Source organism: Ictidomys tridecemlineatus, chromosome 11 (genome assembly GCF_052094955.1).
Source record: "Ictidomys tridecemlineatus isolate mIctTri1 chromosome 11, mIctTri1.hap1, whole genome shotgun sequence".
NCBI lineage: Eukaryota > Metazoa > Chordata > Mammalia > Rodentia > Sciuridae > Ictidomys > Ictidomys tridecemlineatus.
The window spans coordinates 96,143,304-96,431,661 of NC_135487.1; the positions used below are offsets into that span (position 1 = coordinate 96,143,304).

The 288,358-nt window shown below is 38.1% G+C and overlaps 2 protein-coding genes and 2 long non-coding RNA genes across 4 annotated transcripts; 2 read left to right on the forward strand and 2 right to left on the reverse strand.

Moving 5' to 3' along the window:
• The first annotated feature begins 29,434 nt into the window (after positions 1 to 29,434).
• Positions 29,435 to 130,190, forward strand: LOC144368614 (uncharacterized). Its single transcript, XM_078027792.1, has 3 exons — positions 29,435 to 29,564; positions 29,596 to 30,479; positions 127,456 to 130,190. The coding sequence occupies exons 1-3, from the start codon at positions 29,435 to 29,437 to the stop codon at positions 127,669 to 127,671; spliced, it is 1,230 nt and encodes a 409-aa protein (XP_077883918.1). The 3' UTR covers positions 127,672 to 130,190.
• A 36,288-nt stretch (positions 130,191 to 166,478) lies between these two features.
• On the reverse strand, positions 166,479 to 169,397 carry LOC144368201 (uncharacterized). The gene is made up of 2 exons (XR_013427975.1): positions 169,022 to 169,397; positions 166,479 to 168,167 (listed from the first exon to the last, which is right to left on the reverse strand). It is a non-coding gene; the product is annotated as an uncharacterized LOC144368201 (long non-coding RNA).
• Positions 168,008 to 243,316, forward strand: LOC101957588 (uncharacterized). Its single transcript, XM_078026854.1, is given in 5 exon segments — positions 168,008 to 169,095; positions 205,546 to 205,633; positions 229,762 to 229,888; positions 234,126 to 236,001; positions 236,003 to 243,316. Coding segments are annotated over 5 exon segments (2,808 nt in total). The 5' UTR covers positions 168,008 to 168,493; the 3' UTR covers positions 236,118 to 243,316.
• A 10,657-nt stretch (positions 243,317 to 253,973) lies between these two features.
• LOC144368202 (uncharacterized) lies at positions 253,974 to 267,420 on the reverse strand. The gene is made up of 3 exons (XR_013427976.1): positions 267,152 to 267,420; positions 256,736 to 256,971; positions 253,974 to 254,026 (listed from the first exon to the last, which is right to left on the reverse strand). It is a non-coding gene; the product is annotated as an uncharacterized LOC144368202 (long non-coding RNA).
• Between the last annotated feature and the right edge of the window lie 20,938 nt (positions 267,421 to 288,358).

The window sequence follows — 288,358 nt, forward strand, 5'->3', positions numbered from 1 at the left end:
AGATAATTTTCTATTTTAAAACAGTAGTTACAAAGAAAGTTTATATTTTCCATGTTTCAGATTAGATCACGTGCATATATAAACATAAATATACAGAATAATTCATATGCTTTAAAAAGAAAATGTATATAAAAGAGCTCATTTTCTCAGTGTGAAGAGGATCCAGCTTCAGTTCAGGAAGCACAATCTCTTCAGGTATGGCAGCAGTTAGGATGTCTCTTATCTTCAATGGGTGTTTCAGAAGTAGAATCTACTTATTGTTTCTACTCCTTTTTCAAATGCATGGAATTCAATTTTAAATACTGCTAACAGAAACCTGGTATACCATCTTGGCAAACTTTGCCTGCAGTCTGGTAACAGTATGGACTGTTCAGGGTTACAGAGGAGTCTGCATAAGGTAGGTTTTAATCCTGGCTCAGCATCCTGGTTCATCAAGAGACTTCAACTAGGAGGAAATGAAAGACCTATGCTTCCCTATCCTGAAGAGGGGCAAAAAGCTGATGGCAGTGACATCACCATGGAACATGTCCTAAATACCTCTCTGAGAAAGGTAAATGACCCCACTGTGCCACAGGGGCATCCATCAGTAACAGAAAACTGAAAAGGACAGGTAAGTCACAAATGACTTCGCACTGGAATGTGCATCCATGCCCTTCATTAACCTAATACTCTATTTGCCAAGACTGAGCATGTTAAAGACACAGGTCTTCAAATGAGTTATGCTCTACTCTAAAATAAAAATCGGGTGAAGTTCCTTTTAGAGATCCTTCTAACATATTTGGTTGCTAAGCCATACAGTCCCTGGACATGCCTTCTCCCCATCCACCCTCTTTATCATTTCCTCTGAGAATTTCCTCAGGATTCTTGTCTGCACCTACTTTCTTTTCTTTTTTCTTTGCATTACAATTCTTAATTTGTTGTTCAAAACATTACAAAGCTCTTGACATATCATATTTCATACATTAGATTCAAGTGGGTTATGAACTCCCATTTTTACCCCATATACAGATTGCAGTATCACATTGGTTACACATTCACGTTTTTACATATTGCCATACTAGTGACTGTTGTATTCTGCTACCTTTTCTGTCCTCTACTATCCCCCCTCCCCTCCACTTCCCTACCATCCTCTCTCTCTACCCCATCTACTGTAATTCATTTCTCTCTCTTGTTTTTTCCCTTTCCCCTCACTTCCTCTTATATGTAATTTTGTATAACAGTGAGGGTTTCCATCCATTTCCATGCAATTTCCCTTCTCTGCACCTACTTTCTTCACTGCTTCTCCTTCTCACCCCAACTGCTGGAGCAGCTCACCTGCCTGGGCACCACTCTACCCACAGCATCCACCCAAGGGCCTGTTCTGAAAAATCTACATGTTCCTACCTGCAAGTCTAGCATGGGCTGTGTGAGAGCCTGCGGGCCACGTGAGGGGTCATCCTGCCCAGCATTGCCTTTTCTTCCATCCCATCCCAAGGCCACAGGGAGTGCCTTCCCTCTCAAGAGTCTTTCCTGTTTTCCAGGCCAGGTCCATCCAGGACACTCAACTGCCAGGAGCAAGAGTGCCACATCCCAGTGGCTTCAGACCACTTCAGGGAGGGCTCCAGATCCTGTACATGGGGTGGGGGTGGAGCAGAGAAGCAGAGAGAGAAAGGTTCAGCAGAGGCTGCTCTGGCCAAGTGTGCTCTACATTCTGGGGCAAAGTCATGGGGGCATGGAGGGAAACAGGACCCCAGGAATTCCTTCCAGAATGGGCAAGAGGAAGCTCCTCACCTTTTTGGGTGGGGAAGAAAGATGAGGCTGTCACTGCGGCTGTGGTAGAAATCTTAGGAACAGAATGCACTTGTAAGGGCCTGAGTTTTTTAACCTGTAAAGTGAGCAGGCTTGCAGAGATACATTTATAAGGAAGCTTCCAAGTCCATGATCCTGATTCCTTGTTTGTCAACAGCCCTCTCTCCTCGGTAATTTTCAAAGCTTGGGATCGGATCATTGTGACTAACAAACAGAATGTCACTTACATGCAGAAGACATCCAAATTTTCTTCACTTCCCCAAACCAGATTCTCTTCTTAGATTAGTGGATTTGTTTGCCTCTCAGATTTACATCTCCTGGGTTTTCCTGTTGTCTTTCTTTTATCTCTGTGTCCATTGTTTTAACTCTAAAAAGTCAGAGGTCAAATCCCCAGTTGTGGCCTCTGGAGCACCCTCCAGCTCACCCTGATTGTAGGCCCCAAGGATTATAAAATTAAGTTCCGGGATGGGCATCCTATTAAGGCCTCCCTCTGCATGGGATCTAACAACTCTGACCCCATCTGGTCCCAAGATAGGCAGCTGCAAGCAACACAACATGGTGCTCAAAGATGAATTCCCCACACAGAGTTCTACTCCACTGAAACCCAAAAAAGAGAAGCTGGGGAGAACTGAAGAGTCTGAATCCATGCAATAGAACAAATGGGTGAACAAGTAGATATCATATGGTCTCCCATCTACTCTTTCCCAAGAAAGCCAAGTCCTCTGGCACAAGAGAACAGGAGAATAAATGAAAAGAACTTTGGGAGGGAAGAAGAGCGAGACAGTGGTGGGGAGAGGTGTAAGCCCAGGGAAGGCCACCTTGGGCTGCCAATCATGTGTTATTTGAAGTCATAAAAAGCATCACTGAGAGGTTTTGCCTCTCAGAAGGTAGTCTAGAAAACAAATCCTTGAGAGGTGGAAATTCAACAACTACACTTCAAGTAAATGTCTATCTTTCGCCTTTTTGAAACCAATCATTGCTTTTAATAAATCTCTAGGAAATAACTTTGAGGGCAAAGACTGACTAAGCTGGTGGGTAAGATACTTAATATAACCCTACAAAAAGACTGTCTGATATAAATTAATCTCATTCGAAGCAACTGTTTTTATTACTTTAAATAGTAGAATTCCTGACCAATTATCACCTCTTTCCTATCCAGCAATGACTCAACAACAGAGCTTTCCTTTTATTTACTAACACCCAAACACTAGTGAGAAAATGTTTTCTTTGTAGCAAACCATAAGAAAGTAACTAGAATTTTGAGCCTTCTCTTTCCTGGAGATACCACCCTTCCTAAGAAAATAGCTCAACATTCTGTTGAGAAAAATATGTACATTACCACCATGAGCTGTTCTCCCTGTGAGCAGACTGTGTGCACTCTTCTGAAATAAAAGTGCTTTCATTTTGCACACATGCAAAAATAATCAGATGGCACCTTCTGAATATGAGAATGAACAAACTGTTTAACAAGCACCTATTATGTATAAGCCACAGTGCTCCATGCTGAGGTACAAAGATACAATGGTAACTAACATTTACTGTATGTTTACTACGCACAAGAATACAAGCCTCTAATCCTTAACATGAATCAATTAAATTATTTCTCAAAACTTCCCACATGAAAAGATACTGCAATTTTTCCCATTTTAATGAAAACTAACAGAGCTGAGGAGCCTGGCCAGGGTAAGCACCATGCACCAGGCACGTGGCTAGGATAGGCTATGAACTAATGTCAGAGACTGAACTCCCAATGGGACACAATTTTGCCTTCATTAATGAATTTGTCATGTATTTTTTTTCTAAAGAAATAATTTTCTGTGGCTGGGTTTTTAAAAATTGTACCCCTACTACTCTCAGGCAATGGAAGTATACATAGTAAATGTACACTACCTGTACAGGGGAATAAAATTTCCCAAGACAAGGTTGATTTGCTGACCAGGGAACAAGCAAATGGTCCAGGACTAAGAATCAGAACAGGGCCACTTCTGAAGTCAGACCAGCAAGCAGTGAAGAGGAAAGCTGTGGTCACTGGCTGGGCAGTGTCCCCAGGTTCCTAATAGCAGAGAGCACCTGTGTGAAAATCTGGAGCAAGAACTAAGGATAACTGCTGCATATGGTTTCCCTGAACCACAGGAGTGGACCCAAGGGTAAGAAATGCATACCCTGTGCAGGGAAGCCAGTGACCAACCCACAGAGAGACAAAAGACAAGGCTCAGAAACTGCACCCCTCGCTCTCGCTCTGCACTGGAGACAGTGATGCACAGGCAGGCTGAGCCACATACTCCCGAATCTGCAAGTCCATCCTTCAAGGGATGAGCTTGGTGCTCATTATAAAAAAAAATCAACTTTCATAAACAGATTAGGAAGTTGGGTGTTTGAACACAAAAACAAAAAGAAAAGGAAGAGAATAGATGCAGGAGATTTTTGAAATATACACCAAAGGAGACCGAAACACAGAGTGGCCCCTGGGAAGCACCAACTCCAAAAGGCAAAAGCATTAAGCACCTATAAACAAGTCATCCATTTAAAAAAACCATCCAGTATTTTTCAGCATTTACCCCTGACCAGAACCTCCGACCTTCTTCAAACTATATTTATGCTTTCTCCAACAGTCTCTGATCCCAACAGCCAGAAATAAACCCAGGGATCTCAAACTTGAACTCCTCCTCCCCCCACGTCTGTGCTGGCCAAGCTCCAGAAACTGTAAGAGTGGGAATTGTCCAGCAACACTGTATTAACTAACACTCACCTACTGTTTAGACACTCGCCTCCATGAGCTGCCTATTCAGCTCACCAGTACTTCACTACCACCACAAAACACAGAAGACACCAATTGATTTCATAATATATGGATTTTGACATTTGTAAACACATTGTTAAGAACACTTGCAGGTTTGATTGATGATACAGATCAACTGATTAAAGATTAATTGCATAGTATTGGGAGAAAATCTTTTAATAGATTTCCATCTTTAAATAATTTTATAAACCAACTTAAAACAGTAGCTACATAAGTCATATTGGGCCAAAGCTCCTTCTACCTTTTCAAGAACCTCAATCCAAAAATAAATATCAGTTAAACTTTATGTTTTAATATTTTTTCTCTAAAATTGTACATACTAGCATTAGCTACTGTTATAATTAAAATTTCACAGTTATCGAAGGTTAAACTGTTAAATGTAATGTTACTTCATCTTCAGATTACTTTTTTTTCATACAAATTGTGCTCCTGTAAGTCAGTATGTTCTTCAGAAAAATATGTTAGATTCTCACTGGGCATATGCATCTCTTAGCCCTACACTATGGCTTAATAAAGTTAAATGAATACCCTCTGCCTTCAAATAACCAGCAGCTACAAAACTGCTCAGTGTCTTGTGTACTGAACATACTGACTGGTAGATTTCATACATGAACTATATTTCCAAGATTTTTAATTCTGAAACAGTAAATACTAAAGAAATTACCAAAACATTCATCTCCCTTTTGATAATCCAAAAGCACTTAAATGTATACAAAATATCTGAATCCTGGAGATTTCATTTTGCATATGTTTGTATGAATGGTTTGCTGGAGAATTTGCATTTTTAAAATGAATACTGAAGAAATAAATCTGAAATATTACAACAAATTCCCTACACTTTTTGAATATGAAACAAGTATCTGAGCTGTAAAAACTATTATTATAGAAGTCAATAATATATAGGGAAGGAGAGGAGTCTGTTTTCCTGATAGGAATTCAACAAAGTCAATCTTGACAGTAATCTGTTTTTCAACATTTTATATGTGCCTTGCTGAATGACTTCTAGGTCTCCAGTTTTAATTTATAAAGGGGTAGAAATGGAAAACATAAATCCTCAGACAAAAAATCCTTGGTAACAAGAACATACATTTTATGCAAAGTACACAGTTTTACAAATTCATCTTGAAGTTACTATCTGGTCCTTATTTAGAGCTTGCTAATTATATTCATTTTTCATACTAAATAAACATTTCCAACCCTACAATATGCTACCAAAAGAGAAAAAGCAATACAATTAAAGTGTCTCTACCCAGTGGGCTGGCTATCTGCATTAAGCCTACAAATCATTAGTTATCTTTACAGAACTTCAATCCTCTCAGAGTTAAGGCAGTCTATGGGGTAGCAAGTATATAATACAAAACCAGAGCCACAGTCACAGTCTGAGCTTAGACACAAAGGATCAGACACACAAGCAGAGAATGGCCCCTGCTTAGTCCAACGAGACAGCATGGTTGCAGGGATTCACTTGGAGAGCCTCGGCATAAAGAAAAATAAAATTCCATTAGGGCTACATAGAATTTTCTATTAAATTAACCTGGAATGACTTTTTTTCCTTCTTGCTTTTTATATAGCCAGAGGGGAAAGAGGGAAAGAAGAGGAAATGGAAAGACACTGTCTGCACATTTGATTACTCAGCTTAAATTATAATAATGGAGATTACGTAGAGACATACGAAAGTGCATTTGCTTAATATTAACTAGAGAGAAGGAAGATTCAAGATGCATGATCTTTTAAAAACTGTATGTATATCAGAAAGACTATACAGGAATATGTACCTAAAACAAAGAAACAAAGAAACAAACAAACAAACAAAAAAAGTCAAAGTGGTTTTTGAGTGTGTGTGTGTGTGTGTGTGTGTGTGTGTGTGTGTGTGCTTGAAACAAGAACATTTTGGATGATTCTCTATCTTCTCTATTTTCCAAACTTCCTAGTAAAATTGTGCTGTATTTATAATAGTTAAGAAAAAAAACAATGATGGCAGTTGACCCAATATTTGGCCCCAGCTCTCAGAGCCAATAATGGGAAATAAGATGCTTGAAAAACAAACTGCAAAGAAGAAATGTAGCTAACATCTTTCTGGGTGATCATTAAAGTGGCTTGGGTCTCTGTTTAGAAGGAAAGGCCCTTTCCCACATGCAACTTAGTTCCAGGAATCCTTGAGCATGAGAAGTTCTAAAGAATTTTTTTCTATGGAATTTTTTTTTAATGGTTTATCTTTTTGGACAACTGGCCTGGATGGGACATTAGCAACTACAACTCTGATCAGTACTGCAGCCACTGTAGAAGAAAAGACACAAGAGAGAACAAGATACCTATAGCTTCGTGCATGCCACTCAGGAGACAATCTGCATACATTTACTCCTATATGTTAATTGATAGAGCCAGAGATGGGGATTTTTTTTTCATTCTATAAAAATTTACAAAACCTAACAGCACTAACTAGACTAAAAGTCTGTGAGGACAAGTATACAAACCTGTGAGGAATCTTTCTGATATGTGTGCCAACTGCACAAATAGATGAACATCACACTAACTGCAACATACATGCGCAGCTGTCCACTGTAATGACACAGTTTTTTCTACTATTAAGAAAGAGTGTCAGAGAATGTGGGTTTTCACACGTGGGGACTCAAGGACATCTTCCTATTGCCATTCTGTAAGTCCACTCGCTCCCCTGCAGGGCTCCATCCCTAAGTCACTGACTTCATGTCTACCCCCTCAAAAAGCTCCATCTGTGTGCCTTTTCTAGCCCAAACATGACCTGTTCCCCCCCAAGCACCATTTCTGTTCCAGCTGTTGGCACAACAAGCAACTGATTTCCCCCACACAGCTGATAGAGGTTCTCTTCAGAACTCAGGGCAATTCATCTATCTCTGTGGCTGAAAATGGTACTTGCTGGATGTACTTCACACCCAATTCTCTGGTTCTCTCCTTCCAGGAAGGCTATTTTTCAGTTACAAGGACTGTTTATCTTTGCTACAGTCTGATGGGCATGCCCTCCTTCAAGTATGCTTCCCAGGATTTGGCCTCCATTCATTTTTTTGGCTGAAGTCTGAGGATAAGTGTTCTAAGTCAGTAGCAAGAACAGCCCAGAGTCCTTAACCTACTCACCCTTGAACTGGCAATGGAAATCACGAGTTTGGGGAACACACCTCTCTCAATACTTGCCATCAAGCCAAAAGATCCTTCTGCTGATGGAGCCTTAGAGAAAACAGCAAAGGAAGACATAGCCACCCTTAGTGAATCTGAGCTGATTTTTAAACTTTCAGGAATAAAGAAGTCACACCAGAGTTAAGAATATAATTTTAAGAAAGAAATTCTTCAGTGGACCTTTGAAAAAAAACACCTTGCTGAAAAATCTTCAATTTTCATTGTCAACTAATAATCATAAAGCACCAGTGGTCTGTAACTTTACTTAGCCATCCATTCCAGCTTCTCCTCCTTCCCCTTCTCAAGCCTTTTGTAACAACTGCAGGTTATCAATAAAACAATCTAAAGTGGGTTTCCAGAAAAGCCACCAATGATGACACAAACATCATCAACAAGTCCCAACACCAATGAGATGAGCATCTTTAATGTGGGACAGTTGAAGGAAATGTTGCAGCATAGACATCAAAATTAAAGCTGCATTAGTAAATGGGGATCTCAGTACATATTCACTTAAAAGATAAAACAGCACAGGTGTCATCAGAGTTTCTACCCAGGATAATTCTGCATCTATGACTCTGGATACTTCATCTTGGTTAAACCTTTCCTCTTTAGCAGCTGACTAACTTAGTATTGAAGGCATCACCCAGAAAGAGGTCTAATTTTCTCTTGTGTCCTTTGGTGTATAATGGCATATTCTGCCTTAATTTGTAAATCACTTTAAGACCTTTGATAAAAAATCTGACCAACCAACCAAGTTCATGACTAGTGATAAAGGAAAAATAACTCCACACTCCTAAATACAAGAAGTTGGGGCTCTAACCATTAATCATCAAAAAATCCTCAACCCCTGAAGTTATAGGGCCTGGAGTAAATCCAAATGGGATTCTGATTTCCTAAATTACTTACATTACATTCCTGTGGACTTCTTGTTCAAATCATTGTGAGGCATTTTCTTTACTCACTGTCATACACTTCCATCCTTACATTGGTGCCTTAGGATTTCCTTCCATAAAGCAGCAGTGAAGTTGAATTCTTGAGGAATTTGGAGATCACCAGAAATACTAAGTAGGTTGCACTATTCACAGTACTTAACCCTCAGACTGTGCATTCAATTCACATTTCTTAAACTAAACTCCCTTCTCAGTAGTCAAAATACATGTTTAAGATGCCATCCCAGATCTGCTGAGAAGCTGGAAGCCTGTTTCACTCTCATTCAAAATTCACGTGGTCATCTGAGATATGTTTGTAAGCTAACTAATAATATTTTACTGATTATTGTTTATAAGCCACTGACTACCACAACTGCTCAGTGCACCAGATTCCTGGTAATAGGGAGAAGGTCACAACCAACTGCCCACAGGAAAATTCTTACCCATGGATGAGGGGTTGTGAATGAAAGATAAAGCCTGTATGGCAAATAGGCAAGAAGAAAAGTACTTACAAGTAAAAACTACCTCCCAATATTTGCAAAAAAAAAATGCAGTTGAAACTAATTGATCATGCATCAGGTAAGAAAAATGTTCAGACTAACTAGGGTGGACGCCGTGTACCAGTCTGAGCTACCTTTTGCAATGACAGTATTCCTATTTGGGGGTAGCACCACTCGTTTCTGTCTCCATAAAGCAAACCAAACAGTTCAGATGGAAAAGTTTTTGTATAATACCTTGGATGACCTTGAGTCTAGATTTAGTCAACAAATACTGAGTTCCTCCTGTGTGCCAGGCTCTAGAATAACACACAATCCTGGTACTCTAGTGGATCACAATCAGGCAGGAAGACAGAAAAGTTAACTCTAACACAGTGTGAAAAGCACTGTAACAAGTGAAGGAGAAAGAGCTATTTATGGACACTCAGGGTGGGAGATAGAACTGCTCCTCATGGGCAGAGCCCGAAGGATTCACAGAGATAGCATTCTGGAGTACCAGGCTGGAAGGAAGAGAACACTTCAAAAAATATGAAGGCAACTTTAGGGAATCTGAAAGCCAGGACCCTACCCACTTCCCAGGGACTGGTCTTACCTACAAACCTTTTGCACCACTAGGTATTAGAAGCTATGTGTTGGAACTGGGGTTGTAGCTTAGTGGTGGATCACTTGCCTAGCACATGTGAGGCACTGGGTTTGATCCTCAGCAAAACATGAAAATAAATAAATCAAATGAAGGTATTGTGTCCATCTACAACTTAAAAAAATTAAATAAAATTTAAAAAGAAGCTATATGTTGACCAAAGCTCTTTGCTAAAATAAAATTAAAATAAGGTTCGAAAACCTTAATTTTAGGAACAAAATATCAGGTCTTTAATTTAGGAATCTAATTTCCCCTTACTTGTGAGCTTTTAGTAATAACATGCAAATTACCATGGCTATATGGAGCCTTAAATATTTATTATACTAAGATTAAAAACAGTTAGAATAATTATGCTTATCAAATATGACCCCTTTAAAGAAGAAATAAAACATTTACTTTCCCTTCTTTGCTAATAATCATTCTTTAAGCCTTCTCTCTTTTTAGCTCCTGATACCTTCTCTACTTTCCTATTCTCTCAAGAAATATTATTACCCAAGTACTTCTGACTCAAGGAAGGGCATGTGCTTACATATGCACAAACAATATAAAAAATATAATATAAAAACTATTTTCAGTGCCAAATGCAGCTGCAATTAAGTATTTCTTTGGACATGTTTTATATTATTAAAATATGTAAATACTTTATCTTCCTCAAGTTTTCCAGCCCTACATTGGCAGAGAATATCTTTTTTTCCTTTCTCTTTTCAAAGCATCTAATATAATTTCCTGAATAGGTAATCAATAAAGTTGTTTGCTAAAGGTTCACCTTTTCCCAACACTGTCTTTGGAAAAAAACAAACAAACAAACAAACAAAAAACCCTTTGGCTTCTTTTTATGTTGCTAATTTCCCTACCTACATCTTTCATTTCTCACCCTAAATGACTGTTTTTTCCTTGTACCATCACATCTAAAATTCCTACGTAAAAGGAAACAAAACTATGTTTAATGATAGCCTGCTATAAATCATCCTACAATGCCATAAAGACAGTAAGACTTCTGTCCCAATCACCAGGAAATTAAACATCAGTAATATGCCTACTTGCCTACTCATAGAGAGTTCATTTAACTAGGCAGTCTCAAAGCCAAAACACTTTAATAAGAACTGTGCTTTTTTTCAAATGTAATACATTTCAAAAAAAATTTGTACATTCTCTATTGCAAAGTCATCTTCACTTTGCTGATCTACAGAGTACAGCCTATCCTTACCTTGCCTCAAGTCCATGAGTTCTTTTCAGCACACTCACCGATAACACAAATAATTCTTTGTGTTCTCATTCAGACACTGAAAACACACATACATATCACCCTACACCCAAAGGCAAAATGTTAACTATATATTGAAAGAAGTAATTATGGTAGCTTCTTGTCTCTCAAAGACACTACTGTAGCTGTTCCACTCAGGGGCCTAGTTGCTGATGCTAGGGAAATATTTTTAGTGTTCAGACATATATTTTTAGGCCAGCAAGTCTACCATGACCTTGTAAAGATTCTTGTTTTATGAACTTTTATCACTTTCTGGCTCAAGTTATCACTTCCCACAATACTGAATAAATCTGATGTGGTGGCCAGTGGTCATCCTCAGAATCTTTTTGCTATTGGTGTGAGATATAATTACTGGAATGGGTCCTCACACAGGATAGGACACTTGGCACCAACTTTTGTCAATAGCTAAAGAGTGGCATGCCACCAAGAACATGGCAACAGAAAATGGAAAGACGGCTGGAAAACATCCTTCCAGAGGCTTTCAGAGCAATGGAGATCCAGCTTCTGCTGGGTCCTGGCAGGGATTTTCCCGAGAGGGAGGGCATAGAGACATGGGCAAGAGGTGTCCAACCAGCTTTTTGCATGAGTTCTCACTGCAGAAAAGGCACACTGAACTCCCTGGCTGCTTCTCAGACATAAATGCTGGGACCCAGGCATTCAGGCTCTCAAGGTTCTTCAGCCAATATGCAGCAACTAAGCAGGAAAAAAAGCAAAGAAAGATCTATTTATATACCAGAAAAGAATCAGGAGAACTTATCTTAAGCAAAAGCTCAGGTTAGTAAATTAACACCACCAACTCCTCAATAGCTATTTCAAACTACAAATAGCTATCCAGAAATATAGCCTGGAAGAGACATTAAAAGATCTGAAACAGGATTTAACTTTCCAGATCATCTTAAAAAAGAAAAGATGGAGCAAGATACAGTATGATATAAAATGTTTACCCAATTATTAGAAAATTTTAAACAGTTTTATAGATTGGAACAAAAAAAAACCTTTTGGGACAAAATATCAGAAAACTAAGAATTTAAAAAGTTCACACAGCTAGGGATTGGGGGGCTTAGGTAACTGAACTGAAAGTGAGAGTCATGGAAGAGAGCTACACCATAACTAGCTGTTGAGTTTTCTCTGTCACACACTCCCAAATGGCGTATTTAGCATTCAGTATACTTATTAATGAATAAATGCCCAACTTGAATTAACCAGCACCTCATTCTGGAAGACTGTTCTTGGCAAAAATGTAAGATCTACAAGGCAGAGCAGGATGATTGGTGGTAATAAGCTGAGGCTGCACTAAGCTGTCCACACTCTTTAGAATAATATGCATTACTATACCAAGTTCAGGGCCACCATCACCAACATGTCTCTCTACCCTGCAAAGAACAACATGCAAAGAAAGAATGAAGCTTCTAAATTTCAAGAGACCACTTTCCGAATTTCAAATTTGGGCCTGTAACTGACGATATATTTAGTGAGGATCTGTTATTCTTACAAAGAGGCAAAAAGCTATTTGGTTGATGGCTGAGCTACACTCAGTAGTAAAGCAGCTGGTGCAGCCTGCAGCCTGTCCTCCTGCTTGGAAGAATCATTCCATCCTCAAATTTAAGGTGACAAAACTCTGTTGCATCTGACCAGCAGACCCCCCACCCCTTTCCCCCTCTCATGCACTATTACTGTTATGTTTCTTTAAATTTAATCTGCTCCTTAAGGAAACTCCCTGGCTAGTGAAAACAGCAGCAAAGGTAATAGAATGCAGAGAATTTGGCTGCTTCCTGCAGTATTAGGAAAAACAGCAATTACTCAACTCTCTCCTAGTGTTAAGAGGCAGAAATGAGCATGTGAATTTGGACAAGTTTGGGCCTGTATGTTTAAGGTTCTCCCTTTGCATGTGTCACCTACCTATTTCATAGCTATAATAATTAATGAGGCAGATGAGAAAATTGAGAAAGAATGAAGGCAGCAGGCTTGCTCATAGAAGAGAGGTGTACAGTTCACCTTTGATCCAGATTAAGCCACCGTTAGTATGACTAATGTCAGTAACTTTGCACTAACCATGTTTGGCTGCTCTGCTGCCTTCCATTGAACACCACCATGGCAGAAATCTAGGCCTTTTCCTTTAAGCCTTCCTATTTACAGTGCCTGGCAGTCAGGTTGACACCACCATCACTTCTTACCTAACTGCAAACACAATATTGGACTTCTAGGTCATGACAGCATAGCTTAAGGCTCTTCTGGTCATGAGATCTGTCATCTGATTTAGTTTCCCCACTTGCACGTAGGAAACTATTTCATTCCCTTTCAATACACTAAGGCAGTGTGAACCTGAGGAAGTTGAGGTGGTTTTATTTAAGTCTCTAAGCCATCAAGGGGATGTCGGGGAACCAATAAGCTGGAGTGATTCTTTCTCTCCTTTATCATGCTACAATATAAATCCAGGAATTTGGTGATACTGCCCTTTCTGAGCAGCCTTAAATCATTTCTGAAACAAGGTAGGATATAAACAAACTCATTAACATGCTTTTGATTAAAATACAGGAATTTATTTGGTCTTTCAGTTTTACATCACGGATAGTGGTAATAAGTTTTCATAAAATTTGCTTAAAATATAAGAGCATAGATTTTTTTATGGAAAAAACACAATATCTTATTTATTTATTTATTTATTTTTTTAATGTGGTGCTGAGGATTGAACGCAGGTCTCGCCCTTGCTAGGTGAGTGCTCTACCGCTGAGCCTCGATCCCAGCCTCAAGAGCATGGATTTTTGAAAACTATCCAGCATACCTATTCTTTTCTCAAACCATTTTAAAAATTTTCTGCTTTGATTTTTAAAGATTCAATTTTCTGAACTTCATCCTTTTCCACAGACTATAAATGCCCTTATCTTTGAAAAACCAAAGTTCCCAAATAGGGTAAGTGAGGGAAGTCTTTCAAGATCTGATTTTGTACAATTTATAAACATTCTGATGGAACACGAAGCCCACAGCTCTCATGTAAGATTCCTCATGTGCTATGAAGTCCAAGACTAGTTCAGGTCGAACATCCTCAAGGTGACATTGCTTTATTTTGGCGGGTCTTTTGGAGTCACAACTCTCCCACAGGGAGATGCCTTTGCTTTTATCACAGCTGTGAACCGTTTTGCTAGTGACCTTTGGATAAGAAGCTAAATAAGTTACCTCTTGTAGACCAGGACTCTGCAGGCTCAGGTTACATCCTGCCCTGCCAGGAATTCCTTTCTGTTTTGAATCTGAGATGTTTGTTTATGGTTTCTGTTCTGAAATACTAAATAAGACAGGCATAGTCTCTAGTTACAGCTTATATCTTTTTTTTAACCTTGTGATACTTATAGTAATAGGTTACTAAGGACTTAGCTAAAATCTCTAAATAGTAGTTGCTTCAAATTCTCAGGAACTGGAAAAATAAAATGACAACACCCTAAATACATTTAATAATTTTCTTTCTTAAATATTCCAAAAACAAATGTTCTCAGGATATTTCAAAATTAGGGTGTTGTTTTGGGTTTAATTAGCACATATTTAAAAGAAACCTTAAAACTATCATTGAAGTTTTTTTCACTTTGCTTATAGGCTACATGTTCATATATCAGCACTCCTGGTACAGAGGCCCTATAATGATAGGTATGAAAGAGTGTCTGGGGGCAAAATTCAGTTTCTACCATGCTTTCAAAATATTTAATTGTCAAGAATAAAAATCAGTTATAACTCAGTGATTCACAGCCAATATTTACTGTATAAAAATCATATTTATTTCCAGACATAATGGAAAAAACCATAGTTAATAGGCAGTACTGTAGGGCCACACCTACACTAGGAACTAAAGAGAAAAGAATTTCAGATAGTTTAAGTCTAGCTGTTCTTCCTTTCCAGCCTTCCTCTGTGGCACAACAACTCTCTAGAGCCTCCACCAGGCAAATCCATGGTGACCCTGCAGTACTTTTCACAGTGCAGATGGAAGAAGGCCTGGAACAGAGGAAAGCAATGCAGAGGTACTCACTTTTATGCAGCCACATGCCATCAAGCTTAACATGTCAACTCTTAGAAAATATAAATTTAAAATAGCTCTTTAAGCCAGGCACGGTGCCATACACCTGTAATCCCAGCAGTTTAGGAGGCTGAGGCAAGAGAATTGCAAGTTCATTAACCAGCATCAACAATTCAGTGAGGCTCTAAGCAACTTAGTGATACTCTGTCCAAAAAAAGAAAAAAAAAATGGCTTAGCATGTGGCTCAATAATTAAGTGACCCCTGGTACCAATTCAATAAAATCAATCCCTGGTACCAAACAAATAAAATAGTTCTTTAGAAATAATGACTCAAACAAGAAAATCAAACAAATGTTCACACTCTGCACATATTTCAGAGGCTAAGAATTTCAGTTGCACTGGAACAAACCAAGGAACTCCTCATTCTCAGTACTGCAAACCACTCTTCTCCAAGATCTAAGACCAGAAATTCCCCTCTAAGCCTCCTGCTGAAGAAAATTTATATAAGAGGAATGAATATGCCCACAAATTAGATTTCTAAATTATTATTATTATTATTATTATTATTATTATTATTATTATACTCGGAATAAAACCCAGGGCATTGTGCATTCTTAGGCAAGTGCTCTTACCATTGAGTTACATCCCCAGAACAGACTTCTAGTTTACATACAGATTAAACAAAGAAGAAAATAATAAAGAATGGAAATTAGAATATTATTTTTATGTCTATTTGCAACCAAAAACTCTAGTAGCAACTAAATATATAATCTTTAAAAATATACATTTATGTATTCACACAAAAGATGTATTATCTCTAATCTCACTACACAATTACTTGATAGAAAGCCATTAGTGACCATTTTCATAGATGAGAAAACTGGAGTCCAGAAATACTAAGCAAGTTTGGTTTAAAGAGTTAAAAACTAACACAGAGGTGAGATTTCACCAAAGGTTTTTCTGGCTACAGGGACTATTTTTCTTTTCGTAAAACATCCTGCACAAGAGAAATGGGAAAAAGGAGAGAAGAGAAGAGACCGCCAGGTCTTGCTTGCTGCTGCATCCTGCACTACAACTTCCCTGTTAGTCAGAGTTAGGGCTCCTCGTAGTTGCCTCTGACATGCTCAGCACTTTCCTATCTCAGGGCTTAGTGTCCTGAACTGCAATGAAATCTCTCAGTTTTCCCTATCAGGCCATGACCTCTGTGAAAGCAGGGCTTTTATCTTATTTATTTTGGCTGGAAAAGAATTATTATAATAGCGAGTGACATTCATCAGGTCTTATTAAAAACCATAATCTATGTGCTACAATAGCTTTACACACATGGCATTTTATAATGCAAAGTGTGGTCCTGAGACCAGAAACACTGTATCACCTGGGAGTTTGTTAGACCTGCAGAATCACAGGCTCTACCCTAGGCCTACAGAATTAAAACCTGCTTCTTGTTTGTTTGTTTTGGTTTTGGGTGCTGGGGATCCAACCTAGGCTTTGGGCATGTGAGGCATACATTCTACCATTGAGATATACCTCCAGTCTGAGAACCTGTGTTTTTTTTTTTAAATTTTTAGTTGTTAATGGATCTTTAATTTAATTTATTTATTTATATGTGTTGCTGAATATCAAACCTAGGGCCTCACACATGCCAGGCAAGCGTTCTACCACTGAACCACAACACCAGCCCTGAGAACCTGCATTTTTAATAGACCCCAAGGTGACTCTGTGCACATTAAAATCTTGAAAGCATAGTTTTACAAAAGTGGCATTACTACTTTATAGCACAGTGACCAGATCAATGACAGACAGATAATTTGTAGGTACAAGGTGGCAGAGACACCAGTTGAGCTAGAAAGAGAATAAATGGTTAAACTAAAAGGACTGGATTGGTTAAACCTCTGGTTTTGTCTAGTTTGCACCAAGTACATCAGCAGGGCCCTGGGGCCCTGGTGGGTTAGAGCTATGCCTGGACAAGCAGTTTCCTTGGCTCAAGTCAGGTCAATCCTGGGGGGACTACCAGTATAAACATCTAGAAGTTAAGCAGAAAAACCTTCTACTAGAATATACTGTGAAGAAAAATATACATTACAGATTGTAGTGAGTTTAGGTTAACCTTCCTCCCTAAATTAAATACTAGCCTACAGAAAAATAGTTAAATTTATAATTCCTATGACATATGCAAAAAATCCCAAATATATAATTTTTGTAGATAGGACATAACTATGCATCAAATAGAAGAGAGGCATCAAATAGCTTCAGAGACCTTAATAAAGTTTAACTTCATGCACTTGTTGTATTGGGATACAGTTGTGTATATGTTGGGGGTGAGGGGGCCTGAAGTCAGTAACAAGGCAATCTTTTTGTAAAAGCCCAAACTCCTTAATTACTGACAATCAATGACTCAGAAAGATGAAGATTAGGAGGAACAAGGGAATGAGCCCATGTCTTCTTGTTTCACTTACACTAGTTAGTAGCCATGCTGTTAGCATTTTCCACATGCCATTACTTCTAGAACTTCCTGGGCATTCACTGAGTTCTTATATCAAACCTGTTATTTCCTGTGGTGAGCCGTTTCTGTGGACTGTGGTCACCATTACATGATGGCGCTGGCTCTGCTGTGGTCTGTGAAGGACAACTCCATATCAGAGAGAGTTGGCGTATTGTCAACTCCTTATCAGAGAAAGTTGGCGTGTTGTTTTCTAGCACCCTGTGAGAAGGGTCCACGTGGCAGCTTCGCATTGGGGTTCGTGGTGCTTTATTAAGGCTGGGAGGGGCATCCAATTATTATTCCGGGGAGTAGAAGAATTATTAGAAGAATATCAAGGGCCTGAATAAACTGCTGAAAGAAGATTCCTGAGTCGCATCTTCCTTGCGGGCAAGGGGGGTCGCGACAAGTGGTGCCGAAACCCAGGAGAAAAGAAACAAAGAAACACCCAGGAACCAAAACTTTCAGCAGTCAGGGAGGTGCACCGGTAAGTCCCAGGTAACGTGGGACCCACTGTTAAAAAGCGGGAAGCTCCTCTGTAAAGAGAGGGCACTACATCTTATAGCAATTGCACTCTGAATTTTTGTTCTCTTTCTGTGTATGTTCGTTTTGTTTTGTGTACTTTCACTTTCGATTTCTGTGTTTTCTTGTGTTGCGTCATGGGTGCCGTGACTTCAAGTCCACATCTTCTGGCCTTAGATGGCCTTTTACGTTCCAAGGGACTGGAAGTCAAACGTAGTACCTTAGAGAAATTTTTACAGAGGGTAGATACAGCTGCACCATGGTTTGCATTTTCAGGCAGCCTCACTACACCCAGCTGGGATAAATTAGGCAAAGACCTTGACTTTGCTCGTGAGCAGGGCATGCTAGAGGGCGGGGTGATACCCCTCTGGAAGATGGTCCGTAGTTGTCTTACGGATGGCCGATGCCAAGAAGCTCTTGTTAAAGGGCAGGAGGTTTTAGAACAATTACATGAGGAAAAATCAGAAACAACAGAGAGCGAAGTGTCTCAGGAAGAGGGGAGTGTGCGGGGCGTGGAGAACGGGAGGAGACTGTATCCAGATCTCAGTGTGCTGCGCACGCCCCCATGCGAAAGTGGGTCAGAGGCAGAAGACGCTGAGGAGGAGGAGATAAGAACGCCGTCCCGGCAGTTAGGGAGTTTAGGTACAGGGAACAGAGATAAGCAAGGGCTCGGGAACGGGCGGCCTCCCGATCCGCCTCCGTATGGCGGGGGTGTTTCGGGACAAAGTTTCCACGCCCAAACATGGAGGGCTGTTAACGCTGAGATGGGTCTTGCTTATCCAGTTTTTCAGGATGATAATAGGGGAAGATTTCATGAGCCTTTGGATTTCAAGATTGTAAAGACCCTGGCGGAGTCTGTGCGCGCTTATGGGGTTGATGCCGCCTTTACACTAACTCAGGTGGAGAATCTGTCCAGATACTGCATGACTCCCTCTGATTGGGCTAGCCTCGTTCGGGCTTGCGTCTCCCCAGGCAAATATCTGGACTGGAGAGCATTTGTGCTAGAGGGCACAGCAGAGCAAGCCGCCCAAAATCATACAGCAGGACACCCCCATTGGGACAGGGACATGCTTTTGGGGCAAGGGAGATTTGCTAATCAACAGACAGGATTTCCTCCTGAAGTATATGACCAGATTAATAATATTTGCATTCGGGCATGGAAATCACTACCTAATAGAGGAGAGGTGTCTGGTAACCTGACTAAAATTATACAAGGCCCTACAGAACCCTTTTCAGATTTTGTAGCAAGGATGGTGGATGCTGCTGGAAAAATTTTTGGAGATCCCGATAGAGCCATGCCCCTTATCAAGCAATTGGTTTTTGAGCAATGCACCAAAGAATGTAAAACAGCGATTACTCCTTATAAAAATAAAGGCATAGAGGCATGGATGAAGGTGTGTAGAGAGCATGGAGGACCTTTAACTAATGCAGGTCTTGCAGCTGCTGTCCTTCGGGTTACAAAAAGGGGCGGTTCTGGTGCCGGAACATGCTTCCGTTGTGGTCAGCCTGGTCATCTCAAGCGTGAATGTCCCAAAAAAGACAATTTCAATGGACCTCCCCATGGTGGCTTTTCCAATGGCCCTCGTTTACCGGGGTTGTGTCCAAAATGTAAAAAGGGGAAGCATTGGGCAAGAGAGTGTAGATCAGTGAGGGACATCCATGGGCAGCCTATTTTAACTGGGTCAAAAAACGGCTGGAGGGGCCCTCGACCCCAGGGCCCGCAAATATATGGGGCAATGGAGAATGTCACACCCGAACCCGAGACATGGCCATCTCTACGCCATCCCATGAGACGCGGAGAGCCACTACAGGTGCAGCGGGATTGGACCTCTGTTCCACCTCCAGACTCGTATTAACACCTAAGATGGGAGTCCAGTTGGTAGAAACTGAGTTCAAAGGGCCTTTACCACCTGGCACTGTGGGCTTATTGATTGGACGTGCTTCCTCTATTTTACAAGGTCTTCATGTTTTTCCCAGAGTCATAAGCCCTGATACAGTGGGGACAGTAAAAGTCATGGTGGAAGCCCCAAGAGGCATTGTGTCTATCTCCCCAGGGGATCAGATTGCTCAATTACTAATTTTGCCTAGTTTACATAACCACTTCCCGGCTGACTCACGGTCACGGATGGGAAGTGAGATTGGTAGCACTGGAGGGAATTGTATCTATTTGTCACTGGGTATGAGCAACCGCCCCACCTTGGAATTAACCATAGAGGGTAAATCTATTGTGGGACTGCTGAATACAGGAGCAGACCGTAGTATTATAGCCCTTAAAGACTGGTCTAAGGGATGGCCAGTACAGACTTCTGATCAATCCTTAAGGGGACTTGGATATGCCCAAGCTCCTCAAATTAGCTGCAGACATCTATCCTGGAAGGACCTAGAGGGACATAGTGGTGCCTTTCAACCTTATGTGCTTGATTTACCTATTTCTTTATGGGGCCGTGATCTGATGGAAGACATGGGGTTCACCCTTAGTAATAACTATTCCCTAATGTCTCAAAAGATTATGCAAAATATGGGGTATAGGCCAGGTCTAGGACTAGGAAAACATCTACAGGGGCGTAAACACCCTGTGCAAGGTCATCAAAAACTTGACAGATTTGGTCTGGGTTTTTCATAGGGGCCGCTGGGGCTCAAATACCCATAACTTGGCTCACCGAGGAGCCTGTTTGGGTGCCTCAGTGGCCCCTTCCCTCGGCTAAACTGGCAGCAGCCCATGACCTAGTTAAAGAACAACTTGACTTGGGCCACATTCAACATTCTACTTCTCCATGGAATACTCCCATATTTCTCATTAAGAAAAAATCAGGGAAGTGGCGCCTACTGCATGATTTACGAGCAGTTAATGCTCAAATGCAACTTATGGGGCCCATTCAAAGAGGGCTGCCGCTGCTTTCCTCTGTTCCTCAGGGCTGGCATATCATTGCTATTGACATTAAAGACTGCTTCTTTTCTATTCCTTTGCATCCTAAGGACTCACAGCGTTTTGCCTTCACCCTTCCCTCGTGTAATCACGAGGAACCAGATCAAAGGTTTGAGTGGGTTGTTTTACCACAGGGAATGTCTAACAGTCCTACGATTTGTCAGATGTATGTAGGGAAGGCACTCACACCTCTCAGACAACAATATCCTTCCATTAAGATTATTCATTATATGGATGATGTATTATTGGCAGCCAAATTACAACAGTCAGTTAATGAGGCCTATAAAGACTTGGTGAAGTTGTTAGCTCAGTATGGATTACATATTGCACCTGAGAAGGTTCAAACAGGGGATTCTATTAAGTATTTGGGAGCAACGATTGGATATGACATGTTAAAACCACAAAAAGTTACTATAAGAACTCAAGATCTCCAGACTCTAAATGATTTTCAAAAACTGTTGGGAGATATTAATTGGATAAGAGGTTATTTACATATTCCTAATATTGTGCTCCAGCCTTTGCATGCTATTCTTAAGGGTGATCCAGATCTTACTTCCCCTCGTACCCTCACTAAAGAGGCCAGAGCGGCCCTTATAAAAGTAGAAGAAGCTATACAACATGCTACTCTATGCAGGCTCCAGAGTGATAAACCTTTCCAGTTATGTGTGCTTGCCACTATGCAGCAGCCTACTGGAGTACTGTAGCAAGATGGGCCTTTACTATGGATCAACCCACATGTATCCCCAGGAAAATCTTTAGAATACTATCCTGATGGTGTTGCAGCGTTAGCACTTAGAGGGATTCAACAGAGCCTTCAATTTTTTGGACAAGCACCTTTTTCTCTTATCATACCCTATTCTAAAGCTCAAATTAATGTTTTGTGTGCTACTCTAGACAACTGGGCCATTCTATGTTGCTCGTTTCAAGGGGATATTGATAATCATTACCCTTCTCATCCATTACTCCATTTTGTTAAAGAGCATCCTCTCATTTTCCCTAGAGTAACTTCGCCCACTCCAATTCCGGGGGCTGTTAATATTTTTACTGATGGCTCTAAGTCTGGAATGGGAGCTTATGTGATTAATGACTCTCCCCCTGTCCAGCATCAATTTGCTCCTGGAAATCCACAATGGGTAGAACTGGAAATTGTCATTGAAGTTTTTAAACAGTGTTCTTTTCCTTTCAATCTCATTTCGGACTCCATCTATGTGGTGCAGGCACTCAAAATTCTGGAGGCTGTAGGAACTATTAGTGACACCCATGCTGTGTCTGCTTACTTTAATCAGCTTCAACAGCTTATCCGTAGCCGTACTGCCCCCTTCTATCCAATGCACATTCGGGCTCACACCTCTCTTCCTGGCCCGTTATCACAGGGTAATGCCTGTGCTGACTCGGCAACTAGAAGCCAGTTGGTATGCTTGGCCTCCTCCTTAGAAGAAGCTAAATTGTTTCACCACAACTTTCATGTCAATGCTATGACACTGCGCAGACGTTTTTCCATCTCCAGAGCAGATGCTCGTCAGATAGTATTACAATGTCCCCATTGTGTCACATTTCTTCATCCTCCTACTTATGGTGTAAACCCACGAGGATTGAAGCCATTGGTCGTCTGGCAAATGGACGTAACTCACGTGCCTGACTTTGGTAACCTCAAATATGTACATGTTTCTATTGACACATACTCTGGAATTATTCATGCTTCTGCTTTATCTGGAGAAAAGGCACGTAATGTTATTACTCATTGCTTAGAGGCATGGGCAGCATGGGGTGCACCTGCATCCCTTAAGACTGATAATGGACCTGCTTATACGGGCAGACAGTTTACATCTTTTTGTTCTACTATGGGAGTACAACTTGCTCATGGGTTGCCTTACAATCCTCAAGGGCAAGGCATTGTTGAACGTGCCCACTGCACCTTAAAAGAAACCTTAGAAAAACAAAAAGGGGGATTAAGAGTTGACCACACTCCTAAAGAACGCCTGTCCTTAGCTCTTTTTACCATTAATTTTTTGAATTTGGATATTCATGGCCGCTCTGCAGCCGATAGACATGTGTCCCCTCAGCCCTCTGTGACTGGCTATGTTAAGTGGAAGGATGTTCTTACGGGCCAATGGAACGGCCCTGACCCCGTGCTGACATGGGCACGAGGATCTGTATGTTTTTTTCCCCAGGATCGCACGGAGCCGCTGTGGATCCCTGAACGCCTGACAAGAAGAGTCTCGAGATCTACTAACCAGCAGCAGGAGGTGCCACAACAGTCCCATGATGAGGAGCTTCATTCTGATGAGTGCTCTGGCTCTGATGCTGGTGCCAACGGTACAGATGACACCAATGCAGTGGTGGGCAGTGGCACGGGCATGGCCAATGCCAATGCCAGTTCATAGTAATTCTAGTGTCCTCCCCACTCTTTTTTCTACCTCATGTGAGATGTCTGCTCCTTGTACCTCTCCTAGAGGGGACATGGAAAATATTTTTAATCAGTCTCAAGTTAATCTCACAGGAGTTTTTTGTTTCAGTCTTGGAAACACTAATTGTATTAGCCTTAAGACCAAAAATTTGACTAACTGGGAGGACCCATTGCGGTCCAGTCGAGTCTTAGGGAGTATTCTCAGTGCTGTATTGAGCCAAGTAGTTTCAGGGAAGCAATCAGGCTTAGGGACCCCTGCAACTAGCTCTGTTTTAAACATAACTACTTTAGCTATTATCTCCGAGGTATTAATCCCAATGCCTCCTTCTTCTAATAGTACTTGCTATGCCACTCATTTCAAGGCCTCTCCTTACTGTACCCCTAATTTTGGTTTTCCCCCGACATTTATGCCTTGTCAGGATCATTCTTGGGAGAAACATCAAGTTGCTAAAGGTTTCTCCTTTTCCCCCCCTCTGAAGAGATATGTTTACAACTTTAACAACAATGCCAACTCCTCTTCAGGAACAGGTTGGTCCTGGTTTCAATGGCTCATTTCCAATGAGAAGGGGGCTTCAGCCAATATTTCCGCATTGGCTCAATTACTAGGAGCCAAAAGTTGGCTGGCTAATGTTTCTGGCACTACTAAGGAGAGTGAACGAGGTAATAGGCTTACATCTGTTTCGTTCAACTCTCTGTTACATTATGCCACATTGCCTCATGCAATGGTCTGTATCCAATCCCTGTTCCTGTTCCTTTTAGCTAATCACACCTCATTGGGGATGCTGGATTGTTCTATTATTACCTGTTTCTTATCTGAGTGTTGGAATGGTTCTTGGACTGTAGCAGTAATTATGAAAATTCCAACTTTTGTCCCAATCCCAGTCACTGCGGATCCAGATAAATTTCCTATTGTAGAGCTACTTAGAGTCCGCAGAGATTTTGGAATCACAGCAGCTATAGTGACAGCCGTGGCGGCATCTGCTGCTGCAGCAGTTACGGCCAAAGTAGCCATGGCCAGTCAAGTACAAACTGCTGCCACTATTAATCAAGTTGTTCAACAAACGTCCACTATACTTGAATCACAAAATGCGATTAATCAACATATTTTGTCAGGGATTTTAGCTACCAACCAAAGAATAGATTTTCTTCAAGCTCAGGTAGAGGAATTGGCTGACCTAGTACTTTTAGGCTGCATTGACCAACGTGCACATTTATGTATAACCTCTGTCAGATTTAATGATTCCAGGAATGCTTCCCACATCATTGGTGGATATCTGGCCGGAAATTGGTCCATGGAAGCGGAAGACATGATCCAGTCTCAACTAACCCAGATAGCTGTCTTGAATAGTACCCGTGTCGATCCCGTGTCGATCTCGTGACTCTGGGTCAATTCACCAATTGGATATCTTCTGCTTTTTCCTTTTTTAAAGAGTGGGTGGGAGTAGGCATTTTTGGTGCACTGTGTTGTTTTGGTATGTTCCTCTGTTTGTGGTTTCTCTGTCACCTTAAAGCTCGTAGTGCTCAAGATAAGGCTATGATCATACAAGCTCTTGCTGCTTTAGAAACTGGCAACTCGCCACAGGTCTGGCTTGCGCATCTTAAGCACTAAACTTCTGACATGGTCATTGCACCCCAAGTTATTATAACATTGCACTGGGATTGACATGTCTTTCCTCGTTATTCTCTTAGTGTCAGAAAGCCCTTGCACTCTGCCGGTCTTGCTACCATTGCACGCAGATGGGTTTCTACACTAGTGCCTTTGACATGGTCGTTGCACCCCAAGTTATTATAACATTGCACTGGGTACGACATGTCCTTCTTTTGTCTTTCTCTTAGTGCTGGAAAGCCCTTGCACTCTGCGGGTCTTGTTGCCATTGCACGCAGAAGGGTTTCCACACTGGTCTTTATCTATCACTTTACAGTCCGTGCCTTTCTTTCAGGGTGCTGCCAACTTGTTTGTAGTTGTACTTCTGCATGGCCACAGTTCAACCTCAGATATTCCCTCTTACTCACCATCGTCACGATACAGGATGCGAAGCAAGGCACTGCACTTGAGTGATCCATTGAGAAGAGGGACCTCAAGGGGAGCATGTCCTACTGCATGCGGGTTTGACGTGTCTCCACCCTGCCCCACGAAAAAGGCGTCGGCTGATATGGTGTCAGATCTGGGAAAGGCGCCCCCTGGAGCTGGCCCATACTATGCAGCCACTTCTGCACAGTGGGATAGGACCTCTACTCTCGCCTGTATTGTCTTAGTGAAACAAAAAGGGGGAGCTGTGGTGAGCCGTTCCTGTGGACTGTGGTCGCCATTACATGATGGCGCTGGCTCCGCTGTGGTCTGTGAAGGACAACTCCATATCAGAGAGAGTTGGCGTATTGTCAACTCCTTATCAGAGAAAGTTGGCGTGTTGTTTTCTAGCACCCTGTGAGAAGGGTCCACGTGGCAGCTTCGCATTGGGGTTCGTGGTGCTTTATTAAGGCTGGGAGGGGCATCCAATTATTATTCCGGGGAGTAGAAGAATTATTAGAAGAATATCAAGGGCCTGAATAAACTGCTGAAAGAAGATTCCTGAGTCGCGTCTTCCTTGCGGGCAAGGGGGGTCGCGACAATTTCCTCCACTATACAGATGAGAAAACTGAGATACACAGAATCAAGAATACAGGTTTCAGCTCAGAAACCAAGTTCCTAGCCATTACACTCTTCTATTAAAGTATAGGTATTTCACAAGGGGTACCTTGTGGGGCTGGAGGAGGGAGGTAAGGAACTGACATCTGCTCATTTTGCAACTAACAAAGAAAAATAAGCCTTTTTTTTTTAAACTTGTGCCCCAAATGAACACTTATTTCAGTTTTTACTCTGAGGGCATTCTTAAATATAGGCATATTCAAGCACTCCTCTGCCCACACTGAGGTCTTAGTCTAAGTGCAGTTTTCCATGAGTGACCAGGCTAAAGGGCCAGGGAAAGCAACAAAGAGAGTGAAGGTGAGAAGGTGAGAGGTGCTAAGCCAGGGGCACCTCCCAGTCCACCACCCACGCTACCCTGCCTACTACAACAAGCTAGAACAAAGAGAAAACCACCCTCAAAAAGAAACCCTCCACTGAATCACGGCTAGTAAAGTGCTGAGAATGTAGCCTCCAATGTGGGAAACCCTCTGATATGCACTCCACAAGCTCTAAGAAGGATGGGCAGGATCCCCTTTCCCACCAAAAAAGGGCTCAAACTGCAGCTCCCCTTTATCACTTTGCCACCGGTGTCTCAAATGATCACCTGAGATCCTTTGGTTCTGAGGACATATTTCATCCATGGATCTCATTTGCCAATTAACTGCATACAGACTTGTAGAACCAAAACCTCTTCTACTTGGCTTGAACTTAAAACATTATTATGTTGACTTTTTTTTGGTCTTTGCTTCTTTGTTTTTCTTGATTAAAAGAATGTAAGGAGTCAAGAAAATATGTCTGAGCAGTTCCCAGACTCCCCAGCTGCCCCACTGCCCCAGCAGAAGGCCTTGTACAGAGTAGAAAAATCAATGAATGAGTGATTGATTTCTATGCAAAAGCAAGTCAGATCTTTGAACATGCAGCTTTGGGAAATTAGACCTCTAAGAAGGCAGGCTCTTAGTTTTCTTTGTGCATGCTTGGCTAATCTACCATTTCTTCCTCAAATAATTAAATGAGTTTTACTGAGGTGGCTCCAAAATTCTGATACAAAATATGCCATATGGAACACAGTGTTATAGGCACCTGCCTCACTGAACATATTTATTTTCCACTCATTTCACCACCTCCTACCCTATTGTGTTCACACAATAAAGCTGCTCTGTTATCTCTCCTGCTAGCACCATTGCCCAGTGATGTTCAACACACCCACATTTTTCAGGAATTTCACAATTAATGTCTGGAATGTGTTTTGGATTATTCTTCAAAGGATGATATAGTTGTGCTAAGATGAACTAAGTATTTTTTTCCCATCTCCCATTCATCATTCTTTAGCCTACCCACTCATTATCTTTTTAAGGCCATGTATGTTTTTTAATCAAACCCTCCAACTTCATAATGCCTGTACCCTGTATCGCCAAGCTGTTCACTTGTTCACATGGACAATTAGTCCTTAATAAGCAAGCCACAAAAATCATAGAAATCTGCACCAATCACTGAACTCTCTTATAAATGCATACAATGCTCATAGTTTTAGGATCTTCAGACAGCTTTCTTTACAAATTAGCCTGACTGCTCACTACTGTAGTACCAACCTACTGGGTGTAGACTTCCTGGTGACTGTAAACATGAGTATAGACATCTCAAAACTGGCAATTTTTTTCCTTGTGGTACTATGCAATTCACCTGTCCTTTGACAAGTGTTTCTAGTGACAGGACTCCTCAGAAGCATGGAGGACTTACAAGCCTAAGAAAGCAAAGGTCAAAGAGTCCTGTCATTTGTTTATGTGCACTGAATAGTGGGCCACTGGATGTTTTGTCAATATTTACTTTTGGAAGAAACTAATTATTTCTTTGTTTACGTGTACTGGTTTCTCTTCCCGTACCCTGTTAACATAACTTTATACACCTTCAGCTTGCTTTTTTCTCCAGCATTCAAGAGTACACACTACCCAAAGACTTTTGAGATGGAAAATGAAGTCTATTACTCAAAAACAAAGTCTAGACTGCTGCTGGGTTTATAAATTTTTCTAAATCTAGAAGTATTAAACTTTGCCCCTCTTCTTCCTTATTTAATTGGTAAAAGTTAAAATTCATGAGCTCAGTCAGGTTAGGATTTTGCAAGGGGCAGCAGGAAGACTTGCCAATGGATAAAAACAGGAAAAGGAACTTCAAGCCCCCAGGGACCAGAGAGCACTTTTTAGACAGAGAGTGAGAGAAAACTTTGGATACTTGGCTTCATTCTCAATTTTTCAAGTAAACTTGGTCAAGAAGAATTATAATTATTAAATCGAAATTTACTTAATAACATTCTAAACTATGCTGAGAAGAAATTTTATGTACATCTTGCGTGATTCATAGCACATAACTCATCACATTAGTCTTTCAGAAAACTATATTTTTCTATAGGCTTATTTTCTATGGAGGGGACTCTTCATTCATTTATACCATGTACTTTCATTGAGAGCTCACAATGGAACAGCTGCCTTAAAAACCGAAGGCACTGAGCCACAGGTTGAATATGTGCACTGAATAGTTGGTCACTCGATGTGCATTCCAGACCATGATTTATCTAACTCATTTTGTGAAATGCAGTTACAAACATTATCCCTGGCCCCAACACCAGTATGGGAGTAATGCAAAAATTATTGCAAGATAGCAAACAGCAATGTAACTTGTATTTAAATCATGACATCAAAACCAGGTAAGTTAGTCCTAACACTTCTGTATCATTTAGTATGTTCTAAGTTTTCAAAAGAGTTTTCATTAACAGATACAACTAGTAGGGGTCATTTTAGTGCAAAAATTGCAGCATGAGAGACCTTAACATGAATAAAATGTCAATTCTTAATGTTAGTTATGATAATCCACATACATGAATTTCTGAATGAAAATGGAAACTGAGGGAAACACTGGCCATTGAGAAATTTCTTCCTAAGTAACACAAACAAATCAGAAAAAAACGTCTGAACATTCAAAAAATCAGTGACATGTAAAGACCTCTCCAATTCCTAGAAGAAAAGGTTACTCTTGCATTTTATGCTTTCTATAAATACTGTAGCAATATGCAAATCTTTGGAATTTTAAACATACAGTTGAAAATGTCTGTCTCCATCCAATGATTAGATCAGGCCATCCAATGATTAGGTCCATGATTAGATTAGATCAGTCTTTACTTCAGTTTCATGGATTTAGAATGCAACTTGATTGCTGCTTTTAGAATTGTTAAAAAAAAAAAAATTGCCTGAGCACACAGCTGTGGTGACTGAAAACAGGCCTGATAAATGAAAAGTGCTTCCAAAGAACACTGAGATACAACCATGTCAAGAAATACTTCTAGGCATTTTCAAGGCTAACACCAAGTGCCGCCGCCATGCACCTGCAGCCCGCGGTCCTCGCAGCCCCCATTGGGGCCCCCGGGTCGCGCCTCCCCTTGAGGGGCATGGCCCCCGCTTCTCCTGCAGGCCGCGCCAACCGGGAGCCCACTAGCATTGGCGCCAGCGGCAGCGGTGGCTTCCCCTCCTCTTCCTCCAGGGAGGGAGGGCGGGGAGAAAGTAAAAAGAAGTTTCCTCCTGGCAGCTCCGGTTCAACCCAAACTTCTGGCTGCGGTGGTGGCTGCTCTCAGCTCCAGCCTGGGCTGGCGGCGCCTCCTCCTTCTCCTCTTCCTAGATGACCAGCCTGTCCCAGCCTCCCGAGCCACCAAGTGGTTGTGGTGGCTCAGCAGAAGGTCTGAGGCGTCGGCTCTGCGTGTCCAGCTCGCCTCATTTCCAAGCGGCTCCTTGGGGCCCTGGTTTATGGCTCGAGCCTCCACCGCGTGGGCAGCGCCCTCCCCCATCCTACCTCATTCCCCAGACCTCGCCACCCCCCTTGCGTCGCTCGCCGCTCATTGGCTACCCCCACACCCCTCTCGGCCGGGCTTGCCCCCTCCCCTTTCTCCTCCTCCCGCTAGGGCGGCCGGGCCCTTCCTCCCTCGCTCGCCTCCTCCTCTTTTCCCCCCCTTCTCCTCTCGCTCCCGGAGCCAGGGACACCTAGAGCCTTCCCTGCGGAAGCGCTACTGCTCTGACCCTGACACAGCGAATGTGCTGCTTCTCTGCTTGCCTTGGTTCTGGCGCACCCAGCGAACTGGGAGAATCAGCGCAACCTCAGCGCCCGCCAGCACAGTGGCCACCGCGGCTAGCCTAGGAGCACCCGGGGCCAGAAGGCTACGCCGGGGCCAGGCAGTTTTCAGTTCGGAGACCCCAGAATCTCCTGGCCAGGGCGATTGCTGTAATCTCCGCTGGGCACCCGCTGAAGCGAACCTCAGGAAAGGGAAGCAAATGCATGGCAGCTTCGCAAACTGGACAAGAATCCATCTTCCACTGGAGCTGGGACTAGACTTTGTAAAAGATTACGTAATGGAGTCTCCAGAGAAGCTGCTGGTGAGTTAATTAAGTGTTTTAAATGCTCTAGGTAAATATTCCCCCAGGGTTGGGAGGACTGTTGGGGATGACTGTAGTTTAAGTTGAATTTTAACTATCCACTTCATGTTTTGTCGCTCTGCTGTCTGTGCCAAGGTACTGTATTATAGGCGGGGGTAACTGCAAAGTAACAGCTGAATCTTTGTCAAATCAAATTTCACAGTTTGATTCAAAAGGGTTATGAACTCCCATTTTTACCCCGTATACAGATTGCTGAATCACATCAGTTACATCAATTTCATTTCCATTGATTTACATATTGCCATTCTAGTGTCTGATGAATTCTGCTCTCTATCCTATTCTTTACTATCCCCCTCCCCTCACCTCACCTCCCCTCTTCTCTCTCTCAACCCCCTCTACTGTAAAACACTTCTTCCTCTTGTATTATTCTTTCCTTACGCCTAACTTCCTCTTGTATGTAATTTTGTATAACCCTGAGGATCACCATCCCTTTCCATGCAATTTCCATTCTCTCTCCCTTTCCCTCCCCCCTCTCATCCCTATTAATGTTGATCTTCTTCTCCTGCTCTTCGTCCCTACTCTGTCCTTAGTTACTCCCCTTATATCAAAGAAGTCATTTGGCATTTGTTTTTTAAGGATTGGCTAGCTTCACTTAGCATAATCTGCTCTAATGTCATCCATTTCCCTCCGAATTCTATGATTTTGTCGTTTCTTAATGCAGAGTAATACTCCATTGTGTATAAATGCCACATTTTTTTTATCCATTCATCTATTGAAGGGCATCTAGGTTGGTTCTACAATCTTGCTATCGTGAATTGTGCTGCTATGAACATCAATGTAGCAGTGTCCCTGTAGCATGCTCTTATTAGGTCTTTGGGGAATAGACCGAGAAGGAGAATAGCTGGGTCAAATGGTGGTTCCATTCCCAGCTTTCCAAGAAATCTCCATACTGCTTTCCAAATTGGCTGCACCAATTTGCAGTCCCACCAACAATGAACAAGTGTACCCTTTTCCCCACATCCTCACCAACACTTGTTGTTATTTGACTTCATAATGGCTGCCATTCTTACTGGAGTGAGATGGTATCTTAGGGTGGTTTTGATTTGCATTTCTCTGACTGCTAGCAATGTTGAGCATTTTTTCATGTACTTATTGATTGATTGTATGTCCTCCTCTGAGAAGTGTCTGTTCAGGTCCTTGGCCCATTTGTTGATTGGGTTATTTGTTGTCTTTTTGTCTAATTTTTTGAGTTCTTTGTATACTCTGGATATTAGGGCTCTATCTGAAGTGTGAGGAGTAAAGATTTGTTCCCAGGATGTAGGCTCCCTATTTACCTCTTTTATTGTTTCTTTTGCTGAGAAAAAAACTTTTTAGTTTGAGTAAGTCCCATTTGTTAATTCTAGTTGTTAACTCTTGCGCTATGGGTGTCCTATTGAGGAATTTGGAGCCCGACCCCACGGTATGTAGATCATAGCCAACTTTTTCTTCTATCAGACGCCGTGTCTCTGTTTTGATATCAAGCTCCTTGATTCATTTTGAGTTAACTTTTGTGCATGGCGAGAAAAAGAGATTCAGTTTCTTTTTGATGCAAATGGATTTCCAGTTTTCCCAGCACCATTTGTTGAAGATGCTATCCTTCCTCCATTGCATGCTTTTAGCCCCTTTATCAAATATAAGATAGTTGTAGTTTTGTGGATTGGTTTCTGTGTCCTCTATTCTTTACCATTGGTCCACCCGCCTGTTTTGGTACCAGTACCATGCTGTTTTTGTTACTATTGCTCTGTAGTATAGTTTGAAGTCTGGTATCGCTATCCTACTTGATTCACACTTCCTGCTTAGCATTGTTTTTGCTATTCTGGGTCTTTTATTATTCCATATGAACTTCATGATTGTTTTATCTATTTCTACAAGAAATGCTGTTGGGATTTTGATTGGCATTGCATTGAACTTATAGAGAACTTTTGGTAATATCGCCATTTTGATGATGTTAGTTCGGCCAATCCATGAACAGGGTATATTATTCCATCTTCTAAGGTCTTCTTCTATATCTTTCTTTAGGGTTCTGTAGTTTTCATTGTATAAGTCTTTCACATCTTTTGTTAGGTTGATTCCCAAGTATTTTATTTTTTGGGGGGATATTGTGAATGGAGTAGTTGTCCTCATTTCCATTTCAGAGGATTTGTCACTTATATACAGGAATGCATTTGATTTATGCGTGTCGATCTTATATCCTGCCACTTTGCTGTGTGTCTATAATTGATGGGATGAGAATCAATGATTGTTCTGGAAGTTACCCACCATTTACAGGAAGATGTGTACTAGGGTAAATAAAATTAATTAACTGATAGAAAGTGACTTGGATCAGTATGGGGATGGGAGTTCTGATCTTGTGACAAGTATGAAGTGGGCATGGATGGTGATCCTCTAATTCAAGATGGTCTGGCAGCAGAAACCTGAAATCCTGACTGAAAATCCTGACTAATGATCCAAAAGTTAATAGAAGCAGTGTAAAGAGAAAGGAAACAATGATACCTTTGAAATCTTCTGTTTGTGGAACAAATTTATACTTATGATTAATATTTTGGTTTAACCACATTAATCCTCAACCAAAAAAATCAAAGTTACCAGTGGAATGTTCTCCCATTTCTGCCATCAGAAAACTATAAGCATGTCTTCAATCACATTCCTTTATTCTGAAGAAAGGAAAGGACTCACTAGTCTCTAGTCTATAGTCTCTTATCACTGATTATTAGGGAGTCATAGAAAATTTGTTCAACATTGAAAAGGGGGAGAAAGTACCCCATCTTCCAAGAGAGTTTAAAGGTCTGTGGAAGAGAATTAGTTTCCAGGGATATTGTAGAGACAATTCCTGCAATGGTGTAGGGTTCAGGTTAGATGATCTTCAAAGACCCTCATACCCTAGGGTCCCATAATAGGTATTAAGTGGTAAAATCATTTAAAACATGCCAGGTTTTTTACTAGCAAAATCAAAAAATAAAACACACAACTCTGTTAAATACTAAGTTGTTTCTTGTTACCCAGCAAGGCACCCACACTTCTCTATGGGATTTGCCAACAAACTGTCATCATTGTACTGTGTTAAAAGGCTGCTTTCACTCTTGGAGAGGAGGTTATCTGTATTTCTGTCTAAATGCAAGTATAAAAACATTATTAAAATGTAGCAAAAAACATGTAAGACTAAACAGGAGAAGCCAAGGTCAGATGATGGAAAAAAAAAGGCAAATGTGAGAGAACAACTATCATTTAAAAAAGGGTGGTAATGATTATTGCCAAAGTTTTGCTTTTTTGTTATTTGTGATATTCCTCTGTTAAAATCAATGTATTAAGGATTGAGACAGCTACAGATTGAGCACATGCAAGGGACAACATGGAGGTTGGTATTTATCCTTAATGGGCCTTCAGAGTCAGAACCACCTGTAAGGTAGATAGACACAATATGAGAAAGGCTGACTTCTCAAAGGAATTCTAGTCAAGGTTAGCAAAAACTAAAGAGAGTCTTAAGATTAAGATGGATGTATCAGCGCAAAAGAATCAAGTTACAAATGGTTCGTTTTTGCCATATAATTCATAGTTATAGAAACAAAGGAAAAAAGATTTCTTGAAGTTTCCTAGTGGCAAATGAGAAATCTGCAAGGGCCTGGTAGCTTATTTGAAACAGTATGTGAATGAGGAGCTCAGTTAAGCTTTTTTCTTCTCTGGGATTCTGCAGAGACCAGAAGCTGAGGCTCAAACACAAAATGTTTCCCTCATCTTCAGAAGCCAGATTAGAGGTACAGAAACAAGTTAGGTGAACCCAATATATCGACAGTAGGATGTCATATGAGGAAGTGGACTGGGAAGGATTACATGGACCCTGAATGGCATGTACATCTAACAATTAGAGCCATGCATAGAAAGTGGCTTAATACCTCTTTCTTTAGGAAGCCTCCTGGAGTTCATTCTCTTCTCTGTTTGACAATATTTTGTAAGCACCTCTGCTTATAGCATTTATGATTTTATTTTATCAGTAGTTCTTTAAGTAACCCTGAACCAAGTTAGACTGTCAGCTCATTGGAGGGGGTGGAATTTAGGAATGCATGATGCATGAATGAATTAGTTGAAAAGGAAGACAGGGAAGAATTAAATAGAAAAAAAATGTTTGGATATTTTTGTGTGGCCCTTCTCTTGGTTGTAGTAAATACTCCTAAAATTAAGCACTTAAAAGGGATACTTGGGGCAGGAGGGAGTCTTCCAAACTGGGAAAAAACAGTCTCAAAGGAAATGGAATTAGAATGTATTTCTGATGGAGGCCTGGAAGAAGAGAGTGTCTGCCCCCTATTGGCCACTGGGCATGTTGGACGGAGAGGATTAATATACTTGAAAATGCCTGGAAATCAAAGTGTCTAATAGAAATGAGAAAGCACTAGAAAGAATGCTGGTATTAGAGCCTTCCTCCCAGATACAATGTCTATTCTAACCTTTGGATTGGACTCATACTTTTTGGGATGTGAATACTATTTATATTTTCCTGAAATGAAAAATATAGAAGTTGTTTTTTAAGTTGGATACAAGTATTATTATACTGGAGTTGCACAAAAGAAAAAGTTTCATCGGTTTTTAAAAATGTATCATACATTTTAGAAGAAATCAGGACAATAGTTCTGGCTCCTTCTGCCTCTTCCTTTCACATCTCTCTGGTCCCCATAGCTGGCATCACTTACATAGACTCTCACCTAATCTAGGCCTTGGCCATTTTATGACATAAGTGAAAATCTAAATCTATGGGCTCAGCTATCTAATTTTGGTATCTGGATCTGGTACTTGGGCTATACTATCACCACCTAGTACTTAATATTTACTAAAGGAATCTTGTCTTATCTACTGTACCAGTGAATGATAACTGTTCCAGAGATACTAGAAGAGTAACAAGGCCTGGACATAAAACACAGATTCTCTGTAAGCTTTAGCCTAGGGCGCACACACGCGCGTGCGCGTGCACACACACACACACACACACACACACACACACACACACAGACATCCCCCCTTACTCCAAACAAGTTATTTATGCATTCTGCATTCATTTTCTCCTCTATAAAGAGGACAAAAGAATAGCAAAATTACAGGGTATTGTATAAATCAAAGATTTTTCCCTTTTTTGTTACTTGTTAGAATTCTTCTGATTGTCCTCTCATTTTTTTATGCTTGGGTGGGAATCTGTGATATTTGATATCTTAGCATCCATTTCTCTGAAACATCTGCCTGCCCAGAAACTTGCTGTTTTTCCTTCTTAGGATCTTCTCTTTGTCCTGATTTGGCAGTCTGTCTAATATAGGGGTTTTAGCCTTTGTGATATTTTTTTGATCTCATTTGAAAGAACAATAATATATGATGATAAAAATAAGTAATAGCTAACATTTAGAAAAAGCATCTTAATTGCTAGTCAATTCCTTAAGCACTTCATATGGGTTATTTTAATTAATCTACAGAATACCCCTTTAAGTCCAAAGTCTAATGTTATCTCCAGTGTCTTATGTTGTCTTCATTTTACAGTTGAAGAATCAGAGGCACAGAAGGTTGTACATATGGATATCAGGTTTGGAACTCAGTCCTGTTGAGCACCGCATAAAAATAAATATATAAAATAAAGATATTGTGTCCATTTACAACTAAAAAAATATTTTAAAAAGAAGCTATGGTGCATTTCCATCAAATTTTCACATACTTGTTCATTTATTTTCTTTGATAAATTCTTAAAGTGAAATTATTGGTGGGTCAAAAGTTATGTACATTTTGGCATGCATTGTCAGACTGCCCTCCACAAACACACATTCCCTCAAACACTTATGGAAAGTTCTCATCTTCCCAGCTTGATGACCCTTCATGTTAAAAACCTTTTTCTGTTGCTTTAAAAGCATCTTACATTGTAGAGCTTTTTACCTTTTTTGTCAACTTTAAAAAAAATCTTTTTCACATTGATTATTCCACTCGATCCTTAAAAATGTTCAGCATTAGGAGGTTTTAGTAATGGATCATCGAATGTTTCAACCTTACAAATTATCAAATTATGTAACCTGGCAAATTATATGCTCTACGGTTTTTAAAGGGAAAGTGTTAGGTGTTTAGTTAAAATTTTCTCCTAAGAAGGAATGCTTTTATAAAACTGAACTTATAAAATTGGATGAATTGTTGAGATCCCCCTCTAAAAGTGAGGCTATTTGAGGTCAGATGGACTGAAAGCCTTTTTTGGGAAGGGGGGGATAGCTAGAAAAAGCAAGAGTAAGAAAATTGAAAAGAGAGAACCCAGCCAGGCATTGCAATGAGGAGAAGGAATTTCCACTTAAGTACAATTCTACCTACCTCTCTGTCTTCTCTGTTCAACTCCTTTTCTCCTTCATGTCTTCAATAACCAGAAGATTCATAGCTCTAAAGTGCAACCATTCTTTTTCCCAAACTATATGGCCTCTACGTCAATAAATGCGATCAAATTTATTTAAATCATGACATCATTGCTCCAATGTTCTTATAATGTTTGTTTGGGAATTGAATTGGGTAGTCCCTTGGAGAAACAAGCCTTATTGTTTGTCATATCTTACCCAACGTATTATAACTCAGGCAGATTATCTTCTTCATTCACCAGACGTGGCTCTGTTCTCTTGTCATCTTTACCAAGTTCATCCTCAAAGGAAGTTTGCATCTATTGGAAGGAGATATTGAAAGGAACCAAAACATGTTCAAAAGAAAATAGCAAAAAAAGAGTTAGGGGGAAAAAAGGTAAGCATTGATAGTATTCTTGGGAAAAGCATACAGCTTTTCCAACTGCTGACAAGGAGACCTGATCTGAATGTAAATTCTCGTATGATAATATTCTTTAGAATTCTAAGGCTTTGCATTCATTCCTACATATCCTGTAATTACTTTGTCATTGAGATGAGAATTCATTACCTATTTTGTGGTAGGAAATGGTAGGTTTCACCATTATGTCTGTTCCTTCTCTTCAATCTGGACATACATCTAACCAGAATTTACACGTTTCCTTGTAGTTTTTCCTGGAGTTATGAAATGTGCAGGGAAACAATGGGGGATCTTCTATATGCCTGATATCAAAAGCCTCTCCACCATTCTGCATTCTCAGGTATTCCCTTTCTGCTGGCTGACAGGCCTTCCAGAGAGAACTCTAAGGCACTAGAAGATTCTAAATCAACTAGATAGATGAATCCTGGATCCCTGAACGACTGCGTATATTGGACTTCCCATATACATACACATGTTCACATACACCTCACTTAATCTCACTAGTCTCTAATTTGAGTGAGAAATCAAGCAGTATAAAATGTCACAAGATTTGGGGCTTCTTTATCACAGTACTGAGTCTATCCTAACGTAATATTTTAGCTTACACAAAAATAGCCTTTACTGTTTATTCAGAGCCAATCTTTTGTTTATGTTCTTATACAAAATGCAATTTGGCATGTGTTTACAACTAACTTACACTTGTTGATTGTTTGTGTAATGAATATATAATTCTTACGCTACCAATCTCGGCATTCAAAATATTTTCAATGTTATCATATTACAATGAGATCCAGAAGTTTATTAGTACTGATAAGGGGAAATTAGGATAAGTAATATCAAAACTTTCCACTTACTCAAGTGAGAAAACAATCATCTTTATTATGCCGCCATGTAACTTTTATTTCCTGAGCCTCCACACTTTTACACGTCTCTGATGGTAGCTATTAGGAGTAACCAAGATCCTGTGTACTTAAAGGAAAGTGAGATTCTTCAAATTTTTTTAATTTTTTTATTATTAGTTGTTCAAAACATTACAAAGCTCTTGACATCATATTTCATACATTTGATTCAAGCAGATTATGAACTCCCATTTTTACCCCATATACATTTTGCAGATTCACATTGGTTACACATCCACATTTTTACATACTGCCATACTAGAGTATGTTTTATTCTGCTGCCTTTCCTATCCTCTACTATCCCCCCTCCCCTCCCCTCCCCTCCCATCTTATCTCTCTACCCCATCTACTGTAATTCATTTCTCTCATTTAAATTTTTATTTTTTTTTTGACAAGTCTTTCAGAGTCTTTTTCTTCCTTTCTAAGTAGTAATACTATGTAATTATCCCTTTGATACCTTCTCTATTCTTTCCATTACATCAAGATCTGCAGATTTATTGTGGACTATAAATAAGCACCTCTTTCTACTTATTAAGTGAACTTTAGGAATAGAGTAACATTTTGATATGGGAAGCTGAGGTCATCAGACCCATATTCCTTATCATTAACAGCTTAATGTTTCTTAATCACCTTACAGGTTATATTTGTATTGCTTTAACAGCATTTTCAAGCTCCAACTAAAGCTCATACAAAAAATCAAGCTCACTACCCAAAGTTACCAATGTGTTATAACTGTTTAAAAGACTATTGGCCTTATATTGGCAAAAGGAATAAAATAGAAGATTGAGCTCTTAAAGCATGAAAACAGGCAGAAAGAAAAACATAGGAAATAGATTCCAGGAGTGTTTTCCTCAGCAGCTGATTACTGCCAAAGATCACGTCAAGTTGGCCACTGAGGTTCTGCCAAGGAGATGAGCTAGCCAGCCACACCAATCCCAGGTATTTGAAAAAGAAGACTATTCAGTATTTCTTTGACAAATAATTGACTGAATCATAAATGTCCTCAATGATGAGGCACCATGCCATAAAACACTGTCATGGAAAGAACATGATCTTAGGAATCAGATTGACCTGGGATCAAATTCTGAATGTGTTTGTCATTGAGCAAGTTATGTATGCTGACTTTAATTTTTTCATGAACTGCTTCAGAAATTAGCATCTACAAGATTCTGATAATATAGAATGTTCAATAAGTCTTTTCTGTGGGCATTTTGTGGTGGAATTAAACAATAAATAAAATAGATATTTGCTACTTCAAAATACTAATGGATACTTGCTATTTAAAAGCTTGTAGGACAGGGCACAGTCTGTGGTTCTGCAATTTAGGTATACTGCTGTCCTGTGTGAAGTTCAAAACCAAGAACCTCACCTGATAGTCAGGGCTCCTTTAAAAGAAAATAAACCATAGATGTAGAACTTAGAACTACTTTATTGTGCCAAGTTTCAAAAAGCTCCCACAAACCGTGTTTGATTTACAATTCCAACTACATCTATCAATATAGGAGAAAACAGAGTGAAACAGAAAAATTTAAACTGTTTCTGGAAACAAACACTTTAACCTAGAAGAAAAAAATCTGGGCAGGCAAGTGGGCTTAGTGTACTGATAATTACTGCCAAGTAGCATCAAGTTGGGGTGAAATAATACTTGCTTAGATATCAGGAAATTCGTAGTTTTTTGGAAGCTTGGCAACCCCTTTCAATGAAAGTGTTTTTTGCCAGTCTCTGCTAAGAGCTACATCAAGTTGAAACAAACCATAGATATACAACATAGAACTCATTTTTGTGTCAACTTTCAAGGAGCTAGCACAAAACGTGTTTGATTTAGATTTTCAACTACATCTATCAATATAGGAGAAAACAGAGTGAAACCTAAAAATTCAAGCAGTTACTGGAAAGGAACGCTTAAACCTAGAAGAACAAAATTTAGGTAGCCAAGTGGGCATAGTGTACTGATCATTACTGCCAAGTATCATCAAGATTGTGTGAAAAAATATTTGCTGAGATTTCAAAAAACTTGTAGTTTTTTTTGAAGGTTGGCAACCCCTTTAAATGAAAGTGTTTTTCACCAGTCTCTGATAAGGGCTACATCAAGATGAAACAAACCATACAGATATAACTTAGAATTATTTTATTGTGTCAAGTTTCAAGGAGCTAGCACAAACCGTGTTTGATTTACAATTCCAAATCCATCTATCCATATAAGAGAAAACAGAGTAAAACCAAAAAATTCAAACTGTTACTGGAAACAAACGCTTCAAACTAGAAGAACAAAATTTGGGCACCCAAGTGGGCTTAGTGTACTGATAATTACGTGAAAGTATAATCAAGATTAGGTCAAAAAATATTTGCTGAGATTTTAGGAAACTCCTTTCAATGAAAATGATTTTTGCCAGTCTGTGGTAATGGCTACTTCAAAAGGAAACATACCATAGAAATAGAACTTAGAACTAATTTATTGTGTCAAGTTTCAAGGAGCTAGCACAAACTGTGTTTGATTTAGAGTTCCAACTATATCTATCAATATAGCAGAAAACAGACTGAAACCTAAAAATTCTAAAAGTGACTGGAAACGGACACTTCAACCTAGAAGAATGAAATTTAGGCAGCCAAGTGGGCATAGTATACGGTCATTACTGCCATGTATCATCAAGATTGTGTGAATAAATATTTGCTGAGATTTCAGGAAACTCATAGTTTTTTGGAAGCTTGGAAATTTTTTTATTGAAAGTGATTTTCGACAGCCTCTGGTATGGGATACTTCAAGAGGAAAAAAACCATAGAGATAGAACTTAGAACTACTTTATTGTGTAAAGTTTCAAGGAGATAGAAAAAAACGTGTTTGATTTACAGTTCCAATTATATCTACCAATATAGGAGAAAACAGAGTGAAACTTAAAAATTCAAACTGTTACTGCAAATGAACGATTCAACCTAGAAGAATGAAATTTGGGTAGCCTAGTGAACTTAGTGTACTGATAATTACTGCCAAGTATCATCAAGATTGGCTGAAAAAATATTTGATGATATTTCAGGAAATGCGTAAAAAAACATAGAGACAGAACTTGGAAGTACTTTATAATGTCAAGTTTCAAGGAGCTAGCGCAAACCGTGTTTGATTTAGAGTTCTACCTACATTTATCAATACAGGAGAAAAAAGAGTGAAACCTCAAAATTCAAACTGTTACTGGAAACGAATGCTTCAACCTAGAAAAATAAAATTTGGTGAGCCAAGTGGGATTGGTGTACTGATCATTACCTGATAGTATCATCAAGATTGGATGAAAAAATGTTTGCCAAGATTTCAGAAAACTTGCAATTTTTTGGAAGCTTGGCAATGCCTTTCAATGAACGTGATTTTCACCAGTCTCTGCTTAGGGCTACGTCAATAGGAAACAAAACATAGAGGTAGAACTTGGAACTACTTTATAATGTCAAGTTTCAAAGAACCAGCAAAAACCCAGTTTGATTTAGCTTTCCAACTACATATATCCATATAGGAGAAAACAGAGTGAAAACTAAAAATGAAAATGGTTACTGCAAACAAATGGTTTAACCTAGAAGAACGATATCTGGTGAGCCAAGTGGGATTGGTGTACTGATCATTACCTGAAAGTATCATCAAATTTGGTGAAAAAATATTTGCTGAGATTTTGGGAAACTCGTAGGTTTTGGGAGCTTCGCAACCCCTTTCAAAGAAAGTGATTTTTGCAAGTCTCTAATTAGGGCTACAGCAATAGGAAACAAATCATAGAGAGAGAACTTGAAACTACTTTACTGTGTCAAGTTTCAAAGAGCTAGAAAAAACGGTGTTTGATTTAGATTTCCAAATACATGTATCCATACAGGAGAAAATAGAGTGATAACTAAAAATGAAAAAGTTTACTGCAGGCGAACGGTTTAACCTAGAAGAACGAAATTTACTGAGCCAAGTGTGATTGGTGACTGATCATTACCTGAAGGTAACATCAAGATTGGGTGAAAAAATATTTGCTGAGATCAGGAAACTCCTATTTTTTGGAAGCTTGGCAACCCCTGTCAATTAAAATGATATTCACCAGTCTCTGCTTAGGGCTACATCAACAGGAAACAAATCATACAGAGAGAACTTGGACCTACTTTGTTGTGTCATGTTTCAAAGAGCTAGCACAAACCGTGTTTAATTTAGAGTTCCAAATATATGTATCCATATAGGAGAAAGCAGAGTGATAACTAAAAATGAAAACAGTTACTGCAAACGAAGGGTTTAACCTAGAAGAACGAAATTTGGGGAGCCAAGTGGGATTTGTGTACTGATCATTCCATGAAATTATCATGAAGATTGGGTGAAAAGATATTTGCTGAGATTTCAGGATACTCGTAGTTTTATGGAAGCTTCGAAACCCCTTTCAATCAAAGTGATTTTCACCAGTCTTTGCTTAGGGCTACATCAATAGGAAACAAACCACAGAGACAGAACTCATAACTACTTGATTGTGTCAAGTTTAAAAGAGCTAGAACTAACAGTGTTTCATTTAGAGTTACAAATACATGTATCCATATAGGAGAAAACAGAGTGAAACCTCCAAATGAAAAGAGTTACTGCAAAAAAAGGGTTTAACCTAGAAGAAGGAAATTTACAGAGCCAAGTGGTATTGGAGTACTAATCATTTCTTGAAAGTATCATGAATATTGGTTGAAAAAATATTTGCTGAGATTTTAGGAAACTCGTAGTTTTTTGAAAGCTTGGCAACTCCTTTCAATAAAAGTGATTTTTGCCAGTCTCTAATCAGGGCTATATAAATAGGAACAAACCATAGTGATAGAAATTGGAACTACTTTATTGTGTCAAGTTTTGAAGAGCTAGCACAAACCTGTTTGATTTAGAGTTCCAATTACATATATCCATATAGGAAAAAACAGAGTGAAACCTAAATTGAGAACGGTTACTGGAAACGAACGGTTTAACCTAGAAGTATGAAATTTGGTCATCAAAGTGGCATTAGTGTACTGATCATTATCTAAAAGTATCATCAAGATTGGTTGAAAAAATGTTTGCTGAGATTTCAGGAAACTCGTAGTTTATTGGAGGCTTAGCAACCCCTTTCAATGCAAGTGATTTTCATCAGTCTCTGCTTAGGGCTACAACACTAGGAAACAAGCCATAGAGATAGAACTTGGAACTGCTTTATTTTATCAAGTTTCAAAGAGCTAGCACAAACCGGGTTTGATTTAGAGTTTCAACTACATGTATCCATATAGGAGAAAACAGTGTGAAACCTATCAATGAAAACGGTTACTGCAAACGAACGGTTTAACATAGAAGAACGAAATTTGGTGAGCCAAGTGGGATTGGTGTACTGATCATTACCTGAAAGTATAATCAAGATTGGGTGAAAAAGTGTTTGATTAGATTTCAGGCAACTCATAGTTTTTTGGAAGCTGGGCAACTTCTTTCAATGAAAGTGATTTTCGCCAGTTTCTGCTTAGGGCTACATCAGTAAAAAACAAACCATAGAGATAGAACTTCAAACTACTTTAATGTATCAAGATACAAAGAACTAGCACAAACCGTGTTTGATTTAGAGTTCCAAATACATATATCCATATCGGAAAAAACAGAGTGAAACCTAAAAATGAAAAGGTTACTTCAAACGAACGATTTAACATACAAGAAAGAAATTTGGTGAGCCAAGTGGGATTGGTGTCCTGATCATTACCTGAAAGTATCATCAATATTGGGTGAAAAAATGTTTGCTGAGATTTCAAGCAACTCGTAGTTTTATGGAAGCTTTGCAACCCCTTTCAATTATAGTTATTTTCTCCAGTCTCTGCTTAGGGCTACATCAAAAGGAAAAAAAACATAGAGATAGAACTTGGAACTGCTTTTTTGAGTCAAGTTTCAAAGAGCTAGCACAAACCCTTTTTGATTTAGAGTTCCAAATACATGTTTTCCATATAGGAGAAAACAGAGTGAAAACTAAAAACGAAAATGGTTAGTGTAAATGAAAGGTTTCACTGAGAAGAATTAAATTTGGTGAGCTAAGTGGGATTGCTGTACTTATCATTACCTGAAGGTATTATCAAGATTTTGTGAAGAAAGGTTTGCTGAGATTTCAGGCACCTCGTAGTGTTTTGGAAGCTTGGCAACCCCTTTCAATGAAAGTGATTTTCACCAGTCTCTGCTTAGGGCTACATCAATAGGAAAGAAACCATAGAGATAGAACTTGGAAATACTTTATTGTGTCAAGTTTGAAAGAACTAGCACAAACCGTGTTTGATTTAGTGTTCCAACTACATATATCCATAAAGGAGATAACAGAGTGAAACCTAAAAATGTAAACGGTTACTGCAAAGAACGGTTTCACCTTGATGAACGAAATTTGGGGAGCCAAGTGGGATTGGTGTACTGAACATTATTTGAAAGTATCATCAAGATTGGGTGAAAAAATATTTGCTGAGATTTCAGAAAACTTACAGTTTTTTTGGAAGCTTGACAACCTCTTTCAATGAAAGTCATTTTCACCAGGCTCTGCTTAGGTCTACATCAATAGAAAACAAATCATAGAGATAGATCATGCAACTGCTTTATTGTGTCAAGTATCAAAGAGCTAGCACAAACCGTGTTTGATTTAGAGTTCCAACTACATATATCTATGTAGGAGAAAACAGAGTGAAACCTAAAAATGAAAACGGTTACTGCAAGCGAACGGTTTAACCTAGAAGAATGAAATTTGGTAAGCCAAGTGGGATTGGTGTACGGATCATTAACTGAAAGTATCATCAAGATCTGGTGAAAAAATGTTTCCTGAGATTTTAGGCAAATCGTAGTTCTTTGGAAGCTTGGCAAACCTTTTAAATGAAAGTGATTTTCGCCAGTCTCTATTAGGGCTACATCAATAGAAAAGAAATCATAGAGATAGAACTTGAAACTGCTTTATTGGGTCATGTTTCAAAAAGGTAGCACAAACCATGTATGATTTAGAGTTCCAACTACATGTATCCATATAGGAGAAAACAGAGTGAAACCTAAAAATGCAAATGGTTACTGCAAACGAACGATTTTACCAAGAAGAACAAAATTTGTTGAGCCAAGTGCTAGTGGTGTACTGATCATTACCTGAAAGTATCATCAAGATTGGGTGAAAAAGTGTTTGATGAGATTTCAGGCAACTCATAGTTTTTTGGAAGCTGGGCAACCCCTTTCAATGAAAGTGATTTTCGCCAGTCTCTGCTTAGGGCTACGTCAATAAGAAACAAACCATAGAGATAGAACTTCAAACTACTTTATTGTATCAAGATACAATGACCTAGCACAAACCGTGTTTTATTTAGTGTTCCAAATACATGTATCTATATAGGAAAAAACAGAGTGAAACCTAAAAATTAAAATGGTCACTGCTAACGAACGGTTTCACCTAGAAGAACTAAAATTTGTGATCCAAGTGGATTAGTATACTGATCATTACCTGAAAGTATTATCAAGATTGGGTAAAAAAATATTTGCTGAGATTTCAGGCAACTCGTATTTTTTTGGAAGCTTGGTAACCCCTTTTAAATGAAAGTTATTATCGCCAGTCTCTGCTTAGGGCTACATCAATAGGAAACAAAACATAAAAATAGAACTTAGAATTACTTTTTGGGTTAAGTTTCAAAGACCTAGCAAAAACCGTGTTTGATTTAGAGTTCCAACAAAATGTATCCATATAGGGAAAAACAGAGTGACACCTAAAAGTTAAAACGATTACTGCAAATGAACGGTTTCACCTAGAAGAACGAAATTTGGTTATCCAAGTGGGATTGGTGTACTGATCATTTCCTGAATGTATCATCAAGATTGCGTGAAAAAATATTTGCTGAGATTTCAGGAAACTCGTACTTTTTTGGAAACTTGGCAACCCTTTCAAATAAATTAATTTTCACAAGACTCTGCTTTGGGCTACCTCAATAGGAAACAATCCATAGAGAGAGAACTTGGAACTACTTTATTGTGTCAAGTTTCAAAGGGCTAGCACAAACCGTGTTTGATTTAGAGTTCCAACTACATGTATCCGTATAGGAGAAAACAGAGTGAAACCTAAAAATAGAAACAGTTAATTAAAACGAACGTTTTAAACTAAAAAACAAAATTTGGTGAGCCAAGTGGGATTGTTGTACTTATCATTACCTGAAAGTATCATCAAGTGTGGGTGAAAAAATATTTGCTGAGATTTCAGGAAATTTGTAGTTTTTTGGAAACTTGGCAACTCTTTCAAAAAAACTTATTTTCACCAAACTCTGCTTATCGCTACCTAAATAGGAAACAATCCATAGAGAGAGAACTTGGATATACTTTATTGTGTCAAGTTTCAAAGAGCCTGCACAAACCTTGTTTGATTTAGAGTTCCACCTACATGTATCCATATAGGAGAAAACAGAGTGTAACCTAAAAATGAAAACGGTTACTGCAAATGAAAGGTTTAACCTCGAAAAACGAAATTTGGTGAGCCGTATGGTATTCGTGTACTTATCATTACCTGAAAGTATCATCAAGATTGGGTGAAAAAATGTTTGCTGAGATTACAGGCAACGTGTATTCTTTTGAAAGCTTGGCAAACCAATTCAATGAAAGTGATTATCCCCAGTCTCTGCTTGGCTACATCAATAGGAAACAAACCATAGAGATAGAAATCGGAACTATTTTATTGTTTCAAGTTTTAAAGAGCTAGCACAAACGGTGTTTGATTTGAATTTCCAAATTCATGTATCCATACAGAAGAAAATAGTGTGAATCCTAAAAATGAATACGGTTACTGTGAACAAACGGTTTCACCTAGAAAAGCGAAATTTGGTGAGCCAAGTGGGATTGGTGTACTGATGATTACCTGAAAGTATCATCAAGATTGAGTTAAAAAATATTTGCTGAGATTTCAGGAAATTCATAGGTTTTTCGTAACTTGGCCATGCTTTTTAAGAAATTAATTTTGACCAGAATCTGTTTAGCGCTACCTCCATAGGACACAATCCATAGAGAGAGAACTTGCATCTACTTTATTGGGTCAAGTTTCAAAGAGCTAGCACATACCGTGTTTGATTTAGAGTTCCAACTACATGTATCCATATAGGAGAAAACAGAGTGAAACCTAAAAATGAAAACGGTTACTGCAAAAGGACCGTTTCACCTCGAAGAACGAAATCTGGGTGAGACAACTATGATTGGTGTACTTATCATTACCTGAAAGTATCATCAAGATTGGGTGAAAAAAATATTTTCTGAGATTGCAGGAAACTCATAGTTTTTTGGAAACTTGACAACCTTTTCAAAGGAATTAATTTTCACCAGACTCTGCGTAGGGCTACCTCAGTAGGAAACAATCTATAGAGAGAGAACTTGGATATACATTATTGTTTCAAGTTTCAAAGAGCTAGCACAAATCATGCTTGATTTAGAGTTCCAACTACATGCATCCATATGGGAGAAAACAGAGTGAAATCTAAAAATGAAAACGGTTACTGCAAACGAACAATTTCACCTAGAAGAACGAATTTGGTTAGCCAAGTTTGATTGGTGTAGTGATAATTACCTGAAAGTATCATCAAAAGGTACAGCAATTAATTTATCTCACTGGATTTCTTTATGCAACAAATAATGATTCACATTGCCAGCATTTGCTCTTAGGTGTTAGGGAGTTTCTATGGCCTTCTGATATACTGTCTTCTGATTATTTTCTAGTTTTGACTGGCTTTGGCTAATTGAGGCTCAGATGAATAAATTCACATCAACATTTTGTAAGAATTTCAAATCGATTTTTATTCCTACTGAAAAGAAAAAAATTCTATTGTCTGTGCATGCATATGTTATTGTATAGGATTAGACTCAAATTGCTTTAAAAAAATGAAAATATCTGATATCTGTGCAAATCAAAAATATTTCTACACTATGAATAAAAATGTAATGTATATCAAATGATCCCTAGAAACTTACTGAAAATGCATATAGATGACCATAAGACTCTATGTGTTTATAAAAACATTATGAAAACTTAAATTGAGGAGATATGGTAGATAAATTTATTTATTTATAAGTTGAGCATCTGCTAGCAGCAAGTGACGCTATGGGCATCAAGAGGGTGCTATGTAAGGACAGAGCAGCTGGAAGCTACTTCCTACCAGCTGTGAAGATTACATGCTCTCAGATTCTTACACTGAATATATCTGACTATATCCTGGAAGGAAAGAAACATGTGGAAATAAATAGCATAGGATAAAGCTTCTAAAATATAATTCCTTAAACTTTGAAGTCCATCACCATATCAATAGGACTGGGGTTTACCCATTTATTGTAAAGGATGCAATATTTTTAAATTGCTTGTATGTTAACAGGCTAGCCTTCTATGGTATTATGGGTATTGGTAGAAACTACAAGATTTTTGGTTCAAAAATAAATGCATTTAATTTTTTTAACTAACAACAGTTTAATTGTATATATTTATTTTATTGTACATATTTATTATGTACAACATGTTGTTTTGAAATATGTATGTGTTGTTGAATACCTAAATACCAGACATATATGTTACATCCTATACTTATTTTTGTGAGAACAATTCAAAATCTACGCACTTAGTCATTTTCAAGACTATAATACACTATTATTGACTGTAGTTAGCATGTTATACAAAAGACATCTTGGATATACTATTTCCATCTAACTGAAATTCTCATGTTTTGACCAAGGTCAAAGAACTTTATTACCTGCAGCATAGCAAGCAAACTGGATCTTGTGTATATTAGTTCACCTTTCCCCTACAAATCCCATTCAGGTACTACAGAGATAGATTCAGTGGAATGATGCACAATCAGGGAGTTTGTTTTTCAGACAAGGAAACTGAGTTAGGAAATGACAATATTTTAAAGGGAGCTACTAAAAAGTATGTTCAAACCTTTCCTCAGAGGAAAACATATACTTAATTCTTCTGGAAAGCAAATAATTCAAATTTCTGCCTCTACACAAAAGAGCCACCATCTCTATCTTCCAAAGATGTTTACTATAAAATAACCTTTAAAAAGTAGTCCATAATATCAAGTTGTAGCACCTCAGTTGATAAGATGTGCAGAAGTGTTAGAAACTCAAAGAGAACTGTCTCCCAACCATAGTTGTTGAGAATCTCTAATAGTAGAAGGGATGTGCAATTTGGAAAGTTTTAAATTAATGAGTATTTGGATATGATTCTACATCAGTCTTTCTCATTATTAGATAAATCATAAATGTATTCATTTAAATAATTATTCATCATCTATACACAATAATTTGGCTTTATTTGCTTCTTTATAGAATTAATACCATTTCTGAAGAATTATTTGAACTGATAGCCACTAGTCAAAATAATATCAACTCTACCCAAGGAGGATTAAATTCTTAGATTGACACTAATAAGCTGATTATGAGTTGTATTCTCTCAGTAATAACGCACATACCTTGTAAAAGTGTTGTGCATCTTTGCATGACAATGTGACTTCCACATCCCAGTTTTGCTGGAACAATGGAAAAGTCTGCACAGAGACCAAAGAAGATACCCGGAGATAGGATTTAAGAGGTAAATTTTATTGAAATTCTTAAGAGGAAGATTTTGTAGCAAGAAACTGAACAGGTGCTTCTCCAGACTGTCCAATGGAGATGGGCTGGACAGATGCTCCTCTACTTCACATGGTGTCTCCAGATCTTTACCAGAAAATAGCACCTCTGTGCCTCTTGGCACTTTGCCCAGGGATGGTTGCTCATCAGCACTTGCATCTCCATAGTTCTGTTTTCTGCACCCCTTACCACTCAGGGTGGTGGTGGTTATAGGTTAGGAAACAGAAACACCAACATCTTAGCTCACTTTGTCCCCTGTTATGACAAACACCCCCAAATACTTAATGTGCATTCTAAAAAGCAGCTTTCTACAAATAACACTCATTTTCTTAATTTCCAGAATACATGAGAGAAATTCAGTACTTTTCAATATAGTATGTATCTACACATTTCAACCAAGACATGCTCTCATTCTTCCTTTATCTTGGCTAGCTTTAGTGTAGGGGAGGTACACTCAGGGACATTATGGTTTACTTTCCTAATTTTCTCTCAATTATGGTATGCTAGTTAAATAAACAACTGATTACAGAATTTTACTGAAAAGTACTGCAATATTCATTCTAACAGGGAAAACATAAACAAGGAAATAATATCTAAATCATCTGAGCAGATTTTTAAAATATCTGAATTTCCAGACCAATCATAAATGTCTACCTGTACATATGCTTGCAATTTTGCCCATGCTAAAAATACATGTGAAGTTAAAAAGATTTTAAGATATTTAGATAAAATAGAGAAATAATCTCATAAATAATGAATTTTAAAAAATTGGAAAGAAGATTTTTTTAATATATTTTCTCTTTGAATTTCTCTCCAGGAAACTTAACATGATAACCTTTGAAGATTAATAGCTAGTAATTGACTATTTATAAATATTGTATCCTGTCCTTTCTTCTTCTATCCTTCATTCTCTCACCATTAATTGCTCAGATTTGAATAAATTGGTTGCCAAACCATGTTTTTTTCTCGTCTAATTTAAGCTTCATACTTTCCTAGGGAAAATGACAGGATATAACACTATAGCTTAAAAGGAATTTCACAGAAGTCAAGGTAAGAATAGTTTCTGAAAATGAAGCAGTTGCCTTTTAGTTAAGGGTAATCAGAAAAAGACTCATGGTAAATAAGTTTAACAAAATATTCAATACCATAGCAAAGGAGGACACATTCTACTCTATTAGGGAGAATCTTCCTGTTGAATTTAAATTCACAATCAGGTATTCTATTTAAAAGTGTAATATAAGAAACAACTTGAAGCACTGCTTCCTTTTTTATATATTTAGAAACAAATGTCTAATGCACTTTGCTCTTTTCTGAACACAGCTAAGATTAGCAATGGCAGTCAAGCAATGCAAATGAATGAGGTTTCAGTAAACAGTGGGATCACAGACTTTGTTCTTGAAATATTCTGTTGCATTAATGCATTTCTCTTTTTCTGTGGTATTTTTGCTTCCAACCATTTGCAAATTATTTTGCTTTGTGCCATTAGTATCATTGGGCTTAGAACATACTTACTTTAATCTCTAGGCTCCCATTATACCTGCTTTAATTTCTGAACTTTATGTAAACATTCAAACTATAGCTCATCAAATCCCAACTTGGGTTTGAGTATCTGCTCTGGAAATGTTCATATCCTTCACATTTCCTTGAAGGAAACTTAGAAGATCCTACAAATTCTTCTGCGTGGCTCTGAGAGAGATGTCCCACAAGGCCAGGTAGACACAGAAAATAACAACCTTAAAATTTAACGTTCTCTTTATCTGTATGAAGAAATGGGACAGAATGAAGTGAACCCCAGTTTTGATTCCAGATGTGACTGAAGGTCAATTTGGCCTTTAAAATAGATGATTTAGTATTATCAGGCTGTTTAAGTAATATGTGTGAAAACTTCAAGTTATCTCTGAAACTGGATTTCTAGAGGAATAGATTATTTTTAATGTAAGACAAGACTTTAGAGGTTTATCATTGATGCCTTGAAAATCTGTAATTTAGAACTAATCTTGTTTAAGTGTCTATAATATTAGACTCGTAGGACTGATTTATAAATAAAAATTATGTAGGTAATTATAAATAACATAGTTTTGTATTTTGGAAAGTGATAAAACCAATTCTGTCTAAGGCTACTTTATAATGATGTTCTTAAAAGAAAATGGGACATGACAAAAATCCTTAAGTATGACAATGACATAGTTTATTTTGAATTTTCTCTTGATAAGCCTAGAATTAATATCAGATAAATACCTTCACTTTTCTTGGATCAATCATAATAGCAAAATATTCTAGACACTTGTTGTTAAGGGGAATATGCCAAAAGTTGAGTAGCTTTTGCAGATGATCAGAGTACCATAGAAGCATTGACCTAAACTTATTAGAGAAGAATTACCACAACTAAAAAATCTGAGGTTGAATGAATCAGAAGGAAATGAAGAATCATGAGTATTTGATTATAAACAAGATTTGCAGAGGGCTGTGATGCTGAATCACCAAGAAACTGACTTGGAAGATGGAGAAACAGATCTCCACAGGGCTATTTATCTCAGTATGCAATGTAGATCCAGAATAAATTTTAAAATACTCCATAGACATCAGGTTCAAATCTTATTTCAAAGTAGTTATAGAAGGAAAGGGAAAAGAAACTTGCTTTTGGAAAATAAAGTATGTAATATAACATTAAAATTGAACATCTCATATCTAATATATATTAATGTGTACACATATTTTGTGTTATATAGTATATAAACTCATATATTATATATGAATAGTATATATTATAATATATGTTTGTATATAAATACATATATATTTACATGATGGTGGTCTGGGATATAAAGGCAGTATTTGGTAGCTGGTCAGGAGAAATTGATTGGAAGGAAACATGAGGAAACTTATTGGGATGTAAAATATTTGCTGGATAAGGTGGTAGTTATTATGTTAAGAGTATATTTTTGTCAAATTTATCAAACTGTAATTAAATTTTATATGATTTAGTATATACCTTGCTGCAGTAAAGACAAATATTTTCAAAAAGTTATTGTATGTCATGTATAAAATTTACAATTGTTTGAAATAAGAAGTTAGAAAAATATATTAGATATAACTCAAAAGATTTTTTCCTCATTAATTGTTTTGATCAGCATTTTCAATAAAGACCTGTTCATGTGTGGTAAATTGGAGAACATAGTATATAATTACTTTAATATTTTACTATTGATCTTTTTTCTGAGGTTATACAGAGAGAGAGACAGATGAGAATAAGATATCATAGAAATCTAAGGTTGAGTTATAAACCGGAACAGTCTGAGATATATGAATCAATTGAGAACATGGTGGGAAATGGTGTGTCGCTAGAGATATAACAGCAATGGACAGAAAAAAAAATCCAGACTGAAATCTTGAAGGATTTCAATATTTTAAAGTTTTTTTAGAAAGAGAGACTAATGAAGCAGAAGCCATAATGACAAAAGAAAGCAATTTAAACCTCAGCTTTTATTTAAAATAATTACATCTATTAAAGTCTAATAAAAACTCAGATAAAGAAGACTAATAGGTATCCATTAAAGTAAGGAATTTGAGTGATTTCAAGAACAGTTATCACAGGATTATCTATAATTTTCAATTTGAGAAGTATGGGGAGGGTGTTTCAGTGGTGATGGAAACATCAAGCAAGGAGATGATAAACCTCACAGAAGATAAAGTGAAGTTAAGGGATTCCCATTACCATGTGAAAAAAAAGGGCTAAGGTTCAGCTGGAAATGGTAGTTTTTCATTGCTTTTGGAGGAAATAATAATTTTGAATAAAGATTAAGATACTTGTGGATTTAAGCCAAACTTAAGGTTTTTTTTAACTTGATCACTATTTTCTACTAGGCCATTCTCAAAAACTATTTTAGATTTGAGCACAATACAGATGGTCTGGCAGCTCAGAGAGGTAGGAAAGTGGACTGGGTAGAATGTCTTGTAGAATTAAAGACCTGTTTGCATTTTCCAAATAACCTCTTTACATTTTTATTACATATATACACACAAAATTAAATTAAACTATGATTCAAGCATGATTTTTTCTTAACACAATGTGACATTTTAATTACCTATAATTTCTAGGTTGAAGTATAATGATCTTCATGTAACACTAAAAATATTTTGCAGATATTGAATATAATGCTGTGTTAAAATACATCTGTAGGATTTTAACTTAAGGAGGTGTCAGTACTGAGAGAGATCAATGTCATTGAAAGATAATTTTATTACAATACTTACACATCTCAAGAGATGAGTACATGGGAAAACATAAGATTAGAATGTGCAGTTACAGGACCAATAGAAAAGACTAGGCAAAACTTTCATGAAACTTATTCAGGAAAGATAAATCCGGGCTGAATAAACAGTTTAGATTTGATTATTCTGAGTAACTTTCCCAGTTTGCAAGGCTATAAAAGTGTTCTCTAGTTGCCTGGAAACTGGTCATGGGATGAGTCAGGGAGGCCAATATTGGTTTGGTGTGTGCCAACTAGATGAGGAGGTGGTTGGGACCATAGACATAGAATTGGTAGTTTGCATATAAAAGGCAAGTTTCCACCTAGCCAGTCCTTTTGATATTTGTAATAATTGGATATCCCTGGGAAACAAAATCTGTTTTGGTACTAAGTATTTTAGGATTTCAAAAACAGTATAAAATTAGAAAAATTTAGAGCATGAGCTTCCTTTGAAAAATTACTACTGGTTGTCCTAATTAAGGAGATTATTGGTAATTGGTTGGTCCAACATTTGAATTCTCAAGGTTCTCTTAATATAATGAATGAGGAGAACAAAGAGCAAGGAGTTTGGAATACTTTGTATATACTTCTTTACATCAACAAAAAGTGAAATTTAAGGTGGGTAGTAAGAGACTTGAAGGAAGCAATAGATAAAACAATGACAGGTGGGTGTCTCCTTATGTCTGAAGAATTACAGATCATGTTCAGAGAGTGGGCTGTTTAAAATAGGAATTTTGTGGGTGATATTGTTGAATATTGACAGATGTGAAGGTAAACAAATAATTGTATTTAAGATAAAAGAAGGAGATGAGCGGTTAAAACTGAACAGGTCATCAATATGTAATATGAAGATATCTAGCATGATGAGAAAAATAAAATTGTGGTAGAAAATTTTAAAAAATCTATGAGCTAGGGCTTTATGGTCTTTGCATAATGAGAAATAACATGAGTTAAGTAAATGAAAGAAATAATAATAATAATATAATTTTATATTAATGGGTGTAGTGGAGCAGAGACAGGAGCATTGATATAATTGGAATGACATTTGGATCAAGACATGGATGTACATAAGATGTGAAGGAATGTACTTATAAGAGTACAAGATCAGTAGAATAAAGATAGTCATCATCTGGGGTTCAGAGATGAAAATAAGATTCAAAGATGGAGAATAAATAAACTTTAAAGCTTATTTATTTATATTTTTAATTTTTTTAAATTTGAATACTCAGAGGCAGAAGGAAAGATTTAGCCAGGCTGGGGAGGAGATAGGAATATACTGTGTAGGAAGAAAGAATAATTCATGCTAAGCATTGTAGTAGACTCAAATATAACAAGAGGTGAAATTGCTAATTTGGTCATTGACTTGAAAGAGAGATATCAGACTAGTGGTAGATTTCTTCTTGATATTTGGTAGGTTTGTGTTATTGTTGAGTAGTCTGTATTCAGAGAAGGAAGTCCTGGTATTTGTTATGGAGTGAAGCATATATTTTCTAAAAGACATGTTCTTGAATAGTATTATCAGTAACACTATTCATTTGAAAAAGCCTGTCAACAGCAGACTACATAATTCATTATGGTATGTTAAGATAACAGAATACAACTATGCAAATTTTTTAGAAAACTGTCAAGCTCAACAACACAGATGAATTTCACAAACATAATATTGGTCAAAAGTAGCCAGATAAAAATGAGCATATGTTGCATCAATCTATTTGCCTAAAGTTCAAACACAGTCAAGACTGAACCATAGCATTGAAAGTCTAATTCTTATTTAAAAACTACTAGAAAGAAGCAGAGGAATGACTTCTAGAATATTAGTAATCTTCTAATTCTTGATATGGATAATGATAAGTGCTTAGGCTCAATTTAATAAGAATAAAATCTACTATACTCTTTTAAATGTGAATTCTTTATTCATGTACTTTAAACCTATTTCTATTTATATTAAAATATTGACTTCAAATATTCCAGAGCTATGTTTACAGTAAGAAAAATGTGTAAGAGATTCTAATAGAATTATTCTCCTTTACTGGTCAGAATGCTTTAGTAAATGTTACTCCCCTTGTCAAGGGATGAGTCTTTCAGAAAGGCTTCCAGAAACTTTTATTAGTAGAGATCTGGGGGTCATAATTTGTCCAGGAAGTGCAGCCTCCCACTCTGCACACAGGGGACATCTTCTCACATCTCCTCGAAGCCTCTGGTTTACCCAGCACAAAAGCACTGAAGACAGGTCAGGTGCAGATTTGAAAAGAGAAAGAGGAGGACCCTGTCTCAGCAGAGGACATCTCTGTATTGATGACTTGCTCCTCCTCCTTGTCCTCTTCCTACTTCTTCTTCTTCTTTATGGGTACTGGTGCTTGAAATCAGGGGCACATAACCACTAAGCCACATCTTCAGCTCTAGTTTTTATTTTATTTAGAGATGTGGTCTCACTGACTTGGTTAGTCCCTCGCCCTTGCTGAGGCTGGCTTTGAACTCGAGATCCTCCTGCTCCAGTCTCCTGAGCTTCTGGGATTATAGGTGTGCATCCCCACACCTGGCTCTTTCATTCCCTACTCTTCCATTCATCTGTCTGGCTCTGTGTTGACATTCTTAAAGGTAATCCTCTGTGCCCTTGCAACCACTGACCAGTCCCAATATGCCCCTTTATGGCAAGAGGGACAACTTAAAGACTCCCTTTGGAACCACCACTTCTTCCTTCTTAGGTCCTGTACAATCTGGCTGGTCCCCCATGGGCAGGCTCGTTCCTAGGCAGCTCCTGACCTGACTGTTCAGATGGAACTCTCTTTAGCCCAGAGGAAGCTTGTCAAATGAACATACCAAATTGCTCATACCAATGTATGACCAAGTCATTATAAAATATTAATTGCCAGGAATAACAGATTATATGAAAAATTAGTATTTACAGAGTATTCAAACCTGAGATTAATAAACAGAATAGATTTCATACTTCTCTTATCCTATCTGATTTGATGGATGGAACTGGAGGCTATCATGCTAATTGAAAGAAGCCAATACCCCCAAACCAAAGGCCTAGTGTTCACTTTGATATGCAGATGGTGACTCACAGTAGGCAGGGGTGAGACGAGGGCCATGATTAGTGAATGGGAGGGAGGGGAGAGAGGACTGGAAAGGCAGTAGAATGAATTAGACAGTCATCACTTTCCTATGTTCATATATGAACACATGACCAGTGAAATTCCACATCATATACAACCACAAGAATGGGCAGTTATTCTCCATGTATGTGTAATATGTCAAAATACATTCTACTGTCATGTATAACTAAAAAGAATGAATAAAAATATATAAATCAATAATCACTTTAAAAATGAATTTTAAAAATCATTCCATGAAATTCATCAGCCAGACACAAAATGATTTTGAGAAACGTTAAGTGATCGATTATATGTCATTTCTCCTTAAACATGTCTATAGATTCAAAAACATGCTAATCAATATCTGCCTCAAAAAAAAATAAAGATTCATTCTTTCACTCAACAGTTAGTTACATGTCAGCCAAGGGCCAGAAACTCAGCAGGCCACCAGGTCTAGCAGTGAAGGAGAGGTAGCCCCACCTTGGCACCTGTACAAACCAATATGTAAGGTGACAGGGCAAGCAAGAGAATGGGAGCCTGGGGAGGGCTCTGTTTCACCCCACAAGGAACAAAGAGTCGCCACTCTTCTGGAGGGAAGGCAGGACTAACCTGGAGGTGACCAAGGACACACAAGTTCCAGATGGGAAAAAAGTAACTCCAAAGACCTACAAGAGGGCAAATATTATAAAGGACAAAGCTGACAGTGAGAGACATTGGCCATATGGAGAAGTAGGAGGCACCAGACCTCACCTTCCCTCACAAGCAGTGAGGTGGCTATTTCCAAACAGGAATAGCTCTGCAGGGGCCCTGGGCAAATGATAACTCCAAAGGAAAGATCACCAGGAAAAATCAACACACTTGAGATTTATGGAGAGGCTGATGGAGAAGGGCTGCAGCTACATGTGTCAGCCAAGTGGGGTGCGACCAGGGACCCCGAGGTCTGTGTTGACAGTGTGCAGACATGGTAACCATGTGTGTAATCCATCTATAGTCTTAACACAAAGCCAAAACACAGATTAAAGTAAGGGCATAGCCACAGCAAATGGTCAAGGGACACATAATATAAAAAGATAAAAATTGTGACATATGCTTTCAAGAGTTGTGTTGGTTATTGGAGTTAAGATGTTGAGTTTCATTCTGCCCAGTTCATTTCTTTGTGGTCAGTTAGGTTCTTGTTTGCTTAAAATAGTTTGTTAAAACTATGTTTTCTGTAAGCCTCACAGGGACCACAACGCAAAACTTATAAGAGATGCACAAAAATTGAACAGTGAGGAGTTAGGATACTGTGGGAGAAAATCATTTAATCACAGATGCTAGAAGGAGAAAAGGGAGAAACCAGTAAGAAAACAGGCCCATGGCAGCAGCAAGCCCTGTTGCCATTGACTTCCTGAGTGCAAGGGGTTGAATCCTCTCATTAGAAGACAGAGTGGCTGGAGGCATTGGAAACAAGTTGCAGCTGTACACAAACCACAGGAACGTAATTTCACCCATAAGGACAGATACACCCAAAGTGAAGTGTTGGAAACCATCTCATGCCAGTGAAGCTAAGAAAGAACCGAGTCACCTGGACTAATATGGATTGTAACTCAAAACCATGTGGAGAGACAGAGAAGAACATTAACCATGACATGTTGATATAGCAGGGAGAGCTACAGCTCTATATGTATACACCACCTTGTACAGCTGGAATATATGCAAGCTTTATTTGTCCTAATACCTCAACAAAGCTAAAAATAACAAGGTTGAAAGAGATTAAAAAATAAATTAAATTAAAATATCTTGTGAGAAAAATCATTAAAATATGGATGAATTGGTCAATAGTTTCAGATATTTTCTTTTTTAAAATTTTATTACATAAGATCAGGAAAAAGCCTTTTAAAAAGTTCAGAGTTGATTCTGATACATTTGGTTAGTATTTCACAACGTAATAAAGCAAAATAATAATAAGGGAGAAATTGAAAACTGAATCAGAAAAAAAATCAAGATGAAAATTAATCAGAATTTTGTTGTTGATGTATTCACTTAGAAACAATCATAGAAAAGGCCAACCAAGAATATGCATTCAGGTTTAGGGTTATGGTTAGGATTAGGGTTATGCTTTATGTGGCCTTAAAAAAATAAAATCATTTAATAAGCTGAGATATTCACAGTGAATATGCTTCAGTGTGATAATCTTAAAATTAAAATGTCTGTGCGACTACAATTCATAATATTATCAATGATAATTTCAGCAGATAACTAAATGACATAAATACACTTTAAACTAATTGATGATTATTATGTCTAAATTAATTGTAACATAACTTTAATATATCAAACATTTTTTCCACAGTATGTTTGCCTCCAAAACATAAAGAAATTGTACTTACCTTTCTGCTTAATTAGCAGTTCTGTATGAAATGAGATAAGTAATAAACAAAGGTAAGTCCACAACTATCAAAGTCTGGGAGACTTGCTAGAGAAGCAATCTTGACTCAATTCTTTCAAGCCATGACTTTATAAAAGATTAGCCAGATATGAGATTAGAATGAGGACGAGGCAGAAGAGATGCTGAGACAGTGTTTCCTCATCATCCCCAGGTGGTTTTCTGAGACTTGCAAAGCACTGTGGAGGGCCATTGCCCTGTGGCCTGTGTCCACCCCTGCCTCAGGTTTCTGCTCTTTTCTGTGGGGCTCCCTGTAAGATATTCCTCAAAGAACTCATCTGATTCTTCTGTGAGACCTGAGCAATAAGGGACAGGGACAGGTTCCCAGGCCCTGGGCAGGAGTAGGTGCCCTGGGCAGGAGTAGGTGGAAAGAGTGGAAAGAGTCAGGATGCGCTGGACCAGCCAGTCCATCTGCAGGGCCACAACTGGAAGAAATCTTGGGCATTGAAAAGATGTTGTTGTCCTTGAGCACTTCATAGGGTGTGACTTGGTGATGATAAAGAGCAATGATTCTTTGGTTATTGGTGTGTGGGCATGGGGAAGGATTCTAAACCCCAGAGGGTTAGAGAGGATCATCCAGGCACAGAGAGGCAAATGCAAAGAAGGCACTTCACATACAATTAGGGAGCCTTCCTTCTTCTCAAACCCAGGGAAAGGAGTAAGCAAACAAAACCAGCAAAATAATGAGCAAAAAATAAGAAGTGGTAACAGCACGCACTGGTAGAGCTCTCGATGGTGGACGGGGTGGGGGGGATGGCTGTTTTCAGATTGGCTCTTTTTCTAGGATTTTATGGATTTACTGCAATCTTTCCTTTAGCATTCATCCCAGTTTCTACAACCAGTTTCTTTATTCCTCGGAATCAAAGTCATATTTACAACCTGGGAGGAATAACAGAGATAATAATCCAACAAAGCAAAGGGATGCTTGATCAAGCTCATTAGGGACACTAAGAATCCCAAACTCCCTATTGATATTTATTGATATTTTCTTCCTCAAATCTGTTCTTCAAAATCACCTGGCCTTTAAATTGTAGCCAAATACTTTAGCAGAGAGGAATTTATGAATGACTCACCATGTGTCTTTTGAGCCTATCTTAAAAACAAATATGTGCCCAAGTTAAAAGGTACTTGTCTAAAATCCTGACAGTTCATTATTCCACAGGCCACTAAAGTCTATGACTTGTGTATGTTGGGATTTAAGTTTTCAAGCTCAGAGATGTGGCTGTGCTCACAGAGTCACAGTTGACAGGGACGGATGATCTCGGCTTGTGATTCCATCCATGTCAGATTGGGATGGGTCAGATGGGTTTGCCTAAGCACCCTCTCCCTTACCCCTTCTCTGGGTGCCCACCGTGGTACAGGAGAGAGTTATGGGTTATGGTACAGGAGAGTTCTCTGGGTTATGGGGCTCCCTGGGGGAAACACTGCCACAGGCATTAGGCATTTCTTTTTAAATAATTTTAAACTGTCTGAAGGATAATTTCTCTAATATTATTAACCAGTTGGAGGTAAAGGAATGGTCAAGACCCAAAGGAGATTTATCTCCAACATTGTGTTTCTAAGCTCAGGTATTATCGATGATTGTTACCCACATTTACTCACCTGGAGGGGCTCTTCACCTGAGAAGTGGCCTGCAGAGATCACACTTGCACCTCAACTCTGTTGGGAATCTCTGCCTGCTCTGGAGACCTGGAGACCTGCTTTTCTGATCAAGCTCAGCATCTGCCCTCCAGAGCCCTGGACTAGGACACAGGGCACTTCCCACACCTTCTCATGCTGGACAATGTGTTCCAGAATCCTAATGGGGGGATGAGGTTCTGTGAGTTAAAACCAAGCCAACTCACCGTGCTTTGTCTTGAGTAGACCTAAGAAAAGAAAAGAAAGATGGATTGATTGGTGAGACTCACTGGGGCCTTGGGGAGCTGCCTTTCAGCTCACAAGAGCTCTGCAGATCCAGTTAGACACCAGGTCCCCACAGAGTTCTTTTCTGTAGTTGAAGCAGCCCAGAAATGTCCACATTCCTGTCTTTCCCAACTACAGAAAGCAGGATGCAGGGGGAAAAAAAGGCAACAGAAAAAAAAGCAACACTTTAATCCAGGAGTGGAGTTCAGGGCTTTTACCTCCAAGCCCAAGGTTATGAGGAAAGCAGCTTTTCCTGCTCTGGTGTAGACTCTTTGGTGCTTTATCTATTGTGAAGTGAGTGGCCCAGTGGCAACAGCTCTATTCCACAGCTGTGCCTTCCTCACCTCTGCTTCCCAGGCTCTGCTTCACACCAAATGGAACCTAATCATTAGGCAGAGGCTCCCATGGCTCTACCCCAGCTCCAGCTGTTCCCTAATCCACTTTCTCCTGGGAACTCACATCTAACAATGTTGCATATTAATGAGTCACACATGGTTTGTCTGTTTATGTTTGGCTTATTTTTCTATGTAGTATTTTGAAAGTTTATCTCTATTAGAGAATATAAGAGAACTTGTTTTTTGTGTCTGAATCTATGCCATATTTGTTCATCCATTCATATGACCATGGAAGCCTGGGATGTTGATAACTGTGGATCTTGTGAGTAATGTCACATGAACGCTCAAGGGCAGGTGACCTCTGTTGTTTACTCTGTGGGCACACACCTGAGAGAGGTGCTTGGTCCTAGGATAATTCTGTGCACAACTTTTTGAGAAGATTCCAGGCTGCTTTTCACCAAGACTGCAACATTTTAAATCTAATTAGCAATGTGCAGGACACAGAAGGAGGACCCAGACCCGCAATGGGTGGCTTGAGAACCACCTCACACTCTCAGTGACCTAAGGTCCTCCCATTAGCCCAGCTTTTCTGTTGTACAACCATGGGGACCAAGCAGAACACAATGGGCCCTGGTGGTAACAAGACCAGGTCCCAACCACTGCAGCATCCTGGTCTGGACCTCACGCCAGGCACCAGGAAATTTATAAAGTGGGAAATGTTACTTCACAGAGAGCTAGCACAAACCGTGTTTGACTTAGAGTTCCCACTACATGTATCCATATAGGAAAAAACATACTGAAGCCTAAAAATGAAATTGGTTAGTGCAAACGAATGGTTTCACATAGGAGAATAAAATTTGGTGAGCCAAGTAGGATTGGTGTATTGATCATTACCTGAAACTATCATCAAGATTGGGTGAAACAATGTTTGCTCAGATTTCAGGCAACTCGTAGTTTTTTGGAAGCTTGGCAACGCCTTTCAAGGAAAGGGATTTTTGCCAGTCTCTGCTTAGGGCTACATCATTAGGAAACAAACCATAGAGATACAACTTGGAACTGCTTTATTGTGTCAAGTTTCAAAGAGCTAGCACAAACCGTGTTTGATTAAGAGTTCCAACGACATGTATCCATATAGGAGAAAACAGAGTAAAACCTCAAAATCAAAATGGTTACTGCAAATGAACGGTTTCACCTAGAAGAACAAAAATTCCTGTTACACGTGGGATTGGTGTAGTGATCATTACTTGAAAGTATCATCAAGATTGGGTGAAAAAATGTTTTCTGAGATTTCAGGCAACTCGTAGTTTTTTGGACGCTTGAAAACCTTTTTCAATGAAATTGATTTTCACCACTCTCTGGTTAGGGTTACCTCAATAAGAAACACACCATAGAAATAGATCTTGGATCTACTTTATTGGGTCACGTTTCAAAGACCTAGCACAAACCGTGTTTGATTTAGAGTTCCAAGTGCATGTATCTATATAGGAGAAAAGAGAGTGAAACCTAAAAATGAAATTCGGTTACTGCAAATGAACTGTTTAACGAAGAAGACGAAATTTGGTGAGCCAAGTGGGATTGGTGTAGTGATCATTACCTGAAAGTATCATGAACACTGCGTGAAAAAATGTTTGCTGAGATTTCAGGCAACTCATAATTTTTTGGAAACTTGGCAGCCTTCTCAATGAACGTGTTTTTTGCCAGTCTCTGCTTAGTTCTACATCAATAGAAACCAAACCATAGAGATAGAACATGGAACTGCTTAATTGGGTCAAGTTTCAAAGAGCTAGCATAAACCGTGTTTGATTTAGAGTTCCAAATACATGTATCAATATAGAAAAAAAACAGAGTGAAGCCTAAAAATGAAAATGGTTACTGCAAACGACCGGTTTAACCTAGAAGAACGAAATTTGGTGACCCAAGTGGGATTGGTGTACTGACCATTACCCGAAAGAATCATGAAGATTGGGTGAAAAATGTTTGCTGAGATTTCAGGCAACTCGTAGTTTTTTTGGAAGCTTGGCAACCTTTTTCAATGAAAGAGATTATCGCCAGTCTCTGCTTAGGGCTACATCAATAGGACACAAACCATAGAGATAGACGTTGGATATGCTTTATTGTGTCAAATTAAAATAGGTAGCACAAACTGTGTTTGATTTAGAGTTTCAACTACATGAATCCATATAGGAGAAAACAGAGTGAAACCTGAAAATGAAAAGGGTTACTGCAAAAGAATGGATAAACCTAAAAGAACGTAATTTGGTGAGCCAAGTGAAATTGAAGTACTGATTATTACCTGAAAGTATCGTCAAAATTGGTGAAAAACGTTTGTTGAGATTTCACCAAACTCCTAGTTTTTGGAAGCTTGGCAACCACTTTCAATGAAAGTGATTTTCATCAGTCGGTGCTTGGTGCTATATCAATAGGAAAAAAACAATAGAGGTAGAACTTGGACTACTTTATTGTACCAAGTTTAAAAGAGCTAGAACAAAACGTGTTTGATTTAGAGTTTCTACTACATGTATCCATATAGGAGAAAACAGAGTGAAACCTCAAAATTAAAACGGTTACTGCAAACGAACGGTTTAACCATGAAAAACAAAATTTGGTGAGCAAAGAGGGATTGGTGTACTGATCATTGCCTGAAATTTTTATGAAGATTGGGTGAAAAAATATTTGCTGAGATTTAAGAAAACTTGTAGTTTTTTGGAAACTAGGCACCCCCTTTCAATGAAAGTGATTTTCGTCAGTCTCTACTTGGAGCTCCATCAGTAAAAAACAAACGATAGAGATCTAACTTGGAACTACTTTATTGTACCAAGTTTCAAAGAGCTAGTACAAACCGTGTTAGATATAGAGTTCCAAGTACATGTATCCATATAGGAGAAAACAGAGTGAAACCTAAAAATAAAAACGGTTACTGCAAACGAACAGTTAACCTAGAAAAACAAAATTTGGTGAGCTAAGTGGGATTTGTGTACTGATCATTACCTGAAAGTATCATCAAGACTGGGTGAAGATATGTTTGCTGATATTTCAGGAAACTTGTAGTTTTGGGGAAGCTTGGCAACCCCTTTCAATAAAAGTGGTTTTCTGCAGTCTCTATTTGGGGCTACATCAATAGGAAACAAACCATAAAGGTAGAACTTTGACTACATTATTGCGTCAAGTTTCAAAGTGCCAACAAAAACCGTGTTTGATTTAGAGTTTCAACTACATGTATCCATAATGGAGAAAACAGAGTGAATCCTAAAAATGAAAACGGTTACTGCAAACGAACGGTTTAACCCAGGAGAACTAAATTTGGTGAGCCAAGTGGGATTGGTGTACTGATCATTACCTGAAAGTATCATCAATATTGGGTGAAAAAAAGTTTGCTGAGATTTCAGGAAACTAGAAGTTTTTGGATGCTTAGCAAACCCTTTAAATGAAAGTGATTTTTGTCAGTCTCTACTTGGGGCTACATCAATAGGAAAAAAACCATAGAGATAGAACTTGGAAACACATTATTGTGCTAAGTTTCAAAAAGCTAGCAGAAACCGTGTTTGATTTAGAATTCCAACTACATATATCCATGTAGAAAAAAAACAGACTTAAACCTAAAAATCAAAACCGTTACTGCAAATAAACGGTTTAACCTAGAAGAACGAAACTTGGTGAGCCAATTAGGATATGTGTACTAATTATAACCTGAAGGTATCATCAAAATTGGGTGAAAAAATATTTGCTGAGATTTCAGAAAATTCGTACTTTTTGGAAGCTTGGCAACCACTTTCAATGAAATTGATTTTTGTCATTCTCTGCTTCGGGCTACATCAATTAGAAACAAACCATAAAGATAGAATTGGAACTACTTTGTTGTGCTTAGTTTCAAACAGCTAGCACAAACCGTGTTTGATTTAGCGTTCCAACTACATGTATCCATATAGGAGAAAACAGAGTGAAACCTGAAAATGAAAATCGTTAGTGCTAATGAATGATTCAACCTAGAAGAACAAAATTTTTTGAGCCAAGTGGGATTGGTGAACTGATCAATACCTGAAAGTATCGTCAAAATTGGGTGAAAAAATGGATCCTGGCATTTAAGGAAATTCGTAGTTTTTGGAAGCTTGGCAACCCCGTTTCAATGAAAGTGATTTTCGTCAGTCTCTGCTTGGGGCTACATCAATAGGAACAAACTACAGAGATAAAATTGGACTTCTTTATTGTGCCAAGTTTCAAAGTGCTACCACAATCCGTGTTTGATTTAGAGTTTCAAATGTATGTATCCATATAGGAGAAAACAGAGTAAAACCTAAAAATAAAAACGGTTTTTGCAAACGATCGGTTTAATTTAGAAGAATGAAATTTGGTTAGCAAAGAGGGATTGGTGTACTGTTCATTACCTGAAAGTATCATCAAGATTGGGTGAAAAAATGTTTGCTGAGATTTCAGGAAACTCGCAGTTTTTTAGAAGTTTGGCAATTCCTTTCAATGAAATTACTTTTTGTCAGTCTCTGCTTGGGGCGACATCAATATGAAACAAACCATAAAGATAGACCTTGGAACTACTTTATTGTGCCACATGTCAAAGAGCTAGTAAAAAAGTGTGTTTGATTTAGAGTTCCAACTACACGAATTCATATAGGAGAAAACAGAGGGAAACCTAAAATGAAAACGGTTACTGCAAATGAACGGTTTAACCGAGAAGAACGAAATTTGGTGAGCCAAGTAGAATTGCTGTACTGATCATTCTCTCAAAGTATCATCAAGATTCTGGTAAAAACTGTTTGGTGAGAATTCAGAAAACTCGTAGTTTTTTGGAAGCTTGGCAACCCCTTTCAATGAAATTGATTTTCATCAGTCTCTGCTTTGGGCTACATAAATAGAAAACAAACCCTAGAGATAGAAGTTGGAACTACTTTGTTGGATTGAGTTTCAAAGAGCTAGCACTAACCGTGTTTGATGTAGAGTTCCAACTACATGTATCAATATAGGGAAAACAGAGTGAAACTTCAAAATGAAAACAGTTACTGCAAATGAACCATTGAACCTACAAGAACGAAATTTGGTCAGCCAACTGGGATTGGTGTACTGATCATTAAATGAAAGTGTCATCAAGATTGGGTGAAAAAATGTTTTCTGAGATTTCTGGAAACTCGTAGTTCTTTGGAAGCTTGGAAACCCCTCAAAATGAAAGTGATTTTCTCCAGTCTCTGCTGATGTCTACATCAATGGAAAACAAACCATAGAGATAGAACTTGGAACTACTTTATTGTGTCAAGTTTCAAAGAGCTAACAAAAACCATGTTTGATTTAGAATTTAAACTACATGTATCCATATAGGAGAAAACAGAGTGAAAAATCAAAATGAAAACGGTTACTGCAAACGAACGGTATAACCTAGAATAACAAAATTTGGAGATCCAAGTGGGATTGGTGTACTGATCATTACCTGAAAGTGTCATCAAGATTGGTTGAAAAGGTGTTTGCAGTGATCTGAAAACTCAAAGTTTTTTGAAAGCTGGGCAACGCCTCTCAATGAAAGTGATTTTCGCCAGTCTGTGCTGAGAGCTACATCAATGGGAGACAAATCATAGAGATAGAACTTGGAACTCTTTTATTGTGTCAAGTTTTAAAGAGCTAGCACAAACCGTGTTTGATTTAGAGTTCCAACTACATGTATCCATATAGGAGAAAACAGAGTGAAACATCAAAATGAAAACGGTTACTGCAAACGAACGCTTTAACCTAGAAAAACGAAATTTGGTGAGCCAAGTGGAATTGGTGTACTGATCATTACCTGAAAGTATCATCAAGATTGGGTGAATAATTCTTTGCTGAGATTTCCGGAAACTCGTAGTTTTTTGGAAGCTTGGCAACCCCTCAAAATGAAAGTGATTTTCGTGAGTCTATGCTGAGGGCTACATCAATGGGAAACAAACCATAGAGATAGAACTTGGAACTACTTAATTGTGTCAAGTTTCAAATTTCTAGCACAAACCGTGTTTGATTTAGAGTTCCAACTACATGTATCCATATAGGAGAAAACAGAGTGAAACCTCTAAATTAAAATGGTGCCTGCAAACAAACCCTTTAACCTACAAGAAAAGAATTTGGTGAGCCGAGTGGGATTGGTGTACTGATCATTACCTTAAAGTATCATCAAGATTGGGTGAAAAAATGTTTGCGGAGATTTCAGGAAATACGTAGTTATTTAGAAGGTGGCAACCACTTTCAATGAAAGTGATTTTCGTCAGTCTCTGCTTAGGGCTACATCAATAGGAAACAAACCGTAGAGATAGAACGTGGAACTACTTTATTGTGCCAATTATCAAAGAGGTAGCACAGACCGTGTTTGATTTCGTGTTCCAACTACATGTATCCATATAGAAAAAAACAGAGTGAAAACTGAAAATGAAAATGGTTACTGCAAACGAACGGTTTAACCTCAAAGAACAAAATTTGGTGAGTAAAGTGGGAATGCTGTACTGATCATTACCTGAAAGTATCATCAAGATTGTGTGAAAAAATGTTTGCTGAGATGTCAAGAAACTTGTAGTTTTTTGAAAGCTTGGCAACCCCTTTCAATGAAAGTGATTTTCGTCAGTCTCTGCTTGGATCTACATCAATAGGAAACAAACAATAGAGATAGAACTTGGAACTACTTTATTGTTCCAAGTTTCAAAGAGCTACAACAAACCGTGTTTGATTTTGAATTCCAACTACATCTATCCGTATAGGACAAAACACAGTAAAACCTGAAATTAATAACGTTTACTTGAAATGAACAGTTTAACCTAGAAGAACGAAATTTGGTGACCAAGTGGGATTGGTGTACTGATTATTACCTTAAGTTAACATCAAGTTTGGGTGAAAAAATGATTGCTGAGATTTCAGGAAATTCTTAGTTTTTGGAAGGTGGCAACCCTTTCAATAAAAGTGATTTTGGTCAGTCTCTGCTTAGGGCTACATCAATAGGAAACAAACCATAGAGATAGAACGTGGAACTACTTTATTGTGCCAAGTTTCAAAGAGCTAGCAAAATCCGTGTTTGATTTTGAGTTCCAACTACATGTATCCATATAGGAGAAAACAGAGTGAAACCTGAAAATAAAAACGGTTACTGCAAACGAACAGTTTAACCTACAAGAACAAAATTTGGTGAGCCAAGTGGGATTGGTGCACTTATCATTACCTGAAAGTATCATCAAGGTTGAGTGAAAAAATGTTTTCTGAGATTTCAAGAGACTCGTAGTTTTTTAGAAGCTTGGCAACCCCTTTAAATGAAACTGATTTTCATCAGTCTCTGCTTGTAGCTACATCAATAGGAAAGAAACTATAGAGATAGAACTTGGATCTACTTTATTGTGCCAAGTTTCAAAGAGCTAGCACAAACTGTGTTTGATTTAGAGTTCCAAATACATGTATCCATATAGGAGAAAACCGTGAAACCTGAAAATGAAAAGGTTAGTGCAAACGAACGGTTTATCCTACAAGAACAAAATTTTTTGATCCAAGTGGGATTGGTGTACTGATAATTACCTGAAAGTATCATCAAGATTGGGTTAAAAAATGTTTGCTGAGATTTCAGGAAATACGTAGTTATTTGGAAGGTGGAAACCGCTTTCAATGAAAGTGATTTTCTTCAGTCTCTGCTTAGGGCTACATCAATAGAAAATAAACCGTAGAGATAGAACTTGGAACTACTTTATTGTGCCAATTTTCAAAGAGCTAGCACAGACCGTGTTTGATTTCGTGTTCCAACTACGTGTATCTATATAGAAAAAAACAAAGTGAAACATGAAAATAAAAATGGTTACTGCAAACGAATGGTTTAACCTTGAAGAACAAAATTTGGTGAGTCAAGTGGGAATGTAGTACTGATCATTACCTGAAAGTATCATCAAGATTGGGTGAAAAAATGTTTGCTGAGACTTCAAGAAACTCGTAGTTTTTTGGAAGCTTGGCAACCCCTTTCAATAAAAGTGATTTTCTTCAGTCTCTGCTTGGGGCTACATCAATAGGAAACAAACAATAGAGATAGAACTTGGAACTACTTTATTGTGCCAAGTTTCAAAGAGCTAGCACAAACCGTGTTTGATTTCGAATTCCAACTACATCTATTCGTATAGGACAAAACACAGTAAAACCTGAAATTAAAAAAATTTACTTGAAATGAACGGTTTTACCTAGAAGAACGAAATTTGGTGACCAAGTGGGATTGGTGTACTGATCATTACCTTAAGTTAACATCAAGTTTGGGTGAAAAAATGATTGCTGAGATTTCAGGAAATTCTTAGTTTTTTGGAAGGTGGCAACCCCTTTCAATGAAAGTGATTTTGGTAAGTTTCTGCTTAGGGCTACATCAGTAGGAAACAAACCATAGAGATAGAACGTGGAACTACTTTATTGTGCCAAGTTTCTAAGAGCTAGCAAAATCTTTGTTTGATTTCGAGTTCCAACTATATGTATCCATATAGGAGAAAACAGAGTGAAACCTGAAAATAAAAACGGAAACTGCAAACGAACAGTTTAACCTAGAAGAACAAAATTTGGTGAGCCAAGTGGGATTTGTGTACTGATCATTACCTGAAAGTATCATCAAGATTGGGTGAACAAATGTTTGCTGAGAATACTTGAAACTTGTAGTTTTTTGGAAGCTTGGCAACCCCAATCAATGAGTGTAATTTTCGTCAGTCTCTGCTTGGGGCTACATCAATATTAAACAAACCATAGAGATAAAACTTGGAACTACTTTATTGTGGCAAGTTTCAAAGACTTAGCATAAACCGTGTTTTTTTTTTTTCGAGTTTCAAGTACATTTATTCATGTAGGTGAAAACAAAGTGAAACCTCAAAATGAAAGTGATTTTCGCGAGTCTCTGCTGAGGGCTACATCAATGGGAAACAAACCATAGAGATAGAACTTGGAACTACTTTATTGTGTCAACTTTCAAAGAGCTAAAAGAAACCGTGTTTGATTTAGAGTTCCAACTACATGTATCCATATAGGAGAAAACAAAGTGAAACCTCAAAATGAAAAAAGTTACTGCAAATGAACGGTTTACCCTAGAAGAACAAAATTTGGTTAGCAAGGTGGGATTAGTGTACTGATCATTACCTGAAAGTGTCATCAAGAGTGGGTGAAAAAATTTTTGCAGAGATTTTTGATAACTCGTAGTTTTTGAAAGCTTGCTAACGCCTCTCAATGAAAGTAATTTTTGCCAGTCTCTGCTTAGAGCTACATCAATAGGAAACAAACCATAGAGACAGAGCTTAGAACTACATTATTCTGTCAAGTTTCAAAGAGCTAGCACAAACCGTGTTTGATTTAGACTTCCAACTACATGTATCCATATAGGAGAAAACAGAGTGAAACCTCAAAATGAAAACGGTTACTGGAAACAAACGGTTTAACCTAGAAGAATGAAATTTGGTGAGCCAAGTGTGATTGGTGTACTGATCATTTCCTGTAAGTATTATCAAGATTGGGTGAAAAATTTTTTGCTTACATTTTAGGAAACTCGTAGTTTTTTGGAAGCTTGTCAACCTCTGAAATAAAAGTGATTTTCGTGAGTCTCTGCTGAGTGCTACATCAATGGGAAACAAACCATAAAGATAGAACTTGAAACTACTTTATTGTGTCAAGTTTCACAGAGCTAGCACAAACCGTGTTTGATTTATAGTTTCAACTACATGTATCCATATAGGAGAAAACAGAGTGAAACCTGAAAATTAAAACGGTTACTGCAAATGAACCATTTAACCTACAAGAACGAAATTTGGTGAGCCAAGTGGGATTTGTGTTGTGATCATTACCTGAAAGTGTCATCAAGATTGGGTGAAAAAAATGTTTGCTGAGATTTCTGGAAACTTGTTGTTTTTTGGAATCTTTGCAACCCCTCAATATTAAAGTGATTTTTGCCAGTATCTCCTGAGGGCTACATCAATGGGAAAGAAACAATAGAGATAGAACTTGAAAGTACTTATTGTGTCAACTTTCAAAGAGCTAACACAAACCGTGTTTGATTCAGAGTTCCACTACTTGTATTCATATAGGAGAAAACAGAGTGAAACTTTAATAGGAAAATGGTTACTGGAAATGAATGCTTTGACGTAGAAGAAAAAAATTTGGTTAGCCAAGTGGGATTGGTGTACTGATCATTACCTGAAATTATTATCAAGATTGGGTGAAAAAATGATTGCTGAGATTTTAGGAGACTCATAGTTTTTTGGAAAGAGACAACCCCTTTCAATGAAAGTGATTTTCGTCAGTCTCTCTTAGAGCTACATGAATAAGAAACAAACCATAGAGATAGAACTTGGAACTACTTTATTGTGCCAAGTTTCAACGAGCTAGGAAAGATGGTGTTTGATTTCGAGTCCCAAAAACATGTATGCATATTGGAGAAAAAAGAGTGAAACTTGAAATTGAAAATGTTTACTGTAAAAGAATGGTGTAACCTAGAAGAACGAAATTTGGTGAGCCAAGTGAGATTGGTGTACTGATAATTACCTGAAACTGTCCTCAAAATTGGGTGAAAAAATGTTTGCTGAAATTTCAGAAAACTCGAAATTTTGGAAGATTGGCAGCCCTTACTATGAAAGTGATTTTCGTCAGTCTCTGCTTGGGGATACATCAATAGGAAACAAACCATAGAGACAGAACTTGAAACTATGTTATTTTGCCAAGTTTCAAAGAGCTAGCAAAAACTGTGTTTGATTTAGCATTCCAACTACATGTATCCATATAGGAGAATGCAGAGTGGAACCTAAAAGTAAAAACGGTTACTAAAACGAACGATTTAACCTAGAAGAATGAAATTTGGTGAGCCAAGGGTGATTGGTGTATTAATCATTGCCTGAAAGTATCAACAAGATGGGGTTCAAAAATGTATGCTGAGATTTCAGGAAACTCGTAGATTTTTGGAAGCTTGGAAACCACTTTCAATGAAAGTTATTTGCGTCAGTCTCTGCTTGGGGCTACAACAATAGGAAACAAACCATAGAGATAGACCATGGAATTAGTTTATTGTGCCAAGTTTCAAAGAGCTAGCACAAACCGTTTTTGATTTCGAGTTCCAACTACATGTATCAATAGAGGAGAAAAGAGAGTAAAACCTAAAAATGGAAACAATTACTGCAAACGAATGGTTTAACCAAAAAAAACCGAAATTTGGTGAGCCAAGTGAGATTGGTGTACTAATCATTACCTGAAAGTATCATCAAGATTGGGTGAAAAAATGTTTGCTGATATTTCAGGAAACTCGTACTTTTTTGGGAGCTTGGCAACCCCTTCAATGAAAGTGATTTTCGTCAGAATCTGCTTGGGCTACATCAATAGGAAACAAACAATAGAGATAGAACGTGGAACTACTTTATTGTACCAAGTTTTAAAGAGCTAGCAAAATCCGTGTTTGATTTAGGGTTCCAACTACATATATCCATGTAGAAGAAAACAGAGTGAAACCTAAAAATAGAAACGGTTACAAAAACGAACAGTTTAACTTACAAGAACTAAATTTGGTGAGCCAAGTGAGATTGGTGTATTAATCATTGCCTGAAAGTATCAACAAGATGGGGTTAAAAAATGTATGCTGAGATTTCAGGAGACTCGTAGATTTTTGGAAGCTTGGCTACCACTTTCAATGAACGTGATATGTGTCAGTCTCTGCTTGGGGCTACAACAATAGGAAAGAAACCATAGAGATAGAATTTGGAACTTCTTTATTGTGCCAAGTTTCAAAGAGCTAGCAAAAACCGTGTTTGATTTCGAGTTCCAACTACATATATCCATATAGAAGAAAACAGAGTGAAACCTGAAAACGAAAACGGTTACTGCAAACGAAAGGTTTAACCTAGAAGAATGAAATTTGGTAGGCCAAGTGGGATTAGTGTACTTATCATTACCTGAAAGTATCATCAAGATTGGGTGCAAAAAGTATTTTTTAGATTTCAGGAAACTCGCATTTTTTTAGAAGCTTAGCAACCCCTTTCAATGAAAGTTACATTTTTTGGTTTCTGCTTGGAGCTATATTAATGGGAAACAACCCATAGAGATAGAACTTGTAACTACTTTATTGTGCCAAGTTTCAAAGAGCTATCCCAAACCGTGTTTGTTTTCGAGTTCCAACTACATGTATCCATATAGGAAACAATGAAGTGAAACCTAAACATTAATACCTTTACTGAAAAATAACGGTTTAACCTAGAAGAACGAAATTTGGTGAGCCAAGTGCAATTAGTGTACTGATCATTACCTGAAAGTATCATCAAGATTGGATTAAAAAAAATGTTTTCTGAGATTTCAGGAAATTCGAATGTTTTGGAAGCTTGACAGCCCTTTTCAATGAAAGTGATTTTCGTCATTCTCTGCTTGGGCCTACATCAATTACAAACAAACCATATGGATATAACTTTGAACTACTTTATTGTGCCAAGTTTGAAAGAGCTACCACTAACCGTGTTTGATTTTAAGTTCCAACTACATTTATCAATTTAGAAGAAAACAGAGTGAAACGTGAAAATGAAAACGGTTACTGCAAACGAATGGGTTAACCTACAAGAACGAAATATGGTTAGCCAAGTGGGATTAGTGTACTGATCATTACCTGAAAGTATCATCAAAAATGGGTGAAAAAATGTTTTCTGAGATTTCAGGAAACTCGAATTTTTTTAATAGCTTGGCAGCCCCTTTCAATGAAAGTTATTTTTGTCAGTCTCTGCTTATGGCTACATCAATAGGAAACAAACCATAGAGATAGAAGTTGGAACAACTTTATTTTGCCAACGTTCGAAGAGGTAGCACAAACCGTGTTTGATTTAGAGTTCCAACTATATGTATCCATATAGGAGAAAACAAAGTAAAACCTCAAAACGAAAACGGTTACTGCAAACGAACGGTTTAACCTAGAAAGACGAAATTTGGTGAGCCAAGTGGGATTGGTGTACTGATCATTACCTGAAAGTATCATCAAGATTGGGTGAAAAATTGTTTGCTGAGATTTTAGGAAACTCGTAGTTTTTTGGAAAGTTGGCAACCCCTCAAAATGGAAGTGATGTTCGCCAGTCTCTGCTGAGGGCTTCATAAATGGGAAACAAACCATAGAGACAGAACTTGGAACTACTTTATTGTGTCAACTTCCAAAGAGCTAACAGAAACCGTGTTTGATTTTGAGTTCCAACTACATGTATCTATATAGAGAAAACAGAGTGAAACCTCAAAATGAAAACAGTTACTGCAAACTAACGGATTACACTAGAAGAATGAAATTGGGTGAAGCAAGTGGGATTGGTGTACTGATTATTACCTGAAAGTGTCATCAAGATTTGGTGAAAAAAATGTTTGCAGAAATTTCTGATGACTCATTTTTTGAAAGCTTGGCAACACCTCTCAATGAAAGTGATTTTTGCCAGTCTCTACTTAGAGCTACATCAATAGGAAACAAACCATAGAGACAGAGCTTAGAACTACTTTATTCTGTCAAGTTTCAAAAAGCGAGCACAAACCATGTTTGATTTCGAGTTCCAACTACATGTATCCAAATAGGAGAAAACAGAGTGAAACCTCAAAATGAAAACATTTACTGCAAACAAACGGTTTAACCTAGAAGAATGAAATTTGGTGAGCCAAGTGGGATTGGTGTCCTGATAATTACCTGAAAGTATCATCAAGATTGGGTGAAAAAATGTTTTCTGAGATTTCAGGAAACTCGAATTCTTTTGGAAGCTTGGCAACCCCTTTCAATGAAAGTGATTTTCGTCAGTATCTGCTTGGAGCTACATCAATAGGAAACAAAGTATAGAGATAGAACTTGGAACTACTTTATTGTGTTAAGTTTCAAAGAGGTACCACACACCATGTTTGATTTCGAGTTCCAACTACATGTACCCAAATAGGAGAAAACAGAGTGAAACCTCAAAATGAAAACATTTACTGCAAACAAACGGTTTAACCTAGAAGAATGAAATTTGGTGAGCCAAGTGGGATTAGTGTACTGATCATTACCTGATAGTATCATCAAGATTGGGTTAAAAAATGTTTTTTGAGATTTCAGGAAACTCGAAGTCTTTTGGAAACTTGGAAACCCCGTTCAATGAAAGTGATTTTCTTCAATTTCTGCTTGCCACTACATGTAGGAAACAAACCATAGAGATCGAACATCGAACTATTTTATTGTGCCAAGTTTCAAAGAGCCAGCACAGACCATGTTTGATTTCGAGTTCCAACTACATGTATCCATATAGGAAAAAACAGAGTGAAACCTGAAAATGAAAACGGTTACTGAAAACGAACGGTTTAACCTAGAAGAACGAAATTCAGTGAGCCAAGTGGGATTGGTGTACTGATTATTACCTGAAAGTGTCATCAAGATTGGGTGAAGAAATGCTTTCTGAGATTTCTGGAAACTGGTAGTTTTTTTAAAGCTTGGCAACCCGTCTCAATGAAAATGATTTTCGCCAGTCTCTGCTTAGAGCTACATCAATGGGAAACAAACAATAGAGATAGAATTTGGAACTACTTTATTGTGTCAAGATACAAAGAGCTACCACAAACAGTGTTTGATTTAGAATTCCAACTACATGTATCCATATAGAAGAAAACAGAGTGAAACCTCAAAATGAAAATGGTTACTGCAAACGAATGGTTTAACCTAGAAGAACGAAATTTGGTGAGCCAAGTAGGATTGGTGTACTGATCATTACCGGAAAGGGTCATCAAGGGTGGGTGAAAAAATGTTTGCAGAGATTTTGGAAACTCGTAGTTTTTTGAAAGCTTGGAAACCCCTCTCAATGAAACTGATTTTGCCAGTCTCTGCTTAGAGCTACATCAATGGGAAACAAACCATAGAAGCAGAATCTAGAATTACTTTATTGCGTCAAGCTTCAAAGAGGTAGCACAAACCGTGTTTGATTTATAGTTCCAACTACATGTATCCATAAATGAGAAGAAAGAGTAAACCCTGAAAAGGAAAATGGTTACTGCAATCGAACGGTTTAACCTAGAAAAACGAAATTTGGTGAGCCAAGTGGGATTGGTGTACTGATCATTACCTGAAAGTGTCATCAAGGTTTGGTGAAAAAATGTTTGCAGAGATGTCTGGAAACTTGTAGTTTTTCAAAAGCTTGGCAAACCCTCTCAAGTAAAGTGATATTTGCCAGTCTCTTCTTGGAGCTACATCAATGGGAAACGAACCATAGAGATAGAACTTGGACCTACTTCATTGTGTCAAATTTCAAAGAGCTACCACAAACAGTGTTTGATTTATAGTTCCAAATACATGTATCCATATAGGAGAAAACAGAGTGAAACCTTAAAATGAAAACGGTTACTGCAAATGAATTCTTTAACCTAGAAGAACGAAATTTTTTCAGCCAAGTAGAATTGGTGTACTGATCATTACCAAAAAGTGTCATCAATGGTGGGAGAAAAAATGTTAGAAGAGATTTCTGGAAACTCGTAGTTTTTTGAAAGCTTGGAAACCCCTCTCAATGAAAGTGATTTTTGCCAGTCTCTACTTACAGCTACATCAATGGGACACAAACCATAGAGATAGAACTTGGAACTACATTATTGTGTCAAGTTTCAAAGAGCTAGCACAAACTGTCCTTGATTTAGAGTTCCAACTACATGTATCCATAGAGGAGAAGAAAAAGTGAAACCTCAAAATGAAAACGGTTATTGCAAATTAACGGATTAACGTAGAAAAACAAAATTTGGTGAGCCCTCTGGGATTTGTGTACTGATCATTACCTGAAAGTGTCATCACGATTGGGTGAAAAAATGTTTGCTGAGATTTCTGGAAACTCATAGTTTTTTGAAAGCTTGGCAACCCCTCTCAATGAATGTGATTTTCGCCAGTCTCTGCTTACAGCTACGTCAATGAGAAACAAACCATAGAGATAAAACTTGAAAGTACTTTATTGTGTAAAGTTTCAAAGACCTAGCACACACCGTGTTTGATATAGAGTTCCAAATACATGTATCCATATAGGAGAAAACGGAGTGAAACCTCAAAATTAAAACAGTTTTTGCAAACGAACGGTTTAAACTAGAAGAACGATATTTGGTGAGCCATGTGGAATTGGTGTACTGATCATTTCCTGAAAGTGTCATCAAGATTGGGTGAAAAATTCTTGCATAGATTTCTCAGAACTCGTAGTGTTTAGAAAGCTTGGCATCCCCTCTCAATGAAAGTGATTTTCGCGAGTCGCTGCTGAGGGCTACATCAATTGGAAACAAACCATAGAGATAAAACTTGGAACAACTTTATTGTGTCAAGTTTCAAAGAGCTAGCACAAACCCTGTTTGATTTAGAGTTCCAAATACATGTATCCATATAAGAGAAAACAGAGTGAAATCTCAAATTGAAAACGGTTACTGCAAACAAACGGTTTAACTTAGGAGAACAAAATTTGGTGAGCCAAGTGGGATTGGTGTGGTGATAATTACCTGAAATTGTCAGCAAGATTGACTGAAAAATTGTTTGCTGAGATTTCAGGAAACTCATAGTTTTTTGAAGCTTGAAAAGCCCTGAAAATGAAAGTAATTTTTGTGATTCTTTGCTGAGGGCTACATCAATTGGAAACAAACAATAGACATAGAACTTGGAACAACTTTATGGTGTCAAGTTTCAAAAAGCTAGCACACCGTGTTTGATTTAGAGTTCCAACTACATGTATCCATATAGGAGAAAACAGAGTGAAACCTCAAAATGAAAACGGTTACTGCAAACGAACGGTTTAACCTAGAAGAACGAAATTTGGTGAGCTAAGAGGGATTGGTGTACTGATCAATACCTGAAAGTGTCATCTCTATTGGGTGAAGAAATGTTTGCAGAGATTTCTGAAAACTCGTAGTTTTTAAAAAGCTTGGCAACGCCTCTCAAGGAAAGTGATTTTCTCCAGTCTCTGCTTAGAGCTACATCAATAAAAAACAAACCGTAGAAATAGAACTTGGAACTAATTTATTGCATCAAGTTTCAAAGAGCTAGCACAAACCGTGTTTGATTTAGTGTTCCAACTACATGTATCCATATAAGAGAAAACAGAGTGAAACCTCAAAATGAAAACGGTTACTGAAAACGAATGGTTTAAACTTGAAGAACGAAATTTGGTGAGCCAAGTGGGATTGGTGTACTGATCATTCCCTGAAATTATCTTCAAGATTGGGTGAAAAAATGTTTGCTGAGATTTCAGAAAACACGTAGTTTTTTGGAATTTTGGGCACCACGTTCAGGGAAAGTGATTTTCGTCAGTCTCTGCTTGGGACTACATCAATAGAAAACAAACCATAGAGATAGAACTTGGACCTACTTTATTAGGTAGAGGTTCAAAGAGGTGGCACAAACTGTTTTTTATTTAGAGTTCGAACTACATGTATCCATATAGGAGAAAAGAGAGTGAAACGTAAAAATGAAAACTGTTACTGCCAAAGAACGGTTTAACAGAGAAGAATGAAATTTGGTTAGTCAAGTGTGAATTTTGTACTAATCATTACCCAAAGGTATCATCAAGATTGGGGAAAAAAATGTTTGCTGAGATTTTAGGAAACTCATAGTTTTGGGGAAGCTTGACAACCCCTTTCTTTAAATGTGATTTTCGTATATCTCTGCTTGGTGTTACATCAATAAAAAACAAACAACAGAAAAAGAATTTGTAACTCCTTTATTGTATCAAGTTTCAAAGCGCTAGCACACACCGTGTTTGATTTAGAGTTTCAACTACATGTATCCAAAGAGCAGAAAACAGAGTAAAACCTAAAAATGAAAACGGTTACTGTAAACGAACGGTTTAACCTAGAAGAACGAAATTTGGTGAGCCAAGTGGGATTGGTGTACTGATCATTACCTGAAGGTATCATCAAGATTGGATTAAAAAATGTTTGCTGAGAATTCAGGAAACTCGTAGTTTTTTGGAAGCTTGGAAACCCCTTTTAATGAGCTGTGATTTTCGTAAGTCTCTACTTGGGGCTACACCAATAAGAAACAAATCATAGAGATAGAACTTGGAACTACTTCATTGTGTCACAATTCAAAGAGCTAGCACTAATCATGATTGTTTTAGAGTTCCAACAACATATATCCATATTGAGCAAACAGAGTAAAACGTAAAATTGAAAACAGTTACTCAAAAGAAACGTTTTAACGTAGAAGAGCGAAATTTGGTGAGCCAAGTAAGATTGGTGTACTGATGATTGCCTGAAGGTATCATCACGTTTGGTTAAAAAAATGCTTGCTGAGATTTCAGGAAACTCATAGTGTTTTGGAAGCTTGGCACCCTTTTTCAATGAAAGTGATTTTCGTCAATCGCTGCTTGGGGCTACATCAATAGAAAACAAACCATAGAGATAGAACTTGGAACTATTTTATTTTGCCATGTTTAAGAGATCTAGCACAAACCGAGTTTGATTTAGAGTTCCAACTACATGTATCCATATAGGAGAATACAGAGTGAAAAACCTAAAAATGGAAACGGTTACTGCAAACGAACGGTTTAACCTAGAAGAATGAAATTTTGTGAGCTAAGTGAGATTGGTGTACTGATCATTACCTGAAGATATCAGAAAGAATAGAGGAAAAATGTTTGCTGAGATTTCAGGAAACTCATAGTTTTTTGGAAGCTTGGCAACCCGTTTCAATGAAAGTGATTTTCATCAGTCTCTACTTGGGCATACATCAATAGGAAACAAACCATAGAGATAGAACTTGGAACTGCTTTATTGTGCCAAGTTTCAAAGAGCTAGCACAAACCTGTTTGATTTAGAGTTCCAAGTACATGTATCCATATAGAAGAAAACAGTGAAACCTAAAAATAAAAACGGTTACTGCAAACGAACAGTTTGAACTAGAAGAACCAAATTTGGTGAGTCAAGTAAGATTGTTTTAATGATAATTACCTGAAAGTATCATCAAGATTGAAGAAAAATATGTTTTCTGAGATTTCAGGAAACACATAATTTTTTGGAAGCATGGCAACAGCTTTCAATGAAAGTGATTTTTTTAAGTCTTTTTTTTATCTACATCAATAGGAAACAATCCATAGAGATATAACTTGGAACTTCATTATTGTGCCAACTTTCGAAGAGCTAGCGTAAACCGTGTTTGATTTAGAGTTCCAAATACATGTATCCATATAGGAGAAAACAGAGTGAACCTAAAAATTGAAATGTTACTGCAAATGAACGGTTTAACCTAGAAGAACGAAATTTGGTGAGCCAAATGGGATTGGTGTACTGATCCCTACCTAAAGGTATCATCAAGACTGGGTAAAAAAATGTTTGCTGAGAAATCTGGAAACTCGTAGTTTTTTGGAAGCTTGGAAACCCCTTTCAATGAATGTGATTTTTGTCAGTCTCTCCTTTTGGCAACATCTATAGAAAACAATTTATAGAGATAGAACTTTGAACTACTTCATAGTGCCATGTTTCAAAGAGGTAACACAAACCGTGTTTGATTTAGAGTTCCAAATACATGTATCCATATAGGAGCAAACAGAGTGAAACCTAAAAATGAAAATGGTTACTGCAAACGAATGGTTAAACTGAGATGAATGAAATTTGGTGAGCCAAGTGCGATTTCTGTACTTATTATTACCTTAAAGTATCATCAAGATTGGGGGAAAAAAATGTTTGCTGAGATTCAAGGAAACTCATAGTTTTTTGGAAGCTTGGCAACCCCTTTGAATGAAAATGATTTTCGTCAATCTCTGCTTGGGGCCACATCAATAGGAAACAAACCATAGAGATAGAACTTGGAACTACATTATTGTGCTATGTTTCAAAGAGGTACCACAAACCTTGTTTGATTTAGAGTACCAAATACATGTATCCCTATAGGAGAAAACAGAGTGAAACCTAAAAATGAAAACGGTTACTGCAAAGTTATGGTTAACCTAGAAGTATGAAATTTGGTGAGCCAAGTGGGATTGGTGTACTGATCATTACCTGAAGGTATCATTACAATTGGGTGAAAAAAATGTTTGCTGAAATTTCAGGAAACTTACAGTTTTTTGGAAACTTGCCAACCTCTTTCAGTGAAAGTGATATTCGTCACTCTCTGCTTGGGGCTACATCAATAGGAAACAAACCATAAAGATAGAACTTGGAACTACTTTATTTTGCCAAGTTTCAAAGAGCTAGCACAAACAGTGTTTGATTTAGTGTTCCAAATATCTGTATCCATATAAAAGAAAACAGTAAAACCTAAAAATGAAAACAGTTACTGCAAATGAACCGTTTAACCTAGAAGAACAAAATTTGGTGAGTCAAGTGGGATTGGTGTACTGATCATCACCTGAAGGTATCATCAAGAATATGTGAAAAAATGTTTGCTGAGATTTCAGGAAACTCACAGTTTTTTTGGAGCTTGGCAACCCCTTTCAATGAAAGTGATTTTTCTCAGTCTCTGCTTGGGGCTACATCAATAGGAAACAAACCATAGAGATAGAACTTTGAACTACTTCATTGTGCCAAGTTTCAAAGAGCTAGCAGAAACCGTGTTTGATTTAGAGTTCCAACTACACGTATCCATATAGGAGAAAACAGAGTGAAACCTATAAATGAAAACGGTTACTGCAAACGAACTTTTTAACCCAGATGAACAAAATTTGGTGAGCCATCTGGGATTGGTGTACTGATCATTACCTTAAAGAATCATCAAAATTGGGTGAAAAAATGTTTGCTGAGATTTTAGAAAACTCACAGTTTTTTGAAAGTTTGGCAACTCCTTGCATGAAAGTGATTTTCATCAGTCTTTTCTTTGAGCTTCATCAATAGAAAAAAAAAACATAGAGATAGTACTTGGAACTACTTTATTGTGCCAAGTTTCAAAGAGCTAGCACAAACCGAGTTTGATTTAGAGTTCCAACTACATGTATTCATATAGGAGAAAACAGAGTGAAACCTAAAAATTAAAACGATTAATACAAACGAACGGTTTAATGTAGAAGAACGAAATTTGGTTAGCCAAGTGTAATTGGTGTACTGATCATTACCTGAAGGTATCATCAAGATTGGGTGAAAAAAAAAAGACTCCTCGGAACACCTGCAGCCTACCTACAGAGGAACTTCTAACATAATTCCCTTAAGAGGAGAACTTCTGTGAAGTGGTAGGTTTATTGGAAGTGACAGTTTGTTCCAGAGAAGTGGATCCTGGATGGCCTCGCGGGCACAGATGTCTAGTCCCTCAGCCATCAGCAGCTCCGGCAAGTGGCTCCCTCGGGAGGCCTAGCTCTCGCTCTGTGAGCAGCTGCCCCACCCACCCAGTTCCTAACCATGTGGCCGCAGCGACCCGGCTCTACAGGTGGCCCCATGGCGGGTGCAGAAGTCAAGTCCTGCAGCCAGCAGCCACTTTTGCAAGCGGCTGACACCCGAAGAAGCTCGGCCCGCCTTGCCCGAACTGGCAGTCAGCCTCCACCATCAGGGCTCCCCTGGGAGGCCTAGATCCTGCTCTGGGAGCAACCGCCTCACCTGCCCAGTTTCTAACCACACGGCTCTAGCTACCCGGCTCTACAGGTGGCCCCCCTGGTGGGTTCAGAGGTCCAATCCCGCAGCCACCAGCAGCTTCTGAAAGCGGTGGCGGCCCAGAGCGGAGTGGCAGCCAAAACCGGCAGACACCCCCGCCATCCCAGCTCTCCTGGGAGGCCCTGGTCTCGCTCGGTGAAAAGCCAAACCACCCGCCCAGATCTTAGCCACGCAGACACAGCTGCCCCGCTCTTCAGGTGGCTCCCGGTGGCCCAACTCAGCTTGAAGGGTCCCTGCATGGCCCAGCATATGGCCATGCCCTCTGGGCTCTGCTAACCGCCCCGGCCACCTGGCAAACAACCAGGAAACTTCAAAATCTCTCCGTAAGTGTTACCGCAAGGACCAAATGACTCTCGACCTCCAACTCCTCTTACAGCCAGAGTCAGGCAGACCTGAGACCCACCAGCGGAACAGGCCTAGAGGCTTGCCAGCATGGTAGACAAGTCACACCAATTGGAGTAGGGGCAGAGCAGAGCAGCCGCCTGCATCCTGATGAGGCCCAATGACCCGAGGGGGTGGTAGTCACATCGCCACAATTGGAGTGGGGCCAGAGCAGAGCCACCACTCACACCCGCAGGGTGGGCAGAACTGCGAACAACCGGCAGAGCAGGCCTAGCGGCCCGCCAGCACGGTAGACAGATCACCCCAATTAGAGGAGGAGCACAGCCACTACCCGCCCTGCAAGGGAGATTTTTCAACTATACAAGAGCAATATAAATAATTAGGAGGAAAATATCATAAACACAACAGTTTCACCAAGCAGAAAGAAACGTGAGCAGCATATAAAGACAATGAAAAAAAGGACCACAAGCAATGCAGGTCAACTCAACTTTAGAACAGGTAATAGCTGCAACAGAGGGAATGTTAGAGAGAGAGTTCAGGATATACATGCTACAGATGATCTGGAATCTCAAGGAAGACATGCGACAGTAAAATCAGACAATGAAAGATCACATTGACAAGGAACTACATAAACAAATCTAGGAAGTATAAGATCAATTTCACAGAGAGATAGAGGTAATAAAAAACAAACAAATAGAAATCCTAGAAATGCAGAAAGCAATAAACCAACTTAAAAACAATTGAGAATACTACCAGCAGAGTAGATCACTTAGAAGAAAGAACATCAGACAATGAAGACAAAGTATTTCAACTTGAAAAGAAAATAGACAGCTCAGCAAGACTGCTAAGAAACCATGAGCAGAACATCCAGGAATTATGGGATAACGTTAGAAAACCAAACTTAAGAGTCATTGGGATACAGGAAGGCACAGAGCTCCAAACCAAAGGAATAAACAATGTATTCAGTGAAATAATATGAGAATACTTCCCAGACTTGAAGAATGAGACAGAATCCCAAATCCTAGAAGCCTACAGGACGCCAAATGTGCAAAATCATAAGAGATCCACACCTAGACACATTATAATGAAGATGTCCAACATACATTATAAGGAGAGAATTTTAAAAGCTACAAGAGAAAGGAAGCAGATTACATTTAGGGGTAAACCAATCAGGATAACAGCTGATCTCTCAACACAGACTCTGAAAGCTAGAAGATCCTGGAATAACATATTTCAAACACTGAAAGAAAATGGGTTCCAACCAAGAATCATGTATCCGGCAAAATTAAGCTTCAGGATAAAAGATGAGATTAAAATTTTCCACAATAAACAAAAGTTAAAAGAATTTGCAGCTAGAAAACCATCTCTTCAAAAAATCTTTGGCAAAACATTACAGGAAGAGGAAATGGAAAATAACATTGAAAACCAACAGCAGTAGGTAGGACAGTAAAAGGGAAAAAGTAATCAAAGAGGAAAACAAATCAGGTTTAGTAACATTAATAAACAAATATGGCTGGAAGAACAAACCATATCTCAATAATAACTCTAAATGTTAATGGCTTAAACTCACCAATTAAGAGACACAGGCTAGTAGAATGGATCACAAAACAAGACCCAACATTATGCTGTCTACAGGAGACACATCTGATAGAAAAAGATATATATAGACTGAAATGGAAAGGTTGGGAAAAATCATACTATTCATATGGACTGCAGAAACAAGCAGGAGGGTCCATACTCATATCTAATAAAATAGATTTCAAGCCAAAGTTAATCAAAAAGGATAAAGAGAGAAACTACATACTGCTCAAGGGAACCATACACCAACAAGACATAACAATCATAAATATATATGCTCCAAATAATGGTGCAGCTATGTTCATCAAGCAAACTTTTCTCAAGTTCAAGAGTCTAATAGACCACCATACAATAATCATGGGAGACTTCAAAACACCTCTCTCACCACTGGACAAATATTCCAAACAAAATTTAAATAAGGAAACTATAGAACTCAATAACACAATTAATAACCTAGAATTAATTGACATATATAGACTATACCACCCAACATCAAGTAGCTACACTTTTGTCTCAGCAGCACATGGAACCTTCTCAAAAATAGACCATATACTATGTCACAGGGCAACTCTTAGACAATATAAAGGAGTAGAGATAATACCATGCATCTTATCTGATCATAATCGAATGAAACTGAAAATCAATGATAAAAGAAGGAAGGAAAAATCATGCATTTCTTGGAGAATGAACAATAGGTTACTAAATGATCAATGGGTTTTAGAAGACATCAAGGAGGAAATTAAAAACTTCTTAGAGTTAAATGAAAACACAGACAAAACATATTGAAATCTATGGGACACATTGAAAGCAGTTCTAAGAGGAAAATGCATTTCCTGGAGTTCATTCTTTAAAAAAAAAGAAAAAACCAACAAATAAATGATCTCATACTTCATCTCAAAATCCTAGAAAAAGAAGAGCAAAACTACAGCAAAAGAAGTAGAAGGCAAGAAATAATTAAAATCAGGGCTGATATTAATGAAATCGAAACAAAAGAAAAAATTGACAAAACTAAAAGTTGGTTCTTTTAAAAAATAAATAAAATCGACAGACCCTTAGCCATGCTAACAAAGAGAAGAAGAGAGTGAACCCAAATTACTAGCATACGGGATGAAAAAGGTAATATCACAACAGACACTTCAGAAATACAGAACATAATCAGAAATTATTTTGAATCCTTATACTCCAATAAAATAGAAGATAGTGAAGGCATAGATAAATTTCTTAAGTCTTATGATCTGCCCAGTTTGAGTCAGGAGGATATAGACAACCTAACAGACCAATAACAATAGAGGAAATAGAAGAAACCATCAAAAGACTACGAACTAAGAAAAGCCCAGGACCGGATGGATATACAGCAGAGTTTTACAAAACCTTTAAAGAGAAACTAACATCAATACTTTTCAAACTATTTCAGGAAATAGAAAAAGAGAGAGAACTTCCAAATTCATTCTACAAGGCCAATATCAATCTGATCCCTAAACCAGACAAAGACACTTCAAAGAAAGAAAACTACAGACCAATATCTCTAATGAACCTTGACGCAAAAATCCTCAATAAAATTTTGGCAAATCGGATTCAAAAACATACCAAAAAAATCATACACCATGATCAAGAAAGATTCATCTCTGGGATGCAAGGCTGGTTCAATATATGGAAATCGATAAATGTTATTCACCACATCAATAGACTTAAAAATAATAACCATATGATCATCTCGACAGATGCAGAAAAAGCATTCGACAAAGTACAGCATCCCTTTATGTTCAAAACTCTAGAAAAATTAGCGATAACAGGATCATACCTCAACATTGTAAAAGCAATCTATGATAAGCCACAGGCCAGCATTATTCTGAATGGAGAAAAATTGAAGGCATTCCCTCTAAGATCTGGTACAAGACAGGTATGCCCTCTCTCACCACTTCTGTTCAACATAGTCCTCGAAACACTGGCCAGAGCAATTAGACAGACGAATGAAATTAAAGGCATAAAAATAGGAAAAGAAGAACTTAAATTATCACTATTTGCAGATGACATGATTCTTTAACTAGCAGACCCAAAAGGGTCTTCAAAGAAACTATTAGAGCTAATAAATGAATTCAGCAAAGTGGCAGGATATAAGATCAACACGCATAAATCAAATGCATTTCTGTATATCAGCGACAAATCCTCTGAAATGGAAATGAGGATAACTATTTCATTCACAATATCCCCCCCAAAAATAAAATACTTGGGAATCAACCTAACAAAAGAGGTGAAAGACTTATACAATAAAAACTACAGAACACTAAAGAAAGATATAAAAGAAGACCTTAGAAGATGGAATAATATACCCTTTTCATAGATAGCACGAACTAACATCATCAAAATGGCGATATTACCGAAAGTTCTCTATAGGTTCAATGCAATGCCAATCAAAATCCCAACAGCATTTCTTATAGAAATATATAAAACAATCATGAAGTTCATATGGAATAATAAAAGACCCAGAATAGCAAAAACAATGCTAAGCAGGAAGTGTGAATCAGGTGGGATAGCGATACCAGAATTTAAACTATACTACAGAGCAATAGTAACAAAAACAGCATGGTACTGGTACCAAAACAGGCAGGTTGACCAATGGTACAGAATAGAGGACACAGAAACCAATTCACAAAACTACAACTATCTTATATTTGATAAAGGGGCTAAAAGCATGCAATGGAGGAAGGATAGCATCTTCAACAAATGGTGCTGGGAAAACTGGAAATCCATTTGCATCAAAATGAAACTGAATCTCTTTCTCTCACAATGCACAAAAGTTAACTTAAAATGGATCAAGGAGCTTGAAATCAAAACAGAGACACGGCTGTCTGATAGAAGAAAAAGTTGGCTATGATCTACATACTGTGGGGTCGGGCTCCAAATTTCTCAATAGAACACCCATAGCGCAAGAGTTAACAACTAGAATTAACGAATGGGATTTACTCAAACTAAATTTTTTTTTCTCAGCAAAAGAAACAATAAGAGAGGTAAATAGGGAGCCTACATCCTGGGAACAAATCTTTACTCCTCACACTTCAGATAGAGCCCTAATATCCAGAGTATACAAAGAACTCAAAAAATCAGACAAAAAGACAACAAATAACCCAATCAACAAATGGGCCAAGGACCTGATCAGACACTTCTCAGAGGAGGACATACAATCAATCAATAAGTACATGAAAAAATGCTCAACATCGCTAGAAGTCAGAGAAATGCAAATCAAAACCACCCTAAGATACCATCTCACTCCAGTAAGAATGGCAGCCATTATGAAGTCAAATAACAACAAGTGTTGGTGAGGATGTGGGGAAAAGGGTACACTGGTTCATTGTTGGTGGGACTGCAAATTGGTGCAGCCAATTTGGAAAGCAGTATGGAGATTTCTTGGAAAGCTGGGAATGGAACCACCATTTGACCCAGCTATTCCCCTTCTCGGTCTATTCCCCAAAGACCTAATAAGAGCATGCTACAGGGACACTGCTACATTGATGTTCATAGCAGCACAATTCACGATAGCAAGATTATGGAACAAACCTAGATGCCCTTCAATAGATGAACGGATAAAAAAAAATATGCCATTTATACACAATGGAGTATTACTCTACACTAAGAAACGACAAAATCATAGAATTCAGAGGGAAATGGATGGCATTAGAGAGGATTATTCTAAGTGAAGCTAGCCAATCCTTAAAAAACAAATGCCAAATGACTTCTTTGATATAAGGGAAGTAACTAAGGACAGAGCAGGGACGAAGAGCAGAAGAAGAAGATCAACATTAATAAGGATGAGAGTGGGGAGAAAAAGGGATAGAGAATGGAAATTGCATGGAAAGGGATGGTGATCCTCAGGGTTATACAAAATTACATACAAAAGAAAGTGAGGGGTAAGGAAAGAATAATACAAGTGGAAGAAGTGTTTTTTTAATAGAGGGGGTTGAGAGAGAAGAGAGGAGGGAAGGGGAGGGGAGGGGGGATAGTAGAGAATAGAATAGAGAGCAGAATTCATCAGACACTAGAATGGCAAAATGTAAATCAATGGAAAAGTAATTGATGTAACTGATGTGATTCAGCAATCTGTATACGGGGTAAAAATGGGAGTTAATAACCCTTTTGAATCAAACTGTGAAGTATATCAAATTAGATGTAATGTTTTGAACGACCAACAATAATAAATAAATAAATAAATAAAAGATTGGGTGAAAAAAAGGTTTGCTTAGATTTCAGGACACTCGTAGTTTTTTGAAAACTTAGCAACCCCTTTCAACGAAAATGATTTCAGTCAGTCTCTGCTTGGGACTACATCAATAGAAAACAAACCAAAAAGATAGAACTTGGAACTACTTTATTGTGTTTAGTTTCAAAGAGCTAGCACAAACCGTGTTTGATTTAGAGTTTCAACTACATGTATCCATATAAAAGAAAACATAGTGAAACCTAAATATGAAAACGGTTACAACAAACGAATGGTTTAACCTAGAAGAACGAAATTTGGTGAGCCAAGTGGGATTGGTGTACTGATCATAACCTGAAGGTATCATCAAGATTGGGTAAAAAAATGTTTACTGAGATTTCAGGAAACTCGTAGTTTTTTTTGAATCTTGGCAACCCCATTCAATGAAAGTGATTTTCGTCAGTCTCTGCTTGGGGCCACATCAATGAGAAAAAAACCATAGAGAGAAAACTTGGAACTACATTATTGTGCAATGTTTCAAAGAGCTAGCACAAACAGTGTTTGATTTAGAGTACAAACTACATGTATTCATATAAAAGAAAACACAGTGAAACCTAAAAATTAAAATGGTTACTGCAAACAAAAGGTTTAAACGAAAAGAATGAAATTCGGTGAGCCAAGTGGGATTGGTGTACTGATTATTACCTGAAGTATCATCAAGAATGGGTGAAAAAAATGTTTGCTGATATTTCAGGAAACTCGTAGTTTTTTGGAAGCTTGGCAACCCCTTTCAATGAAAGTGATTTTCGTCAGTCTCTTCTTGGGGCTACATCAATAAGAAACAAACCATAGAGGTAGAACTTTGAACTACTTCATTGTGCCAAGTTTCAAAGAGCTAGGAGAAACCGTGTTTGATTTAGAGTTCCAACTACATGTATGCATATAGGAGAAAAGAGAGTGAAACCTAAAAATGAAAACCGTTACTGGAAATGAACGGTTTAACCTAGAAGAACGAAATATGGTGAGCCAAGTGGGATTGGTGTACTGATCTTTAACTGAAAGTATCATTAAGATTGGGTGAAAAAATATTTGCTGAGATTTCAGGAATATCGTAGTTTTTTGAAAGCTTGGCAACTCCTTGCAATGAAAGTGATTTTCATCAGTCTGTTCTTGGAGCTATATCAATAAGAAAAAAAGACCATAGAGATAGAACTTGGAATTACTTTATTTTGCCACGTTTCAAACAGTTACCACAAACTGTTTTTGATTTAGAATTCCAACTTTATGTATCCATATAGGAAAAAACAGAGTGAAACCTAAAAATGAAAACGGTTACTACATACGAATGGTTTAACCTAAAAGAACGAAATTTGGTGAGCCAATTGAGATTGGTGTACTGATCATTACCTGAAGGTATCATCAATATTGGGTGAAAAAAATGTTTGCTCAGATTTCAGGACACTCGTAGTTTTTTTAAAGCTTGGCGACCCCTTTCTTTTAAAAAGATTTTCGTCAGTCTCTACTTGGGACTACATCAATAGGAAACAATGCATAGAAATAGAACTTGGAACTACTTTATTGGGTAGAGTTTCAATGAGCTAGCAGAAACCGTGTTTGATTTAGAGTTCCAACTACATGTATCCATATAGGAGAAAACAGAGTGAAACCTAAAAATGAAAATGGTTACTGCCAACGAACGGTTTAAATTAGAAGAATTAAATTTGGTGAGCCAAGTGTGATTGGTGTACTGATCACTACCTGAAGGTATCATCAAGATTGGGTGAAAAAATGTTTGCTGAGATTTGAAAAAACTCGTGGTTTTTTGTAAGCTTGGCAGCCCCTTTCAAAGAAAGTTATTTTCGTCAGTTTCTGCTTGGGGCTACATCAATAGGAAACAAACCATAGAGATAGAACTTGGAACTACTTTATTGTGCCAAGGTTCAAAGAGCTAGCAAAAACCGTGTTTGATTTAGAGTTCCAACTAAATGTATCTATATAGGAGAAAACAGAGTGAAACCTAAAAAATAAACAGTTACTGCAAACGAATGGTTTAACCTACAAGAAAGAAATTTGGTGAGCCAAGTGGGATTGGTGTACTTATCATTACCTGAAAGTATCGTCAAGATTGGTGAAAAAATTATTTCTGAGATTTCAGGAAACTCGTAGTATTTTGGAAGCTTGGCAACCCCTAGGAATGAAAGTGATTTTCGTGAGTCTCTGCTGAGGGCTACATCAATTGGAAACAAACCATAGAGAGAGAACTTGGAACTACTTTATTGTGTCAAGTTTCAAAGAGCTAGCACAAACCGTGTTTGATTTAGAGTTCCAACTACATGTATCCATATAGGAGAAAAAAGAGTGAAACCTGAAAATGAAAACGGTTACTACAAACGAACGGTTTAACCTACAAGAACGAAATTTGGTGAGCCAAGTGAAATTGGTGTACTGATCATTAACTGAAAGTGTCATCAAGATTAGGTGAAAAAATGTTTGCAGAGATTCCTGGAAACTTGTAGTTTTTAGGTAGCTTGGCAACCCCTCAAAATGAAAGTGTTTTTCGCCAGTCTGTGCTTAGAGCTACTCCAAAGGGAAACAAACCATAGAGAGAGAACTTGGAACTAGTTTATTGTCTCAAGTTTCAAAGAGCTAGCACAAACCGTGTTTGATTTAGAGTTCCAAATACATGTATCCGTATAGGAGAAAACAGAGTGAAACCTCAAAATAAAACGGTTATTGCAAACGAACGGTTTAACCTAGAAGAACAAAATTTGGTGAGCCAAGTGGGATTGGTGTACTGATCATTACATGAAGGTGTCATCAAGATTGGGTGAAAAAATGTTTGCAGAGATTCCTGGAAACTCGTAATTTTTGGCAGCTTGGCAACCCCTAATAAATGAAAGTGATTTTTGCGAGTCTCTGATGAGGGCTACATGAATGGAATACAAACCATAGAGATAGAACTTGGAACTACTTTATCGTGTCAAGTTTCAAAGAGCTAGCACAAACCGTGTTTGATGTAGAGTTCCAACTACATGTATCCATATAGAAGAAAACAGAGTAAAAATTCAAAATGAAAACGGTTACTACAAACGAACGGTTTAACCTATATTAACTAAATTTGGTGAGCTAAGTGGGATTGGTGTACTGATCATTACCTGAAAGTGTCAAAAAGATTGGGTGAAAAAATGTTTGCAAAAATTTCTGGAAACTCGTAGTTGTTTGACAGCTAGGCAACCCCTCTCAATGAAAGTTATTTTCGCCAGTCTCTGCTTAGAGCTACATGAATGGAAAACAAACAATAGAGATACAACTTGGAACTACTTTATTGTTTCAAGTTTCAAAAAGCTAGCACAAACCGTGTTTGATATAGAGTTCCAAATACATGTATCCATATAGGAGAAAACAGAGTGAAACCTAAAAATGAAAATGGTTACTGAAACGAACAGTTTAACCTAGAAGTAAGACATTTGGTAAGCCAAGAGCGATTAGTGTACTGATCATTATCTAAACGTGTCATCAAGTTTGGGGAAAAAAATTTTGCAGAGATTTCTGGAAACTCATAGTTTTTTGAAAGCTTTGCAACACTTCTCAATGAAAGGGATTTTCGCCAGTCTCTGCTTACAGCTACATCAATGGGAAACAAACGGTAGACATAGAACTTGGAACTACTTAATTGTGTCAAGTTCAAAGACCTAGCACAAATTGTGTTTGATTTAGAGTTCCAACTAAATGTAACCACATAGCAGAAAACAGAGTAAAACCTCAATATGAAAACAGTTACTGCAAACGAACAATTTAACCTAGAGGAATGAAATTTGGTGAGCCAAGTGGGAATGGTGTACTGATCACTACCTGAAAGTGTCATCAAGATTAGGTGAAACAATGTTTGCAGAGATTTCTGGAAACTCGTATTTTTTTGAAAGCTTTCAACCCCTCTCAATGAATGTGATTTTCACCAGTATCTTATTAGAGCTACATCAATGGGAAACAATCCATAGAGACAGAACTTGGAACTACTTTATTTTATCAAGTTTCAAAGAGGTAGCACAAACTGTGTTTGATTTAGAGTTCCAACTACATGTATCCATAAAGGAGAAAACAGAGTGAAACTTCAAAAAGAAAACGGTTACTGCAAATGAACGGTTTAACCTAAGAGGACGATATTCGGTGAGCCAATTGGGATTGGTGTACTGATCATTACCTGAAAGTGTCATCATGATTGTGTAAAAAATATTTTGCAGAGATTTCTGGGAATTCGTAGTTTTTTGAAAGCTTGGTAATCCCTCTCAATGAAAGTAATTTTTGCCAGTCTCTACTTAGAGCTACATCAATGGGAAAAAAAACCATAGAGATAGTACTTAGAACTACTTTTTTTGTGTAAAGTTTCAAAAAGCTAGCACAAAGTGTTTTTGATTTAGAGTTCTGACTAAATGTATTCATATTGGAGAAAACAGAGTAAAACCTCAAAATGAAAACGGTTCTGCACACGAACGGTTTAACCGAGGAGAACGAAGTTTGGTGAGCCAAGTGATTTGGTGTACTGATCATTACCTGAAAGTATCATCAAGACTGGGTGAAAAATTGTTTGCTTAGATTTCAGGAAACTTGTAGTTTTTTGGAAGCTTGGAAACCCCTGAAAATGAAAGTGATTTTCGCGAGTCTCTGCTGAGGGCTGCATCAATGGGAAACAACCATAGTGATAGAACTTGGAACTAATTTATTGTTTCAACTTTCAAAGAGCTAGCACAAACCGTGTTTAATTTAGAGTTCCAAGTACATGTATCTATATAGAAGAAAACAGTGAAACCTCAAAATGAAAACGGTTACTGCATACGAATGGTTTAACCTAGAAGAACGAAATTTGGTGAGCCAAGTGGGATTGGTGTACTGATCATTACCGGAAAGTGTGATCAAGATTGGGTGAAAAAATGTTTGCAGAGATTTCTGGAAACTCGTTGTTTTTTGAAAGCTTGGCAACCCATCTCAATAAAAGTGATTTTCGCCAGTCTTTGCTTAGAGCTACATGAATGGGAAACAAACAATAGAGATAGAACTTGGAAATACTTTATTGTGTCAAGTTTCAAAGAGCTAGCACAAACCGTGTTTAATTTAGAGTTCAAACTACATGTATCCATATAAAAGAAAACAGAATGAAAACTCAAAATTAATACGGTTACTGAAAACTAACGGTTTAAACTTGAAGAACGAAATTTTGTGAGCCAAGCGGGATTAACATACTGATAATTTCCTGAAAGTATCATGAAGATTGGGTGAAAAATTGTTTTCTGACATTTAAGGAAACTCGTAGTTTTTTGGAAGCTTGGCAACCCATCTCAATAAAAGTGATTTTCGCAAGTCTCAGCTTAGAGCTACATGGATGGGAAACAAACAATAGAGATAGAACTTGGAACTACTTTATTGTGTCAAGTTTCAAAGAGCTAGCACAAATCGTGTTTAATTGAGAGTTCCAAATACATGTATCCACATAGGAGAACACAGAGTGAAACCTCAAAATGAAAACGGTTACTGCAAACAAACGGTTTAACTTAGAAGAACGAAATTTGGTGAGCAAAGTGGGATTCGTTTACTGATCATTACCTGAAAGTGTCTTTATGATTGGGTGAAAAAATGTTTGCAGATATTTCTGAAAACTCAAAGTTTTCTTAACGTTTGGCAACCCCTTTCAAAGAAAGGGATTTTCGCCAGTCTCTGCTTTGGGCTACATCAATAAGAAAAAACCATCGAGATAGAACTTGGAACTACATTATTTTGCCAAGGTTCAAAAAGCTACCACAAATGGCGTTGGATTTAGAGTTCCAACTACATGTATCCACATAGGAGTAAAAAGAGTGAAACCTCAAAATGAAAACGTTTACTGCAAACGAACGGTTTAACCAAGAAAAACGACAATTGGTGAGTCAAGTGGGATTGGTGTACTGATCATTACCTGAAAGTATCATCAAGATTGGGTAAAAAACATTTGCTGAGATTTCAGGAGACTCATAGTTTTTTAGAAGCTGGACAAGCCCTTTCAATGAAAGTGATTTTTGCCAGTCTCTTCTTTGGGTTACATAAATAGGAAACAATACATAGAGATAGAACTTTGAAATATTTTATTGTGCCAAGTTTAAAAGGGCCAGCACAAACAGTGTTTTATTTAGAGTTCCAAGTACATGTATCCATATAGGAGAAAACAGAGTGAAACGTCAAAATGAAAACGGATACTATAAACGAACGGTTTAACCTAGAAGAACGAAATTTGGTGAGCCAAGTGGGATTGGTGTACTGATCATTACCTGAAAGTATCATCAAGATTGGGTGAAAAAAACATTTGCTGAGATTTCAGGAGACTTGTCGTTTCTTAAAAGCTGGGCAACCCCTTTTAATAAAAGTGATTTAGCCGTTCTCTGCTTTGGGCTACATCAATAGAAAACAAACCATAGAGATAGAATTTTGAACTGCTTTATTTTGCCATGTTTCAAAGAGCTAGCACAAACCGTGTTTGATATAGAGTTCGAACTACATGTCTCCATATTGGAGAAAACAGAGTGAAACCTCAAAATGAAAACGGTTACTGCAAAAAAACGCTTTAACCTAGAAGAACGAAATTTGGTGAGCCAAGTGGGATTGGTGCACTGATCATTAACTGAAAGTATTATCAAGATCGGGTGAGAAAACATTTGCTAAGATTTCAGAAGATTCATAGTTTTTTGGAAGCTAGGAAACCCCTTTGAATGAAAGAGATTTTCGCCAGTCTCTGCTTTGTGCTATACAAATAGGAAACAAACCATAGAGATAGAACATGAAACTACTTTATTTTGCGAAGTTTCAAAGAGCTAGCACAAACCGTGTCTGATTTAGACTTCCAAATACATGTATCCATATAGGAGAAAACAAAGTGAAACCTAAAAACGAAAAAGGTAACTGCAAACAAATTGTTTAACCTAAAAAACGAAATTTGATGAGCCAAGTGGGATTTGTGTACTGATCATTACCTGAAAATATCATCAAAATGGGTGAAAAAACATTTGCTGAGATTTCAGGAGACTCGTAGTTTTTTGAAAGCTGGGCAACCCCTTTCAATGAAAGTGATTTTCGCCAGTCTCTGCATTGTGCTACATAAATAGGAAACAAACCATAGAGATAGAATTTGGATCTAGTTTATTTTGCAAAGTTTCAAAGAGCTAGCACAAACCGTGTTTGATTTAGAGTTCCAAGTACATGTATCCATATAGGAGAAAACAGAGTGAAACCTCAAAATGAATACGGTTACTGCAAACTAACGGTTTAACCTAGAAGAACGAAATTTGGTGAGCCAAGTGGGATTGGTGTACTGATCATTACCTGAAAGTATCATCAAGATTGGTTTAAAGAACATTTGCTGAGATTTCTGGAGATTCATAGTTTTTTGGAAGCTAGGCAACCCCTTTCAATGAAAGAGATTTTCTCCAGTCTCTCCTATGTGCTACATCTATAGGAAACAAACCATAGAGATAGAACTTGGATCTAGTTTATTCTGCCAAGTTTCAAGGAGCTAGCACAAACCGTGTTTGATTTAGAGTTCCAAGTACATGTATCCATATAGGAGAAAACAGAGTGAAACCTCAAAATGAATACGGTTACTGCAAACTAACGGTTTAACCTAGAAGAACGAAATTTGGTGAGCCAAGTGGGATTGGTGTACTGATCATTACCTGAAAGTATCATCAAGATTGGGTGAAAAAACATTTGCTGAGATTTCAGGAGGCTCGTAGTTTTTTGGAAGCTGGGCAACCCCGTTTATGAAAGTTATTCTCGCCACTCTTTGCCTTGGGCTATATCAATAGAATAAAAACCATAGACATATAACTTGGAACTAGTTTTTTTTCACGTTTCAAAGATCTAGCACAAACCGTGTTTTAATTAGAGTTCCAAGTACATGTATCCATATAGGAGAAAACAGAGTGAAACCTCAAAATGAAAACGGATACTGCAAAAGAACGGTTTAACCTAGAAGAACGAAATTTGGTGAGACAAGTGGGATTTTTGTACTGATCATTACCTTAAAGTATCATCAAGATTGGGTGAAAAAACATTTGCTGAGATTTCAGGAGACTCGTAGTTTTTTGAAAGCTGGGCAACCTCTTTCAATGAAAGTGATTTTCGCCATTCTCTGCTTTGGGCTACATCAATAGGAAACAAACCATAGAGATAGAACTTGGAACTACTTTATTTTGCAATGTTTAAAAGAGCTAGCACAAAAAGTGTTTGATTTAGAGTTCGAACTACATGTATCCATATAGGAGAAAAGAGAGTCAAACCTCAAAATGAAAACGGTTACTGCAAACGGACAGTTTAACCTAGAAAAACGAAATTTGGTGAGCCAAGTGGGATTGGTGTCCTGATCATTACCTGAAAGTATCATCAAGATTGGGTGAAAAAACATTTGCTGAGATTTCGAGATTCGTAGTTTTTGGAAAGCTTGGAAACCCCTTTTAATGAAAGTGATTTTCGCCAGGCTCTGCTTTGTGCTACATCAATAGGAATCAAACCATAGAGATAGAACTTGAAACTACGTCATTGTGCCAAGTTTCAAAGAGCAAGCACAAACCAGTGTTTGATTTCGAGTTCCAACTACATGTATCCATTTAGGAAAAAAGAGAGTGAAACCTCAAAATGAAAACGGTTACTGCAAACGAATGGTTTAACCTAGAAGAACGAAATTTGGTGAGCCAAGTGGGATTGGTGTACTGATCATTACCTGAAAATATATTCAAGATAGGGTGAAAAAACATTTGCTGAGATTTCAGGAGACCCATAGTTTTTTGGAAGCTGGGCAACCCATTTCAATGAAAGTGGTTTTCGCCAGTCTCTGCTTTGCGCTACATCAATAGGAAACAGACCATAGAGATAGAACTTGGAACTACTTTATTTTGCCAAGTTTCAAAGAGCTAGCACAAACCACGTTTGATTGAGATTTCCAACTACGTGTATTGATATTGGAGAAAACAGAGTGAAACCTCAAAATGAAAAGGGTTATTGCAAATGAACGGTTTAACCTAGAATAACGAAATTTGGTGAGCCAAGTGGGATTGGTGTACTGATCATTCCCTGAAAGTATCATCATGATTGGGTGAAAAAACTTTTGCTGATATTTAATGAGACTCTTAGTTTTTTGAAAGCTGGGCAACCCCTTTCAATGAAAGTGATTTTCGCCATTCTCTGCTTTGGGATACATAAATAGAAAACAAACCACAAAGATAGAACTTGGAACTACTTTATTTCGCAAAGTTTCAAAGAGCTAGCATAAACCACGTTTGATTTAGAGTTTCAACTACATGTATCCATATAGGAGAAAACAGAGTTAACCCTCAAAATGAAAACGGGTACTGCAAATGAACGGTTTAACCTAGAAGAACGGAATTTTGTGAGCCAAGTGGGATTGGTGTACTGATCATTACCTGAAAGTATCATCAAGATTGGGTGAAAAAACTTTTGCTGAGATTTCAAGAGACTTGTAGTTTTTTGGAAGCTGGGCAACGCCCCTTTCAATAAAAGCGATTTTTGCCAGTTTATTCTTTGTGCAACATCAATAGGAAACAAACAATAGCGATAGAACTTGAAATTTCTTTATTTTGCCAAGTTTCAAAGAGCTAGCAAAAACTGTGTTTGATTTAGAGTTTCAACTACATGTATCCGTATAGGAGAAAACAGAGTGAAACCTCAAAATAAAAATGGTTATTGAAAACGAACAGATTAACCTAAAAGAACAGAATTTGGTGAGCCCAGTGGGACTGGTATACTGATCAATACCTGAAAGTATCATAAAGATTGGGTGAAAAAAATTTGCTGAGATTTCAGGAGACTCGTAGTTTTTTGGAAGCTTGGCAACCCCTTTTAATAAAAGTGATTTTAACAGTCTCTGCTTTGGGCTACATCAATAGGAAACAAAATATAGAGATAGAACTTGGAACTACTTTATTGTGCCAAGTTTCAAAGAGCTAGCACAAACCATGTTTGATTTAGAGTTCCAACTACATTCATCCATATAGAAGAAAACAGAGTAAAACCTCAAAATGAAAACGGTTACTGAAAACGAACGGTTTAACCTTGAAAAACGAAATTTGGTGAGCCAAGTGGGATTGGTGTACTGATCATTACCTGAAAGTATCATCAAGATTGGGTGAAAAAACATTTGCTGAGATTTCAGGAGACTCTTAGTTTTTTGGAAGCTTGGCAACGCCTTTAAATATAAGAGATATTCACCATTCTCTGCTTTGGGATACGCCAATAGAAAACAAACCATAGAGATAGAATATTGAACTACTTTTTTTGCCAAGTTTGAAAGAGCTAGCATAGAGCGTGTTTGATTTAGAGTTCCAACTACATGTATTCCTATTGGAGAAAACAGAGTGAAACCTCAAAATGAAAAAGGTTACTGTAAACGAATGGTTTAACCTAAAAGAACAAAATTTTGTGAGCCAAGTGGGATTGGTGTACTGATCTTTACCTGAAAGTATCATCAAGATTGGGTGAAAAAACATTTGCTTAGATTTCAGGAGACTCATAATTTTTTGGAAGCTGGGCAACCCTTTTCAATAAATAGATTTTCGCCATTCTCTGGTTGGGGCTACATCAATAGAAAACAAACCATAAAGATAGAACTTGGAAGTACTTTATTTTGCCAAGTGAAAAATAAAATGAAAACGATTACTGCGAAAATAACGGTTTAATCTAGGAAAATGAAATTTGGTGAGCCAAGTGGAATTTGTGTACTGATCATTACCTGAAAGTATCATCAAGATTGGGTGAAAAAACATTTGCTGAGATTTCAAGACACTCGTAGTGTTTTGGATGCTGGGAAACCCCTTTAAATAAAGTGATTTTCGCCAGTCTCTGCTTTGGGCTACATCAATAGAAAACAAACCATAGAGATAGTACTTAGAACTACTTTATTTTTTCAAGGTTCAAAGAGCTACAACAAACAACGTTTGATTTAGAGTTCCAACCACATGTATCCATATAGGAGAAAACAGAGTGAAACCTCAAAATGAAAACGGTTACTGCAAACAAACGTTTTAACATAGAAGTACGAAATTTGGTGAGCCAAGTGGGATTGGTGTACTGATCATTACCTGAAAATATCATCAAGATTGGGTAAGAAAACTGTTACTGAGATTTCAGGAGACTCAAATTTTTTTGGATACTTGGCAACCCCTTTCAATGAAAGTGATTTTCGCCAGTCTTTGCTTTGGGCTACATCAATAGGAAACAAACCATATTGATTCAACTTGGAACTACTTTATTGTGCCGAGTTTCTAAGAGCTAGCAAAAACCGTGTTTTTTTTTTTTAGATTTTCAAATACATGTATCTATATTGGAGAAAAAAGAGTTACACCTCAAAATTAAAATGGTTATTGCAAACAAACGGTTTAACCTAGAACAACGAAATTTTGTGAGGAAAGTGAGATTGGATGACTGATCATTACCTGAAAGTATCATAAAGATAGGGTGAAAAAACTTTTTCTGATATTTCAAGAGACTCGTTTTTTGGAAGCTTGGCATCCTCTTTCAATGAGTGTGATTTTCGCCAGTCTCTTCTATGGGCTACATCAGTAGGAAAAAAAAACATAGAGATAGAACTTGGAACTACTTTATTGTGCCACGTTTCAAAGAGCTAGCAAAAACCGTTTTTGATTTAGAGTTCCAAATACATGTATCCATAGAGGAGAAAACAGAGTGAAACCTAAAAATGAAAACGGTTACTGCAAACGAACGGTTTAACCTAGAAGAAAGAAATTTGGTAAGCCAAGTGGGATTGGTGTACTGATCATTACCTGAAAGTATAATCAAGATTGGGTGGAAAAACATTTGCTGAGAATTCAAAACATTCGTATTTTTTAAAAGCTAGGCAACCCCTTTAAATGAAAGAGATTTACGCCAGTCTCTGCTTTGTGGTACATCAATAGGAAACAAACCATAGAGATAGAACTTGGAACTACTTTATTTAGCCAAGTTTCAAAGAGCTAGCAAAAACCGTTTTTGATTTAGAGTTCCAAATACATGTATCCGTAGAGGAGAAAACAGAGTGAAACCTAAAAATGAAAACGGTTACTGCAAACGAATGGTTTAACCTAGAAGAATGAAATTTGGTGAGCCAAGTGGGATTGCTGTACTGATCATTACCTGAAAGTATCATCAAGATTGGGTGAAAAAGTGTTTCCTGAGATTTCAGACAACTCGTAGTTTATTAGAAGCTTGGCAACCCTTTTTCATTAAAGTTATTTTCGCCTGTCTCTGCTTAGGGCTACACAAATAGGAAACAAACCATAGAGATAGAACTTAAAACTGCTTTATTGGTTCAAGGTTCAAAAAGCTAGCACAAACCGTGTTTGATTTAGAAGTCCAAATACATGTATCTGTAGAGGAGAAAATAGAGTGAAACGTAAAAATCAAAACGGTTAATGCAAACGAACGGTTTAACCTAGAAGAACGATATTTGGTGAGCCGAGTGGTATTGGTGTGCTGATCATTACCTGAAAGTATCATCAAGATTGGGTGAAATAATGTTTGCTGAGATTTCAGGCAACTTATAGTTTTTTGGAAGATTGACAACCCCTTCCCATGAAAGTGATTTTCTCCAGTCTCTGCTTAGGGCTACATCAACAGGAAACAAACCATAGAGATAGAACTTGAAACTGCTTTATTGTGTCAAGTTTCATGGAGCTAGCAAAAACCGTGTTTGATTTAGAGTTCCAAATACATGTATCTGTAAAGGAGAAAACAGAGTGAAACCTAAAAATGAAAACGGTTACTGCAAACGAACGGTTTAAAGTAGAAGAACGAAATTTGGTGAGCCAAGTGGGATTTGTGTACTGATCATTACCTGAAAGTATCATCAAGAATGGGTGAAAAAATGTTTGCTGAGATCAGGCAACTCGTACTTTTTTAGAAGCTTGGAAACCCCTTTTTACGAAAGTGATTTTCGCCAGTCTCTGCTTAGGCCTACATCCACAGGAAACAAATTATAGAGATAGAACTTGAAACTGCTTTATTTTGTCAAGTTTCAAAACGCTAGCACAAACAGTGTTTGATTTAGAGTTCTAAATACATGTATCAATATAGGAGAAAACAGAGTGAAACCTAAAAATGAACATGGTTACTGCAAACGAACGGTTTAACCTAGAAGAACGAAATTTGGTTAGCCAAGTGGCATTGGTGTACTGATCATTACATAAAAGTATCATCCAGATTGGGTGAAAAAATATTTGCTGAGATTTCAGGCAACTCGTAGTTTTTTGGAAGCTTGGCAACCCCTTTCCATGAAAGTGATTTTCGCCAGTTTCTGCTTATGGCTACATCAACAGGAAAGAAACCATAGAGAGAGAACTTGAAACTCCTTTAGCGTCTCCAGTTGCAAAGAGCAAGAACAAACCGTGTTTGATTTAGAGTTCCAAATACAAGTATCCGTATAGGAGAAAACAGAGTGAAACCTAAAAATGAAAACGGTTACTGCAAACGAACGGTTTAACCTAGAAAAACAAAATTTGGTGAGCCAAGTGGGATTGGTGAACTGATCATTACCTAAAAGTATCATCAAGATTGGGTGAAAATATATTTGCTGAGATTTCAGGCAACTCGTAGTTTTTTGGAAGCTTGGCAACCGATTTCCATTGAAGTAATTTTCTCCAGTCTCTGCTTACGGATACATCAACAGGAAACAAACCACAATGAGAGAACTTTAAACTGCTTTATTGTGTCAAGTTTCAAAGAGCTAGCACAAACCGTGTTTGATTTAGAGTTCCAAATACATGTATCAATATAGGAAAAAAGGGAGTGAAACCTAAAAATGAAAACGGTTACTGCAAACGAACTGTTCAAACTAGAAGAACGAAATTTGGTGAGCCAAGTGGGATTGGTGTACTGATAATTACCTGAAAGTATCATCAAGATTGGGTGAAAAAATGTTTCCTGAGATTCAGGCAACTCGTAGTTTTTTGAAAGCTTGGCAACCACTTCCCATGAAAGTGTTTTTTGCCAGTCTCTGCTTAGGGCTACATCAACAGGAAACAAACCATAGTGATAGAATTTGAAACTGTTTTATTGTGTCAAGCTTCAAAGAGCTAGAACAAATCGTGTTTTATTTAGAGTTCCAAAAACATGTATCCGTATGGGAGAAAAGAGAGTGAAACCTGAAAATAAAAGCGGTTACTGCAAACGAACGGTTTATCCTAGAAGAACAAAATTTGGTGAGCCAAGTGGGATTAGTGTACTGATTATTACCAGAAAGTATCATCAAGATTAGGTTAAAAAATGTTTGCTGAGATTTCAGGCAACTCGTAGTTTTTTGGAAGCTTGGCAACCGCTTTCCATGAAAGTGATTGTCACCAGTCTCTGCTTAGGACTACATCAAAAAGGAACAAATAATAGAGATAGAACTTGAAACTGCTATATTGTGTTATGTTTCACAGAGCTAGCACAAACCGTGTTTGATTTAAAGTTCCAAATACATGTATCCATATAGGAGAAAAAGAGTCAAACCTAAAAAGGAAAACGGTTACTGCAAACGAACGGTTTAACCTAAAACAACGAAATTTGGTGTGCCAAGTGTGATTTGTGTACTGATCATTACCTGAAAGTATCATCAAGATTGGGTGAAAAAATGTTTGCTGAGATTTCAGGCCACTCATAGTTTTTTGGAAGCTTGGCAACCCCTTTCCATAGAAGTGATTTTCGACAGTCTCTGCTTAGGGCTACATCAACAAGAAAAAAAGCATAGAGATAGAACTTGAAACTGCTTTATTGTGTCAAGTTTCAAAGAGCTAGCACAAACCGTGTTTTATTTAGAATTCAAACTACATGTATCTATATAGGAGAAAACAGTGAAACCTAAAAATGAAAATGGTTACTGCAAACGAAGGGTTTAACCTAGAAGAAAAAAATTTGGTGAGCCAAGTGGGATTGGTGTACTGATCATTACCTGAAAGTATCATCAAGATTGGGTGAAAAAATGTTTGCTGTGATTTCAGGCAACTTGTAGTTTTTTGGAAGCTTGGCAACCCCTTTCCATGAAAGTGATTTTCGCCAGTCTCTGCTTAGGGCTACATCAACAAGGAACAAACCATAGAGATAGAACTTGAAACTGCTTTATTTTGTCAAGTTTCAAAGAGCTAGCACAAACCGTGTTTTATTTAGAGTTCCAAATACATGTATCCATATATGAGAAAACAGAGTGAAACCTAAAAATGAAAACGGTTACTGCAAACGAACGGTTTAACCTAGAAGAACGAAATTTGATGAGCCAAGTGGGATTGGCGTACTGATCATTACCTGAAAGTATCATCAAGATTGGGTGAAAAAATGTTAGCTGATATTTCAGGCCACTCATAGTTTTTTGGAAGCTTGGCAACCCCTTTCCATGGAAGTGATTTTCGCCAGTCTCTGCTTAGGGCTACATAAACAGGAAACAAACCATAGTGATAGAACTTGAAACTGGTTTATTGTGTCAAGGGTCAAAATGCTAGCACTAACCGTGTTTGATTTAGAGTTCCAAGTACATGTATCCATAGAGGAGAAAACCGAGTGAAACCTAAAAATGAACACGGTTACTGCAAACGAACGGTTTAACCTAGAAGAACGAAATTTGGTGAGCCAAGTGAGATTGGTGTACTGATCATTACCTGAACGTATAATCAAGATTGGGTGAAAAAATGTTTGCTGAGATTTCAGGCAACTCTTAGTTTTTTGGAAGCTTGGCAACACCTTTCCATGAAAGTGATTTTCGCCAGTCTCTGCTTAGGGCTACATCAACAGGATACAATCCATAGACATAGAACTTGAAACTGCTTTTGTGTGTCAAGTTTCAAAGAGCTAGCACTAACAGTGTTTGATTTAGAGTTTCAAATACATGTATTCGTAGAGGAGAAAACAAAGTGAATCCTAAAAATGAAAACGGTTACTGCAAACAAACGGTTTAACCTAGAAGAACGAAATTTGATGAGCCAAGTGGGATTGGCGTACTGATCATTACCTGAAAGTATCATCAAGAATGGATGAAAAATGGCCAGAGCAATTAGACAAACGAAAGAAATTAAAGGCATAAAAATAGGAAAAGAAGAACTTAAATTATCACTATTTGCAGATGACATGATTCTATACTTAGAAGACCCAAAAGGGTCTACAAAGAAACTACTAGAACTAATAAATGAATTCAGCAAAGTGGCAGGATATAAAATCAACACGCATAAATCAAAGGCATTTCTGTATATCAGTGACAAAACTTCTGAAATGGAAATGAAAAAAAACACTCCATTCACAATATCCTCCAAAAAAATAAAATACTTGGGAATCAACCTAACAAAAGAGGTGAAAGATTTATACAATGAAAACTACCAAACCCAAAAAAGATAAGTAGAAGAATATCTTAGAAGATGGAAAAATATACCCTGTTCATGCATAGGCAGAACTAACATTATCAAAATGGCCTTAGTACCAAAAGTTCTCTATAGGTTTAATGCAATGCCAATCAAAATCCCAATGGCATTTCTTGTAGAAATAGATAAAGCAATCATGAAATTCATATGGAAAAATAAAAGACCCAGAATAGCAAAAGCAATTTTAAGCAGGAAGTGTAAATCAGGCGGTATAGCGATACCAGATTTCAAACTATATTACAGAGCAATAGTGACAAAAACAGCATGGTACTGGTACCAAAACAGGCGAGTGGACCAATGGTATAGAATAGAGGACACAGAGACTAATCCACAAAGTTACAACTATCTTATATTTGATAAAGGGGCTAAAAGTATGCAATGGAGGAAGGATAGCATCTTCACCAAATGGTGTTGGAAAAACTGGAAATCCATATGCAAAAAAATGAAACTGAATCCCTTCCTCTCGCCATGCACAAAAGTTAACTCTAAATGGATCAAGAGCTTGATATCAAATCAGAGACTCTGCATCTGATAGAAGAAAAAGTTGGCTCTGATCTACATATTGTGGGGTCGGGCTCCAAATTTTTTAATAGGACACCCAGAGCACAAGAGTTAATAACAAGAATCAACAAATGGGACTTACTTAAACTAAAAAGTTTTTTCTCAGCAAGAGAAACAATAAGAGAGGTAAATAGGGAGCCTACATCCTGGGAACAAATTTTTACTCCTCACACTTCAGATAGAGCCCTAATATCCAGAGTATACAAAGAACTAAAAAAATTAGACAATAAGATAAAAAATAACCCAATCAACAAATGGGCCAAGGATCTGAACAGACACTTCTCAGAGGAGGACATACAATTGATCAACAAGTACATGAAAAAATGCTCACCATCTCTAGCAGTCAGAGAAATGCAAATCAAAACCACCCTAAGATACCATCTCACTCCAGTAAGATTGGCAGCCACTATGAAGTCAAACAACAACAAGTGCTGGCGAGGATGTGGAGAAAAGGGTACTCTTGTACATTGCTGGTGGGACTCCAAATTGGTGCGGCCAATTTGGAAAGCAGTTTGGAGATTCCTGGGAAAGCTGGGAATGGAACCACCATTTGACCCTGCTATTGCCCTTCTCAAACTATTCCCTGAAGACCTTAAAAGAGCATGCTACAGGGATGCTGCCATATCAATGTTCATAGCAGCACAATTCACAATAGCTAGACTGTGGAACCAACCCAGATGCCCTTCAATAGATGAATGGATAAAAAAAAATGTGGCATCTATACACAATGGAGTACTATGCAGCAATAAAAAATGCCAAAATCATAGAATTTTCAGGGAAATGGATGGCACTAGAGCAGATTATGCTTAGTGAAGCTAGTCAATCCCTAAAAACAAATACCAAATGTCTTCTTTGATATAATGAGAGCAACTATGAACAGAGAAAAGAGGAAGAGCAAGAAGAAAAGACTAACATAAAACAGAGTCATGAGATGGAAGGGAAAGGAAGAGTAAAGGAAAATTGCATGGAAATGAAGAGAGACCCTCATTGCTATACAAAATTACATATAATTAGTGAAGCTAGTCAATCCCTAAAAAACAAATACCAAATGTCTTCTTTGATATAATGAGAGCAACTATGAACAGAGCAAGGAGGAAGAGCAAGAAGAAAAGACTAACATAAAACAGAGTCATGAGATGGAAGGGAAAGGAAGAGTAACGGAAAATTGCATGGAAATGAAGAGAGACCCTCATTGCTATACAAAATTACATATAATAGGTTGTGAGGAGAATGGGAAAATAAACAAGGAGAGTAATGAATTACAGTAGATGGGGTAGAGAGAGAAGATGGGAGGGGAGGGGAGGGGGGATAATAGAGGATACGAAAGATAGCAGAATACAACAATTACTAATTTGGCATTATGTAAAATTGTGGATGTGTAACCGACGTGATTCTGCAATCTGCATTTGGGGTAAAATTGGGAGTTCATAACCCACTTCAATCTAATGTATGAAATATGATATATCAAGAGCTTTGTAATGTTGTGAACAACCAATAACAAAATAAAAAATTAAAAAAAATGTTAGCTGAGATTTCAGGCAACTTGTAGTTTTTTGGAAGCTTGGCAACCCCTTTCCATGAATGTGATTTTCGCCAGGCTCTGCTTAGGGGTACAGCAACAGAAAACAAACCATAAAGATAGAACGTGAAACTGCTTTATTGTGTCAAGTTTCAAAGAGCTAGCACAAACCGTGTTTGATTTAGAGTTCCAAATACATGTATCTGTATAGGAGAAAACAGAGTGAAACCTAAAAATGAAAACGGTTACCGCAAATGAACGGTTAAACCTAGAAGAACAAAATTTGGTGAGCCAAGTAGGATTGGTGTACTGATCATTACCTGAAAGTATCATCAAGATTGGGTGAAAAAATATTTGCTGGGATTTCAGGCAACTCGTAGTTTTTTGGAAGCTTAGCAACCCCTTTCAATTAAAGTCATTTTCGTCAGTCTCAGCTTAGGGCTACATCAAGAGGAAACAAACCATAGAGATAGAACTTGAAACTGCTTTATTGTGTCAAGTTTCAAAGAGCTAGCACAAATGGTGTTTGATTTAGAGTTCCTAATACATGTATCCATATAGGAGAAAACAGAGTGAAACCTAAAAACAAAAACGGTTACTGCAAACGAACGGTTTAACCTAGAAAAACGAAATTTGGTGAGCCAACTGGGATTGTTGAACTGATCGTTACCTGAAAGTTTCATCAAGATTGGGTGAAAAAATGTTTGCTGAGATTTCAGGAAAATCGTAGTTTTTTTGAAGCTTGGCAACCCCTTTCCATGAAAGTGATTTTCGCCAGTCTCTGATTAGGGCTACATCAACAATGAACAAACCATAGAGATAGAACTTGAAACTGCTTTATTGTGTCAAGTTTCAAAAAGCTAGCACAAACCGTGTTTGATTTAGAGTTCCAAATACATGTATCCATATAGAAGAAAACACAGTGAAAACTATAAATGAAAACGGTTATTGCAAACGAACAGTTTAACCTAGAAGAAGTAAATTTGGTGAGCCAACTGGGATTGGTGTACTGATCATTACCTAAAAGTACCATTTAGATTGGGTGAAAAAATGTTTGCTGAGATTTCAGGAAACTCGTTTTTGGAAGCTTGGCAACCCCTTTCCATGAAAGTGATTTTCGCCAGTCTCTGCTTAGGGCTACATCAACAGGAAAAAAACAATAGAGATAGAACTTGAAACTGCTTTTTTGGGTCAAGTTTCAAAGATCTAGTATAAACCGTGTTTGATTTAGAGTTCCAAATATAAGTATCCATAGAGGAGAAAAAAGAGTGAAACCTAAAAATGAAAACGATTATTGCAAACGAAATGGTTAACCTAGACGAAGGAAATTTGGTGAGCCAAGTGGGATAGGTGTACTGATCATTACCTGAAAGGATCATCAAGATTGGGTAAAAAATATTTGCTGAGATTTCAGGCAACTCTTAGTTTTTTGGAAGCTTGGCAACACCTTTCCATGAAAGTGATTTTCGCCAGTCTCTGCTTATGGCTACATCAACAGGAAAGAAACCATAGAGAGAGAACGTGAAACTCCTTTAGTGTCTAAAGTTGCAAAGAGCAAGCACAAACCGTGTTTGATTTAGAGTTCCAAATACATGTATCTGTAGAGGAGAAAACAGAGTGAAACCTAAAAATGAAAACGGTTACTGCAAACGAACGGTTTAACCTAGAAGAATGAAATTTGGTGAGCCATGTGGGATTGGTGAACTGATCATTACCTGAAAGTATCATCACGATTGGGTGAAAAAATGTTTGCTGATATTTCAAGATATTCGTAGTTTTTTTGAAGCTTGGAAACCAATTTCCATTAAAGTGATTTTTGCCACTCTCTGCTTAGGGTTAAATCAACAGGAAACAAACCATAGAGATAGAACTTGAAACTGCATTAGTATGTCAAGTTGCAAAGAGCTAGAACAAACCATGTTTGATTTACAATTCCAAATACAAGTATCCGTACAGAAGAAAACAGAGTGAAACGTAAAAATAAAAACGGTTACTGAAAACGAAGGATTTAACCTAGAAGAACGAAATTTGGTGAGCCACCTGGGATTGGTGTACTGATCATTACCTGAAAGTATCATCAAAATTGGGTAAAAAAATGTTTGCTGAGATTTCTGTCAACTCGTAGTTTTTTGGAAGCTTGGCAACCCCTTTCCATGAAAGTGATTTTTGCCAGTCTCTGCTTAGGGCTACATCAACAGGAAACAAACCATAGTGATAGAACTCGAAACTGCTTTATTGGGTCAAGTTTCAAGGAGCTAGCACAAACCGTGTTTGATTTAGAGATCCAAATACATATATTCATATATGAGAAAACAGAGGGAAACCTAAAAATGAAAACGGTTATTGCAAACGAACGGTTTAACCTAGAAGAAGGAAATTTGGTGAGCCAACTGGGATTGGTGTACTGATCATTACAAAAAGTATCATCTAGATTGGGTGAAAAAATGTTTGCTGAGATTTCAGGCAACTCGTTTTTGGAAGCTTGGCAACCCCTTTCCATGAAAGTGATTTTCGCCAGTCTCTGCTTAGGGCTACATAACAGGAAAAAACCATAGAGATAGAACTTAAAATTGCTTATTGTGCCAAGTTTGAAAGAGCTTACACAAATCGTGTTTGATTTAGAGTTCCAAATACATGTATCCATATAGGAGAAAACAGACTGAAACCTAAAAATACAAACGGTTACTGCAAACGAACGGTTTAACCAAGAAGAACGTAATTTGGTGAGCCAAGTGGGATTGGTGTACTGATCATTACCTGAAAGTATCATCAAGACTGGGTGAAAAAATGTTTGCTGAGATTTCAGGCAACTCGTAGTTTTTTGGAAGCTTGGCAACCCGTTTCCATGAAAGTGATTTTCGCCAGTCTCTGCTTAGGGCTACATTAACCGGAAATAAACCATAGAGAGAGAACATGAAACTGCTTTAGTGTCTCAAGTTGCAAAGAGCTAGCATAAACCATGTTTGATTTACAGTTCCAAATACATGTATCTGTAGAGGAGAAAACAGAGTGAAACCTAAAAACAAAAACGGTTACTGCAAACGAAGGGTTTAACCTAGAAGAATGAAATTTGGTGAGCCAAGTGGGATTGGTGAACTGATCATTACCTGAAAGAATCATCACGATTGGGTGAAAAAATGTTTGCTGATATTTCAGGATATTAGTAGTTTTTTTGAAGCTTGGAAACCTTATTCCATTAAAGTGATTTTCGCGACTCTCTGCTTAGGGCTACATAACAGGAAAAAACCATAGAGATAGAACTTGAAACTGCTTTATTGTGTCAAGTTTCAAAGAGCTAGCACAAACCGTGTTTGATTTAGAGATCCAAATACATGTATCCCTATAGGAGAAAACAGAGTGAAACCTAAAAATACAAACGGTTACTGCAAACGAACGGTTTAACCTAGAAGAAAGAAATTCGGTGAGCCAAGTGGGATTGGTGTACTGATCATTACCTGAAAGTATCATCAAGATTGGGTGAAAACGTGTTTGCTGAGATTTCAGGCAACTCGTAGTTTTTCGGAAGCTTGGCAACCCCTTTCCATGAAAATGATTTTCGGCAGTCTATGCTTAGGGCTGTATCAACATAAACAAACCATAGTGATAGAACTTGAAACTGCTTTACTGTGTAAAGCTGCAAGTAGCTTGCACAAACCGTGTTTGATTTAGAGTTCCAAATACATGTATCCGTATAGGAGAAAACAGAGTGAAACCTAAAAATGAAAACGGTTACTGCAAACGAACGGTTTAACCTAGAAGAACAATATTTGGTGAGCCAAGTGGGATTGGTGTACTGATCATTACCTGAAAGTATCATCAAGATTGGGTGAAAAAATGTTTGCTGAGATTTCAGGCAACTCGTAGTTTTTTGAAAGCTTGGCAACCCCTTTCCATGAAAGTGATTTTCGGCAGTCTTTGATTAGGGCTACATCAACAGAAAAAAGAACATAAAGAGAGAACTTGAAATTGCTTTAGTGTCTCAAGTTGCAAAGAGCTAGCACAAACCATGTTTGATTTAGAGTTCCAAACACATGTATCGGTATAGGAGAAAACAGAGTGAAACTTAAAAATGAAAACTGTTGCTGCAAACGAACGGTTTAACCTAGGAGAACGAAATTTGGTGAGCCATGTGGGATTGGTGTACTGATCATAATCTGAAAGTATCATCAAGATTGGGTGAAAAAATTTCTGCTGAGATTTCAGGAAACTCGTAGTTTTTTGGAAGCTTGGCAACCCCTTTCCATGAAAGTGATTTTCGTCAGTCTCTACTTAGGGCTACATCAAAAGGAAACAAACCATAGAGATAGAACTTGGAACTGCTTTAGTGTGTCAAGGTTCAAAAAGCTAGCACAAACCCTGTTTTATTTAGAGTTCCAAATACATGCATCCGTAGAGAATAAAACAGAGTGAAACTTTAAAAATGAAAACGGTTACTGCAAACGAACGGTTTAAACGAGAAGAACGAAATTTGGTGTGCCAAGTGGGATTGGTGTACTGATCATTACTTGAATGTATCATAAAGATTGGGTGAAGAAATATTTGCTGAGATTTCAGGAAACTCGTAGTTTTTTGGAAGCTTAGCAACCCCTTTCTATGAAAGTGATTTTCGGCAGTCTCTGCTTAGGGCTACATCAAGAGGAAAGAAACCATAGAGGTAGAACTTGAAACTGTTTATTGTGTCAAGTTTCAAAGAGATAGCACAAACCGTGTTTTATTTAGAGATCCAAATACATGAATCGGAGAGGAGAAAACAGAGTGAAACCTAAAAATTAAAACGGTCACTGCAAATGAACGGTTTAACCTAGAAGACAGAAATTTAGCGAGCCAAGTGGGATTGGTGTACTTCTCATTACCTGAAAGTATCATCAAGATTGGGAGAAAAAAAATGCTTTCTGAGATTTCAAGAAACTCTTAGTTTTTTGGAAGCTTGGCAACCCCTTTCTATGAAAGTGATGTTCGCCCGTCTCTGCTTAGGGCTACATCAACAGGAAACAAACCATAGAGATAGAACATGAAACTGTTTAGTGTGTCAAGTTCCAAAGAGCTAGCACAAACCGTGTTTGATTTAGAGTTCAAAATACATGTATCTGTATAGAAAAAAAAACAGAGTGAAACCTAAAAATAAAAACAGTTACTGCAAACGAACGGTTAAACCTAGAAGAACGAAATTTGGTGAGCCAACTGGGATTGGTGTACTTATCATTACCTAAAAGAATCATCAAGATTGGGTGAAAATATATTTGCTGAGATTTCAGGCAACTCGTAGTTTTTTGGAAGCTTGGCAACCATTTCCATGAAAGTGATATTCGCCAGTCTCCGCTTAGGGCTACATCAACAGAAAACAAACCATAGAGGTAGAACTTGAAACTGCTTTAGTGTGTCAAGTTCCAAAAAGCTAGCACTAACCGTGTTTGATTTAGAGTTCAAAATACATGTATCTGTATAGGAGAAAACAGAGTGAAACCTAAAAACAAAAACGGTTACTGCAAAGGAAGAGTTTAACCTGGAAGAACGAAATTTGGTGAGCCAAGTGGGATTGGTGTACTGATCATTACCTAAAAGTATTATCAAGTTTGGGAGAAAAAATGTTTGCTGAGATTTCAGTAAACTTGTTGTTTTTTGGAAGCTTGGCAACCTCTTTCTATGAAAGTGATTTTCGCCAGTCTCTGCTTAGGGCTACATCAACAGGAAACAAACCATAGAGATAGAACTTGAAACTGCTTTATTGTGTCAAGTTTCAAAGAGCTAGTACAAACCGTGTTTGATTTGGAGTTCCAAATACATGTATCCGTATAGGAGAAAAGAGAGTGAAACCTAAAAATGAAAACGGTTACTGCAAACGAACGGTTTAACCTAGAAGAACAAAATTTGGTGAGCCAAGTGGGATTGGTGTACTGATCATTACCTAAAAGTATCATCAAGATTGGGTGAAAAAATGTTTTGTGTGATTTATGGCAACTCGTAGTTTTTTGGAATCTTGGCAACCCCTTTGCATGAAACTGATTTTCGCCAGTCTCTGATTAGGGCTACATCCAGACGAAACAAACCATACAGATAGAACTTGAAACTGCTTTAGTGTGTAAAGCTGCAAGTAGCTTGCACAAACCTTGTTTGATTTAGACTTCCAAATACATGTATCCGTATAGGAGAAAACAGAGTGAAACCTAAAAATGAAAACGGTTACTGCAAACGAACGGTTTAACCTAGAAGAACGAAAATTGGTGAGCCAAGTGGGATTGGTGTACTGATCATTACTTGAAAGTATCATCAAGATTGGGTGAAGAAATGTTTGCTGAGATTTCAGGAAACTCGTAGTTTTATGGAAGCTGGGCAACCCCTTTCATAAAAGTAATTTTCACCAGTCTTTCCTTAGGGCTACATCGACAGAAAACAAACCATAGAGATAGAACTTGAAACTGCTTTATTGTGTCAAGTTTCAAAGAGCTAGCACAATCTGTGTTTGATTTAGAGTCCTAAATACATGTATCCATATATGATAAAACAGAGTGAAACCTAAAAATGAAAACGCTTACAGCAAACGAACGGTTTAACCTAGAAGAACGAAATTTGGTGAGCCAAGTGGGATTGGTGTACTGATCATTACCTAAATGTATCATCAAGATTGGGTGAAAAAATGTTTGCTGAGATTTCAGGCAATTCCTAGTTATTTGGAAGCTTGGCAAACCCTTTCCATGAAAGTGATTTTCGCCAGTCTCTGCTTAGTGCTACATCAACAGGAAACAAACCATATAGATAGAACTAGAAACTGCTTTAGTGTGTCAAGTTTCAAAGAGCTAACGCAAACCGTGTTTGATTTAGAGTTCCAAATACATGTATCCGTATAGGAGATAACAGAGTGAAACCTAAAAATGAAAACGGTTACTGCGAACGAACGGTTTATTCTAGAAGAACGAAATTTGGTGAGCCAAGTGGGATTGGTGTACTGATCATTACCTAAATGTATCATCAAGATTGGGTGAAAAAATGTTTGCTGAGATTTCAGGCAATTCCTAGTTATTTGGAAGCTTGGCAAACCCTTTCCATGAAAGTGATTTTCGCCAGTCTCTGCTTAGTGCTACATCAACAGGAAACAAACCATATAGATAGAACTAGAAACTGCTTTAGTGTGTCAAGTTTCAAAGAGCTAACGCAAACCGTGTTTGATTTAGAGTTCCAAATACATGTATCCGTATAGGAGATAACAGAGTGAAACCTAAAAATGAAAACGGTTACTGCGAACGAACGGTTTATTCTAGAAGAACGAAATTTGGTGAGCCAAGTGGGATTGCTGTACTGATCATTATCTGAAAGAATCATCAAGATTGGGTGAAAAAATGTTTGCTGAGATTTTAGGAAACTCATAGTTTTTTGGAAGCTTGGCAACCCCTTTCCATGAAAGTGATTTTCGCCAGTCTCTGCTTAGGTCTACATCAACAGGAAACAAACCATAGAGATAGAACTTCAAATTGCTTTAGTGTGTCAAGTTTCAGAAAGCTAGCAAAAACCGTGATTGATTTAGAGTTCCAAGTACATGTATCCATAGAGGAGAAAACAGAGTGAAACCTAAAAATGAAAAGGGTTACTGCAAACGAACGGTTTAACGTAGAAGAACGAAATTTGGTGCTCCAAGTGGGATTGGTGTACTGATCATTACCTGAAAGTATCATCAAGATTGGGTCAAAAAATGTTTGCTGAGATTTCAGGCAACTCCTAGTTTTTTGAAAGCTTGGCAACCCCTTTCCATGAAAGTGATTTTTGCCAGTCTCTGCTTAGGGCTACATCAACAGGAAACAAACCATAGAGATAAAACTTGAAACTGCTTTATTGTGTCAAGTTTCATAGAGCTAGCTAAAACCGTGTTTGATTTAGAGTTCCAAATACATTTATCCGTATAGGAGAAAACAGAATGGAACCTAAAAATTTAAACGGTTACTGCAAACGAACAGTTTTGCTTAGAAGAATAAAATTTGGTGAGCCAAGTGGGATTGGTGTACTGATCATTAGCTGAAAGTATCATCCAGATTGGGTGAAAAAATGTTTGCTGAGATTTCAGTCAACTCCTGGTTTTTTGGAAGCTTGCATCCCCATTCTATGAAACTGACTTTCGCCAGTCTCAGCTTAGGGCTGCATCAATACGAAACAAACCATAGAGATAGAAGTTGAAACTGCTTTAGTGTGTAAAGCTGCAAGTAGCTTGCACAAACCTTGTTTGATTTAGACTTCCAAATACATGTATCCGTATAGGAGAAAACAGAGTGAAACCTAAAAATTAAAATGGTTATTGCAAAGGAACAATTTTGCCTAGGAAAAGGAAATATCGTGAGCCAAGTGGGATTGGTGTACTGATTTATACCTGAAAGTATCATCAACATTGGGTAAAAAAATGTTTACTGAGATTTCAGGCAACTCGTACTTTTTTGGAAGCTTGGAAACCCCTTTCCATGAAAGTGATTTTCGCCAGTCTCTGCTTAGGGCTACATCAACAGGATACAAACCATAAAGATAGAACATGAAAGTGCTTTATTGTGTCAAGTTTCAAAGCGCTAGCACAAACCGTGTTTGATTTAGAGTTCCAAATGCATGTATCCGTATAGGTGAAAACAGAGTGAAACCTAAAAATGAAAACGGTTACTGCAAACGAATGGTTTATCGTAGAAGAACGAAATTTGGTGAGCCAAGTAGGATTAGTGTGCTAAACATTACCTGAAAGTATCATCAAGTTAGGGTGAAAAAATGTTTGCTGAGATTTCAAGCAACTCGTAGTTTCTTGGAAGCTTGGCAACCCCTTTCCATGAAAGTGATTTTCGCCAGTCTCTGCTTAGGGCTACATCAACAGGAAACAAACCACAGAGATAGAACTTGAAACTGCTTTATTGTGTCAAGTTTCAAAAAGGTAGCACAAACCGTGTTTGATTTAGAGTTCCAAAGACGTGTATCCATATAGGAGAAAACAGAGTAAAACCTGAAAATGAAAACGGTTACTGCAAATGAACTGTTTAACCTAGAAGAACGAAATTTGGAGAGCCAAGTGGGATTGGTGTACTGATCATTACCTGAAAGTATCATAAAGATTGGGTGAAAAAATGCTTGCTGAGATTTCAGGCAACTCGTAGTTTTTTGGAAGCTTGGCAACCCATTTCCATGGAAGTAATTTTCGCAAGTCTCTGCTTAGGGTACATCAACAGGAAACAAACCACAAAGATAGAACTTGAAACTGCTTTAGTGTGTCAAGTTTCAAAGAGCTAGCACAAACCGTGTTTGATTTAGAGTTCCAAATACATGTATTCCTATAGGAGAAAACAGAGTGAAACCTAAAAATGAAAACGATTACTGCAAACGAACTGTTCAAACTAGAAGAACGAAATTTATTGAGCCAAGTGGGATTGGTGTACTGATAATTACCTGAAAGTATCATCAAGATTGGGTGAAAAAATGTTTGCTGAGATTTCAGGCAACTCGTAGTTTTTTGAAAGCTTGGCAACCACTTCCCATAAAAGTGTTTTTTGCCAGTCTCTGCTTAGGGCTACATCAACAGGAAACAAACCATAAAGATAGAACTAGAAACTGCTTTATTGTGTCAAGTTTCAAAGAGCTAGCACAAGCCGAGTTTGATTTAGAGTTCCAAATACATGTGTCTGTAGAGGAGATAACAGAGTGAAACCAAAAATGAAAACGGTTACTGCAAACGAACGGTTTAAAGTAGAAGAACAAAATTTGGTGAGCAATGTGGGATTGGTGTACTGATAATTACCTGAAAGTATCATCAAGATTGAGTGAAAAAATGTACGCTGAGATTTCAGGCAACTCGTAGTTTTTTGGAAGCTTGGCAACCCATTTTCATGAAAGTGATTTTCGCTAGTCTCTGCTTATGTATACATCCACAGAAAACAAACCATAGAGATAGAACTTGAAACTGATTTAGTGTGTCAATTTCAAAGAGCTAGCACAAACCGTGTTTGATTTAGAGTTCCAAATACATGTATCCGTATAGGAGAAAACAGAGTGAAACCTAAAATTGAAAACGGTTACTGCAAATGAACAAATTAACTTAGAAGAACGAAATTTGGTGAGCCAAGTGGGATTGGTGTACTGATCATTACCTGAAAGTATCATCAAGATTGGGTGAAAAAATGTTAGCAGAGATTTCAGGATATTCGTAATTTTTCGGAAGCTTGGCAAACCCTTTCCATGATAGTGATTTTCGCCAGTCTCTGCTTAGGGCTAAATCAACAGGAAAAAATCCATAAAGATAGAACTTTAAACTGCTTTATTGTGTCAAGTTTCAAAGCGCTAGCACAAACCGTGTTTGCTTTAGAGTTCCAAATACATGCATCCATAGAGGAGAAAACAGAGTGAAACCTAAAAATGAAAACGGTTACTGCAAACGAACGGTTTTGCCTAGAAGAACGAAATTTGGTGAGCCAAATAGGATCGGTGTACTGAACATTACCTGAAAGTATCATCAATATTGGGTGATAAAAACATTTTCTGCGATTTCAGGAGTCTCGTAGTGTCTTGGAATCTTGACAAACCCTTTTAATGAAAGTGAATCTCGCCAGTCTCTACTTTTGGCTACATAAATAGGAAATAAACCATAGAGAGAACACTTGCAACTACTTTATTTTTCCAAGTCTCAAAGATCTAGCAAAAACCGTGTTTGATTTAAAGTTTCAAGTACATGTATCCATAGAGGAGAAAACAGAGTGAAAACTCAAAATGAAAACGGTTACTGCAAACAAACGGTTTAACCTAGAACAACGACATTTGGAGAGCCAAGTGGGATTGGTGTACTGATCATTACCTGAAAGTATCATCAAGATTGGATGAAGAAACATTTGCTGAGATTCCAGGGGATTCGTAGTTTTTTGATAGCTGGGCACCTTTTTTCAATCAAGGAGATTTTCGCCAGTCTCTGCTTTGGGCTACATCAATAGGAAACAAACCACAGAGAGAGAACTTGGAACTACTTTATTTTTCCAAATTTCAAAGATCCAGCACAAACCGTGTTTGATTTGGAGTTGCAAGTACATGTATCCATATAGAAAAAAACAAAGTGAAACCTCAAAATGAAAACGGTTACTGCAAACGAACGGTTTAACCTAGAAGAACAAAATTGGATTAGCCAAGTGGGATTGGTGTACTGATCATTACCTGATAGTATCATCATGATTGAGTGAAAAAACATTTGCTGAGAATTCAGGAGACTCGTAGTTTTTTGGAAGCTTGGTAACCCCTTTCAATTAAAGTGATTTTCGCCATTCTCTGCTTCGGGCTACATCAATAGAAAACAAACCATAGAGATAGAACTTAGAACTACTTTATTTTGCCAAGTTTCAAATAGCTACCACAAACCGTGTTTGATTTAGAGTTCGAAATATATGTATCCATATAGGAGAAAACAGAGTGAATCCTCAAAATGAAAAAGGTTACTGCAAACGAACGGTTTAACCTAGAAGAACAAAATTTGGTGAGCCATGTGGGATTGGTGTACTGATCATTACGTGAAAGTATCATCAAGATTGGGTGAAAATACATTTGCTGAGATTTCAGAAGACTCATAGTTTTTTGGAAGTTGGGCAAACCCTTTTAATGAAAGTGATTCTCGCCAGTCTCTGCTTTGGGCTACATCAAGAGGAAACAAACCATAGAGAGGGAACTTGAAACTACTTTATTTTTCCACGGTTCAAAGATCTAGCACAAACCATGTTTGATTTAGAGTTCCAAGTACATATATCCATACAGGAGAAAACAGAGTGAAACCTCAAAATAAAAACGGTTATAGAAAACGAACGGTTTAACCTAGAAGAACGAAATTGGGTGAGCCAAGTGGGATTTGTGTACTGATCATTACCTGAAAGTATCATCAATGTTGGGTGAAAAAACATTTGCTGAGATTTCAGGAGACTCGTAGATTTTAAAAGCTTGGCAACCGCTTTCAATGAAAGTGATTTTCGCCATTCTCTGCTGTGGACTACATAAATAGGAAACAAACCATAAAGATAGAACTTGGAACTACTTATTTTGGCACGTTTCAAAGACCTAGCACAAACCGTGTTTTATTTAGAGTTCGAACTACATGTATCCACATAGGAGGAAACAGAGTGAAACCTCAAAATGAAAATGGTTACTGCAAACGAACGGTTTAACCTAGAAGACCAAAATTTGGTCAGCCAAGTGGGATTGGAGTACTGATCATTACCTAAAAGTATGTCAATATTGGGTGAAAAAAAATTTGCTGAGAATTCAAGTGACTCGTAGTTTTTTGGAAGCTGGGCAAACCCTTTTAATGAAAGTGATTCTCGCCGGTCTCTGCTTTGGGCTACATCAATAGAAAACAAACCATAGAGAGAGAACTTGAAACTACTTTATTTTTCCAAGTTTTAAAGATCTAGCACAAACTGTGTTTGATTTAGTGTTCCAAGTACATGTATCCATATAGGAGAAAACAGACTGAAACCTCAAAATGAAAACGGTTACTGCAAATGAACGGTTTAACCGAGAAGAACAAAATTTGGTGATCCAAGTGGGATTGGTATACTCATCATTACCTGAAAGTATCATCAAGATTGGGTTAAAAAACATTTGCTGAGATTTCAGGAGACTCGTAATTTTTTGAATCCTGGCCAATCCCTTTCAATGAAAGAGATTTTCGCCATTCTCTGCTTTGGCCTACAGCAATAGGAAACAAACCATAGAGATAGAACTTGGAATTACTTTATTTTGCCAAGTTTCAAAGAGCTAGCAAAAACCGTGTTTGATTTAGTGTTCGAACTACATATATCTATATAGGAAAAAACAGAGTTAAACCTCATAGTGAAAACAATCACTGCAAATGAATGGTTTAACCCTGAAGAACGAAATTTGGTGAGCCAAGTGGGATTGGTGTACTGATCATTACCTGAAAGTATCATCAATATTGGGTGAAAAAACATTTCCTGAGATTTCAGGAGACTCGTAGTTTTTTGGAAGCTTGGCAACTTCTTTCAATGAAAGTAATTTTCACCATTCTCTGCTTTGGGCTACATCAATAGAAAACAAACCATAAAGATAGAACTTGGAACTACTTATTTTGCCAAGTTTCAAAGAGTTAGCACAAACCGTGTTCGATTTAGAGTTCCAAGTACATGTATCCATATAGGAGAAAACAGAGTGAAACCTCAAAATTAAAACGGTTACTGCAAGCGAACGGTTTAACCTACAAGAACGAAAATTGGTGAGCCAAGTGTGATTGGTGTACTGATCGTTACCTGAAAGTATCATCTAGATTGTGTGAAAAAACATTTGCTGAGATTTCAGGAGACTCGTAGGTTTTTGAAAGCTGGTCAACCCCTTTCTATGAAAGTGATTTTCGCCATTCTCTGCTTTGGCCTACATCAATGGGAAACAAACCATAAAGACAGAACTTGAAACTACTTTATTTTGTCAAGTTTCAAAGAGCTAGCACAAACCATGTTTGATTTAGAGTTCAAAATACATATATCCATATAGGAGAAAACAGAGTGAAACCTCAAAATGAAAACGGTTACTGCAAACGAACGGTTTAACCTAGAAGAACGAAATTTGGTGAGCCAAGTGAGATTGGTGTACTGATCATTACCTGAAAGTATCATCAATATTGGGTGAAAAAACATTTGCTGAGATTTCAGGAGACTCGTGGATTTTGGAAGCTTGGCAACCGCTTTCAATGAAAGTGATTTTCGCCATTCTCTGCTTTGGACTACATCAATACGAAACAAACCATAAAGATAAAACTTGGAACTACTTATTTTGCCATGTTTCAAAGTCCTAGCACAAACCGTGTTTTATTTAGAGTTAGAACTACATGTATCCATATGGGATGAAACAGAGTGAAACCTCAAAATGAAAATGGTTACTGCAAATGAACGGTTTAACAAAATTTGGTCAGCCAAGTGGGATTGGTGTACTGATCATTACCTAAAAGTATGTCAATATTGGGTGAAAAAAAATTTGCTGAGATTTCAAGCGACTCGTAGTTTTTTGGAAGCTGGGCAACCCTGTGGTGAACCACCTCTTCCGTTTATGCAGATTATGGTCGCCATTACAAGATTGCGCTGGCTCTGCTGTTGTTTGTGACAAACAACTCCTTTTTGGAAGAGTTTGCGCGTGGCTTTTCAGCACCCTATGAGAATGGTCCACGTGGCAGCTTCGCATTGGGGCTTGAGATGCTATTTTAAAAGCTTGGAGGGGCATCCGGAGCCAGTAGAAGAAATATCAAGGGCCTGAATAAACTGCTGAAACAAGATTCTCGAGTTGCGTCTTTTTTGCGGGCAAGGGGTCGCGACAAGTGGTGCCGAAACCCGGGAACCAGAACTTTCAGCGGTCAGGGGTTGTGTACCGGTTAGTCCCAGGTAAGTGGGATCCGCGATCAAAGCGGGGCAGCTCCTCTGCAAATAAAGAGAGAGCGGGAAAAAGGTATTTGCTCCTCTGCAAATAAAGAGAGAGCGTTATATTTTATTGCAGCTGCACTGTGTACTTTCGCTTTTACTTTCGCTTCTGTTTTTTGTGCTTCTTTTGTTGTGTCATGGGTGCCGTGTCTTCAAGTTCGCTTCTCCTGGCCCTAGATGGCCTGTTATGTTCCAAGGGACTAGAAGTAAAGCGTAGTACTTTACAGAGATTTTTACAGAAGACAGATATTGCTGCACCGTGGTTTGCATTTTCGGGCAGCCTTACTATAACTAGTTGGGATAAATTAGGCAAAGATCTTGACTTTGCTTATGAGCAGGGCATATTAGAGGGTGGGGTGATACCCCTTTGGAAGATGGTCCGTAGTTGCCTTACAGATGGCAGATGTCAGGAAGCACTTACTAAAGGACAGGAAGTTCTAGAGCAATTACATGAGGGGAAATCAGAAACGGCAACAACAAAAAGTGAGATATCTCAGGAGAATGGGAGTGTGCGGGATATGAAACAGGGGAGGAGATGATCATATCCAGATCTCAGTACGCTGCGTACACCCCCATGCGAGGTGCGGGACATGAAACAGGGGAGGAGACGATTGTATCCAGATCTCAGTACGCTGCGTGCACCCCCATGCGAAAGTGGGTCAGAGGAAGAAGAGGATGAGGAGCAAGAGCTTGGGAGGCTGTCTCGTCAGCTAGAGAGTGTAGATGTAGGAGAGGGAAACAGAAATAAACAGGGGCTCAGGAAAAATGATCCTCCGGATCCACCGCCGTATGGTGGGGGTGTTTCAGGTAGAGTTTCCATGCCCAAACATGGAGGGCTGTTAACGCTGAGATGGGTCTTGCTTATCCAGTTTTTCAGGATGACAATAGGGGAAGATTCCATGAACCCTTAGATTTCAAAATTGTGAAGACCCTGGCGGAGTCCGTGCGCACTTATGGGGTGGATGCCGCCTTCACACTAACTCAGGTGGAGAGTCTGTCTAGATACTGCATGACTCCTTCTGACTGGGCTAGCCTTGTTCGGGCTTGTGTTTCCCCAGGCAAGTATTTGGACTGGAGAGCATTTGTGTTAGAGGGCGCAGTAGAGCAGGCCGCCCAAAACCATGCGGCGGTACACCCCATTGGGACAAAGATATGCTTTTGGGACAGGGTAGATTTGCTAATCAACAGACAGGATTTCCTCTTGAGGCATATGATCAAATTAATAATATTTGCATTCAGGCATGGAAGTCACTTCCAAATAGAGGAGAGGTGTCTGGTAATTTGACCAAGATTATACAAGGCCCTACAGAACCCTTTTCAGATTTTGTAGCAAGGATGGTGGATGCCGCCGGAAAGATTTTTGGGGATCCTGATAGAGCCATGCCCCTTATCAAGCAATTGGTCTTTGAGCAGTGCACCGAGGAATGTAAAGCAGCAATCACTCCTTATAAAAATAAGGGCATCGAAGCATGGATGAAGGTGTGTAGAGAGATTGGAGGACCTTTAACTAATGCAGGTCTTGCAGCTGCTGTCCTTCAGATTGCAAAAGGGGGCAGTCCTGGTGGCGGAACATGCTTCCATTGTGGTCAACCCGGTCATTTCAAACGTGAATGTCCCAAAAAAGGCAATTTTACTGGACCTCCTCACGGTGGCCCTTCCCATGGCCCTCGTCAACCGGGGCTGTGTCCAAAATGCAAAAAGGGGAAGCATTGGGCAAGAGAGTGTAGATCAGTGAGGGACATCCATGGACAGCCTATTTCAGCTGGGCCAAAAAACGGCCGACGGGGCCCCCGACCCCAGGGCCCACAAATATATGGGGCAGTGGAGAATGTCACACCATGAACCTGAGACATGGCCATCTCTACGCCATCCCATGAGACGCGGAGAGCCACTACAGGTGCCGTGGGATTGGACCTCTGTTCCACCTCCAGACTTGTATTAACAACTAAGATGGGAGTCCAATTGGTGGAAACTGAGTTCAAGGGGCCTTTACCACCTGGCACTGTAGGTTTGCTAATTGGACGTGCATCCTCTATCTTACAAGGTCTTCATGTTTTCCCCGGAGTCATAAGCCCTGATGCTGTAGGGGCAGTAAAGGTTATGGTGGAAGCTCCAAGGGGCATTGTGTCTATCTCCCCAGGGGATCGGATTGCTCAATTGCTAATTTTGCCTAGCTTACATAGCCACTTCCCTGCTCACTCAAGGTCACGGACGGGAAGTGAGATTAGTACCACTGGAGGGAATTGTGCCTATTTGTCACTGGATATGAGCAATCGCCCCACTTTGGAATTAAGCATAGAAGGTAAATCTATTGTGGGATTGCTGGATACAGGAGCAGACCGTAGTATCATAGCCCTTAAGGACTGGTCTAAGGGATGGCCAGTGCAGACTTCTGATCAATCCCTAGGAGGACTTGGATATGCCCAAGCTCCTCAAATCAGCTGTAGACATCTTTGTTGGAAGGACCTGGAAGGACACAATGGTACCTTTCAGCCTTATGTACTTGATCTACCTATTTCTTTATGGGGCCGTGATTTGATGAAAGACATGGGGTTCACTCTTAGTAATGACTATTCCCCAGTGTCTCAACAAATTATGCAAAATATGGGGTATAGGCCAGGTCTAGGACTAGGAAAACACCTACAGGGGCGCAGGCATCCTGTGCAAGGTCATCAAAAGCTTAACAGATTTGGTCTGGGTTTTTCCTAGGGGCCACTGGGGCTCAAATACCTATAACATGGCTCACTGAGGAGCCTGTTTGTGTGCCTCAGTGGCCTCTTCCCTCGGCTAAATTGGCAGCAGCCTATGATTTAGTTAAAGAACAACTTGACTCAGGTCACATCCAACCTTCTACTTCTCCATGGAATACTCCCATATTTGTCATTAAGAAGAAATCAGGGAAGTGGCGCCTACTGCATGATCTACGATCAGTTAATGCTCAAATGCAACTTATGGGGCCCATTCAAAGAGGGCTGCCGCTGCTCTCCTCTGTTCCTCAGGGCTGGCATGTTATTGCTATTGACATTAAAGACTGTTTCTTTTCTATTCCTTTGCATCCTAAAGACTCACAGCATTTTGCCTTCACCCTTCCCTCGTGTAACCACGAGGAACCAGATCAAAGGTTTGAGTGGGTAGTGTTACCGCAGGGAATGGCTAATAGTCCTACAATGTGTCAGATGTATGTGGGGAAGGCACTCGCACCTCTCAGACAAAAGTATTCCTCCATCAAGATCATTCATTATATGGATGATGTATTATTGGCCGCTAGATTAGAGCAGACAGTTAATGAGGCCTATAAAGAACTAGTAAAGCTGTTGGCTCAATATGGACTGCATATTGCACCTGAAAAGGTTCAAACGGGGGATTCTATTAAGTATTTGGGAGAGACAATTGGGTATGACAAATTAAAACCACAAAAAATCACCATAAGAACTCAGGATCTCCACACTCTAAATGATTTTCAAAAACTGCTGGGAGATATTAATTGGATAAGAGGATATTTACGTATTCCTAATATTGTGCTCCAGCCTTTGTATACTTCTCTTAAGGGAGATCCAGATCTTGCTTCCCCTTGTAGCCTCACCAAAGAATCTAGAGCGGCCCTTGTAAAAGTAGAAGAAGCCATACAGCATGCTACTCTGTACAGGCTCCAGAGTGATAAACCTTTCCAGTTATGTGTACTTGCCACTATGCGGCAGCCTACTGGAGTACTGTGGCATGATGGGCCTTTACTATGGATCCACCCACACGTATCTCCGGGAAAATCCTTAGAATATTATCCTGATGTTGTTGCAGCATTGGCACTTAAAGGGATTCAACAAAGCATTCAATTTTTCGGACAATCACCTTCTTCTCTTATTATACCTTACAGTAAAGCTCAACTTAATGTTTTGTGTGCTACTCTGGACAACTGGGCTATTCTATGTTGCTCGTTTCAAGGAAATGTTGATAATCATTACCCTTCTCATCCATTACTCCATTTTGTTCAGGAACATCCCATCATTTTCCCTAAAGTAACTTCATCCAGTCCAATTCCGGGGGCTGTTAACATTTTTACTGATGGTTCCAAGTCTGGAATGTGAGCTTATGTAATTAATGATTCTCCCCCTGTCCAGCGTCAATTTGCTCCTGGAAATCCACAATGGGTAGAACTACAATGGTTTTTAAACAGTGTTCTTTTTTTTTTAATCTCATTTCGGACTCCATCTATGTGGCACAAGCACTAAACTCCTGGAGGCCGTGGGAGCTATTAGTAATGCCCATAGCGTATCTGCTTACTTTAATCAGCTTCAACAACTTATCTGTAACCGCACTGCTCCCTTTTATCCAATGCACATCCTGGCTCATACCTCTCTTCCTGGTCCGTTATCACAGGGTAATGCTTGTGTGGACTCAGCCACTAGAGGTCAGTTGATATGCTTGGCTTCCTCCTTAGAGGGGGCTAAATTGTTTCACCAAAATTTCCATGTTAATGCATTAACGCTGCGCAGGCGTTTTTCCATTTCAAAAGCGGATGCTCGTCAGATAGTATTACAATGTCCACATTGTGTCGCGTTTCTTAATCCCCCTACTTATGGAGTGAACCCACGGGGGTTAAAGCCATTGGTTGTCTGGCAAATGGATGTGAAACACATACCTGACTTTGGTAACCTCAAGTATGTACATTTTTCTGTTGATACATGCTCTGGAATTATTTATGCTTCTGCTTTATCGGGAGAAAAGACACGTAATGCCGTTACTCATTGCCTAGAGGCATGGGCAGCATGGGGTGCACCTGCATCCCTTAAGACTGATAATGGACCTGCTTATACTGGCAGGCAATTTACATCTTTTTGTTCTACTATGGGAGTACAACTTACTCATGGTCTACCTTATAATCCTCAAGGACAAGGCATTGTTGAGCGTGCTCATCGCACCTTAAAGGAAACTTTACAAAAACAAAAGGGGGGAATAGGAGCTGAACACACTCCTAAAGAACGCCTGTCCTTAGCTCTCTTTACCATTAATTTTTTGAATTTGGATATTCATGGTCACTCTGCGGCCGATAGACATGTGTCCCCTCAGCCCTCTGTGATTGGCTATGTTAAGTGGAAGGATGTTCTTACGGGCCAATGGAATGGCCCCGACCCCGTGATGACATGGGCGCGAGGATCTGTATGTGTTTTTCCCCAGGATCGCACGGAACCGTTGTGGGTCCCTGAACGCCTGACAAGAAGAGTCTTGACATCAACCAACCAGCAACAAGAGATACCACAGCAATCCTGTGATGAGGATCTTCATTCTGCTAAGTGCTCTGGCTCTGGTGCTGGTGCCTATGGCACAGACGACACCAATGCAGTGGTGGGCAGTGGCACGGGCATGGCCAATGCCAATGCCGATTCATTGTAATTCTAGTGTCCTCCCCACTCTTTTTTCTACCTCATGTGAGGTGTCTGCTCCCTGTGCCTCTCCTAGAGGGGACATGGAGAGCATTATTAATCAATCTCAAATTAATCTCACAGGAGTTTTTTGTTTCAGCCTTGGGAACGCTAATTGCATTAGCCTTAAGACCAAAAATTTGAGTAACTGGAAGGATCCATTGCGGTCCAGTCGGGTCTCAGGGAACTTCTTAGTGCTGTATTGAGCCAAGTAGTTTCAGGGAAGCAATCAGGCTCAGGAACCTCCGCAAATGACTCTGCTTTAAATATAACTACCTTGGCTATTATCTCCGAGGTACTAATTCCAGTGCCTCCTTCTTCTAATAGTGCTTATACTGCCACGCATTTCAAGGCCTCTCCTTACTGTACCCCTAATTTTGGTTTCCCCCAACATTCACGCCTTGTCAAGATCATTCTTGGGAGAAACATCAAGTTGCTAAAGGTTTCTCCCTTTCCCCCTCTCTTAAAAGGTATGTCTATAACTTTAACAACAGTGCCAACTCCTCTACAGGAGTAGGTTGGTCCTGGTTTCAATGGCTGATTTCCAATGAAAAGGGGGCTTCAACCGATATTTCTGCATTGGCTCAATTGCTAGGAGCCAAAAGTTGGCTGGCTAATGTTTCTGGTACTGTTAAGGAGAGTAAACGAGGTAATAGACTTACTTCTGTTTCAATCAACTCTCTGTTTCATAAGGCCACATTGCCCCCTGCAATGGTCTGTGTCCAATCCCCGTTCTTATTCCTTTTAGCTAATGACACCTCGTCGGGGATGCTGGATTGTTCTCATACTATCTGTCTCTTATCTGAGTGTTGGAATGGTTCTTGGACTGTAGCAGTGGTTATGAAAATTCCAACTTTTGTCCCAATCCCAGTCACTGCGGATCCTGATAAATTCCCTATTGTTGAGCTACTTAGAGTCCGCAGAGATTTTGGAATCACAGCAGCTATAGTGACAGCCATGGCGATATCTGCTGCTGCAGCAGTTACGGCTGGAGTCGCCATGGCCAATCAGGTACAAACTGCTGCCACTATTAATCAAGTTGTTCAACAAACTTCCACCATACTTGAGTCCCAAAATACAATTAATCAACATATTTTGTCAGGAATTTTAGCTGCCGACCAAAGAATAGATTTACTCCAAGCTCAGGTAGAAGAATTGGCTAACTTGGTGCTTTTGGGTTGTGTTGACCAACGTGCACATTTATGCATAACCTCTGTCAGATTTAATGATTCCAGGAATGCTTCCCGCATCATTGGCGAATATTTGGCCAGAAATTGGTCCATGGCAGCGGAAGACATGATCCAGTCTCAACAAACTCAGATAGCTGTCTTGAATAGTACCCGTGTTGATCCCGTGACTTTAGGTCAATTCACCGATTGGATATCTTCTGCCTTTTCCTATTTTAAAGAGTGGGTGGGAGTAGGCATTTTTGGTGCAGTGTGTTGCTTCGGTATGATCCTCTGTTTGTGGTTTCTCTGCCGCCTCAAGGCCCGCAGTGCTCACGATAAGGCTATGATCATACAAGCTCTTGCAGCTTTAGAAAATGGCAACTCACCTCAAGTCTGGCTTGCGCATCTTAAACAGTAAATCTTTGACATGGTCATTGCACCCCAAGTTATTATAACATTGCACTGGGATTGACATGTCTTTCCTCATTATTCTTTTAGTGTTGGAAAGCCTTTGCACTCTGCCGGTCTTGCTACCATTGCACGCAGACGGGTTTCCACACTAGTGCCTTTGACATGGTCGTTGCACCCCAAGTTATTCTAACATTGCACTGGGTTCGACATGTCCTTCTTTTGTCTTTCTTCTAGTGCTGGAAAGCCCTTGCACTCTGCAGGTCTTGTTGCCATTGCACGCAGAAGGGTTTCCACGCTGGTCTTTAGCTATGGCTTCAAAGCCCGTGCCTTTCTCTCAGGGTGTCGCCAACTTGTATTGTGGTTGTCCTACAGAGGTAGTTCCAGCTACCCCCTTTTGTTCACCATCGTCACAATACAGGATGCGAGGCAAGGCACTGCACTTGAGTGATCCCGCAGTGAACCAGTACCTCAAGGAGAGCATGTCCTAGTGAATGCGGGTTTGACGTGTCCACGCCCCGCCCCACGAAAAAAGGCGTCGGCTGATATGGAGTCAGATCTGGGGAAGGACCCTCCTTAGGACTGAGCCATACTATGCAGCCATTCTGCACAGTGGGATAGGACCTCTACTCTCGCCTGTATAGTTTTAAGAAACAGAAGGGGGGAACTGTGGTGAGCTGCCTTTGCCGTTTATGCAGATTATGGTCGCCATTACAAGATGGCGCTGGCTCTGCTGTGGTTTGTGACAAACAACTCCTTATTTGGGAGAGTTGGCAAATGGCTTTTCAGCACCCTATGAGAAAGGTCCACGTGGCAGCTTCGCATTGGGGCTTGAGATGCTATTATAAAGCTTGGAGGGGCATCCGGAGCCAGTAGAAGAAATATCAAGGGCCTGAATAAACTGCTGAAAGAAGATTCTCGAGTTACGTCTTCCTTGCGGGCAAGGGGTCGCGACACAACCCCGTTCAATGAAAGTGATTTTTGCCATTCTCTGCTTTGGGCAACATAAATAGGAAACAAACCATAAAGATAGAACTTGGAACTACTTTATTTTGCCAAGTTTCAAAGAGCTAGCACAAACCGTGTTTGGTTTAGAGTTCGAACTACATGTATCCATATAGGAGAAAACAGAGTGAAACCTCAAAATGAAAACGCTTACTGCAAACGAAAGGTTTAACCTAGAAGAACGAAATTTGGTGAGCCAAGTAGGATTAGTGTACTGAACATTACCTGAAAGTATCATCAATATTGGGTGATAAAAACATTTTCTGAGATTTCAGGAGACTCGTAGTTTCTTGGAAGCTTGACAAACCCTTTTAATGAAAGTGAATCTCGCCAGTCTCTACTTTTGGCTACATAAATAGGAAATAAACCATAGAGAGAGCACGTGCAACTACTTTATTTTTCCAAGTCTCAAAGATCTAGCAAAAACCGTGTTTGATTTAAAGTTTCAAGTACATGTATCCATATAGGAGAAAACAGAGTGAAAACTCAAAATGAAAATGGTTACTGCAAACAAACGGTTTAACCTAGAACAACGACATTTGGAGAGCCAAGTAGGATTGGTGTACTGATCATTACCTGAAAGTATCATCAAGATTGGATGAAGAAACATTTGCTGAGATTCCAAGAGACTCGTAGTTTTTTGATAGCTGGGCAACTTTTTTCAATCAAGGAGATTTTCGCCAGTCTCTGCTTTGGGCTACATCAATAGGAAACAAACCACAGAGAGAGAACTTGGAACTACTTTATTTTTCCAAATTTCAAAGATCCAGCACAAACCGTGTTTGATTTGGAGTTGCAAGTACATGTATCCATATAGAAAAAAACAAAGTGAAACCTCAAAATGAAAACGGTTACTGCAAACGAACGGTTTAACCTAGAAGAACAAAATTGGATTAGCCAAGTGGGATTGGTGTACTGATCATTACCTGATAGTATCATCATGATTGAGTGAAAAAACATTTGCTGAGAATTCAGGAGACTCGTAGTTTTTTGAAAGCTTGGTAACCCCTTTCAATTAAAGTAATTTTCGCCATTCTCTGCTTCAGGCTACATCAATAGAAAACAAACCATAGAGATAGAACTTAGAACTACTTTATTTTGCCAAGTTTCAAATAGCTAGCACAAACCGTGTTTGATTTAGAGTTCGAAATATATGTATCCATATAGGAGAAAACAGAGTGAATCCTCAAAATGAAAAAGGTTACTGCAAACGAACGGTTTAACCTAGAAGAACAAAATTTGGTGAGCCATGTGGGATTGGTGTACTGATCATTACGTGAAAGTATCATCAAGATTGGGTGAAAATACATTTGCTGAGATTGCAGAAGACTCATAGTTTTTTGGAAGTTGGGCAAACCCTTTCAATGAAAGTGATTCTCGCCAGTCTCTGCTTTGGGCTACATCAAAAGGAAACAAACCATAGAGAGGGAACTTGAAACTACTTTATTTTTCCAAGGTTCAAAGATCTAGCACAAACCGTGTTTGATTTAGAGTTCCAAGTACATACATCCATACAGGAGAAAACAGAGTGAAACCTCAAAATAAAAAAGGTTATGGAAAACGAACGGTTTAACCTAGAAGAACGAAATTGGGTGAGCCAAGTGGGATTTGTGTACTGATCATTACCTGAAAGTATCATCAATGTTGGGTGAAAAAACATTTGCTGAGATTTCAGGAGAGTCATAGATTTTAAAAGCTTGGCAACCACTTTCAATGAAAGTGATTTTCGCCATTCTCTGCTGTGGACTACATAAATAGGAAACAAACCATAAAGATAGAACTTGGAACTACTTATTTTGGCACGTTTCAAAGACCTAGCACAAACCGTGTTTTATTTAGAGTTCGAACTACATGTATCCATATAGGAGGAAACAGAGTGAAACCTCAAAATGAAAATGGTTACTGCAAACTAACGGTTTAACCTAGAAGAACAAAATTTGGTCAGCCAAGTGTGATTGGAGTACTGACCCTTACCTGAAAGTATCATCAAGATTGGGTGAAGAAACATTTACGGAGATTTCAGGAGACTCGTAGTTTTTTGGAAGCTTCGTAAACCCTTTTAATGAAAGTGATTCTCGCCAGTTTCTGCTTTGGGCTACATCAATAGGAAACAAACCATAGAGAGAGAACTTGAAACTACTTTATTTTTCCAAGTTTCAAAGATCTAGAACAAACCGTGTTTGATTGAGAGTTCCAAGTACATGTATCCATATAGGAGAAAACAGAGTGAAAACTAAAAATGAAAACGGTTACTGCAAACGAACGGTTTAACCTATAAGAACGAAATTTGGTGAGCCAAGTGGAATTGGTGTACTGATCATTACCTTAAAGTATCATCAAGATTGGGTGAAAAAAATTTGCTGAGATTTCAAAAGATTCGTAGTTCTTTGGAAGCTAGGCAACCCATTTTAATAAAAGAGATATTCTCAAGTCTCTGCTTTGGGCTACATCAATAAAAAACAAACCACAGAGATAGAAGTTGAAATTACTTTATTTTTCCAAGTTTCAAATATCTAGCAAAAACCGTGTTTGATTTAGAGTTCCAAGTACATGTATCCATATAGAAGAAAACAGAGTGAAACCTCAAAATTAAAACAGTTACTGCAAACGAACGGTTAAACCTAGAAGAACGAAAATTGGTGAGCCAAGTGGGATTGGTGTACTGATCATTATCTGAAAGTATCATAAAGATTGGGTGAAAAAATCTTGCTGAGATTTCAGGAGACTCGTAGTTTTTTGAAAGCTGGGATACCCCTTTCAATGAAAGTGATTTTCGCCATTCTCTGCTTTGGCCTACATCAACAGAAAACAAACCATAAAGATAAAATTTGGAACTACTTTATTTTGCCAAGTTTAAAAGAGCTACCACAAACCGTGATTGATTTAGAGTTCGAACTACATATATCCATATAGGAGAAAACACAGTGAAACCTCCAAATAAAAACGGTTACTGCAAACGAACGGTTTAACGTAGAAGTACGAAATTGGGTGATCCAAGTGGGATTGGTGTACTGATCATTACCTGGAAGTATCATCAATATTGGGTGAAAAAACATTTGCTGAGATTTCAGGAGACTTGTAGATTTTGGAAGCTTGGCAACCCCTTTCAATGAAAGCGATTTTCGCCATTCTCTGCTTTGGACTACATCAATTGAAACAAACCATAGAGACAGAACTTGGAACTACTTTATTTTTCCAAGTTTCAAAGTCCTAGCACAAACCGTGTTTGATTTAGAGTTCGAAATACATATATCTATATAGGAAAAAAACAGAGTGAAACCTCAAAATGAAAACAATTACTGCAAACAAACGGATTAACGTAGAAGAACGAAATTTGGTGAGCCAAGTGGGATTGGTGTACTGATCATTACCTGAAAGTATCATCAATATTGGGTGAAAATACATTTGCTGAGATTTCAGGAGACTCGTAGTTTTTTGGAAGCTTGGCAACCCTTTTCAATGAAAGTGATTTTCACCATTCTCTGCTTTGGGCTACATCAATAGGAAACAAACCATAAAGATACAACTTGGAATTATTTATTTTGCCAAGTTTTAAAGATTTTGCAAAAACTGTGTTTGATTTAGAGTTCCAAGTACATGTATCTATATAGGAGAAAACAGAGTGAAACCTCAAAATTTAAACGGTTACTGCAAACGAACGATTTAACCTAGAAGAACGAAAATTGGTGAGGCAAGTGGGATTAGTGTACTGATCATTACCTGAAAGTATCATACAGATTGGGTGGAAAAATAATTGCTGAGATTTCAAGAGACTCGTAGTTTTTTGAAAGCTGGGCAACCCCTTTCAATGAAAGTGATTTTCATCATTCTCTGCTTTGACCTACATCAATAAAACAAAAACCATAAAGATAGAACTTTGAACTACTTTATTTTGCCAAGTTTCATAGAGCTAGCACAAAACGTGTTTGATTTAGAGTTCGAATTACATGTATCCATATAGGAAAAAACAGAGTGAAACCTCCAAATAAAAACGGTTACTACAAACGAACGGTTTAACCTAGAAGTACGAAATTTGGTGAGCCAAGTGGAATTGGTGTACTGATCATTACCTGAAAGTATCATCAATATTGGGTGAAAAAACATTTGCTGAGATTTGAGGAGACTTGTAGATTTTGGAAGCTTGGCAACCCCTTTCAATGAAAGCGATTTTCGCCATTCTCTGCTTTGGACTACATCAATTGAAACCAACCATAGAGATAGAACTTGGAAGTACTTTAATTTGCCAAGTTTCAAAGAGCTAGCACAAACCGTGTTTGATTTAAAGTTCGAACTACATATATCTATATAGGAAAAAAAAGAGTGAAAGCTCAAATTGAAAACAATAACTGCAAACGAACGGTTTTACCTAGAAGAACGAAATTTGGTGAGCCAAGTGGGATTGGTGTACTGATCATTACCTGAAAGTATCATCAATATTGGGTGAAAATACATTTGCTGAGATTTCAGGAGACTCGTAGTTTTTTGAAAGCTTGGCAACCCCTTTCAATGAAAGTGATTTTCGCCATTCTATGCTTTAGGCTACATCAATAGGAAACAAACCATAAAGATAGAACTTGGAACTACATATTTTGCCAAGTTTTAAAGATTTAGCAAAAAACTGTGTTTGATTTAGAGTTCCAAGTACATGTATCCATATAGGAGAAAACAGAGTGAAACCTCAAAATTAAAACGGTTACTGCAAACAAACGGTTTAACCTAGAAGAACGAAAATTGGTGAGTAAAATGGGATTGGTGTACTGATCATTACCTGAAAGTATCATCAATATTGTGTGAAAAAACATTTGCTGAGATTTCAGGAGACTTGTATTTTTTGGAAACCTGTGCAACCCCTTTCAATGAAAGTGATTTTCGCAATTCTCTGCTTTGGGCTACATCAATAGGAAACAAACCATAAAGATAGAACTTGGAACTACTTTATTTTGCCAAGTTTCAAATAGCTAGCACAAACCGTGTTTGATTTAGAGTTCGAACTACATATATCCATATAGGAGAAAACAGAGTGAAACATCAAAATGAAAACGGTTACTGCAAACGAACAGTTTAGCCTATAAGAACGAAATTCGGTGAGCCAAGTGAGACTGGTGTACTGACCATTACGTGAAAGTATCATCAATATTGGGTGAAAAAACATTTGCTGAGATTTCAGGAGACTTGTATTTTTTGGAAACCTGTGCAACCCCTTTCAATGAAAGTGATTTTCGCAATTCTCTGCTTTGGGCTACATCAATAGGAAACAAACCATAAAGATAGAACTTGGAACTACTTTATTTTGCCAAGTTTCAAATAGCTAGCACAAACCGTGTTTGATTTAGAGTTCGAACTACATATATCCATATAGGAGAAAACAGAGTGAAACATCAAAATGAAAACGGTTACTGCAAACGAACAGTTTAGCCTATAAGAACGAAATTCGGTGAGCCAAGTGAGACTGGTGTACTGACCATTACGTGAAAGTATCATCAATATTGGGTCAAAAAACATTTACTGAGATTTCAGGAGATTCGTAGATTTTTGGAAGCTTGGCAAACCCTTTTAATGAAAGTGATTCTCGCCAGTCTCTGCTTTGGGCTACATCAATAGGAAACAAACCATAGTGAGAGAACTTGAAACTACTTTATTTTTCCAAGTTTCAAAGATCTAGCACAAACCGTGTTTTATTTAGACTTCCAAGTACACGTATCTATATACGAGAAAACAGAGTGAAAACTAAAAATTAAAACGGTTACTGCAAACTAACGGTTTAACCTAGAAGAAGAAATTTGGTGTGCCAAGTGGGATTGGTGTACTGATTATTACCTGAAAGTATCAACAAGATTGGGTGAAAAAAAATTTGCTGAGATTTCAGGAGATTCCTGATTCTTTGGAAGCTAGGCAACCCATTTTAATGAAAGAGATTTTCTCCAGTCTCTGCTTTGGGCTACATCAATAGAAAACAAACCATAGAGATAGAAGTTGAAACTACTTTATTTTTCCAAGTTTGAAATATCTAGCAAAAACCGTGTTTTATTTAGAGTTCCAAGTACATGTATCCGTATAGGAGAAAACAGAGTGAAACCTCAAAATTAAAACAGTTACTGCAAACGAACGGTTTAACCTAGATGAACGAAATTTGGTGAGCCAAGTGGGATTGGTGTACTCATCATTACCTGAAAGTATCATCAAGATTGGGTTAAAAAATATTTGCTGAGATTTTAGAAGACTCGTATTTTTTTGAAACCTGGGCAAACCCTTTCAATGAAAGTGATTTTCGCCATTCTCTGCTTTGGGCTACATCAATAGGAAACAAACCATAGAGATAGAACTTGGAACTACTTTATTTTGCAAAGTTTCAAAGAGCTATCACAAACCGTGTTTGATTTAAAGTTCGAGCTACATATATCCATATAGGAGAAAACAGAGTGAAACCTCAAAATGAAAACGGTTACTGCAAACAAATTGTTTAACATATAAGAACGAAATTTGGTGAGCAAAGTGGGATTGGTGTACTGACCATTACATGAAAGTATCATCAAGATTGAATCAAAAAACATTTGCTGAGATTTCAGGAGACTTCTAGTTTTTTGGAAGCTGGGCAAACCCTTTTAATGAAAGTGATTCTCGCCAGTCTCTGCTTTAGGTAAATCAATAGAAAACAAACCATAGAGAGAGAACTTGAAACTACTTTATTTTTCCAAGTTTCAAAGATCTAGCACAAACCGTGTTTGATTTAGAGTTTCAAGTATATGTATCCATATAGGAGAAAACAGAGTGAAAACTAAAAATGAAAACGGTTACTGCAAACGAACATTTTAACCTAGAAGAACGAAATTTGGTGAGCCAAGTCGGATTGATGTACTGATCATTACCTGAAAGTATCATCAATATTGGGTGAAAATACATTTTCTGAGATTTCAGGAGACTCATAGTTTTTTGGAAGCTTTTCAACCCCTTTAAATAAAACTGATTTTCGCAATACTCTGCTTTGCGCTATATCAATAGGAAAAAAACCATAGAGATAGAACTTGGTACTACTTTATTTTTCCAAGATTCAAAGAGCTAGCACAAACCGTGTTTGATTTAGAGTTCGAATTACATGTATCCATATAGGAAAAAACAGAATGAAACCTCCAAATGAAAACGGTTACTGCAAACGATCGGTTTAACCTAGAAGAACAAAATGTGGTGAGCCAAGTGGTATTGGTGTACTCATCATTACCTGAAAGTATCATCAAGATTGGGTGAAAAAATGTTTGCTGAGATTTCAGGCAACTTCTAGTTTTTTGAATCTTGGCAACCCCTTTTCATGAAAGTGATTTTCGCCATTCTCTTCTCAGGGCTACATCAACAGGAAACAAAACAAAGAGATAGACTTTAAACTGATTTATTGTGTCAAGTTTCAAAGAGCTAGCACAATCCGTGTTTCATTTAGAGTTCCAAATACATGTATTTGTATAGGAGAAAACAGAGTGAAACGTAAGAATGAAAAAGGTTACTGCAAACAAACAATATAACCTAGAAGAACGAAATTTGGTGAGCCAAGTGGGATTGGTGTACTGATCATTACCTGAAAGTATCATCAAAATTGGGTGAAAAAATGTTTGCTGAGATTTCAGGCAACTCCTAGTATTTTGGAAGATGGGCAACCCCTTTCTATGAAAGTGATTTTCGCCAGTCTCTGCTTAGGGCTACATCAACAGAAAACAAACCATAGAGACATAACTTGAAACTGCTTTATTGTGTCAAGTTTCAAAGAGCTAGCACAAACCTTGTTTGATTTAGAGATCCAAATACATGTATCCATAGAGGAGAAAACAGAGTGAAACCTAAAAATGAAAACGGTTACTGCAAACAAACGGTTTAACTTATAAGAAAGAAAATTTGTTAGCCAAGTGGGATTGATGTACTGATCAATACCTGAAAGTATCATCAAGATTGGGTGAAAAAATGTTTCCTGAGATTTCAGGCAACTTCTAGTTTTTTGGAAGCTTGGCAACTCCTTTTCATGAAAGTGATTTTCGCCATTCTCTTCTCAGGGCTACATCAAAAGGAAACAAACCATAGAGATAGATCTTGAAACTGCTATATTGTGTCAAGTTTCAAAGAGGTAGCACAATCTGTGTTTGAATTAGAGTTCCAAATACATGTATCCATATAGTAGAAAACAGAGTGAAACCTAAAAATAAAAACGGTTAATGCAAATGAACGGTTTAACCTTGTAGAACGAAATATGGTGAGCCAAGTGGGATTGGTGTACTGATCATTACCTGAAAGTATCATCAAATTGGGTGAAAAAATGTTTGCTGAGATTTCAGGCAACTTGTAGTTTTTTGGAAGCTTGGTAACCCCTTTTTATAAAAGTGATTTTCACAATTTTTTATTCAGGGCTACAATAACAAGAAACAAACCATAGAGATAAAACTTGAAACTGCTTTTTGTGTCAAGTTTCAAAGAACTAGCACAATCCGTGTTTGATTTAGAGTTCCAAATACATGTATCCGTATAGGAGAAAACAGAGTGAAACCTATAAATGAAAACGGTTACTGCAAACGAACTGTTTAACCTAGAAGAACGAAATTTGGTGAGCCAAGTGGGATTTGTGTACTGATCATTAAATGAAAGTATCATCAACATTGGGTGAAAAAAATGTTTGCTGAGATTTCAGGCAACTCCTAGTTTTTTGGAAGCTTGGCAACCCCTTTCCATGAGAGTGATTTTGGCCACTCTCTGCTTTGGGCTACATGAACAGGAAACAAACCATAGAGATACAACTTTAAACTGCTTTATTGAGTCAAGTTTCAATGCGCTAGCACAAACCGTGTATGATTTAGAGTTCCAAATACATGTATCCATTAAGACGAAAACAGAGTGAAACCTAAAAATGAAAACGGTTACTGCAAATGAACGGTTTAATCTAGAAGAACGAAATTTGGTGAGCCAAGTGGGATTGGTGTACTGATCATTACCTGAAAGTATCATCAATATTGGGTGAAAAAATGTTAACTGAGATTTCAGGCAACTCGTAGTTTTTTGGAAGCTTGTCAACCCCTTTCCATAAAAGTGATTTTCGCCAGTCTCTGCTTAGGGTTACATCAAGAGGAAACAATCCATAGAGATAGAACTTGAAACTGTTATATTGTGTCAAGTTTCTAATAGCTAGCACAAACCATGTTTGATTTAGAGTTCCAAATTCATGTATCCGTAGAGGAGAAAACAGAGTGAAACCAAAAAATGAAAACGGTTATTGCAAACGAACGGTTTAACCTAGAAAAACGAAATTTGGTGAGCCGTGTGAGATTGGTGTACTGATAATTACCTGAAAGTATTATAAAGATTGGGTGAAAAAATATTTCTTGATATTTCAGGATACTCCAGGTTTTTTGGAAGTTTGGCAACCTCTTTCCATGAAAGTGATTATCGCCAGTCTCTGCTTAGGGCTATATCAACAGGAAACAATCCATTAAGATAGTACTTGAAACTGCTTTATTGTGTCAAGTTTCAAAGAGCTAGCACAAACCGTGTTTGATTTAGTGTTCCAAATACATGTATTTGTATAGGAGAAAACAGAGTGAAACGTAAGAATGAAAAAGGTTACTGCAAACAAACAATATAACCTAGAAGAACGAAATTTGGTGAGCCAAGTGGGATTGGTGTACTGATCATTACCTGAAAGTATCATCAAAATTGGGTGAAAAAATGTTTGCTGAGATTTCAGGACACTCCTAGTATTTTGGAAGCTGGGCAACCCCTTTCCATGAGAGTGATTTACGCCAGTCTCTGCTTAGGGCTACATCAACAGGAAACAAACCATAGAGAGAGAACTTGAAACTTCTTTATTATGTCAAGTTTCAAAGGGCTAGCACAAACCTTGTTTGATTTAGAGTTCCAAATACATGTATCCGTAGAGGAGAAAACAGAGTGAACCCTAAAAATGAAAACGGTTACAGCAAAGGAATGGTTAAACCTAGAAGAATTAAATTTGGTGAGCCCAGTGGGATTTGTGTACTGATCATTACTTGAAAGTATCATCATGATTGGGTGAAAAATGTTTGCTTAGATTTTAGGCAACTCCTAGTTTTTTGGAAGCTTGGCAACCCCTTTCCATGAAAGTGATTTTCGCCCTTCTCTGCTTTGGGCTACATGAACAGGAAACAAACCATAGAGATAGAACTTAAAACTGCTTTATTGAGTCAAGTTTCAAGGAGCTAGCACAAACCGCATATGATTTAGAGTTCCAAATACATGTATCCATTAAGAAGAAAACAGAGTGAAACCTAAAAATGAAAACGGTTACTGCAAACGAATGGTTTAGTCTAGAAGAATGAAATTTGGTGAGCCAAGTGGGATTGGTGTACTGATCATTACCTGAAAGTATCATCAAGATTGGGTGAAAAATTGTTAGCTGAGATTTCTGGAAACTCGTAGTTTTTTGGAAGCTTGGCAACCCCTTTCCAATAAAGTGATTTTCGCCAGTCTCTGCTTAGGGCTACATCAACAGAAAACAATCCATAGAGATAGAACTTGAAATTGCTTTATTGTGTCAAGTTTCAAAGAGCTATCACAAACCGTGTTTGATTTAGAGTTCCAAATTCATGTATCCGTAGAAGAGAAAACAGAGTGAAACCTAAAAATGAAAACGGTTACTGCAAACGAACGGTTTAACCTAGAAGAACAAAATTTTATGAGCCAAGTTTGATTGGTGTACTGATCATTACCTGAAAGAATCATCAAGATTGGGTGAAAAAATGTTTCTTGAGATTTCAGAATACTCCTAGTTTTTTGGAAGCTTGGCAACCCCTTTCCATGAAAGTGATTATCGCGAGTCTCTGCTTAGGGCTACATCAACAGGAAACAATCCATAGAGATAGTACCTGAAACTGCTTTATTGTGTAAAGTTTCAAAGAGCTAGCACAAACCGTGTTTGATTTAGAGTTCCAAATACATTTATCCGAATAGGAGAAAAAAGAGTGAAACCTAAAAATGAAAACGGTTACTGCAAACGAACGGTTTAACCCAGAGGAAGAAGATTTGGTGAGGCAAGTGGGATTGGTGTACTGATCATTACCTGAAAGGATCATCAAGATTGGGTGAAAAAATGTTTGCTGAGATTTCAGGCAACTCCTAATTTTTTGGAAGCTTGGCAACCCCTTTCCATAAAAGTAATTTTCGCCACTCTCTGCTTTGGGCTACATGAACAGGAAACAAACCATAGAGATAGAACTTGAAACTGCTTTATTGAGTCAAGTTTCAAAGAGCTAGCACAAACCGTGTATGATTTAGAGTTCCAAATACATGTATCCATTATGAAAAAAACAGAGTGAAACCTAAAAATGAAAACGGTTACTGAAAATGAACGGTTTAATGTAGAAGAATGAAATTTGGTGAGCCAAGTGGGATTGGTGTACTGATCATTACCTGAAAGTATCATAAAAATTGGGTGAAAAAATGTTTGCTGAGATTTCAGGCAACTCCTAGTATTTTGGAAGCTGGGCAACACCTTTTCATGAAAGTGATTTTCGCCAGTCTCTGCTTAGGGCTACATCAACAAGACACAAACCATAGAGATAGAACTTGAAACTGCTTTATTGTGTCAAGTTTCAAAGAGCTAGCACAAACCGTGTTTGATTTAGAGTTCCAAATACATGTATCCGTATAGGAGAAAAAAGAGTAAAACCTAAAAATGAAAACGGTTACTGCAAACGAACGGTTTAACCTAGAAGAATGAAATTTGGTGAGCCAAGTGGGATTGGTGTACTGATCATTACCTGAAAGTATCATCAAGATTGGTTGAAAAAATGTTTGCTGAGATTTCAGGCAACTCCTAGTATTTTGGAAGCTGGGCAACCCCTTTCCATGAAAGTGATTTTCGCCAGTCTCTGCTTAGATCTACATCAACAGGAAACAAACCATAGAGATAAAACTTGAAACTGCTTTATTATGTCAAGTTTCAAAGGGCTAGCACAATCCGTGTTTGATTTAGAGTTCCAAATACATGTATCCGAATAGGAGAAAACAGAGTGAAACCTAAAAATGAAAACGGTTACTGCAAATGAATGGTTTAACCTAGAAGAACGAAACGTGGTGAGCCACGTGGGATTGGTGTACTGATCATTACCTGAAAGTATCATCAAGATTGGGTGAAAAAAAGGTTGCTGAGATTTCAGGCAACTTGTAGTTTTTTGGAAGCTTGGCAACCCCTTTTCATGAAAGTGATTTTCGCCATTCTCTTCTCAGGGCTACATCAACAGGAAACAAAACATAGAGATAGAACTTGAAACTGCTTTATTGTGTCATGTTTCAAAGAGCTAGCACAATCCGTGTTTGATTTAGAGTTCCAAATACATGTATCCGTGTAGGAGAAAACAGAGTGAAACCTAAAAATAAAAACGTTTACTGCAAACAAATAATTTAACCTAGAAGAACGAAATTTGCTGTGCTAAGTGGTATAGGTGTACTGATCATTACCTGAAAGTATCATAAAGATTGGGTCAAGAAATGTTTGCTGAGATTTGAGGCAACTCTTAGTATTTTGGAAGCTTGGCAACCCCTTTCCATGAAAGTGATTTTCACCAATCTCTGCTAAGGGCTACATCAACAGGAAACAAACCATAGAGATAGAACTTGAAACTGCTTTATTGTGTCATGTTTCAAAGAGCTAGCACAAACCGTGTTTTATTTAGAATTCCAAATACATGTATTCATAGAGGAAGAAACAGAGTGAAACCTAAAATTAAAACAGTTAATGCAAATGAACTGTTTAACCTAGAAGAAGGAAATTTGGTGAGCCAAGTAGAATTGGTGTACTGATCATTACCTGAAAGTATCATCAAGATTGGGTCAAGAAATGTTTGCTGAGATTTCAGGCAACTTGTAGTTTTTTGGAAACTTAGCAATCGCTTTCCATGAAAGTGACTTTCGCCAGTCTCTGCTTAGGGCTACATCAACAAGACACAAACCATAGAGATAGAACTTGAATCTGCTTTATTGTGTCAAGTTTCAAAGAGCTAGCACAAACCGTGTTTGATTTAGAGTTCCAAATATATTTATCCGTATAGGAGAAAAAAGAGTAAAACCTAAAAATGAAAACGGTTACTGCAACGGAACGGTTTAACCTAGAAGAACGAAATTTGGTAAGCCAAGTGGGATTGGTGTACTGATCATTACCTGAAGGAATCATAAAAATTGGGTGAAAAAAATGTTTGCTGAGATTTCAGGCAACTCCTAGTATTTTGGAAGCTGGGCAACCCCTTTCCATGAAAGTGATTTTCGCCAGTCTCTGCTTAGATCTACATCAACAGGAAACAAACCATAGAGATAGAACTTGAAACTGCTTTATTATGTCAAGTTTCAAAGGGCTAGCACAAACCTTGTTTGATTTAGAGTTCCAAATACATGTATCCGTAGAGGAGAAAACAGAGTGAAACCTAAAAATGAAAACGGTTACTGCAAAGGAACGGTTAAACCTTGAAGAATTAAATTTGGTGAACCAAGTGGAATTGGTTTACTGATCATTACCTGAAAGTATCATCCAGACTGGGTGAAAAAATATTTGCTGAGGTTTCAGGCAACTTCTAGTTTTTTGGAAGCTTGGCAACCCCTTTTCATGAAAGTGATTTTCGCTATTCTCAGGGCTACATCAACAGGAAACAAACCATAGAGATAGAACTTGAAACTTCTTTATTGTGTCAAGTTTCAAAGAGCTAGCACAATCCGTGTTTGATTTAGAGTTCCAAATACATGTATTTGTATAGTAGAAAACAGAGTGAAATCCAAAAATGAAAACGGTTACTGCGAACGAACAATTTAACCTAGAAGAAGGAAATTTGGTCAGCCAAGTGGGATTGGTGTAGTGATCAATACCTGAAAGTATCGTCAATATTGGGTCAAAAAATATTTGCTCAGATTTCAGGCAAATCGTAGTTTTTTGGAAGTTTTTCAACCACTTTCCATGAAAGTGATTTTCGCCAGTCTCTGCTTGGGGCTACATCAACAGGAAACAAACCATAAAGATAGAACTTGAAACTGCTTTATTGTGCCAAGTTTCAAAGAGCTGGCACAAACCGTGTTTGATTTACAGTTCCAAATACATGTTTCCGTAGAGGAGAAAACAGAGTGAAACCTAAAAATGAAAATGGCTACTGCAAACGAACATTTTAATCTAGAAGAACGAAATTTGGTCAGCCAAGTGGGATTGGTGTAGTGATCATTACCTGAAAGTATCATCAAGATTGGGTGAAAAAATGTTTGCTGAGATTTCAGGGAACTTGTTGTTTTTGGGAAGCTTGGCAACCCCTTCCCATGAAAGTGATTTTCGCCAGTCTCTGCTTAGGGCTACATCAACAGGAAACAAACCAAAGAGAAAGAACTTGAAACTGCTTTATTGTGTCAAGTTTCAAAGAGCTAGCACAAACCGTGTTTGATTTAGAGTTCCAAATACATGTGTTCGTATAGGAGAAAAAAGAGTCAAACCTGAAAATGAAAACGGTTACTGCAAATGAACGGTTTAACCTAGAAGAACGAAATTTGGTGAGCCAAGTAGGATTGTTGTACTGATCATTACCTGAAAGTATCATCAAGATTGGGTAAAAAAATGTTTCTTGAGATTTCAGGCAACTCGTAGTTTTTTGGAAGCTTGGCAACCTCTTCCCATGAAAATGATTTTCGCCAGTCTCTGCTTAGGGCTACATCAACCGGAAACAAACCATAGTGATAAAACTTGAATCTGTTTTATTTTGTCAAGTGTCAAAGAGCTAGCACAAACCGTGTTTCATTTAGAGTTCCAAATACATGTGTCCCTATAGTAGAAAAGAGAGGGAAACCTAAAAATGAAAACGGTTACTGCAAACGAACGGTTTAGCCTAGAAGAAGGTAATTTGGTGAGCCAAGTGAAATTGGTGTACTGATCATTACCAGAAAGTATCATCAAGATTGGGTGAAAAAATGTATGCTGAGATTTTAGGCAACTCGTAGATTTTTGGAGCTTGGCAACCCCTTCCTATGAAAGTGATTTTTGCCAGTCTTTGCTTAGGGCTACATAAACAGTAAACAATACATTAAGATAGAACTTGAAACTGCTTTATTGTGTAAAGTTTCAATGAGCTAGCACAAACCGTGTTTGATTTAGAGTTCCAAATACATGTATCCGTATAGAAGAAAAGAGTGAAACCTAAAAATGAAAACGGTTACTGCAAACGAACGGTTTAACCTAGAAGAACGAAATTTGGTGAGGCAAGTAGGGTTGGTGTACTGATCATTTCCTGAAAGTATTATCAAGATTGGGGGAAAAACCATTCACTGAGATTTCAGGAGATTCGTAGTTTTTTGGTAGCTAGGCAACTCCCTTCAATCAAAGAGATTTTCGCAAGCCTCTGTTTGGGCTACATCAATAGGAAACAAGCCAGAGAGAGAGAACTTGAAACTACTTTATTTTTCCAGTTGCAAAGATCTAGGACAAACCGTGTTTGATTTAGAGTTCCAAGTACATGTATTCCTATAGGAGAAAACAGAGTGAAACCTCAAAATAAAAACTGTTACTAGAAACGAACGGTTTAACCTAGAACAGCGAAATTTGGAAAGCCAAGAGGGATTTGTGTACTGATCATTACCTGAATGTATCATCAAGATTGGGTGAAAAAAGATTTGCTGAGAATTCAGGAGACTCGTATTTTTTTGGAAGCTTGGCAACCCCTTTCAATGAAAATGATTTTCGCCAATGTCTGCTTTGGGCTACATCAATAGGAAACAAACCATAGAGATAAAACTTGGAAATACTCTATTTTGACAAGTTTCAAAAAGCTAGCACGAACCGTGTTTGATTTATAGTTCGAACTACATGTATCCATATAGGAGCAAACAGAGTGAAACCTCAAAATGAAAACAGTTACTACCAACGAACGGTTTAACCTAGAAGAATGAAATTTGGTGAGCCAAGTGGGATTGGTGTACTGATCATTACCTGAAAGTATCATCAATATTGGGTGAAAAAACATTTTCTGAGATTTCAGGAGACTTGTAGATTTTTGGAAGCTGGGTAAACCCTTTTAATGAAAGTGATTCTCGCCAGTCTCTGCTTTGGGCTACGTAAATAGAAAACAAACCATAGAGATAGAATATGGAACTACTTTATTTTGCCAAGTTTTAAAGAGCTAGCACAAACCGTGTTTGATTCAGAGTTCGAACTACATGTACCTATATAAAAGAAAACTGAGTGAAACCTCAAAATGAAAACGGTTACTGCAAACGAACGGTTTAACCTAGAAGAACGAAATTTGGTGGGCCAAGTGGGATTGGTGTACTGATTATTACCTGAAAGTTTCATCAATATTGGGTGAAAAAACATTTGCTGAGATTTCAGGAGACTCGTAGTTTTTTGGAAGCTGGGCAAACCCTTTTAATGAAAGTGATTCTCGCCAGTCTCTCCTTTGGGCTACATCAATGTGAAACAAACCATAGAGATAGAACTTGAAAATACTTTATTTTGCCAAGTTTCATAGAGCTAGCACAAACCGTGTTTGATTTAGAGTTCGAACTACATGTATCCATATAGGAGAAAACAGAGTGAAACCTCAAAATGAAAACGGTTACTGCAAACAAACGGATTAACCTAGAAGAACGAAATTTCATGAGCCAAGTGGGATTGGTGTACTGATCATTTCCTGAAAGTATCATAAACATTGGGTGAAAAAACATTGCTGAGATTTCAGAAGACTCGTAGTTTTTTAGAAGCATGGCAACCCCTTTCAATGAAAGTGATTTTCACCATTCTCTGCTTTGCGCTACATCAACTGAAAACAAACCATAGAGATAGAAATTGGAACTACTTTATTTTGTCACCTTTCAAAGAGCTAGCACAAACCGTGTTTCATTTAGAGTTCGAACTACATGTATCCATATAGGAGAAAACAGAGTGAAACCTCAAAATGAAAACGGTAACTACAAACGAACGCTTTAACCTAGAAGAACAAAATTAGGTGAGCCAAGTGGAATTGGTGTACTGATCATTACCTGAAAGTTTCATCAATATTGGGTGAAAAAACATTTTCTGAGATTTCAGGAGACTTGTAGTTTTTTGAAGCTGGGCAAACCCTTTTTATAAAAGTGATTCTCGCCAGTCTCTGGATTGAGCTACATCAATAGGAAACAAACCATAGAGAGAGAACTTGGAACTACTTTATTTTGGAAAGTTTCATAAAGCTAGCACAAACCGGGTTTGATTTAGAGTTCGAACTACATGTATCTATATAGGAGAAAACAGAGTGAAACCTCAAAATGAAAGCGGTTACTGCAAACAAGCAGTTTAACCTAGAAAAACAAAATTTCGTCAGCCAAGTGGGATTGGTGTACTTATCATTACCTGAAAGTATCATAAAGATTGGGTGAAAAAACTTTTTCTTAGATCAGGAGACTCGTAGTTTTTTGGAAGCATGGCAACCCCTTTCAATGAAAGTGATTTTCACCATTCTCTACTTTGCGCTACATCGATAGGAAACAAACCAGAAAGACAGGACTTGGAACTACTTATTTTACCAAGTTTCAAAGAGCTAGCACAAACAGTGTTTGATTTAGTGTTCGAACTACATGTATCCATATAGGACTAAACAGAGTGAAATCTCAAAATGAAAAAGGTTACTGCAAACGAACGGTTTAACCTATAAGAATGAAATTTGGTGAGCCACGTGAGATTGGTGTACTGATTATTACCTGAAAGTTTCATCAATATCAGGTGAAAAAACATTTGCTGAAATTTCAAGAGTCTCGTAGTTTTTTGGAAGCTGGGCAAACCCTTTTACTGAAACTGATTCTCGCCAGTCTCTGCTTTGGGCTACATCAATAGGAAACAAAGCATAGAGATAGAACTTGGAAATACTTCCTTTTGCTAAGTTTCAAAGAGCTAGCACAAACCGTGTTTGATTTAGAGTTCGAAATACATGCATCGACATAAGAGAAAACAGAGTGAAACCTCAAAATGAAAACGGATACTGCAAACGAATGGTTTAACCTAGAAAAACGAAAGTTGGTGAACCAAGTGAGATTGGTGTACTGATCATTACCTGAAAGTATCATCAATATTGGGTGAAAAAACATTTGCTGAGATTTCAAAAGACTAGTAGTTTTTTGAAAGTTGGACAACCCCTTTCAATGAAAGTGATTTTCGCCATTCTCTTCTTTGCGCTACATCAATAGGAAACAAACCATAGAGAGAGAACTTGAAACTACTTTATTTATCCAAGTATCAAAGATCTAGCACAAACCGTGTTTGATTTAGAGTTCCACGTACATGTATCGATATAAAAGAAAACAGAGTGAAACCTCAAAATGAAAACGATTACTGCAAACGAACGGTTTCACCTAGAAGAACAAAATTTGGTGAGCCAAGTGGGATTGGTGTACTGATCATTACCTGAAAGTATCATCAATATTGGGTGAAAAAACATTGGCTGAGATTTCAGGAGATTCGTAGTTTTTTGGAATCTGGGCAAACCCTTTCCATGAAAGTGATTTTCACCATTCTCTTCTTAGGATTACATCAACAGGAAACAAACCATAAAGATAGAACTTGTAACTGCTTAATTGTGTCAAGTTTCAAAGAGCTAGCACAAAGCGTGTTTGATTTAGAGTTCCAAATACATGTATCCGTATAGGAGAAAACAGAGTGAAACCTAAAAATGAAAATGGTTATTGCAAACGAACAGTTTAACCTAGAATAACGAAATTTGGTGAGCCAAGTGGGATTGGTGTACTGATCATTACCTGAAGGTATCATCAAGAATTGGTGAGAAAATGTTTGCTGAGTTTTCAGGCAAATCGTAGTTTTTTGGAAGCTTGGCAACCCCTTTCCATGAAAGTGATTTTCGCCAGTCTCTGCTTAGGGCTACATCAACAGGAAACAAACCATAGAGATAGAACTTGAAACTTCTTTATCGTGTCAATTTTCATAGACCTAGCACAAACCGTGTTTGATTTAGAGTTCCTAATACATGTATCCGTAGAGAAGAAAACAGAGGAGAAAACCTAAAAATTAAAAAGGTTACTGCAAACGAATGGTTTAACCTTGAATAAGGAAATTTGGTGAGCCATGTGAGATTGGTGTACTGATCATTACCTGAAAGTATCATCAAGATTGGGTGAAAAAATGTTTGCTGAGATTTCAGGCAACTCGTAGTTTTTTGGAAGCGTGGGAACCCCTTTCCATGAAATTGATTTTCGCCAGTCTCTCCTTACGGCTGCATCAATAGGAAACACACCATAGAGATAGAACTTGAAACTGATTTATTGTCTCAAGTTTCAAAGAGCTAGCACAAACCGTGTTTGATTTAGAGTTCCAAATACATGTATCCGTATAGGAGAAAACAGAGTGAAACCTAAAAATGAAAACGGTTAATGAAAACGAACAGTTTAACCTAGAAGAACGAATTTTTGTGAGCCAAGTGGGATAGGTGTACTGATCATTACCTGAAAGTATCATCAAGATTGGGTGAAAAAATGTTTGCTGATATTTCAGGCAACTCATAGTTTTTTGGAAGCTTGGCATCCCCTTTCAATGAAAGTGATTTTCGTCAGTCTCTGCTTGGGGCTACATCAATAAGAAACAAACCATAAAGACACAATTTGAAACTACTTTCTTGTGCCAAGTTTCAAAGATCTAGGACAAACCCTGTTTGATTGAGTTCCAAGTGCATGTATCCATATTGAAGAAAACAGAGTGAAACCTAAAAATGAAAAGGGTTACTGAAAACGAACCGTTTAACCTAGAAGAACAAAATTTGGTGAGCCAAGTGGGATTGGTGTACTGATCATTACCTGAAAGTATCATCAAGATTGGGTGAAAAAATGTTTGCTGAGATTTCAGGCAACTCGTAGTTTTTTGGAAGCTTGGCAATCCCTTTCCATAAAAGTTATTTTCACCAGTCTCTCAATAGGGCTACATCAACAGGAAACACACCATAGAGATAGAACTTGAAACTGCTTTATTGTGTCAAGTTTCAAAGCGCTAGCAGAAACCGTGTTTGATTTAGAGTTCCAAATACATGTATCCGTAGAGGAGAAAACAGAGTGAAACCTAAAAATGAAAACGGTTACTGCAAACGAACGGTTTTGCCTAGAAGAACGAAATTTGGTGAGCCAAGTGGGATTGGTGTACTGATCATTACCTGAAAGTATCATCAAGATTGGGTGAAAAAAATGCTTGCTGAGATTTCAGAAAACTAGTAGTTTTTTCGTAGGTAGGCAACCTCTTTCAATGAAAGTGATTTTCTTCAGTCTCTGCTTGGGGCTACATCAATAGGAAACAAACCATAAAGATAGAATTTGAAACTACTTTCTTGTGCCAAGTTTCAAGGGAGCTAGCAAAAACCGTGTTTGATTTAGAATTCCAAATACATGTACCCATAAAAAAGAAAACAGATTGAAACCTAAAAATGAAAATGGTTACTGCAAACGAACGGTTTAACCTAAAAGTACAAAATTTGGCGAGACAAATGGGATTGGTGTACTGATCATTACCTGAAAGTATCATCAAGATTGGGTGAAAAACTGTTTGCTGAGATTTCAGGAAACTCGTAGTTTTTTGAAGGCTTGGCAGCCCCTTTCAATGAAAGTGATTTTCGTCAGTTTCTGCTTGGGGCTACATCAATAGGAAACAAACCATAATGGTAGAACTTGAAACTACTTTATTGGGCCAAATTTCAAAGAGGTAGCACAAACCGTGTTTGCTTTAGAGTTCCAAATACATGTATCCATATAGGAGAAAACAGATTGAAACCTAAAAATTAAAACGGTTACTGCAAACGAAAGGTTTAACCTAGAAGAACAAAATTTCATGAGCCAAGTGAGATTGGTGTACTGATCATTACCTGAATGTATCATCAAGATTGGGTGGAAATTGTTTGCTGAGATTTCAGGAAACTGGTAGTTTTTTGGAAGGTAGGCAACCCCTTTCAATGAAAGTGATTTTCGTCAGTCTTTGCTTGGGACTACATTAATAGGAAACAAAATAAAAATAGAACTTGAAACTAATTTCTTGTGCCAAGTTTCAAATAGCTAGCACAAACCATGTTTGTTTTAGAGTTCCAACTGCATGTATCCATATTGAAAAAAACAGAGTGAAACCTAAAAATGAAAACGGTTACTGCAAACGAACGGTTTACACTAGAAGAAGGAAATTGGTGAGCCAAGTGGGATTGGTGTACTGATCATTACCTGAAAGTATCATCAAGATTGGGTGAAAAAATATTTTCTGAGATTTCAGGAAACTCGTAGTTTTTTGGAAGCTTGGCTACCCCCTTCAATGAAAGTGATTTTCGTCAGTCTCTGCTTGGGGCTCCATCAATGGAAAACAAACCATAAAGATAGAAGTTGAAATTACTTTCTTCTTCTAAGTTTCAAAGAGCTAGCACAAACCGTGTTTGTTTTAGAGTTCCAAATACATATATCTATATAGGAGAAAATAGATTGAAAACTAAAAATGAAAACGGTTACTGCAAACGAAAGGTTTAACCTAGAAGAATGAAATTTGGTGATCCAAGTGGAATTGTTGTGTTCATCTATACCTGAAAGTATCATCAAGATTCGGTGAAAAAATGTTTGCTGAGATTTCAGGAAACTCGTAGTTTTTTGGAAGGTAGGCAACCCGTTTCAATGAAAGTGATTTTCGTCAGTCTCTGCTTGGGGCTACATCAATAGAAAACAAACCATAATGGTAGAACTTGAAACTACTTTATTGTGCCAAATTTCAAAGAGGTAGCACAAACTGTGTTTGTTTTAGAGTTCCAAATACATGTATCCATATAGGAGAAAACAGATTGAAACCTAAAAATGAAAACGGTTACTGCAAACAAAAGGTTTAACCTAGAAGAACAAAATTTCATGAGCCAAGTGAGATTGGTGTACTGATCATTACCTGAATGTATCATCAAGATTGGGTGGAAAAATGTTTGCTGAGATTTCAGGAAACTGGTAGTTTTTTGGAAGGTAGGCAACCCTTTTCAATGAAAGTGATTTTCGTCAGTCTCTGCTTGGGACTACATCAATAGGAAACAAACCATAAAAATAGAACTTGAAACCACTTTCTTGTGCCAAGTTTCAAATAGCTAGCACAAACCATGTTTGTTTTAGAGTTCCAACTGCATGTATCCATATTGAAAAAAACAGAGTGAAACCTAAAAATGAAAACGGTTACTGCAAACGAACGGTTTACACTAGAAGAAGGAAATTGGTGAGCCAAGTGGGATTGGTGTACTGATCATTACCTGAAAGTATCATCAAGATTGGGTGAAAAAATATTTTCTGAGATTTCAGGAAACTCGTAGTTTTTTGGAAGCTTGGCTACCCCCTTCAATGAAAGTGATTTTCGTCAGTCTCTGCTTGGGGCTCCATCAATAGGAAACAAACCATAAAGATAGAACTTGAAATTACTTTCTTCTTTCAAGTTTCAAAGAGCTAGCACAAACCGTGTTTATTTTAGAGTTCCAAATACATATATCTATATAGGAGAAAACAGATTGAAAACTAAAAATGAAAACGGTTACTGCAAACAAAAGGTTTAACCTAGAAGAACGAAATTTGGTGAGCCAAGTGAAATTGGTGTATTCATCTATACGTGAAAGTATCATCAGGATTCAGTGAAAAAATGTTTGCTGAGATTTCAGGAAACTCGTAGTTTTTTGGAAGGTAGGCAACCCGTTTCAATGAAAGTGATTTTCGTCAGTCTCTGCTTGGGGCTACATCAATAGGACACAAACTATAATGGTAGAACTTGAAACTACTTTATTGTGCCAAGTTTCAAAGAGTTAAAACAAACTGTGTTAGATTTAGACTTCCAACTGCATGAATCCATATTGAAGAAAACAGAGAGAAACCTAAAAATGAAAACGGTTACTGCAAAGGAACACTTTAACCTAGAAGAACGAAATTTGGTGAGCCAAGTGGGATTGGTGTACTCATAATTACCTGAAAGTATCATAAAGATTGGGTGAAAAAATGTTTGCTGAGATTTCAGGAAACTCGTTTTTTGGAAGCTTGGCTACCCCCTTCAATGAAAGTGATTTTCGTCAGTCTCTGCTTGGGGCTCCATCAATAGGAAACAAACCATAAAGATAGAACTTGAAATTACTTTCTTCTTCCAAGTTTCAAAGAGCTAGCACAAACCGTGTTTGTTTTAGAATTCCAAATACATATATCTATATAGGAGAAAACAGATTGAAACCTAAAAATAAAAATGGTTACTTCAAACGAATGGTTTAACAGAGAAAAACGAAATTTGGTGAGTCAAGTGGGATTGCAGTACTGATCATTACCTGAAAGTATCATGAAGATTGGGTGAAAAAATATTTGCTGAGATTTCACGAAACTCGTAATTTTTTGGAAGGTAGGCAACCCCTTTCAATGAAAGTGATTTTCGTCAGTCGCTGCTTGGGGCTGCATCAATAGCAAACAAACTGTAAAGATAGAACTTGAAACTACTTTCTTCTGCCAAGTTTCAAAGAGCTAGCAAAAAACGTGTTTGTTTTAGAGTTCCAAATACATATATCCATATAGGAGAAAAAAGATTGAAACCTAAAAATGAAAACGGTTACTGCAAACGAACGTTTTAACCTAGAAGAACGAAATTTGGTGAGCCAAGTGGGATTGGTGTCCTGATCATGACCTGAAAGTATCATCATGATTGGGTGAGAAAATGTTTGCTGAGATTTCAGGAAACTCGTAGTTTTATGAAATCTTGGCAACCCCTTTCAATGAAAGTGATTTTCTTCAGTCTCTGCTTGGGGCTACATCAATAGGAAATGAACCATAAAGACACAACTTGAAACTACTTTCTTGTGCCAAGTTTCAAAGAGCTAGCACAATCCATGTTTGATTTACAGTTCCAAGTGCATGTATCCATATTGAAGAAAACAGAGTGAAACCTAAAAATGAAAATGGTTACTGAAAACGAACGGTTTAACCTAGAAGAACGAAATTTGGTGAGCCAAGTGGGATTGGTGTACTGATGATTACCTGAAAGTATCATCAAGATTGGGTGAAAAAATGTTGGCTATGATTTCAGGAAACTCGTAGTTTTATAGAAGCTTGGCAACCCCTTTCAATAAAAGTGATTTTCGTCAGTCTCTGCTTGGGACTACATCAATAGGAAACAAACCATAAAGAAAGAACTTGAAACTACTTTCTTGTGCCAAGTTTCAAAGAGCTAGCACAAACCATGTTTGTTAGAGTTCCAACTTCATGTGTCCATATTGAAGAAAACAGAGTGAAACCTATAAATGAAAACGGTTACTGCAAACGAAAGGTTTAACCTAGAAAAAAGAAATTTGGTAGGCAAGTGGGATTGGTTTACTGATCATTACCTGCAAGTATCATCAAGATTGGATGAAAAAATGTTTGCTGAGATTTCAGGAAACTCATAGATTTATGGAGGCTTGGTAACCCCTTTCAATGAAAGTGATTTTCGTCAGTCTCTGCTTGGGACTACATCCATAGGAAACAAAACATAAAGATACAACTTGAAAGTACTTTATTGTGCAAATTTCAAAGAGCTAGCACAAACCATGTTTGATTTAGAGTTCCAAATGCATGTATCCATATTGAAGAAAACAGAGTGAAACCTAAAAATGAAAACGGTTACTGCAAACGCACAGTTTAACCTAGAAGAACGACATATGGTGAGCCAAGTGGGATTGTTGTACTGATCATTACCAGAAAGTATCCTCATGATTGGGTGAAAAAATGTTTGCTGAGATTTCAGGAAACTCATAGTTTTTTGGAAGCTTGGCAACCCCTTTCAATGCAAGTGATTTTCGTCAGTCTCTGCTTGGGACTACATCAATAAGAAACAAACCATAAAGACACAACTTGAAACTACTTTCTAGTGCCAAGTTTCAAAGATCTAGCACAAACCATGTTTGATTGAGTTTCAAGTGCATGTATCCATATTGAAGAAAACAGAGTGAAACCTAAAAATGAAAACGGTTACTGAAAACGAACGGTTTAACCTAGAAGAACGAAATTGGTGAGCCAAGTGGGATTGGTGTACTGATGATTACCTGAAAGTATCATCAAGATTGGGTGATAAAATGTTTGCTGTGATTTCAGGAAAGTTGTAGTTTTTTGGAAGGTAGGCAACCCCTTTCAATGCAAGTGATTTTCGTCAGTCTCTGCTTGGGACTACATCCATAAGAAAAAAACCATAATGATACAACTTGAAACTACTTTCTTGTGCCAAATTTCAAAGAGCTAGCACAAACCATGTTTGGTTTAGAGTACCAAATGCATGTATCTATATTGAAGAAAAAAGAGTTACACCTTAAAATGAAAACGGTTACTGCAAACGAACGGTTTAACCTAGAAGAACGAAATTTGGTGAGCCAAGTGGTATTGGTGTACTGATCATTACCTGAAATTATCATCAAGATTGGGTGAAAAAATATTTGCTGAGATTTCAGGAAACTCGTTGTTTATTTGAAGCTTGGCTACCCCCTTCAATGAAAGTGATTTTCGTCAGTCTCTGCTTGGGGCTCCATCAATAGGAAACAAACCATAAAGATTGAATTTGAAATTACTTTCTTCTGCCAAGTTTCAAAGAGCTAGCACAAACCGTGTTTGTTTTAGAGTTCCAAATACATGTATTCATATAGGAGAAAACAGATTGAAACTTAAAAATGAAAACGGTTACTTCAAACGAACGGTTTAACCTAGAAGAACGAAATTGGGTGAGCCAAGTGGGATTGGTGTAATTATCATTACCTGAAAGTATCATGAAGATTGCGTGAAAAAATGTTTGCTGAGATATCAGGAAACTCGAAGTTTTTTGGAAGGTAGGCAACCCCTTTAAATGAAAGTGTTTTTTGTCAGTCTGTGCTTGGGGCTACATCAATAGCAAACAAAATATAATGATAGAATTTAAACTACTTTCTTGTGCCAAATTTCAAAGAGCTACCGAAAACCGTGTTTGTTTTAGAGTTCCAAATACATGTATCCATTAGGAAAAAACAGATTGAAACCTAAAAATGAAAATGGTTACTGCAAATGAACGTTTTAACCTAGAAGAAGGAAATTTGGTGAGCCAAGTGGGATTGGTGTCCTGATCATGACCTGAAAGTATCATCAAGATTGGGTTAAAAAATATTTGCTGAGATTTTAGGAAACTCGTAGTTTTATGAAATCTTGACAAACCCTTTCAATGAAAGTGATTTTCTTCAGTCTCTGCTTGGGGCTACATCAATATGAAACAAACCATAAAGATAGAACTTGAAACTATTTTTTTGTGCCAAGTTTCAAAGAGCTAGCACAAAACGTGTTTGTTTTAGAGTTCCAAATACATGTATTTATATAGAAGAAAACAGATTCAAACCTAAAAATGAAAACGGTTACTGCAAACGAACGGCTTAACCTTGGAGAACGAAATTTGGTGAGCCAAGTGGGATTGGTGTACTGATCATGAACTGAAAGTATCACCAAAATTGGGTGAATAAATTTTTGCTGAGATTTCAGGAAACTCGTAGTTTTATGGAAGCTTGGCAACCCCTTTCAATGAAAGGGATTTTCGTCAGTCTCTGCTTGAGACTACATCAATAGGAAACAAACCATAGAGATATAACGTAAAACTACAATATTGTGCCAAGTTTCAAAGACCTAGCACAAACCGTGTTTGATTTATAGTTCCAACTGCATGCATCCATATTGAAGAAAACAGAGTGAAACCTAAAAATGAAATCGGTTACTGCAAACGAATGGTTTAAACTAGAAGATTAAAATTTGGTGAGCCAAGTGAGATTGGTGCACTTATCATTACCTGAAAATATCATCAAGATTGGGTAAAAAAATATTTACAGAGATTACAGGAAACTCTTAGTTTTTTGGAAGGTAGGCAACCCCTTTAAATGAAAGTGATTTTCGTCAGTCTCTGCTTAGTTCTACATCAATAGGAAAAAAACCATAAAGATAAAACTTGAAACTACTTTATTGTGCTAAGTTTCAAAGAGCTAGCACAAACCGTGTTTCATTTAGAGTTCCAACTGCATTTAACCATATTGAAGAAAACAGATTGAAATCTAAAAATGAAAACGGTTACTGCAAACGAACGGTTTAACCTAGAAGAACGAAGTTTGGTGAGCCAAGTGGGATTGGTGTACTGATCATTACTTGAAAGTATCATCAAGATTGGGTGAAAAAATATTTGCTGAGATTTCAGGAAACTAGTAGTTATTTGGAAAATGGCAATTTCTTTCAATGAATGTGATTTTCGTCAGTCTCTGCTTGTGGCTACATCAATATAAATCAAACCATAAAGATACAACTTGAAACTTCTTTATTGTGCCAAATTTCAAAGAGCTAGTACAAATCGTGTTTGATTTAGAGTTCCAACTGCATGTATCCATATTGAAGAAAATAGAGTGAAACCTAAAAATGAAAATGGTTACTGCAAACGAACGGTTTAACCTAGAAGAACGAAATTTGGTGAGTCAAGTGGGATTGGTGTACTGATCATTACCTGAAAGTATCATCAAGATTGGGTGGAAAAATGTTTGCCGAGATTTCAGGAAACTGGTAGTTTTTTGTAAGGTAAACAACCCCCTTCAATGAAAGTGATTTTCGTCAGTCTCTGCTTGGGACTACATTAATAGGAAACAAACCATAAAGATAGAACTTGAAACTACTTTCTTGTGCCAAGTTTCAAAGAGCTAGCACAAACCATGTTTGTTTTAGAGTTCCAAATACATGTATCCATATAGGAGAAAACAGATTGAAAACAAAAAATCAAAATGGTTACTGCAAATGAATGGTTTAACCTAGAAGAACGAAATTTGGTGAGCCAAGTGGGATTGGTGTACTGATCATTACCTGAAAGTATTATCAAGATTGGGTGAAAAAATGTTTGCTGAGATTTCAGGAAACTCGTAGTTTTATGAAATCTTGGCAACCCCTTTCAATGAAAGTGATTTTCGTCAGTCTCTGCTTGGGGCTACGTCAATAGGTAACAAACCATAAAGAAAGAACTTGAAACTACTTTCTTGTGCCAAGTTTCAAAGTGCTAGAACAAACCGTGTTTGATTTAAAATTCAAAATATATGTATCCATAAAGGAGAAAACAGATTGAAACCTAAAAATGAAAACGGTTACTGCAAATGAACGGTTTAACCTAGAAGAACAAAATTTGGCGAGCCAAGTGGTATTGGTGTACTGATCATTACCTGAAAGAATCATCAAGATTGGGTGAAAAAATGTTTACTGAGATTTCAGGAAACTCGTAGTTTTATGAAAGCTTGGCAACCCCTTTCAATGAAAGTGATTTTCGTCAGTATCTGCTTGGGACTAAATCAATAGAAAACAAACCATAGAGATAGAACGTAAAACTATGATATTGTGCCAAGTTTCAAAGAGCTAGCACAAACCGTGTTTGATTTAGCGTTTCAACTGCATGTATCCATATTGAAGAAAACAAAGTGAAACCTAAAAATGAAAACGGTTACTGCAAACGAACGGTTTAACCTAGAAAAACGAAATTTAGTGAGCCAAGTAGGATTGGTGTACTGATCATTACCTGAAAATATCATCAAGATTGGGTGAAAAAATATTTGCTGAGATTTCAGGAAACTCGTAGTTTTTTGGAAGTTAGGAAACCCCTTTCAATGAAAGTGATTTTCGTCAGTCTCTGCTTGGTTCTACATCAATAGGAAACTTGAAACTACTTTCTTGTGCCAAGTTTCAAAGAGCTAGCACAAACCGTGTTTCATTTAGAGTTCCAACTGCATGTATCCATATTGAATAAAACAGAGTGAAACCTAAAAATGAAAACGGTTACTGCAAACGAACGGTTTAACCTAGAAGAAAGAAATTTGGTGAGCCAAGTAGGATTGGTGTACTGATCATTACCTGAAAGTATCGTCAAGATTGGGTGAAAAAATGTTTGCTGAGATTTCAGGAAACTCGTAGTTTTTTGGAACCTTGGCTACCCCTTTCAATGAAAGTTATTTTCGTCAGTCTCTGCTTGGGGCTACATGAATAGAAAACAAACCATAAAGATAGAACTTGAAACTACTTTCTTGTGCCAAGTATCAAAGAGCTAGCACAAACCGTGTTTGATTCCATTGAGAGGTAAGTTAGATTTCAAAGGTGAAGGGCTCAGCTCCACAAGCCTCGCCCCACCTCAGTCCAAGTGCCACTTGTAAGTCACAGGTTGTCATCTGTATGTCACATCAACTGGCTATAATAAATTGTGGTTCCTACAGTGCCCACCTCAGGTTTGATAACTAAACAAGAGGGCTCACAGAACTCAGGGGAACTTGCCTCCTGGTTCATTAAAGGATATGATGAAACACATCGATGAACAGCCAAAATGAAACAAAGGCGAGAGAAGAAAGAACAAAAGTGTAGTCCTGGGGCTGGGGCTGGGGCTCCATGGTAGAGTTCTGAACTGGTCCTCAGGGCAGGAGCTGCTGTTCCTGTGGAGTTGGGATGCATCGCCCTCTTGGCACGTTGATGTATTCCCCAATCTGGAAATACCCTGAGTCCCCAGAGTTCAGAATGTTTAGGAGTGTTTTATCCTGGATGTATAACCAATTGGCTGATTGAGCAGAGTTGGGATTTGAACAGTGGGCAAACGCTCCATCACCGAGCTACACCCCAGCCCTAGGACTGCTTTATACTCAACCTAATCTCCAGCCCCTCTCCCCTCCCTAGAGGATGAGGACTGACATAGAAGGATCCAAACTTCTAATTATGGCTAGATCATGCTGGTGACCAGTCCCCATCCAGAAAACTACCAAGAAAGTCACCACATTAAAGCAAAAGACACCACTATCACCTAGGAAATTGCAAGCATTTAGGAACTCTGTGCCAGGAACTGGGTATGAAGACCAAAATCTGTGTGTGTGTGTGTGTGTGTGTGTGTTATAGTACTGGGAATTGGATACAGCCGTACTCTATCACTGAGCTATACCCCCAGTACTTTTTTTATTTTGAGACAGGATTTTGCTAAGTTACTGAAGCTGGGGCTGGGGATGTGGCTCAAGCGGTAGCGCGCTCGCCTGGCATGCGTGCGACCCGGGTTCGATCCTCAGCACCACATACCAACAAAGATGTTGTGTCCGTCGAGAACTAAAAAAATAAATATTAAAAATTCTCTCTCTCTCTCTCTCTCTCTCTCTTCTCTCTCCCCTCTCTCACTCTCTCTAAAAAAAAAAAGTTACTGAAGCTGGCCTTGAACTTAGGATCCTCCTATCTCAGCCTCAAGAGTCACTAGGATTACAGTTGTGCACCACCATGCATGGCTCCAAAATATTTTCTTTATTTATAAATCACAATGTCAGCTGGGAGAGATGGTGCTTGCCTATAATCCCAGCAACTAAGGGACACTGAAGTAGGAGGATCCCAAGTTGAAGGCCAGTCTTGGAAACTAAGGGAGACACTGCCTCATAAAAATAAAATACAAAGAGCCAGAAAAGTAACTCAATGACAGATCACTTCTGGGCTCAACTTCAAGTACTACACAAATCAATCAATCAATCAATCAACCACAATATCACAGTCAGTGGACTTCAAACACAAATCCCTTTTTTTATTGGTTGTTCAAAACATTACAAAGCTCTTGACATATCATATTTCATACATTAGATTCAAGTGGGTTATGAACTCCCAATTTTTACCCCAAATACAGATTGCAGAATCACATCGGTTACATATCCACAATTTTACATAATGTCCTATTAGTAACTGTTGTATTCTGCTACCTTTCCTATCCTCTACTATCCCCCGTCCCCTCCCCTCCCATCTTCTCTCTCTACCCCATCAACTGTAATTCAAATCTCTCCTTGTTTATTTTCCCATTCCCCTCACAACCTCTTATATGTAATTTTGTATAGCAATGAGTGTCTCCCTCCATTTCCATGCAATTTCCCTTTTCTCTCCCTTTCCCTCCCACCTCATGTCTCTGTTTAATGTTAATCTTTTCTTCCTGCTCTTCCTCCCTGCTCTGTTCTTAGTTGTATCAAAGAAGATATTTGGTATTTGTTTCTTAGGGATTGGCTAGCTTCACTAAGCATAATCTGTTCTAGTGCCATCCATTTCCCTGAAAATTCCATGATTTTGTCACTTTTAGTGCTGTGTAATGCTCCATGGTGTATAAATGCCACATTTTTTTATCCATTCATCTATTGAAGGGCATGTAAGTTGGTTCCTCAGTCTCTCTATTATGAATTGTGCTGCTATGAACATCGATGTGGCAGTATCCCTGTAGTACGCTCTTTTAAGGTCTTTAGGGAATAGTCCGAGAAGGGCAACAGCTGGGTCAAATGGTGGTTCCATTCCCAGCTTTCCCAGGAATCTCCAGACTGCTTTCCAAATTGGCTGAACCAATTTGCAGTCCCACCAGCAATGTACAAGAGTACACTTTTCCCCACATCCTCGCCAGCTGTTTGACGTCAGAATGGCTGCCAATCTTACTGGAGTGAGATGGTATCTTAGGGTGGTTTTAATTTGCATTTCTCTGACTGCTAGAGATGGTGAGCATTTTTTCATGTACTTGTTGATTGATTGTATGTCCTCCTCTGAGAAGTGTCTGTTCAGGTCCTTGGCCCATATGTTGATTGGGTTATTTGTTATATTATTGTCTAATTTTTGGAGTTCTTTGTATACTCTGGATATTAGGGCTCTATCTGAAGTGTGAGGAGTAAAAATTTGTTCCCATGATGTAGGCTCCCTATTTAGCTCTCCTATTGTTTCTCTTGCTGAGAAAAAAACTTTTTTAGTTTAAGTAAGTCCCATTTGTTGATTCTTGTTATTAACACTTGTGCTATGGGTGTCCTATTAAGGAATTTGGAGGCTGACCCCACAATATGTAGATCGGAGCCAACTTTTTCTTCTATCAGATGCAGAGTCTCTGATTTGATATCAAGCTCCTTGATCCATTTTGAGTTAACTTTTGTGCATGGCAAGAGAAGGGGATTCAGTTTCATTTTGTTGCATATGGATTTCCAGTTTTCCCAGCACCATTTGTTGAAGATGCTATCCTTCCTCCATTGCAAGCTTTTAGCCCCTTTATCAAATATAAGATAGTTGTAACTTTGTGGATTAGTCTCTGTGTCCTCTATTCTGCACCATTGTTCCACCCGCCTGTTTTGGTACCAGTACCATGCTGTTTTTGTTACTATTGCTCTCTAATATAGTTTGAAATCTGTTATCGGTATACCGCCTGATTCACACTTCCTGCTTAGAATTTCATTTGCCATTCTGGGTCTTTTATTTTTCCATAAAAATTTTATGATTGCTTTATCTATTTCTACAAGAAATGCCGTTGGTATTTTGGTTGGCATTGCATTAAACCTATAGAGAACTTTTGGTAATATCACCATTTTGATGATGTTAGGTCTCCCTATCCATGAACAAGGTATATTTTTCCATCTTCTAAGATCTTCTTCTACTTCTCTCTTTAGGGTTCTGTAGTTTTCATTCTATAAATTTTTCACATCTTTTGTTAGGTTGATTACCAAGTATTTTATTTTTTTCAGGATATTGTGAATAGAGTGTTTTTCCTCATTTCCGTTTCAGAAGTTTTGTTGCTGATATACAGATATGCCTTTTATTTATGCATGTTGATTTTATATCCTGCCATTTTGTTGAATTTATTTATTAGTTTTAGTAGTTTTTTTGTAGACCCTTTTGGGTCTTCTAGGTATAGAATCATGTCTTCTGCAAATAGTGATAATTTAAGTTCTTCTTTTTCTATTTTTATGCCTTTAATTTCTTTCGTCTGTCTAATTGCTCTGGCTAGTATTTAGAGAAGTATATTTAATAGAAGTAATCTTTCTTGCATTTATGATGTTGGTTTCTTACAGTTTACTCTGGGTTTCCCAACCACTTCTCTGAGCAGGACAGAAGAAATTGCCTCCTCTAAATCTTGATCCACCTAAAGCAGATGAAATTGAGGTCAGAAAATGCCTTTAAAGTGTTATAATTTCCACGTGCAGTGGCACAGACGTGTAATCCTAGAAGACCTGTAATCCTAGCAGCTCAGGAGGCTGAGGCAGGAGGATCAGAAGTTTAAAGTCAGCCTCAGCAAAAGCGAGGCACTAAGCAACTCAGTGAGACCTTGTCTCTAAAGAAAATATAAAATAGGGCTGGGGATGTGGCTCAGTGGTAGAGTGCCCCTGAGTTCAATCTCCAGTACAAAAAAAGTTATTGTTTCTATTATTATTATTATTGAAAGGAAAGTGACCACAACACGTGGAGCAACCAAAAGATCTTTATTGCAGCACATCAGCAAAGAGAAAAAAAAAGGAGAGAGAGAGAGAGAGAGAGAGAGAGAGAGAGAGAGAGAGAGAAAGAGAGAGAGGAAGCACTCGCAGGAGAGAGACAGAAAGCAAGGGAGATAGCAAGAGAGAGGGAGCAAGAGAGAGGGAGCAAGAGAGAGAGCAAGAGAGAGAGAGCAAGAGAGAGAGAGAGCAAGAGAGAGAGAGCAAGAGAGAGGGGGGCTTGGCAGGAGGGAGTTTTTATAGCCCAAATCTAATGGGGCCTCTGGGTGTTCAAGCTGCCTTGTTGGCCCAAGGGGGGTTGAGTGCTCAGCCTTGAGCGGAACTTGACACAAACAGGTGATAAAGGACCGGATAGAGGGGGGTTTGAGTGCGTGGGCTATCATGCAGCCAACATCTTTTCAGCCTGCCCTGCAGACAACACAGTTCAGCCTGCTCTGCACCCAACAATTGTTGTTGTTGTTATTATTATTTGCCAAAGGCCAATGTCTCGGCTTGGCACCAGAATCACGAGGCACTCACAGTTTTGTAGGTTCAAACAGCAATTCTTTATTCCAGCTCTCACACCGCCTCCACACAGGTCCAGGGGCAAACGCGTTCTGCCGTCTCCCGCACAATTCACCTACTCCACGAGGCTATCTCCAAATCCCATTTTAATCTCACGAGAACTCAACGGGAACAAGCAGCAGGAACACCCTAATCCCAGCAATAATCTTCAACCTCTAACTTCCCTAAAACCCATTATCTTAAACTGGCAACGCCTTAAACTCATGGAACCGGTTACTTCCTCAAACCTGATCAGCTATAAACCCGGATCCACCTTGGTCCTTGAGCAAGGTCACCTTATTAAAGCATGCATGCAATGTTCCATCAAATGTCCTCTAAGCAGCATGGGGTACCCTTGGCAAAGAAATTTCGATGCGTCATTCCTACTTGTTAATGGCCCTCAGCAATTATTATTATTATTATTATTATTATTATTACTATTATTATTATTTTCATTGGCATTGTGGATGGAACCCAGGAGCACTCTACCACCAAGCTGCACACATAGTCTCATAGGCTTTTTTATTTTTTTATTTTTGAGATAGGGCCTTGATAGATTGCACAGGCTGGCCTCAAACTTGAGATCTTCTTGCCTAAGCCTCCTCAGTTGCTGGAATAACAGGCATGAACCTTGGGCCAAAGGGACCTTTTTAACAAGGGAGGGGCCCTAAACCCTGGATTCCCTTCTGGAGGTAGGCAGATGGTGTAAAATACATCACCTGAAAATGACTTTCTGGTACAGAGTCACCAGATTGGTGAGAAACAAATTCCAGGCTTCAACAAATGTCTCTTGAGGCCCTTCTGGTATGAATCCAAGCTCAACAGGGCTAGGGTAGTAAGGGGTACTGGTTTTTTGCAACTCTGAGATTTTCCTTATAACAACATTTTTCTGGAAGGAGTTTAAAATGAAACAAGCTTTAGAGAAAACAGAAGAATCGAGGCACTAGGAGGTCAAGCTCCCTCCACACCCTAAGGCACCCTGGCTGTAGGTGACAGGGACACAGCAGGCAGGTCTGGGGTGGGGGCGGGCTGAGGGTCTATTCGCAAACATGCTTCACAGCTGTGCACGCAACTCATCCAAAAAAACCTTTCTGTGCTGCTCCAGGACCCTCATCCTTGAGGCGCCCCTTCCCACCAGATGACCCCCTCCTTTAGTCTAACACAACCCATCCCCACCTCACTCCTTTTGTTTGTCCCCTCTCTCCTGGATGGGTACTATCTGCAGTTTCCACCACCACCCCCACCCCCACCCCCCGCCCCCAGAGCCTGGGCGGGCGACCTGGGGGTTGTTCTCCCCCCTCCCCAGGAGAGGCAGCCTGTGACAGGGGCACCCCAGAGCCGAGGCCAATCGCCCCCTCCCCCAGTGTGTGCCATCTGCTGCCTGTCAGCCTCTCTCTGGGTCCTTGATCCCAGGGGCCGGTGGGGGTGTGGGGGGTGGCAAGTTCGACGCCTCCTTCCTGGCTCTTTCCCAGGCGCCTAGAAAACTCTGCCCTCGCCTTGGCCCTTGGCACGCTTCAGTCTAATCCTGGCCATCCCTGGCTGCAAGAGATGGCTCCTTGGGGATGTTGGACATTCTTGGACTCACTAACTGGGGACGGAGGTGGCTGAGGGTGGCAACCCCATTCCGGAGAAAGGGAGGACCTCAGGGCCTAGGTCTTACTTAGTGGATGACCTGGCCTTAGCCTGTCTGGGTATCCTCACGCTCGGTCTCTGTTATAGGCATGTTTGCCTGGGCATTGCATTTCTCCAGTCACCCGACTGAACTTCAGAGATGGCCTTGGGCGCACGCCCACGGCCCCCCTGTCTAAGGCCTTTCTCCGCATCTGTTGGCCTGCTCTCCCTAGTAGCAGGGGTGCGGGGGTGGCATCTACCTCGGCAATCAGCCCAGCACGGGGTTGTCTAGCCAGACCCTGCGGGACTGCTAAGCTAGCTTGGGCCAGGCTGGCGGGCAGGCGGGGAACCACGGGGGTGCTGGCAGCCTGCTTGGGGCGGGCGTCGCTGCTGGGCTGGCCCAGGGCTGCTCTCAGAGGGGAGCGGGTTTTTTCATGAAGGGTTGCCCTGTTTAACTTGTCTCTGAGGGGACACAGCTCTCCACTCTCCAAGTGGTAATTTATCAATCTGCGAGATTGATAACCCCCAAGGCCATGCTGGGCACCTGCTCAGCTTTCCGGGCTCAAGGCGTCCTGGCCCAAGGTGGCGTCACTTGCCTGGGAGGGGGAGATGTGGGGGCCTCTCCTCTACGCACGCCTGCAGCTGGTGGCAGAGAGGGACGCTTCAAAGTAAAGGTTTATGGGAGCCGCCCAGGGAAGATTTTCCTTAAGCATGTGCCCTTCCAGGACCCCAGGACCAGCTAGGAGATCTGAGACTCATCTAGTTCAAGAACTACAGGGACTTGAGGCACCCCCTGGCAAAACTTTGTGGAAAGTAGCAACTTGTTTATTTTTGCCAACTTCGGAGGGAAGGGGTGCTCCTGCAGTTTTCTGGAGATAAGGTGTTAGAGTCACAGCTTGGAAGTGTGCACCAGGCTCAAGAATCCTACAAATGAGGGTATAGGCTAGCTCAGTGGTGTAAGCATTTGTTGGATGTGGGGTCAGAGTGGTCTTGGAACACCAAACCATCGTCAAAAGTCATTTGAGGGTCTGAGGATAATTCTAGTGTGTGGGGCACAAGAAGCAACACTAGGGTAGCTAACCTGTTTGCTCCCCCATTCTTTCAATTTTTGCAGTTTGTAATGCTAATGCATCTGGGTGAGCTTGACAGCCAGTATGGACCTTCTTTTCCCTCTTCCCGCCCCCATGAAGCCAGAGCCCACCACGCTAGCCAATGAGATGCCTGCACATGCGTGGTGCCTGCAAATGCCTCCACAGCGGTATGGGTTTTGTGGGCGGCGGGAGCTGTATTTTCAGCAATGTCCATTGCTCGGTGGTGTTGGCTGTCCCTCCATCTGATCTGAGCAGGAGCAGTGCGGGGTGCCCCAGGGGATAAGAGTGCTCCCCCGCCTGGATTTTGCTCCTCACATCCTCCTGCTGGGTTTCCAGCCAAGCCTGGCTTTATGATGTGTCTCTGCAGTGCAGAGGAGGAGAGCCAGCGTCTACAAAGAAGACAGGAGCGCGAGGGAGGCTGGCAGGCAGAGCCGACTGGAGCGCAGAGGAGCCAGGGCCCAGCCGCCCCGCTGCTCCTGCCCAGGAGGACTGGAGCCCGGCTGCCGCTGCCACCTGATCATCCCCCTCCTCCACCACCGCCGCGGCCTCCCCCCTCTCGGAGCCCCTGGCCAGTGGAGGCGGCTAGCGGGCTGGCGACTTGGCTTTGGCCTGGGGATGGGCTGCATTCACTGCCCTAGGGCAGGCAGCAGCAGCCCTGCGCTCGGGCTGAGAATGCCTGGGGCAAAGCGCGCCTGAACGCTGCCTCCTGAGCCCCCACTCGCCCCCCTCCTCCTCCGGGGGACAGCTCTGGACCTGGCTGAGAGCTAGATAAGGGGGCATAAGCCAGGGGCCCCAAGCCACGGCTTCCAAGCCCCTATGGCCTTTTTGAGCCCCTACCCCCAAGTAGGCTGAGTTGAGGTACCCCCTCGCCATCCATCATAATCTCTAAACCGGGTGTTTGGGCATTTTTTGAGCCATTAATATTTATTTATTTATTTATTTATTTATTTTTTGTGTGTGTGTGCAGCAGGGGATATTTGAAGCCCTTCCTTTTTTTTTTTTTTCCTGGCGGGTACTGAGCTCCCTCACTCCCAACCACCTCCCGGTCTCTCCCGCCTCCTGAGACCCTCTTGACTCCACCTCAGATGGGTTTATTGTGAGCTCCACAACAGGCTGCAAAACCCAGCACAGGGCGGAGGAGGAGGAGAAGGAGGAGGAGGGTGAGGGTGGCGGTGGGGTGGGGGAGGGAGGGAGGGAGGGGCCGCATGGGCTGGGGGCAGGCGGGGGGTGGGGAGAGGGAGGGAGGCGGCTTTTTTTTTTTTTTTTTTTTTGTATAACTCGGCTCAGCCTAGTGACCTCCGGACTTCCCCGCGACCGCCGCTGGGACCGGGAGCCCCCAGCTGCCTCACTGCAACAGGCAGGGCCCCACCTGCGGTCTGCTCCCCGCAGCCGCTGAACCGGCTGTAAAAAAAGAAAAGAAAAGAAAAGAAAAAAGTTTCCAAGAGGCAGGCTGAGAAAGTGGAGAAGGGTTACCCGGAGCGGCGGGGGGCGCCGGGGGAAGCCCGCTGCGGAGGGCGACGGAGCGTCCTGAGCCCCGGAGGTGTCCAGGCGGAAGCAGGTGAAGTCGCGGTCTGTGAAAGGTGAGCGAGCAAGGCACGATCAAGCTAGGAGGGAGAGAGAGAGGGAGGAGAGACCTGCGAGCAGGAGGGCTGCTGGGGACCCTCGGAGTCAGCGGAGAGGAGGAGGAAGCCAGGAGCGGGAGGCGGAGGCGGTGGAGGGGGCACGCCATGGACACCCTACCCGCCCTGACCCTTTCCAGGCCTGGAGCCACCGCTTGCTGGGACCCAGGCCTAGGGTCGCCTACAAGGGGACTTCCTAGCTCCCTCCTTGCGACCCCGGGCCTGAGAGGCCAATCAAGTGGTGTGGCCCAACTTGGTGCGGATTGGGAATCTCCATGCTGGCAAGAGGAAGGAAGAGGCGGTGAGGACGGGCGCCCTGGAGGCTGGCAGCTTGGAGGCCGTCTTTGCTGGTCCCAGCCTCGCTGGCTTTCTCCAGCCCCCTCCTTGTTGCCCGGGGATGTGGAGAGCGGCCAGCGCTGCTGGCACAGGCTTCAGGCGCGCATGCGGCCGGCCACCCCGCGCCCCCTCCCTGCCCCCTGCCCAGGCCACGCGGCTGCTGCCGCACTTCCTGCCTGCTCTGCGGAAGCCAACCAGGCAGGGAGCCTCCGCCAGGATTTCATTGTCTGCGCCATGCAGGCCGGTCACAGGTCCCCCAGGGAGCGCTGTGGACGTCCTCACAGTGTGCCAGGTACTCACCTTCCGCACCCTGGCCAGCTTCCTGCACCGAGTACCCAGGGTGCGCACGTTTGTGATGAGATATGGATATATAGGTACACACACGCACTCCTTCTCCTTGCTTTGCTTTATATTTATAGGACGTCCCGGCTCCAGGGGCCCCTGGAGAGCAGAGGTGCTGGGGAGAGGAAGTGTATGGGCTGAGCCCCTCCCCTCCCATTTTCCTCTAACAGGCTGCCCTCTCCTGGCCTGGCCTGCTGCTTTGTCCCAATTCCAGCCCCTCAGATGGGTGCTTAGCCGCCTGAACACACTGAGGGGTGACTGAGGAACAGGATGAGAGTGGCTGTTTGCCTCTGAAGCCTTAAAGTCCCAAGGCCCTTGTCCTCTCCCAACTCCCTTGATGACCTCTGGCCGCAGCCCAGTTTTGCTCTGAAAAGTTCATTTTCTGAAGGCCTTCGCGGGAAGGCACTGGTGCCCCGCTGTCTTCCTGCCAACCCTGCTCTTGGCTGGAGTGGAAATAATTGAGATGTAATAAATAGAGGCATTCTGGGGTTACAGGTTTCTTGATTCATCTGAGACCACATACAAGTGTAAATTGTCGACATTTGTTTGGCTAAATGTACATGATCTTGCAGGAAGGGCAAAACAAATCCTTTGCACTTTCCGTAGCTTTCTATGTAGATTGGGGTAACTGATATTTAATCCTAATATTTAATTCCCCCAATTAAGTTACCTATTCTCAGGTTTTGAAGGGCCTGTTTCATTCTTGAAAACATTCTTTATGTCTAGTAATTGCTGTTTAGATTCTTACACTTGTTTCCTTGCAAAAACTTAATAAGCAATAATATAATAATAACTATGTGCCTCTGGCAGGAGAATCCTGCTTAACGTTTAACCATAAGGTGCCAAGTGTGCATTAATAATGAAAAGTGCAAAATGCTGTTGACTTAACAGTCATAAAGTAATTCCACAGAACCCGCCAGCCCTGGCAAATGTTTTGGCCTACAATAGTGCGTTCACAGAGGAGGAGGAGGAGGGGGAACCATGAAAGGAGGAAACTGGAGCTAGGCATCTTGGAGTACAGCTCTCCTGGCTAGAGTCGGAAGGCTGGGGATCTGGTTCAATCTAATACAAAGTTGCAATAATTGCTATATCGGTAGCTAACTCTTAAGCTGGTGGCTGTGGAATTCTTCCCCTGATGTAGGACTTAATAGTCTGGCAATTAGATGCATTGATTTCTCTTAACTGTTTATTTGGATGTGTAAACGAAAGGAACTCACCACTGAGGCCAGTGTACAGACTTGCTGCCTGGCTCTGGAAAAGACTCATTTAGGTGGCAGTGGTGGGAGAGTGTGTTTTCAAGGCAGCGTTAGGACCAGCTCCCTCTTTTAACATTTCTCCCCATTTTATTAATGAATTGAAGGGAGCCTGTTCAAACACTGTTTAAAAAGACTCAACAGTGTCTACTTCTGTCTGAAAAAGTAAAAGCAACCATTGCTGCCTATAGTGCTTCGAGAGTAACATCTTTGTCTCAGGGTGACTCGACTTGGTTGCATACTTTTGGTATGCGGTCTGTTGGATATCAGAGGGACAAAACACTTTGTCTGGGCTCTTCAGCAGAGTGTCTTTCTTCCTCTCCTCCTTCACAACATTCTAGGACTTGGAGTTACCTGTACCAGGAGCTCTGTCAAGCCCTGAGTGGGGGTGACCTCCTTTGGTTGTTAAGGCCATCATCTTGGACCTTTTGGAAGGCTGGTGGCTGGGTACATCAACGGTTCAGAAAGTGTGTAGATTATAAACTCTCTTGAACATTAGTTCCCCCTTCCTGCTCTGGGACCTGCAGTTTTCCTGAAGTGTCACTAACTTATGGCATGCAGGCATCTTAACTGTTTCAAGGTAATCTAGTGGTGGTGGATGGCTAGGTTTCCTGATAGCCCCATCCATGTTGCAAGTTGGGTGGGTGGCTTTAGGTGCTTGCTTGTCCTGAACCCTGGCTGAATTAAAGTCCAGACTTGTCTGTGCATGGTACACTGATGTTTGCAAAGAGTATTATCTTTATGTCTTGAAAATATTTGTATAGATATCAGGGTTTCTTCCTATCTGAGTGAGTGTTGGGTAATTAAAACAGAAGAGTACCTTGGAAACTCTTAGTGCCTGGTTATAATAGGTAACCTCAATAGGTGTGGTTGGGCCAATTTGTCAATTTCTGCAAATTCCTGTTGGCTTGCAAGCGCGTTTTGTGTGTAGATATATTAGTCTGTAATCAGAGTAGTTTTGCACTCAAAATGGACTAGTGAAGCCTGGATTGGTTATATATCCCTGTTGAAGTTTTCAGAGCTGGCTGTCAGTTTGCTGTGGGCACCAGGCAGGGTGAAGTGAGTGGGGGAGATAAAGATGGAAACTTTGGATTCATAGCATACGTGCCAGGATGGGGTGGCAGCCAGTGACTGGGGTTGTACACTCAGTAAATAAAAATACTTTACTGCTTTCAAGGATCACCAATTATCTGATTGCTCTGCATGGCTGTCTTTAAGGAGAGTGCTGTTTTACCTATCTTCTTGCACAAAGGTTTGATTTTTAATGTCTCATGAAAAGGGTTCTCTTTGTCTTGATTGATGTCAGGAATAAAAGCATGATGGTGATATCCCTTTGAAAGCTATTGTATTGTCAGCACTGCCTGACAGCCGGAGGGCCTCCCAGCGTTATAGATTAGTGCTGTGTATACACTGACATTTTCTTTGTTATGTTGCTGTTGTTCTACTTGCAAAGTCAATTACACAAGTAGAACAACAGCAACATAACAAAGAAAATGTCAGTGTATGAAAATGTCAGACTGAGGGGATTCCAGTCTGCCTTTTTGGGCACACTTGGGCTTGGGAAGGATTTTCATCCCTGTGTGAAATCTTGCTAGTGAATGGAAGGAAGACTCGACATGTCTAAATCTGAAAATGGTTCCAGAGGGTGTTTTTATTTACCTGCCATCTTCACCATCACTCCCTTCTCCAGAAAATCTGAAAGTCCTGAGTTCCCTAACCTGGTCACGGAAGAGGCGGTCACCTGGAGCAGGGGCTTGCAGAACCATCTCTCTCGCCCCACAGAACAGGGTGTAGGAGATACCCTGGCCCCTGCCCGCCACCACTACAGACTGCAGGTGACGGGCTCCATCAGGAAACTGTCCATCCGAGAACAGTAATGGTGGCCCCTAAAGTTATTATTATGAACCACCAGACAAGAGCCTGTGTTCGCCAACAATTTGTCAGAACTAATTTTGTTATTCTCCAATAATTGAAAATTAATGTCTTGAAGTGAAAGCAGATGTTCAAGTCATCTTCTGAATCGGGATGTAAAATGGGGCTCTGTGGATGTGCTCACTAATCTAACAGCAATTTCCCTCTCCTCCATAATGGGGGTTGCTCGGCCTATGTCACCCAAGGCCAGAGATTGAGAACTGAGAGAAGGGGGCCTGGGTGGCACTCTGTGCTCCTTGGGGGTTTGTTTGGGAGGGAGACTGCGCCAATAAAAATCTTTTTATTTGAGCTCTGGAATGTGGAGAGTTCATTGTTGAGGATGTTCAGTTGCTGGAGACATATTTGCTGAGATAATTCAAAGCATTGTGCTGGGATAGGTAAGGGGAGCCCTGGCAGGGGGAGAGTGGCTTCCTACAGATGTGTGGGTCCCTAACTGTCATGTCCTTTCGCTGTTGCATGGTGAGGCTGCTTAAAGTCACGCATTCCTGGGCCTGGATCCCAGAGACCTCTGCTCACCTGGCTGACCTGAGCAGGGGCTCAGAACTCTGTGTCTCTCCTTTTTTAAAAAATAGGGGTAAAATACGCATAATATAAAATTCACATCTTAACCATTTTTAAGTAGTATTTAAATACCCAACATTGCAGCTGATACCACCTCCAAGTAGTGATGGTTGGGGGAAGGCCATTACTTCAAATTTCAGTCTTCCAGGGCAGATGTGAAAAAACTGGCTCAGAAGATGATGTGGGGTCTCAAAAGCTCATGGTTCTTTTTCTTTCTTCAGAGTGAGAGGTGAGTCAGGTCTTCCTGCTGCTAAGAGAGAGCAGGAGCCTAGCCCCATCAGGGCCAGTGGGACTGGGGTGCCAGGGACAAGGACAGGAACTTTCTAGTGATCTGGTGACCATTCCCAGGATTAGAACATTTGCCTTCTTTTTGGGGGGTGCCATTCTTCTTAGGAGACTAAGCCTGGCTGGGTGTGAGCTCCCCTAATGGCTCCCGTAGGCCAGATCTCGAGTGGCTCCTGCACTTGCCTGCCAGGGCCCAGGCAGCATCGGCTCACCTAGCCCGGTGCACTTGGGGCAGGTTTGTCTGTGATGGGGAGAAGGGAGGAGCAGCTGTTACAGGATGGCCACCTGGCTGCCTTGATTTGTGGTGTCCTTGAAGCCCCATGTTGGGCCTGTAGGTCTGGGCTTTGCCTCAGCGTGTGGTCTCCTCCTCTGCCTTCTCCAAAGTGCTGAGAAACTTTTTCTCCCCTGATTTCCCTGTAATTGAGATTTGCCCTTTCATTAACTGGGTATTAATTATTTTGTGCAGGTTGTCATTCCCTGTCCTGCTGTGAGGTTTATCTCTTCTGTTGATCCTAATTAAGTAAAAAATACTGTTCACCTAACTCCTGTTGCACCAAATTTTACCTGCCTGAAAGCAGAGTGATGGCCATCTGGGCCTGGTCAGGGAGCAGGGCATTCCTGGAGATAGCGGGTGGGGTGGGGGTGGGGGGGTGGGGGTGGGGTGGGGGGGGATGGGGGGATGGCAGGCGAAGAGCTGTGCCCCTTGGCCTGGGTGCGGTGGGGCTATGGAGCACTGGCAGTATACAGTGTGTTTCTGCTTCCTGAACAAGAGATTTGGTTTTGTCCTTAGCCCCCATGGGGCTATAGGTTTGAATTTGGGGAGATGGGAGACAATCACCAGCTCCAGGTACTCCCCAGGGAGAGGACAAGGGAGGAGAGCAGGCTGGCAGGCTGGTGGCAAAGGGACAGTTTCCCATCACCTGAGGTGGAGGCTGCAGAGAACACTGGGGATTCGTGAGCAGTACACCTGTTCTTGGTGTCCCAAAAGAGCACCTGCAGCTGCCCTGTTCCCCCCAAGAGGGACAGTAGTCAGCCAGGGCCCTGGGCATGTACATTGGGAAGATTCAGGCCTTTACTGTTGTTGCCTTTGAATCTCTCAGAATCCTGAAAAACACGGGAAAGGGACCCTGGAGTTCCTTCATTCAGACGTGTGTGTGTGTGCGCACGCGCGCGCGCGCACCTGGACCTGCACACTGCTGTTTTCAGGGAGCTCTCTCTCTCTCTGTGCCACATCCTTGCATCTTTAGTTGCTGCAGTCTGGCTGGGCACAAAATCACGAGCCACTCACAGCCTTGTAGATTCAAACAGCAATTCTTTATTCCCGAACTCACACGGGCATTCTACACACGTTCTGGGGAAATCCACGTTCTCTGCAAAATCCATGTTCTCCACCAGGCTCAAATCAGCAGGATACGCCCTATTCCTGGCAGGGTACACCTTAAACCTGGAACTGCCCTAAACCCGAGGAGTGGGATACTCCCTAAAACCTTATCCGCCCTAAACCCGGATCCGCCCTGGTCCTTGAGCAAGGTCACCTTACTCAAGCATACATGCAATGTCACTGCAAATGACCTGAGTCTAAGACAAGCCCATTTCCACAATGGAGAGTCCTTACTCTAAGCAACATGTGGTAGGCTGACAAGAAAATTTTGATGCTTCATTTCTACTTGGCAATGGCTCTCAGTATTTAGTTTCACACATCCATCTGCAATCTGGCTCCCACAATTTAGGGGCATGGGTACTCGTTCCACCTGTTGAGGCCACAGAAAACCACTCAGGTTCCCAGTTCCCAGAGCAACCCTGTGGAGAGCTGGTCGGGCTGGTCCTGCCTTCCACATGGGAGAGCACCTTGCCTGGCACAGGGCAGACTGGGGGACCTCATGCTCCATCACAGATGAGGACCCAAGCTGGGATTCTGGACTACTGTGTTTACAAATAAAAGGACTTCTGAACTGAATGAGTGAAGATGTAAACTGTTGGGAATGAACTGGTGAGCAAGCGAGTAAGTGAATGAATGACTAGGTCGTGGCTAATGAATTTCTAAGAGAAACAGTGAGTGAATGAGCTCACAGGCAGGACTTGGGCTCCCGTGGGTGTTACTCTCTCTGGTCTCTCCTGCCCTCCTGGTCTCCCTCCGCCTTTTTTCCTGCTCAGGAGGTGAGGCTGCCAGCCCTCATGCCCCGGAGCTGGGGGTGGCTTGTGCCATCCTCTTCCTCCTCAGGTGCTCCATGCAGTGAGACGGTAGTTGCTGCTCACGGGGGGCCTGTGCCCTGTATGGTCCTAGGCTTGAAAAATAGTCTTTTAAAAATGATAAAAGAAATATGAGATTTTTATATTAATTTGAAATAAAACAGAATGTTTGACTCAATAAATTCCCATCCTGCTGCTTATGGTCATCCTGCCACAGAGATTCAGGGGTCAGACTGGACATCCTTAACTGGCTTGGTGCTGGCCAGTGCTGGGCAGTTCAGCTACCATTGAGTGGCCTTCAGGACCCTCCTCATCTTTCAGGGAGGGTTTGCCCCAAGATTAGCCCTAGAGTGAGGGGTAGGGACGGGAGAAGGAAGCAGGAGGGAGGAAATGGGCAGTGCTTGCAGGGAAAACTGCTGCCCACAGTAGAAAACCAAGGCTCACTCTGAGCTGGCAGAGTGGTGCATGCGTGTGATCCCAGCAAGTGATCTCAGGAGTCTGAGGCAGGAGGATTGCAAATTTGAGGCCAGCCTTGGCATTTTAGTGATGCCCTTAACAATTTAGCCAGATCCTATCTAAAAATAAAAATAAATAAATAAATAAAAAGGGCTGGGGATGTAGCTAGGTGGAAAAGCACCTCTGCATTCAATAATCCCCAGTTGTGTAAAAGCAAACGAACAAAACTATCTCCAAGGTGAGGCTCAAAATGCTTTATTTTTTTGGGGGGGGAATGGGTGTGTGTTGGAGGCAATGAGTTCCATGATCTGGGGAAAGATAGTGTTCTCTTTCAGTCTTAGTTTCCCTATCTATGAAATGGGATGGAACCAGTTGGATCACCTGCATGTCTTAGGTGCTATAGGATTTTAATTACTGGAACACAAGAAGTGGCAAACACACAAAACTTGGGTTTTAAAATAATGCAGGCTAAACTGGGTGCGGTGGTGCAGGCCTGTAATCTCAGCGACTTGGGAGGCTGAGGTGGGAGGATCGCAAGTTCAAAGCCAGCCTCAGCAATGGCGAGGCACTAAACAACTCAGTGAGGCCCTGTCTCTAAACAAAATATAAAATGGGGATGGGGATGTGACTCAGAGGTTGAGTGCCCCTGAGTTTAATACCCAGTACCCCTCCAAAAAAAGTTTCTTTTCCATGTGCTGGGTCCACAGTGGATACATCTGAGTTGGCTGCTCTACGGCATCTGCTGCAGGGAAACTGAGTCCTTTCTAGCCCTTTATAAGGTTTAGGATGAGCAACTGATTGGGAGAGACTTGAGGCTTGATGGTGATGTTTCCAGGTGTCTGAGAGGGAGAGTTGGTGGTGATGAGCATTGTTGGTCCCAGCTGGGGGTGTCTCCGGCTCTTTGGCTCCAGGTGTTCTGCAAAGCATTGCTGGTCATCTGGGTGCTGCTGTAATCCAGTGGTGACCAGGCCAGACACATATCCATCCAGAGTCACCAGCTCTGATCCTTGTGGAGGACACATGGAGGGACAATCAGGACCTTGCTCTTTGGCCACCATGGGGCTCTGTCTTCCTCTTCTCCCCTGTTCCTCCATGAGATTCTCACAGCAGCTTTCTGATTTACTTATCTCAGTTTCACAGGTGCGCAGACTGAGGCACAGAAGTCCCTTGCCTAAGGTCAGACTGCTGGAAGTAGCAGAGCTGGGATTTGAGGGCAGGCCTTATCTAGGTCCAGAGCCTGAGTCAGTCATCACCACCTTTATTTATAACTACCTCTGTGGCTGTGAAAGACAGCAGAGGCCCACCTCTGGTTTGGGTGAGACAGCCATGAATAAAGACACCCAGGGCGAGCCCTCCTTCCCACCCTTCTGTCCATCCGTGGAGTTCTGCCTTTAGGGCTGTCCATGTTCCAATCTGGGGGGCGGGGAATTGACATCTTAAAAAATAGTACCACTCTTTTCCCAGAGCACTAGCATCCTGGGTGCCCCCTTCCCCAGGGCCTTTTCAGTGGTGCCTTTACACTAGGCCTGGGTGTGTACACCTGTGTGTGTCAGTTTAAACACAGATGGTGCCTGCTATTCCCTGGCTACACTGACTCTCAATTCATATTTTTCATGTAGCAGAGATTTCAGTTTTGGTTGCACAATTAACATCATTGTAGGCACTCAAAAAAAAAAAAAAAAAAAAAAAACTTGCCCTGGGCCCAGCATCTGGAGTCTTTGACGAGGGGTTCCAGGTCAGTGTTTCTTTGAAAACTTCCTGGGAAACTTGAATGTGCAGCCAGGGTTAAGAATTGTTGGTGAAGGAGTTAGCACCAGGTGTGCGTCACACATCTCCACGTTACAGCCAGAGAGGGTCTATGGAAAGGATGCACCAGAATTATTGATTGTTTTCATGGAGTTGGGGATCAGACCCAGGACCTTCAGTACCCTAGGCAAGAACTGGACCACTGAGCTACATTCTCAACCCTCTAGAACTTACAGTCCTCTAGTGGTGGACATACAGTTGCTTTCTACTGTTTTGCTGTTAGTGACAATGCTGCAGCGAGCATCCTCAGGTATCCATTTTTGTGTTCTTGTTTGAGTATTTCTTAGGCTGGACTCCTAGAAGTGGAATTATTGGGTCTAAGGGTATCACTCAAAAAATTTGATACTTTTTTTTTTTTTTTGTACTATGGATTGAACTCAGAGGGTACCTGGCCACTGAGGCATATCCCCAGCCCTATTTTGTATTGTGTTTGGAGACAGGGTCTCATTGAGTTGCTTAGTGCCTTGAGTTGCTGAGACTGGCTTTGAACTTGTGATCCTCCTTTCTTAGTCTTCTGAGCTACCAGGATTACAGGCTTGCACCACTGTGCCCAGCAATTTGGTAGATCTTTCTGAGTCACCTTGTGCAAAGGCTGTGCCGGGGAACTCTTCAACAACAGGGCCCAGGTGCATGGCACATTCCTCTGAACCCTTGCCCACCTAGAAGATTTTCTTTCTTCTCTTTGTTTCTTTTATCCCCCTTGCCCTTTTTGCTCTTTGCCCATCAGGCAAGCAAGACATTGGACATTGTTTTTGTTTGTACTTCTTTTATTATTATTAGCAAAGTTGACCACTTTGGTTTCATTTCTTCTCTGGACAGCTTGGCTGCACTGGGTGCAGGGCAGGCTGCACCCAGTAGGCATCTCTTTCCTTCGGTGAGTTTTTCGGTCTTTCCCCCACCTCCCTTGCATACATCCATTCTTCCATCTGAATCTTGAGCATCTTACCAGCTGAGCTTAGCCTGGGCTTCCAGGAAGATGATTGAGAACCAAGAGGAAGCCATGTGTTGAGAGAGCCCATAGACTGGAAGGGTATGAGGCCTCAATCCCCAGACCAGACAGGGCAGTCCAGCATTGAGGTCCAGGCTTAGGGCTGGGGAGTGGGGGAGTTGGGGGAGATTCTTTTTTGATAGGGGAAATCAGACAAAGCATATTGAATGGCATTTTGTTTGGACCCTGAAGGGTGAGATCAGACCACCAGGAGCAAATAACATCAGAAGAGCCCTCTTGGTACAAGTGCTGGCCTGTGTTCTTTACAGGCAGGGTCTCATTTAATATTGGCACTAATTGATGCTTAGGTGGGGCCTCAGGCTTTCTTTTTCATGAGCAACAATGGATCTTGGAGAATCTTCAGCTGAGCATTCTTCTCATATGGATGGTCAGACTTGCCCAGAGAGATTGCAAGTCAGGTGTCCAAGGTTATACACTGACCTTGTGGCAGAACTGTGCCTAGGGGAGGGCCAAGATGTGCTGGGGGAGCTTGCTATGGCCACTGACCCAGGGTAGGACCCACTTTGGAGACAGCCTGGAGACCCCTAAGCTTCTGGAGTTTGGGGCAATTCTGAGCAGATGGGTCTGGGCTCCCAACCCTGCTCCCACACACCCTTGCTGTGTTACTGCTGAGTCTTAGTTTATTTTTCTCCCTCCCAGGGGAAGTGTGAGGAGGACTCCCTGGAGCTGAGTGCGATGGTGCAGGCCTGTAATCCCAGTGATTCAGGAGGCTGAAGCAGGAGGATCGCAAGATCAAAGCCAGCCTCAACAACTTATTGGGTCTAAGGGTATCACTCAAAAAATTTGATACTTTTTTTTTTTTTTTTTTTTTTGTACTATGGATTGAACTCAGAGGGTAAGCAATTCAACAAGACCCTGTGTCAGAATAAAAAAATAAAAGTGCTAGGGATACAGCTCAGTGGTTAAGCATCCCTGGGCTCAATCCATAGTTCAAAAAATAGAAAGAAATCTTAAGGGAGAGAGAGCTGTAAGTTGAGTAGCCATACAGCGGAGGGTTAGTTATTTCTTCTGGTGGGATCCCACCGCAGACTCTCCCATTCCCTCTCATTTATATCTATGCTCAAAATGCAGCACTGGAGATAATGGGCAGGAAACAACAACAAACTTTTAATCTGTCACCTGCTGTGTGACACCTAGCTCTCTTGGTGATGCCAGATTGTGCATCCCTCCTCATGTCCATCCTCTCACCCCACCAGAGGACTGCTACCCATCTCAGGAGCCTCCTGGGCCAAGCACAGTGAAGCTGATTGTGTGGGAGGGAAGGTGTATGCCCCAGAATGGGTTGCCCATGTGTCTGTGTGTGCATGAGTCCATGTGCTTGTGGGTATGTGTACTTGTATGTGAGTTGTGTTTGTGCTGGTGTGCTCATGTGTGCTCACACATGCATCTGTACATTTGTGCATGAGTCAATGTGAATGAATGCATATGAATGGCCTTGTGTGTCTGCAGCTGAGGGAAAGGACTTTTGTAATTGCTTGCCTGGTTCAGAATCTCAGTAAAGGGGGCTGTGTTGCTTTGGGTATAGTTTGTACCAAAAGTTTGGAACTCCTAGGCTCATAGGTTTTCACCCAGAGAGAATGCACATGGGTGAATTTACTTTATATGCTTTCATTCAAATAATTGGAGCATCTTCTGTGTGTAGTGCACTGTGCTAGACTCAGTCCTATTAAAAAAAAAAAAGAAGCAAATTCTTTCTTCTAAGAATCAGTTGATCATTTATAAAGCTGTGGTCATGAGGGTGGCTAAAAAGTATTTTTTATGGCCAAATGCATTTGGCAAACACTGGAATAAACAATTAAAAAGTTTTTTTAAACCTTTAGGTCTTCTCTGAGCCTTTAAAATGCTAATGTAGGACTCAGATATTTTTAGTAGTTTGTGATTTCCAAACTTATTAGATTACTCTTTGTGGAATTCTCTTATCTTGGACACAGTTTGGGTTTCAAGGCTTTTAGAGTTGACATTATTTACTGGCTCTTCATTTGTTCATTCATTCAGCCCAAGTGTTTACTGAGCACCTATTATATGCCAGGTATGCTCAAGGTGCTGAAGCTCCACAGGTGAGAAGACAGAAGTATATTCTAGTAAGATTGAGGGGCCCATCTACAAGTATATGGGTCCATTCATCCTTGAAAGCCAATCCTGGAATAGGCAGGGAATGGTGTGGGAGGTTTTCTGGTTAGGGCCATTCTGGAAGTGACACTTGAGCTCAGATGACAGGGGGGTTCATGAGGGGATTTGGGGACCCGAAAGTCTTTGCAGTTGATGATTCGGAGGGGCTGGGAGGGGCTGGGAGGTTTGGGGGAAAGTCTGGAGAGAGGGCTCTCTGAATCTTGCCCTCAAATTCTGGGAGCACCTGCTACCAACTTAGTACCTTTGGTTTCCCTGGTGCAGTCCAGAAACCAGAGAGAGGCTTTCCCTGGTGTTGAGTCAGTTAAAGGGGATGATTGCAGGCACGGGTGCTTCAGGGTTCCAATCTTGTCCTAAGAACTTCAGTGGCTTGGCCCCTTTTCCTGCCCCAGACCTATCTCGATGTAATTCCTCACCATGAAAGGAGGAGGATGACTTCTCCCTGGGCCTGCCTGCTGTGCACACCACCTGGCCAAGCGCCTTGCTTTTGTGCCCATGCCATGTCCCCAGCGCCTGGCACTAGACTCACATTCCCCCCACCCCCCATCTGACAGTTGGGGAAATGAGGCCAGGAGGCTTCCCAGCCGATTCCCGCAGAGGGCCAGCCAAGAATCCAACCCTTTTCCAAGCCAGGCTGTGATCCGAGGCTGGTGGTGTGTGTGGGGGTGCACCTCGGTGGTGGGGACAACAGAGATTTTCAGGACTGGAGAGTTGAGGCCCCTTAAAGCCACCTGGCACCTGTCTGCAGAGTGGCCCCATAGGGTTTGGGTCCTGAGAGAGGAGCTGGAAGAGCGAGCGGGTGGGAGGTGGGGTGGGAGGAGGGGGATGGAGAAGCGGCTGGTGTGGGGTGGGGTAGGCAGTTGGGTACGAGTGTGGGGGGGCGGTGGCGATGAGACAGAGGCGGTAAGGCATGGGAGGGGGCCTGGGGGCTCTTCCTGCCCCTCGACCTGGGCAGCTCGGGACCTCTTTGAGGCCACTGTCCTGGGAACGCGTTGGCCCACCCCCCACGCGGGAGGGCTCCAAGGGAGGGCTCCAAGGCTGCGGCGTAATAACTCAGGGCCAGGTTTGGGCACAAATCGGCCATGGCAGGGGTCTGGCTGGGAAGGCGCAGGCTGCCCGCTGGCTGGCTCGCTTGCTGGCGCTGCCCTGGTGGGGCCGCTTGTTCCGCTCAGCAGGCCGCCTGCTCCTCAGAATCTGGCGCCCCCAGGACTGCAGAGTCCCAGTCCCCGCGCTGAGGGGCGCCGGTCAAAGCAGCGTCTCACCTTCAGCTGGGCACCAGCCATGGGTGGGCTGACGCCCCCGCTGGCCAGATGTGCGCCTTGGGGGAGCCCTGGGGTCCTTGAGCACTGATTGGCTCTCAGATTTGGGGAGGAGTTAAAGGAGGCAGGGAGTGCAGCCTGGACTATCCAAATGTATGGCAATAAAAATAAATGCAATTTCCAGGTCCTAGGGACTGATCTGCGCACTCACTTCATTCATTCCTTAACATGCACTTCACAGTATCTGAGTAAGGCCATGATTATCCCCGTTTTACAGATGAGGAAACTGAGGCTCAGCTAGGACCAGATAGGATCCGAATATAGGCCTCTCTGACTCCAGAACCTTGTAGTCCCTGTAGGGTGTCCAGGCATGCATGGATGGGCTGGGCATCTGGGCATGGGGGCCGTTCTGAGTGCATTTGCACATGTCCAAGAAATTAAAGATAGGTTAGCAGGCAGATCGTAGTCATTCTGGGTTTGCCATTTCAAATTCATTCACAGGCTCCTTCGTCTGAGGGATATTCTGAGTCCGGGCCAGGCCTTTTGCTTTTGTGGGGTCTCTCTACCTTGGGGGAGCAGACAGTCGGTGCGGTGGGGTATGTGGCAGTGAGACCCCAATGAAGAGTAAACAGTTCCACCAAGAAGCAATTTCTTGCTGAGAGAATGCTCTGCTTATCTGACTTAGTCAGGGTCCTCGGGGAGGACATTGCAGAGGACATTGGTGCAGGATAAAGAGAGGTGACTGCTGAGGAAGGTGTGTAGTCCCCTCTGGCTCTGAGTGCCTTCCCCAGGGTTGCAAAGGAGGAAGGATAAGAGGAGGCTGTGGCTGCTGTCTGTAAGGACCTTAAGGGAAAAATCTGGGTACTCTTGGGCACATATGTCGGGAAGGGCAGGGACGAGTGCTGACTGGCTCTCCCGAGAGATTTGGAGCCCAGGTGAAGAAGAGCCAGGGCAGAACAGTGATAGAGACTGCCTGGCATGGGTGGCATTGTGGGGTGGCCCTTGGTGCATACACATAGGGTCTGTCTGAAGAGTCCCCAGGGCAGGCCACCTGGACCTCGAGCTTTAACCCTCAAGGTCCCCAGAGGTTCTCATTGGTACCTGCAAGTACCAGGGAGTAGGTTGTAGGAAACGTTTCTTGTTTGTCTAATGAGGAAAGGAGGACCACAGAGGCCAGCAGCCTTGTCCTGCTGCTCCTGCAGCAGGGCTTGTGACCATCTTTCAGTTGGGACGTTCATTTCCTGGGTCTCCAGATCCCATGGAGAGGAATTTATCAAGGCTTGCCTTCCCCTCACTTCGATGTTAGGGTTGGAGGTAGAAAGGAGATGCTGGTGGGTGCACCATTAGTCTCACCCGAGTCCCTGAGCCTGGTTCTAGACTGAGCTACCCCCGTCCAACCAGGATCTAGCTAGGTCAGTAAGGAAACACCTGCCCCCATGTGCCCATTGTATCCCCAAGTCCACTTTAATTGGGTCTCCAAACGGGCTTTACACTTTAATTGGGTCTCCAAACGGGCTTTACACTTTAATTGGGTCTCCAAACGGGCTTTATTCTGAATTTCCTGTCTGGCTCCAAATACCCATTGCTCAGGCTATTCTAGGGGAATGGAGAGGACTGTGGATTCCCAGGACTGAGTTTGTTTCCCCACTTGGACTTGCTGGGCGAGTCTGAGCCTGTCCCAGAACTCCTCTGTGTCTCTTGTCTTGCTTTATTTTTCTTAGGAGAGTTTCAAGTCTGCTTCCGGGGAGGGAGGTTTGACTTGAGATGAAGGGGACAGGACATTTATCTATAGTGCTTGCTAAGGTGTACTCTGGGCCAGCTGCATGCTGAGTGCTTGATGAGCCATTTCTCATGAGTCCTATCAACAGCTCTGTGAGGTTGGTACCATTATGCTTGACCTGTCTGCAGTTGAGGCAGCTTTGAGGGACAGCCAGGGATTCAAGGTCATATAAGTGGCCTGATGCCACCCACCATGCCTGCCTGAGTCAATCCCAGGACGGCTTCTACATACCTGTTGAACCGCTGACATCGTGGTCCCCCTCCCCCAGGAGCTTGTCTCTGGGACAGATGGGCAAACAGTTATGAACTCTGAGGCTGGAGACACTGTGGTCCCCCTGAGGACCCAGCTGTGGCCAGCCCCACCCTACCCCCTACTCTGGGCCTGGCAAGCTGCTGAGGTTCAAGTGGGGGAGAAGCAGCTTGGACTGGTCAGGGGTGGGAGGATGAGGCCAGGTCCTGGGTCATTTCAGTGGGTGCTGGGCTGGGTTTTACCTGCTTCTTGGTTTCCTGGCTACTGCAACATAGCAGTGTCCATTGCTGGGCCCAGCTGGGCCAGCAACTCTGTCCTGCCATGTGGGAGGTGTTTACCTCTTTTAGGGATTTTGGGTGGACAGTCCTTTCTTTTATTCTGTCCCCTCCTATCCTATCCCCCAGGCCTCAGGAGCTCCACTGGCTCAACTTGGAAACTTGGATGTACTTGGTGAGAGTCTGTAGCCTTGCTGAGGGACTCAAATCAGGGCCCTGCCCTCTGGACCTCTTTCTGCCTCCACCCAAACTGCCCTCTGGCCCCAGGCCTGGCCTATAAGTCTGCATCATCTTCACTGTGACATCTCTGCAGAATGGGTGGGTGTGTGCCCCCTCCCAAGCCTGCTTTCTCAGGCTGCCCTTCGTGGGGCACCCATGCTGGCTGAGGGGCTCCGAGCTCCAGCCCTTCTCTCTCCTGAAGTCTAGCTAATCAGCCACTGGTTGGACCCTCTGCATTCTCTGCCCTCTGCCCGCTCCTTTGCTGGCTTCCTTGGACCCAGGGACCCTGGAGGTTTCTGGACCCTATAGAGTTGCCTGGGTGTTGTGTTTTTTTTTGGGGGGGGCATGCTGGGTGGAGGAGCTGGGAGCTGGGAGACAGGCCGATGACTGGGTCAGGGCCAGCCAGGGGTGGAGACTGACTACCAGCCCGTGTCTCCCTGGATCAAACTGTGATCCCCAGTCCCTTCCTCTGGTGGTCCAGAGCCTGGCTTCCCCGCCCTCTTTGGCATTTCCTGTCTGCCTCCTTTTCATTTTGCAGCCAGACTCCCCAGGGGTTCCTCTGGGGGGGGGGGGACAAGAGCCTACTCTAACCTTTCTCCCTGGTGACAGGACCTGACTTGGCCTGGCATGGCTGTGGTCCCACTGAGCCTGGGGTTTGGCTTGACCTCGTCTTCCTACATTTCTCCGCACCCACCTTCTGGCTGGGAAGCGGGGTCCCAGCCGGGCTCCCCTCCAGGTCTGAGTCAGAGAGCCACGGTCTGAGATGCTCCTCAGAGGCCTCTGGGCTGAGGCTAGTTATGCCTGTGGGCTCTGGAAGAGGCTGAAGGATTAGGGATGAGGAGAGGCAAGCACTGGCCTTCTGGGGCAGGAGTCAGGACTGAGGCCTCTCTGGACTTAATTCTGAGGCGGTTTTGAGGACCTCCAAAGCACAGCACCTCGCTGCTCTCCCCGCCCCCCAGGCCCACCCCACACATGGGCTTGCCTTTCTAGGCATCCTCCCCTGGTCCCCTCCCCCTGGGTGCCTTCTTGAGCTCCTTGGGCCCCTCTCCCAGCCCTCCTGGGCCCCCTTATTCCTCCTTGACCCACTTTAGTCCCCTGTTGCTGGGGGAGGGGAGCTCACAGCTCGTAGCTCTGATCCTTGCTGCCTCCCCCAGCATCCCTTGGGGCGGTCTCTTGATGGAGCCAGCAGGCTGAGCTGGCCTGGCCCCAGGGACTGGCACACTGCATGCTCCTAGTGGCAACCTCCCTGCCCCGTCTACGGACAGACAGTTCTTGACAGCTGCCCCTGCCCAGGCCCTGGGGAGGCCCTGCCAGTACCTGGCTCGGGTTTCCCCAGCCCCAGGGAGCAGTGGCTTCAGAGGTTCCTTCTACCTTCTTGTTATGCTTCATTCCCAGAGGAGAGGCGGGCAGGGCCAGGTCCTGGCCTCCACCCATCCTTCCCCTAAGTCTCTGCTGGACAGCCGGAAGCTCCAGTCAAGTCCTGTGTCTGCTATTAATCTCTGTGACTTGGGGAGCTCCACTAGCCCTCTCTGGGCCTCATCTGTGCATTTAGGGAATGGAGCAGATCACTGACGTTTACCAAGCCTCACTGTGTTCCAGGGACTCAGCTAACTGCTTTACATTGATGACCTCATGGTCCCATGGGAATGCCATGAGCACACTTTCCTATTCGGAACGTGAGGCAACTGAGCCACAGGAAGGGGAAGGAACATGCTTTTGAGGTCACTCATACATGGGTCCTCGGGCAGCCTGATGGGTGACTTGTCTTCACTCTGCTATTCTCTAATTGATCCTGGCACTGGGGCTATTAACTCTTCAGGGACCAAGACAGGGCCCTCTGGGAACTTGAGATGGGGTTTTCTCTTTGGGGGGGGGGGCATTCATTCTGTCCTGCTCAGGTGCCCTGCCGCTCTGCCACAAGACAAACTGTGGGAAGCTGAGTCCCCAGATATCCCAGCTGGAGACACCCCTTCCCCCATCCTGAGTCCTAGTTCTGGGGTTCAGGGACCTGACTCCAGCCTGACTGTGCCCTCAAATGAACATCACCCCCAGCACAGTGGGGTCCCCCTCCTAGCATGCCAGCTGCAGAGCCAGGAGTGGACAGGAGTTGCCTGTTAGGACCCCAGCAACCCTCCCTCTCATTTCCCAGCCAATGAGAAATGCAAAAAATAGGGTGGGCAGGCCCTAAGGGGCTGTTTGAATTTGGGAATCTGCACTCCTCTCATCTCCACATTTGCCTTGACATGGGTCCTGCCTCTGGGAACCTTTTCATGTCACCCCATTGTCTTGCTGAATAAAAGAGGGGGTGGGAGGTGGAAAGGGGCTCTGGGAGCTAAGTCAGGAAATCTTTTCTTATTTGCCTAATTTTCTCACTCAAATATGTCTTGTGATTAAATATTGCTTCATTCTATCCTGTGTGCTTAGGTCAGAGGCCAGGTTTCTTTTCTGAACAGGAAATTGAGAGTATCTGGCTTTTCCATCTTGAGATTTCTCACTCTATTCCCTCTCTTTCTCTTTTTTATCTTCACTCCTGGAAAAGCCATGGTCTTCCCTTCTGGAACCTATCTCCTCTAGACAGAGCACACAGGTGGTGCCAAGTGTCAGTCAAAAGCAGTGACCCTTACAGTGCTCACTCAGTGGAAAAGACTGCAATAACTTGGTCATGCTGCCCTCCTTTGCCCAGGGTAAAGCACTGAGCAGAGTGGGCAGTAGATATATAACAACAAGTCTTGTGTTCCTGGTCCTGGTCCTTCTGGCCTTGCCCAAGCCTGCACTCCATCACTGTGATCTCTCATGGCCCTTTACATGCCTGCCCTTGGGGGTGATTAAAATACTGCCTTTCCTGAGCCTCCTTCCTAGCCATGGCCTCCTCTCCTTGTCTTCCTTTCCCAGGTTCATCTTGTAGTCACTCTTATTCAGGAACCTCCATGGCTCCTGTTACAGCTGGGTTAGGGTTGATCAGGGTGAGTCCATTATTCTAAAAGTAGAAAGAGAAGATATCAGGTTGTTACTGTCTATGGAGGAAGAAAATTTTTAAATTGTCTTCTAAAACACAGATAAAATTTACAGAGTTTACTGTATGCCCGACACAGGGCTTGATGCTTTGTCCACTTGTATCTCTCAGTCTTCCTGAAAATTCCATGAGGTGGGTCCTATTCTTCCCATTTATTAAATAAGAACTCAGCACAAAGAAGTTAACCTTGCTAAGCACATGTTGTCTGGGTGTGTACCACGGCCTTATTATTTTTCTTGCCCCTTTGTCTCTTTGGCACCAAAACAAGCATGCTAAATGCAGAGGAGGTTTCTGCTAAATTCCCCCAGTAGCCAATCAGGCCACATATTGCAAACTAATGTCTCCCAGGCCCCAAGTGCAGCCCCATGGCTCCAGGGCATACCTTGGTTTTACAAGGCTTCCAGTTATGTGGAGTCTCCCACTCATCCCCACAGCCAGTTCTTTGATCCCCAGTACCACCATAGGATTCAGAACTACATAAGTCCCACTTTGCAGATGTGGAATGAGCACGGGGGTTGCTGGGGCAATTTGCCAAGGATGTGGGGTGTGTATGACACTGGACTGGAAAACAGACCCATGTTCTCACAGTTTCTGAAAGCCTACAATTGTCACTCACAGGCTACAAAACACTGGAAAGTCACATTATTTTTTAAGCAAAAATAGCCATTGGAGATCTAAGTCCTGAGTTTATAATGGAATAGTGAGAACTCCATCTTTTATTTTTCTGCCCATGTCTATCCCAGGAGGTGATTTAAGGACAGAGTCCCTCTTGTAGTAAACACAGAATGATGGGAGTTGGGATTGCAATGCCTATGTACATATAATTAGAGAAACCACCCTCATTCTTGTATTTTAGTCAATATTTAGATTCAATATATCTCAGAGCATTTGAGAGCCTTACAGTGACTATTAGAATCAACTGGGACAATGTAACAGAATTAGTTCATTGGGACCAACATGCAAGACAAATTTATATATGTCTCAACCATATCATATCACTTGTTTTTGATTATATTATCATTTCAATCCCTGGGTACCTGCAAACACTTTGGTCTTAACCAGATGTAATTCAACTATGGTCACTATTGGTGGTTATGGAACAATGCAACAAACCACAATGAGAAGTGACTTTTGGACATATGTGAATTCCGGTCTTTGGCCAATGGAATGGATGATTCACAGTGCCAAGCTTACGTACCCCTTCCCCAGGATGTTCATTGTGAATCAAGTGGGTGAATGGTGAGAATGGCCTTAGCCCTGAGCTTAAGCACCTCCATTTTAAAAAACTCCAGTTTGAAACCTGCTGTCTCACCAGGCACACTCACAGATCCCTCAAGTATGACCTCAGACAATTACTTCCCCTTATTCTGATAAACAGAAGACTCTGGTAGGCTGTCCTCTCCTGATAAGAAGATAAAGTGAGAAGATAAGGGTGGAGACCACCAGACCAGATGTTTCTGATCCCAGGGTAAATGATGTCCTGGAGAAATCTGGTGGTAGCTGATAACGATTGCCAGAGGGGTCATAAAGCCCCCAAATTTAGTGTAAAAATAGAGCTAATGAACAGGGATTCAGCCAACTAAAACAAGGATGCACTTGGGGTGGAAAGTCTGGTGAGGAACTGGACTTATTACTTGTCATCATTCTCCTGACAAGATCCTCATCACTCTCAAACTCTATAACCTCATCTGGATGGTGAGAGCCTCAACTTCTTTTTATGACTTTCTCCTCAACAGATCTTCCACTCCATGCCAGGAAAAACCTGCCTTGGTTCTGGACCTGATTACTGTGAATCTTCTTCACATGATAACTCAGAATCAAATAAATTAAGGTGGACTTGTTCTCATCAAGGAGACAGTGTTCTAATAATAGCAAAAGCAAAATCATTAAAAATATTTCCTGACTAGGTACCTGACAAGTACTCTTTCATAGCCACAGATTTATATAAGCCATAAAAAAATAAGAAGAGCCCTGACCCAAAGTTTGGAGAATACATTCTGCATTTGGCTAGAGTAGGAGTAAAATCGCATTTCCAAATTTCTGTACACAGATAAGGCTAAGGGACTAATGATATTATGGCACTAAATTCTGCCTTTTGTAATAGATGAGGTTTATACAGCTATTCAGTATCAAAAAATATTTTCAAAGACCCACAAGTACCTTGTGTATGTGTGTGTGTGTGTGTGTGTTTATATGAGTGTAGTACTGGTTGTTAAACTGAGGGAATATTATTCTGGAGCTATGTCTTCAATTTTTTCTTTTTTTAAATTTTGAGACAGAATCTTACAAATATGATTTCTTTTGTGCTCACAATTTTTAAGTACATATCAAGATCAAATATGCCTGACACAAGGCAAATCTTATCTCCTTTAGGAGCCATGGATTCATCATTATTTTAAATTCTCTTAAAAGTTAAGTAGTGACTTTTTTTTTTCAAAAAAGGGGGTTACACACATATGGTGTCTCATGTCAGCAATCTTAATAATTTGGGAGACTTAATCAGCAGAATCACAATTTCTAATTCAGCCTAAATAATAGGAGAGGGCCCCAAGCAACTAAGCAACACTTTGTCTGAAAACTGAAAATAAAATAAAATACAATTTAAAAAGGGCTGGTGATATAAGGGTTTAGGAGAACTAACCTGGGTTAAGTACTCATTCCTCTCTCCTTAAAAAGAAAAGAAAAGAATAAAAAAAAATTTACATCTTGTGTACTTTTTTATTAAATGGGGATAATATGTTAGAGAAAAAACTTCTGAAGCTTATAGCAAGGATTGCCAAGTAGGAATGACTCATCGAAATTTCCTTGCCAGCTTACCCCATGTTGCTTAGATGAAGGACTCAGGAAATGGACTTGCCTTGGACATTCGCTGTGACATTGCATGTATGTTTGAGAAAGGTGACCCTGCTCAAGGACCAGGGTGGATCTGGGTTTAGTGAAAATCCTACTGGATTAGGGCGGATCCAGGTTTAGGGTGTATCCTGCAGGTTTTAGGGAGTATCCCACTCCTTGGGTTTAGGGCGGTCCTGGTTTAGGACAATCTGGGTTTAGGGCGGTTCCAGGTTTAAGGTTATTCCTGCTGGGAATAGGGCGTATCCTGCTTCCTGAGTTCCTGTTGAGTTCTTGTGGAATTCAGAAAGTTTTTTGGATTCAAAGCCTGGTGGAGTACGTGAATTTTGCGGGCAGAACCTGAATTTCTGTAGAATGTGTCTGTAGAGGGCCGGTGTGAGTTCCGGAATAAAGAATTGCTGTTTGAATCTACGAAGCTGTGAGTGGCTCGTGATCTTGTGCCCGGCCAGACTGTGGCACAATATTTTTAAAATTTCTTATTAGGAGAAACTTAAAAACAGATATATTTCATTACAGTCATGATAAAAATGCAGCATGGTATGGAAACTGCTCAAAACCACTGTATTTGTATCACAAAAGTTGTATAAATGGAGAATATGAAACATAAAACACTACATAAAAAAGTGAGGGAGAGACAACATTAAGGCAATATATGTAATCTAAAATAAATAATACACTAAATATCCACTATATAAATATTATCTGGGAGCATGTCTACAAAACAACACAATACTCCTTGCATAAAGCAGAGGATTTGTGATAGTCTCAAATTAAAAATAGTTTCACATCTGTGGCTGCTGTGTAGGGGCTCATATCTAAAAAGCAATGTTTGGGGCTCAAGCAGTTGAAAGAAGATGTGAGGAACTTTTTTTTTTTACCATGTGATTCATTTTTATTATTTTTTTAGTCATACATGACAGCAGAATGTGTTTTGACATATAATACATACATGGAATGGACATACATCAATCATATTGTCTATTCTATTCTGCTGCCCTTCTTATCCTTCCTACTCCTGCCCTCCTCTCCCATCCTTTCTCTTTATTCAATCTTATGTGACACACTGCGGCACAAATAACCGAGCTACCACTAAAGCTTTGTAGGTTCAAACAGCAAGGCTTTATTCCCGAACCTTCACCGGCTCTCTACACACACTTCTCGGGAACACATTCCCTCCACTGGGCTCTGCGTGCCAATTCTCCCTGAACCCCCGAGAGAACTCAATGGGAACTCCAAAATAGTGGGCTCTAGAGGCAGCAGGATCTGCCCTAATCCCTGAGCTGCCCTATTCCTGGAGCAGGGTCACCTTTCAACTATTCCCTCTAGCAAAATGCCAGGCGTAATTGTGACTAAACTGTGGCTCTCAACAACACACTTTTTTTTTCTTTTTCTCATCACAACATTATAATGTATTCTGTATAACAATGAGGTCCTCCTTCCATCTTCCGTGCAACTCCCCTTCTCCCTCTTTTTCCCTCCCACCTCTCTTCCCTATTTAGTGGTAGTCTTCTTCTCATTCTCTTCCTCCCTATTCCATTTTGAGTCACCCCCTTATATCAGAGAAGACATTCAGCATTTGTTTTTTTAGGATTGGCTAACATCACTTAGCATAATCTGCTCTATTGCCATGCACTTGCCTGCAAATTCCATGATCTTGTTATTTTTTAGTGCTGGGTAATATTCCATCGTATATAAATGCCGCATTTTTTAATCCATTCATCTATTGAAGGGCATCTAGGTTGGTTACACATTCTAGCTATTGTGAATTGTGCTGCTATAAACATTGATGTGGCTGTTTCCCTGTAGTATGCTCCTTTTAGGTCTTTTGTGTATAGTCTGAGAAGGGGAATAGCTGTGTCAAATGGTAGTTCCATTTCCAGCCTTCCAAGGAATCTCCATACTGCTTTCCAAATTGGCTGAACTAATTTTCAGTCCCACCAGCAATGTATAAGTACACCTTCCCCACCTCCGCATCCTCGCCAGCAATTATTGTTTTTTGACTTCATAATGGCTGCCATTCTTATTGGAGTGAGATGGTATCTTAGAGTAGTTTTAATTTGCATTTCTCTGATTGCTAGAGATGGTGAGCATTTTTTCATGTATTTGTTGATTGATTGTATATCCTCTTCTGAGAAGTTTCTATTCAAGTCCTTGGCTCATTTGTTGAATGGATTATTTGCTTTTTTGTTGTTTAACTTTTTGAGTTCTTTGTATACTCTAGAGATTAGAGCTTTATCTGATGTTTGAGGGGGTAAAATTTTTTTTCCCAGGATGTAGGCTCCCTATTCACCAGATGTGAGGAACATTTGAGATGGTGGGATTGCTACTTCTGAAGGCAGAAATAGCCCATAACCAGCCTCTAGCTTCTATCCCTCAGCTCCCAAAGTTATTAAATAGAATTTTTTTTTTTTTTAATGCAGGTCAGACAAAGAAGGCACATCAATAACATTTGACTAATGTAAGAGCATGCTCACAAATGTTTTTGACCTTGAGTACATACATTGAATCTGAGTGTTTATGACCTTGGCTATTTGCTAAAAAACATAGCCCTCTGGAAGCTGTACTAACACATTTGGTCTTTTTGTTTTTTGGGGGCCCTAAATGCCTCATGGAATCTAGCATTTTACAACTTCTACTGTAAGGAGCAATGCTAACCTCACCATTTTTAGGGTGCAACACAGAATGCTGTTTATTTCTAATTGTTACAGACAAAAAATAATAATCTTGCTCTCTTGACACCTGGGTAAATTATATTTTTAAGTCCATCAGTTCTGCTTAACAGGTAAAATATATTAAACTTGGATACCTGGGCTGGCCATGCCAGTTGTTCACTGGAGCCATTGGCTGCTGTTGTTTTCATTTTATGCATCATCCAGTGACTGGACTTGAAGGCCTTTATCCTTTTTTTCTACAGACTCAACATCACAATGGGGAAGGTTGATAGGTATTTCCAAAATACAGAGATCTTACTCTACTGGATGTATTTTGGATTCCTAGACCTCTTGATTATCTTGAAATTCCTCATTCTGGTAGTCTCTCATACACTTGCATCAGTTTTTGCTCTCAGATATATAGAAACCATTCATCCCATGGCCAGAGCAGCTGCACATGACTCATTTGACTACTTCTCCAAATCATCTATGCCACTGCTGCCACTTTTTTCTTGGGCCAGGGGCTGGGGCCTAGGCTTCAACACTTCATTGACACTTCAACTTGCAGGGTTCATGTTTGCCCACAGTGCAGTCAGAATCCTTATTTCTGCTTACAAAAAACTAATCCCATTATATCATAACTCTCCATAGGAGTCCACTGTAATAGGACTGAGGCAACTAAGTGTTGTATGCTTCTTGGTGTTCCTAGGTGCCACCACTCCCCTAAGAACCTCTATTAATCTATCAGGACTGAGATATCTCTCACCTGCAAATATCCTAAAGACTTTGCTTGTTGCTGTGTGGATGTTGAGACCCAGGATGTAAATTTCAGGTCTCTAGCAATTGAGATATGTGAGGCAGAGTTGGCAGTGTAGTCATTTTTATGCAAAAAAAAAAAAAAAAAAAAATTCTGCCCAGACATCCCAGAGCCTTCAGCCCTTAGATTCCTGCATCATTCCATAGGCCTTTTCATATACAGGACAGAAAACAAAGATGAATGGTCAATATTTTAAATAATAAACACATTCACAAAAGAAAATGTTTATGCCAATGAATTCATACACTAAATCAGGGTATTTATTACTTCAATAAATAATAATAACAACCTGTTGGAAGCATCAACAACAGAGTAGCTATAGCCATGTTTGGCCTTTCCAATGATCCACACTTTTAGGATTTATCATCAAAAAATCTACACTTCTGAAGTCTTCTGCAATGATCTATTAGCAAGGAAGTAAGAGCTCTGCATTTACAGGCCACAAAAATACACTGTATTGTGATATGACTAGAACACAATTCCCTCTGCCTAGGATTACTAAAAGCGATGTCCAGATGGTATCCTTACAAGCTCATAATTCTTTCAACTTATCATTGATCAACTGCTGTGTGGCTGAAACTAAAGATGTAATATGTTTTGAAGTAATACTGATATTATTTTGATGATCCAGAATATACTTACAACTGAATATGGCAGAAATCCATTTGGGTGCTGCTGTTAACAAACCAAGTGACATGTGATTTTGCAACACAAGGTTTTGTATTTGATATTTTTTCTTTATTAACTAGAGATAGAGCCTGCTTTTTATAATTTAAGATTTGACTGTGTACTCTATCTTATTCACCAAGGATACATAAAAACAAACAAACAAACAAAAAACAAACAAAGAAAATACCCCATTCTCGTGAGTTTAAAATTTTATTTATCATAGTCTTCTCTTTAGCTATAACCACACCTTAATTTTTCATAGGCTGTAAGGTTTATCTAATGCAGTAAAAAGAATCCGATATGAACGCAGCCTTAATTGATGATAAGCCCACACTTGAGACAATAATTTTTATATATTCTTATTCAGTAATAGATATCTAATTTACTAAACATAGGCTGAATGCCAGGATTCAATCACATGTGGAACAGAAGTTATGTGAAAAACATATTGTGCCTTATAGGTACTGGTTACATTTTTATTAATTTAAATTTAAACTTTAATCTCTTGACAAGATTTATTGAATTATATGGAAATATGTGTAGACTTCTATGCCTTTAATGTTTGATGATATTCTCAGAGTACCCCATACTAAAGAAGAAAATTGAAATCACAACCCTGCATTAGGCTAAAGACAAAACTGCAAAATAAATTTTTTTTAAAAAAAATGTTTAGATTCTAGTTTCTGGGTTACTGATGATCTGATGACCTAGAGTCTTCTCTTCAGTGATACCAATTTCTTTTGGTTAAAGTATGGTATCTAAAATAAAAATGGATCTCTGCCCAGAATCCTGTGAGAAACAGTGTCCACTTTTGTACACTTCTGAGTTGTAGATGGCTGCTCTCTCAAATTGCAGAGTCTCTCCTGTTCTTTGGCCCTGAGAGAATGTTGTTTGATATGTTTATTCCATAACTTATGACACAGAACTGAGTTGTCCATTTTTTTCACCTTGCTGAGGTCAGGGTATTTAGAGATCTCAAATATGGAATATACCTGTGATGAACATAGATATCTCTGAGAGGTCAAGAGTGAATTTTAGAATGAAGCTTGAAAAATACATTTATTTAATAGTCAATTGATGTTTTGAAAAATAATAAAATTTTGGATATAGTGGTTTAAGTTATTAAATTGATTTAAGCTCTCCTTAAATTTTATTATGAATACTAGAAATTTTTTTAATTATACTAGTGCATTATAGTTTTTTTTTTCCCTCTGGAAAAATATTAATGCCTTAGGACATTGCTTAGAAGTTTAAAATAAAATTTGCCTTCTCATAAGACAGCACAAAAGTTACATGAAATTTTAAAGTAATTTTGATAAGATTTTTATTCATAAAAGTATATATTTTGGGTGTGTGGGAGATCTTTCCTCATGGGTTTATTTTCCCCATTGGGTTTCTCCCCACTGAAATTAAGTTTTCATCACATGAGAAGAACACCACATAATCTTTTACCTTTCCCCCTCACTAAGGTGTGCCTGTAGAGTTTAAGAGTGGTGAGGAGAATACAAATGATGAGAAGTGATGATATGTCATTCCAAGTCCTCATCAGCCTACCCAGCTCAAGTGCATTTTTTATAGAGCTGGCTTGACATCTGTTCATTTGCTCTACTCTTTTTTTTTTTTTATATTTATTTATTTTTTTATTTTATCAGCGGACACAACATCTTTGTTTGTACGTGGTGCTGAGGATCGAACCTGGGCCGGAGGCATGCCAGACGAGTGCCCTACGGCTTGAGCCACATCCCCAGCCCTGCTCTACTCTTTATACTAAATTTTGCAGTCTTTTTACCCTTTTTTCAATCCTTGTTAGTTACCAACAGATTTTTTCCATGCCATCATTTACTCTAGAGCCAGAAACATCTGGTCTGGTGGTCTGCACCTTGGTCTTTTCACCCTTTCCTCTTATTAGGTGAGCACAACCGGACAGAGGCCTCACTCTGTCTATCAAGGTGAGTGGAAGTGATTTGTTTATGTCTGAGGGCAATACTGCTGGACTTCTTTAGGCATGCCCTGGTGAGACTGCATGTTTCAAACTGAAGGTTTTAAAATGGAGTTTTTTAGGCCAGGCCTAAGGCCATCCTCACTATAGTGTAGTTAATTTGTCCAAAATTAAGGTTTTTGTTTGTTTGTTTGTTTAATGTATTTGTCCTCAATTGAATTTTTTTTTTTAAACCAGGTATATAACTCAGGGGTACTGAGACACATCCCCAGTCCTTTTTTGTATTTATTTAGAGAGAGGGTCTCACTTAGTTGCTTAGTGCCTTGCTTTTGCTGAGGGTAGTTTTGAACTCATGATATCCATGTATAATTCTTCTGTGCCACAGGGGTTATGGCCTGTGCCACCAAGTTTGCTTTCAACTAAGTTTTTAATTATGTAAGACAACTTTATTAAAATGACATTTAGAAGCATTCCTAATATTCAAGCAAACTCCTTTGTCCTGGTGTGGCAGGAAATAAAAGTGGAATTGGACTTTAATTTAAATAACAAGAAAGTTCAATTGCAAGGGCTTAATTAGAACACAGATAATTAGAAGGTTAGAGGCAATATCACTGTTGTACTTTTTTAAAATAATTTTTTTCCTAGTTGTAGATGAACAAAGTATCTTTATCTTTATTATTATTATTATTATTATTATTATTATTATTATTATTATTATTAATGTGGGTCCAGTATCAAACAGATTGCCTCATGCATACCAGCCAAGCACTCTACTACTAAGCCACAACCCTAAACTCTTACCTGGTATTTTTTTAATATTTATTAATATTTTATTTATTTACATGTGGTGCTTAGAAAAATTAAGCTCAGGGACTCATATATGCTACGCAAGCACTGTACCACTGAGCCACACCTTCAGCTCTTTCTTGGTATTTTTTAAATACCTGTTTTACATAAATTTTAATTAGTAGCTTTTCCAATATCTGTTTGGATTTAATCAATAACCTAGAAATAAGTGAAGCAAAGTCTAGTTTTATCTCAAACTCTGATTTTACTTCCTCTTTCTTCCCCAGACCAGACACCTTATCACAGTGTCTGAATTAAGATTACCCCCTGAGGAATTTACTGTATGTTGTCCACATTCCAAACTCCAAAATTTACCTATTCCTTAGTTTTGGAAAAGTCTTACACAATTTGTCCAGAGGTACCAAAATCTCTTGGAGTACTCAGAAGAATCCATATCTGAGTCTTGCCTTTTCGGGAGTAGTTTGAATTATAAGTGTGCAGCCTTTAAGGCAAGTAGATGGATGATCTGCAGCTGGAAGGAACCTTGTCATCAATACCTTTCATCTAAAAGACACTTCATTTGATTCCTTTTATTAGATACTGTGAATAAACCTAAAATGAAAATGGAAGTGAAGTAATTTCTTTAACAAAAGTGTTCCAATTTCTTTAAATATTTGTTCAGAATTATAATTACTGGGTTATAGGGCATTTTTTAAACCAAGAATTGTTATTTATTTTTATTTATTTAGGCACTTTACCACTGTATTGCATCCCTATATTTTTTTAATAAGACAGGATATCACTGAGTCACTTAAGCCATTGCCAAGTTTCTGAGACTGGTCTGGCATTTAAGTTCCTCTTGTTTCATCCTCCCAAGCCACTAAGAGTACAGACATTCACAATAATACCCTGCTTCAAAAAATTATTATTAGTGGATTATATGGCATTTTTATTTTGAGCTCTTAAGAACCACCTATACTCTGGAGTCCCTACTATATTTCAGATATTTGTTTAGTTTGGTGTGGTTTGGTGCTAGGAATTGAACTTCGGGGGTGCTTACCACTGAGTTATGTCCCCAGTCCTTTTTTTTTTTTTTTTTTTTTGAGACAGGTGATATATCACTAATATCTCAATAAGTTGCTTATAGCCTTGCTATGTTGTTAAGGCTGTCTTTCAAATCACAATCTTCCTGACTTGCCTCCACACCTAGCTCTTTCAGATTATTATAATAACCTTTTCAACAACACTGCCCAGGCTACAGAAAATCTCTGATAGATGCATTTTATCCCTGTGGAAAGTTTATATGAAGTAGTCAATGTAGGACTATTTTGTAAAGATTTGTTGGAATAAACAGGGATCATTGTTTTTTAACCTCTTTTCTGAACTGCTATTTGGTATCATAGTTTATAAAAGTAATGTTAAAAAGAATGTAAATTTATTTGTTTGAAATCTACAGAGATTTACATAAGCTCAATCATCTTTTGTTCTAGAATTTGGAACTTCAGGACATAGTAACACAAAAACAAAATATGTTAAAGTTGACATTCAGTACACACATCCACACACACACACAGAAAAACTTTCTAGGACCAGTTGGTAGTTCTTTCATTATTACTAGTGTATCAGGGACATAGTAACATAAACAAAATATGTTAAATTTGAAACATTCAATACACACATACACACACCCACAAAAAAAGCCAAAAAACTTTTTCTAAAAGGAATTGGTAGTTCTGGCCTTATTACTAGTGTATCAGGGTTGAGGCAGGATTCAGGAAGTGCTAAAATCTCACTAAAGCTAAGAGTAGTTTACTGGGTTCCTCCCTATTTCACCTATAATACAAGCTAGAGTGAACTTCATCTGTCAGCAACAGCAATTGGGAAAATATGCTGGCAGATTTTTTTGAGATAAATTGACAGTTTTGATATTTCGGTATTTTTGTGAATTGGTCACACCTGATGGAACACTTTTGAAGGATTTTATGGCTCCTAGATATCACCATTTTTTCTATCATTTCTTTCATATTTCCTTTTTTCTTTTTTTTTCTCTTTGTTTGTTTGTTTGTTTCTTTTTTGTGGTACTAGAGATTGAACCCAGGGCCTTGTGCATACAAGGCAAGCACTCGAAAAACTGAGCTACATACTCAGACCCTCTCTCACATTTCTGTACACTAGAGGTGATGATAGTAATTGGGGATTTTGTCCCAAATGTGGTACATGTCTTAAGAGCGGACTAATATCCAGTGTATCTAAATCTCTCTACTCATTCATGATTTTGCCAAAGAGAAACTCACAGTAGTTTTTTTTTTCCTTAAATGTATCTATGGATGGAGGAAGAGTGTCTCATTTAATATACTGTTTTATTTTCAACATCATTCCCTCTTAATATTTGCTTTTTATAGTGTTGCTAATATTGGAACTGACTATCTTGCCCATTCTGCACACACACTCTAACAGTGAACTTTGCCACTGTGTCTCTATTCTAACTTTAGGTTTGATAGATTCATTCATTCACATGTAATGTTATTTTTCATATGGTCGGTTTTACATATGCCTTTGTATTGCTCTTAACAATACTATTGCTCTACATATGGTTTCAGATTTGATTCATATTATGATATATTGGTCTGTATTATTGCAATATAGTTTCATAATATACATTAAATGTGTTTCATAACAGTAACTATATTATTTTTTTTATTAAAGGTTTTGGGGTATTTTACATATATTTTATTTCTAAGATAATTTTTTGGTCTCTTCTTTTATATTCTTTTATTTGATACTTGGAATGAAACTTAGGGGAATTGAGCCACATCTCCAAACCTATTTTGTATGACATTTAGAGATCGTGTCTCACTGAGTTGCTTAGGGCCTCACTTTTGCTGATGCTGGCTTTGAGCTCACAATACACCTGTCTCAGCCTCCCAAGGTACTGGGATTACAATTGTACACCAACAGGTCCAGGTCTCTTCTTGTATTTAAAGAAAAACATGCTAAAATTTTGATAGGAAAATATTTTATATTAAATTGAATTAAAATAGATGTCTTTGTAATGATTAGTTTTATTTACACACATGCTATTATGTGCTTTCATAAATTTTTATTTAGTTTGTGATAAGTTCCACATATTTTCCTTAAAATCCATTATACATGTGATGTATTTAACAGATATAACTTCAGTATAATACTTACGTGGCACTTTGTACTCTAATTAAACCAAAAATCTTTCTGGGCTCCAGAAACCATTTTTTCTCAAACTTTATTATTTTTATTTTTCTGAATCACCTTCTCTTTCCTCCTACGCTGCAGATTTGTACTGTATTGACAAGGATAGCTCTAGTTTTATGCTATCACATACTTGTACACTGTCATGGTACACACATACTATAATTTCTACAGGTCTAAGCTGCTTGGTGAGGAGTATTTCATACATATATATACATATAAACAGTTTTCATGATGAAATAAGAGCAATTTCTACTCCATCTTTAGTTCATGAGAATTTGTTCTGTGTCCTCATCAATACTTTGTATACTTTTTGTTGTTGTTGTTTCTTACTGGAAATTTAAATCATGGGCACACAGAGACTGGGTCACACATAGTTTCTTAGGGCCTTGCTAAATTTCTGAGGCTGGCTTTAAACTCAGGTTTAACTTGCGTTACCTCACAATCCAATGGGATTAGAGGTGTGTGCCATGGAAAATGATTCTATATTATTTTTATATTGAAATATATATTACTCCTGAAAATAATTTTTTCTTGATATTAAGAAAGCATAGAATACCATTTGACCCCACAACCACCCCCCCCCCGCCTTTTTTGGAAAAGAGGTCAATTTTCTTGGAAAAGATATCAGTAGTGCTAGATGTATAATTCATTAATGTCTAAATGGCAAGTTTATTATTATTATTATTATTATTATTATTATTATTATTATTATGCTATTTATTAGTTACAAAACTTTATATATACTCTTTGCTATAACTTCATAGCATACATCATTGTGTATCAAAATGACCTTTTGGGGGTTGGGAGGTGAGAGGAGAGATCATGGGGTTAGAAATGATGGTGGAATATGATGTACATTGTTATATAAAGTATATGTATAAAGAAGTGAATTCATGTAAATATAATTTGTATAAAACCAAAGAAATGAAAAATTGTGCTCTATATCTCTAATAAGAATTGTAATGCATTCTATTGTCATATAATTAAAATATTTAAAAATTAAAGATAAATGGTGGCATTATATTTTTACTGAAAATAAATACTACTCCTTTTAAAAATTGAAAATAAATAAAAAGGTCTGTTTTTCAGTTGTAAACTTTATAAAGTACAAAATGTGTCCTGAGCATTTGGTAATACATAATCCTAGATGAAGGAATTTATAGTGTTGTCAGCAAAATAAAAAAAAATAAAACTACTGTAGAGATCATTTTTTGCAATGTATAATTATATGAGATGCATTTTGTACATATACATGTACACTACCATGATATATAATTAATAAATGATTAGTACATCTCACATTAACTACATTTATTTCAAATTAATTTGCCTTTTGAAAGCACCGCTATATGACACTCTTTGATATGCACATTTGGTGTGTCATCAAATTTGTCACTTTTATGTATTATGTTTTTTTCTTTATTCTCCTTTTTATAGAATTTCTTTTTTCCAAATTATTGAGATTAATGAATTTTAAACAATTCAGTATAACAGTGCAGTCTGTAGATTTTCTTTTTTAACCTAAGACAAAATACATCCCAATTTTAATAGGCTTGTTGTTATGTAAATCACTTTTAAAAACCTGCATATATAACACCCTTACCTGACCTTACTCTGAACTATTGATATCTGGGTGGAGGGGATCTCAAAGTGATCCATGGAAGACTCAGAACACGGATGGGTCAGGATGTGAGATTGGTGGATACTGAGTATGTAGTAGTGAGTATTCTTGAAAAAAGTATTGGTGGAATATGTACGGGTAGAGAAAAAAGTACTGTGAAGGAAAGAGGGAAAGAATGTCCAGCTCAAGAGTTCCGATTTAAAAAGTCTAATGGTGAATCAATAGTAGTATGAGTATAAAGGGTAGTTTCTTTGGAGGCAGAAATAAGGTAGAAGCGAAAGAAGAAGGTAACTCTGGCACAGTCCCCAAGAGAAAGAGTCAAATTAACACTACCCTCTCTCTCTCTCTCTCTCTCTCTCTCTCTCTCTCTCTCTCTCTCTCTATATATATATATATATATATATATATATATATATATATAATGCTAACTTCTATAACATTAGATTAAATCAGGCAGTCTCACAGAGGCTCTTAAGAAAATCATCGAAACCCTTTTTCTTTATAGAATATTTTATTAAAGGCTGAGAGTTTTTCTTAGTAAATAAGCATATTTGATTTTAATTTGTCATATGAGAGAGAGAGAGAGAGATCTTGAAAAAATAAAAAAAAGTAATTAGTGACACTCAGTGTCAAGGATGTAAATAATTTAAAAGTAATAGTGAGCTAGTTGGAAAACTCATCTAGGTTATTAACTACTGCTTGGGAAGTTAGTCTACTCTCTAAAATATAAAAGTGAGGGAGGAATTCCTTATTAAAGTGTATATATATAAAAAAGGACTTTTGACACAGCTTTTAGTTGACACAGACTGGGTCAACTTTAGCAGGTGATGAGGGTTCTGCAAAAATGATAAATCCTTGACTTATTTGGAATAATGTGATTTTATCTAGTCTTCATAAATGAAGATTGAGGTCTAATATAAATCAGGCTTGGCAAAGGAAAAATATTTCAATGAAAAGTAAATGTATGAATAAACACATAAAACAATATTTAACCAAAAGTCAACATTCAGAATATTTATGCAATTATGTAATCACCAGTAATGTAAAAACAATGACAACTAAAGAAAAAGTGAATTAATAAAAAACAAATAAATAATATAATGAATTAAGTAATGAATGAATAGCTAACAAGTGCAAAGATATAATGTGACTGGAATTGTCAAAGTCAGCTAGTAACCATGAAAAAGTGTAAAGGTACATAGAAATGGTTTTTTACTAATTACTGAGACATACCCTATGAACTATAAATTCACTCCTAGGTGGGAAGAGTGGAACACAGAACCCATTCACCTGGATCTCTCACTTGGGAACTGTGCAAAAAATTACCTTTTTCTTTCCCTCAAATTTTATTGCTGCTTCCAAGAACACTACCCTCTATATTCACAGTAGCATTGTAGACTTGTAGCATGTGAGCCCCTCTACTGTTCAATTTTTTTTTATTGTTCTTTTTCTCCCTACCCCCATATTATCTACCAATACTTATTTTGTATTGCAAATTCTACATACTCAGCAATCTCTAGTCTTATATCTTACTATATCCATTTCCTACCTTGTGCATGAACACTTTGAGATCCCCTCCATCAAAACATCAATAGTCCAAAGTGATCAGAATGGGGGTAAAATTTGAAGAATATTAATGATCAGTTACACAACAAGAAAGCTATAAAAAGTGGGCTTCTTTTAAAGGTGAAAATAAAAAGAAAATCTATGAGTCTCAATAATTTGAATTATACTTGTGAGACACTTCTTTTGAGGAAGGGATATAAGGACATTGCTAATGAGTTTAAAGCTCAAACTTTTTTTTTATGAGACAAAGAATAAAAAAATAAATATATTAAAGTGATTGTGATATCATTTTCATAAAAATATATATACATATTTATTCACAAATTGCTTTAACCTTATAAACAGTTATAAGTGTCAATACATTTCTCTCTGGGCTCAGTCCTATTATTGGAAGAAAACTTTGCCTTAAAATAACCCCATACAGAGGCATTTAATGCAATTAACAGGCCTCAAATAATAATAATAATAATAAAATAATAATAATAATAATAATAAGAAGAAGAAGAAGAAGAAGAAGAAGAAAAAGAAGAAGAAGAAGTGAGGTGTGGAGGATTTCATGGTTGTGACGCATACCTGTAATATAAGTTACTTGAAAAGGCATCACAGGAGAATTTTATACACTGTCTGAAGACATATGTATATATTATGTTTAAAAAGTGTTTATGAATTCTGTAGTGAGGGTGCACAAATTCAATACATAGTCTTTTTTCTTGAATATTTTTTGTTGTAGATAGACACAGTATTATTAGTAGTTTGTTGGCTTTTAAAAAATATTTATTTTTAGTTTTTGGCAGACAGAACATCTTTGTATGTGGTGCTGAGGATCTAACCTGGGCCGCCCACATGCCAGGCGAGTGCATTACCCCTTGAGCTGTAAAGGTCTGGCAAAACGTCGGAGGGAGAGACCACCCAAGAGACTGACTCCATGCAATTAGCAAAAGGGGACATTTATTGGGGATCCATTCCAGCGCACTGGGACTTTGCTCACTCAAGAAGGGAGAGCAGCCCAGAGCAGAGTTCAAGCGGAGCTTAAGTACACTTTTTGGAGAGGGTGGGGGGCTTTGCATACATCAGAACAAATCATCATGAGGAGCGGGAAAATTGAACAACAACCCTAAGTCAGGATTAGCGCGTACATTGGCGGGAACAATCAGGGCAGGAGTGATTGGTGCTCCTAGGTGGGGTACACATTCAAACTGATTGGTTTAGGTCCTGCAATGCCTACGTGCCAAGAAACTTGGAACCCTTAGCTATTAAACAACCAGAAAGTCAGTGGAAATATTTACTGGGCAGTTCCAGTATTGTCCTAACAGCTACAGGGATTACAGGTTTTGGGGGTAGCAGAGGGACTCTAACAATACCAAGTCTTTTACTTTTTAACTCAATCCCTGCACTTTGGAAACTTTAGGATGCCTGGTTTTTTACACTTTAACTCAGGCTCTTTGGCTTAGAATCAGCTTGGAAATTTTACCTTTACAGAGCCATGTCCCCTCTTGTGTGGCTTTTCAATGCAGTGCTGGGTGTTCAACCCAGTACCTACACATGCTAGGAAAGTTCTCTACCACTTATCCATAACCCTAGTCCCCAAAGTCCTTTACTTATTCTTTTTTTTTTTTTTCTGGGGAGGGGGTAGTGTGTGCGTGTAGTGCAGGGGATTGAATCCATGGCCTTATATCAGGAAAACAAGCACTCTACTGACTAAGCTATGTTCTCAGCCCTGATCTGTAGTCCTTTAACAATGACAATGGAGCAGCCTGTCATTCAGACTTTGATTGTGTGCCCACTTGGCTCAGGTTGGAGGCAGTGCCTGAAGCCTTGACCAATCAGTAACTTAGGTGAGAACTGTTCAATCCTCATGCAGCCAGTGATGAGGGGGAGGGCTTCCAAAATCTTCTGTTCCCTTGGTGTGTGGAACCCGACATTTTTTCAATCTTTTTGTAGGCTTCTGTCCTGGATCCAGAGCCCAGGTGTCTGTGCTATGCAGAAGCTGAAAACAAACCTCACTGAGAACCCTGAGAGCCAGGAAATGGTAAGTTTGCCTTGTTATATTGAGACTGCATAGGAAGGTGGCTTAAAGCTGACAGGAGTGGCAATAGTGGAAACTGGCAGTCATGGCTAGGGACTCCTCGTGGTCCTCTCCAGAGTCTTGTGGCCAGAGGCTCTCTCTGTGGTAGCTTAGCCTTCACCTCCCTCTGACTAGTCTAGTGAGGCTTAGATCATCAATTAAAAACCTGGGCATTTAGTTCCATAATTGTATGGTGTTTTCAGCTTCTTTCTAAAGCCCTTTGTGGGCTTCCATGTGCCCTGAGTCCAGCATGTCTCCAGATTGCATGGTGAAGACTGAGATAATTACCAGGAGAGAACACCAAATCCATTTATTGTATTTATGCATGAGAGAGGCTGTTAATTTTAGGGCTTGATACTCATGAGGGTTTGTTTTTTTGTTTATTATTATTATTATTATTATTATTATGTTTGTGTGTTGTTTTCTTTTTTTTTTTTCCCGTGGCTTCTTGACTAGTTTATTTTCCCCTGCAATACAATTCTCCTACCATGACATTTACCACAGTTCACAGCTTATTAAATTACCTGTCTACCCCCACCAGACTGTACACATTTTATGACAGGGATCACATATATATTGTGAATCTCGCACAGCTTAAGATCATGTGGCATATTTTCCATAAGTATTTGTTGAATGAATAAATAGAGAAATTAGTGAAACTGTAATTGAAGATTCAAAAACCCATTGTTACCCACTCTGAGCTTTTGACTCATAACATTGTAAACAGTATATCCCTAGGTATGCAGTTTCCTGATTGCCAACTTATTCTATACAGTATCATTATTTTTATTGTTATATTCTTTTATAAAGAATGTTTCAACAAATATACTTTCTTTACAGAAAATAAAATCTTCTAGCATGTTATTATTTTATTTTGATCAGTTTAGCATGAGAACATCACAAGAAATATGTGTGTATTCTATATGTATATGTTTTTCTTAAGCTATGTGATAAGATAAAAGTTGAGGATGAAAAAAAGTCTTGACTATTTTAATCACCATAAATCATTGGAAAGGAAAACATCTTGCTAACTAGAGCTGGTTAGATACTAATCATAGGCTCATTGGTTTTAAAATATCAACTGGTGTGCTCTGTGCTAGGTGTGTTCTCATAAGACCAATAGATTGTGGCCCTATATATGAATGCTTTTTCCTTTTACCTGAGTATTACACAAAAGATGTGAGGGAAATTACTGCAATCATTTGAATTTTTGAATTCCTTATTTGTATTATGTCTGAGGAAAAATAAAGTGAGCCGAGTTAAAAAATATTTTTCTATTAAATTATAATGCTGAGATTTTTATGTCCTTGAAATTTGCTAATGGGAATTATATAACCTATTCATATTATCACATTTCCTTCTCTCCTCATTCCCCAACAATTTTAATCATATTTCCCTCTTTCTTCTTTCCCCAACAATTTTAGGGTGACATATGTTGACCAATTTTTTTTTCAGCGACACATTTTCATTTGTTGTTTTCTTTTTGGTACCAGAAATTCAATCCAGAGGTGTTCATCCACTGATTCACATTCCCACCCCTTTTTTAATATTTTTATTTAGAGACAGAGTCTCTTTGAATTTCTTAGGACCTCAGAAATTTGATGATGCTAGCTTTTAACTCATTCTCTTCATGAGTCCTGAGATTTTTAAATGTAGCAGAAGCAGTATCTCAAATCCAAAACAAAAATCTGAAATTTAGAACTTCAGTTTAGCTCTCCATAGGTCTCAGAATAAACCCCTAGTTTTCTAGCTCTCTGTTCACATATCCAAAACTAGGGTTCTCTGTTCACAGAGAATAAGTATAAAATAGAATAGATAGTATAATGACCATGTAATGTGGATAATGGGCCCCACTCAAACACACCTGGTGGCTAACTGAAAGATGTTAATGAGCCCCATTAAGGCCTATTTCAAATGTAAAAGACCTTGAAGCCAACTTGTGGGAACACCTTCCAGAAAGTCCTTTGTCCCAGGGAAGATTCCTTATTGAATTTGAAGAAAAAAGGATGGGTCACAGAAAAAATGAATGTGAACTCATAAGGTAGTCAGGATGCCTTTTCCAAAGCCTAGTCTAAATGCATTATACTTCCTGTTCTGCCCCAAACCATCAGAAAACTTCTAAGATGGCACAGAAAAATGAGTTTGATTTTTTTCTGGTATTATTCCTCATACTACACGCTGGGCATTCTATTTCTTCTTGCTTAAATCGATTATTTTTTCTTCAAAATTTATGAGACAAGAACCCAGATTCAACTTGTAAACTGAGAAATTTTGGTTCATCTCAAAACTCTACTTTCAGCATTATGTTAGACCAGGACTCAAGAAAAGACCACTGACTGCAATTAAAATCAAATTAAAGCAAGCTTATTATTTCGACCAGCCAGGCTACCTTGCCCCTCAAAATTCTGGGAGCCAAGGACAGCCCCGAGGCTTCTGTGTGGACCAGTTTTATAGCCCAAAAAGTTTCACAAAGGGGGGTTACAGATAACAACACTCTGAGGAGCATAACACAAGTTTACATTTTTGCTGGCCCCAGCATCTGAATTTATGGAGATCTTAGAGACTCAGAGAGGGTCATTATCTGGCCAGGGAAGGCCAGAATTTATGAGGTGTCACTAAGGTTTAGGAAAGGGTTGTTATCTGTTCAGGGAAAACCGGACATGGGTGAGTTCAGGGCAGTGGCAGGCATTCCAAGTAGGTTCAGAATTTGCAGTAATTTATAGTAAAGCCGAAATTATCTTTTCATGGTTTTATGGTGAGATGCCCAATTTTAAGAAAAGATCAGGTTGGGTCTATCAATTATTCATCATTTTCCCATGTTATATTTCAAATGTATGCATCATTTATAATGTTTTTCTTCAAGAACTGGAGGGCACTTTTAAAACATTTTAATTTATCATTCTGAGATTTTCACATGAGAAGAAAGCAGAATAAAATTAGGTGAAATTAAAAAGAATGAATCTCTCGTAAATGAGGTTTATTTTGTCCAGATTAAAGATTTTTAAAAACTTTAATGGGTCATCAATTGAGGGTTTATTTATTTATTAATTTTTTTAAAAAAAATTTATTTATGGTCAGACTACCTGTGGTTGTGGCTCAGTGATAGAGCACTCACCTAGACGTGCAAGGTCCTGGGTTTGATCCTTAGCACCACATAAAACTAATAAATAAAAAATAAATTAGCAACCCACAGAAACATTCCAAATATTTCAGGAAACTCTTTTATTCTGTTGTGGCATGAAAAAATAAAAGTGTGACTAACTTGAATTTAAATTACATCCAATCTCTCTCTCTCTCTCTCTCTCTCTCTCTCTCTCTCTCTCTCTCTCTCTCTCTGTACTGGGGATTGACCCCAGGGCCTCATGCTTAGAAGGAAAGCAGTCTACAAGCTGAGGTATTTACTCAGCCCCATTTTTTTGGGGGGAGGAAGACCACTCTACCACTGAGCCACATCCCTACCCCTATTTTGTATTTTACTTAGAGACAGGGTTTCACTGAGTTGCTTAGTGCCTCACCATTGATGAGACTGGTTTTGAATTTATGATTCTTATGTCTCAGTCTTGTAAACAGCTGATAGTACAGGCATGCACCACTATGCCTTCAATCTTTTTTTTTTTTTAAAGATACAGTGTGTGTGTATGTGAGAGAGAGAGAGAGAGAGGGAGAGAGAGATATTTTTTTATTATTATTTATTTTTCAGTCTTTGGCGGACACAACATCTTTGTTTGTATGTGGTGCTTAGGATGGAACCCGGGCTGCCAGGCGAGCTTGCCACCGCTTGAGCCACATTCCCAGCCCCAACCAACTTCAATCTTAAGGGCTAAAGTACACGCAAATTAGATCAAAGTCCATGTCAATATGTTGGTACTCTATATATAAACTTGTTGATAAACCTTATATTCCAGTGTCTCACATGTGCCAGACAAGTGAGCTTCAGCCCCCTGGTACATTTTTTTTTTTTATGGGGGATATTGGAGATTGAACTCACTAACACTTGACTACTAAGACAAATCTCCAGGATTTTTTTTTTTTTTACTTTATTTAGAGACAGGATCTCACTGAGTTTCTTAGAACCTCTCTTCTGCTAAGGCTGGCTTTGAAATTTTGATAATTCTTCTTCAGCCTCTTCAGCAACTGGGATTACAGACTTCAATCAACACACCCAGCCCCTGGTACATTTTTAATACCTGTTTTACGTAGATTTTAACCAGTAGCCTTAACTTTTTTTCTAATATATATTTGATTTGAATCCATAACCCAGAAATCAGTGAAACGGAATCTATTTTTTATCTGCAACACTGCTTTTGGTTATGTCAGTGTCTGAGTTAAGATTCCCCATTAAAGAATTTACTATGTGTTGTGTTCTCATTCTGTTTTTGGAGTATTTCTGAGTCTTGCCTTCTAGGGACCAGTTTGAAAAGTGTGTAGCTTCTGAGGGGATGGACTAATTGGATGCTTTGCAGCTGGAAGGCATTTTCTGATATACTTTCTATCTAAAAGTTACTTTATTTGTTTCCTTTTATTAGATACTGTGAATAAAGGTACAATAAAAATAGACATGTGGCAATATGTTTAGCAAAAGGATTCCAAATTTTTTACATATATACCCAGAATTATTATTACTGGATTGTATGGCATTTTTTTTTTTTTTTTTTACCGAGAATTATTATTTGTATTTTTTAAATTTATTTAAATACTGGAGATCAACCCCAGGGCACTTTACCAGTGTGCTACATACCCAGTCTCTAACACTTTTATTTATTTACTTCTTTATTTTTGAGAGAGGGTTTTACTGAGTTTCGGAGGACTTTGCCAAGTTCTCGAGGCTGGTCTTTAACTTGAGAATAAATCCGTAGTTTTCTACCTCTTATTCTCCTAAACCACTGGGAGTACAGGCATGTATGATTTTGCACTGCTACCCCAAATTATTACTAGTGGATTTTGTGGCATTTTTATTTTGGGCTTTTAAAGAACCTTAACACTTTTATAAAAATATATTTATTAAATTTATATTGTCACCAACATTTTTACATATTTGTGTACCCTGTAATCCCTATTAATTATGAGATATTTTCTTGGTTTTGTATGGTTTGGTGCTGAGTATTGAACCCAGAGGTGCATACCACTGAGATACATCCACATTCATTTTCATGTTATATTTTGAGACAGGCTCTCATCAAGTTGATTGTAGCCTTGTTATGTTACTGAGGCTGTCTTTGTACTACAATTCTCCTGTGTCATTTTCCATAGCTTCTAGAATTTCAGGCATATGCCACAACACATGACAATTTTAGATTTTTATAATAGCCATTACAACAGCACTGAATAGGCTGAATATAATCTAGTTGATTAATGCATTAAATATCTGAGGCAAGTTTATGTGAAGTAGCCAGTGTAGGAGTGTTGTGTAAAGATTAGCAAGGATTGTGGAATGTGATAGACATTATTATCTAAAGTACATATATGGGGCTGGGGATGTGGCTCAAGTGTTTGTGCACTCGCCTGGCATGCATGCGGCTGGGATTTGATCCTCAGCACCACATACAAGCAAAGATGCTGTGTCCGCCGAACACCAGAAAATAAAAATATTAAAATTCTCTCTCTCTCTCTCTCTCTCTCTCTCTCTCTCTCTCTCTCTCTCTCTCTCTCTCTCTCTCTCTCTCAAAAAATAAAGCGCAAAGCGCATATATGAAGACAGGAATTGATGTGAACATACTTTATATACAAACAGAGGTATAAAAAATTGTTCTATATGTGTAATAAGAATTGTGATGCCTTCCACTGTCATGTATTTAAAAAATGAAACAAATAAAAAAATCTTTATATGTATTGCTGAGAATCAAACTCAGTGCTTTGCACATTCTAGCAAAGTAGTCTACAACTGAGACACAACTCCAGCCCATGTACCCAGCTTTTTGTACTCTCTTTGTAGTAGTCAGAAACAAATTTAAAAATTAAAATTGCACTTATATCACTTTTCCTAGTACAGTAATGAATTACTAATTAAACTTATTCTTAGTATTTTTTTAAAAATAATCTAATGGATGACTGTTATTTTTTCCAGAGATTATTTTATCACTTCTTTAGGGCTGGGTGAAGGGTCTTTTTTTTGGAATATAGATATCTTCTATTATCAAATGGATCCATGCTAAGTGTGTTGAAAATAGTGATTCTAAAACACTTCACACAATCAACACATTTCCAAGACTATAGGGGAAAGGGAAAGACAATATTCACAACCAAGAAATCATTTCCCCTGGAAGCCTAGTATCAGTGTCCAACCTGGAGTGTAACCCAGATCTTTCAGTGGTAAGATTGTTTAAGAACCACAACCATTGGTTTTTGGGATCCTCTAAAGTACACTGAATGGCTTTAAATCACTTATTCTTCTTCAAAATAATTTTTCTGCTACCTACTTAAAAAATAAAGCATTATGAATGAGAAATGTGAATGAGAATTAAGTTCTTTGGAGGTATTGAGGTTGACCTTCAATTATAGTTTATAAATAGTCAAATAAGAAGGGCCTTGCAGTTGTCTCAACTTTTCCAACACATGATATGGAATACTTAGATGAACTGACATGAAATAATGAAAATGCATTTTTAGGGAAGTGATATCACAGAAATTTTCAGGGTAGAATCTTGAAAATGTGGGAAAAATATATTCATATACATATGCATTTTTGTAGAAAACAATAAGTGATAAGTACATGAGTATGAGGGTAAATTCAGTGTGCCTCATGCATTGTAGGTTGAAGGTAATGATAAAGTAGTAACTGAGGAGATCCAGAACTCTATAATCCTGGGAGACATTAATAGCATTTAGAAAAAGAAAATATAGTTAAATCCCTTTAGATTTACCTCTGTCCTCTGTGCCTCTTATGAATTTGATTCTGTCAAATGAGATTATGTAGGTATGTTTCTCTCTGAATTTATGTTTTCTTTTTCTTTTTCTTTTTTTTTTTTTAGGATTTTTGTCAGCTATGTCATGTAAAGTCCTGTCTTAAATTCATTTTGGGGGCTCTTTTACCACCTGTTCTGAACTGCAGAGCAGAGACCCACTTCACTTATTCTGTGCAATGAATTGACTTTTGTCAATCTTTGCAAACAATGGTTGGAAGAACAAGCATATTGGAGGGTATTTCATATCCTATAATATGGTTGTCAGACCATATGGGTTAAAGGGTAGTTACTTGCTATGTTTGAAACATCTTCCCTATGAGAAGGGCATATCTATGTTTTTTGTTTTGTTTTGGAAGCCTCATAAATACAGAAGAGAAGCATTAATGGTCACAAACAAAGGAATGTCAGAAGCCATTAGATATGATAAAATACAAAAAAAAAAAAAAACTTCTCTGAGAGCTTTTAGAGGTAAAAAGTTTATTTCCATTTTGTGTAAGAAAACTAAAATTTCTCTTTGCATGACAATATTTTGATGTTTAAAATTTGCTTGCAATTTCTACCTGTGTTTTGAATTCACCTATGCCGGGCTATCTCTTACCAGATAACAACCCTCTCTAAAACCTTACTGGTGCCTCATAAATTCTGGCTCCTGCTTACCAAATAAACAATTTTCTATAAATATCAGTGGCAGCTCATAAATTCTAATGTTTGGAGCTGAATTTATTTTCTACCTTGAAATGTTAACCATGTAGATCCTTAACCTGCTATTTGCCTTTGTATTATGATGGTCAAAATCTTGTTAGCTATATGTACCTTGGACACCCACCTCCTTTGTAACTTTTTGTGCTGTAAAAACTATTTCCTGAGGATCAGGGGGATGATCTGTAGCATGGAATCTTGTAAGAGACAGTCCTGGCAAGCTTTTGTGTACACAATACAATCTTGATTTAAAATTTGAGTTGGTTGTCTTTTCTTTGTGTTTTGGTTTTACATTAACCTTTTTTTTTTTACTTTAGTGTAAATAAAACCAAAGAACACAACAAAACTCCTGTAAATGATCCAGGTGCATAAAAATAGTCATTCTTTACTGAAATCACGGTATTCATTATAGAAATGATGTAAGCTTAAAAATTAGAAAAAATATCTCAAATATCAAGGGAGTTTAGGAATTAGAAATTTTTTCTTTCAGAATATAGGTAGTAAAATAGGACAAAAGAGAAAATTTGAAGCATAAATATATTAAGTAATATGTAAAAACTCACAAATATTTTTTACAAAAAATCATCTACAGAAATGATTTTAAAAAAGCAGTTTTTTTGTCAGGAATAAACATTTGGACAGGAATGGAAGTTTTGGTTCTCTTTTTAAGTAGTTTTACTCCTAGTGAATAATCTTTACACTGTTTCTGCATTTTACTGGTTGGAATTAATTATAATTAATATATCTGCAAAAAAGGTACTGAATGCAGAAAAATATTATTGCTCATGTTTAAATCACCACCATTATTTGATCTTTCCCTTTTAAAGCCAAAAATATGCATAAAACCATCTCTTAATAAATATCTCTATCTCTGTATATTAGCAGCAACTGAGTTATAAAATTTGCTATGATAACTTGTCTCTTTATGTACTTAAAGACTATGAATTTGCTACTTAGCACTTAGGTATAATTCTCTATGATGTTCTCTAGTTATTTATGTCTCTATGGCAAGTGTTATACCAAGCTCTTAGTATGTGCCTTAATTACTCTGTGTAGAAATGTAAGATTTATGTCTTATTTGTGACACTTTTTTCCCAGAACTGTGTCTAAAGGGAAATATGTACAAAATGATTATCCAGGAAAAAAAATCTATCTAATATTATGTTTTATTTTATATTTATTTATGTATTTATGTATACATATTTTTATTATTTAGAAACACCCTTTGGTCTGAAACCACAGTGATACTAGTGTATTTTAGCTTGAATTGGTTGTGAGAAACAAACTAAAAAGACTTTTCTGTGTTGGTTGGTGATTTCTGCAACCTCAGGAACGTAGTGAATAATAGCAGAAATAAATAAGTAACTCTTTAGTTTGAGGCAGAACCACCAAACTAGATTATGTTTTGCTTCTGCTTTCTGTCTTGATTATTGGAAAAATACATTTAAATTTACATGGAACACTTTTGAAATTCTGTTCTGTTAGTTCTGCTAAAAAATCAATGAAAGTGAAAAATAATGCAGGGAAGATAAATAATTAATTTCAAACAATTTTTTTCTTAAAATAAATAATTTTTTTCAAATCACCAAGAATTCTAAAAAGTGAGAAAAGTTAAAAGCTTTAGAAATATCCTAAGGCAATTTCTCTTTTGCTCAGAACATTAGACTATATCTCCAACTCATTCTTCTCTAGAATTGGACTGTGTGCAAATATAAAAAAAAAAAGTGCTAAGATGCTCCACATGGCTTATAATTTTTAAAATCCTGAAAGGAGCTCAAATCTGCCATTTTTCTACTTTACAAAATACAAAATCTTAAATTCGTATACTTAACAAACATTTGCAGAAGTGTAATTCAAAATGACCTTAAAAAAATGAAAAAATCATTGAAGGACTGACCCACTGAACATGAGGGACTTATAATATTGAATCCCTTATATTGTTGGGGTGCAGCGGAGCGTCGGAGGGGAGAAACCACACAAGAGACTCACTTCATGCAATCGCAGGGAGGAAGTTTATTGAGGATCCTGTTCCAGCGCGCTGGGACTCTGTGCTCACTCAAGAAGGGAGAGCGGCTCAGAGCCCAGAGCGGAGATCAGGTGGAGCTTAAGTACACTTTTTGGAGAGGGTGGGGGGCTTTGCATACATCAGAACAAATCATCATAAGGCGCGGGAAAATTGAACAACTCTGAGATGTGGTTGGCAAATTCATTGGCGGGAACAGCTTGGGCAGGGGTGATTGGTCATTCATAAGCGGGTTACACATTCAAACTGATTAGTTTGGGCCCTGTGACAAACTGCACAGGGCCCTAGGCTAAATGGCCAGTAGGGCATTGTTTTAACTATCTCAGGAATTCCAGGTTCTGGGTGTAACAGAGGAACTTAATACCTAATCTTTTACATTCAAGCTTTCCAGCTTAGAAACTTTACCCTTTCAATATTAAATGTCTTTTTATCATTGTCAAAATTTTCTGTTTATATTATCAATATACTAATCAAAATTTTATGCATTTAATAACAAATATCTAATTTCCTATTTTATTCAGTCTTTTTAAAAAATAGTAGTAATTAATATTCATAATTTATTTCTCATACTTGTTAAAGTATGAAACATATACTTTAAAAGCTATGACTATAGCAAGTGAAAAATCCAGCCTAATTTTCTTTTAAGATTGGGAGCCATCTCATCACAAAGACATGAAAAGTTAATTTCTGCTTCATTATAAATTACTGTGATTTGTAAACCTCCTTGAAATGCCTGCCAGTTCCTTGAACTCATGCATGTCTGGTTTTCCCTGATGAGATAACAACCCTCCCTGAAACTTTAGTGATGACTCATAAATTCTGGCTTTCCCTGACCAAATAACAACTCACTCTGAAACTTTGGTGGTGCATCACAAATTCTTATGTTTTGATATAAATTACTCCCTAAGTGCTAAACCATTTAGACCACTAACCCACTTTTGTATTTGTATTATGTATTATTATGTATTATTGTCTTTGTATTATGCTTGTGAAAATCCTGTTATTCGTGTAAGTTCTCAAGTCACTCTTCTTTTGTAAATTTTTGTGCTATAAAACTACAGTCCTAGAGAACTGGAATGTTGAATTCTTTTTCCATGGGTTTCAGGAGAGACTGTTATGCTCAAATGTCGGACCCCCAAAAGACCACCAGAGACCAATATCGATGTAAGCACCAAGGAGGTATTTATTGCAAGCTAGCTCAGTCCTCCACACACACAGAAACTGGTGGCTTAGAGGCCCTGATCCCGGGGTTTGCAGCAGTTTTATAACTCTTTAGGGAAGGCAGGAACCTCACATACATCATAGCATCTATTAGAAAATCATCACACACCGTGGGAAAATCATAAACAACTCTAAAACATGATTAGCACATTCACTGGTGGGAACAAGTGGGGTAAGCGTGATTGGTTAGTACAAGATGAGGATTCATTTGAACAGATTGGCTTAGGTCATGAGGGGAGTATATGATGAACTACATGGTTTCCAAAAATGTTATCAACCACCATAAAGTACTGGAAATTTCATTTGGAATCCCAAGTATTTTCCCTGTCTCATGCAGGTTGGTGGCTGCTAGGGGGTTGCTATGGATCCCCACCAAGCCTGACTGAGTCAGAAAAACCAGGCACAGCAGATCTCTCCTGTTATTTGTAAATAAACAACTCAGCAGGGTGGGTGTGAGCCTAGGAGTGCTCTGTGTGTCTTTCCAAGGACAAGAGTCATGCCTCCTTCCTTGGAGAGTCTTTGCTCTGAGGTAGAGGCTGGTTTCTCACCTTGTACCTTATATATATTTTTTTTCGCTGTAGCTTGACACAATACCTTTATTTTACTTATTTATTTTTATGTGGTACTGAGGATTGATCCCAGGACCTTGCACATGGGAGGTTAGCACTCTACTGCTGAGCCACAAACCCAGCCCCTTATATGTTGTTTTTATTGGGCATTTTTACTTTAGGGGTTTTCTTTCCATTTCAAAGTTCAATCTGTCACCTAAAAAGAACATAGATCAAAAATAAATTTAAATAAAATTGGATACTTATTATCATTTTATATTAATTTCTGAATAATATACAAGTATATATAATCCATAAACTGAAATTACTTTATATGTAAGTTTAAATGAAAATGCTCTGTTGGTTAGGTTAGTTCCCACTTATTGGAAAACAACCTTGCCTTAAAATAACAGCAGCCTGAGACTCTGGGGTATATTTCTCAGATTAAAAAAACAAACAAAAACAAAACAAAACAAAACAAAAACAAACAAACAAAAAAAACAGCACTCAATAACCTGAGATTCTAGCCCTTATTAATGCCTGGATAGGATAATATTCCCTGTCACTCAAAAAAGGGGCTCACTTCTCTCAGATCCAATATTCATGATCTGAAGTCCCTTCCAATCAAGAGCATTTTGTGGGAACTGTCCAGTCATGTGTGTTATCAGGGAGGAGGAGGGTGGGCTTTCACTTTTTGTCTCCTGAGTCCTCCATTTTTGCCATCTGTAGTTTCACACTTCAAAGTCACAGGTTGTTCTGCTGTGCAGGAACTGAGGATCCCAAGTAGCCCTAGTCCTGAGAACCAGGAAATGGTGAGTGTGCATTGGCCTAGCAAGAGAGGCTGGGGGAGGAAGACTATTGGAACCACAAGAGTGGTTGTGTTGAAAACAGGAGCTAGCAGATTCGGACTCTGGGCATTCTCTGGAGTCTGCAGGCTTAACTCCTCCACTGGGCCACTATGTCCTCAGTCCTACTGGCCAACCAGGTGGGGAACATGTCATTGGCAGAGACTCTTTGCTGTGTTCCTCATGCTCAAAGGGCATCCTCAGAATCTGCATAAAATACTATGTGGGAGGTGTGTTCCTGTAGCCCGGTGTCTTACCAGATGCTGGAGATTGACAGGTAGAATAATTATCAAACTAAAATCTCCAAGGTCCATTTTCCTGCAGGAAAGGAGCTGTCATTTTGGGGTACCTAATTTTCTTTTGAGCTAGCTAATTTTAATTTTGATATTCTTTTATTTTTACTTTCTTCATTATTATTATTTTGTTAAAGTTAGGTAAATTCAGGGATACTGTACTACTTATCCATATCCTTGGTAGTGGAGCCAGATTTACAGATAGGTAGTTAGTGTACTTAGGTAAATTGGGTCTAATATCCAGTAAAATCAAGAATGAATAGCATATTGAGGATGAAGTCCTGGATAAGGGGAATTGAAAATGTCCCCAAGGCCCTGAGCCCATCCCAAGGAAATTTTAATGAAGAAGCTCACAGCAAACAAGGAGATGCTAATCCAAAAGCCCTTCCTGCCCAGAATACTCCTTCAGCCCACCTGGCCTCCACACTTTGGGGCTTCCCACCTACATTCCAACACTGCAAGATAACAGAACAAAGACAGCAATGTGACAGAAATGTGGGATAGCTGAAGGAAGACCTTAGCTGTAAAAAAGCTAAGAAGACCTTAGTTTAAAAAAAAAAAAAAAACTTTCATGGATTCTACAACTTTGGTCCCCTTTTTCTTCTGGGGAGAAATCTTTCCTACTGTCCTTTAATAAAGCTTCTACTTTCCACTGTAAACTTACCTTGGCGCACTTCTCTGGTGTTATACTTCAGCATTGGGGAATCATGAACTCTTCACCCGTAAACAGCCCTAACAAGTATAAATTTATTTTGAGAAAGGCCCTAGATTGCTGAGATTGTTTTTGTTATGGTTTGATTTATCTAGAATTTGCTATTGCAATAAAGCATACTGTTTTTGCATACGTATGTATTTATATGGGGACCTTATTTATATTTTGATTCTTTATTATTGTTATATTATAATTTCACAATATATACGAACAGTAGGCCATGATAAGTTCGTTTTTAGCTCTTATAATTGAAAAGGTTTTGGTTAAAGTTACATATAACTTTGTAGATGAATTTTTAAAACTTATGCTTTGGTTTCTTACTTCATTTAAAGTAAAGCTTGATGATTTTTTTATTATTGCATTATTATTGTTTTTAATAGTCAGGCTTATTTTGACATAACCATAAAACATGAAATAATTTGCTTCCCTTCAGTATCCAGTAGTTCCCCTTTCCCTATTCTCCTACTTTCTTCTATCACATATTTATTTATAGTTTTTAAAATTATTGCTTTATAGAATACACATAAATGTGTAGACCTCACTCTGATATATTCATATTTGTACAATAGCAGTTTTGGTGAGATATATTGTCAATTAATTTTGGGGAAAATTATCACCTTTGTAATGATGAGTTTTATTATTTGCATGGGATGTATAACTGAGTCTTTTTTCTGCTTTTTGTGACCTTTACTTTCTCATAAGTTCTACATATTTTGTTTCTAAATATGTACACATGTGAAATACCACTTGCATAAGGCACCTATGTAAAATTTATACATAGTTTTTTATGCTCTTCTGTAAACTGGATATATTATGAAATGTGACTGGCCCCAGTGACCATTTTTCCTACATATTATTATATATCTTTTCCAAGATGTATATTGTATTGAGCCATGCCCTTGGGCTTTAGGTGTATGGGTGAGTACTATTGAGTATTTACATGTTATCATGTTCACGTATGCTCTAATTTCAGTAAGTCTCTGTGATGGGGAGTATCATGTATATTCAATAGCAAAATACTTTCCAAAAATAGATACTAATTTAAACTCCTTTTGAGTTAATGATTATTAATTTGTTTTAAATATTCATCAATATTACTTCATTTTTCCCATGATGTGTTTTTATTTTGTATTTCTTAAATTTCTAAAGATTTTGAATTTTTATAGTTAATAAACATATTTCATGTATAAGGATTGAAGTTCAAACTTCTGTCTTTTATATATTTTTGGCTTAAAAGATGAGAAAAGGATCCAAAAATGCAGCTAGAGATTGATTTCAAAAAAAAAAAAAAAGGTTTAAATTATTTTTAAAAATTGACTTTTTTTTTTACTCATCATTTATTATAGGTTTCTTGTATGATTGTAAGGATAGGTTATTTAACATGGATTCTAGGGCTTATCTTTGTTAATTACTACAGAAAAAATAAATAAGAAATTTATCTACACTATGGCTGCAGGAAAATGAATAAATTTCTTTAAAATCATATGGCAATATAATTGTTAAATGACATATTTACCAAACATCCACTCCTTAAAATTTTTTTTCTGTAATATTTTTGGCAGTGAATCATGAATTCTATTATCTGGATTTTGGGATTTAATATAAAATCATATGGAATAAAATTTGGCCAATCCTAGAAATATTCATTCATAATTTGTTGTTTACTTAATGACATGTTGTGGAGATAGCAACTAATGAACATATTTATTTTTAGAAATAGTTACTTTTTTGCTTTTAGGTTTCTAATAAGCCTTTTAGATTTATTTCCTTACTGCATCACTCAGGTCCACTGATTTTTTTTTTTTTTTTAATCTCCAGGCTTTTACCCTTCTAAGAAATCTGTCTTGTGAGCTCTTTTTTTAAGAGTTTCTTAACATGAAAGAAAAAAGAAGTATTTATATTGCCCCTGAAATGTATTCTAATATCTCCCCAGACTGACATCCCTGTGTCAGGAGCTAACAATGCATTGATGGTCTTTGAAGAAATTTCTACAGTTCTGTCTCTGGCTAGTTTTCTCTGGGCTGCTGAATTGCCATTTAGTATCCAGATACCCATGTTTTTTCATCTGTTCTATGGGAATAATTTCAGAGGGCACAGATGAATAATGCTCTTCATGGAGGCTACAAATACCTGTGTGTTCTGTAGTGCACAGCTGACAAAGCCCCTGGAATACACTGTGCGGATTCTATTTGGGTAACCATTATCTGCCACTCACATGAATTTTCTTTCAAAAGTTTGTAATAACCTTTTCACTTTAGGCATCCATGTCATCCACATTCTCAAGTATAAAAGTTTGAATCTTTCTTTTCTGAATTCCAGGTTCCATTTCTCTTGTGGTTTAATGTGGTACAAATAATTATGTTTATTTTCTTTGTTTTACACTTTGTTTCTAATAAAAATATCCTCTGCTCCAAACCTATATTTCCCAAGTCCAGCTATGTTTACAAAATGACATTGATAAAATAATTCTTGCTCGTGTTTCCCTTCCTTAGAAACTGAACCAGAACTGTCCTTGGTCCTGAAAAGGGAGGACCATAACCAATTAGATATGTAAAAAAAATGTTGATTGTATATTCTCTTCTAAGAACTCTCTGTTCAGATCCTTGGCCCATTTCTTGATTGAATTGTTATGATTATTATTATTATTATCATCATCATCACTATTATTATTATTTGCTTAGTTTTTGGAGTTCTTTATGTATGTACCCTAGAGATTAGTGCTTTATCTAATATGTGAGGGGTAAGATATTCCTCCTAAAATGTAGGTTCTGTCTTCACCTCAAAGATTTTTTCTTTTGCTGAGAATAAACTTTTTAGTTTGATTCTATCCCATTTATTGATTATTTGTTTTAATTCTTGTGCTATCAGTGTCTTATTAAAGAAATTGAGGCCTAATCCCACATGATGAAGATTAGAGCCTGTATTTTATTCCATTAGACACAGATTCTCTGGTTTAATTCCTAGGTTCTTGATACACTTGGAGTTGAGTTTTGTGCATGGTGAGAGATAGTAATTTCTTGAAGAGGCTATCTTTTCTCCAGTGCATGTTTTGACACCTTTGTCTAATATGTAATAATTATAACTTTGTGGGTTTGTCTCTGTGACATCTATTCTGTATCAGTCATCTGCAGTCTTTTTTTTTTTTTTTTTTTTTTTTGCACATACAATGCTGTTTTGTTACCATTGCTCTGTAGTATGGTTTAAGGTCTGGTATAGTGATGTCACCTGCTTAACTCTTTCTGCTAAGGATTACTTTAGCTATTCTTGGTCTCTTATTTTTCCAGATAAATTTCATGGTTGCTATTTCTATCTCTATGAGGAATGCCATTAGAATTTTGATAAGAATTGCTGTAAATCTGTATAGCGCTTTGGTAGCATTGTCATTTTGATAATATCAATTGTGTCTATTGATGAGCAAAGTAGAACTTTCCATCTTCTAAGGTCTTTTTTTGATTTTTTTCTTTAGGTGTCTGTAATTTTACTTGTATAGACCCTTCACCTCTTTCATTAAGTTGATTCCCAAGTATGTTTTTTTTTTTTTAAGTTATTGTAAATGGGGTAGTTTTCTTCATTTGTTACTCAGAAGATTGTTCACTGATATACAGAAATGCCTTTGATTTATAAGTGTTGATTCCTAAGTATGTTTTTTTTTGAAGTTATTGTAAATGGGGTAGTTTTCTTCATTTGTTACTCAGAAGATTTTTCACTGATATACAGAAATGCCTTTAATTTATAGGTGTTGATTTTATATCCTGCTACTTTGCTAAATTTATTTAAAAGTTCTAGAAGTTTTCTGGTGGTGCTTTTTGAGTCTTCTAGGTATATAATCATATCTGGCATTTGCAGGTAAATGGATAGCATTGAAGAAGATAATGCTAAGTGATGTTAGCCAATTCCAAAAAAAAAAAAATGACAAATATAAGGAAGCTTACTCATAATGGGGTAGGGAGGAGGAGCATGAGAGAAATAGATGGATTCTCAATAAAGAAGGGGGGGAGAATAAGAAATGGGGCAGGGGATTACAAGAATGGTGCAATGTGATAGAGACCATCATCAAAAGTACATGTATGAATACAAATTTGTATCACCATACTGTATATCCAACCAGAGATATGGAAAATTGTGTTCTATACATGAAATATGAATTGTAATTATTCTGTTGTCATTTCTTTAAAAAAAATAGAAATATGAAAAAAATTTTTCATAAATTATATACATTAAATATGTGCATGTTATATAGAATATATGCATATATATAGATACATATATACATATGTCTATATATATGCGCATATATGTTTGTATATAGATCTAGGGAAAGGAAGTCTCTTTCCTGAATATTAAAAAATCAATTAATTTATTAATTTGTTCTAACTTGCTAATAGAGAAAAATGCATTTCACTTCATAGTACACAAATGGAGCACAAAATTTTATTTCTTTTGTTGTACAGAAAGTATAGTTACAAAACCCATGTAACTCTACTTTGTGTACAACAAGATTTTCATCTCATTTAACCATCTATACCATCTCCCATCACCTCCCTTCCCTTTGTCTTATTCAAAGTTTCTTCATTTCTTCCATGCTACCTCCCACTTCCCTCGTTGTGGATCACCATCCACTTAGCACAGAAAAACATTAGGTCTTTTGTTTAGGAGGATTGGCTTACTTACCTTAACCTGATATTCTCCAACTCCTTCCGTTTACTTCCCAATTCCATAATTTTATTCTCTTTTAATGCTCAGTAATATTCCACTGTGTAAATAGACCATATTTTCTTTATCCATTCATCTCTTGAAGAGCATATAGATTGGTTCTATAGTTTACCTATTGTGAATTGCTTTGCTATTAACATTGATGTGGATATGCCACCGTATTATGCTGTTTTTCCCTCTTGTTGGTCTAAACTGAGGAGTGGGATAGCTGGGTAAATTTTGGTTTCTTTCCAAGTTTTCTAAGTAATCTCCTTATTCTTTTCTAGATTGATGTCACCAATTTACAGTCCTACCAACAGTGTAACAGTGGGCCTTTTTCCTTACATCCTCACCAACATATATTTTTGCTTGTATTTTTAATAATTGCCATTCTGATATGAGTAAGGTTAAATTTTCGAGTAGATTTGATTTGCAATTCTTTAATTGCTGGAGATGTTGAACATTTTTTTATTGATTGATTGATTGTTTATCTTTGAAGAAGTGTGTCTCTTCAGTTCCTTAGCCCATTTCATTTAATGACTGCTAAATTTGTTTTTTGGTATTTAGTTTTTTAAGATCTTTATATATCCTGGAAATGAGGTTTCTATTTGATGTGCATGTGGTAAAAATTTCCTCATATTCTCTGGTATCACTTTATACCTCACTGATTGTTTCTTTTGCTGAGAAGAATCTTTTCAGTTTGAATTCATTCCATTTAGTGACTCCTAGGTATGTAGCCCAGAATTAACATGCTGCTGTTTCAAATCCCCATTACCATAGAAAAAAATCAAAAGCTAATTTTTTTGTTGTTGTTGTTGTTTATGAGCATTTTACATGATTGAAAAGTAAAGAAGAATCACTTGATCTTGGAAAAATCATGTGTTTCTATTCTTCCTTAGTGTCTCCAAAGGCAGACAACCTGTCAGAGTGTCTTTATGCTCAGATTTTCTTTTGTGGAATGTATATGAGAGCATTCTCATTTCCTACTCTGGTATTTTCCTGGAACTGTGTTTCCGAACTATGTAATATGAGGATCCCACACCTGGCACATCTAATGCCTCTCATAAGTCCAGACCAGTACTTCAGGCTTTTCTTGTTCAATAGCAGTATAAATGTAGAGAGTTTAGTTTCTCAAAGAAATAACTGAGAGAATTTTCAACTTCCATTTTTTAAAATTTCTTCACTAATTTTATGGTCTAGCATAGTGTTTCTTTCTTCCATATTCATATAATTGGAGTACTATTTACCATTCCACTTTTTGAGAGTAGCCATTCTAACAGCTGTGTTCATGCAGATCTTATAGTTGGATGGTCCACTAAAATTCTGATGCAAGCTTTTTAGATTCCAGTGTGCATTATGCTCACTGGAAAAAAATTTGATGTGCATCTACTTTAGAAATAAAAAGGGATCTGTGATTGTAACCATTTTTCTTCACTAATATTTGAGATTTTAGCCTATTAAAATGTTTGCACACCAATATGAAAACACTCCTTTTTGTTCTAGGGAGATTTGCACCTGCACAGTTACCAGTGCTTTCAATGCTTTCAGGTTTCAGATGTAGTCCATTGAATGGAAAAATTAATATCAGGACAAATTACTTACAGAAAGAATTGGTTAGGTCTGGTGTTATTAGTAAAGTGAGCTGGGTGAGAGAGCTCAGGAAGTGCTAAATTGCCACTTTGGCTTTCAGTAGTGGCCTATATTTCCCTGTTAATTTTTTGGTACTGTCTAGATAAAAGTTCAACTGTCAGCAACAGCTATTTGCATTTTTAGAGAATGTTGGCAAATCCCTCTAAGGGATTAAGGGGTTCACTTAAGATTTAACACCTCTTTCACTGTGGTCAAATGGGATAAAGCCCATGGATCTTGAATGGCCTTAGAAAACCACTTATTTTTTTCTGCCCTGGAGTAAATACTCATTTATATCTTAATCTTCCTCTGTGTATACAGATAAATTAGCATTTGAACTACAGGCAATTTAGAGTTAAATAATATATTTCAAATCCAAATCAATCTTCCTTTATTTATATTAACACTAGATTTGGGGATTTTGTTCTAGTAATTTTGCATATTGCTCAAATCAGAAAAATCTTCAAGTGCATTCTACTTATCTCTTGTTCGATATATTTTTTTTTAATTCAGTTTTCCAATTTGTGTGCTTCTAATTCCTTTACAGTTTTTAGAAGGACTCAAAACAGGAGTATATATTTATTTGGTGTATCCATAAATGAAGGGAGGCTTATATTCTGCTTTTATTTATTTTTATTTTATTTTTTAAAATTATCTCTCTTTATATCTGCTCTTTGGTGGATGCTTGTGTATAATTCCAGTGTCACACACATTCTGCACACAAGTCGGTTTTGTAATCTATGCCTTTTATTCTAACATCTACCTTGAGGTTGGTTTGTAGCATTCATTCATTTAAATATTTTATTGATATGTTTTGATTTATGTACTTATAATTATTAACAATAAAGGGATATTTGCATACATATGAACTGCCCTATGTAGTTTTATCTATTGTGATTTCTTTATCTTAAAATTACTACATTGTTGTAATATTATAACCTGCATTAGTGTCAGGTAATGATCACTAGTACATTTGCTCTTATAAATAAGAGAGTAATACATTCATCTTTCCAGGAAAATTTTAGAAGTTTTTGCTTTAATTTATTTTTTAACAAAAAGTAAAGAATGGTAAAATTATGACCAGTTATTATTAAATGGTACCTTGGGAAAAATGATCATTTTTATAATAGTATTATCCTTTGTAAATATGTTGAATACTTGAGTCTTTTATGTTCTTTTCTGTATTTTTATTTTCTCAAATACTGCATATTCCCTTTTTAAACATACTTGCATATGAAATGCAACATTCATGTGACATCAGCATAAAACATACATGGTATTTTATAGTATTTGTCAAACTGGATATAATATATAAACAAATTCTAGCTCCTAGAATTTACATTTTACAAAATTTAATAATTACTTTTTCCTCTTTAGCCATGCCCTGTGGTTTCAACTCTGGAAGAATGTGACTGTATTTTCATGTACATTTGCTGTAATTTTAGTCTCTGTTTCCTGTATGGGTGTATCATATACATATACAAAACAGTTTCTACAAATGGATAATAAAAGCTTAAATTATTATTTTCATTTTTTATGAATGCATTTATTCCACATATTCATCAATACTGTTTAATTCATCTATATGATGTGAGTTTTTCAGTGTTACCTAAATTTCTAAAAATTTTGAGTTTTATGATTATTGAACACTTAGATATATCCTTTTTAAAGTGACTCTTCAAGAATTTTCTGGTTTTCTTTTGCATTCTGTTGTATTTCTTCTTCTTATAAGTGTTTGATTATATGTGAGGAAATTAGGGTTTTTTACCTTGTCAGTTTTGCAGCTTTTAATGTAATCATTTGATGAATAGATTTTTTTGTATTAATATTTTGTAATTCATAAGTTTAAGTCTATCATATTGTATAATTTTTAAGACAAAGAAACTATTTGTTTTCTATTGTGGTATTAGGGATTCAACCAAAGTGTCTTAATGCTGAGCATATTATCGGCTGTGTTTTAAACTTTATTTCCAGATGGGGTTTGCTCAGTTTCTTCAGTTGGCCTTAAATTTTGAACTTCATGCCTTAGACTCCAGAATAGTAGATATTTCAGGTGTGCACCACCATATGAACCCTATCTTTTGTATGTAAACTTTTGGGATTTGTACTTTCTTATATATTTCAGTATTATTTATTAATAACTTATATTCAGCATTTAATGTGTCAAAATATGCTGTTATGTTTTATGAGTGAAGGAATAAAATAGCATTTTTATTATCACACTCTTTTTGCAATATCCTAGCATGTTTTAAGGGTTTTGTTGGTGGTGTTTTCTGTAGTTCCACCATTTATTTTATTATGAGGTTTACTCTGATTGATTTTACTTCATAACATCAATCATGTGGAATCATGGGTATTTTGGTCAGCAGTAGACTGTATGTACAACCATGTATCTAGCAAATATCCATGTACTAGTTTATATCATCTAGATTCTGTCATTGCACTCTTGCAGAGGATTCTTAGGATAAATATTCCAGGGTGTATTTCCATGAAGTGAACAGTCATTAAATATGCCTATATTTGCTAGTGCTTTTTAAATTGTATCTGCTTTTAAAAAAATTGTACTGAAGATTAAATCCAGGGGTGCTTAATAAAGCCACATCCTCAGTCCTTTTGTAATATTTTATTTAGAGACAGAGTATTGCTGAGTTGCTAAGTGCCTCATTAAGTTTCTCAATAAAATATATATAAGACAATGTTATATATAATATTGTCTTAGAATTTATGATCCTTTTTTCTTATACTCCTCAGTCACTGGAACCCCAGTTGCCCATTACTAGACTGAGCTCATTTGTTTTTTAAAAGCACCAACATTGATACTGGTAACTCTTTGTTATGTTTATTTTTAATAGCTTCTAATTTTGCTCTTTTGATTAAGACTTTCTTTACTTTTACTTTTGAAATTATACTTTTTATTGGGATGGATGATTTGATAATAAATTCTAGTCATTTTATGGCTTAGTAATTTTTTGTATGTTTTATTTTCACCTCAGGTATAGATGAATTCCAATTTTTCCAGCTGTATGGAGGTTTAAGTGAAACATAATAACCTGTATGGATATTGTTAAAGAAATGGAACCACAATTTTTCCCAGTTTTCTGAGTGCACTGTATATGCCCAAAGGACACAAAATCAGCAATACTACATTGACACAGCCACATTAATGTTTATACCAGCACAATTCACAATAGCTAAGCTGTAAAACCAACCATTCAATGATGAATGGGTCCATTCAATGATGACAGGATAAAAAACTGTTGCTTATGTACACACTAAACTATGAATCGGCCATAAAGAAGAATGACTTTAGGACATTTGCCAGGAAATCAAGAAATCTGGAGATTTTATGCTAATTTTAACAAACAATTTCTATAAAACCAAAAGTTGAAAGTTATTGCTGATATGTAAAATGTAAAGCTCATAAAGTGGGGAAGGGAAAGCAAAAAAGATCAGTAGATTGCACAATGGTAAACAGAAATATTTAAATAAATAAAAAAATAAGACAAGCATAGAAATACAAAAGATATATATCTGTAAGTGAATCCTACCATCATAGCCAACAAAAAGAACAGAATTTTAATTAGAATAAGATATATCCCATGTTTGCATAATACCATAAAATCGATTTTACTGTCATGTAGAATTAGAACTTTTTTTTTTTTAAGAGAGAGTGAGAAAGGAGAGAGAGAGAGAATTTTTTTAATGTTTATATTTTAGTTCTCGGCGGACACAACATCTTTGTTGGTATGTGGTGCTGTGGATCGAACCCGGGCCGCATGCATTTCAGGCGAGTGCGCTACCGCCTGAGCCACATCCCCAGCCCTAGAAGGACCTTTAGAATAAAAAAAAACAAATTATATTTGTTTGAAGAGCTATATGTATATTCTATTATAAATATCATACAATATAAACATTGATTAAAGTTTGTGTATATAAATGTTAAAATTATAAAAAAGAAAATTTAAACACTATTGTTTTTTCTTTTTTATATTAATAACATACATAAAAACCATAAAATGTTTTAACTTAAATAAACTATTAAATATTTCCTTTTAGTGGTCTGTCTACCTTGTTATATTTCAAAATTTCTCTTACACCATTGATATTGTAATTACTAGAGATCTCACTACACATTCAGAATTGCCAGCTCAGTCAGAGAAATAACAAAAAATGATTCTACACATTAGTAAATCTCTGATTAGCGGTTGTACAATTAAAATTTGAGGCTTCCCTTTCTTAATTACCATGGTTTTCTCTTCTGAAAAATATGTATAATTTAGATCAAGATATAAAACATTACAAAATATATATTTTTGTGGTAATGCCTGAGTTTTATATTGTGTTTCATAAATGAGGAATATGTATACTTTTTTGAAATTAAATCACTTTTTCTGCAGAAGTAGATAATAGTATCTTTGTGTTACAAAACACTACCTACTAACTCTCTAATTTCAACTGTATTTACATTACACACTGTGCAAATATACCTGTAGTCAATGTGTTATTTATTTACCTATTTTTATTTTAGGAACTGTTAACATTTATGGATATAGCCATTGATTTTACTGAAGAGGAGTGGGAGTGCCTTCAGCCTGCTCAGAAAAAATTATATAGAGATGTGATGCTAGAGAACTATAGAAACTTGGCCTTCCTGGGTAAGTTTAATTTTCCTTTAAAATTATTAATTACTAATTATTATTTAATTTACTTCTGTTGCAGAGTATCTTCTGGGAACTTCTCTATAAAAATTAGTTTCAGATTTATGTTTCAAAGAAAAAGGGCATTTTTAGTACAGATATTTTACTCTCTCTCTTTCTCTCTCTCTCTCATATATATATGTATATATATAATTTATATATATAATTATATATATGTGTATATATATAATTTTACTCCTTAATCTGTCTCTTTCTTTGTGTGTTACACATCCTTCACATTAGATAAGTAGTACCTAGTATAACTTAGTGATGTAAACTATTGTAGACTACACATAGCAGGGGACACAGTTGAGTTATTCTAATGGGAAAGAGAAAACCTAACTAAAAAATGTTGAAAGAGTAGTTATCTTTGAGAAGAAATTTTCAGAAGCTTAGGTTTATTTATTTTGATTTTAATCATTGAACACATACTGCCCTATATTTATCACATTTTCAAATTCCTGTTGTTCTCTGTTTTCTTTTTTAGTGATGTCCCATTTTATTCAGATTAACTATCAAAACTTACCTTTTGTGGTGAGGACCAGCATGATCTGTTTCAAATCTTCTTGTGAGGAAACCTTTAAAGGGGCAAACAGAAGAGAGAGACATACACACGTACAGTGTAAAAGAAAAAAGAAAAAGAACTGGCCACTCCTCTTAACGTCTGCACATATATTACCCCCAAATTACATAGCTTCTGATACCATGACTACATTCTAACTCAGTGTTTCTTTAACCCCAAGTGCTAGCTAACCAAGATTAGGTACAGTTAATATAAATATAGAGTTTCATACTAGTTTTATAAGCCAGTAGAGCTAGTCCAGGTAAACCCACCAAGTAGAATGTCAACGCGTTAAATTCTGCCTTAGAGAGCGCTTCACTGAATCATCACAGTTTTTATCAAGAGGAATAAATCTTTTATGAATAAATTGCACAGGATGCTTACCTATTAAATACTATGTGGATGGTAAGGACACATTATTCTGCTAAGACAACAATGTATACCATGAGACATTTTTGCAGATATATAACAATTTTATGCAAGTGAGTCAAGATATTGTAATGAGTTCTACAAGTCCATGATCTGACAGGACTGAATTTCCCAGAGTTGGTGTACAAAACAGAGCAAAATTGTTATTAAGACCAAAGCATTTACAGAGTTTTGTGTGAGCTTAGCAATCAAAGCAGTAACAAAGTTATCTAGAGTATATTCTAACTCCATTTTAGCCAACACCTTTTGAGCTGAGGCTGTTAATGGTTTTATATCTCCCCAAGTAACTAGAATTCAAGTATCTTGGGGTCTTCTTTTAATGTTTCTCCTCTTTTGAGAATGATTATTCTCTTGTTTGGATGAACTCTTATCTTCCAGGGTTTAATGAAACTTAGAAACCAGCTTGTGAAGTCCCTTATGTACATTTATAATTGCTATTATTCAAGCATGAAGCTAGAGTCCAAACAGGACATTTTGGCATAAGTGTAGCAGTCTATGCTTTTCCCCACGTGATCAAAGGTATAGGATCTTGTCATGCTGGTCAGGTGGAACCTCATATATTACATAAGTTTATTGGTAATGGCTGTTTGAGAATAAAATGTCTATTTAATGCAGATGACCAATTTTGAGTATTAACTTTATGTTATATATTTAGCACATTAACTGTAAATAAAACAACATTTAAGGCATATTAATATAAGAGAGGCTATATCTTTGTTTCTGTTTTAAAAGGCAAGTATTAGGATACAATATGCTCACTCAACAAAAGCTTATCCAAAAGAATTATGAGAAATTTCATGATTTAAAACTATATCTCATTTATTAAAAATTGTGCAAAAGGATGAGATGTAAAGGCAGGAGCATTATCCATTTTTAAACAAATAGGGCCTCTACGAGCAGATCATGCTTGGTTACTTTCCATGCTCTCTGCTGGAATTGACTTGACATTTTCTTTTTTAGATTAAATTTTGTTAGTAATTTTTTTTCTTTTGTTTTGTGTTTTCCAATAATGCATCAGTAATCATAAATATTTTGAAGTGAATAAATCATTATACTTCTTATATGTTTAAATTTTGATTAGTGATTTAATTTCTAGATCATAGTTTTTTTATTGTGGCATGCTTGGATTCTTTTCACACTTCATATATATATATGGAGAGAGAGAAAGAGAGAGAGTGCCTGACTATAATACCAACCCTACACAAAACACAGTGTGTGTGTGTATATATATATATATATATGTCCCACTTCTCTTTATATATCCTACAGATTTTTAATTTTTACAGTATTTTACAAGTTGCTTAGACTTGTCTAAAACTTGGCACTCCTTGATAAGCCTCGCCCTTATTTATTTCAAATTTGCACACTAGGAATGCCCCTCTCATTTTTTTTTGTAAACAATTATTCACATAAACATTGTGCTCATTGATGTTAATATTTTTCAATTTCAGTCTCTAAACTTTTTAAATAGTTATTTAGTGGTCTTTGAGTAATTCATAACCGTTAGTATCCTAATGTTAAATTCTTAATGTTTTTTTTTTTTTTTGTAACTTGGATTTAGCCATGCTTCTCTTTGTTTATATTTGCTGTACTATTTTTTTATTTGTTTATTAAAAGAGCCAACAGTAGATTATATAGTCCAGTTTTGGGAAAAAATATAAAGACGTAGATAAATAAAAATAGGCAAGAACAGTGCTGAATTTTTGTAATATTTGCTAATTGGGAGGCCATGCAAAAGTACTTCATGTTTGAGAATAGTCATAGAAATTTAGAAACAGCATGGCTCAAACAATTTTAAGAAGACTTGTGTTGTAGTTCGTGATATAGAATTTTTGGGGTAATCTAAAGCATTACACATAAAACATTAAAAGTTGGATGACCTAAAGATCCAGAATTGCCAGTACTAAATATGTATCTATGAACAATTAAATCAGAAAATTGAAGAGATACCTCTGCTTTTGTGTTTAGTACCAAAATTTTTTCAGTATTAAAGCTAGGGACTCAATGTGTGTGCCCATTAATGTCAAATGTTTAAAAATATGTACTCATATACTATTATTATTTAGTTATAAAATATTTTGTCTCTTAAAGTGTGATAAGAAATATATGCAGGACTTTGAATTAAGTGAAAGGTGGCAGACAGATATTAAGTTGTAGGAGCATTTGATTCACATCTGGAAGTCAGAAATTTAGTCATCAAAATTTTGCTTACCAGGTACTATGTTTTATGTAGGGTTGATATTATAGTCAAAGTCTCCGTATTTTTTATTTTATTGAGCATAATAGGGTCAAGAGTTTTATTTTATCATATTGTGAGTGTATTATGTTCTTCATAAGTACTAGTAGAAGGAATACAATACCTTGTAGGAACAAAATTGATAATTACATAAAATAATGATTTTGTTAATTCATTCTATTTAGTCATTTTACCTTGTATATATAGTATAAAATACCATGATATATTTATAAATAAACAATGTTGTATTTGTCAATAAGGGAGATTCTCATATCACATGAATATAAAAATATAAAAATCAATTTATTATACTCGATGGTCATGTGTTGAATTCATCCAAATATTATGGCCATAGGCTATGCAAGGTTTTTATAGTCTTTTAAAAATGTTTTTATGCAAAATTTTATAGACATATGTGTGTATTTCTTAGGAAATTTTTTGTTTATATTTCTTTTTAAGAGTCCATTGCCTCTGTACCCTTGTTGAATATTTATGGTATTATCACTCAAAATCTACTAGTTATTTTTATGTCTCTATGTCCTGGTAGACAAAAAAACATTTTTGGACACTCTTTGAAAACACAAGAAATGTTTGTATATGTTTTACATTTCTCTTATTCTACTGACAGTGAAGGTAGCTGGTAGATATTTCCCAAATACATAATACTATCTTATGAAGGACAAAAGGCTGTTAATTATACTTTTATACACTTCATTGTATTACTCTTCTCAATGATGTACTCCTCTTGGATACTATGGTCTCTACAAGAATTCGGATAATATTCTCAAAGTAATTTTTTCTTTCCTTTCTTTGAACTAATATATATATTTTTTGGACTTATGGTGACGTTGTACTTACTAATCTGCTTCACTCCTGATGTACTTATTTTACCTTAATTTCATGTTATGTATGAAAAATGTTTATCCCAGTCTAATAGGTATTAATTTTTTTATTTTTGTTTATTTCAGCCATGACTTCTAATCATATCCAAGAATATTCACCAGAAAAGGGCCTAAAACATATATTTCATGAAGTGATAAGTGCAAAATATACAAGTTGTGATCTTGACCATTTCCCACAAAAGAAAATATGGAAAACTACAAGTGAGAGTGAATACCAGAAATCATATAAAAACTCAGGCCTTGTTCATCCCCAGAGAATTTATATGGAGGAGAAGCCCTACAAATATAAAGAATGTTGCAAAGCTTTTAGTAATAAAAAAGGTCTTATTTACCACATCGGAAACCACAATGGGGCAAAGCCCTACAAATGTAAAGATTGTGGCAAAGCTTTTAGTCAAAAATCAAACCTTATTCGCCATAGGAGAACTCACACAGGAGAGAAGCCCTACAAATGTAAAGATTGTGGCAAAACTTTTGGTAGAAAATCAGTCCTTATTTGCCACATCAGAACTCACACTGGAGAGAAGCCCTACAAATGTAAAGATTGTGGCAAAGCTTTTGGTCAAAAATCACACCTAATTTGCCACAGTAGAACTCACACTGGAGAGAAGCCCTACAAATGTAAAGATTGTGGCAAAGCTTTTGGTGAAAAATCACACCTTATTTACCACAGCAGAACTCACACTGGAGAGAAGCCCTACAAATGTAAAGAATGTGGCAAAGCTTTTGGTCGAAAATCAAACCTTATATGCCACAGCAGAACTCACACTGGAGAGAAGCCCTACAAATGTAAAGAATGTGGCAAAACTTTTGGTCAAAAATCAGACCTTATTTACCACAGCAGAACTCACACTGGAGAGAAGCCCTACAAATGTACAGAATGTGGCAAAACTTTTGGTAAAAACTCAGTCCTTATTTGCCATATTAGAACTCACACTGGAGAGAAGCCCAACAAATGTAAAGATTGTGGTAAAGCTTTTGGTCAAAAATCACACCTTATTTACCACAGGAGAACTCACACAGGAAAGAAGCCGTACAAATGTACAAAATGTGGCAAAGCTTTCAGTAAAAAATCATACCTTACTTGCCACATCAGAACTCACACTGGAGAAAAGCCTTACAAATGTAAAGAATGTGGCAAAGCTTTCATTTTAAAATCAGTCCTCATTTGCCACAGAAGAACTCACACTGGAGAGAAGCCCTACAAATGTAAAGATTGTGGCAAAGCTTTTGGTCGAAAATCAAACCTTATTTGCCACAATAGAACTCACACAGGAGAGAAGCCGTACAAATGTAATGATTGTGGGAAAGCTTTTGGTCAAAAATCACAGCTTATTTACCACAGCAATACTCACACTGGAGAGAAGCCCTACAAATGTAAAGAATGTGGCAAAGGTTTTGGTCGAAAACCAAACCTTATTTGCCACAGGAGAACTCACACTGGAGAGAAGCCCTACAAATGTACAGAATGTGGCAAAGCTTTTGGTAGAAAATCAGTCCTTATTCGCCACATCAGAACTCACACTGGAGAGAAGCCCTACAAATGTAAAGATTGTGGTAAAGCTTTTGGTCAAAAATCAAACCTTATTTATCACAGCAGAACTCACACTGGAGAGAAGCCCTACAAATGTAAAGATTGCGGCAAAGCGTTTGGTCAAAAATCAGAACTTATTAACCACAGAAGAACTCACAGTGGAGAGAAGCCCTACAAATGTACAGAATGTGGCAAAGTGTTTGGTCGCAAACCAGAATTTATTAAACATAGAAGAACTCACAGTGGAGTGAAGCCCTACAAATGTACAGAATGTAGCAAAGCTTTTGGTGACAAATCAAACCTTACTCGCCACAGCAGAATCCACTGTGGAGAGAAGCCCTACCAGTGTAAGGAATGTGGCAAAGCTTTTGGTCAAAAAATAGACCTTATTAACCACAGCAGAACTCACTGAAGAGAAGCCCTACAAATGTAAAAAATGTGGCAAATTGTTCAGTCAAAAATCATACCTTATTTGCCACAACAGAACTCACACTGGAGAGAAGCCTCACAAATGCAATGTATGAGACAAAGTTTTTACTAAAATTTAACACATTATTTGCCACAGGAGCATTTACACTGGAGAGAAGCGTCACAAATATGAGGAATGTGGCAAAGCTTTTAGCAATAAAATAGTCCTTATTCACCACAACAGCACTCACACTGATGAATAGCCCTACAAATGTGAATAATGTGGAAAAGCATTTAATAAAAAATAAAAGTTTATTCACCACAGCAGAAAACATCTGGTGAATTTCAAATGTAAATAAAGTGATAATACTTTTAAAGAAATACTAAACCTTAGGGCTTGAGTTTGGTTCAGTAGTAGAGTGCTAGCCTCGCATGTGTGAGATCCTGGGTTCGATCCTTAGCACCACAGAAATACAAATAAGTGAAATAAAGGTATTGTGTCCAACTACAACTAAAAAATAAACATTTAAAAAGAAAGACTAAACCTTGTTAACAACAGAATTTATACAAAAAAGAACCCCTACAAATTGAAACAATGCAGCAAAGCTTTTAATAAGAAATCAATTCTTTTCACCACTAGGCTACTTATTCTGGAAAGAAGATATATAAATGTAGAGAATGTAGAAACATTTTAAATTATATATCATATATTACTAGAAATCAGAGAAAACACACTGGAGAGAAGCTCTACAAATGAGACCATTTTAGCATTACTCTTAGAAACGAACAACACTTAAATCCTCACCACAATAATCATAGCATAGAAAAAGTTTTGAAATGTGAAAATTGACAATGTGACAATGCCTCTAAAATTTCTTCACCAATACTCAGCACCTGTGGATACATACTGGTTAGAGAAAATTCAAATGAAAAATAAATTGTAGCCACATGTTTCTTAAACACTGCTCATTTTTGGAGAGTTAATTGTGCCCAGAAACCCTAAAAAGCTAAATAATATTTCCAAAATGTATTTAAATTTTAAATTCTTTGAACATCTGAAAACTCATACTAGTAGTGAATATTGAACAGATTTTGTCCAAAATATATGCCTTATATAACAATGGAACATTTATAATAAATGTGATAGTATAGTAAAATTTTATTATCTATGTGTTACACGTTGATGTACATGAGGATCAGTAACATACAGAATTTATTTGTTTAGAAAGCAAGTAGCCTTTAACTTTTGCTTAAATTTATTAAGCATTAAGTTATTTTGTAAAAATATCTGTCATAAATATAATACATGCATAGTGAAGAAACCTCATCTTTGAAGGAATATAATTGTTTTCCTAAATCAAAAATTACTACTTTCAATTTTGAATACTGAGAAAAGAATTATATGAAATCTATTTTTGATATTTAACAGTGAAGTGTAATATTTTAAACTTAATTTTATTTATTTATTTATTTAATTTTTTTTTGGTATTTCAGTGTAAGCTTAGGTATTTTTATATACTGAGCCATATTTCCTAGTGCTCTCTCCACTTTTTCAAATTTTGAGACTGCCATGCTAACCTGCTTAAAACCACACTACATTGCTGGGGCTGAATTTAAACTTCTGAAACTACTTAGCTTCCCAATTTGCTTGGATTGGAAGCATGGACCATCACACCAGGTTTATAGTGATTTTCTTTTTACCTATATTTATCTTATGAATTCAATATATCTTTAAAACTGAATATTTGTTTATATGTTAACACTCATGCATTGCATCCTGTTAAATGACAGACATCATAGTGTTCCACTTGACCAAATGTTCTATGTAACAGTAAAACATACTGTTGAGTAAATAATACTCTAGCATCTGTTAATACTTTTACACATTTTAATCAAACTTAATGTGGAATACAATTTGCATAAGTGAGATCATAATTTTTTTCTGTTTGTATTTATAGTGAAATTAAGAGTTATAAGAAGGATATAGATATAGGAAAATAAGCCCCAAATTTTCATATCTTGATTTATAAATTTTAGAAATTTAACTTTTTAACATTTCCTAGTGATTTGAATAGACTGAATTTCCACAACCTTAAAGGTAGCTCTTACAGGAGAGAAGAGCGTTATCTTTCTGGTGTGCATAATGGCCTTCTAGACTTCATCCTCATTGGAGACATTTCATTTTTCTGTGAATGAGGTCAATGTTCAGTGTTTTCATTTACATTAGTAAGTTCGGACATCCTTGTTATTCTATAGATAGTGTTATTTCAGGGCAGGTATTAGAGAAATGAATGTGGAGACAACGTTGATTGAGGCCTTATACTTATAACAAAATAATCAATGAGCTATGTTTTATAGTCTCATTTTCTGATGATCAAGAAGTAAGAAGTAAACTGAGAAGTTTGTATGTAAAGATTAAGTTTCTTATAAAATGTTGCCTTTTCAGCTACAATAGGATAAAAAGCTTATACACACAATCCATACAAAAATAATATTGAATATTATTCATAATTTATTAACATTACATATAATTCATGACGAACTGAGTTTACAGCAACATATGCCTAAGAACAAGATCTGGGGACATTGTACACTCTCCAATATAGACATATTTATACCAATTTAATTATACCTGAAACTACAATAAATGAGATGAAAAATCAATTGGATCATCACACAGCAATATAGAAATAAAAACTTGTAAAGACTTAACAAAGAGATCAATAGTAAATGAAGTGTGGTTTCCAAATGCTAGGGGAAAATTGGACATATAATCAGTTAATGGTAATTGAAGAAAGATAAGTTACCGACTTGGAGCTACAATAGCATTTGAAAGGAAAAGAGTCACACAGTAAGCAAAGATTATTCACTTCCATTTGTATGCTTTGTGATATTTTCCAAAAGTTTTCTGCAGATTTTAATGCAGTCAAATTGGGAAACAATCCAGAAAGTTACAAAAGACAAGTATTGCTCCTCTGGTTTTAAAAGCAAGAACAGGAATAGAAAGAGATTTATTGAACTAGAAAAATTTACTAGAGTCTAAGTATAATGTATTTCAGCCATCCCTGGCTGCACAGGGCATTTTTGCTTAACAAAGAATTTGTTTACCCATATACGTTTAAAGAACGTTGTTGTTTTTAGTCAGTCTCTTTCATTAATAACAATGATGTACCTTTCAACAGTTTCCAGCCACAAAAATGCACAATTTCAGAAATCTTCTGGTTCATCCTCCATATACTCTGCCACAATATTCTCCAGGACAAGATAATATAAACCTTTTGGCAGCCCCATGAAGGCATTCACTTCTATTAATTTTAAGGCCAAACATATACTACATAGAAAAGTATGATACATGGAACAACTTAATTTTACTTAGTAAAAATATTTTTTTTTTCATGAAAAATATATCCCAACTCCTTTGTCTTGGAATTACATTAGAAAAATATGAGATAATTATACTGTGTATTATGACCTTAGGCCATGGGCTTTAAAATTACCTTAAAATACAAAAGAATATTAATGTTTATTTTAAATATAGTTTTTATATTTCAAATATTAAAATTCCACAGCAATCAATGATACAAAAACATGAGAAAAGCAACTGCAGTTTGATGTCTCATCATGACATTTCATTACCTGCTGTAGATGGCCTGTGGCTTCCACTTTTAATTAAAAAAAAAATAATGATTTTCCCATACAATTTGGGTGAAGTGGAGGACAAAATCTCCTGCATTGCTTTCCTGCAAGCCATTATACTTGAAACAACTGAACCCCAAGTCAAAATATGCTTACTCTACATTCTAATTATATCAGTTCTTAACTCATCTAGCAGAAAACAATTCCACTTTCTTCTGGTTGAATATCTTGAGCTCAAAGATATTTTACCTGGGAGCTAAAAGAAGTATGACATAAATAATTAGGTTTTTTTTTTGTATAAGGCAAATTGAACTTTTAGTATTTGATTTTTCTGCCTGTGAAGATCTACATTTTCTTACAATGGTATTATGATTGATGGTGACCTGTGTGATTACAGGAGGCTTAAAATGTGTTTGAGTCCTTTCACTGGTAAAAAATACTATGATTTGTCCTCTAATAGGAGACTCAAAATGGTGCTAGAAAAACCTATATATATTGTTTAATCTGCCTCTTTATTCATGGTTTTCTAATGGTTTTGATCTAGTCAGTTCAGACAATTTCTGATTAATGGGTTTCATCAAGATGTAAATTCCCTCTATAATCATTAGCAATGAGACAATTCTTCCCATTAAAAATAAAAACATTCTCATGAAGTCTTGCTATATTCTAAGGAACCACACTTGCTTTTGCTTTACTAAACAAAATAAATTCCACATATTTGAGTCCCAAAGTAAATAGGAATCCACTAACCTAAGCACCATGAGGAATATAAAAAATACATCTAAATTATACCAGAGCTTTTAAAATGTAAGCTTAGATGTTTTACTCACTCTCATAGTAAGATGCCTTCGAATCAAAGATATTTAATCACTCACTAAAGGTCACTCAGTGCATGCATAATAGTTTTCGTTCTAAAGCTTTTACAGATTTTTTTGATAATATATTGCAAAGTCTCACCTATCTTTTTTAGAAATAAGACACAGAGGTGGTTTTAATCTGTTTTATAATGTTATAGAAAAATACCAGAAACAGGTCAGTGTATAAAAAGAGATATAAATGCATACAAATATTTTCTGAGAGCCTGGAATTGTGGCTCAGTAGTAGAGTGCTCACCTGTCACATGAAAGAAGCGCGTTCAATTCTCAGCACCACATAAAAATGAATAATTAAATAAAATAAAGGTATTGTGTCCAACTACAACTTACAAATAAATACAAATATTTTTGAGTTCATAGTTCTTAAGATTTAAGTGCACTGTATCAGAATCTTCTCAGCTCCTGTGACATCTCCTTCACCTGCATTACACATGATGTGGCATTATGGTGAGGGCTGATTTGAGAGGTAGAGAGAACATAATGAGACAGGAAGTTGGAGGAATTCAGAAAAAAAAAGACTTGCTCTTTTGTAACAACCGGTTTTAATAAGAACTATGTTGTGCCCCATGGAAGTTACATTAGCCCTTTCCAAGAGCATCTCCCCCAATGATCTAACCACAATTTACTAGATCTCACTTCTTAAACATTCCACTATTTTCCAACTCTCCCTTTGAAACTAAGTTCCAAACATATGAGTATTTGGTGGGACATACTCAAATCATAATGAAAGTAATATGAGACATAGAATGTCATTTCATAGTAGTTATAAAGATTCTAGGTACTACAATAAAATGCTTTAGAGTATAGAAATTATTTTAGGTTGATATTTTATTTTAAAGACAATAGGGAATTTAACTAAATTACTTTTTGAAGAATGAATGAATTTGAATGTCACAAGACTAATGGGCTAGGTATATTAAAATAAGGGAAAAGTCTATGCAAAAACTCAATGGATGTTTAGTAAACCATGCCTAGGTATAAAAAGAGAATGCTGGGCTTTCTGATTATGGTATATCAAACCAAAAGTTTACTGGCTATAATCTGGTGGCCCTGAAAACCAGAGCAAGTATTCATATAAAAGATGCAGTGGACATCAGTCTCTTTATTCCTACTTAAAATATCTGCTTCCAAAGGCTACATGGTGCATAGTAATTCTCAGGAGTATTATATTGCTTTCAATTTTAATTTTTAGCTTTATATATAGTTACTGCACCATCTCATGGCCAGATCAATATTTTCTTGAACTTCTTCATATATTAATATATACACTATATCAGATATGTTTGTTTCTAGATTGTCAGGGATCCCTCCTAGTGAATTCTGAGATGTGTGAGAGGTTGGACAAGCATAGAAACTTGCTTATGAAAAATAAGCCATGTTGTAGGTGGGAAGTAAAAGGAGAAAAGGTTCAAAAGTCCTCATCTAAATTTGTATGTGCTGATACTACACAAGGTTTTATCAATGATGTCTGGTTTGTGTTAGGGAAGCAAGTTTTCTTATACATTATGACACAAAGTTGATCAAATATGGTTGGTACAGACTTTTTGAGAACACCTAAATTTTTCTTAGTAATTTCTACATTGAAAAACTACTGTTACCTTTAAATGAAATTATCCATTGCAATAAATCTGAAATAGTTATTTAATATTGCAAAACAGAAAATTAATGGCATTATTCACTGAATGCCAATATTTTCCAATAACACATCACACCACAATATATGTACATTATAGAGTTTAACCCCTATAGGGATTCTTAACACAATGGATAGATAATTAATGTAAAAAGTTAAATGAGACTCAGAAACAACTAATTATAGTAAAAAATATTATTACCTTATTTCTAATACTAGTACATCTTTTTGCATTTTTTTCGCAAAAGTTAATCTTTTTAACCTTTGGTATGATATTTTACTTTATTTAAATAACATGATAAATAATACTGTTTTTTCATATGTACTCTCTGATGCATCTCAAATATATTTGCATACCCCAAGACCTTAGCAGATTTCTATACACATTATTCACTAGAGAAACAGTAGTTACTTTTGAAATCAATATTGCTCTTTTCAAATGAGGTCTTGCAGGTTTTTAAAAAATATCTGAAATAATTATAATGAACTTATTTCTAATTAGCATATAGTAAGTGCCTAAATATTTGTGAAAAGGATGAAGAAATAATAAGAGCATTCATATAATCTGTACAATATGTTATGTGGTATTTCATGATTTTAGCTACAACTTATTGAATATTATAACAATCTTACTATGTGAGTAAGATGTGTGTATGATTAACCAATAATAAATAAAAAATGCATGATGCATTGTTAGTAGTTCACCAAACAATTTTTTTTCAAAAACAGACACTCTGATGTGTGGTTTTTGTCAACTATTAAATTATGAATGAATGAAGCTCAGTAAATGAATAATTGGAACTACATACTTGCTTAAGGTGCCTATCATTCATTGTTAAAAAACCTTTAGCTATATAAAATTTTAATACTGTATGCACCATTTTGATATAATGGTATTTTGATAAAATGTACATTAATAATCTTAAAGTCTTTCATTGAATTTTATATCAGTTCATTAAATCAACTTAGTATATGTGATTTTCTCAATTCAAAGTGTCTTATGTTTTAAGAAACTTTATGTACAATGCAAATTAAAGTTAACATACTAATATCAAGAGCAGAAGCACCAAAGAAGATGAAGATGAAAACAAAGAATTGGGAGATTCCACCATTATAGATGTAATTTTCTCAACATCTTTTCAATGTACCTAACCCACTATTGATACCAAAATTAATGAGCAAACTCTTATCATGCTGATTGTGCATGATGCTGTTATATAAAATGAAAACAAGCAAATGTGTCAGAGATGCATTTCACAACATTGATTAAAAATACAATTGATTGATCAGTATCTCACTGACCCCAGCAAATACCTTCTCAGTGTGCAAGATAAGTGGTTAAAAATTTTAAAAAAAATCAATTAAAATTTATGTTAAATAATAACAACTATTTTTTCATAAAGAAAATGTTAATATCTTTTTGAAACAACATGACAATAAACTGTGCCCTATCACATAAAGGAAAGCAACAATTCTGGTAAACTTCTTCATTTTATTCTTTGAATATGCCAAATATTCTTTGGCAAACTTCCACATATATTGTTTTAAATTCACAGGTGTAAATTATATCTGGTTTTCTCTAAATTGCTACTTATTTAATATAAATTTGTTGATAAATTATTTCTGCATGTACTGATAGTGAAATATAGTGAGGAATGGAAGTCATTTAAAGCTTTATGAATTGCAACCTCAGAATGGTGGAAGGAAACTGTATAAAATCATGAGAAACATATTGAGTACTATAAATTTGTTCCAGATATTTATTTTCCTTAGTATCCACTTTTCACATAAACTACTGCTTTTAAATTAAACTGAGTATTAAATATTATAGAAAAGGCCATCAGAGTAACCAGAAGACGAAATTTAAAAGAGAAACAATCAAATCATAAACATCTGGTTGAAACAAGAACTGGCAAACTATTGGATCTTACCTTTTGACTTTACTAAATTTTCTCCTATCATTTTTTTTTGACTATGCCTAAGAGGAAGGTACTTCTATTAAAACCATGACCAGAACAATTTATAGCAATTTGTGTTTCTAAAACATGGATAAAATTGACTTGCTAACTCAGGATAGAACATACCATAAAATCAGGAGAAAAATTTACCTAAATCAAGAAAAAGGGAGGGAAAATGTTAAAACTATGAGTAGAATGCCACAAAATTGAAGATAGGAAATGAATGCAAAAAAAAAATCAATGAAACAAAATTTGTAGTGTTTCTGCAACCCTTGCTAGAACAAAATCCAGAAAAATCAGAACCTTTTGTTTTAGGTTTGTTCAAAACTTTTCTATGTTTTAAAGTTTTTGCATAGTGCCAAACCTATTATGAAAGTTAAAAAGTCAACTTAAAATTATTCATAATTAAAACTCTCATTAGTGGCAGTTTTTACATTTGATATGCCTATGCCAACACACCAGCCCCTGGTACATTTTTAACACCTGTTTTAAATAGATTTTAACCCCAAAGTTGAGGTATTGTAAATTGTTTAATTGGACTGGACTAATTTGATCTTATGATCAGAGTAACAGCAATTTTGTTTGAACATGATTCCAACTGAGATGCCTTTCCAAATATGTCCAGAAAAAAGTTTGGAGACCAGCTCTCCCAGGATTGCTGTTGTCCACCAAAGAAGAAGTAAAATTAAGATACAGCTTACCTGTTACACTGGGATAGCCACAGTTATGTGTTTTGCAGGGAGATTTTTGTCATATTTCTCTAGACAATAATATTATAGTCCTGCAGAGACAGAACTTAAAGGTGTCTTTCCTTAAAAGGTGCAACTCTTTAGGCTATTACCTGCATCACATGAAAATAAAATAAAATAAAAGTTTATAAAATATCAAGTTAAAACTCATGTCTTTTATAATATGTATACAAATAAGTAATATTTAAAATCTCTAGATGACATTCAATATGTAAGTTGTATCACTAGAACTTATTAAACTTAGAACAAATAGAAAACTAAAATTAATCATTATTACCTATTAAAAATGACTAATTTTAGGAGGATATATATTAAAGAAGAAAACATTGTTAGAAGAAAATATCTTCAATGTACCATATAGAACACAGTTCTCTGGATTGAGTAAAACTGTTGGAGCTTAAGTCTCTCTTCTGCATCTATAAGAATTATTATTTACATCTTTTATTTATTTGGATACTGGAAATTAACCCATGGTAACTTTACCAATGTGCTACAAACCAAGTCTCCAACACTTTTATTAATTTGTTTATTTTTGAGATGGGGTTTTACTGAGTTTCTTAGGACCTTGCCAAGTTCTTGAGGCTGGTCTTTAACTTAAGAATAAACCCCTAGTTTTCTCCCTCTCATCCTCCTAAGCCACTGGGAGTATAGTCACATACAATCTTGCACTGCTACCTCAAATTATTACTAGTGGATTATGTGAAACTTTTATTTTGGGATTTTAAAGAACCTTAACACTTTTATAAATATCTTTATTAAATTTATATTTTTGGGGCTGGGGATATGGCTCAAGTTGTAGCGTGCTCGCCTGGCATGCACAGGGTGCTGGGTTCAGTCCTCAGCACCACATAAAAATAAAATAAAGGTGTTGTGTCCACTGAAATAAACTAACTAAGTAAATAAATATTAAAAAATTATCTCTCTCACTCTCTCTCAGTTTAAAAATTATATTGCTACCAAAATTTTTACAGATTTATGTACTCTGGAATCCCTATTAATTATGAGATATTTCCTTGGTTTTGTTTGGTTTGGTGCTGAGTAGTGAACCAAAAAGTGCATACCACTCAGATACATCCACATTCCTTTTTATGTTATATTTTGAGACAGGCTTTCACTAAGTTTATTGGAGCCTTGTTATGTGAATGAGGCTGTCTTTGAACTAACAATTCTCCTGCATCATTTTCCATAGTTTCTAGAATATCAGGCATATGCTACCATATATGACAATTTTAGATTTTTATAATAGCCTTTCCAACAGCACTACATAGGATGCATAAAATCTATTTGATTAATGCATTAAATCCCTGAGGCAAGTTTATGTGAAGTAGCCAGTTTAGGAGTATTGTATAAAGATTAGCAAGGATGGTAAAATGAGATAGACATTATTATCTAAAGTACGTGTATGAAGACAGAAATTGATGTGAAATACTTTATATACAAACAGAGGTATGAAAAATTATTCTATATGTGTAATAAAAATTGTGATACATCCCATTCTCATGTATTTAAAAAATAAAACAAAAAAAACACAAGATTTCTTGGGAATAAACAGGGATTTTTTAACCCCTTTTGTGAATTATTGTTGGAAACTATAGTCCATAATAGTTCTAGAAACATATATAAATTAATTTATTTTCGAGTTGTGAATATTTGTACATGCTTAGTCACCTTTGCATCTAAACCTTGGAACTTCAGAAAATAGTACGTTGAACAAAATATTTTAAAGTTTAAAACCTCAGTGCACAAACACATTTATTTTAGTAGCAACTTGTATTTGTTGAGTTATTACTGTGGTTAGCTGTGTTGGGGCAAGGCTCTGGAAGTGTTAAAATCTCACTCAAGGTATTGGCAATTTACTATATTTTACACTATTCACACCCACGATACAGAAGGAAATCAGAGATTATTTCAAATTAGGTCTTCAATGTGATCAAATTTTCATCATGATAATCATGTGATCAGCATTAATATTTATCAAAACATTGACCAAAGCTGCTAAAAACCAAGATTGAAGCTTCACTGACTTTTCTGAGTTTTAGCAATAGCTTGATCAGGCAGATTTTAAGTTTTAATATATATGTATGTGTAGTTGTGATTCTTTTCTTACTACAAGCTTTTTTGTGATGTGAACTAGGTTTTGTTCCCTAAGAAACTATACCATTTATTCTAGCCACTAAGATGTTTTCTTTCATTTCAGTTACTTCTGGAAACTTTTGCCTTAGTGATTCTTATAATTGTAACTTTATGAAAGTAATGAGGAAACATTTTATTTTGTTAAACTAAGAACCTGATATTCACATAAGGAGATTTACTACTGTTATTAATTTCTTGATCCCTCTTATTTTACATTTTGGAGATTCACTGATACCTTTTCAAATTTTTTTCATATTCATTTGAAACTTCTGCAATTTATTAAATTTATTTTTTATTCTAATCGATTATTCAGGAGAGTAGAATATTCTTTAATTCGTTGTACACACATAGAGCTCACAGTTTTACTTCTCTGGTTGTACACAAAGTAGGGTCACATCTTTTATGAAATCATAAAAGGGTAAATGATGTTGGTCTCATTTCACCATCTTTCCTTTCCTCATCGCCACTCCCTTTCTCTCTGTCCCTTTGGACCAATCCAAAATTCCTCCACTGGTCTCATGCTTCTCCAAGTTATAAATTAGCATCCACTTATCCGAGAATAAATTTGTCTTTTTGGGGGGAGAGAAATTGATTTGCTTTACTTACCATGATATTCTCCAACTCCATCCATTTATCTGCAAATGTCATAATTTTATTCTCTTTTCATGCTCAGTAATATTCCAGTGTGTGTGTGTGTGTGTGTGTGTGTGTGAAAGTCTTTATCTATTTCTCTATAGAATGGCATCTAGGTTGGTTCAACACTTTGTCACTTGGAAACATAAGCATTTTGTTTACTGCTTTTTTCTGTCATCTTTTATATTGAATGAATATGATTTGGACAAGAATAGAGTTCCATCTACTTTTCTAGCTTTTAGATATTTGTGCCTTCTTTGTTTTACATCAAAACCTTTGACTTTATTAAGGGTACTGGAGATTGAACTCAGAGGCACTTGACAACTTAATTACAGCTCTATTTTGTAATTTATTTAGGGATAGAGTCTATCTGAGTTTCTTGGTCCCTTATTATTGATGAGGCTGGCTTTGAACTTGCAATCTTCTATCGCATTATCCCTAGCCACTAGAATTACAAAAGTCTTTTACTTGTGACTTCATCAAGTAAGGAACCTTGGGAATTTCTGTGTTTTTTTTTTTTGCATTCTTAGTTTGGTTTTGTAATCATCATAATTGCCATAAGGTAAAAATTTGTTTCATGAGGATATTTTTAAAATAAACACCAATGCAAATGTGAGAAATTGAGTAAAGAGGTAATAAAAAAGAAGTGAAAGTCAACAAAGGGTTTGGGACTGTGATAGGGACCATGTGAAAAGTCTGATCTTTTTTGTATGTTTTCTTATGATTTTTTATATGGTCTCAAGAATTGAAACTAGGGCCTCATGTGAGTTAGACAAGTACTCTAATATTTAGTTACACACACAACCCCTGGTTGAGTATTCACTAAGAGACTGCATTTTATGTTACTCAATTCTCAGAAGGATCATGGAAATGTGACACTTTTTTTTCTTGTAAAATTTAGCCACCAACAATATAGCTATTTTTACAGGTAAACTGATGGAGTGCTTTTAGATTTGAAAAAAAAATCTGTGCTCTAAACCTGAATTTCAAGGTTCAAGAAGCAAAATACATTAAAATAGACACACGCATACACACACACACACACATACACACACACACACACACATACACACACACTGTGCTGGGTTCCCACATAAGAGATTGTCTTCTACACCAGTAACTAGGCTTTTAGGTGGAGCCAGTATCACGCAAGTTTATATGTACTTGTTTCTTAGTAGTGTTGAAAGAAATTGAAATTATACTTTTAGTTGCCATTTTCTTTATACATTTCACAATGAGAGGTAAAATCTAAAGAAAAATATAGAATTTTAAGTATAAAAAAATTAATAATTTATGCTACCTCAACAGCTTTTAAGGTTAAAATTGATATTCTTACTAAGGGGTACTCGACCACTGTGTCACATCTCCAGCCCTATTTTGCATTTTATTTATTTATTTATTTTTTCCTGGGAGGAACTGGAAACTTGGGGGCACTTTAAACACTCAGTCACATCCCCAGCTTTTTTCTTTTTATTTTATTTAGATACAGGGCCTCACAAATTTTCTTAGCACCTTGCTTTTGCTGAGGCTGGCTGTGAACTTTTGATCCTCCTCCCTCACCACCCCCATCTGCTGACATTGCAGGCATGTGCCACCACGTAAAGGTAGATCTTAAATTTTTTAATATTTATGTTATGGAAAAGTTGCACATGCAACTAAATTGCATTTAGATAAGATATATTTCCACTGAGTAGGTACCTATTGATGTAGTAGCAAAAGTTTTGTGGTATGTTTCTCTATGATTTTTTCAGTATTAATTACTAAATTAAATATATGATATATCATTAGGTTAGTTTAATATTCTTGATGGTGTTTTATAACATTTAAAAATTTTTAAAGAGAGAGAGAGAGAGAGAGAAAGAAAGAGAGAGAATTTTTTAATATTTATTTTTTAGTTTTCGGTGGACACAACATCTTTGTTTGTATGTGGTGCTGAGGATTAAACCCTGGCTGCATGCATGCCACCACTTGAGCCACAACCCCAGCCCAACATTTAAAAATTTTGTAGCTATGTTGTAACTAAAAATAAATGAGCTCATATTTTTTCCATTTTTCTATGATCCCAATGTAGTTAGTTCAAGAAATACTTTTCAGTGTTTGCACTCAAATTTGTCACTTTATTATAAGCAGACCAGGTCACAATAATATCTAAAAAGCCTATAATGACTTCTTTATAGTCTGTTGTGAATTGTTTCAGTTTAATTCTTCTTAGTAGTTAATGTGTTAGTACAATGAGTTCATTGGAATCACAGCTCATAATACACTCTGTATGGCTGAGAAAAAAAATAATTCATTTTCAGTTAATCCATTCATTTTTAGTTAATCCATTTCAGTTAAAAAATCATTCATTTTTAGTTAATCCAGCTTTTTTTTCTTTCTTGTTAGATGTATAGGAGCAAACTCTTTTTTGTAAATTCTTTATATCTACTAACTTAACTCAGATACTAATTAATTTATTCTTTTAAGTTCTATTTTGGAAATTACTGTAGTAAATTAATTGCTGTATCCCTATACTAGATACTTTTACTAAGGAGTCTCCATGGTTGTATGTCTTTATCTCCATTATGATATGAGTTTATTTTATTATTCTTGTTCATCTTTTACTGAGGATCAAACCTAGGAGTGCTGTGTCCCTGAGCAATTTCATATCTGGCCAAGTTGCCCAATTGGTCATGTACTTTAAAAAAAATTATTGTACCAGAGATTAAATCCTAGGGCACTTAACCACCAAGTCACATCCTGAGCCCATTTTTTGTTAGTTTGGTTGTGGTTGTTGTTGTTGTTGTTATTATTATTATTATAACAAAAACAACAATATTCTAGACACTTAAACCAGTGTTGCATAACCACTAAGCCACATTCTTAAATCTTTTTATGTTTCATTTTGAGATAGGGACTTATAATATTTATATAGTTTTCTAAATTTCTAAGGCTTCCTTTGAACCTGGAATCCTCTTTCTTTAATATTTAGAGTAACTGGGATTACAGGCAGGCACCATCAGGCCCAGGTTAATATTTCTTATTATAACTTCTGAGACAAGGTCTCAGAAAGATTCGTAAGGCTTGCAAATTTGCTGAGTGTGCCTTTAAATTTGAGAACATTCTGCCTTAGCCTCCAAGCTGCAGGAGTTACAGGCATGTATCATCATGACCAGGGTCTTATACTTATTTGGGTGGCCTCACTATTGTACTTACTAAAATTATAGATACACACCACCATATCTGGTGTATTTTCTTCTTAAATTTGTTCACTACTTGTGTTACCTCTAATTTATTTATTCCATGAGGTTTGTCCCTTCTGTTTTTAGACATTGAAGTATTAATTTGTGTTTTTGTGTAGAAGATCAAGGTATACTTTATATAATTTATTGACTACTAAATGTAGCAGTTCATATCTGATTAAAAACATAACTGGTCAGGTATAATGGTACATTCCTGTAATCCCAGGGCTTGGAGGGGGGACAAGAAGATCACAAGTTGAAAGATAGCCTCAGCAAAAGTGAGGTGCTAAACAACTCAGTGAGAAACTGTCTCTAAATAAAATACAAAATACTGCTGGGAATGTGACTTAGTGGTTGACTGCCCCTGAATTCAATCCCTAGTACAAAAAAATACCTTAGGCGGTATTGTTGTACTTCAATGGTTCTGTGCTTGCTGTGCCTATGTTAGATGCTGAGTGATTCCGAGCACTGCATATAAATAATTTTTAAAAAATATTAGAGTTAATATATATACATACATATACATATATATACATATACATATTTATAATAATATAGATAAAATGTAAATATAGATGAAATATAAATATATATAAATGCCTGAAGCCAGATACACAATTCAAATATTTTGTTTTACTGCTAAATTAACATTCACTTTTTATTGACCTTGTGTTATTATAATTAGGTTTTATGGAACTGGATAATGAACTAAAAAAATGTATATGTCCTGCTCTCAGGGGCTTACAATTCTATGGTTAGTTACAACATATATCATGCACCTGAGATTTGCAAATTTAAGTTTTCACTTCTATATAGGAAGTAAAAATGAAACTAAAGAAGATGTGGATCATTTTCAGATCAGAACTGAGTTCTGATTTCTTAATTTAAAAGATACCTACATAATTGATTAGTTAATATTTTTACTAAATTGCAGGTATTAAATGTTTCACAGTGACTTACCCTATTGGCACTTTACAAATGAGCCATTGCCTGAGCCCTTTTAGTTTTGAAAGAGTTTCCACTAAATTGCTTAGAGCCTCACTAACTTGCTGAATTTGAATTTGAACTTTTAATCTTCCCACCTGAGCCTCCAGTGTTGCTGGTATTTCAATAGCATGCTACTACACCTGTAGAGATATCAGATTTTAAGAAAGCACAATTGGAATTAAAATGAAGTTGCTTACCTGGCTTTGACTAGTAATCCTCTGACCTTAGCCTCCCCGATTGATGGGATTACAGATAAATAATAAATTGTCTAAAATTGATCTTTGTACATTGCTCATATAACCAATGTGTAAATAATATGGGATCTTGGTGCGCAGGATCTTATTTTTCAGGTTTCATTTTGTGTTTTACTAACTACTATGCAACTCCCTTTTCACACATCTGAGTGTTCCTTTGAGTAGTTTCTTCTGTTGGAAAATGTATATGAGATAAAAATGTAGTTTTCTTTTTATTCTTATACAATCCTGTTTCTTTCTGCACTAGACTCAGACCCAGGACTGCTGCACTAGCTATGTAAAGAGATAGTCAGACTCAAGACTTATGCACTAGCATAGGTAAAAGAGACTGCCAACACAGAACTAGAGGAAAAGTAGGAGTTAGGAGGCTAAGGTGCCCATGGAACTGAGAACTGTGTGTGACTGAGCACACTAATCAGCAGGAAAATCAAGTTTATATTTGTAAGAGTGAATATATTGTTTATAAAAGTAATTGGAAATTATTCTCACTTATCATTAAAGGCATTAATTCTCAGTAAAGTTGAAAGCTGGAAGTGAATGTTCATCTCTAAATTACTGACAATTCTTGAGATGAGGGTGTGTTTAATTACATCATTTTTTAGTATTGATTTATTTAAATAATTAGTTGCTTTTCATTTATTTGTCATTTTTATTATAACTTATATTTGTGTTTATCTCCATTAAATATTTAGAGTAATTTCTTGCAATTATATTTCTATCAATGTATATATACCATAATCATGGAATGTACTTTCCACTTGAATCTATTAGAAATCCTTTTGTATTGACACAAGTTTCATGTATCTTCATGTTCTTTTATAGATATGTCTAGATAATTATTTTATCAGGGAGTTCTATTGCATTCTTTGGTATCTTATTTAAATGTGCTGTGCTCTCCTACACTTTTGTGGGTTTTAAATTTTTCCATTTTTAGCAGTATTGAGAAACACATGCAGTCTTCTTTTTCTAATGTTTCATAGAATATTTTATCATTATTCTTGTGGAATGCATTGTAGCATTTTCATATTTCTCATATGGAAAGAAATTTAAAATGTATTGTTGATTATTGATTTCTATTCTAGATATGAAACATTATTGATTTTTTTTATAAGTTTTTTCTAGAAGCTTTAGAATCATACACTTTTGGATATTATTCCCACTGGAGGTATGCACAATATAGAAACAGATCCTGTTGTTTTGGAATATCTCTATCCCAAAACTAAGATAGTATGAAAACTTGGCATGCAGTCTGTGTTCCAGTGGAGCTCTTTGGAACTTGAGTCATGCAGACTTGATTCTGAATTCTACCTGATCTGCTCAATTGCTGTGGGCTTTAACATTTTTCTTTCATTCAAACCATTATATAAAATTTATGTATAAAAGTAGAATAATATTGAGTTTCAAGATGTTAAAAATTACTTTTTTTTGTATTTATAAGCTACATACATACAGTAATTTTCATCTTTACCTGTGAAAACACAGAATTTTTTTCCAAGTTCTAGGATCTGATACTTCTTTCTTTCCTTTTTGTGTGGGGGAGGGGTGAAGGGGTACCAGAGATTGAACTCAGGCGTACTTGACTACTGAGCCACATTCCCAGTCCTATTGTGTATTTTATTGTAGAAAGGTCTAAGTTGCTTAGAGCCTTGCCATTGCTGAGTCTTGTTTTTATCTCACAATTTATCCTTCCTCAGTTTCCTGAGCCATTGGTATTACAGGTATATGCAACAATTTCTCACATTTCTTTATTTTCTATGGGATATAGGAACTGCAACTATTAAGGTGCTTACTCTGCTAACTACAGTACAAAGACCTTGATTTTTTTGCTTTTGCTTTTCAAACACTACTATGTCCAAAATAAGAAGCCCACACTAGAGGAACAGGTGAATCAAGGTGCTCTGTGATGAGGATAGCTCACCTTCTGAAGTTCAGCAGTCATCAGGTAACTGTTCCCCCCCCCCAAAAAAAAGAAAAAACACACAGATAAGCCTTCATGAATAGATAAACCAGACCAATCATGATCTAATAAGTTGCACAGTGACTCATACACCAATTATAAGTGGAAACCAGATTTCTGTAACATGTTGTGAGAAAATTCCCTGAAAAACAGCAGTTGCCTTATTTGCAACTGATTTTCTTTTTTTGTAACTTAATTCTGGACCTTCATTGAAATGGTATGCAGCTTGTATACATCAGATTGGTTCTAAACCTTTCATAGTACCTTATACCAAACAAGAAAACAGACATTACAGCTTAGGCATTAGGTCAAGGGATAAGTTGCAAAATAAGATCTTTGTCTTTAATGCATTTAAGTTCTAGAATCAAGGCTGTGGAGAGATATATTGGCATGTAACCTCCAACTATTTTGACTGTCTTTTCTCTTCTATGCTGTCTGAAATCTGAAATAGAAATAAATTTGTGTTCAGCATCAGGTGGTAAACAATCATCTCCTTTTAGACTATGTTTTCTGTGTTCTCTCTGCTCTTCCTGAGGGCACTGCCACTCCTGCTGTTTAGTTATATAGAAAAACATTGATTACACCTCTTGTATGGAATGCAGTGATCCAGAGTCTTTGACTCCCCAAGGTCAGAAGAGCCATAACTCACAAAATGGAATGTGACCACTGTGAATTAAGATGTGCTGGAGGCTTCAAATATAGTTGTGAGGATGTATTCTAAATATGTACATATTCAACATTAGAAGTTTGATGTTTGTCATGTAATAATAGTATTCTTGATATAATCTTCAATTTTGTGATTCTAATGAATTTAAACTGTGTCTTATTTTTTTTCTTTTAGTATAAATACTAGAAAAGTCAAAACTTCACCTTTGCCTGATATTTTACTTATATTGGATTGTCTTCTCAGAAAATAAATCAGAAAAATTAAATGAAAAAAATACTGCCCATTATATTGTTTTCAATAATTAACAATATGTATGCATATAATACATATAATAATTTCTCCCTATTTATAAGGATAAATTTCAATATCCACCTATCATGCTAAATTTCACCACTTTAGGAAAATTTTGCCTTTATAAAAGCTGAAGCTGCTATTTGTACTCAAATGTAATCACCTTAAAAGAAAAGTAAATGCACCCAAGAACCTGCCAATCCTGATTAAATGTGGCTTCATTCATTTATGGTGTTGATGTCATCTACTGTCACTTGGACAGTACACTGAGTGGGTTCAGACCCAGAGGGCAGGTCTTTTCCAACCAGGGGCTCTTGGATGAGAACTGTTAAATCCAATATATAACAAGTATGAAAGCTGTGGCTTCCATTGTAGGATCCAGTTTTCATCTATGAAGATTGCCAATTTTGGGGATCTATTGCTAGGCTTCCTCATTAATGCTCAGGAAATTCTGCTGCCACTCAGGTGATAAAAAAAAAAAAACCTATTAGGAGAATGAAAGGCACCATAAAAAAAAAAACAGAGAATAGTGGCTGTGCAGATTTTTGAGACTGCATCTGCAGATTGGAATTGGAGACAAATTTGAAGAAATTTCAAACAGCAATTGCTATGGCTAGAACTGGTTTTTGTAGATGGGAACTACCCAGCATAGTCTCCAGTGTCTGCAAAAATGAATCCTTTTGTGGAGCAGTTTATTTCTAATTCTCCTTTGGCCAATCAAGTGGAAAATATATCAGCAGCTACAATTTTGGAAATTCTGTTCTCTCCATTTATGGTATCTTCAATCATGGCCCAAAGCCCATGTGGACAGCTTTGTCCTGGCATATTGGAATCTTCTCAGATTATGTAGTAATGAATGCTGTGATTATCAGAAGAGAATTTCAAATAAAAGTGTGATTCTTTTTTCTCTTCACAAAGTGTTGCTGGTATGTAGGTGAGAAGCAGGACCTCAAATTCAGAATGCTGAAACCTATCTTTAGTTTTTGTTCTGGTCTCAGACTATATCCTATATTTTCATTTTTTTGTTCACATTCTAATTGCCAATTTTATTACTTCACAATATAATAAACTGTTCCTCATCATAGCATATTTTAAATAGATGCACTATTTTGTAATTATTTTTCTCCTACATTAGATGCACTCTTTATGAGATTTTTTGTCTTTCAGTTGGTATTGAATATGAGAGAAAAAAAAGAGAAGATTCACTTGACTCTTTGTAAAACAATGCTCATTCCTGGCTCCTGTTTTTCTTCCTTAGATACAGATACCTTATTGGAAAGTCTTTGATTGGGAATTACGCACTCTAGACATGATAAAATAATGTGACTTATGTCACTGTCATGCCTTCTCTTGGCTCAGGAGTTACTGAGGTATCCACAGCTCTATGTCTATTTACTTTGAGAGACTGGCTCATCTGAGTCTCTGTGTCCTCTCTTGCCAAGAGAAAGAAGTCTTAAATATGATGTGAAGATTATCAGGGGAGTAGTTAGACACCCTGCAGTTGAAAGAAATCTCCTGGTACATCCTTCATTTAAAGACACTTTATTTCTTTTCTTTTCTTAACTACTGACAATACTGCTTCATAAAAATGGGCATGCAGTTATTTCTTTAACTTCCTCATTCTAACTCCTTGAAATTATACCTAGAATCAATTTAATCATGTTATATGTTACTTTTGTTTTAAATGGTTTAGAGTTTACACTATTTTAAAAACTGCATTTCCTAAACTTGCATTCTTACCAACAGTGTACAAGGGTCTTCTTTTTTCTATATCCACAACTTCTTGAATCTTTGTTTTGACAAAAGGTGTTGTCTCTCTTTTCGGGGGAAGGCTATTGTGGATTAGACTCAGGGACACTCCAACGCTGAGCCATGTCCCCAGGCTTGTTTTGTATTTTCTTTAGAGACATGGTCTCAGTTGCTTAGTTTCTGTCTGTTGCTGAGGCTAGCTTGGAACTCTGAATCCTCTCTTTTTACTTTTTAAAGAGAGAGAGAGAGAGAGAGAGAGAGAGAGAGAGAGAGAGAGAGAGAACATTAATATTTATTTATTTATTTATTTATTTATTTATTTTAGTTTTCGGCGGACACAACATCTTTGCATGTGGTGCTGAGGATCGAACCCAGGCCGCATGCATGCTACCACTTGAGCCACATCCCCAGCCCTGCATAATCCTATTGAACAGTGGGCATTATTGGCATGTACCACCACAAATGGTGATAAAATCTATTCTAACAATTTTGCTTTAAATACGATTGTCTACTCTTGGACTTGTGCATCAAATCCCTGATGGAAGATTGTAGAGTCCAGTCTGTCATGTAGCCACAGACAGTATGTGTTGCAAACTTTTTTGGGGGACAAACAGACATGTGTTCTTTTTAACTCCTTCTCTGCACTACTACTTGGGATTTTAGCAGCTGAGAATCTTGCACACCAATGGAAAACCATTGGTTTGTAATCTAGGGGAGATTTGCATGTGATCAGCAAGATTTACTCCCATAGCCTGAAGATTTAAAATGGCTTCCTATTTTGGGTACTTCTGCATAAGCCTCTTCCTATTCTTTTGAAGGGTATTTTGTTACATGTGAGGTAAATACTTACTTTTATTGAATGTAATATAACAAGAGAAAAGAAACTCAGAGATGAAAGATTTTTATTCTGGAAATAATTGGCAGTCCTGGAATTTTTACAGGGGCAAGCCCCAGATGGAAGCTCTTTGTGTGCTGAATACACTTAAAGGCATATACCAAGTTCTTTGAGATTTAACTTTTTTCTCCTGATCCCTGGAGTTAAAGCCCATGATATCCTTGCGTGAACATAGATAATTATTACTCTTTTTTTTGATCTTAGCACTTAGGAATGTGTAAATTCTTTCTCAGCACAAGCTAAAATATAATCGAAAGCACAGAAAACTATTTAGTTAGGGTGTCATATATACGGTCCCAATCTTGATCTCAGGGTGACACTGGATGTTTGTGTTTCTGTTTCAATTATATAGCATATTGTCAAAGGCTGCACTAAAGCCTAAGTCTATCCTAGCTTTTTAAAATAATTGAGTGGTAGATATGTTCCTACTTATATACATAAATCTCTAAATGAAAAACCACTGGTTTCTACTATTTTTTTTAACTTTGTCTAAGAGGGACTTGAAGCATAATATGTGTATTAAATATATCTATGAATTGTGAGAAAATCAGGAGCTCCTATTCTTTTATATTCCCAACATCACTCTCAGTAAGATAGGCTTGACAAGGTAATGTGTCCCCATGTCACTGTCATACCTTTTATTTTTATTTATTTATTTACACTGGATTTCACCCCTGGGTCTTGTAGATCGTATACATAAACCACACCAGTGAATTCTGCCTTCAAGTCAGTCTTCCTTTAGATTTGGCTGTGTCATCTGTCCACATATAGTATGGTTCTTGAGGTGTTTAGACTTATGTTGACTTTTCAATTTGTATTAAAAATACATAAATTTTTATATACATGTATATTAACTTTTAAATTTTCCTTTCAATTATATTTCCCTGCTTTTTATTATTGCAAAATATGTTTTTCCCTTTTCATTGAGAATTGCAGAGCAAATTTTATATATATAATATTTTAAATAAATTTTAGAAGTTTTTTCTCTGATCTCTTCTTCCATTAAAAGTAAAAAATGTTGACATTTTAATGAAGTAGTATTTTGCGTTTAGGGGGAATTTTACATTTTGCTAGAGATGAGTTATGTCATGTATACAAATGATGTGCATGGTCAATTTTTAATGTCCTTTTTTGTATTTACTCGAATACTACATGCTTTTAAATGTATTCATGTAAACTATTATATATATGTGACATTTATATAGAACTATGTAATGATTCACAATATTATTCTAACTACATACATTATAACAAAAATAGGTTTTGGTCTTTATTTTTCCCACTAATTTATCCTTATCTTTCTCAATGTACATTGTCTTTTCTTCATGTTCTGTATTTCAATTGTGTGAACCAATGCTTTTATTTCCTTCTATGTTACCATGGTTCAGACTGCAATGATTTTTATAAGCATATGCTTCTGCTGGGAAATGATCATGTATTTTTAATAGCCAGTTTCTTCAAAGATATTAAAATTTTTATTCTCTCTTCATTTAATGGGAATTTATTTGCTCCATGTGTTTATTGATACTATTTGTCTCACAGATATGGTTTGATTTTGCCATTTTCTATTTTCTAAAGCTGTTGAGCTATCTTATGTTTATCTAAACTTTATGTTTCTCTTTAAGAAGTGGCTATTGAACTTGCTTCCATTTTTTTATTGGTACTGGAATTGAATTCAGAGACACTTCATCTCTGAATCACTCAATACCTCTTTTTTAATGTTTTTCTCTGAGGCAAGTTCTCACTTAATTTCTTAGGAAATTGCTAAATTGCTGAGACTGGCTTTGAACTATTCCTCTCCTCAGTGTTCCAAGCTGCTGGGAGTACAGGCATGTGCCACCATGCATAGGTCTTACCTTCCTTTTTTTGAGGTCTGTGTTTTTGACATTTTATTTTAATTTTCATTTACTTTCTTTTGGTAACCAGTTATAATATTAGGAATATTTAACAACTATGCAATATGACCTACAATTTTTTTTTGAGATAGGTTCTCACTAATTCGCTTATGGCCTTGATAAGTTGCTAAGGCTACCTTTGAACTTGGAATCCTCCTGCCTTAGCTTCTTTCCATCCTTTTTTATATTTCAGGCATTTTTTATTCCATTTGTGAGGCAATTCATTTTTTTCCAATTTCTAACTTTAATTTGTACCCTTTAAATATATCATATCATAAATATATTTTATATTAATATTTTCCAGTTTTTTAAATAAAGGTAGTATTTAAATTTGAAAATGAATAATGACATTTCTGTCTTCATTGTCATTTTTGAAAATATTAGACATCATGAACAGAACATCCAAGAATAATTGGATAGCATCAAAAGACCAAATTTAAGAGTTATTGGTATAGAGGAAGGCACAGAGTTTCAAATCAAAGAAATGCACAATCTCTTCAATGAGATAATATCAGATAATTTTTCAATCATGAAGAATGAATTTGAAAACTAAATACGAGAGAATTCCAGGATACCAAATATACAAAATTATAGCTGATCTACACCAAGGCATATTAGAATAAAAATGCCCAGCATACCAAATAAAAATATAATTTTTAAAGTCACAAAAGAGAGAAATCAGATCACAATTAGGGAGAGACCAATTGATATCTCAGCAGTTTTTCAACCCAAGCCCTCAAAACCAGGAGACTATAAATCAACATATACCAAGCTCTGAAATACAATGAATTCCAATGAAGAATCTTATAGCCAGCAAAACTAAGCTTTAGATTTGATGATGAAATAAAAACCTTCCATGATAAACAAAAGTTAAAAGAATTTACAGTTAGAAAGCCTGAACTATGGAACATCCTCAGCAAAATATTCCAAGATAAGGAAATAAAAACAAAGATGAAAATCAGAGGATAAACCAAGCCACATTAAATATCATAAATTAAAAAAAATGGCTGGGAACACAAATCATGTCTCAATAATAATCCTGATTGTTAATGGCCTAAACTCACCAATCAAAAGACATAGACTAGCAGATTGAATTAAGAAAAAAAAAGACTAACCATCTGTTGCCTCCAAGAGACTCATCTCATAGAAAAAGATATCCACAGACTGAAGGTGAAGAGTGGGGGGGGGGGAAATTGTACCACTCAAATGGACTGTGGAAGCAAGCAGAAGTTTCCATCTTTATATCAAATAAAGTAGACTTCAAACTAAAATCAATCAAAAAGGATAAAGAAGGGCACTACCTTCTACTCAAGGGAACCATACACCAACAAGACTTAACAATTTTAAATATATATATATATATATACCCAAAACAATGAAGCCTCTACATTCATCAAACAAACTCTTCTCAAGTTCAAGAGTCAAATAGACCACAACACAATAATTTTGGGTGACTTTGACACACCTCTTTCTTCACTAGACATACCTTCCAAACAGAAGCTGAGCAAAGAAATAATAGAACTTAATAATATAATAAATTATTTGACTTAATTGACACATATAGAATAATTTATCTTTCAATGAAAAAATATACTTTCTTCTAAGCAGCACATGGATCCTTCTCTAAAATAGACCATATACCATGCCACAAAAAACTCTTAGCAAATATAAAAAATAGAGATACTACCCTGCATTATATCAAAACATAATGGAATGAAATTAGAAATCAATGATAAAATAAAAAAATCCATTCCAACACCTGGAGTCTAAATAATATTCTAATAAATAGACAATGGGTTGCCAAAGACATCAAAGAGAAAATTAAAAAAAAATAGAGGTAAATTAGAACACAGACGCAATATATCTGAATTTCTGGGGCACTATGAAAGCAATTCTAAGAGGAAAACTCATTGCATGGAGTTTATTCCTTAAAATAAAAAAGTCAACAATTAAATGATTTAACATTACATCTCAAAGCCCTAGAAAAATAAGAGCAAATCAATATCAGAAGCAGCAGAAGGCAGAAAATAATTAAAATCAAAGGAGAAATCAATAAAATTGAAACAAAAAAAATAATTGAAAAAACTGACAAAACAAAAAGTTGGTTCTTTGAAAAAACTAAATAAAATTGGAAGACCCTTAGTCATGCTAATAAAGAGAAGAAGAGAGAATACCCAAATCACTAACATATATGATGAAAATAGAAACATCACAACAGACACTACGGAAATACAGAAGATAATTAGAAACTATTTTAAAAACTTGTACTCCAATAAAATAGAAAATATTGAAGGCATCAAAAAATTTCTAGAGTCATATAGTTTGCCCAAACTGAATCAGGATGATATAAACAATTTAAACAGATCAGTTTTGAGTGAAAAAAATAGCAGATGTCATCAAAAGTCTACCAATAAGAAAAGCCCAGGACTGAATGGATACACAGCCAAGTTCTAAAAGACCTTTAAAGAAGAACTAGTACGGGCTGGGGATGTGGCTCGAGCGGTAGCGCGCTCGCCTGACATGCGTGCAGCCCGGGTTCAATCCTCAGCACCACATACCAACAAAGATGTTGTGTGCACTGAAAACTAAAAAATAAATATTAAAAATTCTCTCTCTCTCTCTCTCCTCTCTCTCACTCTATCTTTAAAAAAAAAAAGATGAAAAGTTTAAAAAAAAAAAAAAAGAAGAACTAGTACCAATACTCTTCAATTTATTTCAGGAAATAAAAAAAGGCAGAATTTTCAAACTCATTTTATGAGGCCAATATCATCCTTATTTCAAAACTAGGCCAAAATACATTAAAAAAGAAAAAAAAACCTTTAAAACCATTATCTCTAATGAACATAGATGCAAAAATTCTCAATAAAATTCTGGCAAATCAAATAAAAAACATATCAAAAAGATTGTGCACCATGATTAAGTGGGATTTATCCCAGATATGCAATGTTGGTTGAACATATACAACCAATAAATGTAATTCATTATATCAATAGGCTTTTTTTTAAAGAGAGAGTGAGAGAGGAGAGAGAGAGAGAGAGAGAGAGAGAGAGAGAGAGAGAGAGAGAATTTTTAATATTTATTTTTTAGTTCTCGTTGGACACAACATCTTTGTTGGTATGTGGTGCTGAGGATCGAACCTGGGCGCACGAATGCCAGGCGAGCGCACTACCGCTTGAGCCACATCCCCAGCCCAATCAATAGGCTTTAAGATAAAAATTATATGAACATCTCAATAGATGCAGAAAGAGCATTTAACAAAATACAGTACCCCTTTACATTCAAAACACTAGAGAAACTGGGAGTAACAGAAATATATCTCAAATTATAAAGACTATCTATGCTAAGCCTCAGGCCAATGTCATTCTAAATGGAAAACAAATTGAAGGCATTCCGTCTAAAAACTGGGCCAAGCCAGGAGTGCCCTTTTTCAGCAATTCTATTTAATACAGTTCTTAAAACACTGGTCAGAGCAATCAGACAAAGGAAAGAAATTGAAGGAATACAAATAGGAAAAACGAAATTCAATTGGCACTATTTGCTGATGATATGATTCTATACTTAGAAGACCCTAAATGTTGCACCAGAAAATTTCTAGAACTAGCAAATAAATTCAGCAAAGTAGTATATATATATATCAACACCCCTATATCAAAAGCTTGTCTCTATGCCAGTGATAAATCCTCAGAAATCTGAAATGAGAAAAAACTACCCCATTTACAATAGGCTCATAAACATAAAATACTTGAGAATAAACTTAAAAGAATGTGAAAGATCTATGTAATGAAAATTACAGAACCCTACAGAAGGAAGTAAAAGAAGACCTTAGAAAATTGAAAGTTCTATCTCGCTCTTTGATGGGCAGAATTAATATTATCAAAATGACCATACTTCCAAAAGCAATATACATATTTAATGCAATTCCAGTCAAAATTCCAATGGTATTCCTCATAGAAATATAAAAAGCAATCATTAAATACATCTGGAAAAATAAGGGACCCAAAATAACTAAATCAATCCTTAGCAGAGAAAGTGAAGCAGGTGGCATCATTATACCAGACCTTCAGCTATACTACAGAACAATAGTAACAAAAACAACATGGTATTGGCACCAAAACAGACTGGTAGACCAGTGGTACAGAATAGAGGACACAGAGTCTAACCCACAAAATTACAATTATCTTATATTAGACAAAGGTGCCAAAAAGATGCATTGGATTAAAGACAGCCTTTTTAACAAATGATGCTGGGAAAACTGGAAATCCATATGCAACAAAATAAAATTAAACCCCTATCTCTCTCCATGCAAAAAAACTCAACTCAAAATTGATCAAGAACTTAGGAATAAAACCAGAGATCCTGCAACTAATAGAAGAAAAAGTAGGCCCTAATCTTCATATGTGGAATCAGGCCTCAGCTTCCTTAATAAGACTCCTGTGGCACAAGAATTAAAATCAAGAATCAATACATGGAATGAACTCAAATTAAAAAAATTCTTCTCAACAAAAAAAAAACAATCTGTGAAGTGAATAGAGAGTCCACATCTTGGGAGCAAGTCTTAACCCCTCTCATATCAGATATAACACTCTCCTCTAGGGTAAATAAAGAACTCAAAAAGCTAAACACCAAAAAAAATCAAATAACACAATCAATAAAGGGGTGAAGGACCTGGATAGACACTTCTCAGATTATGTACAATCAATCAATCAATACATAAAAAATGTTCATGATCACTAGCAATTAGGGAAATGCAAATCAAAACCACTCTAATATTTCATCTCAACCCAGTAAGAATGGCAGCTATTATAAAGACAAACAACACTAAGTGTTGGCATGAATGTGGGGGAAAAGGTACACTTATTTACTGCTAGTGTGACTTAAAATTGGTGTAGCCAATCTAGAAGTTAGTATGGAAAGCAGTATGGAGATTTCTTGAAAAATTGGGAAGGAATCTACCATTTGACCCAGCTATATTCTCCTGGATATATACCCAAAAGACTTAAACACAGCATACTACAGGGACACAGGCACATCAATGTTTATAGCAGCACAATTCACAATAGCTAAATTGTGGAACCAACCTAGATGTCCTTCAATAGATGAATGGATTAAAAAATGGCATATATATACAATGAAATTTTACTCAGCAATAAAAGAGAATAAAATCAGCATTTGCAGTTAAATGGATGGAGTGAAAGAAGATAATGCTAAGTGAAGTTACTCAATCCAAAATAACCAAATGCCGAAGGTTTTCTTTGAAATAAGGAGGCTGATTCATAGTGGGGTAGGGAGAGGGAGCATGAGAGGAATAGTTGGACTCTAGATAGGGCAGTGGTTTTGGGGGATAATGGAGGGGACATGGGACTATAAATGATGGTGGAATGTGATGATCATTAATATCCAAAGCACATGTATGAAGACAAAAATTGGTGTGAATATACTTTGTATACAACCAGAGATATGGAAAATTGTGCTATATATGTGTAGTAAAAATTATAATGCTTTCTGCTATCATATATAAATAAAAAAATCAAAGCTCTACATCAAACTTAATGACTACTTTGTGATGTGTATTTTATGCACATTTATTGGACTCAATTCTCCTGAAATGATTCTCTATAAAATTATACATTGTGTCAAATTATATTCATGGAACTTGAGACAATCAATTTCAACAAAATCTCTTCAATCTGACTGCCCAAATTGTAAAAACTAATTCTATTCAAATTAAGATGCCTATGGTTTCCACTTACTTTTAAGGGTGGGCTACACACTTGCTTGACCAATGACAAAAGTTAATTCCACTGTTTAATCCCTACAGTCTGTTAACATATGACATATTAGGTATACTTCTCTTGTTAACCTTGTTTGCTATCAAAAGTCTTATTTACTGTATGCCTGAAGCTGAACAAAAAATTGTCTTAACAACTCAGGTTGTTTAAGACTTAGAGTTGGGAACTGTTTCAGTCCCTGATCTTGGACCTACCTGGGGGTCTTGCTCATTGTTCAGCAGGGAAATCCTAACATAGAATGCCATGTTTTGGGATAAAATGCTGTCACAATATTGGCAAGCCCAATTTCATTGCCTCTTTGACAAGGAGTAGGTGTAGGTGCAAGTTCAGCCTACATGTCAATTTCTAGACTCTTGGTGTCTGGATTCCCATAAGATGATATGTTATGTATCATCTCTGGTCTATCATGACTGTTATATGTAAATTGGCACATATCCACTATAAAAGCTATTTTTTTGCTGTACAATAAAGCAGATGTTGTTCTCTGAAACCTTTGAAGTGGCTTCTCCATGCCCTCAAGCTTCCACAGTCGATGCTGGAAAATGGCAGGTCCCTCAGCAATTGTTTTTTGAATTTTTTGTTATTTTGTATTATTGTTTTTACTATGTCACACTCTCTGTTTAGGTCTGTTTTCAAAGACTGCCTAATATTTAGGGAGACTACCAAGAGTTTAGCAAGATAGCTTCAAGTAGAAGTAGCTCTTTCTATTTTGATAACAGACCAAGAAGCAAGTTTTATCCTAGCCATGTACTAGTATGTGATTTTGAAAATAATGTTTAACTCTCTTTGTTATGTGTGGCCTCATCCAACAAGGAGGTCCACAGAACAGGGTCGAGGAGAGTGTGGCTTCAGAGTCAATAATCAAGATCTCCAGAGACCAAACAGAAAACAGGTCTCATTTTATTGCACAGTCACCATGTATTTATACTCAGGCAATAGCTAAGAAGATTACAGGCAGCCACCAATGCAATGTCTGCTAACTTTCCTTGCAGCAACCAATCAATAAGTGGGCCATGGAGCAAACACAGGAACTGCAACATATGGCCCAGGGCTGTGCCTCTCACAAGCCAAGCCTAGCAGGAGGGGAGTGGCCTGTCGCTCACATGTCTAGCACAAGGGGAGTGGCCTGCCACTCAGACACTGTTAACACATGCCACATATGCAGTAATCCATGCACTTTTCCCGACATCTTCCCACTCTTACTCTGCTGCAAAGATTTCAGCCAGCATTGCTGTTGTCTTCACATGGTTACATAACCATCTCACAACAAGAGAAAATATTATCACTATTATGAACAGTAGGGCCAGGGTAATAGCTTTATAAGGATTAGTTAATTCGGCTATTAGGTTTTTCCCATGTTCAGTCAATTCATGGAAGTAAAAAAAGGTTTTCAAGATAAACACCTTTGTCCATTGATTTTGACAATTGTCTTGGTAAGGTTATGCATAGTCATAAAATAGTTAGCATCCCAAACACCATTAATATACTAAGAAAAATTGGAGAAGTGTAAGGTTACATTTTCAGATACAGCATATTGGGTGACACAAATACTCTAAAATTTAGAGTCACAAGTGTGGCTTTGCAACATAAACAGAATATTTAGTTTTTTCTGGTAGAGGTCTAGTTCTTGCTGAATGACTAAGACAGCAGCTTGAGACAATATATTTAGTCATTTTGAATGGCATAGGCTTCTGCCATGGTAGTAGACAAATTGTTTATAGTCTGAGTAGTCTAGATGCTCTGAGTTTGTGAAGCAGTGGCAGTGGTTGTGGCGGAAATGATGGCAACCAGGGCAATAATCCCAGTGATGATAAGTCTAATTGCCTACCTTGTCCAGCGTAGTATGTCATTTAGAAGATTCTTCATCTCCATGTCCCATGGACTTCTCCACTCTCCAGACAGGTTCACTGGAAGCCAGACTGCTGGGGACACTCTGAGAATAAATAGGTATTTAGCCTTCATAGCATGGGTTAGACAATTTGTTAGCCAGCAGGATATATTTACTGCATAAGGGATCTCTGTCTTAGTGATATTTATGCCATCAGTACCATTGATTTTTAGCCTGGCAAAGAGTGGTGCAACACAAGCTTGAGAATAGTGGGTACAAGCATAATTTGGCACAAAGACAAATCCATGTATATATAATATATAGTATATTAAGGGTGCTTGGAATGCTAATTATTTTATGACTATGCATAACCTTACCAAGGCAATTGTCAAAATCCATGGTCAGGGTATGGACTCAATATAGACCCATTTATCCAGCTGGCTGCTTTCCATTTGATGGGTCTAGCAGCTAGCAATATTGGTGTGATATCCATCATGCCATACTGATTTCCTACATACCTGTTGGTAATGGCTTGTTCTGCATAGCAGTTACTGAAGTAGCCCATATGGTTTTGTGGCACATTAGTTACATTCCAGGGGGCTGCACTTGCCCAGACACATAGATATTGTTCTTCCCCAGAGAAGGTATGGCAGTAACACATTAATTCTATGGGATGTTATCATTATCAGAGGGAAACATTCCAAAAAGCATTGTTGGGTACGTTGGTAACAAAGTTTTTTTGCATTTCCCATGGGGCAGTCTCTGGTTATAGGTAGAATTAAGTATAACTCTAAGGTCAGTGAGAGATAATCCAGCATATGACTTATTATAGTTATCTACATGAGTTTCATTTGCAAGAGCAAAACAGAGAGGACTGCCTGGATTGTTGTAGGAACAGATGAAGTGAGGCCCTGAAGATATCAGGAAGCAGTTTTATTTGGCTGCAGCCAGGTTCAGAGGGCACAGCTTTTCTGTAATCAATCAATTACCTGAACCATGAGTTCAGGTAGTTTCAAAATTTTATACCCAGCATGTAAGGGGAGAGGCTTAGAAGTTCGCAGTCTACAGAACTTCAGATAAAAGCAGCTTTTTCTCCTAGTGATTTGGGCAAGTTAACCTTTCAAGGACAACACCTGAAAAGTGGAGAGATTCTTCTTCCCCCTTTCTTTCCTCCCCCTGCCAGCTGTTACTATAGAGCCCAATTAGTAATTTCTCTTAACTTAAAAATGTAGACATATCTGTGAAGCCCAGATCAAGGCCAGAGGCTTTGTTTGCACATTTCTACAAACTACTATATTGGATATGTTTGTGAAAAACTAGTAAGCGGGTTTCCAGCACTTGAAGTGCTGGTATCTTCTTGGCCAGTGGCCAAGTAAACAGGTGACACAAAAATAGAGAGTTTATCTACATTGAAATATTTTGCTGGAAGTCCTAAAATCAGCCATGGTAAAGATTCTGGAGAAGACCAGTTAAGGCTTTTCTGTGGAGAAAGGGGGTGCAACTTCATAATCAAGGGCATAAACTTTTGCTTGTGGGGATGCACCAACTTGTTGGCAATGTGCCTTCTTTGTTTGGCCTTTATATTGAAAAGATATATGGAAATGCCCCTGGGGGCTTGTTAGGGGCTATTGCCACCTCTGAATAATTGATGACCAATATTCCCAGTGACTTGCATCTTTTTTCAACTGATGGATTCCTAAATTCTGCTTCTTTGGCCTTACCCCTGCCCTCAGGTTGACACTGCAGAAAGGCTCAGTGCTGACTATGCATGAGGCACCTTGGAACATGCAAAAATTAGTCTTAGCTCTTGTACTCAGGGAACTTCTAAGTCCTTAAAAGGAAAGTCTGTAAAATGGTATTCTTCTGTTAAATGGAGCAGGTAACAGTGATCTTGGAATTGGAGTGCTCAAACCTAGTAGACACTAAGCCTTCTTCTTACCAACTGATCAACAAAGGTTGGCAAGTGCAACCTGTGATGTTGGGAAGAAGGGTGTACCTTAGCTTTGCTCATCCTTCACTCACATTCATTTCTTCTTAGTGTTCTTTGTGTGGTGCAACTTCATCTTTCCTTAGGTGTAGGCCCTCTTGTCAAGTCTGTCTTTGATTTTCATAATTTCCTCTCTTTCTTTAGAGTCAAGAGGTTGTTCTGGCCTTCTCTGTAGCATCTGTGCTAATTGCAAGTGCCCTCTCCTGGATCAGCTCATGTCTCCTCTTGCCTACAGATTACATCAAGGTGGAATTAATGGACCCATGAGATCCCAACCACAGCTCATTTCCTGTAGATTCCCAACCTCCTCTACTGCTCAAGCTTCCAGAAATGCCAAGTAGGAGTTCCCCAAAACTGAAGTGGAAGCAATGTAAGCATCCATTGATGGAGGAATGGATAAATATGTTGTCCATCCACACAATGGAATATAAGTCATCCCACATTGTGTTAAGTTTAGTCACACAATCACAAAAGGACACTTACTATGTAATTCTGCTTAGATGATGTATATAGAGACATCAAACCCACAGAAATAGAAAGCAAGGGACTGGATGATGGGCAATGGAGTGGCAATATTTCATGGGTGCAGAGTTTCTGTTATGAAGATGAAGTCTAGCAATAGATGGTGGTGATAGTGAATGTACTGAGCACTTTGAATTCTATTTGCACTTAAAAATGGTTAATGTGGGTTGGGATTATGGCTTAGTAATGCTGCCAATGTTTATAGCAGCTCAATTTACAATGACTAAGCTGTGGAAGCATCGTAGATGCCCTTTAATAGATGAAATGATAATGAAACTGTGATATGTATACACAATGGAATATTACTCAGCTTTAAAAGAGAATAAAATTATGGCATTTGTAGGTAAATGGATGGAGCTGGAAAATATTATGCTAAGTGAAGTAAGCCAATTCCAAACAACAACAAAAACCAAAGGCTGAGTGTTCTCTCTGATAACTGAATGCTGATCCATTATGGGGGGGGGGAATGGAGGAACTATGATGGGGAAAAGAGGAGGGAGGGATGAAAGGGAGCATGTGGAGAGTAAAGATGGTGGAATAAGATGGAAATCATTAACCTAGGTACATATATGAATGCACATATAGTGCGTTGTTACATCGGGTAAAACCAGAGTAATAAAAAGTTGTGCTGAAATTGTATAGAAGGAACCAATATGCTTTCTTCTCTCTAGCCCAAGACTACAGGCTCATGGATCTATTTCTAGCCATAATTGACAGCTGATTTAAAGGAATTCCTGACTGCATCCTTCACAACCCCACTGTCAAGATGGTCTAGAAAAAAACATGCAGGTGATTCCTATCACTACAGCCTCTAAGAACAGAGGTGTCTCTTTGCAGAATGCATAATGGCTTCACCCCTCCTACAGAACTAGCCTCTAAAGCCTCCTGGGTCATCGGGGCCTTGGGCAATGGGCTGTGTGAGAGAAAGCTGATTCTGATACCATTTGGCAAAGGAGGTGAGAAAAGTGAGTGGCGGACACCTAGATAGCCTTCATCCTCCATCAAATAGTAAGTACTACCTCAGTGAGGATGATCCTGGGAACAAGGGAGATATGCCTTTCTGGCAACAATTGCTAACACTCAACCCCAAAAGTAATAGCCCAAATGTGGTCTACTGGCTAGCCCTAAAGGGACTGCCTTATGTAGGTTCAAGGTCAAGATAGCTTGCTGGAAAGACTGAATCTCCTGCCTGGAGAAACTCCTTCCCAATTTCAGGTACAACAATGTGCTGAAATTGTATAGAATTTCAGTGAACTGGAGGCCATAGAGGTGGAAGGAAGTGAAATACTCCAAAACCCGGGTATTAAGGTGCTTCAGAAAACAACCAAGGAATGTGGAGTGAGGGCCAGGATCAGTTCTCAAAGATTCAGATTTGGAGGCTATTCAACCTCTCTGCATGTTAGATACTAGAGGTACTGACAGAAAGTTGATTAGAATAGCCAAATAAGAAACGAATCACCCAAGAATTCAAGTTTTTGCCCCCTTCAGACTTTTCTCCTCACTAGGAAATGGCCTACAAAGTGTTCAGCTGACAGGCAGGAACTTAGGAACACTTGTGATTGCAGGCAGAGAGTTGCTCATGGCTAACTTCACTTGAAGTTGTTTCTTTGTTTCAGAATATGCTCTTTAGAAAAGGCCTTATACCAGTCAAAGATACACAGCTGCTCTTCTAAGTGACCTCGAGTAGACTTTGCTCACTATAACTCATTATAATGCTAAACTCTCTGCCCTAAATTAAGTGCATATGCATTTATTTGGTTTGCTTTGGTTTGGTACTGGGACTAGACACCAGGGATGCTTTACCACTGAGCTACATTTTATGGTAGAGATATCTCAGAAGAAAAGAAAAACAACATGATGCCATCTGTATCATTGTGAGCCCTTCAGAAATCAATCTTGAACATTCTTGCTACTTTGTAGTATTGAAATAGAATGTCCAATCAGGAATGTCTATTACCTCATATGAAGACAAAGACTAGTATGTAAAAGGAAACTAACTAGAATATATAAGAGATCACTTTCTACACTAAATGCTCAGCCTTCAGATAAGAATCCACCGAGGCTAGATGCACACAAATAAACACTGCTTCCTGTTGAATACCCTGGTGTCTTTTGTCTGTGTGAGAATCCCACAAAACATTTTATTTTGTTTTGTTTGAGGCAGTATCTCACTTATCTTATCCTTCTCTTTGATATATATTTATAATGACCAGCTTTCTTAGAAGTGTTTATATCTTGTGAGAAGTGAAAAGAACATCTGAAAAAAGATATCAAAGACTCTTAAATAAATAGTTGTCTACAAAAAATGACATGAAAACCAACTCAATTTATTTTTAGAAACATTTTATATCATATACTATTTTAAAACAACTTATCAAAACTGATTTATTCCCATGTTTGCAACTCTTCTCAAATTATTTTTCAAATGTCTAACACAAGAGTTTTTCTATGGAATAATTCAGATTACTTCTGTAGAAATTGTCAACAAGGCTAAAGATGTAGCTCAGTGGTAGAGAGCTTGTCCAGCATGTACATGGCCCTGAAGTTTAACCCCAAACACTGAAAGGAAAGGAAAGAATAAAAGAAGAAAGGAAGGAAGGATAAAGAGAGGGGACAGGAGGGGAGGGAAAGGAATGAGTAATTATAACAAAAGGGCAAGTGGTATTAATATAAATATATGGTTTACTAACTCTTTAAAAAATTTACAGAACTGTAGAATTTTAGTTACTTGGTGATATTATGACTATATAGAATGGCACATAATAAGTTCTGCCTTAGCCTGGCCTAAACCAAATAAATGGGTGGGTGACCTGGAGAGGACTTCTGTCTGGCTTGATTTGGACTGTCTTGAACATTTACTGGTTCAGAATTTATAGCATAGTGGAGGGACCAAGACTTCCCTGACAGGCAGTGTAAGTGTGCTAGGCCCCTGAGATCCCATGACCAGGGATGCCCATGCCCATGCCCACAGCCCCTCCCTGCCAGTCACTGGTACAAAATGGTCTGCTCCATTTCCTGGTGCAGGTTTTCTCCTGACCAAAGGCCTGAGTGTTCGCAGCCTATTTTGTCATGGCTGGGGATTGTATGGTTGTGGAGGGAATAGCCAAAGTAGCCTTAGCACGATAGAGAGGCAACAGCTATCTCTCAGCCATACTTGGGGGTGGTCCTGGAAGAAGTAAGTAGGGTTGTGGTCTACCTTGACTGAAGACATGGAAACACACCCTAGTCCTTATGGCTGTCCATGGGAGTTGGTGATATGTACAGCTATTGAATGTTTTGTTGTTCTCTTGTTTTTGTGGAGAAGTTATCAGTCTGTGAGAAACAGGCATTACATGAGAAGATAAAAAAAACTTGCTCTAAAACTTTTTGGACTAATTCAAGAAAAATGTCAATTACTTGAAAATGTTAGCCTTGTTCAAAGAGCACATGAAGGCTTAGAGTCACCTTTAAAAGATATTGTAAGGGACCAGCGAAACGTCAGAGGAAGAAACCACCAAGAGGCTGCCTCATGCAACAGCAAAAGGGTTTATTTCGGGACCAGCATGCTGGGGCTCAGTGCTCATTTGAATAGAGCAAAGAAAGATAGAGCCCTGAGAACAGCTTAAGCAGAGTTTATATACTTTTCTTGGAGAGGGCAGGGAGGGAAGTTCATTGACGGGTCAGGGCGAGTGGGCAGTTTGCCTGCAACCGAGTGAGGAAGTGCATCCTGCAGTTTGGCAGTTGGGGACAGCACATTCTGGGAACAAAATTAGCAAACAGTTCTCAGGATTTTAACAGTGTTTTGTTAAGCATGTAGAAAAACAGAGTGACAAGTACCTATTTTATTATCCTTTCATTTCTCACTTCTTCTTCTGGCTACTTTTGATCATAAAAGTGATCATTGGGGAGTATCACATTTTATGTCTGTTAGTGGGTATATTGTTGTCTGATTACCATAAGTTTGACTTGTCTAATTTGGGCTTGGAGAAAGAAAACTACACGTTTGAGCAAACAGGGTCCTAGAGTTAGCAACAATACAAGAATTATTAAAGGACCTGCTAGGGCTGATAAAAGCATAATTAACCAGGGGGACTGTGTGAACCAAGACTCATACCACCCTTTTTGGGCCTCTCTCTCTCTCGCTGACGCTCTTTAAGGCGTCTTTTTAATTTACTCATAGATTTTTTTTTTATAACTCCAGTATGCTCGGCATAAAAACAACATTTTTCCCTCAATGCAGCACAAAGGCCCTCTTCTCTCATGAAGAGGAGGTCCAACCCTCGCCTGTTCTGTAAAACAACTTCAGAGAGAGAGGTTAAAGATTCCTGCAAAGCTGTGATGGAGGTTTCTAATATTTTTAAGTTTTTGTCCATTGCTGTTTCTAATTGGGTCATTTGTTGTGTCCCACGGACCAGGGCAGTGGTTCCTGTGCCCACCCCTGTAGCAATTCCCATTCCTAATAAGATGGCTAAAGTGAGGGATACAGGTTCCCGGCGAAACTGGGTTGTATGCCCCCCTATTTGATCTTTAAATGAACCTGCCTCATGATAGAGCACTCTGGGAAACATCTGCACCATTATACAATTAATTTCATCTGTTGACCATTTTATGAAAACATAAATAATGTTTACGTATATAGAATTATACTGTTGAAGGGACAGACAAGGCAAGGCACCTAAGATAGCACTGAAGACAGGGAAACAGTCCAATTTGGTTGCAACTGGATTCAGAGGGCATTGCTTCTGTTGTAATCAATTAATCCCCTGAACCCCAAGTTTAGGTAGTTTCAGAATTTTGTACTCAACATGTAAAGGAAGGGGCTCAGAAGTTAATAGTCTGCAGAAGTTCACAAAAAGCAGTTTTTGTTTCTGTTTTTTTCTCTGTTCTGGGCAAGTTAACTTTTCAAGGACACCTGGGAGGGGGAAAACTTTTTTTTTCTTTTTTTTTTTTTCCTGGCCAGCTGTTACCATGGAGCCCAGTTGATAACTTTTTATCTTAGAAATGTAGCCATCTCTGTGAAGCCCCAGCTCAAGGCCAGAGGCCCTGTTCACATATTTTTTGAAAAACTAGGAAGGGGGTGTCTAGCTTAGGAGTGCTGATTTTTTTAGCCAGTGGCCAAGTAGAACAGGGCAACATGAAAAGAGGAAGTTTATCTGTACTGAACTCTTTTTTGGGACTCTTTTGCTGAAAGTCCTAAAGTCAGCCATGGTGAAGACTTCTGGAGAAAGTCAGTTAAGAATTTTCTGTGGGCCTGGTACAGAGGGGGAGGCCGGGGAAGGCGGTGCTGAGAGCAGCTCCGTGGATCTGAGAATGAGGAAGGAGAGATGTAAAAGAATAATGGGAAAGGGGTTTGAGATTTTTCTAGCAACAAAAACTTGAGTAGTAGAACAGGTAGAGCAGAGGGGAAGACTGGAGTGAGTATCCCAAAAAGCCTGTGAGGAACTTTAAATTCTTAGTAACCTGTTTTCAATGATAACAAAGCAACTTTAAAGGCCATTTTCATTACATCTTGGATAGGGGTCTGAGGGCTCTCCTCAGCTGGTTTGAGCTTTGGGTTAGCTGGTAAGAGGACCTGATGGGACCTGGTGTGGGCACTTACAGGAGAAGAGAGGAGTGAATGGATGAAGAGATACCTCAGTACCTGTTACTTCAGCAAGGGGCAATAGTCTGAGAACTGGCGGAGGTTTGGGTTCCATAAGGTAGCCCCTGTATGTTTACATTCTTATGACTTACAGAAGAAGTCGTTTTTTTTTTCTTTTTTTCACATAGCCATGACCGTTTGTGGCTTTGATAGTCTGTCGGGCAAACATAGTAATCTAGGTTAGTCAACCTACATCTGGCTCACGTGTCCCTACATTCATAATGTTTGTTTTTATTATCTATGGTATGGAAGGGATTTAATGGAATTTTAGTGGGATCTTTTTTATCAGGGATATCCTAATAGGAAAAAGCTATAGCCAGCTGACAAATATCTGGGTGGAGAGATGGCCACCAGGTCCCTAAGGGGGCTGTATGTGAGATAGATTATACTTCCTGTCCAGTAGGATTTGTGATCAGCCATCGCTGCTGAACAGGCTGATGAGGGTTAGGACTACTGGTGGTCAAGGGGAGAGTCCATAGCCTTATCCACACACCAAACACGCAATTTGAAAGGGTTACAAGTCTTTTCCAATTTCCAGCCAGAGTCTGGACAGGGCGTAGGCTTGAGATGAGAGGCATGGATCCAGGAAGTGATTCTGTCTACCTTTACCGCTGTAGGTGTTATAAGTAGCACCTGGTATGGTCATTTCCAGCGGGGTTCCAGGGATGACACCTGATGTTGTCTTATGTAGACGAAGTCTCCCACTTGATATCGGTGTGGAATCCCTTCGTCCCCAGGTTGGAAGGCAGTGGCCAGCTGTTTCCACAGGTATCGATGGGTTCTTTCAAGAGCTTTAAGTCTGTCAAGCGAGGGGGTGTGAAAAGAATCATTAGGTCTTAGAGTTGGGGTTAGGTCCCTTACTGGAGGAGGAGCACCATAGAGAATTTCATAGGGAGTGAAGTTACACAAAGAAACAGAGGGAGTATTTCTTGCATGAAACAGTGCATAAGGCAGGAGCATAATCCAATTTTTATGCCGGACTCTAAGCTTAATTTCGTTAAGGTCTCTTTAATGGTTCTATTTATTTATTTATTTATTTATTTATTTTTTTACCTGTCCTGAGCTCTGGGGTCTATAAGCATAATGTAACTTCCAATTAATCCCCAGGGTCCTGGTTAACCCCTGACTTACCTGGGCCACAAACGCCGGTCCATTATCAGACCCTATTACCTTAGGCAGGCCGTATCTTGGAAAAATATCTTTCAGGATCTGCTTGACCACCATTGTGCCGTTTCTTTTGTGTGTGTGTGTGGGGGGGAGGCTTCAATCCATCCTGAAAATGTATCTACAAAGATTAGGAAATATTTAAGTCCATATCTTGTTGGCTTAATTTTAGTAAAATCCACTTCCCAAAATAGTCCTGGTCTGGTTCCTCGAAGGCCCCTTTCTACAGGAAGCTTGGAGGGGTAAGCATTAACCAATTGATAGACCCGACAGGCTTTTGTTACCCATTCAGCTATTTCCTTTCCCTGTGAGCCGGTTAGTGGAAAACTGTTCTTGATCCTTCAAGAATGCCTGCAATTTCTGTGAACCAAGGTGAGTGAGTTGATGTACATTTTTAACGTAGTGTAGGGCTTTCTGAAATTGCAGGCTGGGCTCAGTAAAGTCGAGGAGTTCAGTGTCAGTGTCCTTATGTTCCCCCGGTGTGGAAAGTGTTAACATGGTTATTCCATTTAGGGCTGCCAATTTAGCCTCTTCATTTGCCCTCTTGTTAGATGGGGGTGGTATCTGCACAATGGTTTGCTTTCTGGGCTTGGTGAGCCATCATTTATTGCCCATAAGGGAATAGTCCAGGAAGATTACTTCTTGCTGGCAAATTTGGGCCTTTTTGGCAGAAGCTCTATATCCGAGTTGAGCAAGCTCGAATAATAGTGCTTGGGTCCCAGACTCACAGTTTTCCTTGGTATCGGCTGTCAGTAGCAGGTCATCCACATATTGAAGTAGAGTGACTTAGGGGTGCATAGCTCTGAAGTTGTTGAGATCTCTGTGGAGGGCTTAATCAAAAAGAGTGGGGGAGTTTTTGAACCCCTGTGGGAGTCTAGTCCAAGTTAATTGATCAGACGTTCTGGTTTCTGGGTTTACCCATTCGAAAGCAAACAGCAACTGACTATCTTTATGCAGAGGCAAGCAAAAGAAAGCATCTTTTAAGTCCAGAACAGTATACCATTTTCGCTCAGGGTTCAGGGTGCTAAGCAGATTGTACGGATGGGGTGAATGTCCTGCATTCTGTTGTTGATCTCTCTTAGGTCTTGAATGGGGTGATAGTCCCTGGTTCTTGGCTTTTTTTTTTTACTGGTAGCAGGGGAGTGTTCCAGGCTGATTCACAGGGCCTTAGGACACCTAAGGCCAGATATTTCTGAATATGGGGCCTTATCCCATCTTTAGCTTCTTTGTTCAGAGGATATTGTTTAATATTAATTGGGGAGGCTGAGGTGTTTAATTCCACTATTATTGGAGGTTGTTTTACGGCTAGGCCGAATTTAGCAGATTTCGCCCAGACATCTGAGTAATCTGTTATCCATTTCTGGGATAGCTTGCCTATTTGATCAGTCTTGGGGGGTGTGAAGAGTTGATGTTCATCTTTTACTGACATAGTTAAAGCCACGACTATAGGAGTTTTTACTGAAGGATTTAGAAATTCCATTTGGGGGCCTTCAGGGTTAAAAGTTATTCTGGCCCGGAGTTTGGTGAGCAGATCTCTGCCCATCAATGGGACTGGGCATTCTGAGATCACTAGGAAGGAGTGATGGACTTTTCCTTTCCCCAGGTCCATGGTCCTCCTAGTTTTCCAAGCCCAATATTTACTGCTGTTAGCTCCTTGAACTAGAGGCCTTTTAGTTGATAGAGGGCCCAATGGGGCATTAAGGGCTGAGTATACTACCCCTGTATCCACTTTAAAGTTTATTGGGGTCCCCTCCACTTCAAAAGTTACCTTGAGCTCGAGGAGGGGACCCGAGCCCCAACTTTCCTAGTCATCCTCCAGAGTTAGAATGGCTGGCTGGCGTGGCTGTTTCTTTCTAGGGCACTCTTTGGCCTAGTGTCCTTTTTCTCTACAGTAGGCACATTGATCTGAGGCCAGAGGTGGCTTTTGGCATGGGCCCAGGTATCCATTTCTGTCTCCCTGTCTCTTAACTTCTGGCCTATTTGTTATTGTGACCAGGACCTTAGTCAATGTCTTAGTCTGTCTTTTGCTTCTTTCATCCTCCCTTTGCTCCCTTTCTTTCTCTCTCTTTTGTTCCTTCTCTTTCTCAGTTTCTTTCTTATAGTATACCTTCTTGTCTCCTCTGACTAATCTCTCAAAGTCGTATCTTGTAATCCATCTAAGCACTGTAATTTTCTTTTAATATCCAGGGCAGCTTGCCCAATAAAGGCCATCATGACAGATGCCTTTTGATCCTCTGCCTGAGGATCAAAATGAGTATATCTCCTATATGCCTCCATAATTCTCTCCAGAAACATAGAGGAAGATTCATTAGGCTCTTGAATAATTTCTCTTACCTTGGACAAATTAGTTGGCCATCTAGTGGCTGCTTGGAGACCCGCTATTAGAGCCCGGAAATAAGTGGACAGATGCTCCCTACCTTCAAAGGTGTTGGGGTCCCAGTTGGGTCAGTTCAAGGGGAAGTTGTGTCGGTCACCCATCTGGTCTGAAGATATTTTTTTTAGCTTCCAGAAGGTTTCTATTTTGTTCCTTTGTCATGAAGAGAGTCCCTAGGAGTTGTTGGCAGTCATCCCAAGTAGGCTGGTGTGAAAACGTTGGTGGGTTCTTTGAGTTCTTTTACCTGGGCCAGTTTTTTCCAGGTGAGGAGGGGCTCTGTGTGCCATGGGGGAGTCATCTGGAGGGTACTGGGCTGGCTCAGCTTCCTCCAATCGTGGAGAGGCTGAGTCAGCAGCAGGGGAATCATTTAGAGAGTGTTGGGGGTTGGGGGATGAGGGCAGGGGATAAGGAGGGGGAGGAGAGTCCAGTAGAGTCAAATCTTGAGATTTAGGGAGAACAGAGGGTGGAGGAGAAGGAGGAGCAGAGGGTTTGAGAGACAGAATCGTGGGGGAAGAAGTAGGAGCGGGGGAAGGGTGAACCAGCTTCACCCATGGAGGAGGAGATTTGTAGATGTCCTTCCAAGTTAGATATACAGCTGTTGTTCTGGATGGTTATGTGGTCCTGGCTGAAAGACAAAGACAATATCTGTGACTTTTTAAATTAGTGGGAAATAGAAAGATCCTTCTGGAGGCCATCCAATTAAAAAGGTGGGCCATTCTGAGGCACAGAGAGTCTGCCAGATCTGGCATTTTACTGAAAAATAAAGATTCTGAGCCCTTAAGTGGACTTTAGTCCAGTAATTAAGGGTCAGGGACAGAGGCTTGGAATGGCTTTTTCCCATACTGGGAGCTACTCAAACAGAGACAATACAAATGTGACACAATCATATAAACATTGACACACACTGTAAACGTGTAACACAAGTTTAGAGGCAAAGATTAAAAACATACAGTGAATTCAACCTGAGAGAACGAATTGCCGACAAGACCAGACGGGTTGGCAGCAGAATATACCAGATGAGGGCACCTCCGTCCCTCCCAAATGGGGCCACCTCTGTCCCCCTCAGAGTCTTTCAAAGCATCCCTTGAAAGACGTGGTCTGTGGCTTCTGGACACGTCTGTCCACCACTGCCAGGGGGAGCTTACACTCTCTGCTAGCAACCACACTCTGCCAACCCAAACCGAAAAACCAGAAGGCTCTGAGAGCTCACGCTCTTCACTGAGCCAAAAACCAGAAGGCTCTGAGAGCTTATGCCCTTCGCTGAGCCAAAAACCAGACTCTGAGCAATCGCAAAGGAAAAACAAGAAGAAGAAAAAGGAGGAGAAGAAGAAGAAGAAGAAAAGGAAGAGGTGCCTTACTTACGCCCTATAGGAGTCTGTTGGTTTCTCCCTGTCTGGCGATGCGCTCTTCCCGGCCAATGCACCAAATGTAAGGGACCGGCGAAATGTCGGAGGAAGAGACCACCAAGAGACTGCCTCATGCAACATAGCAAACAGTTCTCAGGATTTTAACAGTGTTTTGTTAAGCATATAGAAAAACAGAGTGACAAGTACCTATTTTATTAACCTTTCAATATCATTTTGGTGAAGGAATCAGTAAAAACAGAAAACTTGGAGGCAATATATAAAATTCTGGAGAGGTCCATATCTAAACTTGAGGATGAAATACTCTTTCTAGAAAATGAGCTAAAAGAAGAGAATACTAAATATTCTCAAGAGGATAAATTGATGGTGGATATATCAAAAAGGATTAAGTCCCTAGAAGATGAATCAAAATCCCTTAAATCACAAATACCTAAAGCTAAAACAAACTTGAGAATATTTAAAATGAATAAAGAAAGAATTACAGTGGCAATAAAGGAGGCTTTGAATGAGTTCAGAAAAGTCATAAAGAGCTTTTACAAAAAGTTGACGTCTGGAAAGAAAAAGTGAATGGCCTTACTAAACAGAAAATTGTATTTGAACACTCTAAAGTACATGCAGAACGAATTCTAGGAGACAAATAAAATCACATTAATTCTCTGACCGAATACTTACTGCAGATAAAAGATTTGGCTCCCATGCTTGAAAAAGTGCTAACAGATTATGGTTACTTGGAATTGGAATTGAAGAGTTAATCAGAAATTAGTGCTCACTTAGAAGATCAGCCAAAAGGGTCTTGGAAGACACTGGTTTATGATGCGAAGTTAAAGGCCTCTTTTAAAACCTTAGAAAGAGAAAGAAATCAAATGTTTACTTTATTATCTGAAGTAATTGAAACAAAGGAAGACCTAATAGAACACATTAGAAATCTTAAGACAGAACAAGCATCTTTGTAAACAGAAAATACACAGTTTGAAAGTGAGAATCAGAATCTTCAGCAGAAACTTAAAGTCGTGATGGAATTATATCAAGAAAATGTAATGGAACTCCAAAGAAAATAGGAGAGAAAAATTACCAGGTAGAGCAATAAGAAAAACTTTTCAAAGAGGAAGAAAAGATCAGCCATACAACTAAACTGCTGGAGACCAATAGAAAGCAATCAGAAGATCTTGAAGAAGAATTGGAGAGAACCATTTGTTTTTATCAGGGGCACATTATTTACTATGAGAAAAAAGCTCATGGTAATTAGTTGGCAGCTAGGAGTGCTGAAAGATACCTCAATAATTTAAGGAAAAAATGTTCACAATATACAAAAATTAACTGAATTAGGGTTATAATTTAAGCTTGTAGAAAAAGATCCTTTTGTGCTTGATGCTTCAAATACAGCCTTTGGCAAAAAAGAATTCTCCAAATTGTCCCTCACCATTGGGTCAACCTTCATGTGAAATAAGACCTTCTCATTTGGGTAAGAAGGCTACACTCATACCCTCAACTTTGGTGCCAGTAGGAGGAGAAAGAGGCTCAAGGGGCCCAGAGAATCCTCTGGACCATCCAACTAGCAATGAAAGAAGAGAATCAAACTGTGATAAGTCAACTTATCCTCAGAGAGCACCATCTGATATACGGCCCCTGGAACATCCATGGGATCAGGCCCATAGGATAATGATCCCTTCACCAGGCTAACCATATTCTGATCCACATCTTCCTCTACAAAGGCAAGATGGATGTTATTCTAAATATGGTAGACCATCTGGATCAGCAGAACTCAGAAATTCCACTATGCTGCCTTTGGATAAAATGGATGGGCCTATATATTCAGAAATGGAATCTAGTAGAAATGATACTAAAGTTGATCTAGGTTATTCCAATGTACCCTATTCATCTCTCCCTGCTGAAAACCAAGCAACTGGCTCAGGCTTTTCTTTCTCATCTTACCCTCCAATCAGAGGTCCATTGTTTTCTGTGGATCCAAGGAGTCAGTTCATGAGAAGAGGACCTTTTCTTCCTCCACCTCCTCCAGGAAACACTCATGGAGCATCACAAAAATATATACAGTACATACTTATATGTACTTTACCTAAATAATTGGGCTGTTATTATAAAAATCAAAATTCCCATGACTAAGAAGAATCCTCTTCTTGATAGTTGAACTTTCATAATTAAAGAAATAGTCTTTTTTATATGACTGATGTGAAGAAATATAGTACAAGGAAATGAAACTAATAGGTATATGATTAAGTGTTTTATTTATAAACTTTTTTTAGTTGTTGATAGACCTTTACTTTATTCACTTATTTATATGTATTACAGAGAATCAAACCCAGTGCCTCACACATGCTAGGCAGGAGTTCTGCCACTGAGCCACAATCCCAGCTCATGATTATACTTTAATAACCACTAACAATAATCTAAAAGAAAATGAGAATATATCCATTATTAAACAAATACAAGCCAAAAATATATAACTAATAACAATTAGACCTGAATTATTTTCTAATGTTGTATTCATTACAGGGATTCTTTGATTCTATAGTGGTTTTACCAAAGGCCTGAAATATTTCCTTGCACTTGGTGAGCATCTAATCTTCTACAATAAAGGAAATGGGTATGGTAGAATTTTGTTGAAATGAATTAAATTTATACACTCAGAGATATCAATATTCCTCAAATATGCTATGAATTAGAGAGTATTCATATTGAGTAAAATAACTGTATGTTTTTAAAAAATGAGGGCTGGGTTTGTAACTCAGTTATAGAGCACTCACTAGAACATGTGAGGTCTTGGGTTCAAGCCTCAGCACCACATATTAAAAAATAAACGCATTATGTCTATCTACAACTAAAAAATATTTTTAAAAATGGTTAACATAGCAAATTTCATGTCATGTATATTTTAACCACAATCAAACATGTAAAATGGAAAATAAACAACTCAGGGGTACCAGTGAGGGAGCTGTGGGTCTAAAGGAAAACAGACAGGTGGGTTCTCAGTAAGGATGGCAGGTGGCCTAATTTCAATAGGTGTTTTAGATGGTTCACATCCCAGGATATCCAGCCTGGTGAGGTGTCCATTTGAGGATTCATTTGGGAGGATTTGGTTGATGATGGCATGCTGTTCATAAATCCTTGCTGAAATTTTGGTTGAATGAGTCATTATGGCATTAGCTATATTAATATTGGGTCAGAGGACAACATACAACTTTTTTTTTCAACATACAACTTTATGAAGGTCAAAAATATGACAAACGTGGCCTCCTATTGTTACAGTTTTAAAGTGACAGATTCCTGGAAATAAGAAATGACAATTCCTTTGGAAGATGTAAACCTCTATTCAAAATATGAATATATTTTATGTATCCATAGAAAAATTCTCTGATATAAATTACATGATGCACTTTTTCCTGAGTCCCCTTTCTTCCATTATCCCATGCCTCTAAGGAGAGCATCTTCTGAAGCTGCAGGGCATGCTCCCTGAGAGTAGTGTGCTCTGCCCTGAGCAACCTTGAAAGTGGCTCTCTGGTGAGGTCTGGAGGAAGGCAGGAATGGAAAAGTCTGGGCAGGTTAATGGCATAGCATGACAAGGAATATTCCAGAAGATGCTGCCTTCTGTATGGAGGACCTAGTAGAGAAACAGGTGTTTAAAGGAATTGTGGCATCAAGGAACTTGGGAGAGTACCATGCAAAGCACACTGTGAAACCTGGCTTCTCCCAGGAACTTTTCAGTAAGCATGTTTCTAACTGTGCCTGGATAGTTGTGTGGCTGTCTGCACGGGGGACAAAGAGCCAAGTGACCCTTCCTTCATCAAGAATAAAATCAGTGCCTTAAGCAACTTAGTGAGACCCTGTCTTTTTGTGACTGGCTTCTTTGAGTTGTCATAATATTTTCAAGGTTCATTCATGTCATAGCATGTCATCAGTACTCCGTTCCTTTCTATTGCAGAACAACATTCCATTAGATGGATATGCCTTATTTATTAAACTATTTTGTTTGTTGACTTAGTCACTTGTACTTTTTGGCTATTTGAATAATGCTGCTGTGAACACTCATATAACTTTGTTTCTCTTGGATGTACACATAGGAGTGGTATTGCTGGGTCATTTAGTAAGTCTGTGTTTAACATGGAAGGAGTTTCCAGACTGTGCTTGAAAGCAGGCACATCTTTTACATTTCTTCACCAGGTCACAATGTATCCCTGTCCCTGAGAACATATGCTATTGTCCATGTCATTGATTGTAGCCATCCTTCTACTCATAAAGTATTCTCTTGTTATAACTTTGATTTGCAATTCCTTAATGATAAATGATAAATGATGACTACTTATCAAACATAATGATCTTTAGAGAAGTGCATATTCAAGTCTTTGGATACTTTTTTATTGGATTTTCTTTGTTGTTTAGTTGTATCAGTTCTTTCTATATTTGGGGTAACAATCAGTTCTGAGTTATAATCTATGATTTGCAAATATTTTCTTCCATTCTGTAAGTTGTCAATTCATTTTTTAGTGCATTCATTGATGCTCAAAAGCTATAATTTTCTTTTTTTTTAATTTTCATTTTTTATTGATTGTTCAAAACATTACAGAGCTCATGATACATACATTTGACTCAATTGGGTTTTGAACTCCCCAAATACAAATTGCAGACTCACTTCTGTTACATACTCACATTTTTACATAATGGCATATTAGTGACTGTTGTATTCTGCTACCTTTCCTAACCCCTACTATCCCCCCTCCCCTCCCCTCCCCTCCCATCTTCCCTCTCTACCTCCTCTGCTGCTGTTCAATTCTCTCCCTTTTTCCCCCTCCCCCTTGCCCCTCATAACCTCTTATAATTTTGTGTATCACTGAAGGTCTCCTACCATTTCCATATGCTTTCCCTTCTCTCTCCCTTTCTCTCCCCCCATTCATCTTAGTTTACTGTTAGTCTTTTCCTCATGCTCTTCCTTCCTGTTCTATTCTTAGTGGCTCTCTTTATATCAAAGAAGAAATTTGACATTTGTTTTTTAGGGCTTGGCTAGCTTCACTTAGCATAATCTGCTCTAATGCCACCCATTTCCCTGCAAATTCTATGATTTTGTCATTTCTTAGTGCTGCATAATACTCCATTGTGTATTTTTTTATCCACTCATTTATTGAAGGGCATCTAGGTTGGTTCCACAGTCTAAAAAGCTATAATTTTCAATAAAGTTTAATTTACTTATTACTTCTTTCGTTGCATAGCTAGTGCCTTAAATTAGTAACCACTTCTAAATGTAAGGCCAAAATAACATATTCCATTTTTTTAGTAGTCTGTAATTTTAATTTTGTATTGAGTTCTATGATGTATTTTGAGTGTGTGTGTGTGTGTGTGTGTGTGTGTGTATGAAGTGATGTAGGGAGTCTGACTTCATTCTTTTCTGTTCTCACATGCCCATTCATTCTTGGTGATGCCTCAGCACATAATAATATTGATCATACACATAAGGGTTTTCTGCAAAATTCATACATGAGTTGCTCTTCAGGATAAGGAGCTATGAAAGCCCCTCAGTGACAGGTTTTCTCTCTCCATCTTTCCCTGCTCACTGTACAGTGCCCACCTGAAGCTATAGGTACAGCCTGTGCTTTCAGAGGCTGGGCTGTCTGTGGACCTCATGTTCTGAGGACCCCACTTTCAGTGAGCCCTCATGCCCATTCCTCTGTGTCCACGTGAATAAATGGTGCTGGGAAAACTGGATGTGCATATGTAGAAGAATGAAATTAGACCCCTGTCTCTAACCCTGAACAAAAGTCAAGTCTAAATAAACCAAAAACTTGGGAATTAGAATAGAAACTTTGCAACTTCTAGAAAAAAACAGAGGGTTAACACTCCATCATGAAGATGCAGGCACCAACTTCCTCTATTTTCATTGGTCGCATTGGTACCACTCCTTTGGGAGGTGAGAGGCACATTCCATTTTCACCCAATGGAGGAGGAAGTCCAGCTTTCTCAATTCAAGCTCATCACTGATAGATTTGGGTGGAGTTTAAACTGCCCACTGCACTTCCACTAGAAACACCCTCAACTGAGGGGCAGAGGTGCCTCATTATAGCTTCACAAGTCCCCAGTGGTGCTGTGCTGTGGGATGATGTTGTCATTTCTGAGGAGGGATATATTGCTCCCGCCCCACTAGCTGTGTCTAGCAGCAACTCACTTGGAAGGAAAAAGAGCCTTGTTACCTCCAGACAGGGGGAAAGTCCAGACATCCAGATTGTCTCCATTGACACTGGGATTTCAGTTTTTGGCTGGCTGAATCCCGGTTCATTTGCTTTATCACTTATACTATTTTTTTTTACCTCCATTTCAATCCTTATCAGCTACCACCAGATTTCTTAGTGACATCATTCGCCCTGGGGTCAGAAACATCTGTTTTTTGGGTCTCCACCATGATCTTCTCTCGCCTTTCCCTCTTATTAGGTGAGGACAGCCTGCCAGGGGCTTCACTCTTTTTATCAGGGTAAGGGAAAGAAATTGTTTGAGGCCATACTGGAGGGATCTGTGGGTGTGCCTGGTGAAACTGCAGGTTTTCTAAAATGGAGTTGCTTAGGCTCAGGCCTAAGGCCATCCTATCATACACACACACACACACACACACACACACACTCACACACACACACACACACACACACACACACACACACATACACACAACCCCCTCAAAACCAGGGGATTTGTTACTAATCTACTTATAATAAAAATAAGTAGAACAGAGCAGAAAAGCAGAGAAGAAGAGGAGGGCAGCAGCCAGTCCTGGGACCCTCCTTCAAATTCCATTGTGGACTGAAGAGCAGGGCAGGGCTACATTCTCAGTACTTGCCCTTGGCCAAAGATCTATGTGCACATGCAGCACATCTCCCACAGATGCAGGCAGTGAGGAGGGTTCCGGCAGGTGGAAAGGGTTCAGCCTGAGCAGCTGAGTCCACTTAGGAGCTCAGGTGGAAGAGATGCCTCCTGGCCCCTGGAGAAGCCACCTTCACTTCCACTTCATGACCTCTTCCTTAGTAGGAGGCACAATAAAAACAAGTATTTCCTTCTATCTAGTGGCACCTCAGTGGGCTGGCCACTACACACACCTGGAACACCTGGGGCCACAAGTCCTCCTGCCATTTCCTCATGCTCACCTGTGAGCTTTGCTTTGTAATGCAAAAATACTTAACCAGAGATCTGTCCTCTGACAGGTTTCAAAGGGCAAAAGACCACATTCTTAACTACTTAAGAATCTGCACTTAGGGTGCAGATCTCTAGGTCTCACTCACCTGGCATACATGTGCCCATGTAGCTTTGACCAACACCTATTTTTCACCCTCACCCCTGTTGATCACCCTTTATTCTCAGCCTTTGTAAGTTTACATTTTTATAATGCCCATGTAAGTGAGGTTGTTCCAGATTTCTCTGTGCCTGGCTTATGTAATTCAGCACAGTGTCCTCTAGGATCACTCAAGTTACTGAAAGTGCTGGCATCTCCTTCTTTCTTGGGTTGAATAATATTACACAGGCCACCTGCCAATTTGCTTATCCATCCATCCATTCACCCACAGGAAATTAAAATGGATTATGTCCCTTCCTATTGTGAAGGGTGTTGCAGCAAACCCATGAGTACAGACATCTCTTCCACATGCTGATTTCATTTCTTTTAAATGTACACAAAAGAGGTCTTTCTGGGCCATATGGTTGTTCTATTTTTATTCTTCCAAAGAAACTTCACACTGCTCTCCATGGTATCTGCACATATTTTCACATTTGCAAATTCTCTGTACATAATGCATCATGGGTATTGAGGAGGAGAAAGGTAGTGAGTCAGCCACACAGTTCCAACCAGAGGAGTTTTTAGGGGAATGGCCATGTGACCTCAGAGCCCACAGAAAATAAGCTCATTGGCCTTGAAGAGTGGCACTGCCATTCACAAATCTAATGGAAGATGAAGTTCACAGCAGGAGTGCTGGGTCTGCTCCTCTACCTGAAGGTCTGTAAGAGGCTTCACCAAGTTTGTGTTCTCCCCAGTGCTATCAGTCTAAAGCTCTGAAATGGTTTCCTGGCAACATATAAAAAACCTGCCATCAGTTGAACACAGCACCTCCTCCTCTCACCTGCTGCTTCCCAGGCTGGCAGTGACAGCCTCCCCCGTGTCCATGAGTACTGCAGTTGACTTGCTGGTCACCTT

Excerpts from the sequence above, each read along its gene's own strand:
- LOC144368614 (XM_078027792.1), top strand. The coding sequence starts at position 29,435 with ATGCACCTGCAGCCCGCGGTCCTCGCAGCCCCCATTGGGGCCCCCGGG. Across the intron at positions 29,565-29,595 it reads CACTAGCATTGGCGCCAGCG|GGAGGGAGGGCGGGGAGAAA; the intron begins GCAGCGGTGGCT and ends CTCTTCCTCCAG. Across the intron at positions 30,480-127,455 it reads AGTCTCCAGAGAAGCTGCTG|GATCGCACGGAACCGTTGTG; the intron begins GTGAGTTAATTA and ends GTTTTTCCCCAG.